The following is a 288358-nucleotide window of genomic DNA, read 5'->3' as shown; positions in this document are numbered from 1 at the left end:
TGTGATATCATGGATGGACCTTGAGGGTATTATGCTAAATGAAATAAGTCAGACAGAGAAAGGCAAATACCATATGATCTCACTGATACGTGGAATCTAAAAAAACCCAAAAAAACCAAAAAGCCCTATAATCAATAAACAAAAAGCTGGACTCACATACACAGAGAACAGATTGCTGGTTGTCATGTCAGAAGCAGAGGGTGGGTGAGATGAGTGAAAGTGGTCAAAAGATACCAACTTCTAGTTGTGAAATGTCTAAGTCATGGGAATGTAATGTACAGCATAGTAACTGCTGGAGTCAACAATATGTATTGTGTATTTAATGTTGCTAAGAGAGTAGATCCCAAAGTGCTCATCACGTACAAAAATGTATAACTATGCATGGTGTTGGATGGTAACTAGACTTGACTTACTGTATTATCATTTCACAATATATACATATATATATGTCATTATGTTGTATATTTGAAACTAACATGTTATATGTCACTAATATCTAAATAAAAATGCAAAAAATATATAATTATACTAATTGGAACAGAAATTTTGGAGGTTCTACTAACCAAAATTATAATCTTTAATCTTAATTTTTTATATTACATTTATATTATGTTTCACGTTTTTTGGTATTACATTTTTCTGCATTTCCAAAGAAGTTTACATTGATCCCATATTACTTTTTAAGCCAGAAAAGAATTAATATTGTTTAAACGTTTTTAAACCATGCTTAGAACTAGACTTTAATATGAATGTAAAGTCAACAGGGATAAAGTTATTTTTAAGTAGTTTGACATAGCCTTATTGTTAGTTAAATGCATTCTCCTATGGGAAGACTTAGTCTTCCTTGTGTTTTAGAGTCTAGAAAACTGCAGTTTTGTGTAACTATAAAGTTGGGTCTTGTACATGTTAATACAACTTTCTTGCACGCTCCATGGAGTAGAAAGACAGTGGTGTTTAAAATTTTTTTTTTAATGTTTATTTTTTTATTTTTGAGAGAGAGAGAGAGAGAGAGAGAGAGAGAGAGAGAGAGACAGAGTGCTAGCAGAGGAGGGGCAGAGAGAAAGAGAGAAAAAGAGAGAGAGAGAGAGAGAGAGAGAATCCAAAGCAGGCTCCAGGCTTTGAACTGTCAGCATCAGAGACCCACGCGTGGCCCGAACGAGATGTGAGATCATTACCTGAGCGAAGTCGGAGGCCCAACCGATTGAGCTATGCAGGTGCCCCAAGACAGTGGTGTTTTAAACATAGCCCTCCCGGGGGCGCCTGGGTGGCGCAGTCGGTTAGGCGTCCGACTTCAGCCAGGTCACGATCTCGCGGTCCGTGAGTTCGAGCCCCACGTCGGGCTCTGGGCTGATGGCTCGGAGCCTGGAGCCTGTTTCCGATTCTGTGTCTCCCTCTCTCTCTGCCCCTCCCCTGTTCATGCTCTGTCTCTCTTGTCCCAAAAATAAATAAACGTTGAAAAAAAAAATTTAAACATAGCCCTCGGAATCCAGGCATTGGGATTTAAATCTGGATTATTTACATCGTCAATTGCGTTTCCACTAAATCTCTTCGCTCTTTGGCAATTATATTTTCCCATATGTAAAAGGACCCCCTGTGTTATTAAATCATGAGGCAGTCTGGCAAGATGATGTGTTCGGTGACACTATGCCCCTGGCAGAGGGTACAGCTGAAGTGCTCTCCTTTCATTTGAACACACATTACCTTGCTCACCTCCACAACTCCCTAAAAGGCAGATAAGCAACAGATGTTACCGTTACAAACAGACGTCAGATGAAGCCGCAGAACGAAAGGGGGGAATTGGGATGAGGTAAGTGGATTTGCAGACCACGTGGGAGGAGAAGCTTTCAGAGCCAAGGATGAATCCAGGGTTATAGTATCAGGTAAAAATGTGCTTGCTCAACATTCCAGAGAGGGAACTCCTCCACTGCCTGACTTCTCAAGGCAATTCAAGGCCAACTTCTAGGGTGGGATGAAAGGCTGCAGCTCACATGACTTCTTTATAGGGTAGGAATGACATGCCACATGGAGAAAAACCCAAGAAGAGACCTGTATTAACACCTTTTTCTTCCCCTGATAGATTTCTAGGCTTTCCCACTGAAAAAGGAGTCACCATCAGCACGATTCTTGGGCCTGGTGAGTTCTTTATCCACTGCAAGTCTAACTTAACTCCAGTTAACTTTTCTTTTCTTTTCTTTCTTTCTTTCTTTCTTTCTTTCTTTCTTTCTTTTTTAGAGAGCAAAAGAGTGTGTGCATGTGAGAGTGGGAGAGGGCAGAGGGAAAGAGAGAGAATCTCAAGCAGGCTCCATGCTCCTCACAGACCCTGACACAGGCTTGATCCTACAGTCCTGGGATCATGACCTGAGTCTAAATCAAGAGTCAGAACCTCAACCGACTGAACTACCCAGGCGCCCTTTAGCTCCAACTAATTTAACATCCAAGGCTAACTGGGATGGAAGGAGAGGAGATTCTTTCCAGTTCTGTCTCTCTCTCTCTTTTTTAAAAGTAGTTGCAGAAAAGCACAGACTAGAGAAAAGGTATAGAAATGTAGAAATGGATACAGTGTACTCCTGAAAAATGTCAGGACTGTGCATTCTCTCTGCATACCCCCACCCCCGTTAATGCCAACTTGGGTGGGAAAACGTATACACTTTCTGAGGGCTTTTTCATTTTTAAAAAAATCCTGGCATTTTACCTAAGTAGCTTCAGGATTTGGGCACTAGGCAAGTATTATGATTCTAGTTACATGCTAATCATATCAATTTTCACACTTGAGTTGAAAAGATACGAAATGATGTTTGAAGACTGATTAAAAATTCAGGAGAGTCATTCTGAGAATTGAGTTTACCAAATGAAATGGGCCAAATGATACTCATTTCTTTAAAATCGTGACTGAACTTCCTCTTTTTGCAGAAATTCCGAGGGAAAACGTCGTCTAGTTTCTCAATCCCATTTCTCAGTGCAAAAGACACTGAAGTTCCCTTCTGGATTCCCTCCTAGAGGTGGTTGAACTTCAGCCAGAGCTCACCTGGGCATTGTTATGAGCAAATCCCTCACTATCAAGTCATTTGGGGCATAAGGTGTCTCATGCATTGACTCTAACTTTCTGTGCACCGTGCTCCGAGCCCAGAATTTTATGATGACTCAAACATTAGTTCTGTGGTCCAGCTTATGACCCATGTCTGAAACTCTGTGCAGCCCAGCAAGATCCCACAGGGCAGTTTAACACCACCCCCCCATCATCACTTTCTGCCTCCAGTAAAAGTTTAATAGTGTCTAAAATACCAAGATATGTTTCAGCTGGTAAAACTGAAAGCCAACAGCAATTTTTGTTTTAAAGCCGATCACTTGATGAAAACCCACACTTCCACATGTCTTTTCTCATCTTTCTACTACCATCTACTACTCATACCGTTTGCTAGACTAATATTTTAGGATTGACTTAAAGTGGTGGAATATGAGCTCTCATTTTCATTCACTATACATTAAACTAATCCCTAATAAAAGAAACCAGAGCTCTATGGAGAAATGGTTGATTCCAAGACTGAAACCAAAAAAAAAAAAAAAAAAAGTACATGATAGATCTGGAATATTTTGTGGTACCAGAAAATAAGGAGGTACTCAAAAATGATGGGAATATGTCAAAAGGATACTGGAGTCAATTTGAAGGAAATCCCAATGGCCAAATATGGGACAATTCATGCAATCAATCAATCAATCAATAGTATAATCAGTAGTGGCTGGGACTAGGGGTTAGCTTCCCTTGCCCTGACAGGGCAGCAGGCCCGGGTCTGGGACCTAAGACAGCTCATTGTTTGGTGGCCTGAGGGCAGGGCTGAAGTCCCCAGTTGGGTGAGGCCACTAATTTTGATCTACAGACAAGGGAAGCCATGGGTGCTGCTCTCTGTTCAAGTGCGACCAGGTATAGGGCTGTTGGATGGGTATCCAGCTTCCCATATGCTCTGGTTAGGTTCCCTGGTTGGACAGGTCAAAGGTCGTATTGCTGTATTCAGTGGTAAACGGGTTTACAGATTAGATTCCCTGCTCAGGTGCAGTGGGAGAAGAAGCAGCTCTAAAACCAGTAAAGCTCCATGGTTTCTTATCTTAACTCAATCCAACCTACAATGCAAGTTTCCTGGCCAAACAGGGCTGCTAGTTTTGCTCTGTATAAACTATTGGTTCTGCCTACCCTTGTTTTGGCTGGAGGACCACTGGGCTGCACAGCTTCCAGGTGTTTACATTGGCCCTTGTGGTTAGATGGGGCTGGAAGCCACAGTAGGTGGGGCTGTGTCTCAGCCGCCTTGTCTGGGCCAGAGGAGATGCTCCAGGCTACTCTCAATTTCCCAAATAGGCTTGCCCACTGGAGAGGGGTCAGGAGCTACCCTCAGCCTCGGCTATGAATTAATCTCCTGCCTGTGGGAAAGCCCATTGCTGGCTTTCTCTGGGTATGACCAAAAAATCATTTATCAGAGGTCACAGATACACAATGCCTATTGTCAAACATCGAAACGCAGTTGTTTTAGGTATTTTGTCCATTGTTCGAGCTGTTTATGGTGGAAGTATAAATCTGAGTTCTGGTCTTTCATTAAGGCTATAGATTAAAGTCTCCTATATTTCTTTTGACTTGATAAATTATGTTTCACAAATTCACTGTTTCCTAAACCCATTTTTTCACCAGATTGACCTGTGTTTTGTAGGCTGCACAGGGCTTTCTGCTTCCCTTTTATGATTCAATTTCTTACAGTAGGACCTAAACAAGCTTGTGAAATAAATAATGAATAAAACGTTGAAGTGCTCTCAAGGTCAAAGTGACATTAAATAAGCATAAAGATGGGCTGCATTCTTTTTTTTTTTATTAAAAATGTTTTTAGTTTATAATTTATTTTGAGAGAGAGAGAGAGCAGGGGAGGGACAGAGAGAGAGGGAGAGAATCCCAAGCAGGCTCTGCACTGTCAGTGCAGGGTCCAGGGCAGGGTTTGAACTCACAAATCGAGAGATCATGATCTGAGCCCAAATCAAGAGTCAGGTGCTTAACTGACTGAGCCACCCAGGCACCCCAAAGATGAGCTGCATCTTGATGGCCCGATAACCAAACTGTTGTCCAAAAAGAGAATTCTTTCCTCTCATTCAGAATTTTATGAGTACTCTCTAAGCATTTGGAAGGAAAGAGTTAATTAAACAAGAAATGGTTCTGGACCATTTTTGACTACTAAGACTTCTCTCATCAGTAAAGTCATATCTAAGATAACAGTAGCCAAATAAAATAATCAACACACTAACATTCTATATCAGAAAAAAGAAAATAATATATATCCTGTAGAGGTAATTATGATGTTAAGTGCGTTTATTTCAATCCATGCTTAAAAACCTTTTAAGATCCTCCCATGTCCTCAAGACGGTTGGGATATTTTAGTATCTGGCTGAATTCTATTCTCCTAGACACTACTCTTTTTTCTTTCCAAGTTTATGGAGAGATTACTGACATACACTATATGTAAGTTTAAGGTATACAATGTCATGATTTCATACCTGTATATATTACAAAATGATTACCACAGCAAGCTTAGTTAAACCTCCATCCCCTCACATAACTACTGTTTTGTGTGTGTGTGGTGATAATATTTAAGTTCTACTCTCTCAACAACTTTCAAATATATAATGCAGTATCGTTCACTGCAGGCACCACGCTGGGCATCGGATCCCCAAAACTCATTCATCTTATGGCTAGGGAGTTTGCACACCTTGACTACCAACTCCCCACTTCCTCCACCCACCCCAGTACATGGCAACTGCCATTTCACTCTCTATTTCTATTATTTCAGCACTTTTAGATTCCATGTGTAAGTGAGAACATATAGGTTTTGTCTTTCTCTGATTTATTTCACTTGGCCTAATGTCCTCAAGGTCCATCCATGTTGTCACAAATGACAGGATTTCCTTCTTTTTTGTTGTGGACTTATATTCCATTGTGTGTGTGTGTGTGTGTGTGTGTGTGTGTGTGTATCTCACAGCTTTTTAATCCATTCATCCATTGATACACACTTAGGTTCTTTCCATTTCTTTTTTTTTTTTTCCTGTTTTCCTTTATTTTTTAAAGAGAAAGTGCATGGGGGAGGGGAGGGACAGAGAGAAAAGTGGAGTGGGGGAAAGAAAGAATCCCAAACAGGCTCTGGGCCGTCAGCTCAGAGCCCCACTTGAGGCTCAATCTCATGAACCCCTTGAGATCATGGCCAGAGCCAAAGTCAAGAGTTGGATGCTTAACTGACTGAACCACCCAGGCACCTCTTATTGACCATGTGTTCTTATGTTGAGTTTCTTGGTCATGAGTAGCAGAGAATGCAGGTATGAGGAAAAGAGAGAATTATGGTAAGAAAGGTAATCCGAAACTTGTCACATGACCTTAGGAACTTAATTAGATTAGTCAGCAAGCTAAACTGGGCCATTATCCATTCTAAGGTCGGGGCATTCAATTGTAACTGCTCACAATCCATGTACGATTCAGTAGTCAGGGCTGAAATCAGTGAAATGCAGGAAGTAACATCCAAATACCAAGATCTTATTGAAGAATTCTCTGTCTGTGCTGATTTAAAATCTTTATCTGAAAGCATTCATGATAATGACTGACATGGAGTAGATACTTAATATATGTTGGCTTACCTTTGTGAAATGGGAAATATAAGACTAACAGGACCACGAGCCAGCTTGTGTACTCTTGAGCAAATCACTTAACCTCTTTGATCTTTAATTTCTTTATGTAAAATTTATACGACGAGAGCCCTTCATGCTAAGATAGCTGCAATGCAAAGCGTTACAATTTCTATACACTGACTAGCCATTCAGTACAACTCTCAAGTGTGATTGAAAACTATCTCAACTATCTATGCCTGTATTCAACTCAATAGGCAAAAAGCACTGAGTTATGTAGGGGGAGGTTCCAAGATGACTAAGACACAGCCTCTCCTCTCAGAGAAACTTCTGGAGCATAAGACCCCTATCGTTAGGCACTTCTTTTACTCCAGGCCCTGGACTACATCACTTCACTTCCTTACATGTTTACAGCAACACAGTGGTTAAGTTACTAACATGACAAGGATGCAGAAGCCATTCAGAAAAGTCAAAGAGGAGGACTACAGTCACACCTTACACAAACAGCAGGTAATGGAATAGCGACTCCAGACCCTGAGTGCCTCAGCACAGCAGCACTGCGTCCTTTCTCACGCACTGCTTTACTACAAGGCAGAAAGGGCAAGTACTAAGAGACTCCTCTAACAAAATGCTCAAGAGTCCCTGAGAAAGAAAGAAAGACTTCGTTTTTGTAAGTGGCATTTGAATTGAAATTGTAATATGAGTAAGATGATGTCAAAATAGTCCCATGTCAAAAGAGCTGGGTCAAAGTGGCTGTTCACAATATGCTACGTGTCCCCATCATCGGTCAAGGAAGAAAACAAGATCCACTAGATGAGGACAGGCAGTCTCTGCGGGAACTGGGTTGAGTGATAGACGAGAAATTTGGGACATGATGCAAAACCTAGATGTAGTAATTGGTCCCCCAATTACTAACAGGGAAATGGATCTAAATGACACTTAGAACCATTTCGTGGAAGAGCTACTGCTGTTTGGTATTTTCCGGTTAGTCAGAACTGTACCTCTTTGCCTTTGTAAATGTTTTCACCCTGCTTAGAATATACCTCCTCTTTAGTTTTGTGTGTTAATGCTACCCACTCAATACAAATTATGGTTGCTCCATGAGGTTTTCCCTATACAGCCATCCTCTGCCCGGGTCTTTCCTACCTAAATGTCTGCACTCTGTAATCAAGTTTTTAAGAAAATGATTTTAAGTTTTCAGAAAAGTCGCAAAGACATTATAGAGAATTGCCTGCATGCCTGTCTCTCAGTGTCCCTGAAGATTAACTCTTAAATAACGGTGGCATATTTGTCCAAACTAAGAAATTAACGAAGTTATAATACTATTCACTAAATTACAGACTTGATTCAGTTTCCACTGGTTTTTCCACTAACATCCTTTTCTGTTTCAGAATCCAACCCAGGATACTACGTTGCATTTAGTAGCCACACCTTTTAAATCTTACATTGTTAGTTGTGACTTGTTTATCGTTTTTTATCTTGCATTTGAATAATCTGTAGACATTTATCCATCTACCAGACTACTGTTACCTTGAAGCTAGGAGTCCTGACAGGTCTGATTCATTTTGCTACCCTGAAGTGACTTGAACTGATTATATACTTCATAAATATTTTTAAACTTGTTGTATATAAAATAAATTGTAGAGAAAACGCATCATTTCTTTGCATTCTCTGCGATTTTCTTCACCCTCATTGGCCCTTCATCTGCTGGCTGCTGTTCAGTGCACCAGCTTCTAAATGTTGCATGCCCAGGCCTCAGACTTTGGGCCACCTTTCTTTTCCTCTGATGTTGTAGGTGACAGTAGGAAGATCTCATGTAGTCTTGAGGCATTAAATACTTCCAATATATTAAAAGTTCTAAATTATACCTCTCACCCAGACCTCTTTCCTAATATCTGGACTTACATAGCAGCTGCCTTCATGACCTCTAGGTTTGCATGGCTAATTGACGTTTTGAAAGTAACGCCTCCAAAATGCAGCCTTTCCCCCAGCAAGGCCTCCTGCTCCAGCATTTACCTCCACTCTAGTCAATAGAGCTCGATTTACTCAGGTCAAACACCTGGGAGTCTCCTTCCCACTCTTACATCCACCTCTGGCCTCTCAGGAAACATTGCTTCAGAAAGGTTTAATGTTCTGAATGATTTGCCCAAAGGTCAAAGAATGGCATGAGAATCAGCCTCAAATCTAGGCTTTTTTTTTCTTCTTCCTCTTCTATCATCCTATGGCTACCTTGGGCATTAGAAGCCATGGCAAGAAATTAAGTTGGTACATTTGGGTCCATCTCAGAGCATCTGGGAGAGGGAGGGCTAAAGTTAGCCCCAGGACGTGTGCCAAGTACATGAGCGAAGGTAGGAGGACTGTAAGCACCAGAAGTTGGAGCGAGATCGATCCCCAAATCTGGAGAAATAGCTAAGAACTGAGTGACTTAAACTGGCAGGACATGAAAAACAGAGAATAGATATGATGCTCCAGGGGCTCCTGGGTGGCTCATTCGGTGAAGCTTCTGACTCTTGGTTTCAGCTCAGGTCATGATCTCAGGTTTCCTGAGATTGAGCCCCGCATTGGGCTCTGTGCTGATGCCATAAAGCCTGCCTGGGACTCTCTCTCTCTCTGTCTCTCTGTCTCTCTCTCTCTGCCCCTCCTCTGCTCATGCTTGCATTCTCTCGGAAAAAAAAAAAAAAAAGATACGATGCTCCAATAACCATGAACAGAGATCTCAATCAGGGATTTTGTCTTAATATCCTCTTATTCACCGAATAGGTGCCGCTGACTGTCATAAGCACAAGAAGCATAGCAATGGGAAAGAGAAATGAGGTTCGTGCTTTCATGTTTTTCCCATTTTAGCAACAGAACATAGACAATAAACAAGTAAGTAAACCAGAAAGGCAAGAGTTTTCAAATAAAGATAAGTGCTATGAAGAAAATAAAGCAGGGTGAGGCACTGGTAAGTAAAAAGGTCAGGGAAGGTCTCAAGGGAAGGTTCTCGGGGAAAGTTTCTGAGGAAATAACATTGGACCCGAGCCATGAAGATTGAATTGAGACTATTTCAGATAGAAGGAACAGCAAGTATAGAAATAAAATTTAAACATAAAAAAATAAAAAATAAAATAAAATAAAATAACTTAGAATGTTATGGGAAACTAATAAGACCATTGTGGTTGGAGAACAGTGGGGAAATAGAGTATGAGTTAAAACGAGTGAGATGAATCTAATGGAAAATACGTAAGGATTCCATCTTAATTTATCAACATTTTGCAACTTGAGCTGAACATCTGGTTGGGATGGGAATGGAATGGCTGAGCTAAATCTTGATGCTAACTAGCATATGTGACCAAAATAAGTGGTAAAATAGAATTAATGATAGTCCTATCTACCTTACTCCAAGACAACAGTCAGTCTCAGCAAAATCTATCTTAATCCTTATACCAGAACAAAGGGTCAGAACCTAAGGATGCCCTTCTTTAATGACACTCTTCACCACTGGTAATGAAATTGCTGTTTCAGGCTAATAACTTTGTAATTATTGGCATTAAATACCTGATACATGTTTCTTAAGTGGATGTATGAAAGTAGGTAGTTAGTTTCAGGAAAAAAAAAGAAATCACATTATCTTTCTTCTCCTAAGAGCTTAGCGCATACCATGGAAGTCAGGACAACGTGACTTAGATGTCTTCTCTGAACTAGGGGCCCCATGCAGCACGCTTAAATTGCTAGCTGGCTCCCCGCCCCCTCTCTTTCTCTCTCCCTCTCCCTCTTCTCCAAACTCCCTCCTCGTTAATCCTATAATAAACATTAAATCTATAAAGCTGAAGTACCAACCTGTGCTTGTCACAAATCTGAGTTCTGGGAGCAAAGGAACCTAGAAGGCAAGTCTGCATCATGGAATTATTCTACCGCTTTAAAAATGCTGCTTCAAATTACTCAGGTTTCCATCTCTCAGTTTTTCTCTTCCGTTTGTAATTACCATTAGGATTCCATCAACAACAAAATTGTAGCCAATTACACTACTGAGTGCTGGGTTAAAAAAAAAAAAAAAACCAATTACAGATGGCAATCTATTTTGCAAATCTCTTCTATAAAAATAAAATAATTCATTAGGTTGGTTTGCTGGTCAGACAAAAAAATTAAAGCCAAGGAGTTTGAGGTTTGTTTCTTATTTAGCATTGGTCAGTTGCACACAAGAAAACTGGCAGAAAAAGCTTCCATTTGTTGAAGGTTGCCAAATAAAGTCAATTTACTTCCAGAATAACCTTGAAAATGTTCTAATTTTCTGCAGATATGGTTTTGCTGAAAAGTGGTTGGCCTTTAGTTGGGGGTCTTTCTTTTAAATATCTTGCCTTTTTCTTGTGTCTTATTAGAGATTACAATCTTTTTTTTTTTTTTTTCTTTTTTTTTTATTTATTTATTTTTTTTTTTTTAACGTTTATTTATTTTTGAGACAGAGAGAGACAGAGCATGAACGGGGGAGGGGCAGAGAGAGAGGGAGACACAGAATCGGAAACAGGCTCCAGGCTCTGAGCCATCACCCCAGAGCCCGATGCGGGGCTCGAACTCACGGACCGCGAGATCGTGACCTGGCTGAAGTCGGACGCTTAACCGACTGAGCCACCCAGGCGCCCCTACAATCTTTTTGATAAAGTGACATAAATCTCAGTTTCTATCGTAGATCAGCACATGTTACATCACTCAATTCTGTAAATGACCAGAGTCAGCAGGAAGAGGAAACCTATGCACAGTTGCCGTCTAAAGTGCCCGTCGAAAACATCGCCGTCCACATGCTTACAAGTTTTCTTCTGTTGGAGATTATTCTTCGAAAGATTCAAAAAGGGGAAACAGCACACACTGCATGACCCAGCAGTATGGAGTGGGATTGGCACATCTGGGTCATGTAGGATCGTATTGAAACAATATCTTGTTGAACGTTGTGCACGTGTCCCCACGAATGCACATGAGCGTGCGCCTCCCCCAATATCATGCATTTGTCAATTCGTAGCCATAAAACGGACTGGGCCTCAGTGAGACTGCTATTCGCTGTTTACCCAGTAGAATAGGATAAGCCTAATAGAATTACCCTTGAGGTAATATAATTTTCTACGGGTATTGTCTTTAAAAATCGTTAATAACAGGGCATTTAGAATTTTATAGTAATTTTCTTTAACTAAATGTATTTAACTATTACTTATGCACCGATCGACACACTGAATTTAATAATTTAAACGATCGTAGGTAATTTAAGTAATGCTCTTTGACCAATGAGCACCATACTCTCAAGTGTTGTGTCACTTATGTGACAGTAGATGCTTCCAACCCCTTATTCTGTGTCACGTGAAAGTTCCGTTTCAGATTGAGATTTCCAGTAATAGTATAAGAAAATCTTAAATGAATACCCAACGCATTAGTTATCTTTAAAAAGCCAAACTGAAGTTTATGGAGGAAAAATAAGTCAGCATTTAATGGATGGAACAGAGAGTGGAAACATCTGACAGAACAGTAGGAAACTTTGTACTGTTTTGAATGCCTCACCACTACTCATACCATCTGTCATGCATTTCTCATGAAATAAACAGTTTTCAGAAGTGTTTTGTCCAGGGACGACACATTTTACATTTTATTGATTTATTTGTTCTTCGGGGACTGTGCTTAAGAAAATCACTTGTGAGGGAGATATTTTTATACTGATAGCTACTAGTTTTTTATTTGAACGTATCTATTGAGGATCTGGGGTGTGGATACATAATACAATAGATAGATGGAAGGGGAAATGTGGGGGGGGGTGGCCTCAAAAGAAAGGAAGTTTTGCCAAGAGCAAATGCTGGATTTCCTGCCGTTTTTATTCCCCCAAACCAGAGTTGCTGAGGAAAGTCTGGCGGATGGAAGGACGGGGAGGGGGGAGATAGCTCTTCTCCAGGGGGGGTCTCCGTCATACAATTCTTGTACTGTTGCCACAATCTGGCCCTATTTTTATGCCAGAGAAGACATGCCATTTGCCTCATTAGTTACAATTTTCATACTATGTCTCAGTTGATTAATACAAGACTCTTCTCACCATTCCATCCTTGAAAATGAAGGTTTCTTAAATAGTTACCATTTCCTTAGTGGTCCAGGGGCCTTTCCCACAGCAGTCAAAAACACCCTTGACTTTGACCGTGGGTGGCTTATCATATGTTTTACCATCATATTGCCAGGAGTGCTTCTATTTCATAATTCCACCTTAGTTTTTTTTTTTCCTTTTGTTTCTTCTATCCTACAAATGCTATTTTCTCATACTGAGAAGATGGATGTTGTGATATTTGGTTCTGAATACAGTCTCAGGTTCAGTGTAGCTCTGTGGTCTTGGAAAAATTACTTAACCTCTTGTTCCTTCAATTGTAAAGAGGCGATATGGTGATGTGTGCTCCTCAGGGCTCCGGTGAAGGTTGAATGAGATAATGTATTTAGAGCATCTGGTTCATATTAGGAAACAAACATTTATTCCCTCCCACACTTATTTCCTCTGTTTCTTTAATCATTATTCCCATTACTATATCCGTCTTTCCTGTGATGTCTCTCATCCATCAGCTTTCCTCCTCCCCGGCATCCGTGGCACTGCCTTTGTCCTTCTTATGGGTTGACGACAGGACAGAGGTGCTGTGTGCTGAGGGTATACACTCCCCCCGTCTATTATGCTGTGTTCAAAAACAATCCCCAGGCTCCACAAGTCATACTTCATAGAGCAATGAAAGTAGCAGGAGTTCTAAAACAGCAAGAGATTCTGACCTTTTCTCATACTTTACAAATTTGATTTATCTTTCATCTACATAGTTCTTTTTTTTTAAAAGCTTATTTATTTATCTTGAGAGAGGCAGAGAGACCACGAGCAGGGGAGGGGCAGAGAGAAATGGAAACAGAGAATCCTAAGCAGGCTCTGTGCAGTACCACACGCGAGCCCCACGTGGGGCTCGGACCCGTGAAACCACGAGATGAGATCAAGAGTCAGACACTTAACCAACTGAGCCACCCAGGCACCCCACATCTCCATACTCTGAGTGTCCTCTAAGTTCCAGCCATATTTTGTTGCTTTCTTCTTTTGTTTCCCTATCCTCATATCTCTCATAGCCTCACTATTCCTTTACTTTCCTTGAATGCCTCTTTTCCCTTGGACTGTCCTCCATTTGCAATTAACAGTGATTTCTTCTGATTAAGTGCAGTGGCCTGGCATCTCTAAGTTTAGTTGCCCCATTCTGGTGTTAGCACTCATTACTGGTCTTGCTGTTTCATCTGTTCTGTGCCGGCACCTGTTGCTTCCCATCTCTTACGCCTCCCATCTCATACATAGTGTGGCTGTAAATTATAGTACCTCTTGATTGGAAACATCTTTCGCAAACTTTTTTTCTCCCCCTTTTTTCCTGGCACTAAAAAAGAAAAAAAATCTGAAACTCCACCTTTTTTCCATTTGATTTGCTATAATGTTGTATTAGTCAAGGATCTCCAGAGAAACGGGACCAATAGGGTATAGAGAGATATTCAGAGGAGGAGATTTATGATGGAAACTGGCTACTGTGAATATGGAGGCCAAGAAGTCCCTCAATCTGCCATCTGCAAACTGAAGAACCAGAAAATCTAGTGGTGTAATTCAGTCTGAGTCCAAAGACCTGAGAACAGGGGGTCATTGTATAAGTCCTGGAGAACCAGGAGCTTGGATGTCTGAAGGCAGGAAAGGATGAACGCCTTTTGCCATATGAGGAAACAACAAGTCTGATGCCTGGAAGAGGGCCCTCACCCTACCACGCTGACCTCGGACTCCAGCCTCCAAAACTGTGAGCAATAAATTTCTGTGGCTTATAAGCTACTCAGACTGTGGTATTTTGTAGTAATTTGTTATAACAGCCAAACAGACTAAAACAGAGGCTTTCTTCCTGGAAGCTCCCATAGAGCTTTCTGGTCTTTCCCTCCCTTGTTTACCTTATAACAGTAACTATAATTATACATCAAAATCCCATTTTAATTCTTGCTCTCTTGTTCAGAAACTTTCCATGTTCCTCAGTTGGTTCAGTTGTTCAGCAGGTTGGTCTCCCTGCCCTCAGTCCTGTGTGACATTAATCCATCCACCCGTCACAGCAAGATGAGATTTCCCAGAGAAGAATTTGGAGTCTTTTCACCTACTGCTCCAAGATTTCAATGCTTTTCTATTCAGGATATCATGAGTGGGGACAGTCAGGGATCTGCAGTGGTCCAGCATTACACCCTCAGTTCCAAGCAAAACTTACACTTTATCCTTATTGTGTCTTTTGCCTCTTTTTTCAAGAGGGTCCTTCCCCTTGAAACATTTGACTACTTTCCTCCTACCCTGCTTCCCAATCTCAGTTTATTGAACCCCTATCTATCCTTGAAAAAGAATCCAGACAAAATTCCACCTTCTCCATGAAGCCGTCCCAGTATTTGATTGGTGGATCTGAAGTAGAGTGTTTTGCTATCTGTGTTTTAAATGCAAGACTTTGTAAGGCTCTAGATCTACCAGCGAAGCTAACCCTTTATCTTGCACTTAAAATTGTTCTCTCATTGAGAGACTCCATCAATTATAATCTTCTCATTTTATTTTCTGTAGCTCTTGTTTTATTCTTCCCTGAAATGTTAATCAGGCATATCTTTTGGGGGAAAAAAAAGGTTGAAGTACCGTGGTACATTGGGTTCACATTGGCCAGTTGAGAGCTGGGAGTTAGAAAGTAGGGAATGGTGGGGTGCCTAGGTGGCTCAGCTCTTGGTTTTGGTTCAAGCCATGCTCTCATGGTTCATGGGTTCGAGCCCCACGTGGGGCTCCACGCTGACCGTGTGGAGCCTGCTTGAGATTCTCTCTCCCTCCCTCCGTCTCTCTCCCCCTCTCTTGCTCTCTCTCAAAAATGAATAAATAAACTTAAAAAAAAGAAAAGTAGGAAATGCTAAGTGAGCAACAGATGTTAACGGAATGGATAAATACATTAAAATGATACACTTGTGTTTTATTTCCTTTTACTCTATTCTTCATGCTGCAGCCAGAGTGATCTTTCATTTGCTGATGCTGCTTCCCTGCTTAAGCCTTTAAAGTCTTGCCTTTGCTCTTAGGATGTGTAAATTCTTAAAAGTTCTTTTCATGCTCTGGGTCCAATTTACCTGTGTAGCCTCATTTCTCCACTCCACTCATCTCCTCATGTTATTTTTTTGAAAAGTCTTTATTCTCTCTGTGCCTTTCTAGATGCTATTGCCTCTGTAGGACATAATCTTTTTTTTTTTTAATGTTTATTTATTTTTGAGAGAGAGTGAAAATGCGAGAGGGGGAGGGGCAGTGACGGGGGAGAGAGAGAATCCCAAACAGGCTCCGTGCTGTCAGTGCAGAGCTTGATGTGGGGCTCGTACGCATGAATTGTGAGATTATTACCTGAGCCCAAATCAAGAGTTGGACGCTTAACTGACTGAGGCACCCAGACGCACCAGTAGTCTATAATCTGCCTGTTCCTCAGCCTCTCTCATTTCCCAGCAAATTTCAACTCATTCTTGGATCTCAGCTTAAACCTATTTTTTTTCCTGGGACACTCTCTGTGACTCTTCAGGACTAGGACAGGTGCCCTCCAGAGATTCCCTTGTAGCTACCATGCTTCTCCAGCATTGATCTGTGTTATTTCCAAGTTACCAGGCGAATCCCTCACTTGATTAATTGTGGAAGTGCAGGGCTGTGCCTGGCTTGTATCCCAGTTGTATCTCTCTTTATAATATATCAGTATGTGTGTGAATATACATATACGTGAATATGTACAAAATAAGATGATGGCTAGGATGAGCGACAGGCTGGATTGTCAAAATATGCCACAGACCGAATATTTCAAAAAGCCACCTAACATATCCTGCCCTACAAATTGGATCCTTGATAAACTTTCACTTCTCATCTGCATAAAATGTCTTCCTGACTCCTTTCTTTTTTTTTTTAACGCTTATTTATTATTGAGAGACAGAGGGACACAGAGCGTGAGCAGGGGAGGGGTACAGAGAGGGGGAGACATAGAATCTGAAGCAGGCTCCAGGCTCTGAGCTGTTGGCACAGAGCCCGACACGGGGCTCTAACTCACAAACTGTGAGATCATGACCTGAGCAGAAGTCGGTCGCTTAACCAACTGAGCCACCCAGCTGCCCCTTCCTGACTCCCTTCTGACTTCCTCCTTCAGAATTATTTTTCATACTAGTCTCCTCCTAATAGTGTTCCTCACTTTGACAGAATTAGTGTATTTTTCTTGGGACTTAAGACATCCATTTACATATTATCCTCAGCAAATCTCGCTTTCACATTTGTTTTATGATTTCAAGTAAACTACTCTATCACACTGATATCTTTACATTATTTTTTCCACCTTCTATTCTTGTTGTTGATATTATTATTATTACTAATTTCACTCCTGCAAGCTCTCCGTAGCCTGAAGCCCAATAGGAGGGCTTGGAACTCATTTTCTTCCTCACAATTAGGAAAAGTGTGAAAACTAGACCATGGTTCCCGTGGGTCATTCTTGTGTTGAGGTTCTCAGTGAATTTGTGAAGGAAGACATTCAGTTGCCAGCAGAAATAAACTAATATAAAAATAGCAGAGTACTCCAAAATATAAATAACAATATACTTATTGGCAATTTTTGCTGATTTTCTTCAATCTTCTGGCCGATTAGCCTAGAAACTTGAGGAAGTCAGATGTCTTAATACCTTATCTTTCAAATGCTGGATGACACCTTTGATAAACTATGCGACAAGTACTCAATGTTCAGTAGAAGCATGCAAGTCTAGCCTAGCCCACATAATAAGGACGTGCTGTGACTCCAATGGCTCAACATTCTTCGTCCTACTCCCTATCCAGTTTACTAGTTCATCCTCCACCAACAAGTGTCCCATCCCTGCCCCTCCTCCACGTGCTTGCATCTCTAGCTTTTTGCCTTTCACTTCATCTACAGGATCATGGTATATCTCTTGCTTTCTGGGTTAACAAACAAGAAAGGACGGCAAGGTTATTCAATTTCTCCAACTGGACGTAAGAGTTATTCTGGGTCCTGTTGCCTCCTTGGATCTGGCTCCAGAGAGACGAATGCTGGTTGTTATCCCGAACGTGTAATCCTTGTGGAAATGGGAAGGGTGAGATGCTTGAATTTTAGTCAATGTCACTATTCTACTCTTGAAAGCATGCAGTTCCTGAGCCCACCCCAGTTTTCAGGAGAGGTGTTCTTCCCTAAGATTTGTGATGCAATTGAAAAACTTCGTGCTCTTCTAGACACTGTCATGTCTTTTTGAAAAGTAGTAACTGTCTGGTAACGCTACTTTTAGAATTCCAAAATAAAAGTCATAAAAAATACCACCTACATACACATAGTTCAAAAAATCAATATAATATGCAAACTAATATAAAAGATATAATAGAAAAATTATTTAAAAATGTTTTAATGTTTACTTATTTTTGAGAGAGAGAGAGAGAGAGAGAGAGACAGAGTGCAAGTGGGGGAGGGGCAGAGAGAGAGAGAGAGAGACACAGAATCCGAAACAGGCTCCAGGCTCTGAGCTGTCAGCACAGAGCCTGATGCGGTGCTCGAACTCACGAGCCGTGAGATCATGACCTGAACCAAAGCCGGACACTTAACCGACTGAGCCACCCAGGCATCCCTAGAAAAATTATTCATGAGACTAGTACAGATTTCATTGTGTAAATGTTTAGTTGGGAATGAGCACTCTAGAAGACTTAATAGTCAGATGTAGTCTGATGGTTGTATCTGTGGACCAAACCAACTTGTATCTTCAGAGATACTGAAGACAACTGTAGATAACTGTCTACAAAAGCAGACAGTTAGAGGTGTGTTTTATCCGGAGACTCAAATAGCATAGAAGTGGAACTACTGTCAGAATGTAATTTTGAAGAAACAGTGATAAAGTCCAAAGAAAACAAAACACAGTCTTCTTCTTGGGAAATGTAGTGTTGCTCTATAAAATGGAATTAGCTTCTAGACTCAGGTAATATAAATAGGTTTTTAACTTATACAAATACCTTCTGGGACATTGACAAGTTATGTTAGATGCAAGATAATTATTATTGTCTGGACTGTCTCCTGTCTTGTAGGGCATCTGGCATTCCGGGATCAGGTCAAAGCTTCTTCATCGTGGTGGTAACCAAAAAATGCAACCCCCCCCCCATTTATAAAAGGACACCGAGAAAATGGTAGAACCCCCATTGAGAACCCCTGCTCTAAACTACCCATCTGTCATGGAATGCGGACAGAGAGGAAGTTGGCAGAGATCATGGGGGTGTGAATTGACGTGTGTTACATACTATCTGCAATGTCTGGGAAGGAATTTTACATACTTTTTAGCTTCATCTTCAAAATTAGAGGTTAAATAACTTACCCAAGGTTACACAGCTAGTAATGAGCTGAGTAGAGCTTGATCCCATAGTTGGTAGCATTCTTGGCTTTCTGGAGGTACAGAAAACTAAGAAATGGCCGAAGTGTACCCACAGCAGGAGGGAGCCCCTTCGTGGAAATTTCAAGGGGGTTCCCAGCTGAGCCATGCCAGCTGAATGAAAGGGCAGGCTAGGAAGAGACTGCCAATCAAGCTATTTCACCAGCTCCAGCTGAATGAGGTCCTGTCCCACCACTGTGCAGCAGAGTCTAAATCTCGGCCCAAGACCCAGCTCTCGAACGGTGCCGCTCTCCGTGGGATTTTTCTTTTCTTCTTCTTCTTCTTCTTCTTCTTCTTCTTCTTTTTAAGTCATTGTTTCCCCCTCTTATAAAAGGAATAATAGGTGCTCACTGTAAAATGTTCCTACAATGTACAAATGTATAAAATGGGAAGTGAATATTCTGTAATCCCATTCATCAGAGGTAATTGTTGCTAACCGATTGGTATATATTCTTGGGGATTTTTCCCCTGAGCATATAAAAATATGGAGCTATCTCAGAGATACTGAAGGTTTGGTTCCAGACCATGGCAATAAAGGGAATAGCACAATAAAGTGAGTCAAATGACTTTTTTGTTTTTCCAGTGCATCTAAAAGTTGTGTTTACACTATACTGTAGTCTATGAAGTGTGTAATAGCATTATGCCTAAAAAATATATACATACCTTAATTTAAAACTACTTTATTCTTAAAAACTGCTAACCATCCCACCTTAACTTTCAGTGAGTCGTTATCACTGATCACAGATCACCATAAGGATCATAACAATAATAAGGTTTGAAATAATGTAAAAATTACCAAACTGTGACAGACACATGGAGTAAATGCTGTCAGGAAAATGGTGCTGATAGACTTGCTTGATGCAAGGTTGCCACGAATAGGTTTCTAAAATACAAAGCATCTGCAAAGCACAACAAAGGGAAGTGTAATAAAATGAGGTATGCCTGTAGTAATGTTAAACGAGATCACACTATACATACTGTTTGTAACCTACTATTTTTTGAAGTTTATTTGTTTATTTTGAGAGAGAGAGAGCATTAGCGGGAGAGAGGCAGAGAGAGAGAGAGGGAGAGAGAGAAGCCCAAGCAGGCTCTGCACTGTCAGCGTAGAGCCCCACACAGGCTCAAACTCCAGAACCGTAGGATCAAGACCTGAGCCGAGTCAAGAGTCGGATGCCTAACCAATTGAGCCACACAGGTGCTCCTTAACTTACTATTGTAAAATAACAATATATTATAACTTGCTATCCTTGTCAACCTACAGGAAACGATCCCTCTCCCCTGTTTTGATGGTTGTGTAATAAGGAGGCTTTGCCTAGAGGAAATAAACCACAGAAAGTGATTATTTTTTTCATTTCTGCCATCACGAACAATGCTATAATGGGCGTCATTGGGCATATATCTTTGCTCAAGGGTACAAATACTCCCACAGGATACATTCCTAGAAATTGAATTGTCAAATTGCCCTCTAAGAGGCTCCACCAATTTTCAATTATACCAATGGTACATGAAGCTCTCAATTGTCTACACCCCAGCAAGCTCTAGTTGTAAACATTCCTTTTTCTTTCTATTGGTTTTGGGGGAAAATGCCTGTTACTTATTTTAAAATACAGTGCAGGATATGAAAAATGCAATAATCTCTTGAAATCATAGCCTTTGAGAATTTCCACTGAAATATTTTGCTGCATTTCTGTAGGGTGCTGATTGGTGCTCCCCCCCCCCCCCCCCCCACAAGAGAGATGTCCACTGGGAACCTGTGACTTATTTGGAGAAAGGTATCAGTATCAGTACTTGTATTAGTCAAGTTTCTCCAGAGAAACAGAATCAATAGGATATATTAGATATCGGTAAAAGCAGATTTATTATAGGCATTGGCTCGTGCAATGATAGAGGCCAGGAATCCCACAATCTTCTGTCTGCAAGCTGAAGAGCTAGGGAAGCTAGTGGTATAATTCAATCTGAATCTGAAGATCTGAGAACCAGGAAAACCAGTGGTGTGTCTCCCCGAGAGGCCAAATGCCTGAGAACTTGGGTCTGCTGGTGTGAGTCCCAGAGTCTAAAGGCCTGAGAGCCAGGAATTTCGATGTCCTGGAAGACAGGAGAAATATGACTAATGATTTTGAGCATAGAACCATTTTTAACGCTTCAGAATATTCCCTTGTATGCATGTACCGTGATCTGTTTCATAACTTCTTTAAGCAGTTCCCTACTAAAAGGCATGCAGAGGTTTCCAAACTCTTTTTGCTCGTCTAAGCAATTTTGCAGCGTATCTATTTACTTTACTCAATAAGGAAAGTTCTTCAGTGGAAAGGCCTAGGATTAGGATTGCTAGTGAAACAGCATGCTCATTTTACATGTTGACACATATTGCCAAACAGTCCTCCTGCACAGTTATGCTTATTTTCTGGTGCTGCCCATTTCTCCCCATGCTGGTGAACAATGTTGCAACTGACTCACTTGAAACCTGGGTATGTAAGAAACGTCCTTTCCTTATTTATTTAAAACGAACTTAGACTCAGAGGCCTATCCTGTTGATGAAGAAGAGGGGATTAAATTACACCCATAATTGGGGATCTCCCCAAAATTTGTCCCCTAGGCCAAGACGCAAGGTCTTGCTAAGTCCCTGGGGCTTCTTAAAACTTACTCAACTACCCCAGGGCAGCAGAAAGCTCCAGCCTTCTGTCCATTGAGCAACTATAGAGACACTTGATTTCCAAGGCTTCGTGGTCCCCTTGGTGTCTGATGATTCTGCTCTTTCCATGACACACTTGGGGATCTTTAAAGAGTGGTGAACTTAGAGCTGGTGACTAGATTCGTCCAAGTTCTGCCCCAAGGGGCTCCTACCCTGCAGCCCTCACCACCCTTTGAATCATTGCCATCTTTCCTTCACTCTCTCTGTCTCTCCATCTATCTCTCTGCCTCTATCTCTCTTTCTGCCTCCCCCCACCCCCACACTTCTCTATGAAGCCAGATGTAATCTCATCCAATAAATTCAGATGCATACAAATGTCAGGAAGAGCCAGGCAGATTTTGCCTGCCGTATCCAGAGAAATCCAGAAAATAAGAAAACAGAAACACTGGTGTGGGGTAGAGCATACTTATAGGCAGAAGAAACAAACACACATTGATCAACTGTCAAGCTTTTCTTTTTTAGTTTTTAACTTTTTACTGAGGGTCTCAAAGACCTTTCATACCAGAAATAGTCTCCTATATTTGTGTTAGTGTTCCCATATTTTATACTTTATATTCTTTATTTGCATATTTAAATCATCTAGATTGCCTGTACGTTATGTGAGGCAAGGATATAATTTTATTTTCCCATTTTGGCTCTAAACTTTCCCAAAACTCTTTATTGATTAATCAATCCGTAATTCACTGCTTTAAATTCTGCTTTTCCCGTATTATATTTTTTGATTATTATTGCTGATGTGTAATTAATTCTATGTATTTCCTTTTCTTCTACCCATTTTACTGAACTCTAGTGTTATTCAGTTATTTCTCTTTGTTTTCTATATATCAGAATAATAGCATCACCAAAGAGAGTTTTAGCCTTCATAGAAACTCCAGTTAAATTGTACAGTTTTCTTCATATGGGTTTTATTTATTTCTTGCTAAATTTAGTTCTTGTTACTGCTGTTGGGAATAGAGTATACATGTGAATATGGGTCTGTTTGTCTTACTGTGTAAGTAAGACATTTCGAACCATATTAAATTATAAAGACACGGGTTTCCTGTGTTTCTTCTGAGCCCCTTCCTCTCTTTTAAAAAATTTTTGGCTCCTAGTTAATGCACATTTAAGATATTTAAGGGGCTTGTCAAATTTTTTCCAATTTGTACTCCCACAGAGTATTTGAGACTATTTCCCACACCTTTGTTGGAAATGGGGTCAGGATATATCATAATTCATCTGGGCATAAACAGGTCTTTGAAAGGGTAAGTCAGATCACCCTAGCAATAGTCTGGTGTATTTTTCTTCTGGTCTTCCTTCCTCTTGCATCAACTCTGGTCTCAAATTCTTTGCCATGCTGCTGGCACGTCACTCAGCTTACAGCCTCTGAACTCACCTCGATCTTGGCTCTCAGCTAGCCACCCTCCCCCCTCATTTGATTTGCTTACTTGTAGGAGACGGTGCTGGCTTGGTCAGGCGGATACTGGCCGAGTAGAGGAGAAGACATCAAAGGTTGGGTTCCCCAGGGAGCGGAGCTCAAACTAAGTCCAGTCCACAGGTTGAAATACAGAAGATACCCTGCGCAAACAACAGGAAGACCATATCCAAACCTGGACCCAACCTTTAAAATGCAAACCCAGCCAGCTCTCTTCTGAGATTATTAACCCCTCTCTAACTCGGACCCAGTAACAAATCTTTATGCATCTTAGCTAATTTAAAAGCTTAAGTTAAATAATGTTAATGGAAGACATTGCTGTAACTATTCATATATTAGTTAGAATTATATTTGGCTGTGAGTGCTAGAACTGCTTTGTCTGAAAGAACAGCTGAAATATGGTGAAAATCCATGTTTCTCCTGGGTAAAGTGCAGAGGTGAGTAATCTAGGGCTGGTATAGTAGCTTTGCTATACAAAGTCCTCAGGGACCCAGCCTCCTGCAGCTTTCTATTTGGCCAGGCCAAGAAAAACTTTTTTTTCCCCAAGAACCAAGATGCCACATCCATGTTCCAAGCATAGGCTGGAAAAAGGAAGGAATAAGGGGCAAAGAGTTGGTGACAACTGCCTCTACGGTTCTTGGATGTTGGCATGGGACACTTTCACTCAGATTTCATTGTTTAGAACTCAGTGACATAGCCACACTAAGGTGTAGAGAAGACTGAGAATATAGCCTTTGCTCCAGGTGGCCATGTGCTTAGCTCTTAGCTCTATTATTGCAGAAAAAGAAGAGAATGGACATTGTTGTGTCATTAGCAATTGTTGCCACAAGGGTCTCCTAAACTAGGTAATGAACCAGGCCTTACAGTTTAACCCAGGAAGACAAACATATGAAAAGACAAATGAAATGCATTCCTATATTAGGGCTATACGTGGGTGAAGTATGCAAGAGGAGGCTGGGGTATAAAGGAAGAGCTGATCAATTCTGCTGGGAAAAGGGGATGAGGAGGTTTCACACAGGAGAAAATATTACATCTAAGTCTTGAAAGTTGAGTAGATTTTTGCCAGGTGCTCTATAAAGAAGGATATTTGAGGGTGTGGGAGCAGCTTAGGCCTAGAGGAATAAAATATAAAGGTACTTTTAAAACATCTGGAAGCATTTCCATTTATATGGTAGGGATGAGGGAAATATATAGCTCAGTGAAGAGATGAGTCTAGAGAAGTAGGCAGGGACCAGAAAATGAACAGCTATGTGTGCCCTACTCAGGAGACTAGATTTTGATCTCTAAGCAATAGGGAAAAGACTTGAGTTATAAAATTATAAGATCTTATCTGATCATTATTTTAAAGAATAATTTGAAAGGGGTGTGACTGATGAAAGCCTTAAGGAGAAGAAAGTGTTGAGGAAGCCTCTTAGATTTTTAGCACGCTTATCTAGCTGGACGGGGTCTCAGTCGGGTGCGTCTGGCATTTTTGCTGTTAGTATCTTTGCAGAAGACATCGTTGCCACAAGCATTTTCACTGCAAACATTTGACCACATAACTAATTGGCCCTAAGGCAGTTTTGCCATAAAAGATAAAATCATGGGTTGACAGTTTGGTTTCATTTCTCCATTGATGAATCAACCATCTTCAGCAGACTTAATGAATTGAAGCTTGTTGTTGGTTTGGTTTTTCACTTCTCCGTTGACAAAGTTCCCATTTTTCATATGATATAAAACTTAGCAGCCTTCATAATGGCCTAGATGGTGACAAGTAGACATGATGGTCTTAAAATATAGTTAACAACTAGATATATCAGCTTAATAAAAAAGTGCGGTGATGAAACTTCCTGAAAGTGTGAAATAAGTGTGTAAAGCTAGATTACACACTATACAGGAAAATGATAACATATCAATTACAGTGATAAAGCTCAGTGACAAAGACATTATGGTGTTAGTATTTCTTCCACATTCCAATGGAACTTTGGAATGGCTATCAGCGATCATGTGAAGAACATGCCAGGAACAAACAACGATGTAGAAAGGCTTTCACAGAGCATTACAAAGCTCAGTAACGAACATACATCCTAGTATTTGGAAAACTGATGCTTTTTTTTTTAGTGCAGGAAGCAATTATTTGTATGAATTTTTCATGTTTTATGTCTTTTATTAAAAAGGGCATTAAATCCCTCTTTTATTTTTTTGTGATTTTATCTTTTATGGCAGATTTGCCTTACGACCAATTTGTTTTTCAGTAAAGTGCTTGCGGCAAAGGTGTCTTTGGCAAAACTACCTAGAACCTTAGGTCAATGCTCTCCAGCGAAACAGAAGCAGGGGGACTGTGGGTGTTGGCAAGTCTGATTTATGTAAGGCAGGCCAATAGGCTGGAAACCCTTAAGCAGGACCTGATGCTGCTGTTTTGAGGCCGAAGTTCTTCAGAGAAGTCTCAGTTTTGTTCTGAAGGCTTTGAAATTAATCAAACGAGGCCCACTCAGATTATCAAAGATGATCTTTTTTACTTAAAGTCAATGCGTTGCAAATGCTAATCACATCTACAAAATATCTTCTTGGCAAAAGTGTTTATTTGAATAACTAGGTAATACAGCCTCGGCAGGTTGACACATAAAACTAACCATAACAGACGGTGATACTATTAACTGACAGGGAACCAGGAGAAGCAAATATGGTGGCTTACGAGAAAAAGAATGTGTTCGGTTTTGGACATTGACAATGAAGAATCTATAGTACATCTAGGGGGGCACTGAGATACTGTTTAGTGTTTACAAATGCATCCTGGGTTCTAATTTTAAAACCAGACTGTTTAAACCATAAGAAAGGATGAAATTACATAGGGTGGGTGAGTATATGAGAAGTAGTTGCAAATCCTCACCTATGTGAATGAGTTAAAGGTGTGGATCGGAGATTTAAGGCAGTGAGGAAAAGTCAGGACTATGGCACTGGAGACCAAATGTTCAATCTCCATGGAGCAGTTTCTATTTATTTCCAACTAATTACTGGCGTGCATAAATGTTGGTCTATTATTGTCAGATTTTTCCATTGTTCAAAATTGGAAAATCCAAATTAATAAGCAAAAAAGATAGTTTGTTTCTTAAATTTGCCTGCAATACTGTTGAGCCCAAATTGTATCCATGAGTGGACTTTACTGGTTTGTGGGCTTCCACTAGGAGAACTTTGAAGAGGAGTGAGAACACAACACAATGGATGGAACTGGGAACCCCAACATTTAAGGTTCAATGAGAGAATGTACCAACTGCATAATATAAGGAGTAAAATGAAGGCTTAAAATGTGAAGGCTTAAAAATAACTAGAAGTTAACTGATGAATCAGTCTATGAATTGTTTTAGCAGTATTGTATAGGCAAAAGGTGGATTATACATGTTGAAGAAAGTTGAGGCTATTCTATTAAGGCCTGCCTCTTATTTGTTTGTTTGTTTGTTTGCATAAATGGTTTGGTAAGTTCCTTCTTACTTTTTGCTCTTGAGAACCCAATGTACACGTCTTGCTATCTTCATGGTTCTGTGCTCAGGCTGAGGAACACGGAGTTCCATGTGCTTAGAACACTTTGATCTTCCTGGTTCCTGGTTCAACCCCAGGAAATAGGTGCAAAAACTCAAATAAAGCATAAATGCAATTTATTTCTACCAATAAATCATATGTAGGTTTATATAGTGCAATTAACAAAAATAGTACATTGCAACAGTTTGTGAACACTGCCCTAAAAAGAATGCCTGTACATTCACATATTTGGTGAAAATGATTAAATAAATAAAACTTGCACAAAGTACTCATTCTTCCCAAGATTCTCTGTGACCTCCAGAAAATAAGTTAATTAGAGGCCAAACTTGAAGTTTGTAGCATCTACTCATGTCACATTAAATTCAGGATTTAATCAAGTCCGTCATACCTGTACTTCCCTATGTTTGTAGAAAGATGAAAAAGTGACCAATGCAATGGAATTGTGTTTGCCTATGAATGAGGAAAAGGTGCTACTGTGTGAGTGTGTGTGTGTGCGCGTGCTTGCACATGAATGAAAAACTATTTCCTCATGGGTTTATGCTGATCAGCAGGATTCTGCAAGCTGCTTTCATGCTTCATGAACAAAGCTGCATTCTTGATAATAAACTCACGATGGCAGCCAGAAGTGACTGCTAATCCCTAAGCAGTAACTCTTCTTGGGAAATAAATGCAGAGTGTCTAGAGATTGACCCTAATCAAAAGGGAAGGAAGGCTTCATGTAAGTTGAAAATGAACAGAATGAAGAGAAGTCTGTTGCCCGTAGATATGCCCACCCTGTAACTTCAATTTCATTTCAATTCCTTGGGATTCCACTAATTGTAGATGAATAGGCGTTAACATGCTTAAGATGCAACATCCCAGAAAAGAAAAAGCAGTTATTTACACTTTAGGCTTGATTAGTTGGTTTTTCTGTTTATACCTCTTTGAGATCAGCAGGTTTGAGACGATGTGAGTTTGAAGGATGAGGAAGCTGAAGAAAAAAGGTAGTGACCATTTTGGAACTGGAGAGCCTTCAGGGAGGAAAGCTGAGCTAGGTGCCAGCATGAAGACACCAGATTCCCGGAAGCAGGGCAGGTGCGGCTCTGGGTAAGGGTAAGGAAAGGGTTAGGAAAAAGAGGATAATGAGAACCAAGAAACTGAGGTAAAATGGTGGGCAACAAAGACAAATTTTATTTACATCCTATTGCCCCTTGACTCTCCTGTGGTTAGCCGATGAAGTGCTTTTCCTGGTAACAATTTAGCTGGCAGTTCCCAGGGCTGAAGTGGGAGGTGCTGAGGGTGAGGGAGGGGAAGTTGATCCCACCCAGAGATGCTGGGCTGAAGTGAAAAGAAGGAAGAATCTAATTAAAATGTCTCAAATTAATTAAGAAACCATGGTAGTTGAGAGATGAATCATCAGACTACTGCCATGGAAATAACTTCGAACATCCTCACCTAAGGGAGAAGAATTTTTCCTCAGATCTGGTTTCTCCATGTGGCTAAACTTACATTGAAACTGTGTATATGTGTGCATGTATATGTGTATAATTATAGCAGCTGAAACAATTGAACTCTACAGTTGGTAACTTGACTTTAATTTGTCCCAGGTTATTTTTACACATGTGATGACTGCATTTGTTTCAGTTCTTGGATTTTGAATAGATTTTGAATAGATTTTGCCATAATCAGTATGTCAGGGAGGAGTTAAAAAACTGGTCCTCAAGTATCTTCAATATTTTATATTCATATAGAGATTTACAGCACTATTTTCTTTTTACTGAAGTTAAGTTTAAGAGAACATTTAGCATTTCAATCTCCACATATTCCCTGAAGAAGGCATTAGTATTTCTATTTTACAGATAAAGAAACTGAGGCTCTGAGAGGGTCAGTGATTAGGCTGGCTAAATGCAAGGACAGTGCTCACCTCTGAGCCAAAATTCTGGGCACCAGTGTTGGGACATCCTTCTGTTGTGCTTCAAGATTATTCTCTCAACGCTGCAGAAAGGGGAGGACAACTTCCTTCTCTACACTATTTGAGCTATTTGCTCACGTAAGTTGGTCAGAGGGCATCAGGAACAGGCAGGCAATTAGTAGATAATCTTATTAAGGTATACACCATATGGAATGCCATAGAATTTGATTAACACTAAAACTATTAATATTTAAAAGAACATGGGAATTCTGACAACTTGGCTGTCCACAGGTTTTTGTAGTATCTGTAACTGAGTCCAAGCAGATTTTGTTCTCAGTTTGTTGTGAAAGAGGAACTCCTTATCAGTACCTTATAGCTCTTTGTTTTGTTCTGACAATGAAATTAAATCAAATGAAGAAAGGAGTGTGACTAAATATGATAGATAAAAATAGAAGAACTATGTGTCAGACAGGAAAACCTAAGAAGGCTTATGATATTCCTACATTGTTATTTCTCTTAAGCTTCCCAGAGTATGCTCAATTTTTGCAAAAAGTCAGGAGGCTTAGAAACCACATAGAGAAACATTCCTTGGAAAGAGGAACTCTTCAATGGTCTAAGATTACAGATCCTTGAATTGGAATGGTATGCAGTTGAGTTTTCCATTCTCAGTTCCAGGAAAAAAAATGGGATTTTTTTCCCATTAAGAATACTGTTAGTTAGTTATTTTGAAGTATACAGTACATACATGGTTTTTCCCCCCCTGAAACCACTAGATTTCAAAGGAGGCACATATGTGAGTATTTCAAACCTTCTCTGTTGATTTTAGATCAGACCTGCAGCTCAACTGCAGAACACATTTCATTTTCAGCACAGAACAGAACAGAAGCAGAGGCATCCATCATATGGCTCCTAAAGTGCTTAAATTTACTATTGGTTTCTTGAGAATGTCTCGGCATTCACATTTATTATAATACAATCTACACAACAACTGCCAATAAATGTTGGAAAGCCTGAACTTTCTAGATACAGTGCAGTAATTATTCTATTCTGACAAGACTTTTCTTCAGTCTTAATAGAAAAGAAATAGTGTTTTAATATGTAAAAAAATCTTAAATAGAGTAATTAAATAAAGTATAATTAAAGGACTGCCTTTTACGTCAGTTTTTCTTTCTGGTTTGCCCTACTAAGTTTGGGCTAAGTTATAGTGGGTTGCTTAAGCACTCTAAACCTTAGTTTGTTTTCCTATAAAACAGGGAAATTGTTAACAGCCTGACCAAGAACATAGAACTCCTTTGGCTGAAAATAAGAGATACCTAACTCAAAAAAGCAAAAGGAACAAAAAAGAAAGTATTGACTCTTTCTTGTATGTAAGAAGTTCAGGAGTAGACCTTGCATCAGTGTCACTGGGTCCTGGTTCAAACAATATTGTTAGGATGTAGTCGCTGCTGTGGACTGAATGTTTATGTTCCCCCGAATTGCAATGTTGAAACCTTATGTCCAATGTGATGGTATTTGGAGGGGGAGGAGCCTTTGTGATTGGGTCATGATGGTAGAAACCTCATAAATGTAATTAGTGCCCTTATGGAAAAGGCCCCAGAGAGCACCTTCATCCCTCTGCCATGGAAGAACACAGAGAGAAAATGGCACCTATGAATTGGGAAATGGGTCCTCACCAGACACCAAATCTGCCAGCACCTTGATCATTTGCAGTACCTTGATCTTGGACTTTGCAGCTTCCAGAGGTGAGAGAAATCAGTTTCTGTTGTTTACAAGCCACCCAGTTCATGGTATTTTGTTATAGCAGCTTGAACAGACTAAAAAAGTCCATTTCTGTGCCTCTGCTTTGCTTTCTTCTATTAGACCCAACTCTTAGGCAGGCTATCCTCCTGGGGAAGATGGCCTCCAACAACTCCAGCCTATACCCAGCTAACTTCAAAAAAAGATCTGTTTCTCAACTGTTACAACAGTAGTCCAATCATTGACTGGCAATGACTCCCAATTAGCATGACTTGGATGTTGTGTTTATCTCTGAATCATTCCTTGAAATCAGGCAGTTGTGAAGTTTGATTGGCCTCGTTAGTCCAAATGCCCACCCCATAAATTGAAGATAGAGTTGGCTCCACTCGAATGGTAGGAATTTGAGAGTAGGTGAGCTCCCCATAGAAAATCTGGGTACTGTTATGACAAATAGAGAGAATATATAGAGTGGTTGTGATAATCAAATAAGGCAGTATGTATACATAAGATAGTACATAAAACAAAGGATTTCATTATTATGCCCAGTGTTATTTAATTAGAATATCTTAAAAAAATTTTTTTTCATTTGTGAGAGAAACAGAGATAGCACATGTGGGGGAGAGGCAGAGAGAGGGAGAGAGAGAGAATCCCAAGCAGGCTCTGCACTGTCAGCACAGAGTCTGATGTGGGGCTTGAACTCATGAAACCATGTGATCATGACCAGAGCTGAAATGAAGAATTGGACGCTTACCCCACTGAGCCACCCAGGTGCCCCTAATTAAAATATCTTGAAAAAAGACTTTACTTTTTTCAGTAATGACGTTAGAGATTTTGCAACTTGGCGCATCTGTGTTATACATTTTTTGGAGGTCTCCATTTTAGTTTATCAAATTCTTCACTGTAGTTATGTTAGCAAATTCCCATAGAACTGATTGCAAGAGAAAAAAACCATGACCAAGTATTATCTTCAGCATAAGGCTGTGAATTCCTCTAAAAGAATTAAGCGAGAATTAAGCAATTAAACCTTTGACATCCAAATGGAAAATGTGTTATGTGAGTAGAAGAGAATAGTATGATCTTCTTTTGCCATTATAAAACAAATGATAAATCTTGGAACAGTAAGTTTGTATGGGAACACAATTTTTGACTCTTGGTAATGTATATTTGTTATGTGAATACTTATCTGAAAAATAGTTTTTTGATTTTCAAGTGTTGTAGAGACTGGCTAGATGGCCATCGAGCCTAGTTCCTGTTTCTGTGCACATGTGGGGTCTGGATTTGCCAGCTCCTTTACATTGGGTTAAGACCATGTGACTTTGCCTGCTCAATTGAATGTGGGCAGTGATGATATAAGCTGCTTCTAGGACTCGCCCTTAAAATATTTTGGGTTATCTTTTAGTCCTATTATCTAATGTGATGCCTTAAGAAATCACATCTTTAAGGATGGGGTTAGGTTAGATAATATTGGATGACATTAATATTAGAAGCTTGAATCCCTGAGCTAGCAGGAAATCTGCAAAGGGGAACCACCAAACCCACGTTGAAATGGTAGAGAAGTGAGTAAACTTTTACTGTAATGAGTCTCTGATTTTTCAATTGTTTATTATGACTTGTCGAATACAATAAGCAAGTCTAGAACAAAATAAAATTTCCCTAATAATAGCGTTGCTTCATTTCCAGACAAATGTACACAGAAGTACATGGATTAATGAGAGCAGCAATTGATTCAGGCTTCCCTAGACCTCAGAGGAAGTTCTCCTTATGTTTTTCACCTTCAGGATGAAGATAGTTGAAAAAAGCAATTAGCAAGTTTGGCTCCTTTATTTATTATTTATTTATTTATTTATTTTATTTTATTTTATTTATATCATGCAAACCTCCACCTTGATTCCCTATGCCACTGAATGACATTGCAATCTACCCAATTGTCCAGGCCAGAAGCTTGAGGAACTGAATTCTTAATTCTTATGTCTCTTCTACTAGGTCCTGTGGACCTTACTGATACATATTTCTCTCCATTCTCATCATCACTGATCTAGTCCAAACCATCTTCATCTTTCACTTAGATTACTGAGATAAGTAATTACCAAAATTACTTGTTCTTATCCCAGTCTGCCCGTTATCCTAAATTTACTTTGCACCTAGATAAATCTTTTTCGAAAAGGCCAGTCTGATTGTGTTAGCCTCCTACTGAAAATCCTTCAGTATCTTTATATGACTAAGATACTCCAAACTCCCTAGTATGGCTTACAATACTCTATGGTCTGGCTTTTGTTTCCCTCTGAGGATTCTTGCCATTTCCCCCAATTCTTATAGTCCAATGAATTATTACTGTGAATAATTCTTAAGTATCTGAACTTCCAAGATGGTATTTTTGTTAAACTGACAGATTCAAGAATATTGAAAGTAAGTTATCTGCATCTTTGGTCTCTTCATTCTATGTGTCTTCCAGGCCTATCACATTTGTGGGCCCAGAGAAAAAGGCCACTCGCTATATGTCTAAATATCTAAAAGTTATTAATTGAACTCACAGACTGTTAAATAAAATATATTCTACCCTTCCATCTCACCAAATATATTCACACTAGCTTATATTCGGGTTTTAATTTTGAACTCTCAGTTTCATCAGCTATATTGGAGCATGACAGTAGTGTGAGGAGAGAAGGCCACAATCAATGGAATAGAACAGAGAGTCCAGAAATAGACTGGCACAAATACAGACAACTGATCTTTGACAAAGGGGCAAATGCATTTTAGTGGAGAAAGGATCATCTTTTTCATAAATATTGCTGGAACAATTGAACGTCCTTATGCCAAAAAAGAAAATGAACTCGGGGCCACATCTTGTTTCTTATTAAAAAATTAACTCAAAATGGATTATAGATCTAAATGTAAAACCTAAAACAGTTACATTTCTAGAAGAACACATATGCAGAAATCCTTTGTGATTTTAGATTAGGCAAAGATTTGTTAGATATGACACCAGAAGCATTATCCATAAAAGAAAAAAAATGGATATATTAGATTTCATCTAAAGAAAATGAAAGACAGGCCATAGGCTGGGGGTAAATATTTGCAAATTAGATATCTGATGAAGAACTTCTATCAAGAGTAAAGAACTCTCAAAACTCAATAATATGGAATAAACACCTCAATTTTTGAAAATGGACCAAGGTTTTCAATGAGCAGTTTACCAAAGAAGATATACAGAGCTAATAAGCATGTGAAAAGACGCTCAACATCATGAGTCATTAGAGAAATTTAAGTAAAAACCACAGTCGGATACCACTAACAACTATTACAATGGTTGAAATTTAAGGACTAATGATACCAAGGTTTGGCAAGGATATAGCGGAACAAGAATTCCCGTAAACTGCTGGTGTGAATGTAAAATGTTTGGAAGACATCTTAGCGGTTCCTTAAGAAGTTAAACATATATTGCACGCCGGCAACCCGCCGTTGTTTTATATCTCTACCCAAGAAAATTAAAAGCATATATCCATTCAGAGACCTGTGCATGAATGTTTATAGAAGTTTTATTTGCGGTGGTCAAAAACTGCAAACAACTTAAAATGTCCATCTACAGGTGAATAGATAAAAAATGGAATATAATCAGCAATGACAAATAATGAAAGATTTTATGCATACAACAGCATAAAACAGTTCTTTGTCTCTATGGAAAGTACTTTACAGCTTGCCAATATTCTACATTTCCTATTGTATGGCACCATGAACCAACTGTTTGTGTCCTCCCCAAATTCAAATGTTGAAGCCCTAATTCCCAACGTGATGGTATTAGGAGGTGGGGCCTTAGAGAGGTAATTAGGTTATGAAGGGAGAGCCCTCATGAATGGGATTGGAAGCTTTTAAAAGCAGAGACATAAGAGAGATGATCTCTCTCTCTCTCCATCATGTGAGGAGAGGGTAAAAAAGCATCCTTCTGCAAACCAGGAAGAGGATGAGCCAGGAACCAAATCAGGCAGCATGTTTTTCTTGGGCTTCCCAGCCTCCAAAACTGTGAGAATACATTTCTATAGTGTAAGCCACCCCGTCAATGGTATTTTTGTTACAGCAGTCTGAACCGACTAACATATATGGAGAGAGTCATGTCAGAATAAGGTGACTGCCATCTTGTAATGCTTATAGAAGTCTACAGCAACAGTTGGTAAACATTTTATGTAAAGGGTCAGACAGTAAATATTTTAAGCTTAGCAGCCACATGGTCTCTGTCACAAATACTCGATTCTGACCTTGTAGCACAAAAGCAGCCATAAACAATATGGCCATAGACAAAAGCAGCCATAGACAATACACAAACAAATGGGTGGGACATTGCTCCGACAAAACTCTATTTACAAAAACAGACAGTGGGTGGATTTAGTCCATAGGATGTAGTTTGCCAAACTCTGGTCTAGACTGTTAGAACTGGTGTCTGCCTTTCAACCTTCCCTCTACTTGCTATATTGGATCTGGGTCCTATTGGCCATTTGCCAAAGCCATTGATTCCTGATCCCAGGGAGGACATCAAGGGATCTCAGCCATCTCTGTGGTGCCAAGAAGCCTGGGTACTTAAAGCTATCTCGGGACTTTTCCAGTGTCAGTAAGTAGGTTCTTTTCTCTCACAAGATGCCAAAAGCCTGTAAGAAGTGTGATGGATTAAATATGACTGCAAATTTTTTGTCTCACCATGGAGCGATGGAGTTTGTTTTCTTCTCCTTGGATCTGGGCTGGTCTTGTGACTGAGTCAACCAGTAGAACTCATGAAAATGATGCTGTGCCAGTTCTGCACCTGCACCTTATAAAGGTGTTAGAAGCCTCTGATTTTGTACTTTTGGGAGCCCTGAACCAGTACATAAGTCATCTGCTTACTCTATGAAGAGACCCTAAAGGGAGATCATGTGGGAAATTCATGTGAAGAGCTAGAGTCCCAGAGAAGTCATGGACAGAGAGAAGTCCAGCAATACCAGCATCCAGAGCTAAGCTCAGCCTTTCAGCCATGGAGGCATCAGAGCAGACCGTCCTGAATATTCTGGACAAGTCAAGCTACAGATAACTGCAGACTCCACTAACATTAGGTGGAATAGAACAACTGCCCAGACGATCCCAGTCAACAAAGATGGTAAAGCTGTTTTAAGCTACTGAGTTTGGATAGCTCAAACAAGGAGATAAGAACATCGAATGAGACCTTTGAATGAAAGAAAGGATTAGAGTTGTGACTCTCAAAGCAGGTTCTGTAAGATGGAGATAGATGTTCATAAAACAAGAGGATCAGTGTTTTCTGTTCAGTCAAGGTTGGAAACCATTTTGTGAACCAAGATTAAATAGATTTATTTACTGAGGAGCTTCTCAGAGGTTTTAACATGTATATTTTAATAGTAAATATTATGAAACTCTAAGAGGAGGACATAGAATTTGCCTGTGACTTTTTTTTTTTAAAGATGTACTTATTCACCTCCCGAGGAAGGATTCCCAGAAGTGATGATGTCTAAGCTGTGTCCTGACCACGAAATAAAGTCTGGGAGATACTGAACAACATGGTCTCTAAGCTTATTTCCAGCTCTAAAATGTCATTATCTAGAATCCATTATGAGATGGTCTCTCTTAGTATTATTAGATCTCCAATACAAGAAGTGGAGCAAGCACATGGAGTCCCTGGTGGATATCCAAGCCTCTCAGACAGCCTTCAGTCAGTTCTGCTCATTATGGATAAAGGCTTCTTCTCTGAGCCACCTAAATACTTCTGACTTCCAATCCCAATCAATGCCTTGAAATGAAAATATGGTCATTAAGGGTGGTAAAAAAAAAATCATGATTTAATGGGGTGAGACCTCAGAAAAAACTCTGTGTAAACAAAGACTGTCTCACTTGGCTATCATATTTCAAAATAATATCATCTCTCCAATGACTCTGCTCCCTCACTTTGAGAACAGACTCAGTAAACTTTTTTTCTTGAATTAATAAAAATAAAAGTGAAAATAGTGTAGAGCGCACATGCGAGGGGTGGAGGGGCCAAAGGAGAGGGAGAGAGAGGATCTTAAACAGGTTCCATGCCCAGCGTGGAGCCTCACACGGGGGCTTCATCTCATGACTATGAGATCATGACATGAGGCAATATTAAGAGTCGGACACTTAACTGACTAAGCCACCCAAGCGCCCCTAAGATATCATCTTAATTGCCTACTTGACATCAAGGCACCATACTTCTTGAATTAGTTGTCCATACAGTTTGCTTTTCTTCCTTCTCTTCCCACTTATCCCATAATCTACTGCAGTTTGGTTCCCTTCTATAACTTTTAATTATTTTTTAAGAATGGTAACTTTTCCGAGGTTATTTCATCCAATCTCAAACTTTCAACTCATACCTATATACAGTATGACCAGGAGTAAGGAATGTTCCTATATCTGTACACCTGCCCATACCATAAGCCCAGTACTCACACTCAAGGCCTATATTCCAACTGCTTATTTCCACTCGAATATCACACAGGTATAAAAAAAACCTCTCCACTCCCAATGGCAACATCAAGCCTATCCAAGTATTTATTCATTTATTCAACTAATATTTGTTTAGCACCTACTTTGGGTCAAGACTTTGGCAAGCTTTAGATTCTAACAGTGATCAGGACTTCACCGTTAGGGAGCTTCTAGTCTTGTGGTGAAGACAGATAAATAACCAAACATTTCTAGGACAAAACATGAGTTTCTATGGAATCACCGAGGAGAGAGCCTTCATTCAGTCTTGATCGCGGTGATGAGGGGTTGAAGGAAGTTGTTTTAAAGCCCTCCCAAAATAGAAAAAAAAGTGACTATGTTGAGTCTTAAAGGATAGCGGAGGCAGATAAAGGAAAGTAGAAGAGCAGCCAGTCAGAGGAAGTACTTTGTAGGGAGACTTATAAGGGAAGAGACTAAGTCACATGCTCACGGAACAGCAAGTCACTGTGCATGGCTGGATCAGTGAATGAAGGTGGACAAGAAGCCATAGGTGAACAGTACAGGTGGAGGAAGAGTTGCCTTTACAAAACCCAAATCCATTGGCATTTTAGTGCTGTGCCACAGTTACATGCCTTGTTTTTGTGTTTTCCTTACACATGGAATATTTTAAATACATATGCCATGTCTCCCATAAAGTTAAACATGCTTTTACCCTGTGACCCAGCAACGCTATTTTCAGGTATTTACCCAAGAGAAAGGAAAGCATACAATGTCCACACAAAGACTTGTACAAAAATGTTTAAAGCAGCCATGTTCATCATAGCCCCAAACTGGAAAGAACCCAAATTGTCCATCAATGGGAGGATAAACAAACAAATTGTGGTATATTTGTATAATGCAACAATACTCAGTAACAAAGCAGTACAAACTACGAATACACACTACCAAGATCAACAACGTGGTTGATCCTCAAAATCATTAGGTTGAGCAAAATAAGACAGACACAGATCACACACTGAATGACCCATTTATATGAAGCCCAAGAATAGGCAAAATGTATTACGGTAAAAGAAATCAGAAAACTGTTGCTCTGAGCGTCAGGGTGATGGGAGAAGGGCAGTATAATGACTCTAAAATATGTTTTCAAACGCTTGAAAGAGAAACATAAACACAAACAAGATGTGGCAAGTTTATTCAAAAAGATGATAAAGCAAAAATACTTTATTTTAACTGCAATTTGGATAGATGCTTTAGAAATTTTAGATTAAAGAAATCCTGAGAAATCAATAACTTCTGATATGGACATATATAAAGATTACTTCTTTTCACACCTATGAATTAATTTATTAAGGCACTGAGACCAGGGGTGCCTGCGTGGCTCAGTTGGTTAAACCTCTGACTTTGGCTCAGGTCATGATCTCACGGTTCATGGCTTCGAGCCCCATGTCAGGCTCTGTGCTGACAGCTCAGAGCCTGGAGCCTGCTTCGGATTCTGTGTCTCCCTCTCTCTCTGCCCCTCCCCCGCTCATGTTCTGTGTCTCTTTCTCTCAAAAATAAGTAATAAAACATTAAAAAAAAAAGCATTGAGGCTAAAGACAGATAAAAATTAATGGAATATGAAAGAAAACTGAGTGACAAGATCTATAGAAGTTATTTTAACATCAAGCAGTAAATTGTAATAAAAATAATTTTCAGATAAGACAAAGAGCAATAATTCATTAAGAGGAAGAGACAAATTTTGAATAAAAGTACTGAGTACGCTATTTATTCTTTGATAATCTAATTAACAAAGAGTAAATCACAAGAACATATTGGGAAAATATTTAAATTTCTTTCAAATTGGATATATAATACTGACACTGACGAGATGAAAATCATGTTCACAATATACCTTCACAAAGCACACCAGTGACAAACTGATTCATAAGTATCGCTAATTGAAAGACTATTTAAAATTATTCACACACAAGGAAATTTGCAATGCCCTGAAATCTCACAGCTCTTACACTTCACATATGAAAGAACTTTGATTGAGGTTTTTCTGTACTTGACGACAATCCTGAAAATTTGCTTATATAAGTATGAATGAGTTGTGAACCAGAAAGAAAATACATTTTGATCAAGCATACAGAGGAATAACTGAATTATCATTTTATTCTTTCTACAGAGAATGATATAACAAATTCTTGCCAGGGTCACTAATATGCATCAAAAGGTAGGACAGATAAAATTACAGATGTGAACCAGGCACTTAATAAAAAAAATAGTTTTCCCCCTAGATTTTACGATGTCCCTGGAATTTGTCAGAATTTTAAAACTTACAATTTGTTGTGATTTCTTTTCTTCCTACAATAAATGTTTACTTCTACTCTTAATTTCATATTCGTAATTCTGTATTCTTTTTCTTACAATGCATCTCCAAAATTACATTATTGTAAAGTCCCCCACACCTGGACCCACCTGCTTGCTTCTTTTTTTAGATTCACATTCTTCAAGGTCAGAGATTGTGACCTTTTCCTCTTTGTATTGCTGGCACGGTGCCTGGCAAAAAATAGGAGCTTGACAAATATATGTGCAATTAAATGGAGTGGGAGCAAATAGCTTGATAGCTTAGCATAAAGCAAAATGTCAGTGATAGAGAGAGCAGTGTGGATACACCAAATCAAAGCCTACATTCTCTCCAGAGGATAAATATTCTTTTACTGGGATACTGGTCTGACAGAGCCTAATTTTTAATAAGGTTCATGCAATCCAGCTCTCCTGTAACCTCAATCCCCAGGATACAAGTACTACTCAGTTAAAATTAAGAAGTAGAATTATATACATTGCTTTATCTGTAACTTTCTTATAAGGAAGGACATACACTCAGTACTTTCTGGTTTTATAATATTATATCATATATAGCATATATATATATATACACACACACATATATATATGCTATATATGATATAATAGGGGAGCGATTACAAATGGGTAGGTGAGGTTTGAGCCTTTGCTGTAAATTCACCTATATCCTCAGTAACTCAGTCACCTAGCTCTGCATAGCAAAACCCAATGAAAATAGTTTTATAACAAACTGAAAATGATAGGTGTCATCAGTCCCAGTTTGCTAGGTGAACTGAAGTTATCCGTCTCTTTTCACAATCGAAAATAGAAGCGGTAGCATTAGCAGGCTGTAAGCTTGCTCAAGCAGCTGTCTTGTCAGGCAGCGCCACCGTTATCCCATCCCAACAGATGTGATCCTATTTTTAAAGGCTTCTGGGAAAGGGAGATTCCCTCACCTTTCTTAGCAACCCGTTGGGATCCTAACAATTCTGCCAGGGATGCTGGGCCTCTGAGCCTGGCTACAGTACTTTTATATATTTCTGGCCTGGTGTTTTTCCTTGTTCCTGTTTCCTATTTTAACTTTTTAAAAATTATTTTGGAGAGGGAGAGTGCCAGTTGGGGAGAGGGGCAGAGGGAGAGAGAGAACCTTAAGCAGGCTTCACGCTCAGCATGACGCCCGATGAGGGGCTCCACCTTATAACCATGAGATCATGACTTGAGCTGAAATCAGAAGTCAGACGCTCAACTGGCTGAGCCACCCAGGCACCCTTCCTGTTTCCTATTTTAGTATTAATTCTATCCCCTCACCTCTATGTCTCTTTTTCCCCATTAATTTTGCTTGTGGGCATCTCATACCTACATGAGGTGGAAAGGAGTTTGAGTTTAAATTTTAAATGAACAGTACAAAGGGATTTGACAATCTGTCCCTATCTGCATCTATTAGAGATTTGTGAACTTGGGTGGGTTGAAGACATACATTCTTTGATTGAAAAACATATATTGTGTTATCTTTAAACATTTGAAAGTACTTATAATTTTGTTTTAATCTTTAGTCTCTTTTGAATGCCCTCTAAATTTCCATATTTTTCCTTAAGTTGAGTTCTGAATTGGATATGATATTCTAATAGAGATCTAGGATAGTGTTGAACATCTTGGGCAGAACACATTTTATTTCTGCCTCATTAATTCAGTGTTTGCCTGTGAATCCATCGATACACCTATGTAGCTGATCACTAATGCTTCAATACTCAGCGGGCCATGTCTTCTATGAGAGGTGTGATCTGACAGGTGTAAGGAAAATAGTGTTGCTTTGAAATAGTTCTCATTATCAGGTACCTGACTACTTGAAATTCTGCTCTTGGTGATTCATTTCATTGGACCTGTTTCCTTGTGGGCTCTTTTAAAACAGAAGAACCTCTGACAATTATAAGATGTTAATCAATTTGCTCCAAGAAATAAGCAACCGGCTGGAAGTTTTGAGTATCTGGTAGATGGCTGGGAATGGAGACGTGTAGAGAGAGGGTGACCACACATTCCAGGTGGCTCTAGATTGTCTTGGTTCCTGCCCATTGCCCAAGTAGACTTATTTATAGCTTTGCCTTTCACTCTCAAATGTGTGATGACCTTAGTAGAGTCAACCAAAGTGGGAAATGGTTACTAAGTAGAGCTGTGAGGAGTCTCTAGAACCCTCAAGCCTGGACTTGAATCTCTGCTCTACCGCTTGCTGGCTGAGTGATTATAGGTAGGTTATTTAAATTCTCTCCCTCTCATCCTCCCCATAGACAAACGGGGACTTAATATTAAGTATCTTTTGGATAGGTCTTGTCCTGGTGCAGCCATTATTATTGGAAACTCCTGTTTTGCCCGGGTTTGGCATTTCTAAATCATTCAAATCTAGTAAGACACAGATATTTTTCTACTCTAAATCACTCTCCATCTTGTTATTTGCATTTCATTTCTAATTGTTTTCCTAAATTTCACTCTGAAATTTTCTTTTATAGGTACCATGAAAACTGATGGCACCTAAAGTCTGTGCCACTCTGTTTTGGCACTGACTTTCACCTTCATCTTTGGCATCGACTATGGTTTTGTGTGTGTTGATTCCGTCCTTCCTACCTTGCGGTAAGTTTCTTGAAAGCCATAGGACTCACCTTGACTTTCCCCAGAACCTAGAGTAATAGTGCTAAACAATTGCCAGATTCATGTGGCTTCACTGAGTTAAAAGTCCAGGGTACCTAGCACTCTTGGCTTCATTCTCAAATTATTTTACCTGAAGATTAAAGATAACGTTTTGTAAAGGGGACCAAATGGCTTAAAGGAGGTTCAAACATACGTTCAAAGGGTAGGAACTGCATCCTTCAGGATTCAGATCCAAAATAAAAACAACTTTGGTAGTGACGAGGTTTTTGTAGCACAAACTAAGAAAATGAGTCTGCCTTGAACCAGAGGAAACTTCTACAGAGCTCTCACTGTATCTCCACGGTTCAGTGGGTTCTTAGCCTTCTCTCTGGGCCTGCCAATCAAGATGCTTAGGAGAGTGCTTTTTTGGCAGACAAGCCCTGACTACTTGAAATGAGGCAGACATCACCGGAGCATTTCAGAGGCCAGACACCAGATGGTAATAATACATTTCAACTATTAGAAGTTTGGATCAGAAAGCTAAAGGTGAAGGTCTTATCTCATTTGTCAAATGATGTAATTCATTATTAAATCAGGACAAACCAGTTAACATCTGAAGTATAATTCTGGTGGCTATTTATAACACACTCACCGCTTCATTTGACTCGACTGGCTTATTTAATTCTGTGCAGCATTTTATAAAAACATAGGAAATGACCTATGCAAATCACAGTTCTGGATAAATCAAAATTTTTCTTCATGTGTCGATTAAATGTTAGCATGTTTGAGTTACTTGATGAAATTATGTCTTATTTAAAATAATTTGAAGCAGAAGACACTCCAGGTAAATTTAATGAGCTTGCCACGTGTGGGATTTGAGTGCTATACTTTTTTAAGAATGAGATCGCTCACCAAAAGTGCTCATATCCAGGCTCTCAAAGAGAAAGGGTTGCCATAAATGAGTCAGATAATTCTTAAAACATTAATAGCAAAAGTGAAAACGAAGATATTTGCACCCTGGGGTATCTATGCTGGGAAGTCTCTATATATTTCTTAGTGAGAAATGTATGTGTTTAGTCTTTTTTTTTTTTTTTTTTTTTTAAAGTAGGCTTCATGCCCACGACCGACCCTGAGATCAAGACCTGAGCTGAAATCAAGAGCCAGGTGCTAAACCAACTGAACCACCCAGGCTCCCCTTGAACGTGTTTAGTCTTGAAGAATGTTTAGAAGATAAAATATTGGTAATTCTGGCACTGACTGGGAAAGGAGAGATAATATAATCAATCTGATACTGGATGTTTTTCATCTACCCACTATTTACCAATGAAGTAATACTCATCATCTTTCTTCAGCAGTAGCATCATGGTGAAGGTGTATTAAGCACTTAGAACAGCACTGTTCTAAGAATTTCTACTGGTCTTAATTCACTTTATCCTCTCAAAAACTTTATGAAGTTAGTGCGATTATGCCCATTATAAAGATGATGAAACTGAGGTCACTCAGTAAGAATCACATAGTATCCAAGTTTGAGGGAAACGTAGGGTTCACTTTTTTCAACTCTCAGTTTATAAATGAGTTTATAAAAGGCCCAGAGGTTCATGTCTTGCTCAGAATTACATAAAAAGTTAGTAGCTGAGCCACAAATATTTAAACAACTAGCATACATTAAGTGCTTACTCTATGCCAATTAACCCTTACAATAACACTATGAAATAAATACTACTGTCTCAATTTTGCAACAACAACAAGAAACCCCACAAAAATAAAAAACAAACAAACAAACAAAAAAACCATTGGCACTTGGAGATGTTAAGGTACTTGGGCAAATCACCCTCCGGTAAATGCCGGTGCTAGGATTTGCATCCCGGCCTTCTCCCTAGAGGTCTTAGTAGTATCAATACGCTGCTTCTCCAATAGGACCACCTTTCTCTCCTCTATGCCGGCTTTCATCTGATCCGGTTGGCCTCCTACCTAGGCTATAAACAGCTGCATTTTAACCTCTGGCCTTGGTAGTTCTCACTGGGCGGGAGATAGTTCGTGGAATCCTGGAGTGATTAAGAAGTGAGAGAAAATGAATGGCACCTCCTTTGCTAAGTTCTGAAGCATCACAACTAATAGGAGCCTTTAAGTTTGTTCGACATAAAATCAAATGTCAGTGATAATGGAAACCGTAACAATATATCTTTATGCTTTCAGGTCTGATGTTTAAAATCACACTTTTCTCCATTTTCACTTTCCTTTAGGTTTCTTGGGGGCATTTTGCAAACGTTGTCATTATATTTATATAAATGCAGTAAACCTAGTGATGAAATTTCCTAGTGAGACCTTAAACTCAAATGTAATGGTCTTGAGTTTTTCCTTCCTCAAATTTCACACTGATCATGAAATTTAATATTTCCCATCATGTACATCTTTTTTTTTTTTAATTAACATCATAGTTTTATTTAATAAAGAGTTTTACAAAGGGGATAACTGGTGATGTTTTTTTAGCATATATTTAAGTTTATATATGTTTGGATCAATAAATATTATTATGAATGTCTTTTCATGAATGCTTTTTAAAATGAGAAATACACACACTTTATTTCCTAATCAGAAGGTATATGTCTATATATCTGAGATTTTACATAACCATTAATTTTTTCTAGTTACATACTCATGAAACTGTGTGTGCTTTAAGCTGCCCAGCCAAATATCACATTTTCTGTATAAAGGGGAAAAGGCTGAAAAATTAGATTTTCAAGAGCCAAGTAAATTTGGGAGTGGCTTCATTCACATGGAGATGTGATTTGAACTTGTTAAGTATTTGCTAATAAGAGAAAGGTACCCTTTGTAGATATTCAGAAGGCTATTATTTTTACTCATCTACTCTGATAATACAATGCGAGTTCTAAGACAAGCTGGGGGTGGTAACTAAGGGCTTCATTTATCTGAAATTAGAAGTGCCCATAATGGGTTGGCAGGGCTGTGGGCCGCATTGTGTGTTTCCCAGTTCTCTCTAATTAGCCATAGAAAAATGTGAAGAATAGCACCCACATTATCCAAATTCTCTTAAGGATTTGCTACCTTAAAAACTATTTTCCCTTTGTTATGTTCAATATGTATAATTATGCTTTCAGAAAGCCCTCTGCTTTGGAATTCTTTTCTTGCTGACCTGCCACCCAGTTGCAAGCCATATCCAGCAGCCACTACTTATTTACTGAAGGTTCTTTTTGGGAAAAGTTTTTAAAATTAATTAAAGGAATATATCATATATATATATATATATATATATATATATGTGTGTGTGTGTGGTTGTTGCTTTTTTTTTTTTTTTTTAAATCTCCAATGTCTATCCCCTTTTTACAAATCACCTACCCCATAAAGGAATTTTCCTCTGGCTCCTTGTGTCATCTCTTACATCCTCTCTTATGACTTTCTCCCCCACGCCTCACCTCCCCTGTCTAGCCACACTGACCTTTCACTTCCTTATGGCATGAACTGCTTCTTGTCTTAGGGATTTTACACTTTCAGTTCTCTCTTCCTGGGCCACTCTTTCCCTGCTTTTCCTCAGTCAGCCCAGATGTCAATGCTGCAGGTATCCCCTCAACCAGTATTATTCCACCCTACAGACTTACTCCCAACTGCCTCGTTTTATCTTTAATGTTATTTTTCATGATTTCACCACAAAGTCCAGAGGCCTCATCTGTTTCGTTCACCCCTGTGTCTCTAGCGACCAAATGGGGCCCAGAACATAGGCACTTGATACACTATTTTTGGAACAAAAAAAGACATAGAACTGATCAGTCAGTCGACCAATAAGTAGATAATAGACGTCTTCACTCAAAAACTAATGTATGGAGATAGAAATTATAATATTGATTACCTCAGGGGTATATTAGCTGGGAAGGGGCACAAGGGAGCATTCTGGAAGGTTAAACATATTTTCCATCTTGGTCAGAATAATGGTTATACAAACACATGCACAAACATATGCAAAAATTAACATAGCTGTACACTTATGACTTATTTTGTATACATAAATTAAAAAAGTATATAAACTGTTGTGTTAATCCATCAGGGACTAGACTATATGCATGATAGTTGGTAAGCTTGGTACCACGGGAGCCTGGGTCGGGCATCTCTAAATGTCTAGCATATCAAATTTAAATAAATGCATCAAAAAAAATAAATGTCCAGAGTAAGACCTTTGATTGTTGGAAAATAACTGTCGCCTTAGAGGACCGATCTAAGATCAACAACACAACAGGATGTCTTTCCAAAACCACATGTTCTTTTAATGTGGATCTGTCCTACCTATGTCATTATATAAGCCTTTTTTTAGCTAAGGGTGTCTCATGGCTTTTACACAGGGCCTAGGAAAAGATAAGAAGGCAGGAATAAAATATTAACTTTAGAACTTAGAGTCCTTGTTCACCACAATTTATCGTTGGCCCAGTCCTTGCTAGTTGAGGATTCCACAATCTAGATCAGAAGAAATGATTATAAAACAATGATGGGTACAACTAGAAGATACTCAAGGACATGGAGTTTATCAGTTTGTTAGACAGAAGGTTCTATATGCAAAACCATGCAATATTCTATATACGCAAGGATGTCAATGCGAAGTGGCATACTGAATAAGCAGTTCCTTTATGTAAACTTCTTTTAAAAAGGTATAAGACACATAATTAACTTTCTAATACTGTTACACTCCATGAAAGTCAATGTGAATGGTCTTGTTTATGTACACGGATTGTTCAAGGAATTGAATCTTAACCCTCGTGAGTAAAAAGTATTTTTGAAATGATTTGAATTTTCTATTGTTGAAATCTTTCTCAAGAGTCATGAATTTCTTCCTTCTCACAAAAGGTATTCTTGCGAAACACTCCTCTCTCCGTGGTTTGGGTTCAGCATGCATGTTGATGGTTGCATGGGACTATCTCAGCAGTTAATGTGTTGTTAACCTAGTAATAACTAGATGAACTTACCCCGCTGCTTATCCATGTACTTTCAGTAGCTCTTTCCTTGGAGAGAACATTCTCCACTGGGTCTGGGATAATGTCCTCTAGTAGCATTTAATGTAATGCTTTAATTTTACTACCTTATTTTACGTAAAATTTCTAGGTAAGGGCCTGAATCATTGCACAAGCTTTGTGACGACTATCGGACTTTGTTTTTGTTTGTTTGTTTTTTCTCCTCGTAACTCAAGGTTCAAAGCTATATAAAAAAAAGGGCCAAATCTACCAGAGGTCTCACCAACAGATAGAATGGGAGTAGATCAAGTCACTATTCTCAGAAATCCTAAAGGTTTAAGGGCTGAGGGACCAATCATAAACTTCAGGGGCACCTAGGTGGCACAGTCAGTTGAGCATCCGACTTCAGCTCAGGTCATGATCTCACGGTTCCTGCATTTGAGCCCTGCATTGGGCTCTGTGCTGACAGATCGGAACCTGGAGCCTGCTTCAGATTTTGTGTCTGCCTCTCTCTCTCTCTGTCCCTCCCCTGCTTGTGCTCGGTCTCTCTCTCTCTCTCTCTCTCTCTCTCTCTCTCTCTCAAAAATAAATAAAACATTAAAAAAATGAAAAAACATCATTGGCTAAATTCAAGAAAAATGCATTTCCCCCCAAAATGTTTTAAAGCTGATAATGAGAAATAACTCTTCTTGTTTCTGAGCATATAGTATATCAAATTTATATACTATACGGCATAAGTTTATATTATATGGCATAAGTTTAAGCCAAAATCTCTATCTCCTCATCCCTACCCATTATTTATCCACTCTCCCATATACATCAATTTCTTTGGAACTGGAAATTGATGTTTTGCCCTAAGAAACCACCACGAGAGCTTGGGAGGAATGTGAAAGTCCTCAATAAGCTCTGTGCCCTATTCTTCCCCTTTCTGCTCTCCTCTCTTCCTCTTCTTCCTTTTTTTTCTCACCCTGAGTTGTCAGCAGTTCCGATTTTAGAATCTGTGACTATAAGGGACACCCCTGGATGAGGAAGCAGAGGCCACTACTTTGCTCTTGCCTAAGAAGCCTATGTCATCTTGGCATCCTCTCCACAGGTCCTGGGCAGAGCCTTTCTTGGTGGGCACCAAAGACCTAGCTTCCTCTTTGCCTCTCTGTCACTTCATACTCCCACACCCTTTCCCCTTCAGTCCGTGTCCTATTCCTAGACCTCTGTTGTTGCCCTACAGCACCCCTGCCCAAACTTCAGGCCTCTCTGTCTCAACCCCAACCCCACCTCCCCATTCTCTGCTTTGTCGAGATAAATCAGTTTGAGTCCAAAGCTAGCTGTCACTCTGGAAAGGCAATCTAATAAATTAATCTCTCATAAGAAGTTAATGACTTAATAAGAGCTTAGGATATTAAGAGTTTGCTACTTGTATTTGGCTTGTAATGGATGATTTTTATAGATGCAAAGCCTTAAACCCAAGCGGTGACTGTTAGGTGGAAGAATTTCAACTACAGCCCATTTTGGAGTGGGGGAGCGTGATGGAAGACAGTACGATGGGGGAGGGCTAGCGTGATGCTCTTAAATTGCTAATGATGCCCCATAAGCCTACATTCCCCTATATCTAAGCAGGTAGGCACTTCAGGCGTTACTTATCCTGGACCGTCTTATTCTTGCTGGTGACTGTTTACCAATCTTTTTGTTCTCTAGTCTTCTGGTTTTCCATGACAGACCTCAGAACTCATCTTCCTTAGGATAAAGATCTGATGTGGGCAGCCCTTGAGCACTCTCTAGAAGGTAAGAAGCTAGTTTACTGGCTACTTAGCTGAAATGTGCAGAACCCTTCCATAAACTGTGGGCATGACTGGTCCTAAACTAAACCAGAAAGTCATCAAAGTTTATTTATATTCTGCTCATCCCCACCATCTCACCTCTCTCTCACCGTTCTCTCCTCTGTGCATTCCAAATTCTGTGCCCAATAAACCTTTGCCCTGTCTTCACTCTTCTCATCCCCAGGGCTGATTCATTCAGTGGGGCCTTTTGGTTCCTAACATAGTTTACACAGATGAAATCTGGTTCAAGTAAGAGCCACAAGAATATCCTTGAAGAATAAAAAGGGTCAGCTTGTCATAAGGGATCACATGAAACTTGAGGAATGTGATAAAGAGGGGAGGAGGAGGTTCTCAGGCAGCCAGCTAGCCCCATTTCAATCTGAGAGGCAAAGGGTAAAACACTTTTGCAAAGTGTAAAGCACTCTAGCTTGAATGAGAATAGGAGTCCCAGGTGGGGAGATGCTCCTTATGTACCATGGAGTTTTCCAGGCCCTGGAGTTTCCCAGAATTGTGAGGATTCTAATTTTACAAATTTAGGGGGCAGCCCAGACTTTTTAAAAAAGCATTTCAAAGAGATGTTTCTTGTGGTCTTTGGAATATACCTAGAGAAACTCTGGAGTATGGGGTGACACATGGTTGGTTGCAAGTCTATGAGATCTGCCTATCCTATGAGAGGCAGGAGGATGAACACTTTATCCTTCAATCCTAATAGATGTCTACTTCGGTCTCAGTAAGTATGGCTCCAGCTGATTAGCCCTTAGTTACCATCCCCTCCCTCCAACCCACAAAGGAGGTTATAATGGGATAAAGAGACTGGTCTACTTTAACAATTCAACAAACAGTCAGATTTCTCCCTCAAGATTCTTTTCGTCAACTAATATTTGGAGTCCTAAGTTTTATTCTCACCACAAATCATGCAACTGCTTAATTCTTCTCCATGTACCAAGTAAAACAGGTGACTAGAAAGTAGGGGGGACCATCAAAAAGGTAGTTCTAAATCATTGCACTTTACTAAGACCCAAGGCTGTATTCCACTTACTCATCAGAACTCCATAGCAGGTAACCCCTTTAGAGTCTTATGTATAGTACTATAAATTTATCTGAGGGAATGGCATGCTAGTTAATTCATTTTACACAGTTTTATGGAGGGATTTACTACAGTGCCTTTTTCGAATTTACAGCCAGAAGGAATTAGGCACATCATCTTGACCAATTCCCTAACTCTAAAAATAGAGAAACCAAGGTCAGAAACTTAAGGGATATAGTGGACTCTCCCATCCTACTAGGACCCCTCTTCTTTCTTTTGGGGACTGCTTTTTCCATGAGGACCATCCCCCACTCCAGGTCTAGGTATGAGCAATCAGATCACCCTATCGCCCAAACCCAGTGATTGGTCCAAGGCAAGGACCTGACTAAGGCTGCCTTGAACTGTCTGGGAAGAAGGTCTTTTCCCACTGGGGTTGCAAAATGGGAAAAGGATAATCTGGGACTGCTACCACCATCCTGCAGAATGTTTGTCTGAAGAGCAAAATCAAGCAGAGGTAGGAAGAGCTGAGACAGGGAGAATGGACCAGGGTGAGATCATTTAAGCCCCAGGAGCAGGCTAAGTTGCAATCTGGTTCTTCATTTCTAGTTGTGGGAGTCAATGAAGTCCTTTTCATTCATAAACTAGTGTGAGTTGAGGATTCAAACTTGTAACTGAGTTGTAACATGGACATGCCTGGTTCTGCAGCTTTATGCACAATGTGTCCTGATACTCCCTTCTCCTGCCTGGGTATATCAGTCTCCATGCTCTGTGGCAGGAAGGAAGGGTTGAGTTTTAGAATGCCTAAGCACAAACTGCATTATCTGCTAAAAATGCAGATTCCGAGGACCACAAAAATTCAAGTTTGGTGAGACTGGGTGGCAAAGGCCATAAACCTATCCCTTATCCAGGTTTTTCCTGAGTGGGAAAAGTTCTTAGAGTGACTTAGCAGGCTGTTATGTTCACTGGCTGTCACCTTCTGTTCCAGTCACACTGTTTCCCTTGAGGTCAACAAACATGCCAGACTTGCTCTGCTCGTAGAGCTTTATCTTCACTGTTCCTTCTACCTGAAAAGCTCTTTACTCCAGATACAGCTACGGCAAAACCATTCCTTTTACTTACTGGCAGAAATGTCACTTTTGAGGAGTGACCTGTCCAATTCTGATCTCCCTATTTAATATGACAAAGCAACACCCCTCACCCCACCCGTATCCCTTACCCTATTTTATAATTTTCCCCTGTAACTCTTTTTACCTTCCCTAGTTCTATAGCACTTACTTCTTGTTTATTTTCTATCTCCTTCCCCCTCCATTTCCCTTCCTCCCCACTTTAGGAAAGTGGGCATCTTTCATTTGTTCACTGAGGCATCCAAAGTATCTTCGGCACACAGTTGGCAAGCAAATAAATATTTTTTGAGTGAAAGTGCTTTCAGTTCAAGGTGATTTCTGACTCTCAAAAAATGCCATAGTGCCATGTGGACATTAATTATTTTACTTTCTTAATACTTCTTAATCCAGATTGCCAGGATTTCTTTTCCTTTGAAATCGAGAAGCGGTAAGAAAAATAATGAGAAGAAAGTACCTTCCTCATTGCTGATGCTGCATATGGGTGCCCAGTCTGGGTCACCTATACGCCACGGAGGCTCACTTTCCTTAGAGCTTCCAAGGGCCAAGTACACAGTTGACCATTGCTGATTTAGACTCTGGAGGTCTTCTGGGAAGAGACACTTTTCTGTTACCACATCACACTTGCTTATAAGCAACTGAACAGACACGTTGCTGCATTAGCAGCTGGACATAGGGATGCATGTACTTACAGACAGTGATTTTCTTTTCTTTTTTTTTTTTTTTACACATATTCACATGTTCTGCTTCCACTCAACTCAGGCTACCTTCTTCAGAGCCTGATGATTTTGGAACAAGGTAACAAGAACCCACGTTGGACTAAACATTAGCCTTTAGTGGTGGGATCAGGTCATCAAAACTGATGTATATTTGCTTTTTAAAAAAAAATATTTTAACTGCTCAATTAGCTGAGTACCTAACATTCACATTATGCCACTTAATCTAATGTTTTAAAGAGACATTTAAGTTTTCAACTAACATTCATTCTAGTGAAGCAAAATGCTGCCTGCTACTTTCCCTGCTCAGTTTCTGGAAGTTTGGGCAGCTGCTGCTGTGTGTGCTGAAGGGAAATTGGGTTCTTAAAGAAACTGCTTAATCTTGTCTATTAAGCAATTAAATAAAATGGGCTCTCGGAGTGTGTAGCAGGCGGGTTTGGAAGTGAAAAAACATTTCGAAAATCATGTTTTGCGTTTAAAATGGATGTTTAAAAATGCAACGGCATACATTTAAGAGAAAATGATGATTTGGGGAGTTTTTATTAAGTGCTTCAAGTTAAGTCAAGAAAGTCTGAATATTAAAGAACTTATACAATGACAGGAGAAGCCGCTTTAGTGGAAGTAGGCCCTGAATTTAAATTAGATCAACCTAAAAGGGCACAGTGAAATTTATTCCAAATCGTTCAGATGTTTCTCCTTTGAAAAAAATCCCCATCAAAAAGGGTATCGCCACTTTATTCTGCAGAGTTGTCCTTCAAAGCAGTGTCGCCACTGCACGGGGACCTCAGAAATACACTGATTATAGGTCGAAATGAAAAACAAAACAAACCAAAACCGAAACCAGCAGTGCTGTTGTCGAAGTCATTCAGGGGGCTGTCCTCCCTTTTAATGTATTCGTTTTTAATGAAAAGGGAAGGGAGTATTTGATATATCCTGACACTTGGTCCCTTTCCGCGAAATCTGAAACTTGAGACGCAAAACATTCCGCAGTTGTTGGTGAAATACCTGCCTTAAAAGCAGAACCACACTGAATGTCTTTGGCCCGGAATTCCAGAGACTAATTTCCACCCCTCCCACGGAGTCACCTGCTCAGGGGGAACCCCGGCCAGAAATCCGGGTCGCGCCAGGTCAAATCTTGCGCGTCTCTTGTTTACTCCGCCCGGGGCAGGGCGGCGGCGCGGCCGGGGGGGTGGGGAGGCCGCTCGGGCCCGCGATGCCCGGGGCACTAGGCTCCGCTCAGCTCGGCGCGGGTGCTCGGGCGCCCAGGAGGGGCCGCGCGCGGTCCCCGCCGGGCGGGGGACCACCCGGAGGAGGCGCTCCCGGCGCCCGCCCGGCCCTGCCGCCACTCGCCGCGGCCTCCGGGGAACCTCCCCGGAGGGTGCACACGAGTCCACACACGCAGGGTAACGGCTCGAGGGAGCCCCGGAATCCCCCGGGTGTCGCTGGGCAGGGGAGGAAGCCCAGGGTCCCTGTCCCCACTCGCCTGGGATTCCCTCGTCCGTGGGCCCCGGTCTCCCCGCGCGGGCTGCTATTTCACTCGAGTCCCCTCTTGGGCGAGGGAAGCGCGCGGGTGGAGGCAGCGGCTAGCCCCGGGTCCCAGCGCGGCCCACCGGGAAACTGGTAGCAATAACCCGCGCAGCTGCCCATGCGGGCTTGAATACCCCCGAGAGGGCGGGCCGCGTGTCCCAAGCGGGGTGCGCCTAGGGCGCCCCGGTGAGTGACCCCAGGGAAGGCATTTGGGGCATTTCGAACGCGTGAAAAGTTCGTGCTTCTGCAGGGGCACGGAAAGTGCTAGTAAAACGCTTTGCAAAGCTCCAGAATGCAGCCGGGAGCTAGTCTGATTTTTTTTTCTTTCTTTTTTTTTGACTGTAACAACCGTGAGGACCGGCGAGGGCGAGGAAGGGGATCAGAGGTACACGGACAAAGTCATAATGACAATACTAATTATTATATAATTTTGTGATCAAGACAGGGAACGATTAGATTAAACGAAGAAATGGGGAAGATGGGTGGGGGGGCTTCCACGTCCCTAAAGGAAATTCTCAGGCTCTTGGAGACGCCCAAGTTTTTTTTCTTTTTCTTTTTTTTTTTTTTTTTTTTGCATGACAAGTAGAGACTGGTTCTCGGGGGAGTTCCCCGATCCGAGCGAGCGGGAGCGCGGCCCTGGTCTTCCCGCCCCGAGCGGCCGCAGCGGGGCCAGGCCCTGCCCTCCCGGCCGCCTCCCTCCCCCGCCGCCCTGCCGCCCCGCGCGCCGCACATCCCTCTCCAGCTTGCCGACTCCAGACTGGTTTTTCTGGTTCAGCCTCCCTCCCTGGGACGCGCTGGGGGATCCGATGACGTCGCTGGCTGAGTCTCTCCCTCTTCCTCCCTCCTTCCCTCCGCCTCTCCCCCCGCCCGCCCTCGCCGCGCACTCCTCCTAGTAACTTCTGTTCGGGGAGGCGCTGCCAGGAATAACCCGGTGCGTCCACAGCCCGGGAGGGGAGGCGGCCGCTGCGGCTCCCGCACGCAGACTGCTTGCGGCCCGGGCCTCGCGCTCCCTCGCGAGCCCCGCGGCCCCTGCCCTGGGCCCATCTCCGTATAGTGTCAGAAAAATAAATAAAGGAAAGAGGAGCCTGGGCTGGCGGTCGGGATCTCTTCCCTCCCTCCGCGCCCGCCCTCCCTCTGTCCTTAAGGAAATGCTACCAGACACCCCCCACCAGACACGCTCAGCCTTGGCGAGGAGCGGCCGCCGCGGCAGCGAGAACAAGGGCACCAGGGGGGTTTCCTCCTCCTCCTCCTCCTCTCCCTCCTCTTCCTCCTTCTCCTCTCCGTCCTCCTCCTCCTCCTTCTCAGCGGTGACTTTCCAGGTGAGCGGCCGCCGCTGCTGCGAGGATCCCCCTTGCCCGCTCGGGCTCGGGCCACCGCGTCGCGCCCTCCTCCCGCCCCTGTCACCCGGCGGCGGCCGGGAGCTGACAGCCGCCCGAGGGGCTCGCGGCCCGGAGGCGGGCAGCCGGCGGGAGGCGGGCTGGAGGTGAGAGGGTGGAGAGGAGGCGAGCGGGGCGCCGCCGAGCGCTGTCTCTCCCCGCCGGAGGAGGGTCTCCACAAAAACATCTTCGGGGACTGTGGCACAAGTCTTTGCCAAGTTGAGTCCTGGACCTTGAGGCTCCCCGGAGCCCGGAGCAACTTGGAGGGTCTCCTGGCTCGTTAACGATATTTCTACACGTCTCGACTTTGGGGTGCTGGGTGCAGCCTTGGGGCGCGCGGAGGGCGGACCGACCATTTGGGAGCGCAGAGCGGCGGGAATCTAGGTTCCTCGGCTCGGTAAGTGGCCTAGGCGCCGTGTTTTTCCTGCCTCCTTCAGCATTGGGAGCTTGTTTCACTTTATACTGAAATCGCCTCCGCCGGACTCGGTCGCGTCTCGCGGCGCGCGCCCCCAGCCCCTTCCCGGTGTGGCGAGGGTGAGGGTCGGAGGGGGCGGGGATGGGGGAGACCTCGTCCGGGGGGGGGGTGGTCCGGCGCGTCGGGAAATGCGGGGAATACCCTGGCCGAGGATCTATGCAGATGAGGGGAGGCTGCTTTGCGTAATGTCCTGGGGGGAGGGGGACGCGCGGGAGCGCTGGAGGCAGGAATGTGCCTGGTTACTAATGAGGGACGTGCACCGGCGCGCACCGCCGGGCCACCGCTGCGGCTGCCGCGGCCGCCGGCCGCCCGTCGTCAGGTAGCGGGGGAGGGGGCCGCGGGCGGGCGGCGGGCGCGCGGCGCGGGCCGGGGGCGGGCGGGCGGCGCGGGGGCCGGGCCGCCGGCCTGCGGCCGAGCGAGCGCGGCGAAGGCTGCTAGCTGTTGGCATTTCAGTGACTCCTTTCTCCTCCCGAGCGAGGAAGGAAGGAAGGAAGGAAGGAAGGAAGGAAGGAAGGAAGGAGAGAAGGAAGGAAGCGAGGAAGGAGGGGACTGTCTCGATGGAAGGTTCAGGCGGAGGCGCCCTCGCCTTGCGGGTGCACCGGCCGCAGAGCGGCTCCCGGCGCGGCGGGCTGGCCGGGGGCGCGTGGAGACGGGTGGGGGCGGTTTGCATGCGTGTTCGTCTGTGCGTCTGCCCGGGGACCGGGAAGGGACATGTGTGTTTGGGTTCTGCACTGTGGGGAGCTGGGTCTGCGCCTTTATGTCTGTTCCCTGAAGTGGGTGGAACGTTGGCCCGTTCCGGGAATGTTCCATGACGTGGTGCAGCCACAGGAAGGGGGTTAACGAGGGGCTCTCTGCCGCGGCGGCTCTGCCGGCTGCTATCAAAGCAGATGTGCTGCTGCTCCTCCTCTCTCACCTCCCTTCACCCCTCCCCCGCCTTTGCATTCTGTGCGTCTGGTGTTGGTAGGGGCGAGACAGGAAAACACTGCTCAGTGTGGGGGTGTGTGTAGGGGGTGGGGGTGATGTATGTGTGGTGTCTGTCGTATTTGGTGGGGGAGACTCCAGATTAGCTCTGACACCCCAGCTGTTATCGCAGATCGGTGCGCTTTATACGCATGTGCCTCTCGCGTTCTGTCCCTCTTACATAACACATCCAGTGCAGCAGAGGACACGAGAAAATGCGACCCCCAACTCTCCGAGCCCAAATTGGGTGAGGGGGTAGAAGGTCATGAAGTGTCCCTTCGTGTTGTCCTTCAGGGACGTGACTTCCAGTGGAAAAAGGGAGGAGGGGAAGGAGGGTTTTCTTCAAGTGGCTCCTCTCCTGACTTGAAAGCATCTAACTGAAAAAGGACGGCAGGAACTAGTCCTCTCTAATGGGAAAGCTTTTACAGGCTTCGCCGAGGGAAAGTGGGTACTTTAACCTCGGGAGTGCAGAGAAGACAGAGGGTCCTTAATAGACACTTAGAGCAGCCGAGCAATAATATGTGTGGGGTAGGGGGGCAGTGGGGATGGCTTTGAGGGGACGGGAGGACTAACCTGGTAATAGGTTTCGCTGGAGGCCTTAGGACACCTGTAATGGCTTAGAATTCGCACAGGAAGCAGTGTGTGCAACTGACATTGCAAAAGCCTTATTCTCTGCACAGTTTCTTAGGCCTAAAATGAACATAAAAAGGCTTGTTTCCGGTACTTTCATTATAATGGAAAATTTGAACCGATTGTTCTCCTTCCTTTTTTGCCATTTTAAAAATAACTCAGTCTACCTCCAAATAAATATTGGTGCTCTCTCCCACCCCCAAAGGCTAGACCTTGATAATTCACAAGAGAACTGTGTTTTTCTAGCATACTCAGGGCTCTAGTCAAGGGCTATTGATTTTTCTCTTCAGTACAGTTGTTTCTTTTGTAGCGCATAATCAAGCCCAGAAATTACTTGAAATATTAATAAGATCCTTTTTAATTAAATTTGCAATGATCTGTCCTCCTGGAAAAGGCCATTTAACTTTATTAGAAACATTTCCTCCAGTGATAAAGTAATATTTGGTGATATTTGTCCTTGAGCAAACCAAGTTATTTTAAATATTTGCATATGTATGTACAGAGATGTATGTTACACATAGGATATATGTATTTATTACATATATATTAGAATTTGCAGATGTCTTTTTCTTTTTTACCCTATAAAAGTGCCCAAACAAGATTTTAACCAAGTAGATTGTGTAATGAGTAGATTGGGTTTGATTTTTAGGATATAGGCCAGATGGTTTATCAAGTCAGAAATACCCTCTACGTGATAGCATTTTCATTAAGATGAAATTCCTGTGGAACAGTAGGAAATCATGTTACCAGATGAGAAGTGTGCATTTTTATTTTGAGGCGAAAAGGATTTACCAACATCCACTAAATGATAGTGTGCTTTTCAAGTGTCATAATCCCTTTTGACCACTAGGTTTGAAATATGCAGAATATTTCTTATGTACAGAAAAATGTTACATGACAATGGTGAATCTTTTGAAAATTGTCTGAGTGTCTTGCTTTGAACATGGGTCAGGTATAAAACAAAATTCATTTGCTGGCATCTATATTTCTGTTACAATGATCGTGTTTTATGAGGTTGGCGTTTTTAGAGATTGCTTATATTTATGTAACGGTGTTTATGATTAAATTGATGTGAAATTGATTTGGGGACAATTTGGGGGAGTGGTAGCATATTAATGATGGTACCAATTTAAAATTTAACTGATTTTTAACATGTTAGATCCTTGTGGAGGTATTTGGAAAAAATTCACTGAAGTAGGTAAGGCATTTCTCTGTTTCTATTAAACATGGGATATGAAGGTGAATTTACTCTATGGGTGTTATCACATAATGAAGTCATGTCATTTGACTACATTGAAAGATTAGCCAGTGGAATCTTTTGATTGATCGGGCTCCTTTTACACAAGATGTGTTTTCAAATGTTCTTGTTACTATGAAAACAAAACAGAGAGAACACGAATGCAGGCGTTCCCCGTGAAAATAATGGTACGTGTGTCTGCTTGAGCTTTTGACACTTCGTCACTATTCAGAAAAATCAGGTTTTGTTTTTTTATGCTGATTCCATTTTAAAATGAGGATTTTTTTTTTTTTTTAAGAATCTGCCTATTTTGAATTTTAAAGCAGGGTTTATTTCAACAGTAACAATGATAACATATAGTCTATTTGTGTTGGCTTTAGATTTTTCAGTTATCAGTAATTAGCTGAAGTTAATCTGAAAGCTTCAACATAGAAAAGTAGCTTTAAAGAGCTATAGAAAATGTTATTTGGCATGAGTGAAAAGCGTACTCCTTTAGAGTGTGGAAGAATTTAATTCCTGAGGTAGCGACTATTGTAATAAGGGAAAGGTGGTTAAGATCAACTGGATGGATAGTTTGGGATCAAACAGGTTGCTACTCACCTAAGTCTGTTCAAAATAAACACTGTTTTCAAATTTTGGTTCCTAGTCAGCATCAACAGGACTCTGTACTGGTCTGTGTAACAGTCCTGTAGGTGGAGAAATGGTTCACAATTTAAACCTTCACCTGAAAATTCCAATGCTGTGCTTCTAGTTAATGAATTTATAAACGAATTCACCATGAATCCATATTTTGGCTAAAACAGGGTATGTAAGCATTGTAGCTTTCTAAGTGATATAAAAAGGAACAGAGGAAGTCTGCTATCTCAACTCAATGGACTTCAGGTTTCATAAGGAACTTCACACTATTAGTGTGTGTAAGGTTGCTGTAACCACATAGGCAGAGACTTCATTTATCTTGAGTAAAACCTCAGTGAATATTCCAGTGAGGTTTCTCAATGCTTGAAGCTGTGAATGAGGACTGAGAGAAAATGGGAAAACCTTGTGAAAATAAGATTGTGCTTATTTGAAGGAAATAATATACGTGATACAATTTTCCACTTGTTCCTGATACTTGATCACAACAACAACAACAACAACAACAACAACAAAAGCACTGCTTTCTATATGCTATTTATGGCATTGCTAACAAAAAGGAAGTTTTAAGTCAGTATTTGTAGCTGTGAGATGGCCCTAAGTAATTTGGACAAATATTTCAGCACTTCATCTATCATTGTGACATAACCAGTCTTCACGTATAAGAGGATAACACAGCATACTTGATCTGTACGATCTTTGGCTTCTGTGATGTTGATCCTGGCTACTAGAATTAAGAGAGACATAGGGCTATACTATCTTCAAGACTGAGTTTAGAATAGAATCAGAACTGCTTAATAATTTGTGTCACTATTTTTCTGAGCCAAATGTGTGCTAATCTTAACACATACTCATATTATTTGTCATTTGAGGTGTTAATTATGGCATTTGATCTATTCTACAAGTGTCCGTAACTGTAGATTTCCTATCTGCTTAACATTTGAAGTCTGACTAGGTAGACATATTTGAAGAAAGTGCTTTGGAGAGAAGAGATGAAAATGATGCTTGTGTGCCTGAAGACACGGGGCAGAGAGCAGGTGGGGTTTGACCTACTACTTCTGGGTCACATGGTGATTGGATGTAAGGTCAGGAAGTACTCAGGGCTAGGCAACATTTTTGACTTGTCACTCACATATAATCTTAGCTCTTTCTTCAGAGTACTATGACAAGTGACCCAGTCATCATTGATCAATACAACTTATTCATCCGTTTATTCAACAAGTATTTATTATGGATTAGGCTTTTGGTAGACACCAAGGATATAATGATGATCCAGACCAGAAAAGGAGCTTCTAATCTAGTGGGCTTGACAGATATGAGGCATGAGGTGAGCCAATATAAATAAAGCCACATTAGTTACGAGTGCTCTCAAAGAAACAGAAAGGAGCGTATCATAAGTGTATACACCTATTAATAAGTGTATACACCTATTAATGAGTGTATAAAAATAAGCAGTATATCACCCTTGTCTGAAGAGGTAATATTTGAGCTGAGACTGAAGAATAAACTATGGTCAAGTGGAAAGGGGTGGAGAGAAAGAGTGTATTGTACAAAGAGGGAATAATGCAAATATCTTGAGATTGGGGGATGTACAGTGCTTTGAGGAATTGAAAGCAAGCCAGTGGGGCTGAGGGTACATAACTAGAGAAATGAGGCGAGGTGTGGCCAGATTACGTGGTCAGTACCACATGGATGATTATCTAACCTGGCATAAATGGGCATTGTCCTTGGAAAATCAGGACGTATGACATACTATTGGCTATGTCAGAAGTAGATCATTGGAGAAAGAATTTTGGGGGGCAGGGTCTAGAAGTTGGAGGAGCCTTATGTATAACATGTGTCTCTTCCCAAGTACTTCAACGTCAGTGGCCCTTGACCCCTGGAGGTTTGTTACGACTCCATGTGCTAACTTCGGTTTGAGGGGTTTAATTGTAGGTTAGCTTATTATTATTTGCAGGTAATTTTTCTAAGAATAAATAATTTAAATTAAAAAATACTTATTTGAGGATCAAGTTAACTGAATTGGTCAACACCGTTGATTCACTTACTTAATGAATAACTACCAGTTCCGAGGTCTTTCAAGGTCATTGTTTGAAGAACCGATTAATCTTTAGAACCCTGCATAAGCTGGATCTATATGTTTCTAAACAGCTAGTGAAACATTCAAGTCCCCAGATAATTTCTCTTCATGACTACAAATACTGGAACCTTTGGAAAAATTTAGCTCTTTTTTTTTTTTTTTCTTTTTTACCTTCTGTATGATTAAGGGTCAACGTAATACAAAAGAGTGGAAAAAGAGGTTAGTGAAAATAACATTCCTTTATGTAATCTTGGGCTCCTACTCCATTTTGTCAACTGTTATCACTTAATTAATTTGCTCCCTGTTTTAAAATTCATACAATATAGAAATTTCAATTTAGGTGGCAAAAACAGTCAGTTTATGGAAGTGGAGCTCCAAGCTTAGGCTCTGGAGTCAGACTGGGGGGGGGGGGGCAGAATATGAGTAATTGAGAGATAAGAGGATGATGATCCTTGACTTGAATTTTTACAATCTAGAGAAGACATATGGCTTGTTAAATAAACTTTACTAAAATGTACGAGCAAAACTATAATATAAATGGAAGCATTTTTTTTTTTTTTCCATCTGCAAAGATTAGAGGGTCTTTGTGGGAGGAAGTAAATTTTGATCGGGGGCCTTGAAAGTTGAGTAGAATTTCAGTAAATCCTACTAAGAGGGAAGGGCGGGGCACATTGAATTTGATTTGGAGTGGTGGGACATTGTTGTGCCAAGGGAGAGGAAGAGTTCGGCGAACTGGAAAGGTCCATTGGTTCCAGACCATGTGGGCCATGAAGCTCTCCTGAGAAAGCTGGATTTCACCTAAGGTTTTTCAGCAGAGGAGTGATGCTATGATGTGTGGGTGTTCAGAAAGATTATAAACGTCTAGGGGATGAATAGCTTGGTGGCAGGGTGGCCATTAAATTGGTATAAGGCCCCAAAAGATGTAATGAAGGTTGACACCACTGCATGACAGTGTGAACTCTTTTGTCTTGTTCATGGACATCTTAATAATAAATAACAAAAGTGATTAAGTATTTTGATAAACATGGTCAAATATGTACAGCAGATCATCAGTCTGAGCTGTGTCTTCAGTATACAGTACTGCATTTTTAGTTTAACCTACTCTACAACTCTTTCCTCGGAACAGTCTTCATAAATAGTAATAGTGAAAGTTGGCCACCAAACAAACGATAACTTATAAAAATGGCTATACTTAAAATGATAACGCACTTATGTTTTTAGGTGTAAATATTTAAGGAATGGATAGATGATTTGTTTTGTGGCTCATTAGAATACCGGTTTTTAATTGATACCCAGTTGTATCTAGATCATGACAATACTGGACGGATAGTGTAGGGCAGTGTATTTGGAAGGCAGTGTTTTTTTGACAAAGATTTATCTGGTGGTTTCATTTTCTCTGAAAAAGAAAGCAGGAGATCAGCAAAGCTCTTGTTATTTGCATTGTGGCAGATTCACTTGATTTCTGAGGGCCAAGAAAAAGGTGGGACTTTTCAAACTAGGTGGTGGGGAAATGTCAGACACACCCTCGTTTGTATTTGCTTAGGGGGCCTTAGGCATGCATATATGTACAGGTATGCATGTGTGCATGCATGCACATGTATACTAATCTTAGAAAATCCTATGTATTTAGTGAGAAAGAAAAATTTGATACTTCAAATACAAGCATGAATTTTCATCCTGATAGTTGCAGAAAGAATTTCTTTTAAAATGGAGATTAGGTCTAATTCCATATAAAGAAGATTATAGCAAAGGTAATTTAAATTGTAAGTAGCTTTGTTCACTAAAATGCTAGATTCATTTGAAACAGTGTTTTATTTCTTTTGGAAGCCAGACAACTAGTTTAATAGTGTACATATGAAACACTAATTTGGCTTGTTAATTGGATGCAATTAAACTGAGGTTATTTTATACTGCTTAATTGTCTGAAAATTACACGTGTTGCCATGCCTGTGTAATGTGAGGCAAAAACTGGGACTATCGTGGAAGTAGAGGTGGAGGGACATAAGGTCTAGAAGTGTCTTTGCAATTAGCTTTCTGTAAAAACTTGGAAACAAGTCCTTTAAACTCTCTGGACTTCATTTGGAAACGAAAGGATTGGAACAGATGGGCTTCTAAAGCCTCTTCCAACTCATCATCTATCAGTTTATAAATTCTACTTTGTAGTTATAGAGAATGCAGTGTCATTATATTCTGTAATTATGGTATTACGAGGATGAACTAAACACTTTTATAAAATCAGCACAGTGCCAATTTAGCAAATCCGTTAGAAGGAAGGGCATTTAGGCTGTAGGAGCGCTTATTCTGTGCCAGGCTGCTCACCAGGCACTCTCCAGTGACAGCCGTGAGAAGATTTGGTATTATTACCTTCATGTTTACACTTAAGGGGATTGAGACTCAGAAAGGTTAAATGGTGTTTGCAGGGACAACTCTGATAGTCAGTAAGGAAGTATGATTTGAACTCAGGGTGTTAGGCTCCAAACACAATCGGTCTTTTCACCATTTCATGCAGCAGCATAAGCAACGGTTAAACAGCAAAATTTTTGCAAAAATTAAAAAATTAAATTGCCAACCATTTTGATCACTTCGCACGGTGTTTAATCTTAGTAGTTTAGGCATATCTGTCAGTGTGATACACACTGTATGAAGGAGGTAGCCTTGGGGCTAAGAGCTTGGATTTAAAGTCTGACAGAACAGGGTAAATTCCAGCACCACCACCAGCTCTAGGGAATTTCAGAAGGTCAGTTAACCTCCTGCAGGTTACAAGATGAGGATGATAATATCTGCTTAAGGGTCATTGTAAAGTTTTTTAATGAGAATATGTGTACCTGTCTCACTGAGCACATAGTAAAACGTTAAATATCTGGCAGCTATGATTATTATTATGAAGAAATTACACCAAGGGTGCCTGGGTAGCTCAGTCGGTTAAATGCCCGACTTTGGCTCAGGGCATGATATCGTGGTTCGTGAGTTCGAGTCCCACGTCTGGCTGTGTTGACAGCTCGGAGCCTGGAGCCTGTTTCATATTCTGTGTCTCCCTCTCTCTTTCCCCCTTTACACTCCTGCTCTGTCTCTCAAAAATAAATAAAAACATTAAAAAAAATTTGCAAAAAAATAAAAGAAGAAATTACACCAAAAGAAAAGAAAAACACAGGAGAACCTAATTTTGTTGTGACAGTAAAATGATCACTTTCACATTTTCAAGTGGTCTATTAAACTCTTGATGGCAATGGTTTAAGAAACGATGTCAAAATGCCCATGTTTCTCAGCAGTTAACAAATGAAACTATCAATTACAGTTTGGGGTATTTTTCATTCAGCTCAGACAGTGCTACACTAGTGAGGTGAACTAAATTCTCTGGTTCTTTGTGGATCATCCTTCTGGAGTTTTGTGGCCTAAAAATAGCCTCTAGGGCCTGAAATTACCCAACTTGAACTTCTACGTAAATCACAAGAGCTGGAGAACCAGTGTTTACTCATGAGGCCTTGGGCTTGCTTAGGAGACACAACTGGAGTGTTCCCGGGACTGCTGACTTTTAAACAAACATTTATTAATTCAACAAAAATTTATTAAGCGCCTACCTGCTCTGGGAAAGGTGCTCTTCTAGACACTGGGGATTCATCAGGGAATAAAATAGCTAAAAAAAAAAAAAAAAAAAAAAAAAAAAATCCCTGTCCTCATGGCGTTTATATTTCAGTGGACTACTTTAGAAACTTTTCATGGCAAATTTAGTCATTGTACTACTTTCCAGTGTTTTTGGAAATCTCTACTTTCATATTGTGTCTCTCAACCCAAATAACAGTTAAAGAAGCATTGCAAGTCTTACTAAATCACTAATGAAAAAATCCCATTTATTATACCCATATCTATATCTATATTTTTCATAGTAAGGTAGTTTTTGAAGACGTACTATTTATTACTATTTTTTGCATAACTAAATATAGCACTAGTTGTTTAAAAAAAACCCCTCTTTATGATTCAGCATTATGGCCTTTCCTAACTTGTAGAGTCTAGTTCTTCTTACTTTTTCATAAGGAAGAGAAGAAAATGGTTTTTAAATGACACATTTTATTGTAAACTGCATTTATCAGATTGTTAAGGTGAAGAGATTACCACGGCTTTTATTTGGAATGTATATTTTTATTCTTATTTAAATGAACTTTTCATTTTTTTTTTTTTACCGATTATTTTTATTGTCAAATTTCTAGTGGATTAGGATGGTTTATATTTTCACAAAAACGTGGAAACACAGGGCACGGTGTATAGTAGGCAGGCAGTAGGGATTTGGTGAATGTTGAAAGTCCAAATTCTCAAGAAGCTTGTACTCTAAATGGTGAGAAAAGAGGTAAGATGGCGGTTGGGGGGGTGGTCATCAGAAAGAAAGGAGGGGTGATGTCTCCGTTAGTCTTTGCTCTGTAAGTTTTTCTTCAGCTCTATAAGAAGTCCCCTGGGAAGCACACCCAGCAATCACACTTCTTGTAGCACAGTCAGGGTCTTCTTGGTCTCTGCACTTCCCGTTTGATTTCACAACAATTGCTCAGATCGAGCCATTTTGAGGCAATTTTTTTCCTACAGTTGGACTGGGAAGTTTATAGTTGACTGGGATTCTTCCCTATAGGACAGTTTTCTTTGGCCATATTTTGCTTACGGTGCTTTGAAAGGGAAGCTATTTGAAGGCAGTTACTGCTTGTGGGTGTGGAGTTTAAGGAAGAGTTGTTTCTTGGTCGGTCTGCTTGGATAAGTTTGGCATCAAAAGAATGTATTCCTTTACCCCATTACAGATCCTTGCCCTTGGAAACAAAGAAAAATGAAGGAGGGAAGGCTGGGGGAGAACCACTTTTCCAGTGATGAAATCTGCCTTTGCAACTCAGCAGGGCCCCGTGGGAGAGTCCTGATGGCTGGCCCCAACACTTTATGGACGAGTCATGGGGAGTTCAGCTTCTAATTATCCATGGAATAATTATCAAGCTTTATTTTTCTTTCTTCTCCTGAAGTTTACATTTTGAATAATCCCTGTTTCTCTAGGCGAGGGAAAAATCCAGGGTTATAGATATTCAATATATTTTCTTGTTACTCAATTTATTTGTCGTATGTCAAAGTTTATGTTCGGGGAAATATGAGCTTTTTTGGTAAAATGAGGATTCTAAGTATCTTTGTGCCCTCGTTGTCAGGATGTGCTCATTAGAGCCTATTCCCGGGCCACAGAGGACACCAGAAAGGCTGATAGTAAACCCTGACCCCACGAGTTTATTGCTTGCCTCATTATTGATTTTCAGAATGATTCAGGCAAAGTGGCTGTACTTCTGTTATATTTCATTGTTTCTTCATCTGTAAAAATGAAGCATTGTTTATAGCACTGCCCTACCTCCTGGGAGCAGAGCAGGGTAACAACACAAGAGAATTGGAGTGGCTATTTTTAGGATGTGAAGCAATGCTAAGTTTTGAGAATAATTCAATTGTTGAAAAAAATCTGATACGCAGCAATACATTTGTGACAAGGGTTAGTAGAGTGTTCTTGAGATAATTGACTGCTATTGATGCAATTTATTATGGGCATATGTAATTGTTTTCAGAAAGATAATGGTTAGCAGCTCCACAGCTTGTTGTAATGTCCCCTGGAGCCTTTAAATTTTGCATAGGTCACTAATGCACATGTGGAACAAAATTTTGAGATAGTTATACCCACCTTCAAGCAGAAGAAAAGGAATCCAAAGACGTTTGTTTTTGAATTCGCAATCTGTTTACTTGTTCTGATGGCCTTAGTAATATTCGTGCTGAACTTAGTGCCCAGATTTAATCAAGTGTAGCTTTATAAATGGGCCAAGTGGCTGAGATATTCAAAATGGCCTTTTAAAATAAATCACCTGACAGTATAGGATATAGCAAATAATTGGACGCTAAGTGTGGAGATAGATTTTTTTTTTTTAACGGACAGACTCCAGATTTGTTCAGTCCTTAGTTGATTTTGGCTATGTTTGGTGAGAGTTTACTGATGGCAAGCCTAATGATGTCTGAAAGGGGTTACAATGGATATCAATAGCTGATCTGGGATTTATATTGTGAGGAAATCGTCCTGACAATTTGTCTTTCTTTTTTTATATTCTTGTGGGTTGTGTAGGACCAGAGCAATGAGAAGCAAACAGAAGACACTTTGAAATTAGTAACAATAGCCTGCTGTGATTATATTAACCCTCCTCATAGCTGGAAAAGCAAACAATGTCTAATGGCATAGCTAACATTTGTGATTTCCTTTACACCAACAGGTTTTGGTTTGAATTTCATAAGAAACTTTTACAATATACTGCCCAGTTGTGTAAATCAAACTACTGCTTTCGTGTTTCACATGTTAAGTATTTCTAAGAATATGAGGCAGGGCGAAGGAGAGGGATGTAGAAATGGGATTCTGAGGGTCTTTAGAATATGCAAATGGCTAACTTCCTCATTCAGTGTCAGCTTTGCTGGTGCTTTTTTCCAGATGGGTCAGACCTTAATTTTGAGCAGGTTGCACCTTCAGTACCGGTTTAGCATTTAGTGAGAAGTTTTACTTCTTCCTGTCCCTCTGTGGTTCTGCACGTGACACCTTGTTTAGGGCATCTCTTAAAGTGTCTGATTTAAATTATGATGGTTAATTCACACGGGAGTAGGATCTGATGTATTGATTTGTCAAATGATGACAGGACACTTTGCAATGTGAAGTCTTTCGTAGAATTTCAAGATTAGATAAGAGCACTGGCGGCATCATTTAATCCCTAACTGAGCGAGCAGAAATCACTCAGGACAAATCACCGAGGACTGCTTGCATTCAACCTCTACCTAAACACCTTTTCTTTTCTTAGGGAGGCAGATTCCTCTCCTGGACGCTTCAGTTTATCAGCAGTTTGGCCCTCTGCAGCTATCCAAGTTTCCTCATTGACTTGCAGGACATTCCTACAATTATTTAAAGATAGTGATCATGTTCCCTTTAGTATTCTTTTATCCAGGCTAAATATTCCTAGTTCGTTCACCTAGCCCTCTTATTATGTCGTTTTCATTTCTGTTTTATTAATTTCTTTAGGGATCAGGTCGTTCATGTCTGAAATGTACTCTGTCTAGGCTATTGCTGGTTATAAATCCTCAAAAGCAAATTGCTTATCGCCAGTTGTTCGTCAGAATATAGCCTCTTATTAAGTGGATAGAAACATTTTATGGGGCTAAACATGCTTGCTGAGACTTTTCCAGCTGAAACAGGGTTGGGATGTGTAATAACGTAATACAAATCTATTTTCAGAAATAAAAGTATTGAGATTCCGGCATGTGTGAAATTCGTGGGAATATAAAATATAATAGAGATAGACATAGAATATAAAATATAAAGAAGAGTTTTACTATCCTCATAGTCAGAACTTTTATAATCTATACTAAGCAAAAGGACTATGCCTGCAAAGGAAACTGTAATTAAAAGAAGCAGGTTAAAGGGTTCAGTCGGTTGAGTGCCCAACTCTTGATTTAGGCTCAGATCGTGATCCCAGGGTTGTGGTATCGAGCCCCAGCTCAGGTCCCTGGCTGAGGAGAGCTGGGAATGTTTTATGGGAGAAGAGGATGCTTTAGATAGACCTTGATTTAGCTAGGCATCAGCGTGGGAAAGTGTCAGGAGTATTTTCACAGAAGTGTCTGATTTGAGGGCAACGTAAAATGCATATTAAGTGAATGTTGGTGAAAAAGTTAGAATGCTTGAGGTACATTGTCCAAGGACTTGTGCTTCAGCTTAAAGACTTTGCACCTAGTCACGATAAGTAATGGTTGGCATACGCACACTGCAACACATTGAGAGTTGGGTCACTGATTTGGGCAGTTTCATAACTAAAAACACGATGACATGAAATGAAGCGTAAACAAATGTGTAAACATTTTTTTTTTTGGCAGAAAAATCTATCTCATGTGCATTTTGAGTGAGATCTATTGGTTTTGTACTAGCATATCATTATTATTTTGTCCAAGAAGCTCAGTAATCTTCAGGGTGATGGCTTTAATCGTAAAGGTAAAGCAAGTATATTGTTGGGGGACATTTTGTTGTAGTCACACCGGTGCCAGTCATTCGTACCTTCTCTACTTCCTACTCTTTGGCCGTATAAATGACATGCCAAGCCGATAGTAAGTTCAGCTCAAATGGTTGCCATTTTATGATAAAGGAAATTAGTCTTCTCTTCAATTTATATTTTCTATTAATAAAAAACGGAGATATAGAATGTTGGGACGCACTTCTATGCAGGTGTAGGACTTGTAAGACTGTCACCTGTATAGTACCTGGTAGTAGGCAGTGAGTTTTGTTGCATCTTACTAACAATTTTGAAAAACTTTTTACTTTAGATCTGGACTGCCTTTAATGTCTATGAGAAAATGCTCTCCTTTTAATTTGCCTACACAGACTGCTTACTAATCTACATAATGAATAGTCAAGAAGGTGATGGATCAGTACATACTTCACGGAACAAGGGGTCCTATACACAGCAGTGGTATATATGAGACAATATATTAGATAAGAGTAACATAATTATATGTTACTAAAACAAAAGTTACCGTTTCCTGAGTGGGCACTTTGATTTTGGAACTCTTCTTTTAACCACTGTGGAAAGTAGCTTATTTTAGATTTAGCTCTAGTCCCACTGTTAGTCTCTGGAGAAGTACACAGGACTGTGTGAGGGACTAGGAGAGAACACAAGAATACTGTAGTGAAATACAGTCACTTCTACAGTTCATTAAATTTTAATTACACTTTAATGCATGTGGGAACACTGGTGTTTCAATAACACACTTGATTATAGGCTGTCTGAGCACTTACTACTATTTGGACTTCATTGAGGGCCTATTCTGAAATAGTAAATATAGATGGAGGCTGAAAAAGCGGGTGTGCTCTTAAACACGTAAGGACTATGTAACACGTTTCTATTCGAAGAACACACTGACTTTTACTTCAAGCCTGAAAAGTATGAGGTGATGATGTCTCATCTGGTTATCGTCTAGAAGAGGAAATGAATAGTTCTTGAACCACCTGTAGTTCCTGGCCTTTTCTCAGGGACAGGTGCTGTGTTTTGTGTAGTTGTCCAGCCTTGAGGGGGTCAAGGCACTGATGATTTGCACTGAGGGTCACATAATAGAAAGAAGGTTGTAATTTTGGGGGTAGTTTGTAGGAAAAATAAAATCATGGGGCTTAGAAAATACTGAAGTTTGGAAAGGTCTTAAAGGAACCAAAGACTGTGGAGCATGTAGTTATGTAGCTTTTTCACGAAAGGTTCATTCATTCCTGTGAGTGTGTGTGTGTGTGTGTGTGTGTGTGTGTGTAATGTACTTGTCTCCTCATTCCTGTACCTTTTTGTTCTTTCAGTGAGCTACAATTTTTGTTTCACTCTGCTTCACATATTTAATGTTGGGCTGGGCTTTGATTTGGGACAGTGGTTCTAGAGGAACAATGCAGTCTTACAGTGTATAATGAAAAAAGGATGTGGAGCTGAGAAGAACATCCCAGTGATTTTGTCAGTGCATTTCTTGGGAGCCAGTTTTCTGGAAACACAACAAATGATTGGTGAATGCTCATTTGAGAAGAATAATCCTCAATATTGGGTATTATGAGAGAAGAATAAAAACTTGATATGCCCTGAATATTTTTAGAGGTGCCAGTTGGTGAGACCAGTCAGCTTCTTCCAGTCAAGTGATGTCAAAGACTGTTCGGGGTCTGAGACAATGTGGAGGTTCTTGTGGCAGAGAACTTGGATCTCAGAAACACAGAGACCCAAAGAAGGACTGCAACAATTCACAATTACTCTCAAATTGTAACCACGCATCTAAATGAAAACAATCCTGAATTAAATAATGAGTTTTAAAAGAACGGACGTGGAAACATGCAAGTGTTAATTCTTTTCATCGAATGAAATGATACTGTATTTTGTGAGGCTGGAATTATGCACTCTTATAGTATATTTTAAAGCACAAAATTGGACCATTTTGTTTCTAAGGAGAAAATATAAAATACGTTATCCTCTAAACCTTTGGCCTTACAGTTTTATGAGATAAAACAGATGCATTTGAAAATAGCACCAGGACCTGAAGAATTCACAGTTAATTATTTAGGTTTATACTTTGAATTATGTATTTTTTTCACAAGTTGATTTTTTTAAAGCTATCATACTGGTTTTTTTTATCCTCTGTCTCTACTAAATTTATGGGGATACTGATTTCATTTAGTCTGTAATTAGGACTGTAAAACAGGATAACTTTTAGTCATCTCTCTTTGTTCTTTCCAAGTGCCATCATCAGCAGTTAAGTGTGAACAAGAGAGCATGAACTTCAAATAAAATTTTCGGTGACCTTAAATGGTATTTGGGTTGTCACTTACAGCTTGTGTAGTGTTAATTATATGCTATTGACAGATGATTTGAAGGAATAAGTGAAAGTATGTTCTAATCAAAAACATGAGAATCACTGCAGAGATTTAATGGATAAAAAGGTGATTGATATGAGGGGGGAGAAAAGGCAAGTAAAAAATGTTGATGTGAGACCACCCAGGAGACGGACGACCACTGCAGTACGTCCTAGGATCGGACACACTGGAATCACTTTTACGATCAAGAATCTTTTGGTACAGTTTGGGAAGCTCAGGGAAGTCATTTAAATGTTACTGTATTCAAATTAAGTAGATAATATAAGGTAGAGATGAGGAGATGGTTATTTTGTGGGCTCCCCCAGCACACATGAACTGAGGCATGGGCTACCAAGCTAATCTAGAGCCTCCTATGAAGGACAGAAGGGTGGTCTGAATTTGGAGTTAAGAGTATGGGAATAGGAAGGGTTTGTGATTCCTTTTCAACAAGATTGAAAGGAGCCCATCTAAGTTCCATACACTTATGCCAGTCCTGTGTTCTTTGAGCCTATTTCTTGATAAAATGGGGATAGGAATATATGGAAATAAATGGTAAACTCTAATAAGCGATGAAAGCTTAAAATATTGTGTGTAAACTATTTAACTGTGTTATTCAAATGTTTGGAAAATAAGACAACATAAGAAGTACTCAGGGGCTTTGGATCACATGAAGTGGTAGCCAAGCTTACCTGTAATATTGCCCTTAGGTAGTACATGGCAGGGTAGGACAACTAACATTTATTAAAGTGTAGTCTTTTATGCACGTTTAAAATATATTAAAAAGTTAAGTGACGTTTTGAAATTGTAACTTCTTTATCAAGGAAGGGTAGAACTGGATGATGAACTCCATGAAAGCATAAAGATGATCTCTTTGCAATTAAAAAAAATTTTTTTAATGTTTATTTATTTTTGAGAGACAGAGCATGAGCAGGGGAAGGGCAGAGAGAGAGGGAGACACAGAATCTGAAACAGGCTCCAGGCTCTGAGCTGTCAGCACAGACCCTGATGCAGGGCTCAGACCCATGAACCTCAAGATCATGACCTGAGCCTAAGTCAGACGCTTAACCTACTGAGTCACCCAGGCGCCCCCTTTTTTTTGTAATTCTTAAGATTCACTTACTTGTGAATCCATAGGATACAATGCAGTGTGCATTTTAAATATCGTGATACTTAGCCTAAATGTAGTTTTTAGAGTTCAGGCGTCTGGGTGGCCCAGTTGATTCAGTGTCAACTTCGGCTCAGGTCATGGTCTCCTGGTTTGTGTGTTCGAGCCCGGCAACAGGCTCTGTGCTGACAGCTCGGAGCCTGGAGCCTGCTTCGGGTTCTGTGTCTCCCCCTCTCTCTGTTCCTCCCCTGCTCACACTCTATCTCTCAAAAGTAAATAAAGATTAAAAAAAAGTAGAGTTCATTTTTGGGAGCAGTTTTCGGTTCACAGCAAAATTGAGCAGAACAATGATTTCCCATATCTCCCTGCATTCTGTACCCCCCCTCATTCACACAGTCTCCCCCCTACTATAAACATATAAAAATCTTGCACCAGAGTGGTACAGCTGATGGATCTAAATCATTATCACCTAAAGCCACAGTTTATACTTGGTGAAGCCCTAAATATTTTAATTCCATGTCCTGACATGAAACATGGCTTACTTCAAATGTTAGAGATGTTGGCACAATAGAACATTTGTAACATTGACTCACCATGAGAAGATGCCTTATAGTCTTCCTTTTAAACTTTATTAACATTGAGCCACTGTTCCTCTGGAATTACACGTGTTTATAATCTGGTTTATGTTTTCAAACTAGATGGAAGGCTGGAAATTTAGGATAAAAGAAACTTTAAAAACCATTGTTTTTATTGAGTAATTTCAATTTTAAAACATTCTGGCCCAAAGTTTTGGATGCTATTAAAGTGAAGTACAAGATTAAAAGATTTGTAAGAGACTCTGATTTTTTTTTTTATATTAGGCATTTGAGATATAACAAATTAAGGACCTAATAAATAAAAGGACTTTATATGTTGTGCAGCGGGTGTTTTAACAATGAAAACACATAGAATATGCTTTTAGAATCGTCTAAGCAGTGTCTTCTTGCCTCCTTTGACCTCACTGGAGCTATGCAGTGTAGAAATGTTCTCTTTCTTCTGACAGTTATTTAAGGAATCCGCAATTATGAGAGAGAAAAGGAAGAGAAAACATAATCTCAGCAACAACCCTGAAATGATCTTCGCTTTTGATTATTTAAAAATAATCCTAGTGGGGGTGGGGGGAAGGGTCCCCTTTGGGGAAATTACGTTGAAAAGCTAAGAAACTTGTGCAAGGAAAGGGCGTCCTCTGAGCACCTGGAAACTGCGCGTCTTCCCCGGCAGTCTGGGAAACGAACGGGAACCCGGAGGCCAGCCCGCCGTGACCTGCGCGCCGCGCCGGAGCCGCCAGGCTGGAGGCGCTCCGGGAGGAAGAGCGACTCCCCTCGCTGCGAAGGCTGGCGCTGCTCCCCGAGGCCCCGCCGCGTCCCGGCCCCCGCGCCGGGCAGGGCGGGCGCCGGGGCGCTGGGAGCCCTCCCAGGACCGGGGAGCCCCGGCCGCCTCGCCCTCGTCCGCCGCGCCCGGCCCGCCCTGGAAGGGGCTGAACTTTGGCCCCCGGTCGGCTGACACCCGAGGGACTGTGAATGCAATGACGTCTCCGCTCGGTTCAGCTGCACAACAGGAAATGCTCTCGGCCTCCCCCCCTTCCTGCCCGGAGAAAGTGGGGCTCCTTTTTCCCGGCGGCCGCCGCTGCTCCGGCGGAGACCTACTTTAGGGGCCGCCTGCTCCCGGTCGGGGGGCGGGGGGGGGTGGCGGCGAGGACTGGCGCCGGGGACAGGGACCTCGAGGAGGAGGATGCACTTGCTTTGCAAAGGCTCCCTTTACTGAGCTTGCCGGGGGACTCCACTGCAAAGACGGGGAGGTCGGGTGACCGCCGGCCCTGGGAGTCCACATCACGTGTATAGTAGAGGGAACACCCGGTCAGGTGGGCCAAAAGCCTTGGCGGGCTCCCGAAATCGGGACCGAATAGTGCTGAATAATGCAGACCACAGAGGGCCTGAGCCGGCTTCTCATCGCCTTGATAGAATGTGCAATCTTTCTTTTCAAAAAGCCCAGACAGGAAGCCTTCTGTTTAACCTCCTTCTAACTGTCACCTCTTACTTTGTTGTGGCAACAAAGGTATGAATGTTTAGTGTAAAGGACAAACATCAGGCCATTATATACTAAAGACAGAATCATTATAAGAAAATGATCTCCGTACTCATGATTTTAATCTTTGTTATTTAGGTAGTGAATCTTGTGTAAATACACAGTAATGATTTTGTCAATTTGAGAACGGTACTATGGCCCAGGATTCACTGTCCTCAAGTTACAGATGGATTTTTTCTATTTTCCTACCTTTTTGTTTTTGTTTTTATTTTTTGCTACACATACGCTTACAGAATTGAAGCCAAGCAAGTAAATCTAGGTTAAAAGGTGTTTTAATTTGCACTAATGATCTTTCAGTTTAGAAAAGATGTTTAGTAGTAACAATCTGTAATTTAGTAACATAGATCTTGCATGCTTCATATATTTGCCAGCATGCTAGAAAGAGTAGTATCAGCTGGGCGGTCGTCGTTGTGATTACTTCTCCGGTTGACCTCATGAATAGGCTTTGTAATGGTACATTGTTCTTTTGGACACACAGCCCAAATGCCAGAGTTCACGGGGAGGTCTACTAAGGTTTCTTGTATAAAAGACTTGACAGTGAAGAGATTTAAAAGATGAAAATATCACTTAGTAGCTCATGGTAAATCTAGAAAATCATTTTACATTGAAACAGACACTGTTTACATGTTTAAGTTAAACTGAGTCATAGAGCTGATCACTGATTTTAAGCTTTTATAATTGTTGCCTAAATATTTTTCTTAAAAAATAATAAAGTTGCCATGGAATCGTTAGGTGTGCGTATAGTACAATATCATTTCCCTTGGGATGCTTTCAACTGACTTAGGCAATGACGTTAAAGATTAGTTGAGTACATTTGGAGGAAGAGCTATAGATTTAAAAACTGTATCTTAAAAAAAATTTTTTTTAATGTTTATTTGTTTTTGACAGAGAGAGAGCATGGGCGGGGGAGGGGCAGACAGAGAGGGAGACACAGAATCCAAAGCAGGCTCCAGGCTCTGACTGTCAGCACAGAGCCCAACGCGGGACTCAAACTCACGGACTGTGAGATCATGACCTGAGCCGAAGTCGGACGCTCAACCGACTGAGCCACCCAGGTGCCCCTAAAAACTGTATCTTTTTAAAGATAACTTTATCCTTACAGAATTTAACACAAAGATTTTCTCTTTTTATTACCCAAGTCTCTCAAGTTGTGATTGTTAGCACTCTTATTTCGTTATGAAATGCACAAAAATATTTATACAGATATTCTCAGTGGCCCATTAAAGCAAATAAAGTTAGAAGTTAAGAACAGACGGGAAGTTGTGGCTCCTTGAGCTATGCCAAGGAGAGCAGAACTCCATTATAGTACTCTCTCAATGGTTACATGGATTCAAGAGGCAGATGGGGTGGTTTGAGTGGAAAAGTTTCACAAAACTGGAAAGCACCCTGCGAGCGCAAGGTCATTGTTTTTTTTTTTTTTTAATTTTTAAAAATTTTGCTTTATGATTCTCTTTTCCCCTTCTCTTTCCCTATAGTAACATTATACAGAAGGTGTATCTGATGTGACCAGGAAAACTGTTAATGTAGATGTTGGTTTATATTCTTTGTGGCCAGATTATAGTTGGACCCTCTGCACCATATTTATTTGCTCTATAATAAGATTTCACAGCTTTTAAACCCAGCTTGTCCATTTATAGTAGTGGTATTATGAAAGTATTTATTTAGCAGTATTAATCTAAGGATCAATTACTCCAACTCTGTATTCACAATAATCCTTAGTTTTTATGCATCGTCTTGTTGGAGGTACTAAGTAGCATCCTTAGGCGTATTAGTTTAAATCTCATAACAACTAGGAGATTAGCAGGCTGTTTTATGAAAGTCACTGTGTGTGGGGTTCTTATAAACTGTACATAGAATCTGAATTTCCTTAACATTAACCCAAACCCAATACCTCGTCTGTAATAGTGGTCCAAATATATGCAATTTGATTCACACATGAGTTAGAAATAGATCTGCTTTGGGGATATATTCTATTTTTTATGCTGTGGAAGAATTTTGTGCCTTTATAGTGACCAAAACTATGGCTCTGACTACGGGAGGTAAAAGAATATCTTCTACTTCTCAGCTAAGATTGTGTTTCTTGAAGGAAAATCCTAGAATTAATGCAGTCCTCCATTATATCTTGGAATCATACTTTGAAATGTCTTAAAAAGCATTTTTAAAAAATTGGTTGACTACTGTCTGCCTGTCCCGACGAACTACACAAGCCAGGGCAGAGTTTGTCTTGTTCCCACTGAATCCCCAGTGCCTAGAACAGTGCTCCTCAAGGAGCAGATGCCCAGTGGACAGGGGCTAAATGAAGAAATTAAGATACCACTATCTCTCATGTTTCAGAACCTATTTCATATTCCTGGGCCATAATTTCCAGAATCCTCTTTTTGCTAAGTAGTTTAAATTCAGCAATCATGAGACATTATTTGATTTTTCAGTGGAATGTAAGCATATAGAAGGTATACCATACGCATGTCATAAGTTGAAAAATACTGAAAAAAAAAAAAGAATGATATATAGCAATATTGCTGTCCTGGGACTTTCTTTACTATTCTAATTACTTGCAACCCTTCTTTTTCATATAAGGAGAGAAGTTTTTGAAAAAGCTTATCGACCTATTGGTTTACAAAAGAAGACATTGACCAAAGCTGAAGAATAGCTCACTTGAATTTGGGTCATTTTTACTAGCACTTAACTCAAGGGTTTAGTAGCAGTTTGAGATCCAAAAAGGCTTTGAGCTCTTAAACATAATTTATATTGGACCATTCATTACCTAATGGGAGCTTCGATGCTGCATTTGAACCGGTCTATAAATTGGGATTGTGGATTAAAAGGCCATGGCTGTACTTCTCGTGCCTAGAATGGTGCCTCGAATAAAGTCTAGGGACTCTACATGGTCAGCTTCCTGGGTGAGCATGTGACCTGTGTGTCTTGCAAGGCCTGAGTCTGGTTTAATGCTCTATTGCCACTGTCTTGAAATTCTTAATTTTTGAACAAGGGTTCCTGGATTTTGGTTTGCACTGGGATCTGTAAATTAGGTAGCCGATGTTGGTGCTCAGTGAACATTTGTGACAAAATGAGGGACTTGACTATATGATTTAGAGACTTAGATTTTACTCCAGAAAACATTGGTTTGATCATGAGCCTTTGTTTCCCTGTCTCTCTGAGGCATAATAAGATGAAAAACAGACTGTTTGGAGTCTGTCTAATAAAGTATCTCAGCTAGACTATTATTGGAACTGAATGTGAAGGGCCTTAAGAAAAAGGCCTGTGTAAGGTGTTCAGTGTAAACTTTTGGTTGGGTAGGGCTAAGAAAAAATGCTGATAGAATCTCGAAGATTTGAAGCTAACTTAATGGCAAATATAGTGAGTAGCATTAACTCCCTTTATATTCTCAGTTATATTTTGGTTCATATTTATTTAACTATTAACTTTTATATATTTCACTATTAAATATCTCTCCCTGTTGTCAATGATATAATTATTCACTACCGATTTATTGATAATGGTGTGTTAGCTATTTGGTCGGATTTATATTAAAACATATTTGTTTTCTGGAAAATATGAATAAATGTATAAAATAATGGGGGCAAGTATACAGTAGTGACCCCAGGAATTTGCTGGGGTCATCTGGTCTTTCCTTTGCCTCCAGAGGCAAGTCATTCTTTTAAAAATCTTTACTTAAGGCTCTCCAGGGATGTAAATTTCATAACTCTTGTTGACAGCCAGTTCTGTTGCTTAATCAAACTTATGGCTGGAAAAGAGTCAGTATAGGGCCTGATGAGGAGTGTGGGCTTCAGAGTGGAGCTACCTGGGTTTGAGTGTTGCCTTCACTACTTTCTAGTTGCATGACTTGGGGCAATTTACAACATTCCTCTTAGCCTCAGTTTTCCCCAACTGTACAATAGGGATAATTCCTAAAACATACCTCAAAGATTGTTGTGAGGATTAAATGGATTAATACCTGTAAAGCACTTGCTCCACAGTAAGCGGTCAATACATGCTAGGTGAGGAGGCAATTTTAAAAAGTCTACTTATTATTTATGTTACTTATAAATTATCAAATAGTAAGGGAAAGCTTACATTGCTGTTCTCAAAGACATTATGGTGTAATGAGGGAGCTGAATTAAAATCCAAATATTAGGACCTTGTGGGTTAAGTACAAAAGTAGAAAGAAGTAGAGGGTGATAAGAAGGCCTATAAGGAGATCTAGGCCATCCGGGAAGAGGCGTGAAATGGAATGTCTCCTCAGCTGCCCTTCCAAAAGTCAGTAGGTATCCAGAATAGCTTGGTGAGGGTTTGAGAATGCATGGGGATGTTTGGGGGAATTCTGAATGTTTAGTATGGTTTATGAATAAAGAACAACTGGGAGATCATGACAAGTAGTGTAGAAATATAAGCTGAGGCCAGACAACGAAGATGTAGACCAGAGAGATAGAAGGGCAACCAGGGAAGTAATGTCTTAGAAGCCAAGAGTCAAGTGTTTCTCCAAAGAAAGAATGAGTGCTGCTACCAAGGTCTATGGAGAATTAAAGTAAGATAAGAACTGAAAAATGATTTAAGAATTAGGGGATGGCTGGCATTGATTTTTAATTGCCATTTGCTATTAAGTGTGAAGGTATGACTATTGGCATAAGGAAGGCGTTTAAATTGGAAGGTTTTGATTTAAAAGAGGATTAAGTCCTTGAATTACCAAATTACCATTGTTTCCTCTTTATGCTTTCAGATTAGGATAAACCACTGGTTTGAAATTAGTCCATGGCTCTGCTAGATTGTAATCTTTAATAGGGAGAGTGCAATAGAGCCTTACTTATCATTGTAACTTTAGAATCCAGTCAAGTTTTTAGCTCATAGTGGTAGTTAAAAATAATGTATATTGAGTGCTAGACATTTTCTAGGTACTTTACATGTGTTAATTAATTTTATCCATATATCTTACTATCTCACATCTTTAAATCTTTATCTTCTTATGAATTTCCTCATTTTATGGATGAAAAAACTGAAGGACAGAGAAGCCAACTATCTCGTTTAAGGTTACAATGCTAGTGTGTTTTGGATCTTGAGTTTAAAAGGTGGTCTGTGGTGGGGGCAGGGTGCTAGGTGGCTCAGTGAGTTAAGCATCTGACTCTTCATTTTGGCTCAGGTCATGCTCTCCCAGTTCGTGAGATTGAGCCCTGTGTTGGGCTCTGCTCTGACAGCATGGAGCCTGCTTGGGATTCTCTCTCTCCCCCTCTCTCTGCCGCTCCCCTGCTCATGCATGCACTCTCTCCTTCTCTCAAAATAAACAAATAAACTTAAAAAAAAATTAAAAGGCAGTCTGTATTCAAACCCCAGACTCCTTTCCATCATGAATGCACCACCATCTTCTGTACTGTAGTTCATTATACATTTGTTGGATAACTGGGTGAAGAGATGAATGAATTAGTGAAAAAGGATGGATTAATAATTACTTCATGCAGATGAATAAATCTGATTGAAATTTTTTTCCCTCCCTCTTGGTGGTAGGTTCCTTTCAGTTTTCTAAGAGAAGTTATTCTTCTGTTATTTCCGACAATAATCCAGCTTCTAAATTCTGGGAGTTTATGATGTATTTAGGAATTTGTTTCTTGGTAGTTGGGGAATAGCCAAACGAGCTCTCCTTCTGGCCTGGGTCATGGGAGGTCTTCGTTTATTGGGGGTGATAATCCAAACCCAAATGTGTCATCTGGATGGTGCAAGAGGGAAACACCACTGGTAAAGCTGTGAACTGTTGGACCAAGACCAGCTTGGCGTTCCCTGACCTTTGGAAGCCAGGATTTCGGAGATACCAAGAGAACTAAGTGACAAGTAGCAGAATACGGTAGAAGGGGCATTATTCTTATGTTTGTGACTTTCCTTTTAGCTGAAACTCTGTGACCTTATGTGACAATTATGCAAAGTGGCACTATAATTCTTAGTGATGAAATGAATGTGAAGGGATACGTTTGCGGGGCTTCCAGAAAGATTGCACTACTGTGTCTTTACAATTAACAGAATAACATTGTGTGATGAAACTAACTTCCCTACTATAGAAATACTCCTAAAGCGTTTATTTATAAGATTTTATAAATAAAAGATAAGATCAATAAGGAAACATTGGCCTCAAATGACATGTTGTACCAGACGGACTTAACAGATATATACAGAATATTCCATCCAAAAGCAACAGAATATGCCTTCTTCTCACGTGCATATGAAAGATTTTCTGAGAGAGATCATATGTCAGGCTGTAAAACAAGCCTTAATAAACTTAAGAGCATCTTTTCTGACCACAGTGGCACAAAAATAAAAATTAATTACATAAAGAAAACTGGGGAGTATACAGATATGTGGAGATTAAACAACATACTACCGCACAATTAATGGGTCAAAGAAATATTCAAAAGGGAAATCAAAAAGAAGTACCTTAAGATAAATGGAAATGGAAATGTATCAAAATTTGTTGGTTGCAGCAAAAACAGTTCTAAGCTGGAAGCTCATAGAGATAAATGCCCACAGCGAGAAAAAAGAAAAGTCTCAAGTAACCCAAACTTACACCACCAGGAGCTAGAAGAGAACAAATGAAGGCCAAGTTAGTAGAAGGAAGTAAATAAGAAAGATCAGAGCAGAAATAAATGAAATAGAGACTAAAAAGACTAAAAAAGACAGTGGAGAAGATCAAGAGCTGTTTCTTTGAAAAGATAAACAAAATTGGCAAGATTTTAGATAAACTCAACAAACGAAAAAGAGAGAGGACTCAAATGAAATCATAAATGAAAAGAGGAGATGTTACAACTAATACCACATGTCAATGAATTGGACATCCTAGAGGATATGGATAAATTCCTAAAAAACATACAGCCTACCAAGACCTAATCATGATGCAATAGAAAATCTGAACAGACTGATTACTAGTAAGGAGATTGAATGAGTAATTAAAAACCTCCCAACAAGCAAAAGTCCAGGACCAGATAGCCTCCCTGGTGAATTCTACCAAACATTCAGAGAATTAATTTCAATCCTTCTCAAACTCTTCCAAAAATTGAAAGGAAGAAACTCTTCCAGACTCATTTTATGAGGCCAGTATCATTCTGATACCAAAACAAAACAAGGATGGCACAAGAAAATAAAATTACGGTTTAATATCTCTGATGAACATAGGTATACAAATATTCAACAAAATATTAGCAAACTGAATTCAATAATAATCAAAAGGATCATACGTCATGATAAGTGGGATTTATTCCAGTGATGCAATGATGGTTCTACATCTGCAAATCAGTCAATGACGCACCACATTAGCAAGATGAAGGACAAAAACATATGATCGTCTCTATAGATACAGAATTATCTTTTGACAAAATTCAACATTGATTTATGATAAAGACTTTCAACAAAGTGGGTATAGAGGGAACATATCCCAATATAATAAAGGTCATATATGACAAGCCCACAGCTAACATCCCACTCAATGGTGAAATGCTGAAAGCCTTTCCTCTAAGATCAGAATAAGACAAATATGCCCACTTTTACCACTTTTATTTAACATAGTATTGAAAGTCCTAACCAGAGCAGTTAGGCAAGAAAATACTGAATCTAAACTGGAGAAGTAGGAGTAAAACTGTCACTATTTGCAGATGGCATGATACTATATATAGATAACTCTCAAGACTCCATCACAGAACTGTTAGAACTAATGAAGTTATTCACTAAGGTTGCAGGATATACAAAATCAATACACAAAAATCTTTTGTGTTTCTATAGATTAATAATGAATTATCAGAAAGAAAAATAAAACAATCTTATTTACAATTGCATCAAAAAGAAGAAAATACCTAGGAATAAATTTAATTAAGTAGATGAAAGACTTGTATGTTTAAAACTATAAGACATTAATGAAATTGAAGAAGACACACATAAAAGTGGAAAGATGTTCTATGCTCATAGATTGGTAGAATAATTATTGTTAAAATGTCTATATTGCTCAAAGCAATCTACAGATTCAGTGCAGTCCCTATCAAAATTACAATGACATTTTAAAAATTCACAAATAATCCTAAAATTTGTCTGGAATCACAACAAATCTCAAATAGTCAAAGTGATCTTGAGAAAGAAGAATAAAGCTAGAGGCATCCCACTTCCTGATTTCAAACTATATTATGAAGCTATAGTAAATACAATAGTATGGTGTTGGCATAAAAACAGACACATAGATCAATGGAACAGAATAGAAACCCCAGAAATAGACTCATTTGTACATGTTCAATTAGTTTACAATGAGGGAACCAAGAATATGCAATGAAGAAAGGAACGTCTCTTCAATAAATGGAGTTAGGAAAACTGTGCAGCCATATGCAAATGAATAAATTCAACCACTACCTTACACTATATACAAAAATAAATTCAAAATGGATTAAAGACTTGACTGAAAGGCCTGAAACCATAAAGTTCCTAGGAGAAAACATAGGTGGTAAGCTCTTTGACGTAGGTCTTGAATCTGACACCAAATGGAAAAACAACAAAAGCAAATATAATAAGTGAGACTACATCAAACTAAAAAGCTTCTACACAGCAGAAGAAACCATTAACAAAATGAAAAGGCAACAGAATGAGAGAAAGTATTTGCACATCATATATCTGGCAAGGGGCTAATATCCAGAATATATGAAGAACTCCTACAACTCAACAGCAAAAAACCCATGAACCAAAAAAGCAAAAAACAACCCCCCCCCAACCCAGTCTGATTTAAAAAATAAACAGAAGATCTGAGTAAGCATTTCTTCAAAAAAGACACACAAATGGCCAACAAGTATGTGAAAAGATGCTCAATATCATTAATCATCAGGGAAACGCAAATCAAATCTACAATGAGATATAACCTCACAAGTGATAGAATGGTGTTTTCAAAAAGACACATAAAGACAGATACCATATGTTTTCACTCTTATGTGGATCCTGAGAAACTTAACAGAAGACCGTGGGGTGGGGGGGGAAGGAAAAAAAAGTTAGAGAGGGAGAGAGCCAAACCATAAGAGACTCTTAAAAACTGAGAATAAACTGAGGGTTGATGGGGAGTGTGTGGGGGGGTGGGCGATAGGCATTGAGGAGGACACCTATTGGGATGAGCACTGGGTGTTGTATGGAAACCAATTTGACAATAAATTTCATATTAAAAAAAAAGACACATAAGTGTCGGCAAGGATTTAGAGAAAAGGGACCTCTTGTACACTGTTGATGGAATTGTAAATTGGTGCAGCCACTATGGAAAACAGCATGGAGGTTCCTCGAAAAATTAAAAATAGAACTACCATATCATCTAGCAATTCCACTTTTTTGGTATTTATCTAAAGAAAATGAAAACACTAACTCAAAAAGATGTAGGCATCCCCATGGTTATTACAGCATTATTTACAATAGTCAAAATATGGAAACAACCTAAGTATCCATCTATGGATGAACAAAGATGTGTTTTGTATATGTATGGAATATTATTTAGCCATAAAAACAATGAAGTCTTGCCATTTGAGACAACATGGATGGACCTTGCGGGCATTATGCTAAATGAAGTAAGTCAGACAGGCTTACAGGAGTGGGGGTTGGGAAAAAAAGGTTTAAGGGGGTCAAAAGATGAAAAGAAAAGAAAAGAAAAGTAGCAGAGTAGAGCAGAGAGTCCTTGTGATTCTGTAGTTTCATACTTCTTGGCTGCAGCCCTTAGAGAAGGCCCAGTTGCCTTTAGATTCCTTATGATAACCCAGTATCCATCAAACTAACTCCTTTGTCTGCTCAAGCTGGCTTGAGTTAGTTTCTGTAACTTGCAGTTTGGAGCATTGGCTAATGCTGTGCTTTATTGAAATATGAGGCCATGTTGAGGATCAAAGAAGTTAGTTCATATTTTTCAGTAGGTGAGTTCACCACTGCAAAGGGAACATAGTTCCAGTGTCAATTTCCCACAAGATGTAGGTAAGTGGAATTTTGATGACAGGATCCAGGTAGGAAGGAGAGGGAGGATGGCCTCTTGTCCGGATAGTAAGAGGTTGAGATGTCCAGGGCCACACCTGCATGAAAGACCCAAGGAGGACAGGAGGACCACAAGCAAGAGCTCCTTTTTTCCTATGAATGAAGTCCAAATACGTTATTTTCTCTGTGTTTGTATTTTTCATTATGTTTAAGGACATAAAAAGCATGCTTAAAAAGGCTCTCTGTGTTTACGCAGAATAAAGAATACATAAAGTGTTTTTTAAGGCCCATGGTTACATCTTGTGAATAAGTAAATTCTTTGAGACACTTTTATTTCTATTGGGGGCCAAGATTCTTTGCCATTTAACACTAGTAACCAACGTGAAGTTGGCATATGTTTGTTTACGATTTATTAATATTATTTGAGGATAGTCATACTAAATGTGAAAGGGAAAGAATGAGAACCATGTCAAGGTATCTTTTTTTAATAAATATAATTATCAGTATTTAAAAATGTGCTTTATTATTCTTTCATAGATAAAGTACATTTCATTTTATTTCAATAGGTTTGAACATGGAGTTTATTTATAGAAGGCAAATAAGAGGATATTTATAAAAGTGGGTCTTTGAGGGGCACCTGGGTGGCTCAGTCGTTTAAGAGTCTGACTTCAGCTCAGATCATGATCTCATGGTCCAGGAGTTCAAACCCAGCATCGGGCTCTCTGCGGAAAGCTCAGAGCCTGGAGCCTGCTTCGGATTCTGTGTCCCTCTCTCTGACCCTCCCTGTTTGTGCTCTCTCTCTCTCTCTCTCTTTCTCTCTCTCAAAAATAAATAAACGTTAAAAAAATTTTTTTAAGTGGGTCTTTGAATAGAAGAATGATAGACATATCCATGCTGTGAACTGCATTAGAACATGTGTTTTATGAAGAGCAATGTGTTTCTGGAAAAAGGTTTGTATGTGAGATTACTGTGGACCTAGATTTACTTAGGAGATATTTATAGGCAGTTCCTGATTTGAGTTGCAGCTGGGAAGGCACATTTTTGACCTCACCAATGAGAACTGAGTAGGATTCACTTTTTAATTTTTAAAGCACAATTATAATCAAATATTAAAATATAAATCTCTGAAACCAATGAAGAAACCCACTTTCATCAGGAAGAGGGCAGAAAATATTTTATATGTGTCACACAAAGGGCACTTAATAGGACTGTGTTCTAATTTTCCTTTTTTATTTTGTTTTATTTAGATCTTGTCTCATAAAAAAAGGGGGAGTTGAGGTGACTTATTTTAAAAGTCCTTATAATTTTTGAGAGTTTTTTTTCTTGTGTTTCTAGAAGACTTAAAATAAAAACACATTGAAAATACACTGGCATTAAGAGAACCAGTGTGAGTGAATGACAATGCCATTAAACCAGGTAGCATTATGGGATAGGTGGATGGGTTGGAGTTAACAAGACAGTTAATACAAACCAGAAAAATATGTTTTAAAAATAAAATATTCTAAATTGTATGCTTTAAAAGTGAAATAATATGTAGGGAGTTATATACTATGAAGAAACACATGAAAGTGTTAACTACGGATGTTTACATTAGAAAAGAAGAATCATGGTGAGAAAGATTCAATCTGCAACTTTAGGCTCTCTCAGTTAAATGGCTTTTCTGCCTTCACCACTTTCTGAATTAGTGGGACCTGTATGTGTCAGAGTTTGTTTTTACACTGCTTGGTCATGGGAAAATACATTTATGTAAGTTCAGGCTCTTTCATTCATTCATTTCACCTTGTATTTATGTAATTATATGAAAGTGTCAGTTCTCTAAAATTGAAAGAACAGTATGTTTATTGGTGAATAAGAAGTCGTTATAGGGTGCTCTATTTTTACAGCTGTGCTTCAGTGTATCAGGTTCCAAAGAGGTCAGCTGGGCATGACCTCACGGGCATGGATCTTGGGGAGACAATTCTGGAACAGCCACAGGCCTGCAGAGTTGAAAGCCATTGCAGAATATCCAAATGCTGTAGTTAGGAGGCATCTAGTCTGTTAATGCTTTGATAGATTTTTCTTACTAGCATCCAAATTCAAAACTGAATCCAAAGATAAGAGGACCAGGTTGGGTGTGAGGCCCAGGTAGACATGGCTAGAAGGAAGTAGCTTTTGCACCCATGAAAACTCTCTGTGCCTACTTTGCCATTTTAACTCTGCATTTGTTTAGAAGAAAAAATAAATGGGAAAGTAGGTAATGAGAGAGTTGAAGGAAGGAGATATTCAGGGAATAGAGAGGCTATGGTGGTGGTTTCATTTCATTACTAACAACTGCTCTTGTTAAAGTTATGGGAAAGTCTTATGGTTTTGCGAGTGTATTTGAAGACCCTTGAGAAACAATTTGTTTAGCTGATGTACAGATTCGATGATTCTGGGGGTATTGCATAGCACTGTTGTCTACTTTGGACTCCTTTTTAAATCATGTCCAGGGTTGTGACAGCTTTTGTGTATACATATCATTAGAAGTTGTTTATAAGATTCTTATTTAATAAAATAAGTTCGGAAATACATCTTCCCATCTTTTAGAAAAGATGTTACATTGTCTTTTATCATCACTTTTAATGAGAATAAAATCTGTTAATTTGGAGTTCATACACACTCATAGTTGTTGCTATCTGTAATGTGTGCAAGTTTTCATAGAAGTCATACATGTGGCTTCTGCTGTTCCTTTCTTGGCAGAGTACCAACACATGTACTCAGAAAGGTTTGGGGAAAATTTAATAGAGCTGGGGTGAGTGACTCTTTCATTTTGGTGATGTAACATTAGTACTTTATTTTTCTATTATTAGCACATTTTATTTTTCATATCAAGTAGAATGATATGGAGAAGGAAGCATTGGTGATAAAACCAACAGTGGATCACATACAAAACTGTTAACTTTCACTTACTTATCTGTGGACTATTAGAATATGAGTAGGAAAGAAGTTATCATTAATGAGATTTGAAATTTTTAGTGATATAAGTTCATACTTGGTTATGGCGGCCAACTCTTAGCAATAGCATATTAGAAGAAATGTATTTAAAGTCAGCTAACCTAAATTAAACTATTGCCTATTCCATTTGCTGTATGTATTGCATTTGTTGTATTGTTGTATGCTGGAGTAGAAGCTTTTGGAGATTTAAAAGTACTGCATATACCTTTCAGAAAAATAATTTGTATTACAGTATGATAGACGAGACATAGTAGCTGCTTTCAATGCATATATGATGTTTGTTTACCTTTCATTAAATTATTTAACAAATATTTTTTGAGTGTCTTGTTACGTTAGAACAGCCAGATGTTGTTAGAATTTTGGTTTTTATTGTAAAATGAATGGATTGGAAAGCCATAGAAGTTGTTTAGGCGTGAAGATAAAAGCATCATATTTGCCTTTGAAAGTTACTTGGTCTGCAGTATGGGGAACAAATCGAAGCATGGCAAGAATGGGAGTCCTAGTGTCTAGTCCTAGACCTAGTTAGGAGGCTATTGCAGTAATTCAGGGAGTGGTTCACTGCACTGGATTAATCCATTCCAGTGGATTAAACTAGAGAAGTGGAGGTGGAGAATGGAGACAAGTGGAAAGATACAAGAAATTCAAGCGATTTCTAGGAGTAGAAACAGATGGGATTCGATCATGGATTGGATATGGAGAGTGAAGTTCAGGAAATAGCCAAGAATGAATCCTGTGTGTGGCCTGTGTATCTGAATGGACAGAGTGCCATTCATTGCAATCAGATTCACTGTAGAAGATCTCAGTTTAAGGGAGGGGTGACTTTTGTTTTTGGATTTGTTGAGTTTAAAGTGGTTTTGAACGATCTAGGTGGAGATGTCAAGTAGTCAGTTGAACACAGGGATCTAGAGGAGAGGGTGGACTGGAGATAGAAATTTTGGAGTCATCAGCATATAGGTGGTCATTGAATTGTGGTACATGAGAGGGTGTAAAGACAATATTTACTGTGAGAAGAGGAGATGACTTGGGCCTGGCCCTGGAGAAACTCCAACTTTGAAAGGCCTGAAACAGAGGAATGAGCCCACCGAGAAGATGAAGAAAGTCTGGCTGGAGAAGGACAACAATAAACAACTGGTCCAATGTCACAGCATCTAAGTGAGGAGAGATGTTAGTTTCCCAGGGCTCCTATGACAATGTACAACGTACCACAAACTAGGCGGCTGAAAACAGCAGAAATTTGTTTTCTCATAGTTCTGGACGTTTGAAGTCTGAAATCAAAGCATCACTGGGGTCAGTTCCTTCTCAGGGCTTTGAGGAAGAATCTCTCCCAGTATTCTGTCTGTGTCTCTGTGTCTTCTCATGGCTGTCTTTTCATAAGGACCCAAGTCATATTGGATTAGGGTCCTGCCTTACTCCAGTATAACCTCACCTTAACTAATTTTATTTGCAATAACTCGATCCCAAATAAGGTTCCATTATGAGCTACTAGAGTTAGGACTTCAACATATCTTGGGCGGGGGAGTGGGGGTGGGATACAATTCCATGCATAACAAGAGGATACAAGCAGATTGCCTTTCTGTAAGGTCTTCCAGGGGAGACAGTGACAATGAAGGCACAGTTCCTATTCTTACACTATATTTTAAAACAAGGTAGTATTGTTCTGTCCAATAAGGTCCAAATAAAGTGTGTATGGTAGCTGAGATGAATGTGATGGGTGGTAATAGAAAGAGGACCAAATGGAATAAAATGAGATGGGAAACGTTTTCCTGAGAGGAATGGAAATTTGAATTGGTTCTTGACAGATGTGGTTCAGAATTTAAATTTGTGGAAATTTGAAGTCAAGGGGTTATTATAGGAGGAGAAAAGCTGCACAAAGTTTCGATCTGGGAACATGTTCCCAAACTTTAAAAAGTAGGAATCTGTTAAATGTGATTTAGCATTAAAGACCCATGTACCTACTGGTGTCCCTTTATGTAAAGGGATAGTAGATGTTTTATGTGTTATGGGGAGGCTTTTGACAGGAATAGGTTTGTGTGGTGTATTCAGTTGATTTAGTTAACAATTACTGATTGAGAACTTTCTATGTGCCAAGCACAGTCCTAAGGGCTGGGGATAAATTGGACTTTGATTAGGCATTTAGCCACCCCTCCACCCCAATACCTCTGCGTTAACCATCATTTTAACACACAGTTCATGGGTAATAGTAGGAGCATTTTTTATGACTGCATCCACTTTCAGAGTCCTAAATTTAATACTAATACTTAACAATAATTGAGCACTTACTCAGGGCCCAGCGATATTCTAAATACTTACAGACTATACTAATGAAATTAATCTTTACCCAAACCCTGTGAGGTAGGTTCTACCATATTTCATAGATGCTAAGGGCCCATCGATTATAAGATGGCCTTTGATCTTCCTCTAACAAGATCAATAAAACTTCCAATAAATTGAAAGATACCATCAATAGTAAGATAGTTGGATTTCAGAAATATTAAAATATGAAAAAAATGTGTATGTTTTAGAATTGGTGGACAACTTAAATTTGATGGGCAGATGGTTAGAAATGGAGGCACCGAGAAGGTACATAGCCTGCCCAGGGTTGCACACGGATATGCAACGGAGCCCAGATTCTAATTCAGGGGGCAAGTGCCGGAGCCCAGGCACCAGCCGGCATTCCCTATGGCCTGTAGCATGACTGCAAAATCTGAGCACATCCTAAGTGCCTTGTTTCACATACTGAGAGCCTGATGATGTTTCAGGGCTCCAGGCTGACCGAGTTTGGGTACCTCGTGGTGGGAGAGGTATGTGTAGAGGTACAACTTGTTGCTGGTGCTTTGACTGACCAAGAATGCTGCAGGGGCGGTTGTTTGGCGGGCTGCTTTTTATCAGTCTAAAATTTCACAAGGCAGAAAGGCCATCATGGTGAAAGGGATGGGACTGAAGGTGAAAATGGGGCAAGAGTGGGTGACTTTTCTGGTGGAAAATGATGCATTTCAAGCCCTGTTTTAGGTTTCGCTTCCTCTGAGAGCACCCTCAGCACCCCTCCCTCATTACTGTGAATGTCTCCGACCGTCATCAGCTGTGCTCACTGTTTTGCTTGGTTTCCTTTCCTGTGAAGTTACCTCTCGCTGGTCGGAGGTGGCCCCGTAGGTAGTTCTAGCTTCCACGGCTTGTGGGAAAGGGTCCAGATGCTCCGTTAAGTGTGGGAAACTTCATTCAAGTTGTGTTAGGTGGTGAATGTGTTCACTTCTCTCCTCCTTTTGCATTATTTCCATCTTCATAGACACATCCAGTGTGTCCTCATATGTGGGTTTTCCCCCTCAAACAGGTTTTTAAAAGAAATCAGATATTGTTTATATTTTGGATACGCTGAAACTATTCAAATGAGAACATGAAGGAAACTTGTGTGTGTGTGTTTGTGTTTTGAGTAGTCCAGAAGTAGTTCTCAGAGTAGAAGTTTCACTTGGACCCCCAAGGCTTGAATTCTTGAGAATGTTGTAATTGCAGAAGGAAGACTTGAACTGATACAAACTTTTTTGGAAAAACTCCTCCTAGGGGTGCCTGGGCGGTGGTTAAGCATCCGACTTTGGCCCAGGTCATGTTCTTGCGGTTCGTGAGTTCGAGTTCCATGTTGGGCTCTGTGCTGACAGCTCAGAGCCTGGAGCCTGCTTCGGATTCTGTGCCTCCCTCTCTTTCTGCCCCTCCCTAGCTCACACTCGCACTCTCTCCCTCTCTGTCAAAAATAAACTTAAAAGAAAGAAAGAAAGAAAGAAAGAAAGAAAGAAAGAAAGAAAGAAAAACTCCTCCTAAGCTGTGCATTCCAACCCCTGTAGGTCACTATAAGTGCTGGCTTTGTCATCCTTCACAGTAGTGGAGGCCAAGGGACCAAGCTCTGTGTGCCGGCTGATGACTGTGTCAGAGGGTAGGTGTTAGGTAGCCCAGCACCTACCCTCTTCTGATTTGTCAGCTAACTACATTTTCAGACCCACTGCTAAAACCAATTGGTTCTTCTCCTTCTGAATGTGCAGCACCGCAGTATTTCCAGCTAAGCAGTTGCCTCTTAGGAATGATTATGAAACCGTACCATGCTTTGGACTCTTTTTTATTTCCTCCTCCCCTTTATATGTACATTTTCATTTTCTAGATGTTCCCAGTAGTAATATAGTCTACCTAGGACTCTTTTAATTAAGAATATACCCTGTGTTTACGGAGCTCTTACTATGTTAGGTTGTGAGAGTGTGCTCCAGTGACCGTGACCCCACTGGTCTTGAGGAGCTAACTGTAGGGCAGATGGATGTACACATAGCTATCCAGCCAGCATGAAAACAACCACGAAAGAGACAAATGGTGAGCAGAAAGGATTAAGGAACTTCTGAGGAGGAAGGCTTGAATTTCTACTCCCAGGACTTGGGAATGCTTAGTGAAAAGGACAAAAGTTTGAGCTCTGTTCTTAGCATGTGTTTAGAACTAGATGTAAATGACAATTGTCATATATGTTGGGATCTGTCATTGTATTTTCTTTCTTTCTTTCTTTCTTTCTTTCTTTCTTTCTTTCTTTTCTTTTAATGTCATTGTATTTTCAATGAGAGTGACACTCTGGAGCAGTGCTGTCCAACTGAGCTGTATAATGATGGAAATTCCCTGTATCTTTTTTTTTTTTTTAATGTTTATTTATTTTGAGAGAGGGAGCAGACAAGTGGGGGAGGGGCAGAAAGACTCCCAAGCAGGTTCCCCATTGCCAGAGTAGAGCCCAAGCGGGCTGTATCTTGCGAACAGTGAGATCATGATCTGAGCTGAAACCAAGAGTCAGATGCCACCCAGGTGCCCCAGGAAGTGCCCTGTATCTTGTGCTGACCATATGGTAGCCACTAACCGCATGTGATCTGGAGCACTTGAAGTGTGGGTAGTGCACCTGAGGAACTACATTCTTCATTGTATTTAATGCTGATTTCAAATTTAAATGTAAACAGCCACATGTGGTTATCATATCAGATAGTACAGCCAGAGGAAACATGTATCGCTTAACCCAGTATGGTGACTTCAGATGATCATTTAATCACAAATCAGAGAGACTTTGATGTTTACTTTTCAACATAATTTTCCATAAATGTTAGCTCTGGAGCATTCATGAGAACACTAAAATGAGATAACTCATTTATTAAGAAACAATAAGCAGTTCGTTAAATTAGTCACTGGTACCTCCTTCACACACACTCTGGCTCATACATGTATATTCATGTATGCATGTGTGCACACACAGTTTTTTCCTGGCTTACTGAAATGGAAAGAGGAAGGAATATGGTGTTTTTGAATGGCTTTCTGTTTTGAAGGACAAGTAGTGAATGAGTGACCCTTCTGGGGGCAGTGTCAGACTGGGCCAAGAACAGTCCCTGAAGGAAAGAAAGGACTGGGTCTGCCTTGCAATAAGAACTCTGGAAAAGGGTCTCAGATCATTCTTAGTTTCCTCATCTATAAACTGGGGATAAAATAACCCTGCTGTCTGTCTAGAAAGATAATGTATATTTGGAAAAACTTCTCTCCAGGGAGATTTTTTTCCACACCGATATCTCAGCTTTTTTATAATCCTGCACTGGGGGGGCACTTTCTCTCTTTTCCTGTGTTGACTGTGGTACCAAGAGATAGGATTTTACATATTTTCTCCTTGATCTTAAATGCCCTCTGGCAATCTCCGCACCCCTTCAGAGACCCACACTTGAAAAATCTCTCTTTTTAAATTCTGCCCCAAACTCTTTGGAAGCCTTCCTTTATGAATGCCAACGATCTTCTGCTCAGTCTTTGACTCTGCTCCTCTCGTGTTTCTTTGCCTGCTGTACTGCGGGCTCCTGTGCACCCATTCCTCCCCCCTGACTGCTGCATGTATATATTTTAATGACTTTTTCATGTCTTTGTTTTGTCTTCCTGGTTAGAATGGAAGCTCTCTGGGCAGAGGTGGCCATTAAACTTTGTTTTGTTTTTTAATTTTTTAAACTTAATTTTATCCAGTACTTTGCAGAGAGATGCACTCAAATGTTACAGGTTGGTAGTAAAGTAGAGGGCTTGGCTCTTTAGGGCACAGACTGATATCTTCAATAAGTACTCTTTGATCATTCAGATGAGTGTTTTCCAGCCTTATCATGCTTCACAGGCTCCGAAGTGCTTTAAAAATAATTCAAGTTCTTAGGCTCTATAAACGTGATTCACTAGGCCTGAGGGTGGGGCATAGGAAACTCGAATTTTAAGAAACAAATCTGATAATTCTGTCTGCTGCAGGCAAACTGAGGGCCAGTCTTTGAGAAATGCTGGTGTATATATTTCGATACCATCTCTAAGGGCTTTGCTTAAAGAAATCTTTTCTGGCAGCAGGGATATTTAATTCAAGCAGAAGTGGAGGGATTTTGTTTGTTTCATAATTTTTAAAATAAAGAAACGGAAGAAGAGGTGGAAAATTGTAATAGAAATAACACATCAGAGAGACCTGGCTAATTCCATCAAGGCACAATGCCATAAAGCACTTATTAAGCCTTCACTCAGAGCCTGTTTGTCCTTATTTTAGGCTCAATTTCTTTTAATGTTTGTTTGTTTGTTTGTTTGTTTGTTTGTTTATTTATTTATTTAGAGTGGGGGTGGAGCAGAGAGAAGGAGAGAGAGAGAGAATCCCAAGCAGGCTCCACACTCAGTGAGGAGCCCAATGTGGGCCTTGATCCTATGAACTGTGAAATCATGAGCTGAGCTGAAAACCAAGAGCCAGATGCTTAACTGACTGAGCCACCCAGGTGCCCCTAGGTTCAATTTTAATAGGTTTGGTGATGTGATCTGCTAGATAAGTTTAGGAGCTGTGTACTAGATGGAAGGATAATAGAATAATTGGTGAAGGATGGCACATTAATTGCAAAAGTGATAGCTGACCGCCTGAAAGTGAAGAAGGAAATAAGTGAACTATAAACATCATACATAATATCTTAAAAAGGAACAAAGTGTAGGGCAATGTGGAATCTGAAGAGTGAAGGTATAAACACCTGCATGTATCTTAGTGGTTTCAGAAGGCATTCCTGAGTGACGCCAGTTTGTAGTGGCTATTTGTTGATCTTTCTTCTTAGAACCTAAGTTCCACAAGGGCTGAGACCATGCCTGTCCCATGTGATACTGTATCTCCAGGGCTAATGTGCTGCTTATCTTACAGGAAAAATATTCTGTAAGTATTTTTCTAGTAAATTGCTTGAATAAATAAACAAATATATAAACAAATAGGTTTGCTATGGTAATCTATGTTCATGATATTGACCTTGAAAATTTTCCGGTGAAGAAGAAAGCCAAGTACATATATATGTGTATATATGTGTATATATATACACACACACATACATATATATATAGTTATATATATACAAATAGCTATATATCATATATATATCATTGTCTTTAAGTGGATAGAAATTTTCAGATTATCCATGCCCATACATACAGTTATATACTAATTTTTTTAAGTTTATTTTGAGAGAGAGAGAGAGAGAGAGAGAGAGAGAGAGAGACTGTACATGCACATACATGCAAGCTGGGTGGGGGAGAGAGAATCCTAAGCAGGCTCTGTGCCCTCAGCATGGAACCCAAAGCAGGCTCGAGCTCACGCACTGTGAGATCATGACCTGAGCCAAAATCAAGAGTCGGATGCTTAACTGAGCCACCCAGGTGCCCCATATACTAAAATATTTTGAATCATCTACAATGTACATTACTGATGTACATATGTACAATGTACATATACTGATGACACATGAACACAGAATATTTTAAAGTATTCAGAAATAGATTTCTGTATATAAATAGAAATCTGTGTATACTAATTTCAAGATGACTCTATATAGTTAATGCTGAATCATATTTTATATGGTTAATTATCCTTTAATAGATCATAATGGTTTCCTTGGAGCATGATACATCTGTTAAAATAGATATTTTAGTATGCATACTAATTAAGACAATGAATATTGTATGCTAGGCAGACACATGGGCTCTATATAGCAAAGAAAATCATATTTAGATACCTTTGAATAGTATACCTGCTCTCCAAGTGTTTCAGATTTGTGTTCTTTAAACTTGCCTCTTAGTAGAGACTTGTTAACTAAGAAAGGAAGATTTTTTTTTTGGTGTTACATAAAACAGGTTAAATTGTGCTTGATTACTTTGTATTTTGTTTCAAACCTGTGTTTTGTTTTGTTTTAATTTTTTTAACGTTTATTATTGAGAGAGACAGAGAGAGACAGAGCATGAGCTGGGCAGAGAGAGGAGCAGACACAGAATCCAAAGCAGGCTCCAGGCTCTGAGCTGCCAGCACAGAGCCCGACACAGGGCTCAAACTCACAAACTGCGAGATCGTGACCTGAGCTAAAGTCAGACACTTAACTGACTGAGCCACCCCAGCGCCCCTGAAACCTGAGTTTTTAATTGGTTGTATAGAATTTGGAGTTCATTTTGTCAGAGGCTTGTGTCTTACTGGAGGGAGGAAGAGGTGAAGAGAAAGTCTTCTTTTCCCGTAAGCACAGATTTGGTCTTGGGCCAGCTTTTTTTTTTTTTTTTCCTCTTTCTTTCTTTCTTTCTTTCTTTCTTTCTTTCTTTCTTGGGGCTTAAACTCACCATCCTGAGATCAAGAGTCCCGTGCTCTACCACCTGAGCCAGCCAGGCAGATTTGGTCTTAGACAAAATTTTAAAATAAGGAAAAGTGTGTCTTTGACAGTAGCATCCTACCACTTAGCACTCCCTCCAACCCAGTGGGCCTGAAAACACCAAATTATCAAAATTTAGTCCTATGTCTCTGATTACTATATTCCATTCCAGTCTAAAGTACTCCCTCAAACTTTTCTAGTGTCTGAGTTATCTCATTTTCTTTTCCAGTCAGAAGTCCCATCCTATAGTTAAGTACCTACTCTGGTTTTGGAAATAGTCTTCGAACTGTGTAGAAAGAAAGGGGAGTCCATGGAGTATACATACAATCTGATATTGGAATAAGACACACATAAATAACTCATTATGGTTGAAGACAGAATATGCCGAAAAGAGGCATAAACTAAATGAAACAAAAGTTCAGAGAGAAATATTATTAACAACTGTAGGAACCAGGAAGGGTTTTATGGAAGACATGGGCCTTGAGGAACAGTTAGCATCTTTAAGATCAGAGATGGGGTTGGGGGATGGCGTTGTAGGGGGAGAGAATGTTACGAGCGAAAGTTTGATCACCCCACATGGCTTCTCAGGAATTGACTATTGCTAAACTTTTGACAGTGCTATTCACATAGACTGTTATATAAATGGTGTTCCCTTTAGTTGTGCAGCATGGTAGCCATGAATGAAAGCCAGGAGCCAAGAAATGTACAAAGATGTGATCAGAGAATCATAACTGGTATAGCTTGGACCATATTTTGCTGATCTTGACTATAAGAGTAAAGTTGCTTTACCGCTTTCATTGGATCATTGAACTAAAGTCCTTTAAACTCTTTCAAACTCTGAGACTTCATGATTTCTCTAATTCACTTGGTAAAAAGGAGCTCAGCAAGATTTTTGAGCAATCAAGTGGCTCGAAATTTCAGAAGATGATTATACTTGTAAGGTGAAATGGGTTGAGAAGTCACTAGACTTCATATGTGTGTAAAGTAGTTCTGCTTCTTTAAGTCCATCCAAACGAAGTTGGAGTGATACATCTAACTGATGCCCTGAGGGGTCACAAGATTAGCCCCAAACCAGGCCCAGCCCACTGGCCTGTTGATGCCATCTTTAAAGTAAACTTCTAGATCACCCACAGACTTCATTTCTCTGATCTCTCATTTGGTATCCTTATTAATAAGCTTTGCTACACTTTTAGCACTCACTTTCTTTCATGAGTTAGTTATATCTTGTCTTGTCTGTCTGTAGATTGCATACTCTCTGCCAGTACTTTTGGGAATAGATCTTTTCGGGTTGGTCTGGGCTTGGGCTGTGTCCTGTGAACTGCCAAGTGGGAAGCCTGTTGATCACAGCTGTTTCTGGGCTTCGGTTCCCGGCTTTAGCTCCAGCTTCGTGAATCAGGAGCCCAAGAAAGAGGCACGTTATTGGGCTATTGGAATTGGATAAGGGCAGAGTAATCAGACTGGAGTCTGATTCACAGGAATGAAAAGTGGAAATTCGTTCATTCATTCATCAAATGGTTATTGAGTATTATCAAGGGTAAGCACCAGCTTTGGGTGGTTTCCCTAGCTGGTCCTGCTCTCATTGCTTCGACCCTTTCTCCCTTCAGATTCTCTGAAAGATTTTTTTTTTTTCACAACAGCTGAGTCTCTCTGGGAGTATCAGTAGGACCTCTGGTAGTGTTAGAAGGCGACAACCCGGGGACTGCGGCAGCTGGTTTTATTTTTGGTTTTCGTCAGTCAGGTGTTTGTAAGTTGAGAACTGCCTGTATTCAAACAACGTGATTCGGTAGTGTCATGAACTCCTGTAGGAATAATGGATGTGGTGCAGTTAAAAGGATAACAATGAAAAATCCCTAATACCACATATTAGATAGTAAACTTTTAAAGGCCTGGGCATGGATTAATGGCTCAGAGGATATGGATGTGCTATGGATGGTTCACAGTCTCATTTCATGTGAAATTTGAGTCTTGCTTTGTGTACAGAGATCCGGCCTTTGGTGGACTTGCCTGTGGAATAGCCATTGTTCCATGGTAGGTACAGACTGATAAATTTGGGAGATTTTATTTTGGAGCCGATTAGAATACTGTAATTGGTTTGTTTGCGTCAAGTTTTGAATGTATCCCACAACCAGTATTGTATCACAAAAAAAAAAGAAAGAAAGAAAGAAAGGACATAACTATCCAATCACCTTTTATGATGTATCAACTCGATTTTTAACTTTTCTTTGTCCACTCTTCTGATCTTTACTCGTAGTCACACATTTGGAGTGGTTATAATCACGATATTGAGATAGCCCTTATTTTCAACGTTACGTTTTCATAAACACTTTCTGTTTTTCTAATTTCTGTATTCTAATTTTAATCGTCATAGTCTTCTGAAAATTCCCGTCTGAATATTCAGTTTTTCTCCTGCAGGATTGTTTGGCGAAGGGTACAAATATTTTTATGATGCATGGTCCCTATTTTCAGATGACTTTCCATTTTCATCACAGTCGTGCCAAAGAGACAATCTTCACTGCATTGTTGTTTCGGTTTGCATTTCTCTAGTAGTTTCTGAGGTTTCTTTCTTAATTGCATTTCTTTTTCTGAATTGGCTTGACATATTTTTTTCTAACTTATTTCTTAGTTATTTTTGCAAACTAAGTTTCTGTGAACTCTTTTTGTATTATAAATACTAATTCTTGTTAGTTTTACTTGGTTCTAACATTTCTCAATGTAATTTAATTTTTGTTTTTTTATTTTATAAGTTTAACAATTTTAGCTTAGTCTCACTTGGTTTATCCATTTCTGATTAGTTTTGACGGATGCTTTCAAAGTTATTTAAAAGTTACAGTCATATAGGTCGTGTGGTTCTCTGCCTGTCATTATTCCTGTTGCCTCTTGGTCTACTCTCAAGTGGATTGGATTCTTACACATGTGTATATTCGAGAATCATGGCATAATCAAGCTAAAGGGGAATTATCAGTTTCTGTTAATATTTGGAGGATCTAATAAGTAATATTTATGGATAAATGTAGAATTACAATGGAGAGTTTAAAATGTAGATGAAAACTACACTTGCATTGAAGGCCTTGCCTTCTGAATGCAGTGAGTCTGGCTGGTAAATTAAGACTTGTTGAAACTTCAAGTTTTAATAGCAAAAAAGTTATATCTTATATTTATAGAAACTTTAAAAACATTCTGTATTTGGAAATCAATTTTTCCATGTGTTTTTGGCATCTATGACCAGTGTCTTCATTCAAAAAAATTTTAATGTTTATTTGCTTAGTTATTTATTTTGAGAGAGAGAGAGAGAGAGAGAGAGAGAGAGAGAGAGGGAGCGTTTATGGAAGGGGGTGGGCAGAGAGAGAGGGAGACAGAGAATCCCAAGCAGACTCCTCACTGTCAGTGCAGTGCCTGACGCAGGGCTCAATCTCATAAACCGTGAGATCATGACCTGAGCCGAGATCAAGAGTTGGATGCTCAACTGACTGAGCCATCCAGGTGCCCCTTCATTTTAATATTTAAATATAAGTTCAGAAATACAGCTTCAGATCATCGCTCATTTGCAGAAATAATTTTAGCAGCCTGTTATTGATTATCTAAATTATGCCCTATTACTGATTTTCTTCTTCTGAGGCTCAGATTCTGTTTTGTAACTGGGATATACTTTCAGAATTTATACAGTATTTCAGCATTTCCTTTTTGTTGGTTTAATTGATCTTATAATCCTTTGAAAATAACCTGACTTATCTGAGAAATATTTAGTTTGTTGGTAGATAGTTGAACAGTGTATTTCTCAACTGTGATTCAGAGACAGGAGTTCAATATGTCTTTGGCTGTTCCATGCAGGGAGAAGTTTAAAAGCTCATGGATGATTGTTTCCTTTAAGTAATTTTAGAAGATAGATTGTTTTTCAAAAATATTATAAAATAAATGGGCAAAGTCATCAAAACAGTTATTAACACGATATAATTAAGTTGTTTTTCATAAATCATAGAGAAGGAGGGGCCATGCTGGTTGTGTGCTGATAACATATAAGCGTTCTATTACCCCAAATCAGTAGGTATGAAAACCATGGATTGCCAGTGTTTACTTAACTGAGAAATAATGATGTGGATTGTGAAATTGAACTGATACACAATTAGAAAGGCTAAGAATGAAGTTAAGATTGACAGATAGGAACAAATGAATAACAAACTATTCTTATGGAATATTATAGCTTTGGATGTTACATTTAAATATTTTTAGTATTGGGGCACCTCGGTGGCTCAGGTGGTTAAGCATCCGACTTCAGCTCAGGTCATGATCTCACAGTTTGTGAGTTCAGCCCCTGCATCGGGCTCTGTGCTGACAGCTCAGAGCTTGGAGCCTGTTTCAGGTTCTGTGTCTCCCTCTCTGTCTGCCCCTCCCCTGATTGCATTCTGTCTCTCTCTCTCTCAAAAATAAATAAACATTAAAATAATTTTTAAAAATAAATGTTTTTAATATTGGTAAAGATGTTCTTGTACGTGAGACTTTCTCTTTCTTTGGAGAGGTAAGAAAGAGCAATTTAGCTCTTCTTTGATCACATGATAAGTTTCACTGAGTTGCCCAGTTTTCATTCAGAAAGAGAAAAGAACTAATATCCAGAGTGAGGTTACTATTTAGACCCGAGTCCACTAATAGGAAATTTCTTAGTTCTGATAGTGTTTGGAATGAAATCTCTGGTTCTGCACCAACTGTATTTCCTCACAGGTTTGAGTTCGATGTCCTGTTGTTCATGCTGAACAACAGATTTACAGAAACATATCTAATATTTTATGGAAGGGAAGTAACGGTGATGCTGTGAACTTTACACCCAGCATGGCTTTCAAAATGTTAATTACTGAGTGTTCCAAGAAATGATTTTAAAGAAGAGTGCATAAAAGGGATTTCTAATCATATTTGGGAGTAATTTGCATAACAGACGGAAAACAAAAGCAGAAATGTCTTCAAATTCATCTATATAATTTTCTACTCCTTCATTTGGAGGGAGTTGTCAACTCTACTAATAGAAATTTAGGCAGGGAGAATTAAGCTTGAAAGTCTCAAACTACTAGAAGTTCAAGTTTCATATTGATATAAGCTTTTATATTTATATTTACACGAAAGTGAGCGAGCTTGCTACATCGTGCTCAGTTCTTGCCTTCGTCCCCATTCCCCAACATCACGTGCCATTCATTCCATCTTTAATGTAGCTAAAGGATTGATCAGGGTTACGACACTTGCAGTGGAAGAGATCTTCAGAGGTTTGTTTAAAGTGGGAAATGGTACTGAGATGTGCTTTACTTTTGGCTTTTACTTTGTTTTGGTATAATAATCCACAAGAAGGCAAGGGAGAAGTGACATGGGAGAGAGAGGTATTGTAGATTCTAAGAAAACATTGTTGGTGGTAACACTTTCTTTAGAAACGGATCCTAAAGGAACCGCCATAGTGGTGGTTTCACCTTCTGTTTTGTTCCCTTACTTGATATCAGATATCAGAATCATGATGTGAATAAATGAGAGCCATTGGAGTATTGAGACTGCATAGGAGTCTTTGAGTCTTGATACTGTGTATAAGTCAAGTACTGTGTTTTATTTCACAATTATTTGAATTTACTCTTGACAAGAAAACTCCTAAGCCTGTAAATTATTATTGTCATTGTTAGGAAGTGGCATAAGGAAGAGGTTCAACTCAGCAAAGAGTCATTTAAATTATACATTCAATCAGCAGCAAAGGCAGATCTGTTGAAAGTGTTGTCTTCTCTGACCTGAAAAAAATTATATTTTCCCATCATTTCTTGATTTGTCTTCCATGAATGATCACAGGGGGCTATAGTGCTTATGGTTCCGTGGCCCCAAATCTTAAGTTCTGTGCCTGGGTGCTTTATGGTACAGTAGTACTTCTATAAATTATTTACAACGAAGGAGAAAACACTGGCTCTATCTGTTTACTGCTCCCAGTTTTACAACAAGGGAATCCTGTTCATGTTCCAAAGTAGCTTCAGTAGTTCAGTAGTTGAAATATTCTGCCCCCCCCGCCCCCTCCCAACATCCTGTTTCATCACAAATATTTATCATTTTATTCATCGGTTCTCCACCCGCCTTGTGGGCTGTTGTGGTTCCTGTCACTCAGCCAAGAGGCTGGGGAATGCCTATCCAGGAGCAGCATGGGGCGTCTGGCTAGGGTGCTCACGAGGTCCTGTAACAGGCTAACATTGAACTGTTGTCATCGTTGTGCCATTGAAATAGATACAGAGTGAGCCTATTTAAATAATTACCAGAATCATCAGTAACAGGCACATTGTTGCTAGTCAGGGTGAAAATATGCATACTATTTGTGGTAAGAAAAAAACTAAAGTCTACAGCATTTGGAGATGTCATTCTGATGTGTGTTGGAAGCATCAAAATTTAAAAAAAAATAAAAAATTACTCTGTAAGCAAAATTATTACCTAAAAAGGCTGTTCTGCCTGAGTGTTTGATTAACAGTTTTGAAGAATCATCTGGTTTTCCCGCAAAGTTAATTTAGTATTAATTGGCTACTCGCTTTTAGAATATTTAATATAACACAAAATAATATGATATGTAATAACATAGCATATCATGACATACTCCCCCCTTTCTGGGAGGGATGGACCTTTTTAAAAGGTGTAGGCCAGGAATTTTGTAGACAGATGTATGGGTTCTGAGGAAAACTGCAGAGGTGAGGTGCCCCTCCCACTGCATTATATTTTCAAGTATGTCCTGTCCACGTAACTGATCACTGGTGGTGTTAAGCTTGATCCTTTGGTTAAGGGAGAGTCTGCCAGGTTCTTCCACTGTGAAGTTATCACTTTTCTCTTCCCATGTTCTGTTCTTTGGAAGTCGGCCCACACTTAAATGTATGTATGTATGTATGGATGGATGGATGTATGCATGGATATTTATTTTATTCTTTGCGTTACCGTCCAGTGCCGTCACTTTTTATTTTGTTGCTCATAAAAACATAAAACTTTTCAAGTTTCTGCATTTTATTTTGCTTAGCCTGGGGATAGCATGCTTTACCCACCTCTTTGGCCTCTCCTGTCCTCCGCGTGTTTACACTCTCATCCTTCAAGCCACAGGATTCAGTTTTGCTGCTCTGGTTAGCACTTAAGGTCATTTTTATAGTCGAATTTTAACGCATGCGCCGGAGGAGGGGAAGCTGTCATATAAAACTTCTTGTCAGCAGATTGGTGAATTTACCTGAGAAATTGAGACTCAAGGTCATGAGAATGTGTGACTGGGAGCGGGAGCGGGTTTCTAGGCAGGAAGTCAAAGTCCTTTTCTTCAGCTCCTTTGCACTTGATTTTGTCTAAGTCAGATTGTCATTCCCTTAGGAGAAGCAAAATCGCAAAAGGCGGGGTGGCAATAAATGTTGAGGTTGTGTTAGGAAATTACATTGTGTTCCTTGTTTAGGTCCTTTTTAAGATTCTTTTATTTGATTTTTAAATGATGAGGTAATAGCTGAGCTTTGAAATGAAACCTAAGAGGTAGTTGCAGAAGTACTTCTATCTTTGCAAAAGTCTTATAGATATAATGTTGGTTGTTGAGGCCTACTTGAAAAAGTACTGATCGGAGTATAAACAATGTTAAGATTTATATCAGATTGATCATGTCAGAGAAGATAGCTACTGGTTGTTTGTTCCATGGAATATTTGCTAACTATAGCTCAGTGTATGTTTTGCATTTCTCAAAGACTCCCGTAAGATGTGATCAGGTCACAGCCTCTGTTAGATGGGAGGGGCCCCAGGAGAGGAAGCTCACAGATCACACATGCGCTCAAGTTTCTGCATACTGATTTTACAAAAACAAGAATCAGTTTGCCAGCAGCTTCCATTGTGGTCATCTTACAACGAGTGAGTTAAAAAAAAAAAAAAAGAGTTCGCATGAACACGAAGACCAGCAACTGAAAATCTGAAATCCAAGTGGAATTAATACTACGCAGTGATTCTTACCTCTGCTGTTGGAAGTACAAAAGCAGTGTGATCCTGCGGTCTAAACTACAGGGGTTTCAGCTCCATGGCAACATGACGAACCTATTCTGTCAGAGGGTGTGTATACACCAGTGTATTCAAAGTGCAGAGTTGGGAGTGAGTTTGGGGGGCAGTGCGGGGACCAGCCCTCCAAGTCTTGCCCACGCATTTTTATGTGTGTGTTATAATAAGGCCTTTGTGCAAGGAGGCCAGATAGGAGTTCATGTCAGCTGCCCTCTGGTCTTTTTTGCATGATCTAGCTGCCATCACCCACCTCCCTTCTCTCCAGAAAGGAAGCTGAGGAAGGCAATTAAACAATGCTTCTGTGAGGAAAGTGCTCTTCCCCCTTTCTCTTTTTGGAATGTCAACATAGTTATTGCTTTTCTGTGTGCCTCTACGGGTGTTGGCTGCTTCTTTCCACAGTCTTCTTGTAGGGAGAGCCTGAAAATTGTAGCCTTCGTGTAGAGTGGGGGCTCAGGAAAGCTGTAATCAGTTGCCTCGTCTGTGGGAAAGAGTGCTTTTTGTCGGTCATCTGGTGTCCTGCCTTTCACTTAGGGACCTGGGGTGGTGTGGAGTGATTGGAGAATTAAGTATTCCTGCCCACAATTACGTGGCCTCTGGCTAAACTTGGAAACTTCCAAGTTTCTTCTCTCATCAGTACTTCACAGCTATGCTTCTCCCCATCACTCCCACAGTCCTTTGCTTGGCGTGTTCACGTTGAAGAGATAACCTCACCACTTGACTCTTCACTGTATATCCGTGTTCCTGTCCTGCATTTTTGAAAGATCAATCTGAAAAATGTTTTTTTGTTTTTTTTTTTTTGTTTTTTTTTGGCTGTGTTCCAATTTAGCTGATCCAGGGGAATAAATCAAATGTTCTGCTCTATCCAGGTTAGGTCTGTGGATAATTTCTAAGAAATCTTTGAGCATTTTTGTATCACCTAAAACTTGAGGTTGACTATGGATGGTTATCTGCACTAGGTTCAGGGATTACAGATCCAAGAAATATCTTCTTCAATAGAGATCTTTACCCTTTTTCTTTTACTCCCACACATAATCCCTGCCCAGCATCATAGATGGCTCTGGTGGTGGTAGGAGGAAAATACTTGACGAGTGGCCTGAAAATCTTATGTCACTGGGGACACTTATACAACACCTAGATGTTGTTTTCAGCTTACACATTGGGCTACACTCATCATTTCTTTACACAAAGAGATGATCTACTTCCTCCATTGTTTCTGCTTGGAACAGTCTGTTCGGCTTGACTTCTGAAAATAAATGCTCTGCAACTAAGATGATATATACCCACTCTTTTGAGGTTACTTCCAACATGGAAGAGAGTCCCTCACACTCAACACCCAGCAATTCTCGGTGTCCTACTGATGTCTGGGAAGCCAACTCAATTCTGACACTATTTACCTGGAGATAGCATCGGATTCCACAGAGTGAGGGTTTAATTTCTATAAGACTACCTTCCATCCCCCACTTCAGATGTCAGTCATGAGCCCAGCTTGTTACCTGTGCTTCTGACCCACTAACTACAGATCAGCGGTTCCAATGACCTCCTCCTTAGGTTCTTGTAATTTGCTAGAGTGGCTCACAAAATCAGGGAAGCACTCATTTACCTGTTTATTAAAGGCTATGATAAAGGATACAAATCAACAGCCAGATGAAGAGACATATAGGGCAAGGTCTGGGGAAAGGGCACGCCACTCTTTCCAATCTGTACGTGTTCACCAACCTGGACGCTCACCAGACCCAGTCCTTTTGGGGTTTTATAGCCGCTTCATTGCCTAGTCATGATTGACTAAGCCATTGGCCCTTGGCAATTGGTTCAACTTCCAGGCCCTCTCCCCTCCCTGGAGGACAGGGAGTGGGACAGAAAGTTCCAACCATTTAATGGCTCCATTTACAACCATCCCCCATCCTTAGCTGCTTTCCATAAATCACCTCATTAACATAACAAAAGACACCTTTATCACTCTCAGTACTTAGGAAGTTCCAAGGGTTTTGGGGGCTGTGAGCAAGGAACTGGACTAAGACCCAATGTTTATGAGAAACATATTTTGATCATCTGACTGACCAAATATGTATTTCTTGTAAATCACAATATCATATGCATGTACCACTGATTTCATTTATTAATTAACTTATTTGACTATTTTTGACTTACTATTTGTATGCCGGCCTGAGCATGCAAAAAAGAACAGGCATGTGCCTGTTTTTTGAAGAGCTAATATCCTAGAAGTGAAGTGCAGATTGCAGAATATTGCAGTATGTTGTGAAATGGACTGTAAGAGAAGGATGCACAAAGCTTAGCTGTGACATAAAAGGGACGCAATCATCTCTGCTTGAGGGTCTTGACTGAGACATAAATGCTTGAGTTGCATCTCGCAAGATGAGTAGGAGTTTGCCTGGTAGACAGCTCAAGGAAAGGCATTCCAGGAAGATAGACAGTGGCAGGCAGAAGCTTAAAGACGTGAAAATGGCAAGGTGTTTTGTGGGCAGTAAATCTTCATATGACTGGATGACAGGGTATGGGGACAGAAGGAGTGGAGGTCACAAGGGAAGGATCTGGAAAACTTGGCGGGGACCAGGTCAAGGAGCATATGCCATGCTAGTATGTTGGAACTTAGGCAAGAAGGAGAGACATGTTCAGATTTGCATTTTACAAAGACTCTCACGTAGCATGGTGAGAGTGAATTAGAGGGACCCAAGCTTGGATTGGGAGGTATGGCTTGCAGGCAGTTACAGTAGTCTTTAAAAGAATAAAACACAGGGATGCCTGGGTGGCTCAGTCTGTTAAGTGTCCAACTCTTGATTTCGGCTCAGGTCATGATCTTGCAGTTTGTGAGTTTGAGCCCCTTGTTGGGCTTTGCGCTGGCAGTGTAGAACCTGCTTGGGTTTCTCTCTCTCCCTCTGTCTCTGCCCCTCCTACATTCTCTCTCTCTCTCTCTCTCTTTCTCTTTCTGTCTCAAAAATAAATAAATAAACTTAGGAGCACCTGGGTGGCTCAGTGGGTTAAGCAAAAGACCTGAATTTCAACTTCGCTTCTCCAATTAATCACCTGTATATTTTTAAGTAAGTTACTTAACCTCTGGGATTCTTGGTTTCTTGGTCTGTGAAGTAGGGGTAATAATTATTAGCTTGCAGGCTGTTGGTGAGCGGTAAAAGAGATAATCTGTGTAAAGCTCCTGACTCAAAGCCAGTTCTCAAAACATGGCAGATTATTATCGCTGCAGTGTTCTGTAGGCAGATCTCGAGGCCTGGAGCCCAGGAGAGAGACTGAAAATGCCAACTTTAAACTCAAGAGCATAGAAAAGAATTTATCAGTGGAGCTGCTCATTCAGTTGTCCAGAATTACTGGTTGAGAGCCTGTGGGTTCTAAGTTCTGTACAAGAGCTAGAGAATGCAAGGTCTCTGGCCTGAAGGATCTTGGAATGTATAAAGGTTACACAGAGAAGGGAGTCAAGAATGTCCGAATAAGAAAAGGATCAGGGAAAATCAATATATTTCAGTTTAAAAAGTTGTGTAATATAATATATATTCAGAAAAGTACCTACACAATTGAATGCACTTCCACAAAGGAAAGACTAAATCACTAAACACAACACTGTCAGCATTCCAAGAGACTACTTCTGCCCTTTTCCAGTCACAATAGACCCTGAGCATAGCTACTATATAACTGTTAACACCACATGGGTTTCACCTGTTCTTGTACTTTATGTGTGTGGAGTCATATGCTATGTTCTCTTCTGTGTCTGACTTCTTTCACTGAATGATGTGTTAGTGAGCTTTATTCACGTTCTTGCATGTAACAATCATTCTCGTTATTGTATGGTATTTCATGGTATGAATATACTACACATTTATTCATTCTACCATTGATGGATTTGGGTTTTGCTTTTGGCGATGACAAATAATGTTTCTGTGAATACTTTAGTACGTATCTGTCCAGTGTATACCTAGCGGTGGGGTTGCTGGATCCTAGGGCTTGCCTATATTTGACGTGAAGATTTAACTGCCACGCATTTCTAAGTGGATGTACCAATTTCTGTTCCCTCCTACAATGCCTGAAGGTCCCAATCGCTCCACTCTGCTGTGGTATTCTTATCTTCCTCACTTTTGCCATCCTGGTGGTTATTTAGTGGTTTAGCCTTCTAGTTTTAATTTTCATTTCTCTGATGAGTAATGAAGCTGAGTCCCTTTTTATATATTTTGGCTATTGGGTTCTCTGCCTGACTCCCTCCCTCTGTGCACTTCCCCCACTTGTGCTCTGTCTCTCTCTATCAAAAATAAATAAAATGTAAAAAAAAAAAAAAAAGCTTGGCTGTGCTTAAGAGGAGTGAGATGATAAACAGATTCAGATGTGGGACCCAGAGAACATTTTTATATAGCTGTGAACCTTTTTATCTGTGCTGACAGTATAGAGGCACTGGAGAGGGAAAGGTAGCGGTATAAAGGCAAGATGATGATTGATTGAGCAGAATCCTGGAACGGTCAAAGTGCTCTGAGCTCTAGGAGGGACTGGTTGGGGCAAAAGGAGGGTCGGGTACAGAGGTGTGCTACTGAGTTTATGGGTAGAAAGTGTATGTTGAGGACATTTTCCCTTGAAACCCTGGTTATTTTATTATTTATTTTTGTGTGTGAGAAGGCAGAGTTATTTCTCTGGGAAATTTGGATAATATTGAAGAAAATGGGGGAACATTCAGAGTTGTCTCTGGAGGAAAAGCGAACTGACAAGAGTGTTAGGAAGTGAAGACGCTACCCTTCAGAGGGGTCAGCAGGAGTAGCTCTGTCTCCATGATGGATTCTCCTCAGCCGCTCTGAACAGGGGGAGGAGGAGGAAGGGGCAGTGATTTGAAGGTGTGATCCATTTTAGGGCGGGTATCGTGAAGGACAAGGTGACAAATGAGTGGAGATGCTGGCAAGGAAAAGGTGAAGTGGTTCCGTTGAGGAACCGGTGTTTCTGTGAGGCTGAAAAACAATAGAATGTGAATGGGACAGGCTAGGGGATGTGACAAGACTGACTGGAGCAGCCTGTCGTATTGACCCAAATAGATCAGATTTCCCTGTGAGGTTTTGTGGAAAATGATCAAACACTTAAGCAAAGCACCTCTTAAAAGAGGTCACGTTTTAAGTTTTAGCTTATCTCCTGCGTTGTTAGTTAATACATATGTCCCATGAAGTGAAGACTTCTGAAGAAGTTTCATGTGAGTGTTTTTCTCCGCCGCTGTTTGTTTGTTTGTTTTTCTTATTTCCTATGCTGTACCTTTTATTTCTGGGTCGGCCATTGGTTCCTAGATGGTTCAGTAAGGTTGGTTTTAGACAATATAGGATAAATACAGAGACCCAAAGGGTCAGGTTTTACACTAAAATAAACTGCTGAAAATAAACATCTGTTACATCAGCAACCTCAGCTGACACAGATGGGGCATGTCCCTTCAAGCACTTATATTTGTGGCCCTCATTTGATCTGCTTGGAGTCCTCATTTGATCCAACAGTCACTTGTCTCCACATTGCTACACACTGAAATAAATAATAGAGTGTGCTAAAATCTTTGCTTTAAATTCAGTACATAAAATGCATATTGTGTGACACTCAGCTGAATCTAGAGAGTGAGCTTTACATCTTCATAAAACTGGCACATAGGTATTGCTAACAAGAAAAGCCTCCAGTAGAAGAACGGCTTGTGGGAAACGGCAGATCGAAAATCCTGTGATTTATCCCAGAATGTATAGAACTCACCTGGGCAACTTGCTGAGAGTAGATTTGGGGGCTCATTCCTGGAGCGAGTGATGTATGGGGTTGTTTATGGACTCAACTTGAGAAACTTCTAGCGTTGGAAGATTACTGCTGGGCACCAGCCTCAGTCATTGTGACAAAGCAATAAAATAAACACAAAGGAAGGGAAAATCGAAAAGAAGAAGAAAAGGGAAAATAGAAAAGAAGAAGAAAAGGAAAAAATAAGATGGGTAAAGTCAAGAAAAGAGATAAGACTTTAAGTTCTGAAGTAATCTCTCTACGAATCTCTGTTTTAAGGGGCAAATTTCAATGGATGCTAGGTAGAATCGTAGCCATTTTAAGATTACAAATGAAAAACCATGTGAAGTATGTAAGATTGTATGCAAAAAATATCAAAACTCCACAAAGAGGGTGCCTGGGTGGCTCAGTCGGTTAAGCTCAGACTCTTGGCTTCGGCTCAGGTCACGATCTCACGGCTTCATGGGTTCGAGCCCAGCATTGGACTCTGCGGTGGCAGCATGGAGCCTGCTTGGGATTCTTTCTCTTTTCTCTCTGCCCTCCCCACTCGTGCTGTCTCTGTCTCTCTCAAAAAAAACAAAACCCCCCAAAAACACAAAACACCCACAACAACCCATGAAGAACTAAATTGGCTATACATTCAAACTACACATATTAAAATTAAAATGTAGCTATAAGTTGCATTTTTCCAACAACCTTCTAAATTGTGATGTGATGGGTATACTACTTGTGATACGTTTTGGTTATGGAACAGGACTGTTAATATAAACAATTAAGTTGGATAATTTTGTTTTTCTCCTGAATATCAGATTATGCGAGAGAATTATCAAGACAACCTTCAGTCTTCAAGACGATTTACTACTGCTGCCTCCGGCAGCAGTAGTAAAGATTAAGTGTTGTAAGATTAAGTGAGGTCTCAACTCTAGATGCCAGAGGGCCTGGATTCAAATTATTGCTACGCCACTAACAGCTCTATACCCTTGGAAAAGTTAATGTGACTCAGTTTCCTCATCTGGGAAAGAGAAATAATACTAGTGCTTACCCACAGAATATTTGCCAGGAATAAATAAAATGATAAGTTAATAATTTTAAGCACTTGGAACAGTATGAGGCACATTGTAGATATTTAATTACTGTTATCCCTAATGGAATACTACTTGGCAATGAGAAAGAATGAAATCTGGCCATTTGCAGCAATGTGGATGGAACTGGAGGGTATTATGCTAAGTGAAATAAGTCAGGCAGAGAAAGACAGATACCATATGTTTTCACCCATATGTGGATCTTGAGAAACTTAACAGAAGACCATGGGGGAGGGGAAGGGGGGGAAAAAGGTTACAAACAGAGAGGGAGGGAGGCAAACCATAAGAGACTCGTAAATACAGAGAACAAACTGAGGGTTTATGGGGGTGGGGGAGAGGGGAAAGTGGGTGATGGGCATTGAGGAGGGCACTTGTTGGGATGAGCACTGGGTATTGTATGGAAGCCAATCTGACAATAAATTATATTTAAAAAATAATTGCTGTTATCCCAAAACATAACTTGTATTGCCAAGTTTTCTGTTAAAAGTTCCCAAATTAAAAACAAAACGTTATTCAAAATTTGGACATATATATGCTTTTATAAAGTTATAGTACTCTTGAGCCGTATTTAATTAAATCATTGAATACCTCCTACTAAATGCAGTAAGATGCTCCAGGCTCTATAGCGACAAGTGAGACATGACCCGTCCCCCAGACACTCAAGCTTTGGGAAGTTCCCTTGGAGTTGGTTTTCTTGGGTAGATATTATGCTATATTAAGAAATAGCATAGCAGTTAATTGAAACTGTATTTTTGAGCATTAGTAGAATATAGTGCATGAAGGACAGAAAGGAATGCTAATAGGAGATCATACCTTGATATATTTCTAAGCATGACAGATCACACACGAAAAGAGGCTGGTATTTTTCTAGAGACAGATATAGCATAATGGATGGAACATAGATATGATATCAGGAAACCTGGATATTCACGTGTTGACCCTACTATTTCTTGACTATATGACTGTAGGCAATTAGTTTAACCTGTGCCTCAGTTTCTTTACTTGAGAACCAGGCACATAGCCACCTTGACGAGTAAGTTGATTACATGAGCTAATGTTTGTGAAAATGCTTCGTGAACTGTAAAATGTTAAGCATTTGTGTGTTTTTTTCATGATTTATATTATATGGAGCTTACGAATTTATAAAGATTTGTGGCTCAGAAATGAACACTTAATATAGTTTTAATAGGTTTACAGAAAACTTTATTATTCTCTGTAGAATTACCTGTAGATCGACACTGGATGGGTCCCTTGCTGCAGTGATAAGACCAAACAACAAAAACAGTCATGTCAGGAAGGGGAAACTGGTTGAGAGGTTTTGTGACTGATCTGAGGAACAGGTTCTTATTCCTGAGAGTTCTTCCCTCTGCTCTCCATGCTGTTCCCTGACTGTTTCTCAACTGAGTGAAAGGAAGACAGGCTTTGAAGTCAGAACCGAGTTAAAATCCCTGCTCTGTCACTTACTCGTTGTAACTCGGGCAAGTTACGCTACCTCTGTGAGCCTCATGGCCCTCATGTGCAAAGGGGAGTAGAATTACTTGCCTGGCACACTTTGTGAGCACTGGAGATCATGTCTGTAAAGTACCTGCCCAACAACCAGCTGATACATTCTTTTTCTTATGATTAGACATTGCCAAATATCAAGGCAACTTGAATTACACACTTGCCGAATAGGAATACTAATACAACTAATAATAGCAACTGTTTACCTGAAGGGTTCCATGTGTAGGCACCCTTCCACGTACAATACACACACGATGGTCTTATTTAATCTCCCAAACAGCCTGATGATGTCGGTGTTGCTGTTACTGCCACTGAGGCTCGGGAACTGTAACTGACTTGACCAAGATCACCCGGCAAATTTGCGGTGGACTAGGTTTGCAAATCTGAGTGCTTGTGACTCCAGATCCCACTTTCCTAGTTACTGGATTATTCTCGTTCTTCCTGGGCCAGTTTGGGGATGTGGGGCAAGGAATGAAAGGACTAGTTGTTTCTCGAGAATTGTTTTTGAATGGGGTGTTCGCTTTCGGAATCTTCGCCTTTCAGGTAGAAGGTGGAAGGGGCCCGCGATCAGCCATTATGTAACTTCTGAGTGAGTGATGAAGGCTCGCCGAGCTCCACTTTCTTTTTCCTACGATTATTATACTCGTAAGGGCATAGCGAGCATTGAAACAGGGTGATAACTGTCAAGGCACAGTGTCGACAACCATCTCCCTCTCCAGTCTCTGCTCCCAGACTTGAGTGGCAGTCCAGCACTGAGGACAGAGCCTTGGGGAATGCCTGCTTTCTTGTTACATTTGGAACCAATGCGGTTTTGGGTTATTCAGCATTACCATTTTTTTAAACCAATGATCTTGTATCACAGCATATTACGATTGATCCCTTTAAAATATTGCTCACATGTCTTCTCACTGATTTGTTACAGCCTTCCGATAAACAATGTTTGATTAAGATAGGTTCGTCACATTGGTCTTTTCACTGGTTGGCATTCTGTGTCTGGACGTGTGCACTTAGAACACAGTCCCTTTAAGAACCACTAGCTCTCAGCAAAAATAACCCAGAGCAGCTCAGGTTACTGCCAGGCTCCAAAGACTCTTCAGGGGGTCAGGTTGCTTATTTCTCTGGCACCTGCCTCAGCAGAGATGTAGGAAGAGCTTTATCTGTGCCAGCAGAGGGGCTCTGTGGACATGGGTACCCGAGAGCCACTGTTAGTCAGGCCCCCTCAGCCATTACGGCTTCTGGACTTGCCTTCTGCCCATGGTAGAAAGTTTCTTGCGGGGCCACTTAAATTGCTTTAAAGTAATTGTGACCCTGTCCCCGGGCCCGGATGCTGGAACCTGTCTTCCTATCAGCCTTGGGTTTAGTGCTGTTGCTCTGAAAAACAAAAATGAAAAAGATATTAAAGGCCAGCGAAAGAAGCACCCATCTTCCATTCCCAAAGTGAAAGTGTGGCAGTGATGTGAGGGAGTCATAGGAGGACACACACTTTTTCCCGGGACCCCTTGTACCTACACACGTCTGTCTTGCTAGCCTTTTTGGTAGAGGAATGTTTTTACTGGCTGTACATAAGCCAGGCAATCAGAGAATAAGCAGGGCCTAATGCTCTCTAAAGATAAACCAACAAACAAATGGAATGAACTCCTTAATTAGGTCCAATTTGTTCAACTGTGAAAAAGCAGTGAGATATCTGAAGAGGCAGTACGATGTATGAGAGGGGACAGAGAATCAGCAAGGACTTAGACTATCTGGAGCCTTGTCTCAGCAGTGTTCCTGAAGGAGCCGAGTTGCAGAATGATAGCGTTTTAATAGTGAGGTTGTATCTGTGACAGACTCACATTCTGTGAGGTCCAGAGAGGTTGGGTGACTTACCTGAAGTTACTCAGCTAGTTGGCAATACATGTGGACCCACAGCCCAAGTACCCACGTCACTGCTGTCCAGTATACTACAGAGGCATGGTCCAGAGTCAGGGACTCTCCAAGCCCTTCTTTCCTTACCCAGAAATGAGGATCATACCACCTGATACTTACCTTCTTTGCAAGGGATTATAAGGATCTGCAAAGTGAGTGCAGGTAGAAACACTTTTTTAAACTATTAAATTATATATTGATATTAACCAATATAAAATTATATATATACACATAATAGTGCAAATGTAACTGCAAAAGTTATACAGATAGCATTTAAATCTCTACCTTCTATATTATTACACTACATAATAATAGGTACTTGTGTGATACCTAATATTTAGTTAAAATTCTTCCTGTGGGAGCACATGAACACAAATATGGATTCTCTTTTGCAAATGTGAAACACCATGAAATTGCCTGGAGATTAATGGCGAGAACTCTAGACAGAGTTACTAACCTGAGAGTTTTACCTACTAACTGTATTATTTCTTTGCCTTTCCAAATAGTGGGAGTAATAGAATTATTGACCTGTCTTGAGCTGTCCAGAGGATGAGTTTAAGAAGGTGAGAGTACAGAGCAGAAGTGAACACTTATTACCAAATAAGGCTGCAGACCCTGCCCATGTAGCATGTATGGTATAATAAAGGAGACAGGTCGTATATTCAAAAGCAGGCTTCAATATTGTCTGATCTGGTGTCCGGTCGACTATATACTATGGCTATGATTACAATGAATTAATGAATCCTTTTATTATAGTACAAGTGGAAGTGTAATCATTCTTGAAATTATTAGTCTCTCCCTATGGACATTTACCCAAATTGTCAAGACATATGTATAGTGCACCTTATATTTATAGGACAGTATGTACTGTGATAATACAGAAGGTACAGATTTAAATGTTATCTTTACAACTTTCTCAGTTATACCACTTGCACTACTATTTGTATGTCTGACTTATCTCATTTGATTATTATAGTTATTTGTGAGTTGCAATGAATATTACCTTTATTTGACAGATAGGAGGCCAGAGGTTTTTCCAAGACCTCATGGAACATGAATGGCAGAGCTGGGATTTGGAACAAGGTCTTGGGCGTCCAGATCCTGTGCACTTGCCACTGTAATCTTCCTTGCTGCGTTGTGTTGGGGGCTCCATTCCCTGGACCGTATCTTCATTCTTTCATTAACACATTCACTCAACTGAATACTCTGTGTGGAACTCTGCCATATGATCTTCTCATACTTCAGGACTACATCTTTTTTTTTTTTTTTTTTTTTATTAAACCTCAAAAATATATAATAATTTATTGGCTAATTGCTGTGGATATGTAATTTTGCAAAAGAACTATAGTTCTTTATCCTTTTTCTTCTCATTAGTGGCATAGAGAATCTAGTGTATATTTGTCTTTACATCTACAGGATATTTGGTGGGAGAATTATTAAATATGAGTGGATTTATCTTTGCTTCTGAGATGCTTTGGTCCAAAGTTTTCCAAACTTTTGGTCATTTGGACTACATCTTTTTGGATAGAGTTAGTTATTTTAGGTCTGATTTTTTTTAACAGGAGGAGAAGTATTGACCCTGACACTTGAACCTTGCAAAAAAACTGATTTGAGTGGAAGGAGAGGAGACAGCACCTAAAGGGGGAAACACTGATGTTAGAGTGGAAATAAATCTTCACTGTCCAATACGGTGGTCCCCAGATCTCATGGGGCTATTTACATTTAAATTAATTAAGATTAAAAAATCAGCTCCTCAGTCACACCAGCCACATATGGTTACTGGCTACCCATATGGTGCTGCACAGCACAGATATATGGATGTGTATCTAGTCAATAGCACTGAAACAGATAATTTTGCTGTCTGATGTATGTATGTATGTATGTATAGTTGATTATTGGAAATGAAATTATTCTGCTATACATTTCTACTTAATACATAATTATAGGTATCATTTATTGAGCACCTTCTCAATAAGCACCAGCTGTTGTCATAGGCGCATAATATATGTTACTCTGTTTTGTCCTGAGGCTGTTTCATAGGTTGGGAACCTAAGGTTTAAAGAGATTATGTAATTGCCTGAGCTGGCTCTGGGTTGAACCCACTGGTCTGCCATGCTGTCTCTCTATGTGGTCTAGTTGACTACATCAGCAGTTAAAATTGTCAATGTGTTGTCCTACCATTCAGTCCACTTCAGTTCGGCAGATGTGCGGGCGGTCGCTCTGCTGGGAGCTGGAGATGAAACAGCCAGCACAGCACAGCCTCTGATCTCAAGCAGCTCCAAACCAAATAGAGTTCAGACACATAACAAATAATTATGATGGGGTAGGGTGGTCTCTGATGCAACCAGGAGTCATTGAAGGGCTTAATCTGATGAATGCCACCATCAGATTTATGTTTTATAAAAGTTACTCTTGGTACTGTAGAGCATTTTCTGGGATAGTTATTGTATTTTCCCTAGGGGAATGGATGTTGAAGGCTAAGACTGAAGTCATGGTGGTAAAGTTAGAAGGCAGACAAGGGAGAGGGGGGTAACTTGGTAACATTGTCAGGCTTTGATGATTAGAGCTGAGGGCAAGAAGTTAAAGATGACTCTTACATGTTTGCCTTCGATGTTTGGTGAATGTTTGGCCTCATCAAAGGAGATTAAGTGTGAGGAAAATGTTGTGTGTGTGTGCGTGTGCGTGTGCTCGCATGCGCTCATGGAGATGCATTGTGATGTGGGAAAGGGTGGGGACAATGACTTGACTGACCATGAGTCCATAAAATGTCCAGAAAGCAATCATATTTGCCAACTGGGAAAGGCCACTGTTAAACACTGAGACATTTTAAGTATGTGATTAAATAAATTGAAAATAAAACAGAATCCTGCCTTAATGCTGAGACTAAAAGGGAGAACTAACCTTACAGTCTGAATGTGTTGGGTGTGTCCTAGGCTGCCCAGGCTATGAACGAGGGATGTATTTTCCCATTTTTTACAGAGTCACAGCACGTAAAGAAGATTTATTATTATGGGATTCTATTAGTGACATAGAGGGTGGATATAAATATGGCTTCTAGAGAACCTAGTGTTGAAAAAGCAGATTTTTTGCTATATTATCCTCAGTATATCCACCCCCTTCCCCAGTTCTATCCAGATAAGTAAATAATCTGGTCTTAATTTAGTGACGGGTGATTGATTGTGTTGTTGGATATTTCAAAAAGATAAAAGTTAGGAAGTGCTCCTTCACATAGTTTTTGACATTTCTTAATCTTTTTTAAGTTTATTTATTTACTTTGAGGAGGGGGGGAGAAAGAGAGAGAAAGCACAAGCTGGGGAGGGGCAGAGATAAGTTTATGTACTTTGAGAGAGAGAGAGAGAGAGAGAGCGCGTGCATGTGCAAGCTGGGGAGGGGCAGAGAGAGAGAATTCTAAGTAGGCTCCACACTGTGGTCGCAGAGTCTGATTCGGGGCTTGAACTCATGAACCTTGAGATCATGACCTGAGCCAAAATCTAGAGTCCGACACTTAACCTATTGAGCCACCCAGGTGCCCCTGCCATTTCTTAATCTTAAGCAGTGGTTTGTTTAACTTCTTCATTGCAGCAGAAAATAATGTCACAGATTTAACTAATTATAATAATAGCATAGCTTTTACTCTAGGGTAAGGAAGTTCTATTTTCTTTAAAAAATATTAGTTGTGCTGCTGATAATAAATTTTAATAGGTGTGGAATTACTGAAACCAAGAGTGCTGATGGAAATAATTTCTTATGGAACTCAATCTGTGATCTCTGGATTGATAGGTTATGTCTGTGCAATTTGAAACAGTGCCTGCTTTGGAGATTGGCTTTGTTTTGAAATTATCTGAGGATCCTCAATTCAGACTTGAGCAGCATAGATCACCATGATGGAAGGCTGTCAAATGCATCATGCGCGGTGAAACCTGATTATTTCTGGGTGCCTTGTCTAGTTTTTGAGCTATTTAAAAACATGAGCTTCTGTGAAATTCAGGAAACATTTTTTGGTCTCTGAATCAGTTAAGTACATTCCCTCTTCTTCAGCAAATACAAATATGCCTCCTTATCTTGTCTTTTTGATTTTTTCCCCCGTTTAAAATTTTTTTCTTTATTCACTTTCAAAAGTTGAATAATGAAGCCTTATGAAAGAAAATAGACCCTAGATTGAATTTGTTTTACTGTCTCACATTTTATGTGAGTAATTAATTGCTGAACTGTTGCTGGTTAGGAACTTTGCAGTTTTTGCCAGTGGGTGATGTAAATGCACATGTGTTCCTTGAAAATTGCCTTAGCCGTGCTCAACTAGAGGGCACTAGTGAACATTTCCGATTCCTTAAACTAGGCCACATACTGTTGACACATATGCACAGGAGAGAAACGTGAATGCTTTGCGAAATCTTAGTACTAAAAATAATTTTCACTTGTATTTATAGCAGTGTTATCATACTTGAGGAAAGTGATGTAGAACCTACCAGTATAGGAAGAAAAATGTCATCTGGTTACTGTTGCCGGAAAACTACCCTCTACAATAAAGCCCTTACATTTGTCAAAAGTTATAGCAATGTTGCTAATAGGTGTTTGCCAATTGTGTGAGCAGGAGAGTTAATATCATTAAGCACTGAGATAAATTCTATCACAGAGAAATGTTCTGCAGCTAGTAGTTAACTGGGTAACAATGCAAATCTGTCCACTCTTAGGAAGGGAGCGGTAATTAAGGCTAACAAGTGCGGTATGCAAGGTCGAAGGCAGCATTTTGGGTTCTGTCATTGACAGTTGCCTTGATTGTTCCTTGTGTCAGCACATTTGCTTAAAGGAAATTGGGAAGGGAACATTTTTATATATTCAGATATTAAAATGTGTAAAAATCCAGTATTTTCTAATAGGAAAGCCATGTGAAAGCCCTTTCTATGTGGGGTAACTGTGCATATGTTCGAGTGGGAGGAAAAAGAGAACAGATGACTTGAAAACTATTAAAATTGTTGCACATGTAAAAAGTTAGCTTCCTCCTCATCAAATAAAAAGCCAGGATTTCAGTCTTAGTTACCATCTTACTTGTCACGCAGTTAAAATATTTGTACGTAACATTTCATTGATTGATTCATTTATTCATTCACTTACTTGGCAGACAGTAATAATGCCTACTATGTGTACGATACCGTAATAGGTGTTTCTATAAATGATCAATTCAGGAAAAATATAATTGCAAATATGGTATGCAAAACCTCAGTTTCATTGCTGAAACTTATAATTAAGCTTAGCTCTACTTAAGCGTGTTTTAAAAGGATATAAATGCAGAACTGCAATTTATGTTATTTTTCTCACATTTATTTGGAAGGCAGTGGGTATGATCTTTCTTTGGACCAATTAAGTATTAATGTCTGGGGAGCTTGCTTTGAAAAAGAGGAATTGTTGTATGAAGGAGAACATGAATAAAAGAGAGGATTACGTGGCATTTTATAAGATAGTTGGCGGTGCGGTTTAATGCTTATAAAGTTGTGTTAAAATTTACTAAACAGCTTGTTATTGCAGGCGCTTATTTCAACCAGCTATTTGTGGTTATGTCTGTTGAGGAAGCTTAAAGAAAGCTTCAACTCTCCCCAGCCATTTAACTGCTGCACGTTGACTTCAGGTCTCTTGTAAGAAAGTCTAAATGTAGGCTGTTGAATAATCCCTTTGAGGGCCCTGTAACTATTTTTATGCCTGGATATGCGTCATCAGTGGGTATTTTCTCTGGTTACTTGCTTACATCAGGTCTCCTACCATACATTCTATCAGTGAGTGACTTATGATTGATGGGAACCACGGCTGTTGTTTAGTTTTATCTGTGACCTCAGCGAACGGACAACAGGAATTTCCAGGCTGTTAAATTCTCTGAATGCTTGAAGACAGGGGCTCACGGTGTTGATCCAGGCAGGTAGCAGAGTGATATTATTCACCAGCGGATGATGGGAGGAGGGACAAGGAAGAAAGGGGAGGGAGAAGGAGGGGAAGGGAGGGGGAATTCCTTTTGTGAACAGCGGCAATTCTGGCTCAGCTGGTTCCTTAGCCCTGAGAGGCTGGGTGTGGGGAAAGGTGCATTTCCGGAACCTGAGAAAGCGGACAGTCAGAACCTTGCCATGGAGACACCCAGGGACTCTGTGGGGTTGGCCGGGGAAGGCACTGAATTCCCATTAATGAGTTGGGGTTTTGTTTTTTCAGATCAGCTAGCCAGGTTTTATCCACGGGAGACTGGACTATTTTGATCCTGTGTAGAACAGGGGCTTTGAATTGAAAGGTGTGCCGGCATTCGTAATGATAGGCAGGAATCCGTGTTGTCTTTCATCTAGATATGTTTGGAGGTGATTCTGAAAGTTAGCCTGCGCCTCACATCCACATGCTTTGCGGAGTAGAACCGGGCATTGGCGGACACGTGTGGAAATGGATTTTCATTCCCCATGTCTTTTGTACACCTGTGAGAATGGGGCTCCTGAACTGGCTATGGAGATTGAGTAACCAGCATTTCAGCTCCATTGGCTCCATTCGCTTCCGATGTGCAAATCCATCTCCTAAACTTTTTTTTTCCAAGTCCTGTCTTCTCATCTCTTCCTTTTCTTCCTCTTTTCTCTCTCTCTCTCTTTTTTTTTTTTTTTTTTTTTGCCTCTTCCTCTCCGTCTTCCCTTGATGTTGCTTTGTTTGAGTAGTTCTTGACCTCTGGCTAAGTTAAAACAGACCAGGTTCTATGCTGATGGGCCGAGGTACACCTGTGAGTCAAACAAACTCTGCTTTGCCAGTGTTTTGCAGGTTGTCTTTTCAGTGATGATTTTGCTTTTTAAATGACAATTAGACAAAATTAAAACACTCCTATTAGAGTAAAGCAATTACATCATTTAAGCATTAGGCAAAATTGGTTTTCTGATCTTTTAAGATTATTTCTTTATGGAAAAATAACATTTATTGATTTGGCTTTAACCAACGCCCCCTGCCCCCCTCCCAGAATGAAGGCATAGCCCCTTGATGTAACAGATTATCAAGGTTACTTGTCACTGTAACTAATTTCTTAATGGCTTGCCTCCTAGGAACGGAATTCAAAAATATATCCCAGAGACTAGTACCCTGGAACAGGTGCTGTGTGGGGTAAATAAGCTCTAGTGGAGAGATTTTTATCTGTATCTTTTTTGCCTCTTACAATTCCATTGAGTGGGCGTGGGCATACATAATTACTTTTCTGGCCTCATTTCCAATTAGCTATCCTAATGGCAAAAATCTATCCAACTCTCCAGTCCTATTGTTTTAGTGTTAGACATTTAAAATTTAGATGATTGAAGGAAAAAGAAAACTATAAACCTCACCTAAAAAAAAAACCTTTCAAAAACTTGCTTTTTGAATAAGCAGTATGACTCAATTTATAATATGAAATCGGTGAAAGATTAAAATTCAATTTCATGGGTTTTGAGTCATTAGTAGTTGAATGAATTAAGCCTTCATAATGCATCTAATTAGAAAGAAATCATTAAAATTTCGGTGAGATCCATTGTTTGTGCTTATTTCAGCATACTAGGAGCCATTGGTAACTTGCTTTATTTTTGTAAGAGTAACATTATATGAGAAAGATACATTTGGGGGTTCAGATGCAAGCGTTCCTTTTTTGCCCTACATTGTAGGGGATGTTATTAGAAGCTATAAAATTCTTCTCCTTCTCTTTAAAATGTATGTATGCTTTTATGTGGAGGAGTGTGAGAGCAGAACCAAACATGTAGGAGGGCTATGCATCCTTCATTAAAAATATATTTCACAAAAGATTATAGTTTGTGTGGGAGGGAAATCGCTGCTTGTCTGTTGATTGCATTGTGCTTATTCCGTACAAGAACTGTTTGAGTTTAGTCAGGATAACCTCATTTTGATAATCTGATGACTGCTTCTGCCGGGAGAAGAGAATATAATTTCAAGGCTGCATGCTGATGGGCAATGGTAATTATTCTCTTTTTGGCAGAGCTTAGCATGGAATCTGCTTTGGTATTTTTATAACTACATATGCAAATCTTTTCTTCCAAACCTTTTTTTTTTTTTTTCTCCCTCTCCCTCCCCATGTGCGGAGCTTTTTGTAATCTTCAGGACTGTGACATTCCAAAGGTGTAATATCTAATGATATCAGTGTATGATGATGTGTAAACCTGAGTTAGAGCAAAATCTTGGCTTGAAGTCTTTTTGTGAAAGCAGATCCTTCACCGCGAGTGAATTCCACTGTATACTTGGTTTCTATGGAGACACTTTCATTGCTTATGGATAACCAGACTGTTCCAATGCAGTGTGAGTGATCGGTGTATGACTTTGGTCAGTGCAGCCGATAGAGTTTCCTGGTTAATATGTTATCCTTTAACTAAGTTTCTCATTATGTTGTAGGCCTTACAAGGGTGATGCAAACACCAAATCTACCTAGAACACTCAGGTGATAATGACACTTAATTTTACCTTCTTGTAGGTATGTTGCTTCAGTAAGAACATAGAAGGAGGAAAAAAGAAACCCTCAAATTCACCTACAATTAGGATAATACCTAAATGATAGTGTCAGAACAATTGAATGACCCACTTATAAAGCTCATTTGGGGAGAATGTAAAAATATTTCATTTGGTAAATGATTCTTCCATTTCTTACCTATGTAACTGGTATATTAATAGCACTGAAGGATTCCTTAGTTTTATGAATTCTTCCCAATGAGTGTTCAAGTTTTTAAAAGTTTTATATCTTACTGTTATCATTTACAGAGGAGGATTCTGAGGCCTCATAAACCAATGAGCTTTATACTCAGAACTACACATTGTCTTTACATCATCTAAAGGGCAAGACCTTCCATTGGGAGATTCTTTGTTGGGGCTGAGGAGCCGGAAAGCTCTAACCTCATATGTATGATGTTAGGAGAGTGCTTGGTGATGCTAGGCTGAGTCCTCCTGCAGCCCCGATAATGGAAACAAAACTGCTAATTAGTTAGGGCAATGTTTGCAGCTTTAAATGTGTTGTCTTAATCTTCCGGTGACAGAGGTTGGCAGCGTCCCTCAGCGACTGATGCATAGATCCACCGTGAGGTGCTCAGATTTCTACAAGATGTCATCATTCGAGTCAGCAGGGTACAAGTTCCTGTTGAGTGGTAGGAAGGGCAAAGGGAAGGGCTTTCATAGAACAGGAGACTGGGAGCTCAGTGATAGACGAAAGGCACTGTGTAGACAACAGTAGATTTAGATAAATGTATTTGTAGTGGAAATAATTTATTCTACTCTTTTCACGTAGTCTGGAAGAAGATATATTTTCTATGAAAGAAAGAACCTCGTGTGGGTCTAACTATCCTGAAAGCAGGACCTTAGAGGCCATTTTATTTTAAATACAAATGGTGGACCTTAAGTCCAAGAATTTTCATCAAAGGCATTTTTCTGACTTACTAAAGTTACACGATGCTATCTCATCGCCTCAAAATTAAAGGATGGGTGGGAATATCTTCCAAGCACATGTGTGGGGGAATTCTTGTGATGTGTCAGGCAGGTTGCTGGAATTATCTACACTCATCTTCCCAAATACACTGGCTGCAGAATTTTGTATAAACAATTCCCCCCTTACCAAACTTTTAGATTTTTTTACTGGCCATTTAAAAATTCTTGACATGGAGATTTATAGATATTTAAATAACTAATTGCCCACAAGTGCCTCATTTTCTGTCAAATCACAACGTGACTCCTGTGTGAACTAGGTAAGATCATATTCAAAATGGTTTCCTTCTGTTATTTGGGTTAGTTTTATATGAGTTGAGAGGTATTCATAAGACCACATAGCATAGTCCAATAAATAATTTATCTTCCTCCTGAGGGAATAAGTTTAAGAAAAACCAGAAATATATATTACCAACCATGAGAAAGTATCTATGCCTTTTTTTAACCATAAAGGATAAGATAAAAACACAGGAAACTTGAGTCTAGTATGGGGTGAAGATGGTCGCTGTCCCATGCTTGATCCAAACCGAGCACTAGAGGCATCAAGGATTACTGAGATTTGAGCTCCAGTGGCTCAAGGAATGAGGGTCCCAGTAACAGAGAAAAGAAAGGCAAAACCATTGGGGAAAAGACAGAGTTGATTTTATGTAACTGCTCTGTCCAGATAGGACTCTGAGGAGCCTGCGGTTACGAATGTGGCTTTGAGTTGTGTCGGGTCAGTGATGGGTAGGAGGAATCAATATGGAGCCCAACTACAGGCTGAACTTTGTCTGCACACCCAGTCAGAGTTAAAGCTATGTAGGCTAAAGGGGCAGGTTTGGACTAGGGTCTCAATGGCATGGGTCCATTTTCCCCATTTGTAATGAAGTGCTGAAGCAGACTTTCTCTTTTAGGTGAAAGACTGTCTTAGAAGAAGGGCACCAAATGACTTTAAAGGTGTAAAGCCCTCAGGCCTCAGAGAACCTGGACTTTTAAAGGAAAGTAATGATTCCTGAGAAAAGAGGCTTCTTTGTCATTAATGTAGGACACGTTGGTGACTGTGTCTGGTGGCAAAGGCTTGCCTGTCAATCCCATTTGAGGCTCAGTTGTCCCCACTGGGAGGGTCCAATTCCTTTCTGACCTTTGTTCCTTCTCATTGGAGTCTTTTTTTTTTTTTTTGGTGAAGCTTTCCCTCCTGGAGCAGAGTTCAAGTTGTGGGACCCTTAGCAGGAGTGTTGAATTTGGGTCTCGTGAAAATAATTGAAATATCTCAATGTTCTACTGCTTGTTGGTGGGAACTGGTCTCTGTTGAAGGTGAACAAAAGGGGAATGTAAGAGATCTGAGTTTAGAACCTTGAGAAATACTTTTATTTGGGGGATAGGAAGAAAAATAGAACCTGATAAAGAGGAACAGTGAGGAGGTAGGTGGAAGCCAAGAAAAGTGAAGAAACAGAACAGATGGATTATAAGATTTCCAAATATTATCAATTTCACTCATTGAGGATGTTCTAGATGCCAGGCCCTGGGCTAGCTTCTGTGGATACAGTAGTGAACAGACATGGTCCTTGTCCTGAAAGAATTCATTGGAATTCAGGGTTTTTTGCTGGCATTGCCATGTAACCCAGGGAAACAGTGAAAGCAGCCTGTGGGGTGAGCCCTGTTTGGAAGAGGAGCATGGGATGGACAGATGGGATGCTGTGAGGAAAGATTGTAGAAAGCTGGCAAGGGTGTTACTGAAATGTCTGACTCTGTGATCCCTGGTTGCCAAAACAGCTGAAGTTCAGATGGCTTGGGAAGGGACCTGAGATTAAGGGACCAGAAGTCACCATGAGGGCAAAGAGCCTCCTCAGCAGCTGTGAGGAAGTGAAAAACATTTTGAGAATGGGGTCTGCCATTAGCAAGTGGATGTCTGAGTTTGAGATGGAAGAGCAAGAGAAGGTCCAACAGAGCAATGGGGTTAAGTTTGGGGTGTTAGTGGAGGGCTAAAGGACTGAGTGCCTGGATTGATTCTAATGGTAGCTCATGAAACATTCATCTGTGATATATTTATCCCTTACGCTCAACATCCACGTTTATCCAAAAAAAAAAAAAAAAAAAAATCCCCTAATGACTGTTTCAACCACCCTGGAAAGGTTCTGCTATGTCACCCCTAGTCTACTACAGTCTTTTAGACAGTATTCCTGACTCAGATTTCTCTACCAGTGATCAATTAATTCCTTATTCCACTGCAAGCCTCATCTTCCTAAAATACCATTTTTAATGAGTTACTGTGAAGATCTAAAATCTCCCCTGGCTCCCCGTCGCCTGCAGTTTAAAGGATGTGCTCCCGCCTAAAATGAGAAATCTCCATTTTCGTGAGACTTGATGATTTGCCAAGAGCTTCTAAATACATAGTCTCACTGAATTCTTACAAAACCCATAGGATGGACAGGGCAGACGCGGCTCTCTTCCGCGTTCTCTTCTCTTACGTTTATAAGTCATATAATAAAGGATCAGACAGACTAAATGACGTGCCCGGGGCCACACGGTTTATGAATGGCACAGCCAGGAATAGAAGTCAGGTCTTTTGAGTTCAAATTTAAGGTGCTTTGTACCGTACCATGGTTTCCCCTTGCCTGTGGAACCTCATGTCCATCCTACCCCTCTAATTTCTGTAATTAGAACGAGGAGGTGTTGTGCCTCTAGTTCTAGCATTGCAAAGAGGCCTCTTGGTGTCCCGATAGTCACTGTCCTGTCATTGCCCAAAAGTTGTCATCTAGAGGTCTCAACTGAGACACATTTGCTGACCGATTTTCCTTTAAACAGGGAAAAGTCTGTCTCCCACTAGGACATCTGGGGAGGTACAGACGACACTCTCGCACTTCCCTGATGTCATTCTCAGTGCCTGCTCATCTCCTACGGAACTTGGAGAGGGTTGCCACTGACCTTGCATTAGATTATGGGATGGCTTTGGACCACTGCCAGGACCATCTCTTCTTCCTTCAACTGTCCTCTCCAATAATGTGTAGCTTCTGAAGCATTCTTAGTATTTTCACGTGGAGGAACTCATGGTCTGAAAACTTGTTTACAAATGCATTCTCGGGGTGCAGAGGTGGCTCACTCAACTGAGTGTCTGACTCTTGATTTGGGCCCAGGTCATGATCTCACGGTTTGTGAGTTCGAGCCCTGCATCGGGTTCCATGCTGACAGCATAGTGCCTGCTTGGGATTCTCTCTCTCCCTCTCTCTGTCCCTCCCCTGCTCATGCTCTCTCCCTCTCTCTCCAAATAAATAAATAAAACTTAAGAAGAAGTTTTTAAATGCATTCTCTTGTTATATTAATTTAGATATAGCTTTGTTACTATTTAGAAATGAATAGTTCTGGAAAATACTGTGTATAGAAGGATGTGGAGCTGTGTTTTGAACTACATATTAAAATCTGGAAAATTTGTTAGTAATGCTGATTAATTAGTCTGTTAGCGTGATTTTAGAGTACACTCTGTTTGCTTCGTCTTCTCATTGTACTGAAGCCAATATGATTTGGGTTTGACAGAGTTTTTGGAGACAATTTACTGCATCAGAAGTTTAAGTGACATAAAAAAAATATGCTTGACAGTTGTCTAGGATATCAAGAATTGCCTCCACTCCTATAAAGATTGAGGAAGGAAATATGTGCATGCATGTTAGTTAAATTACGTATTCCAAGAGTGCTGCATTGCCTTGTGGGGTGCTCTTTGACCTGCACACACACAGAAAATCCCAGCATCTGTTTGGAAATTGTGACCCTGCATCCTTTAAATTGGATTTCCGTGATTAAGCGGTGCTTCTTCCTCATAAGAAAAGCTAAGGAGGAACAGTTAAAAAAATTTTTTTAAGAACAAATAGTGTTTTATAATCCTCAATGTTTTCCGTCCACTTGTAATGGTGTGTTTCTCCTGGGGATAATCGCTTAGATCCTCACTAGGCTGGGGTCCACCTTTTTATTTTTCTAGTGCCTTTTGTGTTGGAATTAGAAGACTAGTAAAGGTATGGGAGAGGAGTATGAAGGATCCAGCTGCCAAGCTCTGGAAATTTTCCCCTTTACTTTCTTTAATTGGACCAAAGGTGTAATGATATACAATATATTGGAATGAGATACACCTTGGACATTGGCAGTAAAGCATTTTAGGGAGGCAGTAAGATATATAAATTGTAAATAACATTAAATGGAAATGCTTCTGAAGTGGGATTTTAATTTTGAACTGTTAATTATGTTATTTACCTTCTACATAATTAATTACTTTTATTTATTAGAGTATTTGTTGGAAATACTGATTTGTATTGTGAACTTATATTTTTCACTGGGACTAGTTACAATTAGGTGGTCTGTTAATAAAAATCGAATAAAGAGACATTCTTTTTTCTTTTCCCAACAAAGTTAGGTATATGGCACTTTATGTATTTTTTCTAAGATTTTGTTTAAATTCAAGTTAGTTGACATATAGTATAGTATTGGTTTCAGGAGAATTTAGTGCTTCATCACTTACATACAACACCCAATGTTCATCCCAACAAGTGCCCTCCTTAGTGCCCATCACCCATTTGGCCCATCCCCCACCCAAGTGACATTCTTGATTAAAAATAATTAGGCATATATGTACTTTATGAGCTTGTTAATACACATGTTGGACTGTACTATAAGGTGAAAGATGGTTAGGAAGACTAACATATTTTATTCAAAGTATTGGCGATAATAAAAGAAGCCTACTCATAATATATGATAAAGATCAACAGAAATATGGAAAGTCAATACTTTTGTAGTTATCTTTACTCCATCTTTTAAAGTGCAGATGTCATGCAACATAAACCGTAGTGGCATTTTTCCAAAGTACTTAACCATTTTGTATTTTGCCACATTATTTTCTCCCACCTTGTTAAATGACTTCTGCTACCAGTGGCACTTGGTTGAAAGTCATCGTGACTTGCTCTGGTGCTATGTGTTCTTTAGAGGTGCTCTGTGGCCCATTCATCTCCATTCTTGGCCTAGTAAATTCAGGCTCTTATCACCCTGGAGCTGTAGACCATGTATCTTCCACCTTGAATTGATCTCTACACCACTATCAGATTAAATTTATAGTAACTCTCTTTCAGCAGCCCGCCTGCCTGCTCACAATTCTTCAAGGGGTCTTTACTGTCCACAGATGAGATTAGAGTCAAAACCCAGCACAGGAAGTAGGATCCAGAGACCTGCTTTCAGATTGCTTGGCCTGGAAACATCACTGTTCATCAGCACTCCTCAAATTCATTTAATCTCTACTAATGTCTCAAGTTCCTCACCTCCCACACATCTTGCCAAAGGCTCTGGTCTTTCTGTGTCTTCATATTTTCAACTCTTAACAGCATTTGGAATAGTTGACCATCACACCTTGCTTAATGAAATGCTTGGTTCTCCCAGCTTCCATGCACACCCTTGTTGTAAGGCTTTGCTGTCACTCACTGCCTCTTTTCAGTCTCCTTTGCTGGCATTCCCCTGAGTGGTATAGTCCCCTAGGGCTCTGTCCTCAATCCCTTTATCTTCTTTATCTAAACTGTCTTTCTAGAAGATAGCAATAATCACATGGTTTCAAATATCATGCAGATGCTGATAATTTCCGTTTTATATCCATGAATGGATTCTTTTTTCCTGAGTTGCCAACTTCAATACTTCCTGAGTATGTGCACTTGTCTGTTTGATGAAGATCTCAAAGTTATGATAGTCAAAGGGGAACTGTCAGTGTCCCTCCACTACAGCTCTGCTCTCCCTCCTAACTTTCCCCATTTCCATAAATAGAACCACCATGCTCCCCATTGGTCAGGCCAAAGTTCCAGAATCCGTCTCTTTTCTTCTGGCCACACATAACACCCAGGAAGTCCTTTGGCTCTGTCTCCAAAATAAATGCTGAGTGGGACTCCTTACTGTTTCCTCTGTCATAGCCTCAGTTCAAGCCACCAGCATCTGGCCTCATGTGCTGCAAAAGCTCTTAACTAGCTTCCCTCACCTCCTCAGAGTAGCCTAGGGAGTATAAATTATATAATATATTCTCCTGCTAAAGATTTTCTGATAAAAATTTTCATTACCCTTAGACTAACATCTAAGCTATTTACCATGGCCTGCAGCATAACCCCCTCCACACACCCCTTCCCTGTGAGGCTCCAACCATATTGGCTTTCATGCTGTTCCTTAAACTTGCTAAGTTGTTCCTGTCTTGGTCTTTGCTCTTACTGTTTCTCCTGTTTAGAATGCTCTTTACCCACATCTTCTTGGGTATGGCTTCTTCTTGTCCAAGTCTCAGCCAGGCCAGCTGTGATCCATGTTTGAGCAGTTTCTTCCCTCTATCCCCAGTTTACCTTTTATCACATTATTTTCCTCCTAGAACTTACCAGAATCTGAAATAATCAATGTAATTGTTTATGGGTTTTTTGTTTGTTTTGTTTTGTTTTGTTTTTTTTCTGTCTGTCCGTCCCCACTATGGACTCACCGAGGTCAATGACATTTTGTCACTCACCCTTGCATCTCAGTGCTTGGTAGAGTAAATAGTACTCCAAAGTATTTGTTGATACATTCACTACCTTGAGCCCAGTTTCCTTATCTGTAAAACAAAGGTGTTAGGACAGGTGGCCTCTGAACCTGTCCCACCTAGATAGCTTTAAATCTTATCACGCCTCTAGCCCTCTGATCAGTCCAGCTGACCTCCTTAATGTCCTGTGAATGGGCCATTTTTTCAGGTCTTCAGGGCTTACTTCTATTCTCTCCTGAGTGTCCTTCCTTCTCTTCCATGCTAACCAGATTCTTTAAGGATTTTTCTTCTTTTTTTTATCCCACTCAGAGAGGGATGTACTTGTTTTATGTATACATGTCTTGCCTAAACTAGGTGGTTAGCTCCTAAGCATGAGGCTATGATTTATAGTTATAAGTCTTGAATCCCTATGGCAGCTATTATGGTACAAGCATATATGGCCTACTCAGTATATCCCTTACAACTCACTAAGGGCATGGTGTCTTTAAAAAACATTGCTTTCAGAACAATAAAAATGTTTGGAGAGTTTTGCTAATTTACACGGACAAAATAGATTTTTAAAAAGCAATCAACTGGGTGTGTCTTTATGAAGCCTGAACTTTAGAGGAAAAAATCGGAAAAAAAAAAAGAAAGAAAAAGAAATTCAGACTCAGGATGACATGGTTTTTTTTGCAAACGTTTGTAAGCAGTCTTACCAAAATAGTTTTTTTATAAAAATATATTCATAGAACTGAAAAGAGAAATAGGTGGACATTGTTTTTATTATTAACTGGGGTTAAAGCTTGAGTTGGGGTTTTAATTTGGTTCGGTTTGTTCAGGTACTTGGAATTTAGAGAAGCTCTGTGAAAATATCCCACCTACACTTTGTGGATATCCTCTTCCTGCTTGTCTTCAGAACAGCTTGGTTCTTTTAATAGCAATGGCTGAGTGGAGGGGAACCATTTGTAGTGGGTAAATTTAAGTACAGTATGTCCTCCTGTTCTAAGCAGAAGTCATGCTAACTGCTCAGGGATTGGTGCAAATATGTTTTCTTTTTTTGCTGTTGGTCAGATCCCTGAAAAGTCAGTGTTTTAGAAGGATGTTACTCATTCCTTACCCAAGTGGAAGAATTACTGGTCACCTTAAAAAAAATCAGGAGCTGGGGAACACCTCATCTATTCTTGATTTATTGTCATCCTTTTAGAAGCTATTAAAATGTCATGGGCTCGATCGGAAGGGCTAGTGTTGAGGACGGTCACAGCCCTGTTTCTTCACGTAGTGTGTGATCCTCATGCTGTACGATCATGCTTCATTCAGTATACACAAATGGTAAATTCCTCTTAATCCAGAGTGGCTGGGACATCTGTGCCCAAAATGAAGAGTAACCGTATATTCCATTCATGGATTATCTGTTTTCAAATGATTCAATCAAATATACATACAGTATTTTTTTTTTTTTTATGTTTAACAACATTAAAGGCACATAGCAGCTCATGGTAATCATTGTGTACATCAATTATTTGTAAATAGTATTGCCATTCTAAAGAATGCCAGTGACTGGCTTAATTCTCAGTGTATCCTAGAATTTGCTGTTTTGCATGAACAGCTTTTTTCAAGACATCCATTTTTTTTGAAAAGTGGAAATGAGAAAAAAGTCTGCTTCTATAAATATCTTGTTTGGGGTAAAAAAATTTTTTTTTCTTTTTTTCCCTAGTGAATAAATGCAAAGGATTTCCCAAAAGGATGGTGTAGTTTTGCATGGGAGAGCCGGGAGAGCACGTGTTGGGTACACAGCTGAGGACTGAAGGCAGGTGAATCTTGGTTCTGTGTTTCTGTGCTGTGGCCTCATGCCATGGTCTGAGCTGCATGGTGTCTCTAAAGAAGCTGTGTAATGCTATAGGATTGGCATTACAAATTCTTTCTGTTAGGGGAACATTGCCAATATGGGTGGTGGAAAAGTTGTGCCTATAGCTGCTGGTGTGACCTTATTAGATCCTGTGGAGAATTAGTATCTACAGAGGTTAGGGTTGGGGAGACTGGAAATATAGAGAAATAGTGGATTAGAGGTAACTCCGTCAAAAAAGGCTGGGATCTATAGGAACAATACGTTGAAAGACATCAAATGGGAAATTTGTGAACTTCTGAATCTGTTCACGTAGTATGTTCTGTAAGGTGAAATTCGTATTTTTAGGATTTTATTTATCATGTAAAAATGCACATAGAACTACTTTTATAAAGCCTTTGTTTTGTTTTGTTATCTTTCTTGGAAGAAATAAGAACCCCAGTCCCGCATGAAATCTTACTTTAACCCTCAAAACTGGCCATAAAAGGGCTCACTTCAGTTGCAGGAAAAGGGTAAACATTTAATCCAAATCTATGTGTTTTGATAAATCACAGTATTTCCTTAGTTTTGGTGAGGTAGGGTGACTTGGGGTTTTTCCTTTCATTTTCAGGTAAAGATGTGAATGCTATTTAAATGTGTTTCACCAAGTAGTACTGTGATTGTCACTAATCATTTACTGAAAAGAAAAAAGACAGCACCAATTTATATTTTAAAATAAAGTGAGTTTGAAAAGTTTCATGAAATCACCGTCCATTCTGATTAGGTTTTGCCGGTAGCTGCCTGCACTTAGGCTTTGTTTTGGTTGGTCATAACTGTTTAGGAAAGATTACGGCGTTTTGGAAGTGGTCCCAAAGACTCATTGTTCCAGACATCGGACATCCTTATGTTATTCAGGTCCTACAGTACTTGGTCTAAAACAGATTAATTACTAAACTCTCTGTGAATAATTAACCATTTGACTTGTTCCCAAGTTATATACTCACTGGGTTAGAAATGATTTCCCAAACTACTGAAGATAGGGGAAGCTTATTCCTGGTTTCACAATGTCCCCATTGTTACTGACTTGTGTGTGTGTGTGTGTGTGTGTGTGTGTGTGTGTGTGTGAGAGAGAGAGAGAGAGAGAGAGAGAGAGAGAGAGAGAGAGAAAGAGAGAGAGAGACATCAGCTGATACCTACGCACTGGTCCAGCTACTCCGTCAAACCACTTCCTGGGGTTTTCTCGGGTAATGGCAGTGATTCAGAAGATACCACAGTAGTTTTAGAGGACTGCTCCCTGCGTGTTACTCTGGGCCTGAATGACTGGGAGCTGTCAAATTCAAAAGGAGCATTTTTGTTGCAGTACTATTAAATCTGCAGCTTACTTTTGCTCGAAGTTGCATTTCAGCTGAGTTTAAGGTTGCTTGTCTGTGAGCTTTCAACTATATATATATATATATATATATATATATATATATATATTTAAATGTTTTATTCATTTTGAGAGAGAGAGAGGGAGGGAGAGAGACAGAGCACGAGTGGGGGAGGGGCAGAGAGAGAGGGAGACACAGAATCTGAAGCAGGCTCCAGGCTTTGAGCTGTCAGCACAAAGACCGACGTGGGGCTCGAACTCACAAACCGTGAGATCAGGACCTGAGCCGAAGTTCGATGCTTAACCAACTGAGCCACCCAGGTGCCCCTACAATATATATTTTAAAACCACGTATTTCATAGTACTGGGCTGCCAGCTTAATTTGCATTAATTAACCAATCCATGGCTTGGTTGAGTTCCTATTATGGTACAAAGTTCTGTGTTAGGCCTGGGGGGAGACAGGCAAAGGTAAGTCATTTGTAGCTGCCTTCAAGGGGTGGTAGTAATTGCAGAAATGGGAGATCAAAATTCAGGAGAGCAAACAGGGTGTTAATGCAAATGTATGCAATCATACTTTTATAACTACATGTTTCTATGATTTTAGCTTCCAAATCTATTCACATAGTATGTTTCCATAAGGTAAAATTCGTATTTTTAGGGTTGTATTTATCATATAAAATGCATAAAGAACTATATAAAGTTTTTGTTTTGTTTTATTATCTTTCTTAGAAGAAATAAGAATTTCAGAATTATTTTGGAATCACAACAGATGTGTTCTTCTTTGGCCCTTCAGAAGCTCCAAAACCGCATTTTTGGCCATGGAGTCAATAATTTAAATTTGGGAATTTAAGACACTCGTTCTCTCCTTGGATATTCTGACACTTGACCTGCCTTTTTCCTCCTGATATTCGCAAATCTTCTCCTTTCCTCGTGGCTGGATGATCCAAGTATAACGAGATAGTGTATATGGAAGCATTCAATAAGCTGGAAAGTGTTGTGTGTCAGTATTATTATCCTTGTCACTATCGTTTTCATGTATTGACTGTTTGGTACTATCTCACCACACCTGCCAGTAATTCACTGCTACAATGGCAGAGATGATCTCATTGGAGAAGCTACTTTCTTCTTGAGTTTAAGAAAATTTGCTCCACCCGTGGGACCTTGTCTTAGGCAGAGAGTTGATTTCACTCGTCCTGCCATCTGTGTCCTGATAGAAGCTGTCAGGAAAAGGAGGTGATGGGGAGGTGTATGGGGGAAAAGATGCGATGTATTTATAGTGACTGTGCGTTGTTTGGCTATCTGGACGTTGTAAGGCACCCTTTACAAAAACGGATATTTCGTCTTATAAATAACTTTATTTTTGAAGTGAGAGACGGTTCTTGGTCATGGTTAAGAGTGTGGGCTCTGGAATTGTCATGCTTCTTGTTCTGGTTCCCTTACTCCTAGCTGGGTGAAAACTGGGCACGTTTTTCTCTGCATGCTTCAGTTCTGTTTTGTTTTGCTTTCTATATTGTAAAATAGGGGTAATTTAATTACGTGGCAGGGCTGTTGTGAAATTTAAAAGAAAAATGGATCTGAAGCCATTAGCACTCTTCTAGGTTCAAAGAGGAAATAAAATTCTACGTTGAAGTGATGGAATGTACCATCTTTCACTGTTTTAGGTTTCTGTGTGATGGGATTTGGGTGATTCTGAGGATACTTGTCTTGAGGGGAAGAGAAAGGGAGCAGCGGGAGGTGGTTGGAGAGGGCAGGAGAATGCATGCAGAAGAGGCGAGAAAGAGGGTGCCGTGCTGGGGTGATCCTTCAGAGAAGCAAAGTCATGTGCTTTATGGGGCCGGGCAGTTTGCGGACTTCTTCTATATAAGTTTATTTCATTTAATCTTCACAAAATCCCACTGTACAGATAGAGGAATTGTGCCTCGGAGACACTCAGTGACTGGCTCACGATAAGCGGCCAGTGAGTGGTACAGTGAGGTCAGACAAGAAGACCTGAACTCAGGTGGCAACCTCCCTTCTTCCAATACTCTGGTCCTTCTCTGCTACGTGAAGATGTTCATATTTATTGTTTTTTAATTTTTTAATGCTCATTTATTTTTGAGAGAGAGACAGAGCGTGAGCAGGGAGGGGCAGAGACAGAGGGAGACACAGAATCCGAAGCAGGCTCCAGGCTCCGAGCTGTCAGCACAGAGCCCGACACGGGGCTCGAACTCACGCACTGTGAGATCATGACCTGAGCCGAGGTCGGATGCTCAACCAACTGAGCCTGCCTCAGGCGCCTCAAAAATGTTTGTATTTCTAGTCCCCTTGGTGCTGAATCCCAAAGGAGCAGAGTCATGTGCTGTTGCTGATATCCCGAGGGGTGTTGTGGGGACCCAGGGACTTCCTTCTGTGGAACTGAGGGCACTGACCTGCAGCTGTTCAGGGCTGGCCCTGCCACCGTGGCTGGGAGGTTTTAAGCGTCTTCTGGCCTCTGAGTGAAGATTGTGTTTCATCTCTCTGAAGGCCTGTTTCGGGTCAATGTTCCATGGGGGAAATCGTTAGTCTTTCCTTTCTCCTAGGAAGGAAGGTAATGAACACCTGTTCAGTGATTGAATACATAAGCTACAAGATTAGTAGTATGAATATACTTTTAACCAGGACTTTTTGGATTACTGTGTTGATGAACTTGAAGTTACTAAGTAAAGCTACTCACATATGTAATCCAAACCTTTGATTTAAGTAAGTCTTCTGATTGTGATTCCAGTGTACATTTTAAAATGCTGGTTGTCTTGTAATATAGTTGTGTGTGAGTTTTGTTGGGGGGGGGTCCTCAGATTAAGCACAGCTTAAAAAGTTTGATTTTTTTTCCTTATTCTGGTTATCCTGTTTGTCATATTAAAAATCACATGATCTGAGAAAATTCAGTGTAGTGCTTCAGCATTTTAAAAATATTGAAAACAAATTTTATAATTGGAAGAATTGTTTCATGATATTAATGACTAAAGATAAATTAATTTTAGTATTATGTTTGAAGGCATGGTTTTTATGAAATCATTTTCTACTCTGAATAAGGAATTTGTATATTGTTGGTATATTTTTAGCAAATAAATACATTTGCACATTAAAATTTTGATTAGCCATAACACATTATTTATTTATTTATTTTTGTCTATGTGCACTTTATTTCTCAGAAGAAGAAGTAACAGTGACTTTTTTTTGAGGCAACATCTAGGCTAGGGTTGCTCAATGTTGGTACTATTGACATTTGGGTCTGGACAGTTCTTTGTTGTGGGGGGTCTATTTTGTGCCTCATAGTTTATTAAGTAGTGTTCCTGGCCGCTACCCGATAGGTGCCAATACCTGTACCCAGTCCTAACAATCAAAAATGTCTCCAGACATTGCCAAATGTCCCTGAGGGAGCAAAATAATCCTGGGTTGCGAGCCACTGATCTAGGATTTTTGATGCATATTCAAATCTTCTACATGACTGAAATCTGTATTATTCTATAATTTTGAATAGATGTTCAGAATCATGTCAAGAAGGAGAAAATACTATAGAGGAAATAAATTGTACTTATCAATTATGAAAAAATAAGATTTTTCAACAATATGGCTCGAAACGTTTTCTGATTAGCAGTTACCATAATAGATCCAGTTAACCAGAATTCCAAACATTTGGTTGAACATTTCGTCTTCTCTTCTTTCAAAACAGATAGATCCCCCTGACTCTGAATTAATTTTCAACAATGACTTGATAGTGTTTTTTAAAAACTGCAAATAAATGGAAATAATAGTATGCTTTGCCACGTATTAAACGCTCTCTCTGATGAGAACATTCTGTATGTTCCTTGCACACACTGAAAGGCCTAACTGCCTTTATAGAGCGGCCTCAATGAGGTCGGGTTTTAGAGGTACCTTACGGTCTTTGTAGTAGATGCTTTAGTGTAAGGAGCCAGAGAGATACACGGGGTTATTAACTGCCATAGAGAAACAGACATTTCACTTGGCCCAGGAATTATTAAGTAACTGCTTTCTAAAATGTGTTTTGCTAACGACAGAAGATACTTTTATCCTGGGAACCATGGGCCGAAGCTTTAGCCAATCAGAGAAAGGAATTTACTGTATGGTAAAAGGAAGTATTTGTTCTGTTATTGTAGTACATGGCCTCTTGCCATCTTTGATAAAGGATTGAAGTGTTGTGCACCCAAAGTCTGCTACCCTCTTGACCCTTCATCAATCATCAGCTGGACTGTGAGGTTAAGTGAACTGTAGCTCAGTCGGGTAACTATTGTTTAAGCACCGTGTCACTCTTAAAAACGGAAATTTCTGACACAGCAGTCTCGCGGTGTGATGTCTTTCTAGTTTTAAGATTATAGACATATGTTTCCTTTCTGTTGCTAATCTGTGCCAGATTAGCAGTATAAAACGATAATATACAAGGCTTGAAGTTGGGTTATTCAGATGGGTGACTCTGAGACCGTTGGGAATTTCTTTTTATTTTAAAAAATAAGAACGTATACAAAAATAAGTGACCTGTTCTAGCACAACATTTCAAGAATTTCACATGGGATCCTGTTGGAATTTTTATGATCTAAAACACACTAGGCTACTTTCCAACTCCTGCATGCTACCCCTTCAGGGTTAACGTTTTAATTATTGGAAGCAGGTACCGGTCCACACGTTTTCTAAATAACTGATGGCACGTACACATTCTGTCATCACACTTTTTTTGCCCCCCGATTACTTCGGGAAAACTTTATAAGAGCTATGTCCAGTATTCAATGCTTTATGTCATCTAATCTCTGTACCAGTGCCATGTTCTTAAACAAGTAGAGTAATGTATCAGCCGCAGCTGTTGCTGACCAAAGCCGTCCCAGAAGTGGGTGGAGGAAGAATCAGGGTGGTGTATTCAGGTTCTGTGTATCAAAGCGTATCTGTTGCAGTCAATCTGTGATGATAACAACTGGCTTGTAGAAGGCACTTCAAGCCAGATATTTGTTTTATCTTTGACCAAATGTACAGTAGATTGGATGCCATAGTGATAAATACCACTGGTAGCTAATAAAAATTGGTTGAATATGTACAAGTGCCTGACTTGTATAATAAATATTCATTAATGGGTACTTTTGGCTGTTGCCTTTCTGTAAAGTTATACACATCAAACGTGATGACAGCGTGCAAAGTTTTAAAAAAGACAAATGAAAATACATAATAGCAAAAGAGTAAAATGTGTTTTCTTTCTGATGTAAGCAGGCAGTGATGCTTTCTAATTAAGTGTATTTTGGTTAAAATAAATATTTACAGCAAAACATATATCCAGCTGCTTATTAGAGGAAAAAACACCACATTTACCAGAGCTGGTTAGAAATACGGAATCAGTGTATCCCTAAGATTTCTCATAACCCACTGGATCTCCTCATTTGCCATCTTCCATATATATGCCTCTAGTCTCCAGTTTACTGTGGGGCCAGGGAAGAGAACTAAAAATCCCCATCAAAAAATTTTAGGGGCACCTGGGAAGCTCAGTTGGTCAAGTGTCCAACTCTTGGTTTTGGTTCCGGTCATGATCTCATGGGTTCGTGAGTTTGAGCCTTGCATTGGGCTCTGTGCTGACAGCACAGAGTCTGCTTGGGATTTTCTCTCTCTCTGTCCCTCCTCTGCTCGCTCTCTCTCTCTCTCTCTCTCTCAAAATCAACAGACATAAAAATTGTAGCTCAATTTTTATCTTCTCTTTCACTTTTTAAAATAAAGACGGTTCAAAGGAATGAGAATCTATTTTTAGCAGTTAGAAAGAGATAATTGGCCATTTGGGCTGAGTCTCCTTGCATTTTTAACCCTCTTGGGGTAAAATGAAATCTGATTTAGTTCAATCAATTAAAGGAGAAACTTACCTTAAAGATAAAAAGAAAGTCCTTTGTGCAACTTTACATATTAGTCCTCTCAGTAGTTCTCCTTAATATCATTAACATAAAAATACATACTGCTTTTGGAATTGCCCACATGTTTTTTAAGTTAACCGATGGCATGTCCAAATTCATGACTGCCAGTGCCTCACAGAAACAAGCTTCCAGACAAAATGCTTGTGTTCTAGAAACTTAAAATTAAAGATAGGCACTTTGATATGGATACATATACATAGGGCAAAAACATAAAACAAGCTGTTACCTAACTCCAAAAGAAAGCTTTACTGCAGAGGTGAAATTTCAGGAACTGTTTATTACTAGAAATATCTATGTGGCTGGGGGTTGGGAAAAAAGAAGGGTGTTCCAGTGGTTATGCTCAGTGATATATTAATAGCCAACGTTTACTGAGTACTTATTATGTGCCAGACAGGCATGCTCTATGTGTGTTATCTTACTTTGCTTTCCGACAAGTGTTTGAGGCAGTTACAGTTATTATCTCCATTTTCTAGATGAGGAAACTGAGGCACAAGGAAAATAAATAATGTGCTTGATTAGAGGTAGTAAGAGGCAGAAGGATGCCTCTTCAGCAGTTCACCATCCCGTCGGTCTAATTTGATTTCCAGTCCAGTCCTGCCAAGGGCAGGTTTTCTGCACTTTTAAACTGAAGAAATTGAAGTTCAGAGAGGTCAACTTAGTTAAAGCCACAGGTGACCAATGGCAGAGGAAGGATTTGAACTAAGGTCTGACCCTCTCGGAAGTCTGTGCTTTTTCACTGCAAGAGGAAGCCTCCTGGGGGAGGCTCAGAGAGGCAAAGCTGACAAAGAACAAAATACGGCAGTTCTAGCTCCTTCCCTGTAAAGACAGTTGAGGTTATAAAGAAGTCTATCAGTTGTTCCCAATTCGTTGTGAGGTAGCAGTTTCAGTTGTTCACTGAAGCATGTGAAACCCCTTCTGGTTCAAATCTGTCTTGCAGAAGCCGTCTGTCTCTGTCATCGTCCTGGGTTGTGCTTCATTTCGTTTGGTGTGCCCCTTTTCAATGTACTGGGCTGTTACTCCTGTTTATAAATCTTTTAAGTGTGCACATTAAAGAAGTAATTATATTGTCATCATAATTTATAGTATGCCTGAAGTCAGTCACCTAATTAAACTACAAAAGGAGAGAGGTGATAGGTTCCTGTGCATTTATTAAGTATTACTGTATGCATTATGCAAGGATTTTGAACCCAGTGACAGAGAAAACTAAAGGGTAACACTAGTCTTTAAAAGTTTTCCCATTTATGCTCTTCTCAGTTGAGTAAGTTGAGACCCTCACTAGTTAGTAGCATAACCCTAATATCTTTTTGGTTAATTATTAATGAAATTATGATTTTTGTGTCTTTCATTCAGCATTTTCTTATAATGTTCGTGACAGCATTAATGCACGCCACCCCACATCCCAACTGAATAAACAGTTAGAAGTATAGCAGAAAAAAAAGATTGAATTCATGGGTATAGGAGTCCAAACTCTATCTTGCGTTACAAGAATGGCAGTGTGTTAGACACCCAGTGTCGTTCAGAGGAGATTTGGTTTCCCCAGAGCAATAGTGACTGGCAATATACTTATTTTCTTATTAGAGAATAAAAAACTACAACAATGAAAACAAAAACCAAATAGACTGTAATAAAACTCTTGCTAGAGGAAACGACTTTTGAAGAGTGTATTTTTTAATTTTAAGCTCCAGCACATGTATATATATTGATTTATTGTAGGAGGTGAGAATCGATCACTTAACGTAGATATTTCAGCCTCTTGGAAGGTAATTGCAGTTTGTAACGGAATGGGCTGAATTTGTTCTTTTGAGTTTTGGGCCTCTGAGGGAAGGAGAATACTGAGGGCCATAATCAAAGTATCATCCAGGCAAGTGACAGTGAATTTTCCCCTCCTTGGGAAGGGGAGGGGGGATTTAACTAAAATTCCAAAGAAGGCAATCTTTTTTTTTTTTTTTTAAATAAACTACAATAGAGAGTAGAATAAAAGCATTTAACTGAGATATGCACTAGAAATGAGTATACCTAGAAGTTACCGGGTGCTCAAAAAATTATTGAATGAACAGGTGTCACTCACGTGTAAGATTCCAGTTTCTTTACTCTTCTATGTGCATATAGGATACCCACAACTTATAAACAGTTTTATTGGGTAAGATTTATTTTTCTGTGCTAAGTCACAAAAACTGAGTTGACCTGTAAAGCGCTTGCAGTATTAGTAATAGGTAAGGAGTTATATACCTGGGTGTGTTTCTCTGGAAAAATGCGTTCTGAGTGACCAGCTGTGATATTGGAGAACACGACTCTTTCTGCTATTGTGGAGCAGTGTCTCTCCCACTCCTGATTGTTTTGGCTACTCCTAGAGTTCTTGGTTGAAGGCATCTGGGGAGGCTCCTGCTGACATTCCTGTAGGCTGGAGAGTCGGGGAGAGAGCCAGTGAAGATGGTTCTAATTCAAGGCTACAGAACAAGGGGGAGAGGCCGGCAAAAGAGTGAAATCCTCAACATAGGTAGCAGAGAGAAAAGAAAAGGATCCCCCTACAATCCTCTTTCTGTTTTGACTGCTTACTGGGTGGTCTTTCCAATGAAAGAGGAAAAGGTAAATCACACATGTTTAATCTGAAAACTGCTAACACATATATATCCTTTTAATATAATCTTTGTTTATAACAGTATAAACATTGTTCCATCCTGGAACAAAAGCTACAGAAAAGAATAAGGATGAGATTTAAATACAGGTTTGGCTCATAAATGTGTTTTAGGGACACGTGGACTATAAATATTCCTTGAATCAGTTCTCAGTGGAATGTGAGCTTTTCCATAGAAGGAAATACATCTTATTTCTTATAAGATCCTAGCACCTGCCCCCAAGTTATAAAGAGTAGACCCTGAAAATGTGTACTAGGTAAAAAGCATGGTTAGAAGAAGGTAGATGTGAAGTATTGTGAAAATCTTGATTTGATACTTTTGATTTACTTTAAATCTGGCATGACATTTACCACTGAATTTGACCCCTTTGGGGAAGGACTTTCCAAATTTATTTATTTTTTCCCGAAAACTCCATTAAATCTGTAGAAAGATTCATAACTTGATATTTGCCATGCACTGTCTTTAAAAATATTTTGTCATATTATATCTGGTGTGCTTTATAATTCTTCAGAAAGCAGTATTTTAGAAATAATTTTATGCAAAGTAACTATTAATAGCCATTGCTTCTTTAGAAGTTAATTCATAATTTCCAAAAAGATTTGAGGTTTGAAAACAAAAACAGTGTGTATGTTAATGTCAGGAACATTGACAAAGCTGAGAAAAGTTTTAGCTTGTGTTTAGGATTTATATTAAACTCCAAAATACTATAATTAGGAGTTCCTTTATGCATATAGTTTTGATATTTGGGGTTTCAAATTAAATTTTGTGGTGTATTATGTTTGGAGCTGTGGGCAGAGCATTTATAAGAAATATATAACCAAACCTGTTTTTTTCCATTTTTATACATTTCATTTGCTACAATAGCAAACCCATTACACAATATATACATATTTTAACTGTTGAAAGTAGTGAAATTGTTTCAGGAAGAACTGACACTTGTCTTTCACATCTGGAACCTAGTACAATAAATTTGTTTCATTCTTCCTTGTAATTATATTAGCTAAACCCATGTTTCATTTATGAGTGTTTCTTGTCTGCTATGGAGATTTATATAGTGGGGAAAGAGAATTAGGGCAGAGAAAAGTTTCATATATAAAATATTGATAACAGAATCTTAGAGATGGCCAAGCTGATGTGCCCCCTTAACTTTATAAACCTATAATTTCCTGAAAAAGTTTTTTCAAGTAACGTAATAAAAATCTAAATGCTGTTTTATTGTTGTTGGTTGTGGTTTTAATCATTACAGAAATCAATAGCTCTCAAGCTCTTTTCCCCATCTTCCTGCAGCTGCCCCGAGTCCCCATCTGCTACTACAGGTGGACCAAATTCTAAATTCTAGGAAGACTGTCACACTGTCTGTTTACTTACTTACCACATCTTTCTTAGGAGTCCACTTGGAAATGGAATCCTTTTCTTTTCTTTTTTTTTTTTTTAAATTTTTTTTGAATATTTATTTTTGAGGGAGAGAGACAGAGCATGAGCAGGGAAGGAGCAGAGAGAGAGGGAGACACAGAATCCGAAGCAGACTCCAGGCTCTGAGCTGTCAGCACAGAGCCCAATGTGGGGCTTGAACTCACGAACCGTGAGGTCATGACCTGAGCTGAACTTGGACGCTTAACTGACTGAGCCACCCAGGGGCCCCGGAATCCTTTTCTAAAAAGAAGTTCCATACACTGAATTTTATCTATTTATAATTTGAAAGTATGGAGCTGGCAACTTAGAACTTAAGACAACATTAACATTGTTCAGAGGGAGAGAGATAATTTCAAGGGTGTTTATTAATGACTTGGAAAGAAAGCCAAAAGAGATCTGTGTTGCAGAATGTTATTTTCCTGCATCAGCCTGATTGCAAAATGTATATGTCTCTTATAAATTTGTGTTATTTGTATGACGCTATTCTGTCTTATCCAAGGACAACTATAAGAAACAGAATTATTTTGTTTGGCATGTGACGTTGCTCGTAGTTCATCAAATGTTATTGCATTAGATCTTTGATTTACGGACACATGGCATTTAATTTTTTTCATATATAGAAACTGTGGTTTCTTCGTCTCAAGCCTATCATACATGTATATGCTTGAGCTCATCGTTATTAGTACATTGCTTTTTATAGATCAATCGTGTTGAGTATTAATATTGGGGAAGGCCATTGTAATTGATCTGTCCATGAGTAGGGAAAGACTTTGCTCCCTAGTAACAAAATATATGACAATGATTATGTTTATTTCCAAACATACAGAAGCAAAGAGGCTTTGTTTTTCTGATCAACATTTTCCTATGTGAATGCACTTAAGCATTTGAATATGCTGTTTTATTGCCTTCATGTGTCACTGTTGTTATGTGGCTGGCTGTGTTTTACAGTCATCTGATGTGTGCATGTACTAAGTAGATTTTTAATTTCCTTGAAAATTGATCCAAGTCTTCTGTGAAATGGTGGTTGACTTAACTTCTGTTTCTCTTTTATTTTTTTCACAGTTAAATGAAGCACATAGGAATCAAAGAGGATTTACCTTATCTTAAAAAGTCTGTTTATTACTTAGCCAAGTTGCAAAATTTGTTGGGAATAAGGCCTACTCCCAAGGCTAGTAGTAGTATCGTAATGGATACCTTGTGGAACTTTATAATATAAGGGTGCATATAGGTAATTTTTAAAAATCTTGGAACAGATGATAAGTACTATAAGTTTATTTCTGCTCATTTAAGTTCTTATCTTCTTGGTTCTTCTTAACATCGTAGGAATCACGTAAAGTCAGCACATGTACATTTAAGTATAATTGTGGCTTAGCATTTTTCTTACCCCTTTTATAGTTCAGGAAAAATTTAGAAGGTCTGAAGGGATAGAGGAAATGAATTTCTGCCTTTCTTTTATAAGGAGAATTTATGTGAGGAAAAATATTTGCATTTTCCCTACTGTGAAGTTTAACCAAAGTGAAGATTTGACTTTGGTTAGAATCCTTCCCTGTCAGTGACTTTCAAAGGATATTACCTCAACTTCTTGCCTAGCAGGATAGCCATAAACATTTTGTTTTCAACTTCCTTTAAATTTTTTTTCCTCTGGTCCTTGTTTTGACAAGTTTATGTGGCTCAATTCTTATTGCCTTGCCTTTGAGCTGATGCTGTTGGCTGAGGAAATACCTCAGACTTTTCTAGTAGTGACCAAAAGTGAGAGTGTAGATAAAAGAAAAAATTAGAGGCAGAAATCTGTGTTTTACTCCTTTTTATATTTCTACAATGTCTACACGGACCCTAGCCCCAAACTAGGCAATCATAGGTAATTCGTTTAACAATACTCAGTGGATGTTTATTGAGCACCTGTTATGTGCTGGGTCCTGAGCAGTGACCAGAGTCCAGTTTCCATCTCCAGGAGCTCTGGGTTTCTAAGAAAGTCGGAAGCAAGCAAACTATTGTACAGTAGGTGAGGGTTTCCACAGAACTGGGTGCAGGTGGGTAGGAGGTGAGCTAAAGGTGGTCATGAATTAACAGTGTGTGGGGGGTGGCATTCATTCTGAGCAAATATTAATAAGTCACCTGCTATTTTCCAGGCACTATTTAAGGTGTCAGCGATAAGGGGGTAAACAAAACAGTATTTCCTCTCCTAAGAAGCTTCTGTCCCAGTATGGGGAACAGATATATATGCCCATCTTCCTAGGACACATGCTCTATGTGTATGTGACTAATTAGGCGGGGAGAGAGTTTGGGAGAAGGTGACATTGGAGCAGGGACTTTATGGGGTCAGGCAGAAGGAACTGCCGCCCTTGTAATAATGTGCACTGCATACATGGGCCTAGATCTCTCCTGGAAAGAAAGGAATTAACGTCTCAAAGCGAGGAAGAGGAATATCTTGGAGTAATTGAGATGATATGTCAAGCAGGGCACTTGATGCTGTGTGCCATATTAAGACCACCACACTCCAGCCAAGCTCAGCCAACCTGAAGGTGCCATTGTCCTGCTGCCATTTCTGGCCCCGGCCATAGAGTGGCAGGGTGTTCCCCAAGCCTGGGCTGAGATCCCCTTTCCAGGGAGGGGCTCCCTTCCTCCCAAAGCCCCTGACCTAGTACCCCCAGCTCTCTCTCCCACCCACACCTTGGCACAGGGCAGGTGTTGGCTTGGAAAGGATAAATCTGACCTAAACTTAAACCCTGAGTTATAATATAAAAAAAAAAAAAAAAAGCCCATGATTAGGTGTTTACAGCACCAAATCTTCAACAATTAAAGAGAAAAGGTGTGGGTGGGGTAAAAAAATAGCAATACCCACACTCTGAAGTTTTTGAGAAAAACAGGAAACTAGTCTTTTTTAACCAGTGATGCCCAGAACTGGTTATTGCAAAGAGGGTTGTTTTTCTAATGCATTGTGGTCAGCGCAGCTGTGCCAGAAGTAGATTTCTGCTCATTATGACAGCCGTCTGTGGATTTCTTTAGCTGACAAACCTATAGACAGGCAAGCGTAATTATCAGCAGTAACCTGGTCATTATGGCCGGATGGTGCTTGGAAAACAATTTGCACAAGTCCTGAAAGCCCGTGAGAACACACAGAATAAGAGCATTTGGCGAACACGCAGCTATTTCCGGGAGTTGTGAATGACCCAGACGTATGAACCATACAATAGCTTATTGTAGAAGGACTGTTTCAAACCTCTCTTTATTTGGATTTTTATTTTAAGTTGACAGATAACACTTGAGCAAGTGACATAATATTTTTTTCTAATTTGCTCATTTACTCAAGCTCTACTTTCTAACAGTGCTTTAGACCTCTTTATTTTTTGCTTATATTTGCTGGTTGGTGGCAATGAAATGCCAATTTTGAAAAGTAAATGTGAGATCCCAGAGATGTTGTCTGTCATTCTCAGGATCTCAGAAATGCACCATCCGCACTGCATTTGTGGACAACATAGGAGAAATGATCACGGAAGGGATCGTTTGGGCAATTGTGGATTAGCTTTGGCGTTCTTCTGAATAATGTGAAATGCTTCAGAGCCACGTTGAGATACAGTAGTTCCCTTTATCTGCCCTGCATCCATGCACGGAAGACTAGGTTAGTACAGACTACTCACAGAGGTTTCCCCTCAACTTCCTGTGTGGGTTCAGGGTAACTGGGGAGCCCCTCTAAACCAGAGTTCTCCCTTGCAGGCCATTTCTTTGTGCATGTGGAGATGTCATCTTTTGAAGGATAAAAGGGGGCATTAGACTTTTGGAAGTTGAGTAATACAACCTAGATATCATTGCTTATTGCATTTTATGGTCACCCAGCCAAGCATTTGGTCTGTGCGTTGAAGGATTTACGCTTGTCTGTTTGTATCAGACTTTACAGTTATCTCTTTAATAAGGTAATTACTCACGCTTCTCTATGGTGAAGCTTGTTTGCAGTGCTTGATCCAGGCAGTGTGCCTGGGCTTAGCAGTGCCCCCTGTCCAGCAGCTGCCCAGGCTGCTCCAAAAAAGGCAATCATCACAGCTATCGATTTTTGTAGCACATTGGTCACGTTAGCGTTCTCTGCCGTGAGAGGGAACTCAGCTCTTGGCATCTGTCTGCCTGCCTACTTTTTACCAGAAAAGTACTGCGCATAGAGTCTTCGGTCTTTCAATGGCAGTAACAGGAGTTGAGAGCATTCTTTTCACTCCTTTATCTTAGGGTGGCCTGGGGAGAGTCCTAGGTATAGCTAAGGGGGGAGCAGTAGGTGAGAGAGGGGAACAGGTGAGAAGGGCTCCTATTTTTAACCCCTTGCTGTCTATTTCTCAGTGAAATAGGGTGAGAGTACCTGCCATTTCCCCCTTCAACAGCTTGGGGCAAAAAGTAGTGAGACAGTGGTTGTCAAGAACTCTCAAGTGCAGATGGCAGGTGTTCTAAACAGTACCGGCTCTTACTGAAACAAAATAAGAAACAAAACCCAGAAAGCAAACATGCTTTATCACAAGGCCTCATGTTCCAAACACATATTAAAATGCTGGTGTTTCTGCTGGAAAAACATAGCCCTGGGAAGCTGTGATAAGGTCGAAATGGCAGAAAAATAGTGTTTTGGTTTTTTTTTAGTTCTACTTCTCCTTACGTAGGCCCCCACAGTGGCATATTTTTAATGCATTTTCATATTCAGATTTTTAAAATCTTGAGGACAAGAAATATCATCTTGTACTTTTCACACTTGGTAGGGCCTGAGTATGTCTTTGACACTGTTACTTTTAAATAGCCACACTAAGCATGTGAACAGAAGCATGGCATAGAAATCTCAGGGGGCGGAGCGGGGAGGACACTCACGAAAACCGTGTCCGTTCTTAGTGAGTGAAAACTGTCTCAGCAGACCATTCAGTCCTGCAGAGCAGCTCCCTAGAACTAGAATTAATTTGGGTCTCTACCCAATGGTTCTAAATACGTAAAGTATTTGTCCATTACATGTAAAGGCTCCTCAAATTGGTGTTGTTGCTGCCTTCCCATTTTGCTCTTGTCTGCGATTTTTATTACAAAGACACAGTTAAAAACACACTGTACTCATGCTCTGTCCTTCCTAATGAGAAGACGGTGCTCGGGAGGTGATGGCTGTCTGTGCAGGAGGTCATGGCTGACGAGGCCAGTGTGTAATGATTAGTCCTTTCCCTGCTGCGCACGCATGGAGATTGTTCCTTGATTTCTTGCAGTCATCACTTCTGATACAGCCTGGAGCCAAACGGAGACTTGCTCTGTCAGGCTTGGGACCATTTTTCGCTTTTGTTCAAAAAGGCTTCTCTTGTGGGACCGCTCACTGCCTGGGTCTGCTGTGTTCACAGACACCCCACGGTGGGAGCCTTCACTGTAGAGGGCTTCACAAGGTAACTCTTTCGCCAACTTTCTTTGGAGCAGCCCCCTTCTTGTTACCATCTAGGAAGAAAACGATCATGGCAGTGGGGATCGAAAGGGAGGCCGGAGATGACTAAGTCAAACTCTTTCTCTGTTCAGTTGAAGAAAGAGAGGACCAGAGAGAGGTTATGTCCCTTGTCCTGGTCATGGAACTACTTGCGCCCTGTTTAGTGAGCCTGCTTTCGCTCTTTGTCACACATCCAGCCCAGTAAAGGCTTTCCTGGAGGAGGTGATTGCTTTAACACTGGTGTGTGTCATAGGCATCTCTGGAGCTAGCTGACACTCCTGGGTTGTGACTGGATGCTCAGTGAGGAATCCAGCGGCTGTTTCTGGAAATGCTTAAGAAGCAGGATGTGGCATCAATGGCAGGGTTTACATTCAGTAGGAGCCTGGACAGCACCCTGTTCTAGAAAGCTGCAGTTCGGTCCCAGTGATACCAAGTTTATGCCATACATACCCTTACTGCAAGGCTCTCCACGTGTGGCTCTCTTGATTTCATTTTTTCAGTTAAAAATCAAATGTCATCCTCTGTTAATTCTGAAGAATGATGTTGATCGTTTATAGAATTTCTTGTAGGTGACCCTGATTTGCACAATGGAGTTTGAGTGATAGAGTGATCTGCGGGATTTGGGATGTGCTTAGACACATCATGAGCACAAAAACAAATAACAAAGTTTACTGTAGCACAGTTATAGACTTAGAGGGTTTCTCAACTTGGTCTATTGAGATTTAGGGGTGGTTGATTCTTTGTTGTGGGGGGCTCCCCTGTGCATCGTAGGATATTAACCAGCATCAGGTGGTCTGTACCCACCAGGTGATCATAGCATCCCTCCCCAGATTTGATAACCAGAAATAGCCGCAGGCATTGGCCAGTGTCTCTTGGGGGACAGAATCACCCTGGTTGAGAACCTCTGTAGATCAGCAGTAAATCTGAGGAGCATTGCACATATGCTGGCCTGAAGCAGATTCTCATTTACAACATAAAGCTTGACTTTTAGAAGCCAGAGAAGGAAAGTAAGGATTGGGAGGGCTAAGTCACCAAATGACGAATTTTCCTAATCCTAAATCACCAAATGACAAATTTTGATATAGTGAAAAACAGCCCAGACCAGGGGATTTCCCCTGCTGGCTTGTGGCAGGAATTCCCTTTCTCTTCCTCTTGCCCTCAGCTTTAGGACACTTCCTTTTCACCACACAGCCTGTGTCTGACTCACCTATTCTCAGGGCCATCTCTTATCTTCCGCTCTTCTCTCACCTCAGTTGCTACCAGTAACTGGACCACCATTGCTGCTTTTGCAAAAGCCGACTGCCACTGAGATTCTCCCTGCTGATGCCCCTGACCCATCACTGTGCCCCTGAAGAATGTGTCTTGCTGTTCTTATATTATTATTTACATCTCAGGGTTTTACCTAGAATTTTATGGCCCATGTAGGAAAAAGTGAGGAGTAGTTTCATATCTTATTGATTCAAGTCCTCAGTGTGACTGTTTTTTCTAATAAAAGCCATGATGTATAAGGCGATACAGGTTCTGTAGTACTCTTATTACATCCCAGCCTTAGGCTAGCCTGGGATGCCAGTTGCTATCTGTGACACTGGTTCTAGAGGGCTGCATTCCAAATATCAAGCAGTAAGCATAAAAGTGAACTTTTGGAACGTGACTTAAGAAGGAGCCATTTTGGCCGGCTAGAAGATGAAGTTTAATTGTTCAGCTTGTGCCTATTCCAAGTGAGTTCTTCACCAAAGTCACAAGGAGACTCTCAAGGAGGCAGCTTAGACTCCCCCTTCCACTGGGACTTCCCACCCTAAGTCCCAGACTTGTAGGGCATACAAGCTGGGCAGACAAGGTTTGCTTCTCTGATGTGGGAAAAATAGACATCTGGCAGTCTACTGGGATTCCATTTGGACATGCTGTTGTATATAATCTTTGCCAAATGGACTTAGTCTGCCAGAGTCTGCCAAAAGAGGAAAAGACAAACACCTTAATCTATGAACTAAGACACTAACTGAAGGAAATCGTAACAAAACAACTGGAATCTCAGCAGGTTCTAGAAAGAGTAAAAAAACAAAAAGATACATGTTGTACAAGTATGCAATTAAACTAAGGGGAGTTTAGATTAATTAAAAGACAAGAAGAAATACCTTGCTTTTTGTTTCTACATCAAATAACAAATTTTTACCTCAAGTTTGTCAAAGATTGAGATGTTTATCACTTTAGACTAGAAAGGTCCAATGGAAAAGGCTGCTACTCCAAGACTTGAAAGAGTCTTCCAATTCTGACAAATCCTATCTAGTTCCCCACCCCCCCCCCCCCACACTTGTCAAATCGCACAGATTGGTATGTTAGACTCAGCGATAAATCTGTGTAAGCTAGAATAAGAGAATGGTGGCCAGCGACTTCTTTTGGGAAGTTTCTAGATCACCATCACCTGTACTGATAATTTCCAAATTGGATTCTGGATGCTTTGGGACATTTACCAGTTTTGAGAGAAAGTATAGTTAGTGGTGGATTTAACATGTGTCTGTTTTAACCACCTGTATATTTGAGGCTTGAGATCGTGACAGGAGGGATGCTTACCTTCCGTATTTGAAATTGTGTACGCTTAGAACAGAGTTGCCTTTCTCAAATACGATTCCATGGATGCCATGATTACATGGCTTGTCTTTTGTTACAGGATCTACACAGTAGCAGTGTGTTTTCGATATCTGTCCTTCCCTAGCCCCTAAGTTCTATGACGACAAGAACCACAGCTTTGGGAGTACCCAATTATTGTTTGTTGAATGAATCATTGAATACATGATGGGAAGAAAAAGAGTTCATCGTGAACATTTTATAAGAAAAGCGTATTTTTTAATAGAAAAATTAAATAAAGACATTTCCCAATAACGAAGTGAAAACACAACTTAAACGAATATCATGTAGTGAAGTTTTGTTTCTTTTTTGGAAATTTGCGGCTTTTGTTTAAGAACAAAGAAATGCATTTTCTGGAGAAGGAGAACATGGCATGCCCTCCAAAATTAATCTAGTGGAACATAGGCATATAAAGTCCTCCGAACCCATAAATTTTGGCCTTACTTTATAGTAATAAACACTTTTCAGTGCCAAAGTAAATTAGGACAACAATCTGGGTAAAAGAATATTCTTTGAGTTGTAGAAGAAAGGTTTTTATTTTGTTGCCCAATTTAGAGCCGCGACCTTCATTCTAAGTGTGAAAGTGCTCTATCATTGCTGTAGACAGACCTGTTTGGCTCAGCTGAAACTATTCCATGTGGCTCAGTCATACCAGTATAGATAGTGAGTAATAGGACTTGTTCAATATATTACACTTCCTTTGGATTGGCATTGGTAGTTCATTTGCCAGGTTGAAATCATGAGTGGAGCTGAAAATTGAGGGCAAATAATTGCTGGGTAGCTTGGATTTCTTCAAAGCAAGCATCTTTTTATATTGCTACTATGTATATGTTTTCAAAAGCATTGGTGTTGAGTCAGACTCACTGGATTGAAAAAAAGCATTTTCAGTCCTTGGTGTGAGGTAATGGATAAGTTCCTTAAACTTGAGGCCTTAAGTCCTCTGTAAGGGAGGTAATGTTAGTGCCTGCCTCATAAAGGATTTAATGAGAAGATACACATAAATCACGGAGCACTTTGCCAGAACACAAGGATTCAGTAAATGTTGATTATTTTTATCATTCTGTGTGATGATTGTTTCAGACTCCATTACTATTTCTAGGTCGTTCATTTTCTTCGTGTTTTCAGTAGTAAGCTCAAACTTTTAAGCTTCCTTTTTATGGAAATCAGAGCAGTCTAAACAGAGTCTAGGCTGCCAGCTCTCTGCTACATCCATAAAGAAATGAGATAATGCTTGGTGTAGATGTGTGTGTCTAAATATGAGAGCCACAATCCTAAGTCTTGCCAGACTGAGGGCAGGTGGACCCGCTCTTGGCCGGGAGTCAGATCCTATTACCAGACCTTACTTATTTCAGGCCTGATAAAGATACTTCCTCTGGGTGATTTTTTTCCCCCTTACTTAAAACATAAAGACAAAGGGAGTTGGAAAACTTAAAAAAGAGTATGAAAGAACCTCTCATTTTTATATTCTCCAGAAACCAATTTGATAAATCTTTTTTTTTTAAGTTCTAAAGCAGCACTTTTCCTTCAATTTTTCACCACAAAAATAAAACTGGGTTTTCAGTTATAACCCTACAACACAAACCATTACACTGTAAAACTCCATTTTTTTACTCGGTATAATTTCTTGTTTACTCTTTTCAATACAGGTATTTCCTTATTAGGAGACAAGGGGTGAAAGCCACTGTGGCACATGATATCAGCCTGAGCAGAAGGAGTTAGTTACTAGGTGCTAAGTGTGTGAGAGGTCAGTGGAATCTTTAGGGTGCCTCTTCAGGAATTTTCTTGGTACACTCACTAATAACTTGTAATTACCAGGCTTAGGAATTGCCTCCTATCAAGATGGCTGAATCAAACGTTTAAAAGTTTCTGAAACAGGCTAGTTTGTTTCTCTTCTTTGTGTCGAGCAATTTCTTTAATCTTGCAGAATTTAAATTCGGTTTTGATATTTGCCACTGGAAGTTCTTATTATGGCATTGCTTTAAAATTTGCTTTCAAATAAGAGATTGAAATGGGTGATCTATACAATTTTGTTCAGCTGGCAAATTCTACGATCAAAATCTACCTTTGCCTTGTAGAAGTTTTAGGATTTCTCCAGTGTTGTATGGTTTTACTGGTTGTTCTTTGTCTCCCCAAATCAATAAAGCAGCATCAGTAGTTAGTTAATTGTTGAGAATCTGAAATTTTCCTTTTTTTAAAAAATTGTTAATGTTTTTTTTATTTTTGAGAGAGACAGAGCATGAGTGGGAGAGGGGCAGAGAGAGAGGGAGACACAGAACCCAAAGCAGGTTCCAGGCTCTGAGCTGTCAGCACAGAGCCCCATGTGGGGCTTGAATTCACGACCTTAAGATCATGACCTGAGCTGAAGTCGGACGCTTAACCAACTGAGCCAGCCACTAGCCCTGAAATTTTACTTTAACTCAGTGAAGTCTTAATTATGTCTCTCCACTGTGGCCAACATTTAATCCAGTCAAATATTGTTAGGATGGATACCCTTTTTCCCCCCAGGGCCATAGCTATTAAAGGTCTCTCAACTTGGAAAATTAAACATGCTCACATATTTTACATTTTTATAGTAAACAAACTAGAACCAATAATCCTAATGGCTTTCTAGCTTCTACATTGCCTATCTCAAGTGCATCACAGTTTTGGCCACCTGCTTTAGAAAGGAATATCAGTGACCTCTTAATTCTGAAATTCAGTGAAACCTTTAGTCTTATTGGATCTACTGTTGATTTGTACTTGACTATGTTTATCATTTAATTTTTTCTCTGCTTGGCCTTGTGACACTGTGACCTGTTACCCTACCCTGTTACCCTGTTCCCAGCCCCTTCTCACATTCCCTGTCTTTGTGGCTTTTCCCAAAGTGCAGCCATGGGCCTCTTCTCTCGGCAGCTTCCCAAACCGTGTGCCTGTTGTTTTAAGTATCACTCTAAATGCTGATACTTCTAATGGCCTTCCAGACTGGGTTTTCAGCCCAGGTATCCTGTGGCTTCTATGTGTCTGCTTGGACAATTTATACTTAAATGTTTCTAAGGACATCTCAAATCTAGTTTGTTCTAAAACTGAATATGCTCTGTTTCCTCTCAAACTTGTTTTTCTCCTTGTCTAGGTTGGCAAGCTTCTGCTAATTACTCCAGATCCATTTCAAGTATATATCCACCCTCAGCCCTTTCTTGACACTCACCCCTTGCTGGGGCCCTATTGTAATTTAAGCTACAGCACTTTTCATCCTGTGTGTAAATCAGGTATTCACTGAGGTCAGAAAACACATATGTGTACCTTCTGATAGTAAATGATTGTTGAGGGGCATCTGGCTGACCCAGTAGGTAGAGCATGCGACTCTTGATCTTGGCATTGTAAGTTCAAGCCCCACGTTGGGGGGTAGAGATCACTTAAAGATAAAAATCTTTTTTTCAAAAAAGATTGTTAAATATGTCAACAGATGGCAGAAATAGTAAATTATAGATAACTGAGAAACGAAGCAAAATCTTTATTTCACCAGGCAGAAAAGTTTGTAAGTGGTTAGATATTAAAAAGATATTTTTAATAGTTTTATAAAAAGTGAAACCATCAGCTGTGTTGATTAGGTGTAGGCCCGGGGACTTGAGAGGGTAAAAGTAGCTTCTATTTCCTTCCTAGACTCATGGTTCACTTGGTTCTTGGACTTTGTTTGAATGGAGACTCATTCATGGAATTGCGACAGCAAGTGGTTTTTCCAGTGACTTTCCCAGCTATTTCAAAAAGCATCTAAATGCACAGAGCAGAACTCAGCTATCTGCTTGGGAGAATATTTAGGTGCAATTATGTCCTATATACCATTCCTCCCAGGTATTCTACATTCCCAAATGGGGCTATGTGGGTCAAGATAAGGGAATGATGTGGCTTCTGTTTACTTAAGCAGGAAGTAGTGAAAAATCATGACTTCATTTATAGAGATAACCCCTGCTCCACCTTTCTCTCCCTCCCCGCTACACACAGATAAGATTGTATATCTGGGTGTGCCAGTCATACCCATTTACGATGATCTCTAAGCCATTAATATTAAGTTCATTCTTTGGTAATGGTACTGGTAACTTCATCACATTGCACAGAAGGAACATTAGAAAAAATTAAACAAAACTTTTTTTTGACATTTATTTATTACTGAGAGACAGAGAGACACAGAGCATGAGCAAGGGAGGGGCCAAGAGATGGAGAGACACAGAATCCGAGGCAGGCTCCTGGCTCCGAGCTGTCAGCACAGATCCTGACGCGGCGCTCGAACTCACAGACCGCAAGATCATGACCTGAGCTGAAATTGGGACGCTTAACCGACTGAGCCACCCAGGCTCCTCAACATTAGAAAAAATTTATTATTGGAATCCTTATTTTGTTGGGAAGTAGCTTCTAACTAAATGGAGCAGGCACTCAGATACTATGTATAAATCCATGTTAACTTTAAAAATAAGTCTTAGCAGTGAAGACTGATCTATGACTGTCTTACATTTAAGGTTAAGTTCCCTGCACTAGGATGCTGGAGCATTTCAGAATTATGTAACCGTTTCCCTTTTGGCATTCATAAAAACAAGAAGCATGTTTCCAGAGGTCATCCCACATTGAGCAAAAATTTTAAATACATGAATAAAAATTCCATGTGGCTTTTTTAACACTAGAAACTTCACATAGATTTGTAATTTTGACGTATTTTGTAGTCTTATACTGGTTTGGTAGTCTTTTATCAGGAACAACAAACAAAACATCCTGTTTTTATAATATCCAGCATAAATCCCAGTGGAGTTATTACAGAAATAGCTAAGGTTCTTCCTATATCAGTTAGCAGCTTTTTTATTTCCATTATTTAATGTTTCTCTTCTCTTAGAAGTGTGACTAAAACAAAATCGATTTGTGTCTTCAGGCACTGAAGTCCTGCTAAGTGTTAATTGTCCAGGGTTTTTATAAAGGGCTTGAAGATAACACGAGAAAATGTAGGGCTTGACCCACGCACTAGGGCAAAGGTGACCATTTTAAATTGCAAATATTTGTAAAACTCTTCTTTTCTTCCTTGTCATGGTTTCCTCTTTTTGAAACTTACCAGGATTACTTTGAGTGTTTGCTTATGTGAAAATATGTGAAAATTGAATAGAAAAGATATTTTCAAAGGGTTGTGATATGGTTTAAGGATGGTGAAACAGCCAGAATGATGATTCAGAAGCTGAAATTAGCTCTACATTTTGTGCAATCAAGTAAAACTCTGTACCTTGGCCTTCCCCACACTGGATTAGCAAGGAGCTGGAAGCTGTTCCACCCCCAGCATGCCACTGTGGATGACACGTGGGGCCATGACAAACTGCTGCCTAATCGGGGCATGTGCTGCTGACAGGATAACCCTGAGGTACAGGGTGGATTAGAGTTGAGTGATCTCAACTCATATTCATTTCCTCTGAAAGGAAAACTCACAAGGTCCTCTCTGTTCTAATGAGCATTCATGCAGTGAGGATTCTCATGATGGTGCCCGTCACTCCAGTGGCCATGTTTGCCTTTGATGCTTGCTTCCCTGATGGGGCTCCAGGACATTGATAGCATTTATCCTGGGCTTTAGGAATCTCATTTTAAGACCATGGAAGGGAGAATGATTGGTTGCTTTTTCTTTTACTCTCTCACAGATTTTTTTTCCCTAAGTTGGTTTCCTGTAGGTTTTGGTGCAGAAAGCTCTACCACAAAGGATAGAAGATGATCCTTGAATTCACTCCGTTTCTGTTGAGCAAGTGGTAAACTTTTCCAGGTACAGCCTCTCAGGTCCAAGAGCTGAGTCATCTTTGTGACTGGGAGTTTGATGCTTCTCACCTTCAGTTCTTGTTGCCCAAAATGAGGCGATAATGCTTTGTCCTGTCAAATAAACAAAACTGTCAGGTTATCATTAACATGGGTCTCCACTCTAATTAAACAGAACTGATGGGAACTATCTGGGAGGATCTTAGCAATGGAGCAGTGATGTTTGCATTTAAATGATCTTAATTACCCCTTAGACTTCATGCCCTAATAAGATGAACGGGAGAATGTCACATCTCACTTAGCTGTATTGTTTTAGACAGTGGCTGCAGGCTGAAAAGGACCAGAGTGCATTAACTTGCACTGTGGTGTCTGCTTTTGGAGACAGAAGGTTTGGGAATGTATCTTCTTTCCCTTTCTTTCTTTCTTTCTTTCTTTCTTTCTTTCTTTCTTTCTTTCCTTCTTTCTTTCAAGGAAATTAAATCACAGCCCTGACAGGAGAGGGTGAAATCTCTGAGCAGACCTCCCCAGTGCTTGGAATTTACAGACTTCTACCACGTCCCAGTTTGCTATTGTCCTAAGGCAACACACTCCCCTGCTGCTCTTTGCGTCTTTGGCTGCTGGCCAGCCTCCCAGGGCCTCCAGCTTTGATGTGAGGAGCAGACTGTCCTCAGGCCAGGCTGTTGTTGCCCTGGCCTGGGCTTTACTCACCCAGAATGCCAGGAGGGATGTCCTGTCTCACAGTATACACTTCAACAGCTCTCGTCATCGTCACCGTCACAGTCACCGTCACTCCCAGGGCAGAGGGAGCCTGCCTTTGTGTCATCCACAAGTGGCTGCCTCCAGCTGCTCGGCTTTGCTTTGCTGGCTTTGGTGCTCCTGGTTGGTGGTGGGGGTGGAGGACTCTCGGCCTGGGGAAGACACTGGCTCTGCCAGGTCGGCTGTCAGACTGCAGGGCCTCCTTGGCAGGGCTCAGGGGAACCGACCAGGCAAGTTGAACAGCTTCCTCTGGGGACATCGCATCGACCTTCATTTGATCTAGGCCTGGCAGCCTGGTTAGTGAGGACGTAAATTCTGGCTGAGGAAGTCTTTCTTAACTGAACCTGTTTCCCACCATGGTTCCAGGCTTGCAGTTAGAGGTCTGTGCTGTTGTAAATTTAACTCCTGTGACTTCTGGTAGTATCTGTTGCTAATTCTAAAAGCAGGTGTACACATAAACACAGAAGACTATAATGATACATACCAAAGAAGTAAAAATGGCGTTATGCCTTAAAACTAATGAAAAGGCTAGATCCAGGTGGGAGAGAAAGAGAGAGAGAGAGAGAGAGAGAGAGAGAGAGAGAAAAGGAATTTATCATTGATGAACTGTCTTCTGAAGGGCCAATTCAATTCAAATAGAAACTGCCTCAGAAAACTGAAAGCAGACCATATCTTGTTCTAGTTTAGGTGCACTGTATCTTTATAGGGTTAGTAACAGCATTTCCCACAGAAGGGGTTTCTTGCTTCTATTCTAGTAAAACCCATTCCCCAAATACGTCTCTTTCCCAACCGTTATTTTTTTTTTTTCTTTATATGAAGTTTTACAAAGTCGCAAGGTTGGTTGGTTTGTTGTTTTCCCTAATGAGAACACATTACATTTTTGGCAGTCAAGTATGAAAACGATTATTAGCTCTTTTTTGCAGGAGTTGGGGAATGCAGCCTGCATGATGCCATGACCTAGTTAGGGGAGGACACCTGAAAACGTTCAGAGTAGAAAGAGGAAGACATTTGTAGAAGACAAACTTCACGGTCTTTTTAGGGCATGAGTGTTGGCATTCTGTTTAGTGTTTTGCAAGGCATTCATGAATAATGACTTAGTGTGTTCGTAGTAATATCTTTTTCTGGTTGGTAAAGAGTGCTTGTATGTGTGTGTGTATTAGAGTGGGCATATAGGTAAGTCCATTGGTTCATCCTGATACTAGAGCCTTATTTAGCACAGCTATAGTGATGCATTTAACATCACTTTAACATTCAAGTCTAGATACTTTGAAATTGCAGACTTTTGCCGTAATCCATTCCTAAATTACATCTTCCAGCAAACACAGGGAGGTTTTGGAGGCAGGAACCGGTAAGGGAGAGGGGTGCTGGTAAACCAGAGTTATGGCATTTCACATCAATAGGAAATGCAATATTTGCCAGTATTCCATATGTCATTTCTCACTGCTTACAATAAAGTGACGTTGGTAGTTCCAAAGATGGAACTGGAGGTCAGTAAGATTGTTGACCTGTCCTGGGAATGCTAGAATGTACCGTTTCTCCTTCAAACACTTCCCTTCCCTCCTGCAGGTTATAGGTACCACCTCTCCCTATAATTTCTTTTTCAGTAAATAAAGTTTACAGATTGAGTTTCAAGTTTATAGTGACCTTTGCAACCTTCTGGTTTCTTTCTTTCTTTCTTTCTTTCTTTCTTTTCTGTTAAATCCACTGGACAATATATCGAACATATTGTAGGTTGACAGGAAAAACACTTTCTAAGGAGATTTAAAAACCAACTAAAGTATAATTCATTAATAATTTCATTCTGTTTCTGGATGTGTTTTCTTTCCCATTGTCAGCCAGTGTGGGAGGAAAGGGAAGAATAATGCCGGAGCTGAGGGTGTGTGTGGGTATGTGCCATCTAAAAGTATTTTATAGAAGAAAAAAAGTGTTTATTTTTATAATAAAAGTAAAATTCAGTGCTCCAAATCACAGAAGTCTCTTAATTCTATTGTAGTGAAAAGTTATATTCCAGTGCTTTTAAAATTGTTAATCATTAGAGACATATGTTAATCAAAAGCATACATATGCATACATATGCATAAATATATATACAAAAATGGTAATTTTGTGCTACCAGGCTTAAGCCTAAAATGTCATTAATAATACTGTTGCTGTTGCCATTGGAGAAAATTTGCATAAGATTAAGGCACATGTACCCATTTCTTTATTCCCTGGAATAGCATTATAATTCCCAAACTTACAAAAAAAAATTTTTTTTTGAGAGAGAGAGAGAGAGAGAGAGAGAGAGAGAGAGAGACAGTGCGAGTGGGGGAGGGGGCAGAGGGAGAGAAAGAGAGACAGAGAGAATCTTAAGCAGGCTTCACACTCAGCATGGAGCCAGGTGTGAGGCTCGATCCCATGACCCTGATGCAATGACCTGAGCCGAAATTAAAGGTTGGACACTCAACCCACTGAGCCACCCAGGTGCCCCAAACTTACAAATTTTAAACAAAGTCAGAAGTTCCCTTCACCTAGTTAGAAGTGAATTCAGGTTAAAATTTCAAATGATAATATCTGCATCTACAAAGCAGGTGCACTACAAAGCAGTTTTCTCTTTTTGGAACTCTCAGTGTCCCTTCCAACATTGCCTCTTCTGGTCCCCTGCTGTCTCCCTGTCACCACCACCCTGAACCTGGGGCTTGATCAAGTCCAGCCTGATCTGGGAAGCCATTTGCCACTCTTCTAACCCCTACAGAACTCTTCCTGTTCTCAACTTCTGTTATACTGGGAATCATTACCACACATTTTAACATTCAGCACTTAATTTTTCAAAATAATTTTTCATTGTTGACTCAGGGCTTTGTTATTGTGTACTTTGTTATTTCTTAAACAGCTAGAACAATGGTAGATACCTTGCAAATGTGCTTTTATTTTTTTGAAGTTTTAATTTTTTTAAAGTTTATTTATTTATTTTGAGAGAGAGAGAGAAAGAGAGAGAGCATGCAAGCAAGCATGGGAGAGAGGCAGAGAGAGGGGGAGAGAGAATCTCAGGTAGGCTCTATGCTATCAGTGTGGAGCCTGATGTTGGGCTCGATCCCACGAACCCTAAGATCATGACCTGAGCTGAAACCAGGAGTTGGTCTCTTTACCGACTGAGCCACCCAGGCACTCCACCTTGTAAATGTTCTTAATTGATTGTTATTTCTTTTGTGTGGCTGTTGGTAAATGGTTATTACAGACTAGAACCGCTCTTCTGAAAATGTGGACCTCAGACCAGCACATGAGCGTCACCAGAGAACTCCCAAAAGTTGGACCCCATCCAGACCAATAGAATCAGAATTCACATTTTAACAAACTTCTCTGGTGACTCATAAGCATGTTAAAATTTTAAAAGCATTGTTGAGGGGCGCCTGGGTGGCTGAGTTGGTTAAGCATCTGACTTTGGCTCAGGTCATGATCGCAGGGTTTGTGGGTTCGAGCCCCACATCAGCTCTGTGTTGACAGCTTAGAGGCCTGAAGCCTGCTTTGGATTCTGTGTCTCCCTCTCTCTCTGCCCCTCCCCCGCTTTCATTGTCTCTCTCTCTCTCCCTCTCTCTCTCTCTCTTTCAAAAATAAATAATAAAACATTAAAAAAAAAAAGCATTGTAGAGGAAGGTTTCTCTTCCTGGGAGGGGTAGAGACCCCAGGAACCTTCAACTCTCCCTTTTGTCAGTGTTGTATTGTGGTCATTTAGTATCTGGCTGTATTAGGGTGAAACTGTCTGTTCTTACAATAACAATGAGAATGGAAATTTATTCTTTACATAGAAACTGCAACCTTTAAAAGTGACCAGAGTATTAAGACTGTATTTATATTCTGATTCAAGACAACTTTAGATCCAAATCATTAAAATCCCTTTACCTGGCTTCTTTCAAAATTCTCCTACTGAAGAGCAAAAAGTATATGATTTCCTTTTCCTTAGTTACCTTTTTTTTTTTTTTTTCTTTTTACACTTGAAGTGCTTACACCCACTCAGCTTGCTATTTTGAACTCTGGGAAAGAAAATTTGTGGGCATCTTGCAGTCTTTCAGGAAACAAGGCTTAGATTAAATATTTGCCACATTTTCTATGTGTTTCTTTCTTCAGGAAATTGGAGGAGCACATCACTCATGCTTTCAGTCAACCTGACACATAGTATGACGTTCACAGTGTGGATGGAAAATAGCTTCTGTCCTTATTTGCCTACCTTCGCACAGATATTCCTGGTGTTTCCCCTCCCATTCTTCTATTTGTCTTTCCTTCCTTTTCACTATGGTGTCTAGAATTCTTCAGGTACTCATACATTTTATAAAATACAAGATTCCTTGAGAGTCCCCAGGTTTGGTATATCAAAGAGGATGAATAATACGTGGACATCATTAAACGTTCAACAATATGTAGAGTATTCTTAGTCAAATTTGAGTTTAAAAGATTAATATAATTTAAGTTAGGTGCAGTTCATTGTTGGTTTTGCTTTACCTTTGAACCTAGTTCACAGCAGAAGTGAGAGACATTGGGATCGGAGATAGAGGAACATACTAGGTATCTCAGCCCTTCAGCTATGTTTTAAATGAATTCAGGGCTGCGTCTTGTGGATATACCAAGAAAATAATATGATTGGAATATGATTGGGGTGGTTGTGTCGTTTATACACAGTGTAATCTCATCTTTGTTGAGGCAATTAAGATGTTTTATTTAAGCTAGAACTTACAACACTTTTCTGTTTAATCAGCGTTTGCCTACTTGTAAAGAATATTATTCAGAGGATCTGGTGACACAATTCAGTTGCTGGACTTGAGGAATTCAGTGTTTCCAAGCAAGTGAAATGGAAATGAGGAAAGACACAGAACCAAGAGTCTTTTAGAATGCAAATGATTATTGAATGTGAAAAATGTAATAAACATAGAAATGCACCATAATACACTGTTTTTGACATGGCAAAACGAAATATTGAAAGGATGCCTATATATATGATTCAACACAATTCTATTCAAACTTTTAATGGGATTTTTTTGGGTATGGCTGAATGTGGAGGGCAAATATTACACTTAATCAAATAATATAATCAGGGAAAAAAAGGGTAAGAGTTCTGCAGGTATATGTGTGCACTTAAGGAAATATCAAGGAGCGTTTGAAAAAAAGAGAGCAAAAATAGAAATCTTGCCCTACTGTAGATTCAAATAGACTGTAAAACAACAACAGCAATTAAAACTGCCCAACACATTAACAGCAAGTTCATAAGGTAATGTCACTCACATTATATGTACTCAGTCTGAACAAAGGTTCCAATTTAAATATGTAGATCAGTGTAACAAAATGGGAAGCCCATCGTGGATCCATTATGAGACAATACAGAGTTAAAATATAACATAGCAAGCTTGGTAAATAGTACTGTGGATAACTTGGAGTTTGTCAAAAATATTTGAGTATGTACTTCCTGCTGTGGATCCAAATTCATGCCAGATATATGAAATGGTTAAAGATCTAAAAATAAATAAACTTACAGAACAGTTTGTAGAAAAGTTAATATAGGCATCATATTAAAGGGTCATTTAAATTCACAGGAAAAAATAGGACCAAAAAGTAGTCAAATTATATGAATAGAGATAATTTTTACATTAAAAATGAGACAATGAAATTATTTTTAAATGAGGAATGATTACAGTCACCATTAACATAAAAAGGCAACCCGAAAGTGCCATTTTACATTAAATAAACCACCGGAAAATTTAGTCATGTAAAAACATGAGGTTTGGTGGAAATGCAATGTTCAGATATCGTTGGTAGTTTTGTAGGTGATTTCAGTCTCTTGGAATCAACATGGCTATAAATGTGAAGTCCATAAAAATACTCATAGTCTTTGATTTAATAATATTATTTCTGTTACTGTTTTAAGGATGAGTAGTATCTCTAGTGTTAAAAATAAACAAGAACATCTTTAATGTTCCTGCATATAGGAATGGTTAAGGAAATGACTAAGTGTGCTGACTATGAAATATTATGTGGCTACTAAAAATGAAAACTATATGAATTACATGAAAATGTAGAACATGTATATCAAATAATAAATGAAAAAAAGTTAGAATGCATTGTTGTTATATGTGTGTTATGAGAATATCTATGTGAAAATATGCTTATAGGGACAAATAAATACTAGATTAAATTTTTAAAAAATGAAAATAATTATGTTTGGGTGATGGGATTAAGAAGGTTGTTTTTTGTTTTTTTTTTTTTTTTTTTTGGTTATAAATGTCTTCAATGTCATTATGTATTTCTAAAGAAAAATAATATAAATGACTAAGTAGGGCAGCTGTACTAACTCTGGCTGTTAGGGCACTGCTTCCCAAATGTTATTTTGGAACTCTGCCAAAATATGCCAAGAGGTTTTGGGTCTCTAACAGTTCAGTTATTCTGTTTCTTTATTCTCCGTGGCCAGGTTTTTACTAGATTTACAAAGAAGCATGTTACTTCTAACTGTGATGCAGAGGGTGGTGTGGAGCCTGTGGTATTTGCTGACCTGTTCCCACTCACTTTGCACTCGTGGACTTCTGCATTTCCTTCTCATCCTAAACTGGGAAGCATCTTTAGTATCATTGGTGCTCAGAGAAGCTCAATGATGTAAAGGGAAAATAGTGGAATAGTAGTCAGGAAATCTGCCTTCTAGTTGCATGACCTTGGGCAAATGACTGTGACCTTCTGAGTCTCAGTCTCATCATCAATAGAAGGAGGGTGTTTGATGACCTCCTCTGGACCTGGATTAAGGATATGTCCAGAGGTATAAAGACATCAAAGTTCCCAACCTTATTCCAGGGTGCCAAGTGCTACTAAAACGACACGTTTACTACGTCCATTGTTGCAGCAGCATGGATGGTGAAAGCACTCTCGGAGTGGTCTGGTCAACTCAGAGAGCATGATTCCTCTATACTACATGGGATAAATCATTAAGCTAGAGAAAGTCACTTAGGTTCAGCATTGTGGCCACATCTGATTTATTATATATAAATATAGACCAATCGGTAACAAGCATGATCAACTATTAGCTAATGACAAATTACTCAATTGTTTAGACTACATAACTGACTGTACTACACAGTTTCAGATGCATTTAGATTTTCTGATGAAGCCAAAATACCACAGACTGAGGTGTTTTGTTTTGTTTTTTCCTTTTTCCTAATGTGTTGAGGCAGGCAATAAAAACAAATTGAAGGTAAGAAGGTTTAGATTCAACTGCTTTCATCAGATTATAAAATTATTTTAGGCTCTGCACTACTGTGTGGTATAGAAATTGTAGGGAACTTATTGTGGTATCTTAGGTGTCATTGCTCATTTCTAAGGAAATCAACATTTCTAAAGAATGTTGTATTGTGGTTTGTACACATGAGGCTCACCTGTTATGCAGGCAACAGATCTGTATCTTCTGTGCTAATTAGGAACAGTCATTCATCTGAATCATCCATACAGATGACTAATATATTTTGTACTTAACTGCTTGTGAGGTTTGATATGAGGTACCATACATTAGTAATATCAACACTGAAATATTACTAAGTAATTTGAAATCACAGACCACTCCAATAAGCATAGTTAGATTAAAACGACAACATACTTGCTGTACTATAGATGTAAGACCTTTTGAGATACTGGCTTAATGACTGGCCACGCTCAAGTCATTTAAGTCCCTTTATGGGGCAAGAGCTACATGTTAAGAAAACAGTATGCTAAGAAATAAACAAGCACGGAAAGGTGATGGTAGATCTAAACTTTGGTACAGGTCAATTTCACTCATGTTGATAAAGCGAGAAAAGGATTCCTAAGAATCTTCAAGTCATTTTGCATCGTGAGGGAAAGTGCCCTCACGCTTTCTTGGAAAATGACTAACATAAGGCTATAAGTTGCTAAACAGTGTACTAGCCCAAAGCCATCATGGCAAGAATTCAGAGGTGACACTATAAAGCCATCTTCTGAATATTATTTGAAACAGCCTTTGCAACTTCCATAAAGGCCTAGAAAGTACAAAAATATTTTCACAGCTCTAGATATTCAAGTGTGAGAAATGTGTGTGTTGTACCATTTGCAGCTCCTTTAGGTGCTTACATTTGTTGATCCAGGATAATTTAAAATAACCAAACCGTTTGACTTTTATCTTGTCATATTTATGGCAAGAACCCTAGCATAATAATCAAGACTGTTTGTCTCTGTGAATGAAGAAGTCTTTTGAGATCATATCCATCTCAATTTTCTAGATAATTATTTCTTGAACAGCAGTAAGTCTAGAATCTAGACATTGGATTGTCTTGGAAGTGAAAATGTATTTCCAGTGATTGCTGTGGATTTCTACTTAGTATGTATAATTATTGCTGTTTGTCTTCTCCACTGTTAGGAATGTTTTTGGTTTGTTCTGGGTTAGGTTTATTTTTGAACATCTATCTTCTAATAGTGGATAGCAAATCTGTATCAACCTTTATTAAATACTGAGATGAGCTAAATTAATTTCACTAATAGGTGTGGTGGGATTAGTGGAGTGGCAATATGTAGCTAATTCCACATTGCATAATAAAAAATCATGTGCTTATGGCTTTGGAATAGGTTTTTGAATTTTCACGTGGATATGGTTGGATTTGATGTTCTGGGACTTTAAAACATACTAAATCTATCTTGGGGAGACTTGATTCGGGAGTAGCTGGACGCTGTCCAATTTTGTAATCTCACTCTTCTGCTCAGCCTTCCAGCATCCCATTTATTTTAGGCTCTCATCAGTTGAGATATAGCTTGCTTTCTCTCAAACTTACTCTTGGAACTGAAATAGTAGTTTAATATTCGGGCTTCAGAAAAGGTGTGCCTACCGGTAAAGAAAATGGAATTAAATGATATTATTTATAAACCATAAGCTGTTTATGGGTCTTTAGGAGAATAAACACTCTCTGTGGGAGACGAGGTATAACCTTCGAAGAATGATTTGGAAATTCGTGCATGCCAGTGCATTCTCTCCAAATGCTCTATCTAGGTATTAGTTTATATTCCTCAATAGAGATTATGTGTAACTGGAGTTTAACTGTTTTTAAGGAATAGCAGCCTACGCATTTTAATTGCATCAGTAAATTAATAAGAATCAATGAGCCAAATCCCAAAGCAATCGGTTGCCATCTAATTTTACATATCCTAACTTGCATTATATAGTCATTGTTTCTGTGTGTCAATCAGCACTGACAATAAAGTCTCTGCTCTCACATTTAATGTGTTATTTTATTGTTTTCTCTATGCTTGAATATTCATTTTATCCCAAACTGGTAAATTTCAGTTGGCAGATGCTTTTGTTGTTTTATACTTTTAAGCAGTACAGTAACTTGGGAGAGGATTTAACAATAATCTTGATCTGATTTCTGTGTTCTTAATGTATTGATCCTATGCTACTCTGGCTTAAACATTATTTGTTTTTCTTTTTGTTTTCCTTTCCTCGTTAGGTGGAGTCTTTGAATTTTTAAAAAGACAATGGTAATCAGATTGGCTTGAAAAATTAAGTGAATTGACTTGGTTGGAACACTCTTTTACCGATTCAGTAACATTCAGCTGCTGGGTAAGTGGAGTCAAGTTCTTTTTATATGGTTTGATTGCAGAATTTTTGAAAAGATCTTTCAAGCCAAATATTAAGCTTTATGTGAAACTTAGGCAGTAATGATTTGAGGCCCTTACTACCCGTGAAAGATGTCTGGGATGCTATCTAAATGAACACGTTTGCAAGTTTTTACAATATTTCTGGAAATATCCTAGTTAGAAAGATAAGAAGATTAGAAAATGTGGTCATTTATAGCTTGGAACCATATCCTTTTATTTACTATTTTTTTTCTTATTTTTGTTTTGTTTTTAAAGTTTGCTTATTTGTTTTGAGAGAGAGAGAGAAGGGGAGGGCAGTGAGAGAGAGGGAGAGAGGGAATCCCAGGCGGGCTCTGTGCTGACACAGAGCCCAATCTCATGAACTGTGAGATCATGACCTCACAGAGTCGGACACTGAGCCACCCGGGCACCCCCATTTACTCTTTTAATAATTATTTGCTTATTAAGAATCTTGAGGTCATATAAGAATATCGGATTTTACCGTTAGTGAGGTATTTATGTATAATTTTATTATATTGCCTCAGATTCCAATCTAAAGCCTGCTGAACATTTTGAGTAAATTAGCATCTCTCCTTATGTTAAGCCGTTCTCATTTTACAGAAAGTTTGATTTCTGTGATAAGAATAGAAACCTTAAAGTCTTACTCAAACCAACGTCCTCGTCGCACTGTGAATCTGTGGAAAACTCTTGAGGTGGAGAAGTCCTCACCAAGAGGAGTTTAGGCTCTTAGCAAATTACTGGTGTTGCCAAGACAGAATTTAGTGGGAACAGGACTTTGGCTACTGCTAAAATGTCAGCATAGTAAAACCTGCTCTGTCAAACAGATTTTTGGCATCAGAAGTCTAAATGATACTGATTTTAAGGTTCGGCTATTTTATTTTATTTTATTTTTTAATCCAGGCAAACTCACGTTTTAATTAACCCTTTGCACAGTAACAGAACATTTGGAAAAATATTTGTATTTCTAGTCCAGGTCACGAGATTTGAGGTTCTGATATTTTAAATTTTATGCTAAATTGTGTGGCTTGTTATTTAATTTTCCTCTGAATAAATGGAGGCTATGTAAAAACCTGAGGGATGATAATGAGTAAGAGAGAAGAGCATCTAGCCATTTGGGGAGCAGTCTTCAAAACCAAACTAACAGTGTCTGCTTCACCTATGGGCATCTTAAGACATGCTGAGGTCACGTGGTTTTTCAGGGATACTGTTGCATAATTTATATGATGCCAACAACTGCTTTAGGGTTGTCTAAAATAATCTCCCTTGAGACAACTGCCCTGGAGCTTGATTTGTTTAGTGTGGCTTTTGCGTGTTCAACGAGTATGGAAATACCAAACGCAGAAACCTTGGGACATCTTTTAATTTTGCCTGTAAGGCTCATGACCCAAGATTCATTTGCGACCAATAATTTCCATCGTTATGGGCACGTGAGATGCTATTCAGAAAAAGTATTTTGGATAATTAAAGGGATATAAGGCAGTTAGATGAAAAACTCATTAGGAAGAGAAGTGTTAAAAAAATTTCAAAAGCCAAACCTTAATTCTTCAACAGCTGTGATAGATGTTAGAAAATGAAAGCTAATATTGTGCACCACTAACCTAAATGTTTTTGTCTGCCACATTTAATTTTCTATGTACTCACAAGGTTGGCCTTTACAGTTATTCCCAAAGTACCCCATGGCGTTACAGTTAAATTTCAGTTGGTGGGACCTAACCTAAGGGAGACTGTACCGATTATGTTCCGTAAGTGCTACCTGAGAATGGACGTGGTGTGGACATTGAATATAGTTGGCCTTCTCCTTATTTATTACACTGTGAATTCTGGGAGCCCTTGCTTAAAAGTCAGCTCATTGGAATCACTGTGTTTTAAAATAATTTTTTTTTTTTTAGTTAAGTAAATTTATAAGATTATGTGAGGATTAAACTCCTGGCAGGTGATAGGGGCTCAATAACTAGTAGTGATTATGATGATGATTAGTAGTGGTAATGGTAGTTATAATCATTATTTAAACATAACAATACGTAACGTCTTATTAACCATGTGACTGATTCTTTAGGCTGTCATTGAGGACAAAACGCATAGAAATAAGTACGTTTTCTCAAACCAAATACTTCCTTTGGTAAGGAAACACTTCATATGAAATTGGTGTGGTTCTTTTAAGATGTCCGTGTTGTATATAATCAGCAATCTGTCCATGACTTTATCTGTGAACCTGGCCTTGTCCATTAGCCCAAGTGAGGATATGTTTTATAAATGATACATCTAAAAAATTTGCTACCCCAAATTGGTCGTAGATAGAAAACCGTTACTAAGACAAGAAAGGGAAACCCTCACCATTAGAGTGACCATTCTTTTATGACACTTTTTGTAAAATATAGTAAAAACAGATGGTTTTGTCTTTTAATCAATAATACTGCTCTTCATTCATTGCCAGTTTCTTTTGCGAAGCCAGTTCTTTTGACTGGTCTTGAAATTATTCATTTTAAAAGTAATATTAGCTGACCTATGGTCCTTTAACGATATGCTCAGATTGATATTTTTTCATTGCATTAGATATAATTATTGAAGAACTATGTAAGTGACATGTCTTCTTTAAGCTGAGGAAAGGTAAGAAGGAAGGTGAAAATTATTAATATGTTCCATGAGTTGGGCTCTGTGCTATAGGTGCTTAATCTTTTTAAAGTGAAAATTAAGAATACCATAATCACTTGAGGAAATTGCATTTCAGAGCAGTAATTACTTAGCTGAGAGTTACATAGTTATTATAGTTAGTAATTTTGGGAGTCGGAAGTTGTTGAAATCCAAATTTAATTTACAAATAATAAAATAAATAAGTCAGTCAGAGAAGGACGGATATTGTGTTTTCACTCATATGTGGATCTTGAGAAACTAAACAGAAGACCATGGGGGATGGGGGGAGGGGAATATAGATAGAAACAGAGAGGGAGGGAGGCAAACCACAAGAGATTCTTAAATACAGAGAACAAACTGAAGGGGGGTGGGGGAAAGGGAGAATGGGTGATGGGCATTGAGGAAGGCGCTTGTTGGGATGAGCGCTGGGTGTTGTATGTATTGCCAATTTGACAATAAATGATATTAAAAAAATAAAAATAAATAAATTTAAAAAATATATATGTCATTACTTACACAAATATGGAAAATAAAAGTGAGGAAAACTTTTAATCCATTCTCTCTGGACTCATTTTAGCAGATTTTATAAAGATCTGATGAAGTTGCACGTTAGACCTACTCTGTGCTCTCTATGGGTTTGGTGTAATTTTTCCTGTTGTCACGTAGAATTCAGAGTGGACCCTTGAGCTTTAGTGTGTTGTGGACTTCAAAATGTTTCCTTTTAGGCAGGGTCATTTTTATAGCTTTTTGGACGCATACAACTCTTCCGTTTGGGTCCTTTATGTTTTAAGGTAACTGAAGAAGGTATCGGTACTTATGAATGAGTATTACCAAAATGATATGAAGCCTAGACTCAGTCCCTGTTTACACAGCCTGATGCTGCCTGCTTTGTTTTTTTTTTTTTTTTAAGTTTATTTATTTATTTTGAGAAGGAGAGAGACAGTGCATATGGGGGAGGAGCAGAGAGAAAGGGAGACAGAGAATCCCAAGGTGACTCCGCACAGTCAGCACCGAGCCCGAAGTGGGGCTTGAACTCACAAACCCAAAGATCATGACCTGATCCAAACCAAGAGTCTGACGCTTAACCGACTGAGCTACCCAGGTGCCCCTTTCCTGCCTTGTTTTTCAGGCATCTCACTTGGCTCTACCTTCACTCATTCCCACATTCAGTACCTTACCCCTTCATTTATTCGTCGTTCAGTCAACAAGCATTAATTAAGTCAGTAGTATGAACAAAGCACATTTTTTTCCCCATGAACATTTTTTAAGCATCCAAAAACCGAGGGTTGCTTCTATATCATTTCATAGTATTCCCTCCTGCCTATCCGTCTTCTTGTCTCCTTACTTTAGATCACAGTGAAGGATGTTTATGGGTGGTAAATCTCTCATCTTTTACTCTCCACACAAAAACCTACACAATAGGATTTAGTAATTAATTAGTTTCCTTGTTTCTCTCATGACGTGAATTACCATTTGTGTAATACTGTACAGTTTACAAATGGCTTCCATGGTACATTATCTCGCTTTAGACAATAACTGTTATGTAGCTATTACTCACATTTTATTCTGTGTCTGAGGAAACGGAGGCTCAGGGGGTTACAACTAAGTGATTTGCTCAAAGTCACAGCACTAGTGAGCCATACGACCAGACTTTCACCCTAGGTCCTGCAACTCTAGATAGCATGTCACTTGCTGCCTGGTCACCAGTTTAGTTGACTACCAGTGTTCAAATATTGGAGCTTTGCTGATACAGTCACTGTGTTCTGTTCAGAATGAATCAAATACAGAAATAGAAGCTACGTTGAAGTTTTAGTGAAGAATCAGGTCTTGTAGAAAATCTTGGAGGCAGTGTACCTTTCCTTTCTTTGGTCATACTAACTGTTAAATTCACCCAGTGACTCCCCTGCCCTAAGAATCTCACAAACTCCAAGCAACATCCTTAGACCTCAAGAATGGCCCTTGGAATTCTGATTCTCTTGGATAGTTTACATAAAAATTTGCTAATTGGATATTGAACAAAACCACTCACTGAGAGATCTTTAATTTTGAACCTGATATCACATTGACTTCTCATCCATGAATTGTCCAAAGACAAATTGACTTTGTGTTTTCTGCCTCATCTCTTACTTGCATTATTGGTTATTGGTTAATTATGCTTTACTGATATCAGAATCTGGCCAATTCTTTTATTTTAGTCTTATTTACTTAGTATATGAGCATTATTCATCTTCATGTTTTACTTCATTTCCCTCTCAATCCCCTTAATATTTTATACTTCTCTCATGTCACTTTTTGTATGTATTTTTGTGCTTTACATTAAAGTGATTTCTATGAAGTTTTTTTCTCTCACACACCGTACTATCAGCTGCTTGAAGGCAAAGGCTGTGTCTTTATTTTGTTGGTTTCCTGTTCAGCCTTGAAAATGGTGATTGAAAAAAACAGTAGATATTCAATAAATATTTGTTTAATTTAATAAAATATTCAGCTGTGGGTTTTCTTTTCAAATTCCTTTTGGGGACTGCAAATTTATAACTGGCTTTAGTCTTATCAGTGAGATGAATCAGCAAGTCTGATACTTATTAACTATCCAGAGCAGAGCCATAAGAATAAATTTATGTGTATTTTAGTGATCTTTCTGAATACAAAAAAAAAAAACACAAAAACTTCTCTATGTTAATGGCAACACTCTCTCCCACAAATAAAATAAAACAAAAACCCCTTTATTCCCCTGACAATGATATTTTATTGTATTTGTCTTGACCATGGGAATAAAAACAACTGACCTCTGAAAAAATCTAATGAGATAACATAAAACATGGCTTCTAAACTAGAGGCTTCCTGGGAGATACAGGTGTAAACATAGTGTGAATGTGGGGCACCATTGCTGTGGTGGTGGGAAGGCCCTGAACAGGTTTGAGTGGAAGAGAGACACAATCAGAGTTGTTGCACATGAGGAAGATGAATCCAGCTAGCTTGTGCTGGATGGTGTGGTGGGTAGAGATGGGGGGTGGGGTGCATAGCAGTAAGAGTCTCTGAAAGCATTGAAGCCACTTAGGAGGTACTTACATTAATTCGTACAAGAGCTATCACCTCATGTTGTGCCCTTTATGTCTCCTCCCTCATACCACAGATGAAAGTACTTTGAGAAAACTTTAGTGAACACTTGAGCCTAGGTTCAGGGGGTTCTTTCTGACTTCTCCAATCTCTTCCTTGGTTTCTGACTTCTCAGGTATGATTATGGTGCCCTTGTGCCTACTTGCAGCTTAAATTGTTTTTCTTAAGACCCTCCTCACTTCCACAGGTCACTGCCTCTGGTAATTATCCCTGGATTACATACCGGAGGACACCATGCCTAGACCTGTCCTTTGGAAATTTGCCAGTTGGGCCCAGAGTACCTTCTGATCAGATCTTTTGCATTGGGATTTCAGGCAGGTGCGCACGGTCTGCCCTGGAGTGGTAGCAATAAGGATTGACAGAACACAGATAATATAAGCCAGAGTATGCAGGAAGCCAACGTAGGACTGCCTGCCTGATTGGGTATACGAGGTGTGTGTGTGTGTGTGTGTGTGTGCGCGTGTGTGTGCGTGCACTACTCCCCTACTACTCTGGGAGTAGGGGAACAGGAGGAAGTTGTCAATGATGGCACTAGGCTTTGAGCCTGGGAGTTCAAATATTACTCTTAATAGGAAAAGAGAAGTAAAGAGAAACTGGTTTCCGTAACAGGGTGATGAACTTGAACGTATACTAGTTGGGTTTGAGATAAATGTAGGTAAAAAGCATATGTTTCTTACTACTTGACTTTTCTTTTTTCCATGAGGGTTGAGAGGTGGAAACAGGAATTCATTGGAGGACTTGAGACTTCTTCCTCTTTCTGCTGTCCTTCTGGCTCCTTAAATATTTTCCAAGAGGTTAGGATGGTTTTAGGTTTCTCCACCTTACCCCTGCCACAGTTCGCCCCAAATTCTCCTCCTCAGGAACATGTCTACTCGTCAGAGTACTCACAGCAGCCAGAAGTGTGCCTTTTGGTCTCCAAAAATAAGAACAGGGGGGAAATAGCTATCTTTTCCTTTTGAGGAGCATAATCATTGTCATCTCACGACTTGCTGAAATAGCACAGCAAAGGAACATTTTTTGGCAGGCTGGGAAATCTAGGGAATACACAAACACATTCACTTCTGTTTTGCTATGATGTATTCATTTGAAGCAGTCTACTTCAGGGAAGCAGGGGGATTTTTCCTTGAGCATTAAAATAAAAAATGTATTAGCTATTTGAACCTAAAGTTGTTCTCCCAATTGGTGGTATTACTAACAACAGAATCTGTAGGTTCTTAAATTTGATGGTGGCAGTGAGTTGGGTAGTTCCAGGGTAATCCACCCCCATTCCCATACACTGAGGAATTTTTTGAATTTCAGAAGAGATACTCTTGATTAAATCAGTTTAAGAGCATAGAATGATCCTGTAATTATCATTTGTCATTACCTTGTGTACTAATGATTAAAGCAAACATTTAATAACTATAGGGCAGTAAATATATTTTAGATCTTGAGCCATAAAAAGATTTCCATTAACAGAATGTTTTGTGCACAAATAAATTATTCATTGACTGTAGCAGAGCTTAATTCTGTCATCAGCCTTAAGTGGAAATTTTGAGAACACCAGTCATCACAGATGCCAGCGCTAAGTTGGCTTGAGCCCCCATCCTTCTTATATGGAACCTGAGCTTTTCTGGCTATTTGTAAAAGCTTCAGTTAGGTTAAATTCAATGAATATTTATGACATTTCTGCCATATGCAATTTAGTGTTCTGGTGGTTGGAAGAATAAAATGATGAGGAAGTCTGTATTTTAGCCTTTAAGTTGCTCATAAACCTAAGAGAGAGGTAAGACTACTACTTACCTGACTGGGATAGAAGAAAGCTTAAGTAGCATCCTCAGAGATGTATAAGTAAAATGTATTGCAAATTCAGAGGAAGAAATCATATGTACTTTCTTGTGGGTATGTGAGGGGGAAGGGGTTAGGGATCAGGAAGTGTTTCCTGAGGAAGGCTTTAAAGATGGGCAACGTTTTGACAGGTGAGAAGAATTATATCCACATAGGCAAAGAAAGGGGTGGATGGCGTGGGTGTCCTCATGGAATGAAAAGTATCATGGTATGTCTGCTAATTAAAAAGGAGACATGGAAGAAAAGGAAAGAATGGTATTGGAGACCTAGAGAGTGCAGAGGGCCTTGAATGTGTAATTAGCACATCAGTATGGTAGACATTAGAGAACCTTTACCCATTTTTGAGCCAAGGAGTAACATGATTCGATTACATTTTTGAAATCTACCTCACCTCGCTTTATAGGTAAGAGGTAGGAAACATGGAGGTAGACAAGTTAGAAGCTATTGGGGTAGTCTCTATGAAAGGCTAGTAGGTTCTAAACTGGGTGGGTTGTAATAGAAATACACAGGAGGGGACGAATGAAATTAAATCGTTTTCAGGTTCAGCATGTGATTGGCATTGGAGGGGTGGGAAAAAGGAAGGAGTTAAAGATTCCATTCAGTTCAACAACTTAGCTGAAAATACGTGTGGTTATAAAATATGTCCTCTGTTGACTAAAATCCAAAGCAGATCATGATCAGTGTGATAGCAGGAATAGAGCAAAGGGTTATGAGAACACAAAGGAGAGAGCTATTAATTTTGACCCTGGAAAAGTGAGGAAGTGTATGGGGTAGAAGAGTTTCATCTGAAGATCAAATAGAGGATTGATTCCAAGGTATTGTAGCCCTCAAAAATGTAACTGGAGACCAAGAGAGGCAAGTTTCAAAGAAGCTAAGAGGGGAGGAACTTTACAGAAAGAAGAGCTTTAACTTATTATCTATTGTGTGTCTGATTTTGAGATGGGAACTTAATATTTAAGGAAGGTGTGTCTAACAGGGTCAAGTGCTACAAAGGAGTCACTAATGCTATGATCTAGGAAAGGGCTACTGTCTTCTGGAGTTTAAGGATCACGGCTGGCTTTTGAAGAGATTTCAGTAGGGTAGGGGTGGAGACATTCTAAAGGTTATTACTTATCTCGAAGATGTAATGAAACTACATCAGTGAGAAAAAAAAGCTGAACTTTGTTCAATGATTCCCCCTTAATGGGTCAAATTTATGTATACCTTGGTAGATCTTAGTGCTCTGGCTGGTCTTAGAGGTATCACAACTGCGAAGATGTTAGTTTTGAGAAGTCTTTGCATAATGCTTAAAATATTGCAAAAATGTTATATTCTTAGATCGTTGTCTCACAAATAAAATATTTCAACATTTATTACCAGCTTCCCCCTTCCTTCTTCCCACTCCTACCCTTTAAGCGCCCAGCTGGTTATGGTGAGCACATTTGCCACACCCTTGGCTCAGGGTCAGGGAAGTCCTCGGGCTCTCCTTGGCTCTTTTCCCATGTGGGAGATTTCCATGGAGAACAATCCAGGGAAATGCGTCCCTGCGCGTGCATGCGTGTGTGTGTGTGCGTGCGCGCGCCCCCACCCCTGTCCTCAAGGATGTTCATGTGCCAATTAACAGACAAAATATACAGTCATATACAGGCATATTGTTTTGTATTCACCCAGTGGAATCATAGGGAAGGGATGGAGGGAGGAAGGATACTATTGACAATTAACATTTAGGAATAATAATAGGACTTAAAGAAAAGTTTAAAATTGCTTTGCTAAGATGAATAGCATCTTACCATGGAATGCAAAGGGGAAAAAAAAGGTGAAATTTATATCATAGTTACATTTGGCTGAGTTTTGTTGTGTGTTTTAAACCAAGTATTATAGCAAACTGGGCACAATAAAAGAACTTTCACAGAGGTGTCCATATTATTACAAAAGAGAATTTTAAATTGTATCAGAATACCTTGCAATTTAAAAGGGATAGAAGGAGAGAAATTAAGAGGAGTAGTAGAATAGGAGAAGCAATTGCTTCTTAACCCCACAAATGCATAATAGTACTTGTTAAGCGTGATAAGTGTGAGTGCATTTATAATCATTCATTCATTCATTCATTCATTCATTCATCCAATCATTCCCTTGATTACTCAAGCAATAAACATTTACTGAGTTCCTGTTGTATCCCTGGCTGGAGGCTGGAAAATAGAGCTGAGTAGAGAAGAGAATAGTAACATTTTAAATAAAATACATGCTTCTTATGTGTTCATTCTGCTAGAATAAGGTAATCTAGTTACTAGATTAATGGTAGTGAGACTCCTCAGAGCTTCTGAAATTGCCATGTGTTCTTGTCAGATGTTACCCATTACAGCATTGGGATTTTTCCTTAAGAATTGAATTGACAAGATATTTTATCAGGCTCCTTCTACCCCTGTCTTATCATAAGCCTTGGGATAGGTAGGCTCTGTATGTTTATTTGTGTATGTGTGTAAATATCCTGAATATCGTTAGGGAGTTCTCTGAATGTAGGGACATATTCTCCTTTGGAAAGCACTGTCAAGATTTTTTCAACCAGCAATCAGACTCACATTTGGGACGGAATAGTAAGACACACTGACTAAGGCTAGTCTCGTGGGACACAGTAAATCTGAGAATATAGGGATATGTCCCTCGCCAACTCATACTTTCTCACTTTACTCTTTTTTATTTCTTATGTCTCCTTGCCTAATTTTTATGGTTTTCTACTTCTTTTTTCCACCTGGTAATGTGGCTCATAGGTTGCAAGATTTCTTTTATTTTAATTTCAGCTTGGTGATAGTGTATGAGAGGACAAGGCCTTCCATTTTTACCTCTGTTTGCTTTGCAACACACATTCATGAATATTTGGGTCAGGTGTAACTTGTCACCATGTTTACCTCGATTTTAAATAGTTAAAAATTCAAGTTGAACTAAGAAACCTATGGGGTCTTCGTAACAGAACTCTTAATCTTGAGTTCTTTTATTTCCAAGGCAGCCAAAAATAATATGTGCAACATATATGCATAAATGGCAATAATTTTCATTATGTCAAAATATAAAATTTGAGTTTTTGGAATTGATGAACATATTAAGATATATTTTGTAGACTTTCTAAAACATTTTAATTAAATTATGTTAATATGGAAATGTATTATGTATATTTTAAGAATTCTGTAACCCAACTTTGGAAGTATTTATTTGACAAAAATAAAATGTTTATGTGGACTTTAAAAAAAATTTTTTTTTTAATGTTTATTTATTTTTTGAGAGAGAGAGACAGAGTGTGAGCAGGGGAGGGGCAGAGAGAGAGAGAGGGAGACACAGAATCCAAAGCAGGTTCCAGGCTCTGAGCTGTCAGCACAGAGCCCAATGCAGGGCTCAAATTTATAAGCCGTGAGAGCCGAATTTATAAGCTGCCTGAGCCGCAGTCAGATGCTTAACCGACTGAGCCACCCAGGCCCCACTGGACTTTTTTTTTTTTTTAATGTTTATTTATTTTTGAAAGAGAGAGAAAGAGAGGAGAAAACATGAGCAGGGGAAGGACAGAGAGAGAGGGGGACAGAGGAAGTGGGCTCTTCGCTAACAGCAGAGAGCCTGATGTGGGGCTCAGACTTAACTAAACGTGAGATAATGACCTTAGCCGAAGTCAGATGCTTAACTGACTGAGCCACCCAGGTGCCCCAGGACTTTTTTAATTCTAGAGAGAAAAAAATTAATTCTAGAGAGAAAAAAAATAATTAATTATTTTTAAATGGTATGAATTTGTGCCTGTATTATTTTGTAAACCGTATATATTTGCATACACCTTGTATCTGTGACCATGGAGAAGACAAGAACTAGTCTGATGTGTATGTGTATAGATCATTTATTCATTTACTCATTCATTCATTCATTCATTAATCCAGGATAGGGATGGAAGGAAGTTGATCAATGACTGTATTTTTGATTCTGAGAAATACAAGATAAACGAATTATTTTTTGTTGGAAATATAGTACTAATGGGGGGGTCTAAACAACATGGAAATGTAAGTTTATTGTACATGGATGGAAAATTGCTATGTGATCAGGAAATATACAACAGCTTCATCTTGAGAAATAATTATAATGTTCCTTTTGATTATTCATAAGTCAAAGAGATACAGTCTTTTCAAAATATCTAGAACTATATGTGTGCTTTTTAATTTCATGTGAAATTAAACATGTTTAATTTCATGTGAACCTGTGCCAGCTGACAGAACAAGTCTTGAAATACTTTGGTTAGTAACCTACAACTTTTCTACTAGTTACAGTAAAAGTAGAGCTATTCAGATTCCTCATATAAGCTTTTATTTTTAAGCTGTTTAAACATACACCTAATGGAAATTTCTCATAAGGTAAGGATTTTATAATAAGAGACGTTTTATTTCAAAGAGTTAGTTTCAGATATTGAAAAGCAGTTTTTACGTCAGATATTTTTTATTTGTTTTTTGGAAGCATCATGATTGGCCTGTACAGCATGTGGGATATAATATCAGTCCACTTAGGATTTTTCTTAAAATATAGAAGTGAGCCAGTGAATGAAGATAATGCCATCATTTATTTGAAGATACTTATTACTTTATTTTAAATATTGCTAGATTTATAGTCCTTTATTATTTTCAATGTACCCTATTTTACATGTACATGTTCAATGCATTTTGGAAATCTGATAAAAACTTAAATTAAAATAAATTCCATTTTAACATTGGCACTGTGAATTATTCTTTGGAACAGATGCAATTAGTTAACATTTTCTGAAGAACACATTTGTAAATCTTTTTACTCATAATAACATTATCACTCAAACCCTCTTTTCGATATCTTAGAGAATTAAGTTTGGCAATGTTCTGTGTAATTTCTGTATTGTCTATTATAATTAGACTTTACATTTATACATTTAATAATAATATGTAGAATAATTTATAAGATTGACAACTCTTGATAACTCAATGATTTCTCAGTTTTACTTTCTAACATTATCAGAACCTTAATAAGTGATTTCTGAAGTGAATAATACCAATATTACATGGCCACATATAAGCACAGTAATTAACTGTGGGGGTAGGAAGGATGATTAACTGGAAAGGTCATTGATTGAAATGTCAGGAAATCATCTAGTTTCTCGCCCTGGATCTCATTGGATAGCTTATAGACCTTGGGCAAGTAACTCAATCCTCCCTGATCCCATATACACAATATGCATTCTGTGTGTGTGTGTGTGTGTGTGTGTGTGTGTGTGTGTGTGTATAGATACACGTATCTATATATATGTGTATATATAGATACGTATATATACACGTATATTTTAAATACGTATATATATATATGTACTTATAATATATATAATACGTATATATACGTATATATATGTACGTGTATATATATACATATATATTTTAAATACATATATATATATATATACGTATATACGTATACACGTATTTCTCTATGCATTTGCAAAACCTGTAAAATTGTTTCTCTGTTTAAAACATGAAAATCAAGACTTCATACAGATCTTTAAATAAAAGTTGATATGGATTATTTTAGAAGTCAGTCCCTTAATGTAGATGTCTAGGAAATATCCTTCCTCTGAACTTCCAAGTACAAAGGGACAACTGTATTCAGAACATTCATTGTGCTCATGTCAATTGTTGAAAAAACACTTGCTGCAAGATTTATTCTCTTAAGTTTCAGAACTGGGTAATGAGCAAAAATGTGAAAGGCCTGTTTCATACACTTTGGCCTTCACTGCCATTCTTCCTCCTACTGGACCTAAATTTTAGTCGTCTGGGAGGGAAATGCACAGGGGGTGTGGAGATGGTGGAGCACATGTCAGCCAAGAGCCTCGGAGGCAGGGAGAAGACCAAGGAAAGAAGATACACCGAGTAAATGGTTTTGTCTATAAACGCATGGAATTTATCAGACTCAGACTGCAGAATCCTCTCCTCTCTCACTTCTAGTACTTGTTATTGCTCCATGTTATTTAACTCCGTGGTTTTATATCTGGCTGAGATGGGGCAGAAGATATCTGACATGGGCAGTGAAGGGCGATAACTATTACCTCCTTAGCTCCTTGGACTGGATCTTAGCCATCAGGTTATATGGTGACAAGGTAGGCACAGGAATCTTTGTGGGATTCTAAAGAAGAGTGGAGCCAAAAACTTGATGGAATTGCTTTTGTGACTGTTTTGAGGGAGAATTGGTTAGAAGCCAAGCTTGGTTTGGACCTTAAGAACACACAACTTGGGATTTGGCGTTGGCCGCCAATATTTGTGGGGCCTTGAGGGCAACAGTTCAGCTGGAGGCCCACAGACATTCTTCTTAACTTGATCAGTGATGAAATCTTTATAAAGAATATGAAGTTGCAGGGATTTCATCTGACCTGCTCAAGTTGTGGATTTGATGAGAATAATTTTCTGGCTCATTTTTGTTGTTTTGAACAGTAATTAAATGGTCATTAAATAAAGAATTTGTCATGTCCTGTTAGGGAATTTTATGTGGGTCATGCTTGATAAAAGTCTGCTTACTTTCATTGTTTCTAGCTTAAAAAATTTAAGCAGAATGACTGTTTTTAGATTTCCTATTGCTTTTTTCCTTGAATTGTACTCATTCTCAGTGACTTAAAGGATTGAAATATAAAATGTTAATCATATTCAAAGTATACAAACTATCAATATATTTTCATTCGCAATGTAAATTAGAGTAAGTACAGATTCACAAGCTAAATATTTTCAAAAAGCTATTTTTTATTAAATACCCAAAATAATTTTAAAATAAAAAAGGCAAATCCATATTATTGTGAATGTATAAAACATTTTAAATCCAAAATTATTTAAATAAAGCTGAAATTTTTAACATATTGTTTGGAAATGTTATTGTCTTCTTTAACTCTTTGAATGGAAGTAGTCTGTACACAGGTTTAGTGTCCAATGTTCATTTAGTTGCTAATGTAAAGAATTAATACCATGTTTCATGAGCTTTACATCATCGCAAACTTAAGAATAAGAATTGTTTACTTGTAAACTGTTCTTTGGGCACCACGTGTAGTTTTTCCAAATACTGCACTAATGCACTGATAATTCCAGAACTACTGATCAGAGCACTAAGAGAAGCAAGAAAAGGCATGCTTCGCAGTACTTTGTTATACAAGAGTCTGTTGCCTTCATGCCATTTACGAGCCATGACTATATACTCTGCTTTTCTTTTACTTAAGCGTGAATGTTGCTCACCTTTTCCCCCCTGCTTTTGAAATGGTGTCTAACTCCACACTGCAATATCACAACCCACAAACCTTCAGGGCATTCAAACTCAGTCACCTTTTGACTGGGGCAAAGAGATTGCTCACAAGATGTGGAAAAACATTTCCCTGGAGCCTAAAGAGCTATAGTCGGGAGCTGGGTCTTTCAGGGCTGGAGGACATTTGGATGCCCGCGACAGAGGTGCACATGTATTTTTCAATGCATTTCTTTAGTGTGTGTTTGTGGTGTGTGGGCTTTCTAAAGTGTGGGACCCAAGGCAGGAGCTCCTCAGGCCTGGCTGTGGGAATGTGTGGGCATTAGCATTCTCATGAGGGGCACCATGGGCGGAGGGTCTGAGGGGTTCCATGCTGAGGACACTAGGGGGAGCTGGTGCAGGAAGGAAGAAATGGAAAATGGTGTTGTGACTGACTGGCTGTCAGACTGCCTGTGGGTTCCTGTTAGTCTCCCCTGCTGGCATTCTAGAAATACTTGGTTGGGACTTTTCAAGAGGCCTGAAGGTCCTGTGTGAGCAGGTGGGGCCGGAATAGGATCTGTGGTTAATTGGTATTGATGCCACTTCATCCGTGCCCCCCCCCCCCCCCCATAGGGTGAGAGGGCCTGGAAATGTTTCTAAGTCCCTCTTAGATAGGGTTGGGGACAGATCCTTCTATCCTATAAATCTGTTTCTCTCCACATATTTGGAAAGGAGGGACACAATTCAATCATTGATCCTAGACATTAAAATCGTAAATGGATCTATTATTTACCCACATTGGGGATCTTAGCTACAAATAGAATTCAGAGGATCTGAGAATTTGATTTAGAAAAAAATTATAATTTTATTTTCACTAACCTCTAGCTCAACTTCATTCAGCACTCCCTCCATTCTTAATGTAGGCAACAGACAAAACAGTAGTTTTAGTAGTATCTGTGCCTTTGTGTCCAGTAGAAATAACAGGTATTTTCACACCACATTACTGTTGTGGCTAATATCTCAAAGTATCTTTATGATTATGACTGCTCAACATGAGAGTGGATATTATCTTGCCCTGTATGCTGTTCCTAATTTTTAATAAAGAATCACATATATTACTGGCAACAAATTTATTTAACTTTTTTGTAGATAATTGCATGTCAGTATACTTAGTTTCCTTTATAATCCTGTCTATTTAATTTTATGTAGTTCAAACGTTAGGCTAGGCAGGGATCCACAGGCTTCATTAGAATGCCACAGGGGCTCGTGGCAGCAAGAAGGTTGAGAAGTTTCAATGTACATGAGAGCCCATGTTTCTCTATGGAAGGTCAAGACTCGGAGAGTATAGTGAGTTACTTAAGGTCACACAGCACAACAGGAATTAAAAGAGGTATCCTTCCTGCGCCATGTGGCCTCCTGGCACCTCAATCCTGATCTCGGTGCCAGGGAATTAGCTCCTTTGTTTTATTCAGCAAACCCTTTGATTTTTGTGATGAAGGCCAAGTCAGTGTCCTTTGTTTGCACTTCCCGAGCCTGTGGTGGCCTTCCTCCCACCTCTCCTTTCCAGGCCTGCTGCTGGTGATGAGAGGTAGTTATCCCCAGCAGTGCTTGCCCCTAGGTCCCACAACATCCCAAAGCATGTTGCCCTAAGATACCTGAGGGGGTCAACAGAAAGAATAGAAAATTTAACCCTAGTTGCTTGGCCTAGGTTTAATGGTGGTACTTTAGGCAGTATCGGTAGCCCCATACTAGCAGGGGAAATTTACTAGCCAACCCAATAGACTGTCTTGAATTAGTTTAGGAAATCTTGTCAGATTGTTTCCTCTTTATTTTCGACTAACACACGCCTGAAATATCAGCAGAAAATACTAGAATTAGTAAATAATATTTAGATTTTCCTTGTTAGTGCCATTTCTAAGCACTGCATGATTCTCTTACCAATTCTAATGCTATTATTACCCACATATTACAGATGGGAAGACTAAGGCACAGAAGGGTTATGTAACTTGCCAGAAGTTATTTCTATGTCTACTAAGTGCTGGAAGTGGGATTTGAAAGAGGTATTCTGGTTCCAGAGTCCATGATCTGGGCTCCTATGCTACATGCTCAGCAGTTACATCAGTTACTATTGTCCAATCTCTGTTTTCCTTTGTTTGGGGTTAGAATCTACATACCTGGGGTGAAGGTGGCCTTTGGATTATTTTGCTGCAGTCCTAGGAGGAACTCTTTGCAGTCTCTTGGAGCTGGCTCTGAAAGGTACTGTGTCATTTGGTTCAAAGTCTGTTCAGCTTTAATCCCTTGCGTGTATGTATCCAGGCAATATGGAGAAGGAAAAACGTGTTCGTACGCAAAAAGTTTGGTAGTGCTGCAGAACGCTAGATCTGGGTTGACTTTGTCTCCACGTGAAGGATAATGACATTGCTCTGATCGTTGCTTTGGAAGCCTTCTTGTCAGCAACATTGACAAATACACCTTTGAGAATCTATATCTGAATTCTTGTGTTTTGAAAAATAAAGTTTGTTAGTGTTTCTTTTCTTGAACGCTAGTTGATGTTTTGCCAACTAGTTAAAGGTCTGCAAATCTGAGTGCTGGCTGAGAAGTGAAGCTTGCTGAAACCAGTTATCCCCAGATGGCCAGATTCCATTGGTACCACTATCATAGATGCTCACTGGTTGCATACTTGGGGTTATGAGGTGAACTGTTCCGCTTGTTTCTGCCAGCCACGCACAGTACATTATTTGATAGGGTGAGACAGATGGTATAGCTCAAACTAAAATGATGAGGGAGAAAGAAAGTGGAAAAAAAAATAGAAAAGGGGCACTCTATTTTCTAATTCACATTTCGGAAGTGAATTTTAGCTTCTATGATTGACTAATAAATGCAGTGTTGCTATAGACTTGAATTCATTAGCGTCTGTTTAAACAGATATAACTGAGTAATCAGCAGGAAGCAATCTCTTCCTTCATGGATGCTGTCCCAAACTTCACGGGGTTTACTCCAGATTTGAAAATGTTGGGCCTTTGGAAGTGGTCAAAAATAGACCTGGGTTTTTCAGAATAAGATATACCACCGCCAATACCAATCAAAACAGAAAAATCCCAAATTTTATTTTTAAACTGGAAAAAAATATATATATATATATAGCCTGGTGAAGTAGCGGTGATAAGCGCAATTAATCAGTTTTCGTGCAGCTGCTTCCTGACATTTCTGCAAATTGTTGTGGAAAAATTAATGAAGGTTAGATCAGTAATGGTTTCAAGCTTGGCCAGTGGAAAGTATGACAGTGTTTCCATCAGCAATTAAGCTGGCTGCTTTCTTTTTTCTATAGGGGAAGTGGTATGATGTGTGTTCTCCACAGGAAATGGAAAACGACAGCTGAACTGTGAGCACAGTTATGGAGGAGCACTGCGGGAGTGCTCCAGCAGGCTCGCCTGGATTTGTGCTACAGATTTGCATTTTCAGCAGGAAGGAGTTTGCTATACAGCCCTGAGAAATCATTCCTTAAAAAGAGTGAGAATTTTGGGATTTTATTGAGCTGCCAAATTCAGAAACATAGAAATGCTACGAATCTAAACTTTGGGAACCAGAAAGTGGAACTTATGACAAACAGAAAGTGAAACTCACCTATCTAATTTTATTTTTCGAGCCAAAGGTAGTTCAGTATGGGCGCAGTTCACATCCTGTGTAACCCTATGGGATTTTCCCCAGTATTAGTTAAAAATTTTCCCATAGGGTCACACAGGATGTGAATTAAAGTAAACACTTAACAAGCATGATGAAAAGGAAATTAGCCTTCTAAATGACCCTTTCACTGTTAACATCCTGAGTAGTTATTAGAACATGGGAAAGGGTCCCTTCAATGTTTCATTATCAAGTGGCTACATTATTAATAGAATATATTACTATTCTTCCCTATTACACATAAAATGTATTTCTTTATATGTGAAACTAAATTGTACATATGTATTTCCCTTTTTGGAAACCATTAAAAAGCCTAGCAAAACTCTCTGTAGCTCAGTGGTTCTTAGTGTTTTGGAAGGAGGTGTTCATAGATCTCTTTTGGACTCTGATGAAAGTTCCTGACTCTTTCCCCCAGAAAAACGTATATATACCCAGCATTTTGCATCTGATTTTTAAAGTTTCACAAATCCCTTAAGTGACCTTGAGCCCCAGGCATTTTTGTCAAAGGACTGGGTTTTTAAAGCTCTATTTTATAGACAGAAAAGAGCTACAGCCATAAAATGTTAATTCTTTATGAGTAAAGTATTACAAGAGGCACTTCTTAAGAAATTTTAACTGTAGCAGTAATAATTCTTTCCTTTTTCCACGTGAAAATCCTTTCTTGTCCTTGGAAGGGAGCTTGTACATCAGACAGAACATAGAAAGCTGGATCTGAAGCTGGCTGTGTGGCATTTTAGCACGTGGCTTCAGCCGCCCAGCCTCAGTTTCAGCTTCTCTAAAATGATGGCAACAAGGTGATCGTAAGTCACTTGTGTCTGGCAGAGAGTCCACACTCCCTTCTCTTCTTTCCTTCCTATTTTGAGATCTAGTTTGTTTGTTTTCATTTTTTTAAAGTTTTTAAATTTATTTTCAGAGAGACAGAGAGAGTGTAAGCAGTGGAGGGGCAGAGAGAGAGGGAGAGAGAGAATCCCAAGCAGGTTCCTCTTGCGGTCAGCGTGCAGAGCCCAGTGCAAGGCTTGAACTCACAAAACTGTGAGATCATGACCAGAGCTGAAATCAAGAGCGGTCACTTAGCCTACTGAGCCACCCAGGTGCCCCTATTTATTTTAAATGCAATTTTTTAAAAAAGCTCTACACCCAAGGTGGAACCTGAACTCACGACCCTGAGATCAAGAGTCCCAAGCTGTACTCACTGAGTCAGCCAGGCACTCCTGATCTAGTTTAAATGTCACTGTCTTACACATCTTTTTGCTACTCCTCAAGACACATTCCCCGCCCACTCCCCCCCCGCCCCCCCCCCAGTTTCCCCTCAGTGATCCTCTCTTATTTGTAAATTTCTGTACTTTTAAGATTGTGTTGCCCTTCCCTGGTTACATCTCCAGGTGTGAGTTTTGATGATCTTGTATCTTATTAGTAATGTCCTCTTCATTTCTGTGCATGTTGTATCCAGCATAGTGATTCAGACACACAGGTACTTCCTATTCATTACATTAGTAGTAATAATCTAATGATTACTAGAAACAAAATAATTTGGATATGGGCTTGTGATTATTACGAGATTGTGTTGATAGGACTACCAGTCATCTCAGAAGAGAGGCGAAATGATCAGTGTACATCTAAAGTGAAATTTAGTGGGAGAACAGAGTCTGGAATTGAAAGTATGTTTTTTCTAAGCTTTGACTACAAACAGAATGTATTCTAAACCAAAGCCACAGTACTTCGGCTAGAGTTTCAGTCAGGTTGATCATCAAGTGGTTGGGGGTAAAAAGGTGCTATTATATTTCTGTAATATATAGGCCTATACATTACGTGAATCTCAGAAGAAAATTTGGTCCCCCAAAACCTTAGTTTATACTTTATTTTTTTAGAATCTGGGGTCTAACGATAGCTTGAAGGACATACCCATTTGCCTTTCTTTGGATTAAGTCCTCATACGCCCTTGCTGATGCTTTTCAACTCCAGGTAGACAAAATATGCAACCTATCATCAAAGAACTGTCATTTTTCGACTCCCCTTTATCCCTCCTCCCCGGGATGAGGTGTTTTGCAAACCAGATCGATGAAAGGGACTTCAGAAGTAGCACTGAGGATCCATCGAGGTGCTAATGGTGTGGAGTTGAGTGATGATGGGATTGTCCTAGTAGAAACAAGATGAACAGAGGCTTGTGCCTGTGAGATACAGATAAAGAGATGAATGTAGGGTATCTATAGAAGGGGGAAACATACATGTTGGAAATGGGCTGAACTCAGGGCAAAGAGCAGTACTGCTGAAGATTTTGCTCAATAAATCATTGGCTATGAATTCTTGGCTCTCATGAGATGCACAACTGTTCCTTTACCCAGGCATTTCCACCTCCTGGAAAGCCTTGTCTCTTCCTGTCAGAATTTTCAAGCCCTTATTTAACTTCTACCAGCTGCATAAATATTTCTTTCACAACACTAGCTCATAGCAATCTCTCCTTTACTGAGCTCATATCGTGCTATTATAAATCTAGTGGCACTTAATTGATGTTTAAAGCTGTAATTCAAATTTTCACTTGCATGTCTTGTCTTTTCAATGAGCCTCCACACTTGCGTCGAATTGGATAGTGTAATAAAAATATTCTCTAATGCCTAATATGAAGTCATGCATAATGACAAGCACTCAATATATTTTTTGAGTTTTAAAGGATGTTAAGTTTTTACTATATCCTATAAGCTTTATTGGATGGGACCAAAAAAGAGGGTAAGACACAGTCCTTATTCTTTTTTTTTTTCAATGTTTTTATTTATTTTTGAGAGAGACAGAGCATGAGCAGGAAAAGGGCAGAGGGAGAAAGAGACACAGAATCCGAAGCAGTCTCCAGGATCTAAGCTGTCAGCACAGAGCCTGACGTGGGGCTCGAACTCGTGAACCACAAGATCGTGACCTGGGCCGAAGTTGGATGCTCAACCAACTGAGCCATTCAGGCACCCCTTCACACAGTCCTTATTCTTAAAGTACAGATAACAAAGCTGGATATTTTACTTTGAAGATTTTTTTTAATGTTTATTTATTTTGAGGGAGAGAAAAACAGACAGACAGACAGACAGACAGAAAGCAGGGGAAGGGCAGAGAGAGAGGGAGAGAGAGAATCCCAAGCAGGCTCCATGCTGTCAGCGCAGAGCCCAACATGGGGCTTGATCCTGCCAACCCCATGAGATCATGACCTGAGCCCAAATCAAGATTTGGATGCTCAACTGACTGAGCCAACCAGGTGCCCAATTTACAAGATCAGCAATTTGATGGGAATTTGGCATCAGAAAAAGAATGTTTTAGAAACATCTACGTATTCTAGAATGAAAATTTATACATGTAAAATTCTTAGTATACTGCCTGACAGATAGTAGGTACTCTGTAATTATTATTTATTTATTTATTTATTTATTTATTTATTTATTTTTTAATATATGAAATTTATTGTCAAATTGGTTTCCATACAACACCCAGTGCTCATCCCAACAGGTGCCCTCCTCAATACCCATCACCCCCCCTCCCCTCCCTCCCACCCCCCATCAGCCCTCAGTTTGTTCTCAGTTTGTAATTACTTTTTAAAATCATTATTATTAATATTCTTGTAAGCCATTGACTAGGCCTTCCATCACCGAAATTCTTAAAGATTAATCTATATTAGTGATGTCAGGTGCTTTACCTTGTATCTTCATGGGACTCTGGCTTCAACACCTCTACTCCATTTTAAGTATCCATGTTAAAGTCACCAGTGATCTTTTCTTTGGCAGCTCTAGTGGACATTTTTCATTTCTTGCTTAATATGACTTCTCTGTCACATTTGAACTCTCTCCTCCTTGAAATATTCTCCTTCATTGGTGTTCACACCTCTCTCACATTGCCTCTCCGATTACTCCTCTAGATCTCTGTCATTGGTTCCTCCCTCTGTCAGATCAGTAGGCATTGAAGGACAGTGTTCTGTCGTAGGGCCTTTTCACTGTACATGTTTACAAGGACTGAGTGCTCTCTTTCATTTCTTTGACTACTATTCTGTAGCGAAAGCTGTGGTTTCTTACTTCCACACTTTCAACTATATACTAGATGTCTCTGCTTAAGTAGCTCAAAGAAGTTTCCACACATCCAGAACTGTATTTTCCCTGTAAGGCTTGTTCCCTCCTCCCATTTCCCATTCAAAGCCCCACCATCCCTGCAAGTTATTCAAGCTAGAACCCTCCTTCTTACCTTCATGTCACACAGACACACAAACACTTCTCAAATTCCATTGGTTCTTCTTCCTACACACTCCTTTAATCAGTGGCCCCTCCCTCTTCCCCATTCAGGTCTTCATCATATGTCTTTGAACTATTACAGGAGGCTCTTGACTGGTGTTTTTGCCTTAAAGCTCAACCACCTCCAGTATGTTCTCCACACTGCTTCCTAAGCTATTATATTCCTCAGAAAGAAAGCTTTCTCTGCTTTAGGATAAAATTCAAAATTCTTACCATAACATAAAAGGTGCTTTATGTCTTGACCCATTTTTTTAGTTCCTACATCATTTCTCTCATCTCACTATTATGCCACAGATAACTTATACTTCAATAATACAAAAGTTTACTTATTCCTAAACTGTATCTCTTTTCCTTAAACTTCTGTGCATTTACAGCTGCTAGTTCCTCTGCCTTGAATGTTGTTTCCAATTTCTCCATTAGGAGAACTTCCTCAGAAAACTCGAGGCATCTCAATTGTGGAGTTTTTCTTCCTTCACCTTTCCCTCATCCTTCACCCCAGCACATAGTCAACTTCTCACTTCTGCTCCCATAGCATTTTGTGTATACTTGACCACACATATGATGTACATTTATTCCCCCCACCCCCATCTGACCCGAGAGCATAAACACTTTAAGGATTGTGTCTTATTCATCATTCTATTTCCAGTGACCAGCATGGGCCTGCTAGGTGTTCAATGAAGTAATAAAGGAAAGATTGTGAAGAGATGCTGAATTTATGTTCTGTTATAAAATATCTGAATTGATGAGGAGGCATCCAGATTTAAATGTCTTCTTTTTTAAGTTTTTCTTTTTTAATTTTTAAATATTTATTGATTTTTGAGAGTGAGAATGAGAGACAGCACAAGTGGGGAAGGGGCAGAGAGAGAGGGAGACAGAATCTGGAGCAGGCTCCAGGCTCCGAACTGCCAGCACAGAGCTTGACGTGGGGTTCGAACCCACGGACTACGGGATCGTGACCTGAGCCAAAGTCGGATGCTTAACCAACTGAGCCATGCAGGCACCCCTAAAGTTTATTTTTGAGAGAGAGAGAGACAGACAGAAAGAGAGGATGAGCAGGGAAGTGGCAAAAAAAGAGGAGAGCGAGAATCCCAAGCAGGCCCCGCACAGTCAGTGTGGACCCCGACATGGGGTCAAACTCATGAGCCATGAGATCATGACCTGAGCCAAAACCAAGAGTTGGGCACTTAACAGACTAAGCGACCCAGGCATCCCCAGATTTAAATGGTTTGTAGGTTTGTAGTCTGTAAATTATTGAATTTAAATGATTTGACAATATACTATTTCTTACTATGCTAAAGGGGCAAATTTAAGGAGAATTAATTAAATATGTGTGTCATCCATGTATATAGAGTAATAAAATCTTGAGTGCGAATAATATTTTCAGAATCCAGAAGACTCAGTAACACAAACTGGGAGGTGTAGATAAACCAAATGATGGTTCAGTTAGAAACTGGATAAAAGTAGACAAAGAACATTAATAGTTCAAGTGAAATAAATCCTCCTAACAATTTTGATTGCATTAATATAAATGTCTACTATTGAGAAATAATAGTCTGCCCATGGGTTTTATTATTGCAATATATATATACATTATATGCATATCTATCTATCTATCTGGTAAAGTCAAACTAGTCATTTAAAACTGTAAAGTTATTTATAAGTTTTGTTAGTTCTCATTTAGGATTCTGTAGCAGTGACAGGTCTTATAAACTGTGTATAATCTTCAATAGAAAGGTTATAAAGTGAGGCCAGTCTATAAAGGCATATACTTTTCTTATATAGTGTTTCTTTTCATAGTATTAAATGGGTCTTCAACTATATATGTATTTTATCCCAGCCTTCAGGCAATTGGCCTCATTTAACTTTTAAACACAAGTTTGGAGCTGTGGACTTTGACTAGGACCAAGTATTTTGACTCTCTGCTTCATTTTAGATAATGTCTATTGCTATGTCTTCGAGTTTGGTGGTCTTCTTCAGTAATGTCAAATCTGCCATCCTGTGTATTCTGCCTCTCAGTTTTTGAGGTTGCCCTCACGGTGGGCCTTTCTTATGTCTTCTGTGTTGCTACTACTTAACATATTTATTCTTTTTAAAAAAAAAAAATTTTTTTTTCCAACGTTTTTATTTACTTTTGGGACAGAGAGAGACAGAGCATGAACGGGGGAGGGGCAGAGAGAGAGGGAGACACAGAATCCAAAACAGGCTCCAGGCTCCGAGCCATCAGCCCAGAGCCTGACGCGGGGCTCGAACTCACGGGCCGCGAGATCGTGACCTGGCTGAAGTCGGACGCTTAACCAACTGCGCCACCCAGGCACCCCTAACATATTTATTCTTAACTCTAGTTTCTTGAGTATATGCAATATAGTTAAAATGACTTTTGATGGCCTTTTCTACTAATTCTGTCATCAGTGTCATTTCTGGGTCAGTGTTGGTCCATTAATTTTTCTCTTTATGGGTCAGATTTTTCGCTTTTTTTGCATACTTGTAATTTTTTATTGGATGCTGGAATTTAACCTTGTTGGGTACTAGCGATTTTGGAATTTCTAAAAAATATTCTTGAGCTTGGGCAAATAATTTGACCTTTTCAGATCTTGCTTTTAAAGCTTTGTTAGGTAGGACTAGGGCAACATTTAGTCTAGGGTAAATTCCTACCCTCAACCCCCTACCCAAACCAAGACCCTTCTCAATACTCTAACTGATGCTTCATAAATAATGAGACTGTCCACTCTGGCTCTTGGGAACAGGCACTTTTCTTGGCCCTTTGTGAATACTGTGCACTGTTCCTTCTCATACTTTTAGTGGTGTTTCTCCTGACTATGGGTGATTTCTTCATATACATATGCTGGATTAAGCTGCATCCTTGATCTCTGGAGTTCTCTCTGTGCAGTCCTGTCCTTGCTGAGCCTTGTTATCTCCAAACACTTCAGGTTTCCAATACTCCCACGTCCTTTACCTTAACTCAAGGAGATTACTGGTTTCTTCTTAAGTTTCCCCCTTCCTGACCATATTGAAAACTTTCTCCAGAATCTGGGGTAATTTAGGGCTCACCTCACTGGTTTCCCTTCTCTTGGGAATCACTGTCATTTGCTGTTGGGGGTGCAGTATGTTGAGAGCTGTTGTTTCATACTTGTTTACCTTTATAGTGCTTTGCAGGCAGGAGAATAAGTCTGGTGCCTGCTACTCCATGTTGGTCCTGAGGCTGAGTCAAGGCCTATTTTAGTATTTATTTTCTCATTTATATAATATTCACTAGCCTCAAGAATTTAAGGCATTATTAGATAATTGCTAAATAAAGATTTAACCTAATGTACATACCTGACATAGGGAGCTAGGTTTGTGAAATCTTTGTTGAGAGAATGTGTTAGGAAGTGTTTTCATAGCATGATGCAAAGTATTGCTGGCTCTTCCTTTTTTGAAAACTTTCATCCATTTTTAAATACTTAAACTAAAAGTTGTGTGATTTAAATTCAGTTGTGAATTTGTGAGATTTCAAAATAATGACTCTTGATTCTCTTACTCCCAGTCTGACCATGTTTAAAAGCAGCCACATTGTGTGGTGGGGGAAGAGGGGAAAGACTTGTGACACGCATGAAATTTTAGCCATTGCACAAAATGATAGGGTTTAGAAGATGTAAATAGCGTGGTTTGGACAAATCCACCTACTTACTCCTATTTGTAAGAAGCCAGGTTTCTTAAATTGATCTTAAGTGATCATTTTGCTTTCACTAACCTCTCTGCATCTACAATGGAAGAGAGTTTGCTCGTGTTGCATTTTTAATGATTTGTCTTATAGTGCTTCTGAGGTCATTCTGTGGTGGAATGCTATCAGATCTCTCTCTCTCTCTCTCTCTCTCTCTCTCTCTCTCTCTCTCTCTCTCACACACACACACACACACACACCTCATGAAAACACAGACTCTTCCAGAGAATTTCCTGATGTACTGTTCTTTGAATGTGATGACATTTGTTTACACAGGAAGCTAGACACTAGATTCTTTTCTTTGGAAATTGTGTCATATACACATTTTCCACATTGTTTTTTCTCAATATGGCATACATATGTACCACTTACATATTTAATGTTTGGAAGTCATGGGGACTGATGAAGAATTCTTGATATGAAGTGCTCTTATCGATCCACTTTAAATATTTAATGTTGAGAAAACATCTTCTTTCCTCCTCACTGATTTTTTTAAAAATTCTCCTTGGCAACCCATGGAACAAAAGTCAGATTGAAGACAGACCTTAAACCTTACCTCTTGGGCCATGTTTTGCATGTTTTTTCCATCAGCTCAATACAGCACCTATAATTCCATTATATTTTCTTTACCAGTTGGATTGAGATTCTTACTGGGACCATGATAAATAATTTATAGCCCCAAAGATGTAGACTATGAGTTTCTAAATCAAATTTTTATGTTTGATTTTTTTTAAAAACCCAAATTTAAAAATATTATATTTATTGAAAAGATTATATATCACTATTTACTTTTACCTGTCCTCTTAATGTAATGCTTGCAATTGCTGTCATTAAAAAACACTAATCAATTTCTGGAAACTGTGTTAGGTGCCTTATTTACATAACTTCTTGCTCTCACCAGGCCTGCATGGTGGATACTGTTATCTTCATAGGAGACATTAGGAAATGAGCCCAGAGATATGGGTGATTTGTTCAAGATCCCACCTCTAGTAAGAAGCAGAGATGATGTCAGACTAAATTCTACTACCCTTAGAGATTTAGCAGCATATCCTAGGTTTGTTAAAAGTGATGAATGTACGTCGTAGATAAAAAACCAGAATGTTAACTAAATACGTCTAAAGTACTTACTAAGAAACTTTAAAGAGCCAAGAGGAGCAACAGGTAGTCGGTAGTGTGCCAGCCTGGCTTTTGAAGGGTGCATGCACATAGTGCCTAGGGAGCATGGAGAGGGGTACTTGGAATCTTTGGGGGAGTGTGATGGGGAGAATGTTCTCAGAAGATGTCAAGGTGGAGATGGAGTCTTGAAGGAGAAGTAGAAGGTGATGACCTTGACTATATCTGGCCAAAGTTAACTTTAGACTAGAGACCTAACCTTTGTCTGCTGTAGTTAAAGCTAACCCAGTCCCATTTACTGACTGAAGTGCCCCTTTGTAGTTAGTATCTACCCTTCACGTGGATTAAGCTTGCCATTGTCAAATTTGCCACCTAGTGCTCAGTAAGCCATATTGCTTTGTTTCTTATTTCTTGAAACGTGTATTTTATAAAAGACCTTGTACTGAGAGTTATGTGGGATACAAAGATGAATATAGTTCAAACTTCAAAGGCCTTCCATTTAATGAGGAAGAGAAAAGCTGTATTCAGATGTTTATGAAAGAAGAAGCACACAGAGAACTTCATAAAAGGAATAGAAGTGTACTATGGCACACTGACAAGCTAAAAGATTCATCCATCCATCCATCCATCCAACCATTCACCCATCCATCCAACAGATATATATATACAGAGCATTTATTACATATCAGATTTTATGGAAGAGCAGGCACATGAGTTGTATCTTATGTGTAGGTAAGTTGAAAGATCTTGATGGAAATAATAAGAGAAGCTTGCCAAGCAGAACTCATGGCTTGAACAGAGGCATAAAGATGGGAAATGGTCATGCTCAGGAATAATGATTAAGCCATCTTTTCTCCAGCCTAGATTATTTGGGGTAGATGTAGTAGATTAGGTTGGATAGACATGTAAGAACAAGATTCTGGAGGGTCATAAATGACAGTCCTGAATATTGGAACTTGGTAGGAAATGGGGAGTTACTGAAAGATTTTGAGCAAGAGAATAAGATTAGAGATATTGCTTTAGGAAGCTTCATGTGGCAGCCATGGTGTGTGGGTTAAGTTGGTGGAGGAAGAGCCTGAAAATAGCGAGATCCTCCTGTAGCTCCATTACCTTCCATTACCCCAGGCAGTTTGCCCAAGATGACTCCACAGGTTTGGGGCCACTGGTCACTCCTTCTGTCCATGGCTGTTTTCCTCCAACTGGTGGGCTTTGTGGACTTGTGCATAGCTTTCTTCCTGGGAATTATTTTGGCTTCTAGTCCCACAGTCCCTCCCAGTCCTGCAGAGGCTTTGTCTTTAGGGATGGTTTAAGTTCATTAAGATTATGACTGTGACACTCTGTAATTATATGTACACATTGAAAGTATTATTCTTTAGTAAATGCAAGTTATGAGACTATTGTTATGGTATCTGGGGTGCTTCTTATTAGAACACTGATAAGAAATGCTACCCTCATTATAACGTTTCTCTGGAAAAGTAAAGTTTGATTCCCGTCATTTTAACTTATAGGGATTTCCCAGGACTGCATACAGCACCAAGTTGGCACCTTTGCCTGTCTTTGGATGATACACATGTCTGCTGGTCTTCCTTCTAGCTGCCCCCTTCAGCCCAGTCTTAGGAGGCACTCTGCTTCCAGGATATCTTGATCTGGATGCACTGGTCATCTTCAATGCAAATTAAATACAGAATGTACCTAGGGCATGCAAACTGAGTTTCATATTTGCTTAAATTAAACATGAAGGCAACGTGGCCTCAGCTGACCTTCCTAGCCTCCAGTTCTCAATTCCTCTATGCAAAAGTGCAAAATACTAGCCAAGTTGACTCCTTCTTGCTCACCCACTCTTTCCTATCTCTAGGCTATTGGCTCATTGTTCCATTTCCCTGGGTTGTTTTCCCCTCTAATAACTGTTTCTAAAAGCCTTCTAACTCTTCACATTCCGTGTCTAATATCACCGTCTTTCATTCAGCCATCCATCAACACTCCAACCACAAATATAATTTTTCCGCCTTTGGATCATTCTTACAGTACTTGTCATAGACTAAGAGTTGAGACATTGCAGTGGGACATACCTGGTTACAATGCCAGCTCCCTACAATCTGCAGAGCCCTAGACAAGTTATGTAACCACTATAAACCCCATCTGTAAAATGGAAGTCGTACCACTTACCTCCTAGGATTATTTTGATGATTTAATGAGATAACGTCTACAAAAAACTTAGCAAATTCAGTTATCTGTCACATGATATGTATTCAGAACACGTGAGAAATTTTTATGTCTTCTCTAGGAATAAGTTCTGAGGTCAAGCATTGTGTTTTATTCATCTTTGTGAGCTTCTCCCCAAAGCCTACCTCTAAAAGAGCCTATCATAGTGTTTCAAATATAGTAAATATTCCATTAATATTTCTTAGAATAAGGAACTACATTTTATTTTTAAGTTTCAGAATTCATCTCCCATAAGAGGATTTATTTAAAAACTGACCAGAAGCTCTGGTTTGCTAGGAGACGTCCCAGTATTAAATAGCGCCCCCACCCCCGCCTTTTGCTCTGAAAAGTGCAATGGTTTGGATAATAAATTTTATGGGCACCCAATTCATGAAATATTTGCAGTTTTTTGTTGTTCATGGTACTTTTTAATTATATTGTTAAGGTCCTACAGGTATTGGCCATGATTTAAATGCTGCCTTTTTAATGAAAGCATTAGTTAATGTGTAGCTATATTAAGTGATATGCAAGTAGAGAATAGTAATTTTAACCTATGATAGGAGGTCTGTCCACCAGACAAAATTTCTCTAAGGCAGAGCTCATGTCTATTTGTTTCTCCAGAGTAGATCAGCACCAAGCACAGCACCTGAAATATGATGTGTGCTTAATAACGTACTTGTTGAAAAAAATGAGTGAATAGTAAGGATCTTGGCATCCCACATAAGCTGTGTTTCATGAATCTCTCCCAGATTCTTCTTGGATCCTTTGTAGATGGCATATTAAAATATACTGAGAGTCTGAAGAGCTCTAGTGTGCCTATAAATGAGCTCAAAAAGTTTATGAAAGAATAGAGCTAGGTCAGGGGACAACCTAGCCTTCTCAGATCTCTGGAAACTGTTCCCATGTAGTCTTTGTACTGAATGAGCTCCTTTTGAAGGAAAGTGGAAGATTTCTTTGCATAAAAACTTTGCCCTACTTGATCAGAGAGCACGTGAAGAGCGAATGAAGGCAGAATGCCTGCCTTTGCCTCTCTGTTCCTCCCTTTCAACTAAGGGAAGAGCAAGTTCTGTGCGAAGCGTTCCTGTTTTAGGTGGAGGGGTATCTGGCTTCTTAACCATTACATTCTCTGAGGCCTCTTGAAATCTCTGAGGATGGAGGGGAGTTGGAGGGCTCCTTGAAAAGGAATGTTAGCATTACTTGCTTCTCTTTCCCTGCATGAGGAGTACAGGCTATCCCCTCAGTGCCGGGGGTGGCTAGAAGTGGCACAAGGTCGTGAGCCGTGCTTATCTTGCTTCTCTGGCTCCTTATTTCCCTAAGGATGCCTGCTGGCCCTTGCCAACCCACGTAATTGCTCTTCTGTTTACAGCACATCTTCCTATTCAGTTACCTGGTATACATTTTGCATATAGTTCATCTTGAAGGATAGATACCTGAGAATCTAGCATCATACAAAGTGACATTGTATTAGTGTGATGCTAAGGGATTTTGCTGAGAATGTCAGCAAAGAATGTTTCTTGTTTTTGTTCTTTGTTTATTATTTGGACAAGGACTGACATTTTGTAGTCAGATTTAAAGGATTGCGGGGCGCCTGGGTGGCTCTCTTGGTCGAGCGTCTGACTTCAGCTCAGGTCATGATCTCACAGTTTGTGGGTTTGAACCCTGCGTCAGGCTCTGTGCTGACCGCTTGCTCAGAGCCTAGAGCCTGCTTCAGATTCTGTGTCTTCTTCCCTCTCTGCCCCTCCCCTGCTCACGCTTTGTCTCACTCTGTTTCTCAAAAATAAATAATGTAAAAAAAATTTTTTTAAGGATTGCTATTCCCCATTCATCTTTCTCAAGTCTACTCAAAATAATTTTCTAGCACTTTTCCTGTGGTGATTCCTTTAGCCTTTCTCCATGCTGAGGTGAAATGGCTTTATATTCAAGCAAATGTTCTTATTAAGTTGCCCTACTTTCTTCAAAGAATGTCAGCTGTGCCCTTATCCCATTAACCATCTATCTTAATCAGCTTGGGCTGTTATAACAGAAGTATCATAATTTGGTATAGACAACAAAACTTTACTTCTCGCAGTTCTGGAGTCTAGAAGTCCCAGATCAGAGTGCCAGCATGGCTGAGTTCTTGGTGAAGGCCTTCTTCCTGGCTTATAGATGGCCAGCTTCTCATTGTAGCCTCAAATGGCAGAATGAGAGGGAGGATGCAAGCTTTCTTGTGTCTTACAAGGCATTGATCCTGGCACAAGGGCTCCATCCTTATAACCTAATTACCTCCCAAAGACTTGACCTCCTAATACTATCCCACTGGGGCTTAGATTTCAACTTGTGAATTTTGGGGGGTAGGGAGGTCAACAGATAGCCCATCACATTAAAATCACATGAAAGCTAGATGTTCATTCTTCAGTTGGTTCTTGGATACTACTCTCGTTCACGTCTTCACCATGCCACTCCACACATTTTTATTATCTGCCTGGCCCCAGAGGGACTAGAATTGTGTACCTTGATCTTCTAAAATTTCTTCTGGTATCAAGCTAAATCAGGAGAGTGTGAACCTATTGTTGTACCTACCTTCCCAAGCTCAGCCTTTGTGGGGCAGTTAATCTGGCTCAGTACTCACACAATTTTTAAGTGAGTTGCCAGGCCACCACCATCTGTAGTGTTCATTTATAATTATTTTCAAGTCCTTGGACTTGTCTTCAGCCACTAAGACGTAGTTGTTGAAGCTGTGAACAAATCTTGCCATTGGAATTTATACATGTTGGGTAAAAATAAACTGGTATCGTGCTTCCGTGTGCAACTAAAGTTTGAACTGGAGGTCGCTGCATTCACTGTAAGCTTGCTCACAAACTTCATGAAATAATCAATGGAGATTGTAAAAACAGATAAAACAATAACTTTTGGTATTCAGACTGAAGAACTCTTTCAGCCTTAGGAGTTCAACAAAGGCTGACAGGAAAATGAGAGACTTTGGTTCCTTTTCCAATACTTCCAGGCTCCCATCCCTGAGGACTTGGGTGCATAAAGGTGCACCATTTTCATGCACTGGGTGCCGAAGAAGAGAGGTTCCTTCTCTGTGACTTGGGCAGCCCCTTGCTTGGAGGGGAAGAATCCTTTCATTGTTCTCTCCCCTGTGTTTGCTCCCCCGATAATTGGCCGCCTAAGGGGTGAAGGTAACTACTGAGTTTCTTTTTAGCGTAGGCATCTGCACTCTCTTGAGTTTAGGAAGGATTTTTTCTCTTTGTGCTCCAAACTACATGTGTGCTTGTGTGTGCACGTGTGGAGCTGGTGCTTTTGCCTCAGCGTTGGTCACAGCTGTGCAAGATACAGACAGCAGATGCTTCACACTCCATCCTCAGTCTCTGTGCCCATGTAGTGTAGGTGAAGTCTTTTTTTACCCTCTTCTTCAACTAATTATACGCCCGGACTGTGCAACTGCTATTTTTTCACCAATATCTGTGAAACCTATGTCATTTGTCTTTTAAAATATAGTCAGAAAAAGAGCAGAAATAAGCCTATTTTGAGAGCTTGTGTGGTGAAGCAGATTTCACTAAAGGAAAGAGATTCTGTGGAGTGGAGTATGAACCATAGCATTTCATCACCAGAAATTTCCAGGTGATGAGGAAATGCTGGCATACGGGCTTAGTTTCCTATTGGAGCTTAAGGTTATACTTGATAGATTTCTTTTGGTAAGAATTAAATACTAGCCATCTTGAGTTGGTCAAATGCGGACTTTTTAAAAGTATTTTACATACTTTTACACACGTTTCATACGGTGGCTTTAAAAGACCATGCATTTGTTCTTGGTGTACTTAGTGACTTGACTTAAAACAAAAATTTTAGGTGTATTTTTTATCCATACATTTAATCAGCTTTTAGACTTAACTGATATGAAAACTACTTAGATATGAAAGCATCAACATCAGAGTTTGAATGACGTAGAGTCTAGCTTAGCTACAGAGCATGACAGGACTTTACCTCTTAATATCATACAAATGTAAAACTCTCTAATAAGCTGCACAGCAAGTAGACTCTGTCATGCTTTATCTTTTCCTTATGTGTTGCTCGTGCCTTTTGTCTCTGTTCATGACTCTCCTTTCTCTGTGATATTCCTGTATTATGGGGTGATTCTTTTTTTTTTTTTTTTTTGAAAACTTAGGCTTTTGTTTATGATGCTTTTCTTTCTTCTCTTGATAATGTAGTTTTTCATCCTTAATAATAGGTTTGGATGTATTAGGAAGTGGAAGGAAAGCAGTGAATTAGTGAATTTTAAGTGAGTTAGATCTAAATACTTTACGCTTTACATATAGTACTTTTTTCCCCCTTCTTATCTATGTTGCCAAAACTTGGGTGTACCTGTGGTTCCTTCATACATCAGGAAGTATCTCTGAAGTTTCTAGTATAAGTGTGGCAGAGGATGTCTGGCTGTTCACTGGACTTGTGTCCTGTTCTTCTGGGGCTCATAGTTATATTGCATTTCCCAGTCTCTCCTGCAGTCAGGTGAGCCATGTGGCTGAGTTTTAGTGAATGGAATGTGGGTAGAAGTGCTGTGTGCCACATTAATGGCTGACTCCAAAAACTCGCCCATGGATGAGCCTCCATGTTTTTCTCTGTTTGCCAGCTTGAGACAGGATAATCATGGTGGCCTTGGAAACTTTGTTGCAGATGGTGGGTCATAGGTGAAAGGGGCTTGGGTTCTTGGTTTGAGGGGAGCCATCCATCCATCAGAATACTCCTTTTAGGCTGCTATTGTGAATGAGCAGAATGCATTTTGATTTTGTTTGTTACAGAAGTTATTAATACATTAACAAATACAGATAGAATTCCTACCTCCAAGAGCCTCCCATTCTAGTCTGAGAGATAAGTACATCAAAACTATGGTACATTGTGATGAATCATTAATCGCTGTCTGTCCTAAGACATCACAGAAGACGTCAGATACCTCAGGGAAGAGGGATATACCTAGACTTACAGATGAATAACAATAAACCAGATATATCCCTAGATCCGTGAAAGACCAAAATCCCAAGGTAGAGCTTAAGTCATGACATGGAAGGCCTGTGGCAAAGACATCTAGAAAAGAGTGACTGAAAAAGGCCATGAATATAACATTCAGATCTTCCCATGACCTAGTGATTTTCATTTTAATATTATTTTCATATTTATAGTTTCATTTAATTTGTAAAATAACTAAGGAAGGTAGCAGAGCAGGAATTATGATGCCCATTTTATACATGTGGAAACCAAGGCCAATCAGTTTTAAGTGTTTTGTCCAGGGACACATAAACAGGAGAGCTGAATTAGTGTGCCGAACGAGAGGTGCCGTGGATCAGTGGGAATACTGGGATTCCAGAGTGAAAGCGAATTGGCTTAGAATCCTATTCCTGACACTTACTATCTGTCTGTCCTTTGGCCTTGTCTAACATTCTCAACTAAAGCAGTTATGTTTCAGTGTTATCATGAGAATTTTATGAAGTAAAGTATTTTAAAGTGTACTGGCACTTGCTGTTATCTAGTGTCCTTGTCTCTCGTCATATTACCTCTTGCCTATAGCTGTGCCTCTCTGCCCCCTTGCTCCCACTTTTTTTGATAGTGACCACTGCTTTATCTCACAGTTGAGGAGGCCTCAGGAAAGAACCTCTCCCTTCTGATCTGCAGACGACATCAGAACAGGGTGGAGGGGTGGGCTGGCCGCTGTTTGAGCCATCTGGCCGGCACCTCTGTGCCATGGTGTTCTCCACACCGTGCAGTGAGGATGCTCCGGCCGGCCTTAGTCTGTTCCAGATGTGAAGGCTTCCACGTAATGATTGCTACGGAACCAGTCTCTGTCAAACAACGCTATTATTTTACTCATTAACATGAAGCAGCAAAAGATAAAATTACGATGCCTCTAAAGCTATTGTTTGGTATAGATGACAAATTCTCTGCCATTTGGATTGCCTGTAGTTAGTTCAGGGAGAGGTACTCAATATTAAAACAGAAGGACATTTCCAGTTGGGAAAAGAGAACCAGTTCTTCACATTTTTGTTTTTAGTGTTTTATTTATTTTTGAGAGAGAGAGAGCAAGGGAGGGGCAGAGAGAGAGGGAGACAGAGGATGCACTGATAGCACAGAGCCTGATGTGGAACTCGAACTCAGGAGCCCCGAGATCATGACCTGAGCCGAAGTTGGATGCTTAACCAACCGAGCCACCGGGCACCCTGAGAACCAGTTCTTTAATTCATTTCCGTGGACATTATTATACCTTTCATGTGTTTTTAGGAATTTTTCCTCCTAAATCTCTTCAATTCTCCCTTTTCTTCTGCTTATCATCTTTCAGGACACTAAAAGGAAGCCACTTCTAAGATTTCATCTTATGGTTTTAAATTTAATTGAAATTGGAAAAATGAACAATTCAAAATTGAGAAACAAATTGAAATCTTTCTCATCAAATAGATACTCTAAGTAGTAAGAAAATGTGTTGTTCTATAAGTTTTCATATATAAATATGCTCATTATGATCGGTCATGCATTTCTTGTCTCGGCATATTGGGTATATATATAAAAATGAAGGCCAAATACTTAGAGACTTGAGGTGAGTCTTTTGGAAAGGAATCAAATGTTTCATAGAGAAGCGTAAATCATGTGAAGCTGCCACCTGGCAGTTTGAGTACCTCATTGAACTTGAATTCTGCACTTTGCCTAGTAGAGGTAGAGGTGCTAGTTAATAAGTGCTTATAAGGACTGGTATATCATGGATGTTCACTGAAGGTTGATAAGTATCTAAAAGTTGTAGTAATGGGGACACGCTTCAGCAGGTGAATGTGGTGACACTCTCTCCTAGATTCCGTGCCTCAGTTATTTGTGAGGAATTAACTGCTTCAGACTTTTTTTTTTTTCACCAGTCAATGCAGACATTTTCAGTTTTTTTGCTGCCATCCAGTTGTGTTGCAACTCAGGCACTAACTCTGAAGAAAAGGGAAAATATTTGCTGCTTAATCAGATTTCTGGGAAAGTTCTTGGGCAATAAGATTTTTAACATACTGGGGGGCGGGGTTGGAAATTGACTTTAGCTCTTTGACCTGCATTTGAAGAGAAGCCATTATTCCTTGGCATTAAGTGGCCGGTGGGTTTTCATGTACAAATGTGGCGACTAAGGTAAATTCCAGACTAATCCGTGGCGCTGGGTCAGGGGCTGAGTGCCAGGCTTGGCCTTGATGTATCATTCCTTGCTAGCCTGCAAGGGGACTGTTGTCCCCCATGAATCTGATCTTTGCCCAGAGGTTTCCCCACTTAGAGATGTCACCAGTTGGCTCCTCTAACCACAGTTTCAGGTTGCATGATAGAAGTTAGCTGATAGAGCTCTGAAGTTTGGCACTTTAACAATTTATTTGGTGGGGGAGGGGTGGAGGGGTGGGGGAAGGGAGGGGATTGCTTTTAGCAAGTGTGAATTTTCCAACTAATTCATTCATTTGGAAACCAACTACTAGTGACCAGAAGTTCACTAATTTTTATTTGCTATTCTATAGGATGAGAGGACACAATGAATAGCAGTCCGAGTATCCAGTGTTTCCAAAAAAAAATAATGCATGATGCCTTCTCTCCCCTTTTCTCAGTGTTTTAGTCCATCACGGAAGATTGCCTGTGTCTGAAGTTGACAAGATTCACATTCCCATGTGCTTTTACGGATACTTAGGTGTTTTCTTGCGGGCTTCGCTGGGGGCCGAATGGCTTTCTGGCTGACAAGCCAAGAAATGAGCTGTATTTTATAGCTAATCCTTCAGTAATTATTCATATGTATACACAGAAATTCCTACAACACTGGTATTCCAGTTGATAATTCTTACTCTATAAAATACAATAAAAACAGTTTGCCGTTAGTATTTTCATTCTTTAAGTTATGCCTGGGGACAAAATCTACAGACACATATACACACATTTACATATGCTTGCATACATGCAAAATCAAATAACCACTTTAAACTAATTTGATACACTTGTTATTAGGATAGCTCAAATAATAAAAGTCAAATACCTACTTCTGTAAATATAATATTTGCCCATATTTACAGCTGCTGCAAATTTAACCGCTAATACATAAATAAGAATGCCAATACTTTACAAGCATTTATTTATTATTTTTAAAATATTTTAACTTTATTTATTTATTGTGAGAGAGAGAACATGAGTGGGGTAGGGGCAGAGAGAGAGGAAGAGAGAATTCCAAGCAGGCTCCATGCTGACACAGTGCAGAGTCAGCATGGGGCTCGAACTCAAGAACTATGAGATCATGATCTGAACTGAAATCAAGAGTCAGATGCTTAACCAACTGAGCTACCCAGGCACCCCTTTATGAGCATTTATAAGTACCATGTATTGTCCTGAATGATTTATATGTGGTATCTCATTTAATACTCACAGCAACGCTCTGGCATAAGAGCCATTATTATCCCCATTTTTATAGTGAGAAAACAGATGTTAGGAGCATTGTAATTTAACCAAGGTTCATTGCTGGTGAATGGGGTGTTAGAATTGAGACCCAGTTCTATCTTAATTCCAGAGTTCAGGGACTTCATCATCCTGACATTCTCTTTGTGGGGTCACTCTTGATCACTTAAGCAGTCAGGAGCAGAATTACTTCTCATTTTAAGAGAATAAGGTAGGCAGAAAATTGCAACCCAGGTGAAAAACTGTACAAACTTCCTGTTCTCTCAGTGTCATATCTTCTTCATGGGCGTGCAGGTAGATTTAGGAAGTGAGAAACACCGGGGCGCCTGGATGTCATTTGGTTTAGTGTCCGACTTTGGCTCAGGTCATGATCTTACAGTTTGTGAGTTCGAGCTCCGTGTCGGGCTCTGTGCTGATGGCTCAGCGCCTGGAGACTACTTCAGATTCTGTGTCTCCCTCTGTCTCTGCTCTTCCCCTACTTGTACTCTCTCTCTCTCTCTCTCTCTCTGTCTCTCTCTCTCTGTCTCTTAAAAATAAATAAAAATTAAAAAAAAAAAAAAAGAAATGGGAAACACCAACCAAGATGTTTTAATCATAGCATTTGTATGATGCCTTTTATAGCAAAGAACAGAGAACCTGACCCAAACTGTCTACAGCAAAAATGTTGACATTGTTGACTCATGATCTTGAATCATCCAGGGAAAGTGTGCGTTCAGGCTAGGTTTGATCCAGATACTTGTGAAGCCTTCAGGATTTGGTTTCTTTTATTGAGATTCTTTTGACTCTGTACACTCTGTGTGTCAGATTTGTCATTAGGTTGGCCTCTCTCCTGACAATAGCAATGACAAAAGAGATTCCTGACTTCCTCTCTTCACCACCAGATCAATGGAAGAGAAAACTTCTCATGGCTTCTCAGGTTGAAAATCTTCTCTCATGTTTCACAGGCACTGCCTCCTGTTACTGAGAAGCCCAGTTCAGATACTTTATTGCCATAAAATCACTACATTAGAAACAAAGGGAAGGATTTTCCAGGCATGTGTACATACTATTTGGGCACACCAAGCACATATGTACACAACATGAGAACTGTTATTCCACAACAGCCCTTTGTTTACAATGTTGAGTGACATCATCTTCACTCACTGTCTAATGATTTGTGTCCATTTTAACTTAAAGTCCTAATTACTGTCTTTTTGAAGAAAGCATTTCAAATGCATTACTTTTGATGAGTTAACAGCTCTTTCCTTTGTTCCAGGTAAAGTTGTGAAACAATTGAGAGCTAAGTATTTTAATTCAGTTTGGATTCATTTGTGTAGATCAAGTTCAGTTCACGCCTAAAAATATAAAAAATAAAAATTCCCTCTCCAGAACTTTCAAATGTAACTATTTCATACTCCATTTTGTGTTCCATAGAAATTAAACCAAATAACAATATAGTCATTTGAAATTTTCTCTGGGATGTTTTTGTCAGAGGAAATAAGCTGACAAGAATATGAACACCCTCCACTTATAGTAAACCCTTGGTGACGAGGTACTATTTATAAATGTTTTCCATATGATGTGCTTATATTTTTTGGTTCTGAGTACTATCTCTGTGTTGTTTTTTTTCTCTTGCTTTTTTTCTCATAAGTAAGGAGTTTCACCTTCTGTCCCCTTTTCTTTATGAGAAAAAAAGAAAGGAAGATCAATTGTATGAAACAAGTCACGGTAGCAGGTAACGAAGTAAGGTTTCCCACAAGCTTGTTTATGGCACTGCCCTACTGTTCACTTCTCTTCAGTTTCTGAAAAAAAAATGCTTTTACTGTTAACACCTTTGAAGAGAAAAGATCATAATAGTCATAAGGAGCATGGTCAAAATACTAAAAAATCTTAGAGTGAATGTGCCATGTGTGTTCAAGGGCAGAGCCTTGTCATTTCTATGGACTAGGTACCACTAAGCAAATATGAATATTTATGGGTTTTTAACAGTGTCAGTGGTTCCCTACAATGAAGAAAAGTAGTTATGGGCAGGTGTCTGCCGTGTGTGTGTGTGTGTGTGTGTGTGTGTGTGTGTGTGCGCGCATGCGCGTGCACGCACATGTGTGTTTCATGTGGCCCTTCCCATTTTCTAAAGTAAAGATTGATGTCTAATGTAGAATACACCAGGCACAGCTGAAATAAGAATTTCTGGGTTGAAGATGATGCAATGCGTGCACCAGATGAATAGTAAATCCCCCCAGCACTGCTGTATCTTCCCGCTGTGCCTCTGTGGGGCTTTCATGTCTAGAGCCTGCCCCAGCTTTTATGGGTCCTCATCCATGGAAACTCATGGTTAAGTGGATGCTAATGTGATTTCCTTCTTTTTTTAAAAAATTTTTTAATGTTTATTAACTTTTGAGAGAGAGAGAGAGACAGAGGCATGAGCAGGGAAGGGGCAGAGAGAGGAGACACAGAATATGAAGTATGCTCCAGGCTCTGAGCTGTGAGCACAGAGCTCGATGTGGGGCTTGAACTCACAACTGTGAGATCATGACCTGAGCTGAAGTCAGGCGCTTAACTGACTGAGCCACCTAGGTGCCCTGGTTTCTAATTAATGAATAAAATGGTATAAGTTTGCTGCTGATAGATATTTAAGGAAGAAGGTTTTGGCTGACATTGATGAACCATTGAGCACTCACATTAGTCTGTTGTATAAAGAGCTTTCAGATTGGTTACTATGTTGGTAGAACTTACCCAGGGCACTCAGGGAGGTAGAAAGTAGTAGGGCTCGGGCCTTTTGATCCCTTTTGTTTTGGCTTCTTCAGCTAACAGCTGCTTTGTTTGTTAGTATCAACAACAATATCTACTATTTGCTTACTTAAAGTTGACAGCCGACTTTCCTATGTCATCTCAATTGTCGTCTTACCAATAGCACTATATAAAACTGGGGCCAGCCACTTTATTCCCATTTTACATATGAGGAAATTCATGTTCAGAGAAAGTAAGGGAAACCACTGATGGGCAGTCCATAGCAGAGGAGATCTTAATCCTATGTCTTCTGCCTGAAAATCCCACATATGCTCTCTTGAAACTGGCTAATAGGATCTATTTGCTCCACAAAAGGAGCCTTATGTTGGAGGACAGGAGGCCAGGGAACTACCTGCTGACTGTGTGATCTTATAAGATACTGTTATGAGAGTTGCTTAGCCTCTGAGCCTCAATTTCCTCATGCTCTTCTACATTAGGAGTATTTTATTGTTTTTAGTCATTAAAAAAAAATTTTTTTAGTTTATTTATTTATTTTGAGAAAGAGAGCACAATCAGGGGAGGGGCAGAGAAAAGAAGATACAGAATCTCAAGTAGGATCTACACTGTCAGCACAGAGCCTGATGCGGGGCTCAAACTCATGAACCACAAGATCATGACCTGAACTGAGATCAAGAGTCGGATACTTAACTGACTGAGCTACCCAGGCACCCCAGGAGCATTTTATGAGAATGAAATGATAAGCTTTGACATGTGACATAATGCACATATGCAAGGTATTATTAAAACATTTTCTTCTCTATATTGTATTGGTGTGTATAAATTCAAAGAAATATTATAATCCATCTATTCAAATAATTTACACCCATGTTAAAACCAGAGAGCAGATGCTGCAATAAAATTAGTTCTGGCTCCTTGTCTAAAGCCCTTAATGAAATCAGAGCAAGCCTGATAAATTAAACAAGATGATAAAATGCTTAATTCTGCAGTCTTCTCTGTATTTTTATTTGCTTAATTGTTTTTGCTTGTTTTTCTCTACTTTTGCTTATTTGGTGAGAATTTGTGCTAAGGAAGAATTCTTAATGAGATTTTTAAAGCAAATTTTTTTACTTTTCAGTGATGTATCCGAGACCATGAAAGTGAGATTCCAAACATTAATAAAAGGGAGTCAGTGACTTAAGACTGCAGATTTTGGCAAATAGCTCTTAAAGCTGAAACAAAAGCTTATACGTTTTTGATTTCTTATAATTTTTTTCAAGGTGAATTATTTTTGGCTGCATTGTTTAAATTGTGTTCTTTAATTTTTTTTTTATCTTTATTTATTTTTGAGAGAGAGACAGAGTGTGAGCGGGGGAGGAACAGAGAGAGAGGGAGACACAGAATCCGAAGCAAGCTCCAGGCTCTGAGCTGTCAGCACAGAGCCCGACTTGGAGCTCAAACTCATGAACCACAAGATCATGACCTGAGACAAAGTCGGATGCTTAACCACCTCCCAGGCACCCCTAAATTGTGTTCTTTAAATTATTTACATGGTGTGAAGAATATAGAAAGTAGGTCAATATGTGCATATTGGATATTGGTCAGTGTTGACTCAAACCCAGATTGTGGATCCCACACATTTTCTAGCATTTGGATCTATTTGAAAAGAAAGATCAAGCTAAAATCATATGTAATTGGTTAATCAAAATGGCATTGAAAATGGTTTTTAGGGGCACCTGGGTGGCGTAGTCGGTTAAGCGTCCGACTTCAGCCAGGTCACGATCTCGCGATCTGTGAGTTCGAGCCCCGCGTCAGGCTCTGGGCTGATGGCTCAGAGCCTGGAACCTGTTTCCGATTCTGTGTCTCCCTCTCTCTCTGCCCCTCCCCTGTTCATGCTCTGTCTCTCTGTCCCAAAAATAAAATAAACGTTGAAAAAAAAAATTAAAAAAAAAAAAAAGAAAATGGTTTTTAGACTCCTATTCATTGTTTAAAGTTTTTGTAACATTTAGGATAGTTAATGCTTACAAGTAGAGATTGATTTGAGACTTGAAATGCTTTCTGATCAAATGGATTCTAAACTTGTTCAAGTACACATTGTCCAAATCTGATTTTATACCCCATGGATGTTCAACAAATAGAAAATATCCATCTAATCCCTTCAATGTGCCGCACAGGATCCGTGTGTAAGATCTGCCAGTGTCAGTCATCTGTGTCCAAGAATATGTCAGATGCAGTTACCGTGTTCGCTGCTGAGCCTTGACAGTAGCTGGAAATTTGACCATGTCTCAAAGATAATATAATTTGAGCATATTATTACCATATTATTCATATGCAATTCCTTAGAGAAGGAAAAATAATTAATGCTTCTCTTGAGTTGTGTTACATGTACCTTTGCTGGTGTATTTATGAAATCCTTTCTTTTCTTGGAATCCATACAGGTGAAAGCTGAAGGAAAAGACAAATATTTGGGGAGTTTCCACATTACTTTTTATGTTCCTGGAACTAATTAGTTTTCACAGTTGTGCTGCCCAAACACTATTGAAATATACAAATAGATTTAATTTTGGAAATGGTTCCCGGCTACATTTATTATGTCTTTTGTAATCATTCCCATTACTGAGGTGTGCATATGTGTGTGTGTTTACATATTAGTAACTGTGAGTACAAGACAATAGGAAAGAAAGGTAGGAATAATACTTGAAGCTAGAAATGATGTTATTGTCAAAATATGCGCCAGGAAGGCCTATGTTCTTTCTAGAGGAAGGCCCCAAATTTATTCTTAGCTTTCTAGCAGCTGTTCTAAAAAAGAACACTAAATAGGCTTAAAATGTAGTGTCTATAAAGTCAATTTTTAATAAAAATAAAATTCTTTTTGATACTGACAACAGATAAAATTCTCCCATATGTCTTCACTTTAAGTAGACAATTAAAGATTACAAATCACACTTCTGTTTAATTGCTAAATAAGCTAGAAGAGACACTTTGCTTTGTCCACAGTGGCAAGTGGTGCTTATTTTAGTAACCACTGAATTGGGGAAAAAATGTGGCGTAGAATTATCATCAATTTTCTTTGATAAGTTACTGATTAAAACATTGAAAAATCACCTCAATCACTAATGATACCACAAAAAGTGAATATTTAGGCCACTAATAATATTTTCTAAATGTTGATAAAATGAAACATAGCATGACTATTAGACTATTATGCTTTAGGTAGTAATATAGAATTATGAGATATAGTATCTTTAACTATTATGTTCTCTTCCTCATAGAATTCCCCCTTGATCACATTACCTTTTAAAAATCAATTTATTGAGTACCTACTATGACAGACATCCTGGTTACAACAACCATGATTGGGAAGAAGTTTTGTTTTGGTTTCTGAGTGAAGAAAGAAGAATCAAAAAGGCTAAATGAATTGTCCAAGATTTCACAGCTACCAAGTATTAGAAATGGCACAGGAGTATGATTTCCTGACTCAAAATCCAGTATTCTTTTCATTGCATCTTTTCTCCCTCATCTCAAAAACTTCGTGTACTTTTGTAAAACTGTGTTAAATTATTGCACTCATCTGCTCAGGTTCCCATAACAAAATACCTTAGACTGAGTGGCTTACACAACAGAAATTTAATTCTTACTCTTCCAGAGGCTAGATGTCCAAGATCAAGGTGCTGGCAGAGTTGGTCATATTCTGAGGCCTATTCTCTCGTCTAATAGTTGGCCATCGTCTCACTGTATTCACAGGACCCTTTTCTGGTGTGCATGCAGAGAAAGTGAGAGAATGCTCTCTGATATCTCTTCTTATGAGGACACGAATCCTATGGAATCGGGGCCCCACCCTTACACTCTTAATTACTTCCTTAGAACCCCATCTCTAAATATAGCCCAATGGTGGGCTAGTGCATCAGCATATGAAGCTGGGGGAGATAAAATCCTCACTGCTATGCCTGAGGCCTGCATGATGGTCTCAGTCTAGGCTCAAGAGCAGGCTTCAGTGAACCAGTGTCATCCAGTGCAGTCACTTGGCATTCTAGGTTGGCTCTGCACCCTGGTTGCATTTGGAATTGGAATGACCAAGGCCCAGGATAAGTCTCTGAGAACAATTGTAACCCATAAAAATAACAACAGGGGCGCTGCACACAGCAGCGTGTCTGACTTCTCTCTCTCTCTCTCTCTGCTCCTCCCCCACTTGTGCTCTGTCTCTGTCTCTCTCTCTCAAAAATAAATAAATGTTAAAAAAAATATAAAGTTTGTAAAAATAACAATAATAATACTTGAACAATGCCATGTGTCAGTCTACTAAGTGCTTTGGGTTCATTGAATTCATTATGTTTCATTGAATTCTCACAACTGAATGAGGTTGGTAGGTGACATTTAATATTATTACTTACGTTTATACTAAGATTTTTGTGGTCACAGAGCTAGTAAATGCTTGGTTCAAGATTTATTTGAATCCCTTGTAGTTAGCACTTAGATCAGCTTCTTCAAGACTTAGGAATATTCATGAACAACCCCAGGGGTGACTTTTTATAGCTTGAGGACCATTGATGTCATTATTGCCTTCTTTGTCTTGACCATCACTCAGGGCAAAAAAGGTAGAAGTTTGTTGCTAATGTGTTGCCTCAGCTTCAAGTTCTAACCCAGGAGTTATCTTTCCTTTCCCTGTGATTTTCACATTTACATATTTGGCATATGTACACATAGAATCAGCATCAAATCTCCCAGGTTTTGGTGATTAAAATGACCACTCCATTCAATAAGGAGGTAGGAAAATAAGACTGAAAAAACTAGAGAGAGGTAAAGACATTTAAGCCTACCTCTTAATCACTTAATTTAATTACTATATTGAGAAGAGATCCTTAAGAAAAGGTAAAGCAGTGAGATGTTTATACTTCCTATTTGGTAAAAAACACACATTTCTGTTAACTTTTTTTCCACCTAAATTTCTAACATAACATCATACTTGCACAGCATTTTTTTTCCTTTGTGTTTGGTAACTGAAAAAGAGCCAGAAATTATAAAACTAATCCTTTTTGAGGTTTTGGGATGCTCAATTTTCTTGAATTCCACTTAGGTCAGTCTGTCAGTTTTGATGGGTTTCTGTGTCCTCCATTGTTGGATATGGTGGTGGACCTGCCAAGATCCCTTCCATGCTCTTTATCTGAGAGTTTATGATGCTCTTTTTCAGTCATGAAGCAAACCTTGTGCTGGACACACACACACACACACACACACACACACACACACACACACGGTATGCTCACATTCAATTATCAGTTCATGCATTCATTTGTTTGTATTTATTCACATAATCCTTTTCATCCATTCACACAACTGACAAGTATCTAATGACTTCCTACTCTGTCATCCACATCATCCACTGTCCAATGCCCCGTGGGACAAATGGCTGTTAAACTTTCAACATATTTCCAATGTAGTTGAATATATGTATGTTATTTCAATAAGATAAGGAATTCATATTCCAAATATTAACTGATAGTTTGACCTTCTAAAACTCAATGAGAATCCTAAAATCAATATAGGTTAGTTTTCATGTTTACTATATAAAAGGGATCTGCAGCTGTGCTTTCAAAGAAACAATAAAAAGAAAACAGTATATAAATTTTTTAAAAATTGTCTTAAATCTACTGTTCATAAAGAGTGGCTTATAGTTTATCATCCTCAGAGTTTTATTGAATAATAAACAATAAATGTAACATTTTGTTGTACTTTTTGGTATACAATAATAATATATTATTTGGATATATTATCAACTTAGATAAATTTTGCGTGTATTCTGTTGCAAAATACTCTTTTTGAACAGCCTAATTAGAAATAGCATTCTTCCTAAGACTGTTAAATGCCTTAAAAACTCAAGACAAATGAATGTTTAAACTCATCAAGCCCTTACCAACTCTGGCTCCCTCTCCTAACCCTCATCAGATGACCAGTCTTCTGCTTTTTTGAGCAGGTTAAAAACATCTTAAGGGAATTTCTCCATTTCTTTTCTCTCAATATAAAAAGTTATCTTCTGGGGCGCCTGGGTGGCGCAGTCGGTTAAGCACCCGACTTCAGCCAGGTCACGATCTCGCGGTCCGGGAGTTCGAGCCCCGCGTCGGGCTCTGGGCTGATGGCTCAGAGCCTGGAGCCTGTTTCCGATTCTGTGTCTCCCTCTCTCTCTGCCCCTCCCCCGTTCATGCTCTGTCTCTCTCTGTCCCTAAAAAAAAAAAAAAAAAAAAAAAAGTTATCTTCTTCATTATTTCTTCCTTCCTTCCTTCCAGTCTAAAACAGAAAAGTTTCCTTTCGTTCTTCTGAAACTGATCCCTTAATCTGTGCTTTTGAGTTTCCTTTTCTTTTCCACTTTTCCAAGAGTTTATTCCACTAATTATTACCTGTATTTTACCCCCTTAGTTTCTCGTCTCCCTTGTCTTAAAACAAAGTTCTTCTCAATCTTGATTCTTTTCAGGCTACACATTTGCAGAAGTTTGCTTAAAAAGAGGTGGAAAAAGATGAGCTTATAGTGTGAACTTTCTAAAGTGTCTCTGTGATTGTGGCAATCTGCTCACAACCTCTGTTGGCTCTCATTATCTACCAAATAAAGTTCTTTTATCATCTGCTACCACCTTTCCTTCTCAGCCCTAACTCCCATTGCTCCATACGGTGAATATTCCAGTCACTGTTTCTTCAACATCCCTTGCTTTTCTCTCTTGCATAGTATGTTCACATTAAATGCCTTTTCTCTTAATCTCTACTTGCCAAATCCTAGCGTTTCAGGGCCTAAGATCATGTTTCTTAAATGCAGCTTTCCCAAGCAATCTTTTTTTTTTCTGTGCTCCCATAATATCGTTTTATGCCTCTGTTGTTTTTATAGCTTGTTTATATGGTTTTCTCACCTACTTGACAGTAAGCTCTTTGAAGGCAGGAGTCTTGTCTTACTTATCTTTGAATTCCACACTTGGACATTATTCTTAATTCAATTTTTTTGGGTAAATTTCATTCAAATGGATTTAAATTTCATATATTATAAAATACATATTTTATATAATAATACATGTGTGTTGTAAATAAAACAGTAATGTCTGGATTCAAATTCAAATAAATATGAAATTTACATTCTGAAGATACTGTATTTCATTTCATTAATATATAAAAGCTTTCAAAAACATGTCATTTGATTGAGTGAAAGGGCCTGTAGATGGAATTCTGGAATTGTCTGACAGAATTTGCCCAGTAGGATATTAGAAACACCTGCTTGAAACTTGAGTATTTTTATAACCTTAAACTTCGTGGGCAATGATATATTCCAAGATGAGGCTGAAAATATGAATGCCATTCAGAGTTTATCAAAGTGCCAGGGGAGTGCCTGAATAACTACATAACATAGGTCATTTTTAAGGTTTTCTGGTTACTTCCTTCGGGTGAAACATGGCTTCTATTTGAACTACTTACCTCTGTTGAGTCTTACTTGGTTGTTCAAGTCCTTTTTGATCAGATGTTTTCTTAAACTCTGACAATAACTGAGATACAGGATATTTACCGTGTGCTAACATTATGTTCACTTCCGAAGTCTATGTGCCTCACTGATCCAGGGACAGTACTAAGTCAAGATGTGCTCTGGATTTACCGAGGTTGTACACCTCTACATTGGCACATGGATCAGTTTCCTCACTCTGTAAAAATTTTCTAGAGAGGAGATAGAATTGATTGTTTCAGCTGCTCAGTTATTAGAGGCAGATAGCTCCCATCTATTTAGGTTATACGCTATGTACTAGGCCTTGCCTTAATTTCTTTTTCAGGGAGGTCTACTGTATGCAGACCGCATGTAGGGAGACTGAGGACGTTTTTTCTCCACACACCTGAGAATCAGTTGTAGCATGAGATATGGAATGCAATTCAAGCTTTTAGTTGTGCATTCATTACTTTTGGTATTATCTCCATTGACATGGGGTAGGGGGTTCTACTGTGAGAGATGGATTTTCCTCCAGGGAAGGTTAGCCTGTTTTATGCATACTTATGAAAGAAGTATTTTATGATTTATTTTCTCCATTCTTTTTATTTACATAATCCAAAATTAACGTTGGCCTTTATGCTAATCTTGGCACATCCAGGAGTAAAAGGAAAATTTGAGAAGGAATCATTCCTTGTTTATGTACACCTGTAGCAACCAAAGAATAAACATAAGTACTTTGTAAAAGATAAAACTTCAGCAAACAGTACATTGGAATTTTGACTTCGTTGTTATATTTCTTATTAGAGTAAAGTAGCCAAATAGTCCTCCTTTGGTTTAATTTTCCAAATATTTAGTTAGAGTAAATATTTAAAATAGCTTGGCAAGAACCTACCATAATAACATTGAGGAATAGAATAGAGGGAACTGAAAGGAAGGGGAAGAAACATAAGAATTGGAATATAAAAATAAAAATGTACCACAACTGAGAAAATAAAAAAAAATTCTTTGAATTCAATTATAATTAACATAAAAATTATATTAGTTTCATGCATACAATATAATAACTCAATAGTTCCATACATTACTCCGTACTCATTGTGATAAGTGTATTCTTAATTGCCTTCATGTATTTCACCCATCCCCCCACCCACCACCCCTCTGGTAGCCATCGGTTTGTTCTCTATAGTTAAGAGTCTATTTTTTGGTTTGTGTCTTTTTTTCTTTGTTTATTTGTTTGGTTTCTTAGATTCCACATATGAATGAAATTATATGGTCTATGTCCTTTTCAGACTTATTTAATGTAGCATTATACCTTCTAGATCCATTCATGTGGTTGCAATGGGAAAGGTTTCATTCTTTTTTTATGGCTGAGTAGTAGTCCATTTTGTATATATATCACATCTTCTTTATCTATTCATCTATTGATGGACATGTGGGTTGCTTCCATAGCATGGCAATTGTCAATAATGCTGTTCTAAACATAGGGGTGCATATATCTTTTCGAATTAGTGTTTTCATATTCTTTAGGTAAATACCTAGTTGTGGAGTCACTGGATCATATGGTAGTTCTATTTTTAATTTTTTGACAGACTTCCATACTGTTTTCCACAGAGGCTGCACCAGTTTGCATTTTCACCAGCAATGCATGGAGGTTCCTTTTCCCCCACATCTTCATCAACACTTGTTGTTTCCTGTGGTTTTGATTTTAGCCATTTTGACAGATGTGAGGTGATGTCTCATTGTCTTTTTGATTTGTATTTCCCTGATGATTAGTGATGTTGAGCATCTTTCCTGGTGTCTGTTGGCCATCTGGATGTCTTCCTTGGAGAAATATCTGTTCATGTCTTCTGCCTATTATTTAATTGGATTATTTGTGGTTTGTTTTTTGTTTTGTTTTGTTTTGTTTTGAGTTGTATTAGTTCTTTGTATATTTTGGATACTAACTTTTTATCGGGTATATCATTTGCAAATACCTTTTCCCATTCCATAGGTTGTCTTTTAGTTTATTCATAGTTTCCTTTGCTATACAGATGCTTTTTATTTTGATGTAGTCCCGATAGTTTATTTTTGCTTTTGTTTCCCTTGCCTTGGGAGACATTTCTAGGAAAATGTTGCTATGGCTGATGTCAGAGAAATTACTGCCTGTGTTCTCTTCTAGGATTTTTATAGTTTCACGTCTCGCATTTAGGTCTTTAATCCATTTTGAGTTTATTTTTGTGTGTGGTGTGAGAATGTGGTCCACTTTCTTTTGCATGTAGCTATTCCACTTTCCCAACACCATTTGTTGAAGAAACTGTCTTTTGCTCATTGCATATTCTTGCCTCCTTTGTCGAAGATTAATTGACTGTATAATCATGGGTTTATTTCTGAGCTCTTTGTTCTGTTCCTTTGATCTATGTGTTATTTTTGTGTCAGTACCACACTGTTTTGATTACTACAGTTTTGTAATATATCTTGAAATGTGGTATTGTGATAGCTCCAGTTTTGTTCTTCTTTTTTAAGATTGCCTTGGGTATTTGGGGACTTTTGGGGTACAATACAAATTTTAGGATTGTTTATTCTTGTTCTGTGAAAAATGCTGTTGGTATTTTGATAAGTATTGCATCAAATCTGTAAGTGACTTGGGTAGTATGGATGTTTTAACAATAATTTGTTCTTGTGTTCATGAGCATGGAATATCGTTCCATTTGTTGTGTCGTCTTCAATTTCTTTCATCCGTATTTTGTAGTTTTCAGAGTAGAGGCCTTTCACCTCTTTGGTTAAATTTATTCCTAAGATTTTTTTTTTTTTTTTTTTTGGTGCAAGAAACCAGGTAAGAAATAAAAGGTATCCAAATTGGAAAGAAAGAAGTAAAATTCACAATTTTCAGATGACATGATACTGCATATAGAAAACCCTAAAGACTCTACAAAGAAACTATGAGGACTGATAAATGAATTCAGTAAGGTCACAGGATACAAAATCAATATAGAGAAATTCATTGCATTTCTAAAAAGAAAAGAAATTCGTTGCATTTCTATACACTAATAATGAAGAGGCAGAAAGAGAAATTAAGAAAGGAGTCCCATTTAAAGTTGCACCAAAAAGAATATTTTTAATTAAACAAAACATCTAATTGGCCCTGCCCTTTTTTAAAAACAAGACAGCATACACCATTCTGCCAGAGAAGTAATAATTGTGCGCATAGGGTTGTCATGTCACCATGGACCTCCTTGGTGAAGTTTAGGTATGATGAACCAAAGGACTTACCTCCATTGGCTGTCAGTGAGAGAGCTAACCTTGCTTGAGAGAAGATGATCTCATAATTTGACTTAAAATATTTACTTTAAAAAGTTTTTTTATTATAAGAACATAAGAAGCTTGATAATGGAAAACAGCTTATGCTGGAAAATAGTTGAGACTTCAAAATATATATTTTTTTAAATACTAAATGATGGACTACTTGTAGAAATTGATTCTTTTTTTTTTAATTTTTTTTTAATGTTTATTTATTTTTGAGACAGAGAGAGACAGAGCATGAATGGGGGAGGGTCAGAGAGAGGGAGACAGAGGATCTGAAACAGGCTCCAGGCTCTGAGCTGTCAGCACAGAGCCCGATGCGGGGCTCGAACTCACGGACCGCGAGATCATGACCTGAGCCGAAGTCAGCCACTTAACCGACTGAGCCACCCAGGCGCCCCAGAAATTGATTCTTTTGACAACTAATTTGCCAACCATTTACTCATTTTGGAAAAGTTAAATTTTTCATTGAATTTATTTTCTGTAAAAATTAATAATTCAATGGGAACATTGGTTTTTAGCTACTGTTATTTATGTTTCCTTGGCTGATTAGTTTGAAATTAGGGATGATAAATGTCTTCACTCATTCTAAGTTCAATATTATTTATTCTTCCATTTTCATTCCTTTCAATCAGTTTCTGCAATAAGGCAAGATTAGTAAACATTCAATAAGAGGAAGTAGTATGGAGAGTGGGAAATAATTGACTTGAAAGTTTGGAGACTTAAACAATAGCCCAAAGCCATCATTATGACCTGTATTAAGCAGGTCTTTTGAGTTCTCTAGTTTTCACCTCTTTCTTCTGTTAGTTGGCTGATGGACTAGATGATTTCTAAAACATTTCACAGTACTTAACACTCCCCGTATGATTTAGAATGGACTCAAAACTTAATGGTCATAGAAGTGGAGAGTTATAGATTTGCTCCTAAAACAAGTTAGTTAGATATGTCTCATTTGATGTCAAATATGTCGTCAAGAAAACAAATCTCTGTTGCAACTGTGATCTTGGAAAATGTGACATGTGCTTAGGAACACATGTGGGGAGAATTTTGCATGGCCAATACCAGATGATCACAGCCCAGATGCAGAGTACGGACTAGAGAGCACTATTCAATACTGAATCATCAAAGAAAGATTAAATTATGTTCAGGAGACTGTAATTAACTCATGGAGAAGGCTAATGTACTTTGGAAAATAATCACTAGCAGATGTTAAAACAAAAATTATTTTCTCTGTGGTCTTTACCTAACCATAAGGTTGTATTAACTAGGACACCTTACTCCCTAAGCAACCCCATGAGCTAACATTTCACCACACTACAAGTATATGCAACCAGAGAGAAACTGAAATGCTAGAGGCTTATATTTTTATCTCTTCAGACAAGTGTTTTTATCTCCCAACCTAACATTGAGAACTGTGTGCTTTTGTATATTATCATGCATAGTTTTCTTTAAAGATTTACTCAGTGTCATATCCTCTCTAAACCTTTCCTAATTCTCTTGATAGGATTGACAATCCCCTCTTCTACGGTCTCACTATACTGTGTTTATATTTATGACAAAGCACCCAAACATTTTGTTGAACTTATTTGTTCACAAATGTCTTCCTGCTAGGCTCTGAAGTCTTAAATAGAGAGCTTCCATTTTTCTTTTCGTCTTCTGTAAACTTACCCCATTTTCTGGCACATAGTAAGCATCAATAAATACCCCAAAGTGTCAGGAAATGGTCAAAACACCTAGTTAAGAATACTTAAGTTACAATCACTTATTCATGTGTACCTACTTTTTTGGTTGTTTTTAGTCCTTTTACTTTGCACAATGTTTTATCTTGTATCTTGTCGCTGCTCCAGCGCCAACTACCTGCTGAGAAGCAGCCATAGACCACAGGTAGCTCTGGGTTCATTTTTACAAGCATTTTCTAGAACCAGAACCCTAAATGAAAGGACAAAATCGGCGAATTTGACTCAGTTTGCCCTAACTTCCTCTTGTGGAAACTCTCCTTTCCCACACACACCTTTTTGACTTCTCAGAGCCTCTGCCTCGCCCCAGTAATGAATTGCCCCATGTTCCAAACAGGACTACCTTTTCCCGTTCCTATTTGAATCTCTTTAAACCCTTTTTCTTCCTGTTTACATTCCAAACCTAGCTCTAAGCATCACCTTCATATCCAGACTCTTTCCAAAGACCTAAGCTTATAGTCATCATACCGATCAAAGTGTGTGTGTGTGTGTGTGTGTGTGTGTGTGTGTGTGTTTGTGGTATCGTCACAAATACACATCTGTGTCTGCCTTCCCTGCCACCTTCCAGACACACCTCTTACCTTGCCACTCCAGGCACTCCAAAGTGGAACCAGGCGTCCATTCAGAGACTTATTTTTTTGTAGTGGGGAAAAGATGCCCCTCTTCAAAAACCTGGGGAGGAATTAAAGTGTTATCTTGAACATGCGTTTCTCTTTAAGTACCCTTCTCCCATCTTTACCCACCACTTTGGAATTTCCTCTACTACTATTAAATATGAGTATCTCTTCTCTAGTGTGTGAAGAGCAGTGTTCATTCTTTTACACATGTCATATTTAAACACTACTTTTATTTATTTATTTATTTTTCAACATTTATTTATTTTTGGGACAGAGAGAGACAGAGCATGAACGGGGGAGGGGCAGAGAGAGAGGGAGACACAGAATCCGAAACAGACTCCAGGCTCCGAGCCATCAGCCCAGAGCCCGACGCGGGGCTCGAACTCACGGACCGCGAGATCGTGACCTGGCTGAAGTTGGACGCTTAACCGACTGCGCCACCCAGGCGCCCCTAAACACTACTTTTAAATGAGAAATAATACAAGGATCATAACTTGTTTCCAGTCCTATTTGCCATTTTTTCATAGAGTTGATGTGACTAATAATCATTTTTAATTGTGACAACTCTCACCGAAAGTGAAACTGGTTTCTTTTATCAGCTCTTCTACTAAAATTATGATCTCCTGCGCATTTGTTTAACCTCAGGAAAAAAATCAAGAATGATGGAAGGTACTTACGTTTGCACAAGAAGTTTGCCAATGAAACCTTTTGCAAGATTCATCTACAAGTCATATTAAACCTTTAAGCCATAAATTGTCTTAGAATAATTTGGAAGAATAGAAAATTGAAATAATAAAGAATCTAACAGTGGACATTTTAAAACATTATCTATTAGTCATCTATCTATCATCTTTCTGTCTATCGTCCATTATCATAGCTCAATGTATTCCTTGCTTAGCTTAGTGACAATAGCTTGTAGGGATCTAAGAATAAATATCTAATGCTAAGGTGTTTTTTTAAGAGTAGAAAGGTTGAGAAACCACTGGGATAGAAACGATAATGTTCACATTTTCCATGTGTCTGTTACAAATTAGAGATAGGGGAATTGGAAAATATTTTTAAGGAACTCTCCTATAAGCCAGCAGGTGTCAGAAAAATCAGTCTGTACTTTGTTAGTAAAATGAAAGATAATTTTCACCCCATATTTAGGAATATATTTTAAACGACTTGAGGAAATTTAACAAGATCTGTTAACACTATTTCCTGAAATAAAATTGTTAACTTTATTAAATATTAAGGTTTCACTGCTTGATGATTTCTGGTGAGTCGAATAACCTAAAAGTAAAGTTAAAGAAATGAAAATCTCTCTTCATTTATTCCATTGTTTAAGAGTATACTGTGTGAACTCTTCATTTCTCGGGAACAGAAACATAAGGTGTCATACCACATTCTCAAGAGCTATTTGAGGAAAGATTTTTCTTATATTTTGATAAGTACACTGAGGCACAAAAACTCACTGAAAATTAATGGAAAAATAATTTCCTGAGATGGTTATCTTCGTGTCTTTATTTTAATAGTAGTAACTGCCTCCCTTGTGGAGGCCATCACTGCATCTAAATTTTTTTTTATTTTATTTTTTACATTTTTAAAAATTTGTTGTTTTTTTTTAAATTTTTTTTTCAACGTTTATTTATTTTTGGGGGGACAGAGAGAGACAGAGCATGAACAGGGGAGGGGCAGAGAGAGAGGGAGGGGCAGAGAGAGAGGGAGACACAGAATCGGAAACAGGTTCCAGGCTCTGAGCCATCAGCCCAGAGCCCAACGCGAGGCTCGAACTCACGGACCGCGAGATCGTGACCTGGCTGAAGTCGGACGCTTAACTGACTGCGCCACCCAGGCGCCCCAAAATTTTATTTTTGATAGAGAGAGACAGAGAACAAGTGGGGGAGGGGCAGAGAGAGAGAAGGACACAGAATCTGAGAAGGCTCCTGGCTCCGAGCTGTCAGCACAGAGCCTGACGCGGGGCTCAAAGTCACAAACCGCGAGATCATGACCTGAGCCAAAGTTGGACACTTAACCTTCTGAGGCACCCAGGCGCCCCCATTACTGCGTCTAATTTGCAACAACATTATTTGTGTAAAATCATCGAAGTTAGTTTCGTATCTTTCACATTAATATCATCCAGCTCTTTGCTTTAGAATCACACTAATTAACTGGAAGTTTCTGTAAGGTAAAATATAAACGCAGTATCATTGCCATTGATTTTTGGTTCTCCCAGGGAAAACCAAACATTTAAGGGTCATGAATTTTAAGTCATGAGACAAAAAGAAATTTTGAATCTTCTTATTGAATGAAAAGAGGGATCATCGGTAATCTAAAATTCCAGATGTATGCACATGGCATGAGATAAGTGTTTCCTATTTCCAGTAGCCATAGTTCTGGAAGGTAACACTGGAAGAGCAGAGTCATTGCCCTATCACAGCTTGTCTGAGAGATATGCTTGTGCTCCATTTTGCCTGTGAAAGCTGTTGGCAAGAACGATGATTTCTGGGATTGGGAGCGGGTGGGTGCCTGTCTATAGTTGAAACTCCGTTGGAAGGGCTGGGTGTCAGTGCTGGCCTTCTGAGGGTTACTTTCTCCTTCTCCCTTCTTATCTCTTAGTTCGGTGACTCAGATTGCCAATCATAGGTAGTCACCAAATGCTGCAAGTTATTGTTCCCTATAAATAGCTGTATCTGTAGACTCTTGGCCCATTTATGTCGTGGGTGAATTTTGCTCAGGGTGCAAAATACTTCAGTGATTTATTAATTTTTTTCCCTGAGGGATGCCATGCTTTTCTTTACATTAGGTCATAATGCCAAAGTATAGTGTTATTTTTTTCCCCCCAGAGGTGCTATTTGATTTGTTTAACTTTTTTTGATTTGTTTAACTATTGTTTAATAACTATTAGCTATTTGATTTGTTTAACTTTTTCCCCCCAGAGGTGCTATTTGATTTGTTAAAATATATAGAATTTACATGTCTTATAGATTATGTCTTTTGTTGTATGTCTTATAGAATATATGTCTTTTTTTTTTTTCAGTGCTTAATCAATCATGCTCTTTGGCTTTGATGAAGCTTTCAATTTTGAGAGTAGTAGAGCTTGTCAGGTGTCATTTTAAGTTACCAGCAAATGGTTGATTTGAGGCAAGAAGAACATGGTTTAAAAATGAAAATAAATCTAGCATGTGCTTAATAATTTGTCCTTTGCAGTAACAGAATCTTATCTGACCACCCACATTCATCTGGCTGCTGACGATGTCCTTGCTTCAATTGCAGAAGCTATTTTTGTACCTTTTGTGTCTTTTGAGGAACCAAGTGGGCCTGCTTGCTTATAATGATTCATGTCTCAAAGTGCGCAGGGTGTCCTAAAGTGCTACAGCAGTGATGTGGAAAGGGGGACAGGGAAGTTAAAGCAAACTACTTGCTTTAAGCACTTTGAATGCTCCCATGAAGTGAGACTGGGTTTAGGCACATTTTGCCGTGTCTTGAATCTGCAGTCCTTCCTATGAGACAATAACTTGTCTGGAAGAAAAAGCAATATTTTTAAAAATGAACAAATATACAATAACCATCTAAGGATAGTGTAACAATATTTTTCTGTGGGCTTTGTGTACTGGGAGATAAATCCTCTTAAGATGGTTCATTGATTACTCTATTTGGAGCAAGTAGTTTGACTGACTTTCCATGCATTTCTTTGGATCAGAGCTGGGTAAATATTAATTCTAAGTATGAGAAAGTCCCTTTCTTTATTTCTTGTTAAGTCTCAGGATTTTACTTTGGTTGGTTTTGGCTTCCTATTTCAGAAATTAATTTTAGCACAGAACATAACATTGCTGAAATAAACTATAGAGAAGAATTCGCTATGAGGTTATCTGAGACTTCATCCTGTGGAGTTTAGCAGCTGATGCATCAAAAGAAGTTTCCTGAGAATCTCAGCTTTAAGGCAGAACTGTGTCAGGCACTGTCATGGCATAATTTCTAGTTCCAATATGTTAAGTTATAACTCTACCATTATTTTCCTGATTGCCTCTACTTTTGTTGGTATAGACAATTCTTTTTTTTTTATTTTGTTCAATGTTTATTCATTTTTGAGAGAGAGAGACAGACAGCACAAGTGGGGTAGGGGAAGAGAGAGAGAGAGAGAGAGAGAGAGAGAGAGAGAGATGCAGAAACCGAAGCAGGCTCCAGGCTGTGAGCTGTCAGCACAGAGCCTGATGTAGGGCTTGAACTCAGGAGCCATGAGATCATTACCTGAGCCAAAGTCGGACGCCTAACCAACGGAGCCACCCAGATGCCTCTTTAAATTTTTTTTTAATGTTATTTTGAGAGACAGAGCATGAGCAGGGGAGGAGCAGAGAGAAGGAGACACAGAATCTAAAGCAGGCTCCAGGCTCAGTCCACACAGAGTCCGACGCGGGGCTTGAACTCACGAACCGTGAGATCATGACCTGAGTCGAAGTCACCCGCTCAACTGACTGAGCCACCAGGCACCCCAGCAATTCTCTTTTAATACAAGTACTTGTTCAAAAGAGTTAAGCTATGTTAAAAGAAAGGAAATTGTTTTCTTCGGGGAAAAAAAAATGTCTTCTTGAGAGATCCACTTCCAAATTTTCTTTCCTCAAGGAAAGCAGTTTCTGTGAATGAAGAATAAGCATGCCTATTAAGTTGACTACAAGTGTTATCATTTAAAAAATCTTCTTGTTCATCTTTTAGGTTTCCAGAAGTTATGCATGAGTTCCTGTGAGGAGAGTCGGCACCGTGGAAGACATAGATGGTTGTGATACAGTTTTTTGATATGTGGATAACAGGTTAATAACTAAAACTTATTATTTTATTCCATTGTTTTTGCGTTGAACTTGAAAGGCAATTTTGGCCTACTTTGTACCCATATGTAAGCCAACTTTGTCATTAAATCTGGGAGGAAACAGTGTATACACGCCATTTAGAGAGAAAAGTGTTGTGAAGGTTTTGTCTTGTTTTCCAAACCAGTTTTAATTACAATTCTCTTAATTGAGATAGCTGCATTTAAGAGCATTTCTTTCTTGCAAAGTTTATTTTCATATTAAATTCTACTTAGGGAACCCTAATTACTTTGGCGGTGTAATGGGGAAAACAAAATCACGACTGTGAAAAAAAATTGCAAAAACTTTAGAACAAAATATTGAAAGTAGTGGGCTACAGTCAAAATAAGTTATAAAAACCTTGACTAAATATGCAAACTATGCAAATATCTGCAATCATGCCCTCAGTGTAGGCAGTGTGGAAAAAATCTAGTTCAGTTTTCCATTAGGTTTTAAATATCAAATTGGATTTTAATGTATGTCAAGTTAGAGGGTGATCATCAAAATATTTTTACTTTTCTCCAAAAGTTCTCTGGATTGCTTGGCAGGGTTTTATATAATATACAGTACCCTGCTCATATTGACAACTTGCTTATTTTAGGGAGAACTAAGGTGGTGATGGGGATTTTTACTAATAAAAGAAGCATTTATAATGAATTTGGCTCTCAGGATGGTGCCTTTTTTTAATCATCCTGTGGAAATAAGTCTGTATTCAGCTGGACTCTGGCAATGGCCATGGCTTTTTTGTAGATCCTTCTTTCCCTTATCCAGTCCTATGTGGTAGCGATTTGTGGGACCATCACTGTGCTCTGAGACACTTGTGTATTTCTTAAAATATTTGGTAATTGATCTCTGGCATTTTAAAAGCAAATAGATGGAAATGGTCTCTAAAATGTAATTCAGTAATCACTATTTGAAGATGTGTATGTTTGTTTATAAGCATAATACCCCCCAATTCTCAAAAAAGGGCCAAATAACCATTTTAATTTTTCTAAATGTTTTACTATTAAAATTTTAGAAGTAGAGAAGCCGTGTTTGTTACCAGTCGTATTATACCGTTATTATTTAGGATGTTATTATTTAATGCTCTCTTGACTTTTGCCACCACTCAAGTAATGATTAATTTCCTGAGGTAAAGCTTTTTTGTAAGATAGTGTTTTCCTAAGCAAAAGATCCCAGATTGACAACCGTGGATACTGTAAGCCTTTATTCATCTACAGAGCAAGCTTGCCTTCCTGCCAATCCCACCCAGCTGTTATCCTGAAGAGACCTCTGTTGAGGTCTATACGGGAGGCTGTTGCTGTGCCTTTGCTTTCAAGGCCTGTCTGAGGAAATTATTTAACTGGGTGCCAAATTTATTTGAGTGGGACTGTGAAGAGTAGCCAGAGGAGAGGGCACACTTTTGGAGAAATGGCAGCTTTTCCATGGAATAGCCATGCGGAGGATAATATCTTTTTCAACACTGTCCCCCTCTGAAAAAGGTGCTTAAGCTGCCAGACAATGCCTGTCTTGACTGCCTCAAAGACTCCTACGGGCTGGGGCACTATCCACAGGAAACCCCAGATTAATATCCTCCAACAAAATAGCTCACTCCTTTTGCAGTACTCAAAGACATTGGGAAAATTTTAAATGTGAATGTGAAATTGCATTTGGAATATCTCTCCTTTGTTGGCAATGGGTGCCAAAAATGACTCTGCGTGGGTTTGGTTACCATAAAAAGAAATCTCACAGAATGAAATAACCAACTGGGTTTGTTTTTTTTGTTTTTTTGTTTTTTGTTTTCCATAGGAGGATTGCTCTAATGTTACATTTTGAAACATATCAATTGATTGGGAAAACTGGAAATTTATACTTTTAACATATAGTTAGGGAATATGAAAAATGAAATGTATCTCTGCGGTGATAAAGAAGTAATGTAGTATAATTAACCACGTTACTGTGGATTTTATAGCACCAAGTAGATCTATATTGGGAAAATGCAACTAAAGCTGCTGATTTTTGTATGAGGGTGCATTTGATGGGCTGTAATAAAATTACGAAACTAAAATAGCCCAAAGAAACTATTTCCCTATTACTTAGCATTTAAACAATAAAATGCAAGCTTAGGCATTTGCCGTTGTTGGTAGACTTAGATTGCTCCGTAAAAGAATCACCCAACAAAAAAAGATGAATGTCTTTGTCACATCTTGGATTCAATTTTGAAAGCCTTAAGATTTTAAAAGTGAATTTCTTCTCCCTGATTGTAAGGTGAGGAAAGCAGTAAAGAGACTTTTGAACACCCCCCAAGCCCGTTTGGTTTTAAAGAGACAAACATGTTATGCCCAGTAAAAGATCTAGGGTGAACCCAATTTACACTGTGGATTTTTTTCCATTTCCAAGATAAAGCAGGTGTGGACAAGAGATTAACGGGAAATGTCCACATTTTTTTTTTAATGGTTAAAGAATACGATCAGTATATTCCTCAAAAGACCTAGCACTCATGTTTTCTCTCTTCTGTTTTTCTCCATATGCCTCAGAAGTTGCAAAAGGAAAGTGATTTTATGGATAGCAGTTAGTTGAAGCCTCTCCAAGGCTGGTGTTGAAGAGAAATACTATATTCTCAAACATGTTTAAAATCTGATGTAAAAGTTTCACGTGAAGTAGGAATAATTTCCAATTCCCTCGTGATATTCTTAAGCTTTTCACTGAAGCAAAAAGTTCAGAGGTCCAGCCCAGAGACCAGAGGGAGACCAGAGGGAGACCAGAGGGAGACCAGAGGGATCGATCCACAGTACTGGGATCCTGGGACTTCTAGCTCAGACACAGACAGAGGAGCTTTTCCTGTATATGACCTGGAGGAGAAAGCGTGGCTCAAGCGATCATCCAGTTTCATGATAAAATGGTAGGACAGCTTAGGTAGGCTTGTCTTAGAAGTTTGAAACGAAGTTTTCCTGACAGAAACTATTTGCATAATTGAGTCAATGTATTTTTTTACTGGGATCAAAGTTTTGAATTTAAAAAATTGTCCAGATAATAAATGCTATTAGAATATAAGATGATCCTATGTGAATATCAGCAAAATTGAGTTTTTAAATAAAACAGTAGATTTGCCTTTTTCTGATTAGGCTCTTTTTCTGAAATTTATTTTATTTTATTTTTTTATATTTTAATTTTTTTTTTAACGTTTATTTATTTTTGAGACAGAGAGAGACAGAGCATGAACGGGGGAGGGTCAGAAAGAGAGGGAGACACAGAATCTGAAACAGGCTCCAGGCTCTGAGCAGTCAGCACAGAGCCCGACACGGGGCTCAAACTCACATACCGCGAGATCGTGACCTGAGCCGAAGTCGGACACTTAACCGACTGAGCCACCCAGGCGCCCCATCTTTTTCTGAAATTTAAATCCCACAGTTAACTAAATGTCCTAGATGATTTTTGTTCTGGCCATTAAATATCAGCTTTTAAATCTTACGTATGTAACTTTTCTTCATCTTTTGGTCCATTCTTTTTAAAAACAATTTTTTTTAATGTTTATTCATTTTTGAGGGGGAGAGAGAGAGAGAGAGAGACAGAGCGTGAGTGGGGGAGGGGCAGAGAGAGAGGGAGACACAGAATCTGAATCAGGCTCCAGGCTCTGAACTGTCAGCACAGAGACTGGCGCGGGGCTTGAACCCATGAACCACGAGATCATGACCTGAGCTGGAGTCGGACGCTTAACTGACTGAGCCACCCAGGCACCTCTCTTCTGGTCCATTCTTTAACAGCAAAATGTTATTGCCTTTGTAAGAATCTAGTTTGGCGCATCTCTTTTTTTAAGGATATGTTCTTAGTGAAAAAGAATTGTACATATGTTGTTTAGGGTGTAATGGTTATAATTTATTATTATAAACCGCAGAAATTAAATCTGCCTGATTTACAAAGATATTACCTCATTGCTAAATGAAAACATTATAATCTATTTAATTACTAAATATATTATTCCAGTCTTGTTTTTCACAAAATTTTATGTAATTATTTAACTTAAAGTTCGTGGTTTAAGCAAAATTATATATTCTGTGTAAACCAATGAATGGGAAGTGAACATAGGCCTCATTTTCACTTGTCAGGTTCTTACTTTCTTAAAATGTAATGCTTTCTAAGGAACAAAATAAAACAATTGTTTGTCATGATAGTTTATCATGTTCTAACAAGGAGTTGTCCTTACAATACTGTTCTTTTTTTTTTTTTTTTTTTCAACGTTTATTTATTTTTGGGACAGAGAGAGACAGAGCATGAACAGGGGAGGGTCAGAGAGAGAGGGAGACACAGAATCGGAAACAGGCTCCAGGCTCTGAGCCATCAACCCAGAGCCTGACGTGGGGCTCGAACTCCCGGACCGCGAGATCGTGACCTGGCTGAAGTCGGACGCTTAACCGACTGCGCCACCCAGGCGCCCCACAATACTGTTCTTAATACTTTAATATAAGTACTTATGTTAATACTTTAATATGAGATTGTGTACCTTATTTAAATTATGGATTGTGTGATTTCTAGGAAGTGGCATTTAAAAAGAATTTTTTTTTAATTTTTTTTTTTCAACGTTTATTTATTTTTGGGAGAGAGAGAGACAGAGCAGGAATGGGGGAGGGGCAGAGAGAGAGGGAGACACAGAATCGGAAACAGGCTCCAGGCCCTGAGCCATCAGCCCAGAGCCTGACGCGGGGCTCGAACTCACGGACCGCGAGATCGTGACCTGGCTGAAGTCGGACGCTTAACCGACTGCGCCACCAAGGCGCCCCTAAAAAGAATTTTTTTTAATGTTTATTTATTTCTGAGACAGAGAGACAGAGCATGAGTGGGGGATGGGCAGAGAGAGAGGGACACAGAATCCGAAGCAGGCTCCAGGCTCTGAGCTGTCAGCACAGAGCCTGACGCGGGGTTTGAACTCACAGACCACAAGATCATGACCTGAGCCGAAGTCGGAAGCTCAACCGACTGAGCCACCCAGGCGCCCCAAGGAAGTGACATTTTTGAGGCCACTTTCTATACTCCAGCCATGCAGAACTCATATATTCTCCCGGGACCATGAAAAATTTAAGCATGGGAAATATTGAAGTCAAGTGACAATATTTAGGAGAAAGTATTGTTGAAGATGCAGTATTTTAAGTTATGATAAACTGACTGACAGAAGTGGATGGGAGAAGTGAGACCTTATAGGCTTGGGGGTGAGCCAAAGCTGGGTTTCATTCTGGTTGTGAACCATCAACCTCCCTTAGGATCATACTCTACTGTAAAACAGGTATAATACATACTGCATAGGGTAGTCATGAAGATCAAATTAGTTAACATATATGAAGCTATGTACCAGGCACAATATAGTAAGTACACAATAAACAACAAGCATTATCATTGTTATTCCTAACAATGGATCTGCAATCACAGGTGAACACCGTGGCAAAATATGAAAAACAACTTAGAAATTATTCAGTTCAGGGACTCCTGGGGGGCTCAGTCGGTTAAGCGTCTACTTTGGCTCTGGTCATGATCTCATGGTTTGTGAATTCGAGCCCCGCATCAGGCTCTGTGCTGACAGCTTGGACCCTGGTTCCTGCTTCAGATTCTGTCTCCCTGTCTCTCTGCCCCTCCCCCACTTGTGTGCACGCTCTCTCTCTCTCTCTCTCTCTCTCTCTCTCTTTTAAAAAAAGATTTAAAAAAAAGAAAAAGAAATATTCAGTTCAAGCTCTGACTCCTAGTTAAGGAAAGATGCAAAATATTCCTGTCTTGAATTGAAAATACACTTTACTCCCATTTTAGAGGGTGCTATTCACCTTTACAAGTCTGACAGCAGTTGTGTCTACATGAACCTTAAATATTTAGTTAATTAAACAAAAATTCAGTCAATTTGGGTTTGATACTGCACATTCTTCTTGTTAGCATGCTTGCTGTAACTGACCAAAGTTAATTTGCATTACACTATTATAAGGGCCTCACTTCTCATTCAGCTTTTGTCTTTTTTTTTTAAGTTTATTTATATATTTTGAGACAGTGAGCACGTGCCTGAGTGGGGGAGGGGCAGGGAGAGAGGGAGAGAGATAGAATCTCAAACAGGCTCAGGTGACAGCAGGAAGTCCTACATGGCAGTTTCATCTCACAAACCATGAGATCATGACCTGAGCCGAAATTAAGAGTCAGACCCTTAACTGAGCCACCCAGGCGCCCCTCAGTTTTTTTCTGTTCTTTTTTTTTTTTTTTAATTTTTTTCATAATATTTATTATCTTTCTTTGAGAGAGAGAAAGAGAGAGAGTGCAAGCAGGGCAGGGGCAGACAGAGAGGGAAACACAGAATCTGAAGCGGGTTCCAGGCTCTCAGCTGTCAGCACCAAGCTCTAACTCACGAACCTGGAGATCATGACCAGAGTCGAAGGTGGACGCTTAACCGACTGAGCCACTCAGGCGCCCCTCGGTTTTTTTCTTATTACCTATAAAGGGATGCATAGGAAGATCACTGTGCAGGGAAAATCCAATCCAATAGTAAAATTTGCCAGCAAACCGAAGTTAATGCTTGTTTAGTTTTTCAGCTACTGCATTATAAATTTGTGGCTCTTAGCAGAAGGAACTTTTGATGTCTTGCTACAAATATATGGGGGCTGCTGATTTCTCACCCAAAAGTCTTTTCATTCCCGTGGGAATTGCCATGTTCTTTCCCTTTCCTAAGTGCACCTGCCATCACCACCATCACAGCAGCAGTCTGTCTTAGGGGGCAAATTGGACATAGAATTTAGACCGGTACAGAAAGAAAAATCACCAAAAGTCATATGGTGAAAAGTAGAAATTTCTTTCCTGCCCCTTCTTTTGACTCCCTGATTCTACTTCTGCAATTTAATTTAACTGGAGTTAAAAACTGTTCGGCATCCCTGCAGAAATGCTCTGTTTATCACCTGTTTCTCTTTTACACACATGGGATTATTAAATGCAATGAGTTTTTTTTTTGTTTGTTTTTTGGCGGGGGGTGGTGGGGTTTTGTTTTTTGTTTTTTGCTTTTCAACATCCAATATTACTATCTTCTGGATGAGTTCCTGTATCAGCACGTACTGCTGTGCTTTATCTTTTTAAATGGCTGAGTTTTATGATGGAGTCATAACTTACTTAAGCAGTCCTTGTACACATCTTTGTGCACTTGTGCAGGTACATCCGTAACGATAAATTTGCAGCAATGGAATTTCCGGGCCAAAGGGTATGTGCTTTCTTACTTTGATAAGCACCTTCACGTTGCCTCTCAAGGAAACATCTCAACTTTCATCATAGGTGACACAGTTGAGCACTGAAGTACTCAGAATCCTCTGGCCATTTGCTTATGGAAGATGAGTATTCAGTTAAGATCTAATTGTTTCCAAGTTGTCAAGTTTCCCTGCGCTATTCACAGCCATCCGGAGGACTCCTTTATTTGTTGTGATGTAAATTTAAATGTGCAAACCTATAGGTTCAATAAAAAACCCTACTATTCTCAACTTTTTAATATCTAAGGGATCAGATCCAGGCTAATGGTGTCAAAAAAATGATGTTTTGATATAATAATCTTATATATTAGAAAATATTACTCTAAAGCTTTTATAATTTTTTCTGTTTTTGGACACATTACAAAGCAGTCACTTATTAATCTTCTCTTAGGGTGCATAGCATTGTGAGCTCTGTATGAACTTTAATTTGACATCTATGTACAGCTGTGTTGTGGTTTAATGAAACAGTTTTTCCTAACTGCCTTTATTTTCTACCCAGGAAGCATCAAGACAATCATGTCCATGAGAATGCTAAACCATTCAGGTAGTCATTACATTTTTAAACTGTCCAAAAATATGTTTTGTTTTTTATATTATGAAGGCTTTATAATAGTTTATTTGGATTCACTTTACCACCTTTGCCAAAGTTCTGGGACAATCTTTGATTCTTATGGCTTTAGCCTAGCTCTCCTAATCACTGCTTTAAAATATATCTGTATTGTATGTTAATATAAATATGGATGTATGTAAAATATATTCTATATTTAAATATTAAATATATATGTAATATATTTAATATAATATTTAAAATATATTTAATATTTACATATGTTTTATATGTATGTTTTATTTTGCATATAAAATATATTTATACCTATATATATATATATATTTGTCTATAAAATATGTCCATATAGAGAAATCTGTAGTACACTTAAGCAGGCACATCATACAACTTGGTTGGAAATAGCTCTAAATTTATTTTAATGAAAGCTTTTAAAAATTTTATGATTTTATAAATAATATCTATCAAAAGCTTTCTTTTAAATACTTTTCTAACCAAAATTAAGGAGTATTTAAAAGGATGACCAAAATTAGAGCATTGAAGAAATCTAGCTTATGACTTAATGCCATGTTTGACATTAATATCCTTTAATTGTGGAACTAAGGTAACAGCTATAAAAAGTATCCTTGGAGCATAAAAAAATCATTTTCAATTTATCCAGGGTCAGGCTGGCTATTTAGGATTGGTTTTGGTTTCTAACTTGATAACTGTTATGACAATCTCTTTGTGTTTCTTTTTCTTTCAGATCGTTTTATCTTAGTGAAACTGGCAGTTGAACTTTGCTCTAGTTGATGGGCAAAACTGCTCCCAGACTATTCATCCCAATTTCATGCTAGTTGAAAATCTTCAAATGCCATAAGAAATCTTCACAGATTTGCACTTAGCTTTTGGATGGACATTTCTACAATGGAGAGAACTGTGTTATAGCCCTGGTCCAAGGCCGTTACCATCTCATGCTCATAAGACTACGGGGTGGGTGTGGCAGGTTCCAAAGAGAAGGAGCACTCGGCCAGTTTGCAGACACCCTGGACCATGGAAGCTAACAAGCTTTGAAAAGCACAGCTTTGAAGACACTCCATGAGTCTGCATGGCTTTCAAGTGAACTAGCACTTAAGACCTTGTAACAAAATGGACACTGGGGACACAGCTCTAGGACAAAAAGCTACCTCAAGGTCTGGAGAAACTGATACAGCATCAGGTAGATGGAGACAGGAACAATCAGCTGTTATTAAGATGAGCACTTTTGGCAGTCAAGAAGGACAGCGGCAACCACAAATAGATCCTGAGCAAATCGGAGACACAGCGTCCGCACAACTCTTTGGTTCTGGGAAACTGGCCTCACCTAGCGACGTGGCACAGCATGTCACAGAGAAGCAATACCCACCGCCTCGTCCAAGCCCTTACTCATGCCAACATTCACTCTCTTTCCCTCAGCACTCATTGCCACAGGGGGTCATGCACAGCAGCAAGCCACATCAGAGCCTCGAAGGCCCTCCGTGGCTTTTCCCTGGCCCTTTGCCGTCCGTTGCCTCCGAGGACTTATTTTCTTTTCCTATACATGGCCACAGTGGTGGTTACCCCAGAAAAAAGATTTCAAGCCTGAACCCTGCTTATAGCCAATACTCTCAGAAAAGTATCGAACAGTCCGAAGATGCTCACAAGAAAGAGCACAAACCCAAAAAGCCCGGCAAATACATTTGCCCCTACTGCAGCAGGGCGTGTGCCAAACCAAGCGTACTGAAAAAACACATCAGGTCCCATACTGGGGAGCGGCCATATCCATGTATACCTTGTGGTTTCTCTTTCAAGACAAAGAGCAATTTGTATAAGCACAGGAAGTCACATGCCCATGCAATTAAGGCAGGATTAGTCCCTTTCACAGAGTCAGCTGTATCTAAATTGGACCTAGAGGCTGGTTTTATTGACGTAGAAGCAGAAATACATTCAGACGGTGAGCAGAGTACAGACACGGACGAGGAGAGCTCTTTATTTGTTGAGGCTTCTGAGAAAATGAGTCCCGGCCCACCGATCCCGTTGGATATTGCCAGCCGAGGTGGCTATCATGGGTCACTGGAAGAATCACTGGGAGGTCCGATGAAAGTGCCGATTTTGATTATCCCCAAAAGTGGGATCCCTTTACCTAACGAAAGCTCTCAGTATATAGGCTCTGATATGCTACCGAATCCGTCACTAAATACTAAGCCTGATGATTCTCACACAGTTAAACAGAAACTTGCACTAAGACTGTCAGAGAAAAAAGGACAAGATTCTGAGCCATCTCTCAACCTTCTGAGCCCGCACAGTAAAGGAAGCACTGACTCCGGTTACTTCTCTCGCTCAGAAAGTGCGGAGCAGCAAATAAGCCCTCCAAACACAAATGCAAAGTCTTATGAAGAAATCATCTTTGGAAAATACTGTCGGCTTAGTCCCAGAAATACACTCAGTGTTACGACCGCAAGTCAGGAGCGTGCCACAATGGGTAGGAAGGGCATGATGGAATCGTTACCTCACGTAAACACCAGGTTAGATGTCAAGATGTTTGAAGATCCTGCATCACAGCTGATCCCAAGCAAGGGAGAGATCGACCCCAGTCAAGCAAGCATGCTGAAATCCACGAAATTCAACAGTGAATCCAGACTATCCCAGACTATTCCGTCATCTGTCAGGAACGAAGGAAAGCTTTTTCCTGCAAATTTCCAAGGCAGCAGCCCAATTCTCTTAGAAGCTCCTGTGGACTCTTCACCCCTTATTAGAAGCAACTCGATGCCAACTTCTTCAGCAACTAATCTTAGCATTCCTCCTTCTTTGAGAGGAAGTCACTCATTTGATGAAAGGATGAGCGGCTCCGATGATGTGTTCTATCCGGGGACGGTGGGGATACCCCCTCAGCGCATGTTAAGGAGACAGGCTGCATTTGAGCTGCCCTCAGTACAGGAGGGGCACATGGAGGCAGAACACCATGGCAGGATGTCCAAGAGTGTCACAGGCTTATCCTTGAAGGAAAAGAAATTGATTTCTGGGGACCGCATGGGGTATGACTACGATGTCTGCCGGAAACCCTACAAGAAGTGGGAAGACTCCGAAACACCAAAGCCAAGCTACAGGGATATTTCCTGCTTAAGCTCTTTAAAACACGGGGGTGAGTATTTCATGGATCCCTCGGTGCCATTGCAGGGAGTGCCAACCATGTTTGGAACTACTTGTGAAAATAGAAAACGCCGGAAAGAGAAGAGCGTGGGAGATGAGGAGGACACCCCCATGATCTGCAGCAGCATCATGAGCACGCCCATGGGCATAATGACTTCGGATTACGACCCCAAACTGCCGATGCAGGAAGGCTTAAGAGGTGGATTTGTCATGGCGGGACATGAGAACCCTTCCCATGGTCACTCGGAGCGCTTTGACCCGTGTCGACTCCAACTCCAATCTGGAAGTCCATCTCTTGGGTCCGAGGAGTCGCCCTCAGCCACCGATGCAGATAAGATTTCAGACCTGGCGGGCAGGAAACCTCCTGGAAATGTGATTTCTGTTATTCAGCACACAAACTCGCTGAGCCGCCCCAATTCATTTGAAAGGTCTGAGTCAGCTGAACTGATGGCTAGCGCACAGGACAAGGCCTCTTCACCTTCCGAGACCTGTGACAGCGAGGTTTCAGAAGCCCCGGTGAGTCCAGAGTGGGCTCCACCTGCGGACGGTGCTGACAGCGGGGGGAAGCCGTCCCCTTCCCAGCAGGCCCAGCAGCAGCCCTACCATGCGCAGCCCAGGCTGGTTCGCCAGCACAACATTCAGGTTCCTGAGATTCGAGTGACGGAGGAGCCTGATAAACCAGAGAAGGAGAAAGACGCCCAGAGTAAAGAGCCGGAAAAGCCCGTGGAGGAATTTCAGTGGCCCCAGAGAAGCGAGACCCTTTCCCAGCTCCCAGCTGAGAAGTTGCCACCCAAAAAGAAGCGTTTGCGACTTGCAGACATGGAGCACTCTTCAGGGGAATCCAGCTTTGAATCCACAGGCACGGGCCTCTCCCGCAGCCCCAGTCAGGAAAGCAACTTGTCCCACAGCTCCAGTTTTTCAATGTCTTTCGAAAGAGAGGATGCCATTAAGCTCCCCGCACCTCCTAAGCCAGATGAGTTTGGGAAGCATTCAGAGTTTCTGACCGTCCCTGCTGGGTCGTACTCCTTGTCCGTCCCGGGCCACCACCACCAAAAAGAGATGCGGCGCTGCTCGTCCGAGCAGATGCCTTGCCCTCACCCAACGGAAGTTCCGGAAATCCGGAGCAAATCATTTGATTACGGGAATCTGTCCCACGCTCCGGCGGCAGGGGCATCGGCCGCCACGTTATCCCCGTCGCGGGAGAGGAAGAAATGCTTTCTGGTGCGGCAGGCTTCCTTCAGTGGCTCTCCGGAGATCGCCCAGGGGGAGGCTGGTGCAGATCTGGGTGTAAAGCAGGAGCACATGGAGCACCTGCACGCGGGCCTGAGGGCCGCGTGGCACCCTGCCCCCACCTCCGTGCTGCCTCCCCTCCAGGCAGAGGACCCTGGGAAGCAGATTGTGGGTCCTTGTGCCCAGCTGAGCTCAGGTCCGCTCCACCTGGCCCAGCAACAGATCATGCACATGGACAGTCAGGAATCCCTGAGAAATCCCTTGATACAACCGACATCCTATATTGCAAGCAAGCACTTGTCTGAACAGCCACATTTATTTCCACATCAAGAGACTATTCCGTTTTCTCCAATCCAGAATGCCTTGTTTCAGTTTCAGTATCCTACCGTCTGTATGGTTCATTTACCAGCTCAGCAGCCTCCCTGGTGGCAGGCACATTTCCCGCATCCCCTTGTGCAACACCCTCAGAAGAGCTACGGCAAGCCTTCTTTCCAGGCAGAAATCCATCCTAGCTGTCCCTTAGAGCATGTTGCAGAGCACATTGGAAAGAAATCTGCTGAGCACGCACACCCGAAAGAGCAAACCTACCCGTGTTATTCAGGAACATCAGGGCTACACTCAAAGAACATTCTTCAGAAGTTCCCGTCAGACCAGAGCACCAAGTCACCTGATACTCCCTCTGAACAGGTTCTTCAAGAAGATTTTGCCTCCGCAAACGCTGGGCCTTTACAGTCCTTACCGGGAACAGTGGTTCCTGTCAGGATCCAGACCCATGTCCCGTCCTACGGGAGTGTCATGTACACGAGCATTTCTCAGATACTTGGGCAAAATAGTCCTGCAATTGTCATATGCAAAGTGGACGAGAATACTACCCAAAGAACACTGGTGACCAACGCGGCCATGCAAGGGATCGGATTCAACATTGCCCAGGTGTTGGGGCAGCACGCAGGCTTAGAAAAATACCCCATTTGGAAAGTACCTCAGACCTTACCCCTTGGCTTAGAATCCTCAATCCCCTTATGTTTACCTTCCACCTCGGACAGCGTGGCTACCCTGGGGGGTAGCAAGCGTATGCTTTCTCCAGCCAGCAGCTTGGAGCTCTTCATGGAAACGAAGCAGCAAAAAAGGGTCAAGGAAGAAAAGATGTATGGACAGATTGTTGAGGAGCTCAGTGCTGTGGAGCTAACCAGCTCAGACATCAAGAAGGATCTGTCCCGCCCACAGAAACCCCAGCTGGTTCGACAAGGTTGTGCTTCTGAGCCAAAGGATGGCTTGCAGTCGGGGTCATCTTCCTTCTCTTCACTGCCCCCTTCCTCATCTCAAGACCATCCGTCTGCCAGCCTGTCCATGAGGGAGCCGTTCCCGCCCAACTCCAGGGCACCTCCTCTAGGCCAGAAGTCCAGTGGGCCTTCTGAAAGCAGAGAGTCCTCAGATGAATTAGATATTGATGAGACGGCATCTGATATGAGCATGAGCCCACAGAGTTCCTCATTGCCTCCCGGAGACGGTCAGCTTGAAGAGCACGGAAGGGGCCAGAAGCTGCCTGTCGGCATGCTGGTGCACATGGCCTCTGGCCCAAGCAGGAAGATGGCAAACTCAACTCTTCTTTTCACAGACGTGGCAGATTTCCAGCAGATTCTTCAGTTCCCCAGTCTGCGGACAACAACTACTGTGAGTTGGTGCTTCTTGAATTATACAAAACCCAATTACGTACAACAGGCCACCTTCAAATCCTCAGTTTATGCTTCATGGTGCATTAGTTCCTGTAACCCAAACCCATCAGGATTGAACACCAAGACCACTCTGGCTCTTCTGAGGTCCAAGCAAAAAATCACTGCAGAAATTTATACTCTGGCTGCTATGCACAGACCTGGAACTGGCAAGCTTACATCATCAAGTGCATGGAAGCAGTTTGCTCAGGTAATGAATACCATTTCTAAAAGCACCGTAGTGTGGATTTGATTGCTGAGCAGAAAACATAGTGAAGGACAGAAGGTCTAAAACATACAAGGGAAATGGAGGTCAGAGCTGAGGGAACCCTCTGTGACACTGATCTCCCTTTCTCAGTAAGAGAAAAAGCCAGTGGCCAGGCGTGCACTATGTTTTGGGGGAGTCCCTCTTTCGGCCAGCTGCCATGGAATTCTACCACTGGAATCGATTCCTTTGGGTTCTTCTCTCTTCTGGCCTGTGTTAGTGACCTAGCTGGTCACATTCTCTTTTGATATGAAGGATTCATGGGATTGTGACATGTGGACATAGGACATAGAACATTGTGAATGTAGGAATGGACACTGAGTGGAAAGATCAGGAAGGAGGCGGATGGGTGTCAGAACTGAGCTTTGCAAACTTCAGAGGGCTTATTTCCAGTGACAGTACTTTTTACTAAAATTTATTGTCTCTATTTTTCCCTCAAAACTCATTTTTTCCAAGTGATTATCTGGTTTGTTCCTACATGAACAATTAATATGTCAAATTGCAAAAATACTAATATGGGCACTTTGGAATTTTTCCTAAATTATTAATGAAGCAAATAGAGGATTTAAAAATAGTTTTTACTTAATTCAGTTACCATTTCCCTGCAGTTTTTGAAAATATTTCCTTGATTGATAGTGTTTTGTTACTTCAGAATATAGAACATGTTTTCTGGTTTTATTAGTGTTGCATAGATTGTGCCAACAGAGGAATATTCTTTTTTTTTTAACAAAATGTTGAATAATTCTGTAGAAACTGTATTTCTCTGATTTTATCCTTAGTGTCCCTTGTTTTATGTAGCCAGGCCATGGCCTTTTCACATGGAATTTAGGCTAATTTTCAGAGGTCAGAGGAGAGCGGGTATGTGGGCTGCTCCTGTGTCTTAGAGAAAGCGTATGAAATGATTCTCTCTTTTTTCCTACAGATGAAACCTGATGCATCCTTTTTATTTGGCAGCAAACTAGAAAGGAAACTAGTTGGAAATATCTTAAAGGAAAGAGGGAAGGGAGATATTCATGGAGATAAAGATATTGGATCCAAACAAACGGAGCCAATCCGAATTAAAATCTTTGAAGGAGGGTAAGGAAATATGTGCATGTGTAAAATATTCAGTTATAAGTCAGAGCAAATGGTCATGAATGTATGCACGGGAAAAAATAGTACCTACTCTGGTTGGGTATAAGGCGGATTCCTTCTCTATTCACATTTCTGAAGTCTGGCTGGCAACAGATAATGAGTTCATGCGCTTGCTTTCAACACTTACTTTCAATGAAAATGTCCCCGTTATATATGGTTTGAACTTCTGCTTCAAATTTCCACGCCTCTCATGCAGTATGAAATCGACTATATTTGTGGCCTCATGATGTCGTCAAGTTTGTTCATGCTTTAATATTATTCTCGTGGGCATTTTGGTATTATTAATGGGTATTTTTATTCTGTGCTAACACAAATGCAATCTTGCACACTCATGTATAATCCTAGGAACTAGTTAATTTGATTGTTCATTTAATTGCTTTTACCAGATATTATTGGGATTTCATCATTTCCATTAGTGTCCTGTTTCTGTTCCAGGATCCAAGCCAGGGTACCACATTGCATTGAGTTGTCATGTTTTCTCTGTCTCTTCTGATTTCTGGCCGTTTCTTTTTCTTTGGGAATTTCCTTTTCTTTTCATTTTATTTTAGAGGGAGAGTGTGTGTGTGTGAGAGAACAGGGGAAAAGGGCAGAAGGAGATGAAGAGAGAATATTAAGCAGCCTCCACACTCAGCACGGGGAGCAATGCGGGGCTTGATCCCACGATAGCAGGATCATGACCTTAGCCGAAATCAAGAGTGGGATGCTCAACCGACTGAGCCACTCAGGTGCCCCTGGGAATTTCTTTTAAGCGTTGAATCCTGAGTTGTAGAAATACAAGTAATAAGGCTCAATGACTTTGATATCTGTACAGTAAAGAAAAATTACTCATATGTGTAATGTCTAGTTTTAGATTTCATTAGAATTGTATTGTATCAGGCTCCTTGGTCACATGGGAGAAAAATCTCAGACTTATGCTATTAAAATTTAAAAACTTTAAAGCATACTAATCACATTAGGGTGATTATGTTGTAACTAGCCTTATCTCTGCAATAGATCTGTAATTTACATGTTTCCATGAGCACAAATTTGTTCCAGTTATAGTTGGAAGACCGAATAATGTTATCTATTTAATTATAAAATGTTGACTCTTTAGTGATATGAAATATCTATTTCCCACATAGATTTACCAGTTTGGAGATGAATTATTAAAATTGTTTTCCTCTTGGTTTCGGCCCCTGTGGATGTCAAGTATTTTCACCACTAAATCCACAATTGTATGGAGTCTTAAAGTTGGTCTTGATATTTTTTTGACATCCCTCATCTTTTAACACAAATGAAAACAAAACAGATGTTATCTTTCCTCAGAAACTGAGATGTCCTTGTGAATGAATCCACACCCTCATACTCAGTAGTCTTCCTAGTAGTGCACTTGTACTAGATGAGCGATACTTTATACTTTGCTTTGGGGAAGTCATCTCTACTAATGAAGGACACAAGTGAAAGAGCGTATATGAACATATTATTGCTGTGGTTTGATGATCCACAAGGACGGTGCCCATATATCATTTCTTCCCCCTTTCATTTCCCTGTGGTATGGGCTACATCCCAGTCATTTCTTAATCTGTGACCTGACTTCTGCCTGGTGGTGACCAGGTGTTCATTCCAAGCAGTGTGTTACTGCCTCTTAGTTTGGTGATTGCAAAGTGATAACTTGAAAAAAGAAGTATAACTGACCACATTTTAAAGTGTATATGTTCTTTATATTACCCAATTCCTAGGTTTAAACATACCTTTTGGGTTTTTTTCAAAATACGTTAATTCTTGTATTAAGTAGAATCTAAGGTCTGTAGACCTGTTGCATGGTAGATATTTTATTTTTACAGATTTTTCAAATATATAGTTTCATTTTGTACTGAATTTGACTGTTTACAGGTTTGGTCAGCTAAGACATTAAAAATAAAATTATAAGGCCCCTGGGTGGCTCAGCCAGTTAAGCGTCCGACTCTTGATCTCAACTCAGGTCTTGATCTCAGGGTGGTGAGTTCAGGCCCTCATGTTGGCCTCTGCACTGGATATGAAGCTTATTTAAAAAAAATAAAATAACATTATATTACTTGAAGATAAAATGCATTTCCCATCAACCATGATGATGGGCTACACTAAGCTTAAGGTATCCTTCTGTGAAGAAAACTAGCTTTCTATAAAATTTATTTGTTTTATTCTGTATTTCTTTGGTAATTTTATCTATTTAGGGACAGAGAATAGTGAAATTAAACGGTGAAAGATCTTTTGCATCTTTTCTACTTTGTAACAGAAGACAATGTAAAATGAAACTTAAAGTTCAAGAAAGTTTTGAAGAACAAGTTGAGGTGGGAAGTTCCTTGTGACAGGGGAAAGATTTAATGAAAAAACATACAGAATTGACCATTCATATTTTTGATACTACTTAATTCCCACCTGGATTAGTAGTGACCAAAAAGTAAATAATGTTAACACTGAATAGCATCCATAAAAGAGTTAGTATTTAAATATGTGGGTGGATTTTCTCTGTTAAAAATCCTTCACTGGATTGGATGAATGAAGTTGAATTTTCATTTCTGAAAATACCGAAGTGTGCAATACTCCTAGAATGTAAAAACAAACAAACAGACAAACAAACAAACAAACAAGAAACCCTATAAATCTAGTGCCTTTAAGTAAATCTACAGTGATTTAGGGCATTTTATATGTCAGTCTACATTTTGGAATTATAAAATGAGCCCCTTGAAAAGAATATCTTTCCAAGAATGACATTAGACCCATAATTCTAGCCTCGCTTTGATTTAAAAGATAATGATATTCACTGAATTATTCAGTAGAATGTTACTGTACTCTATGATTGATCCTGTTTCATTGTAGTCTGAACAAAATATGATAGTTGAGCCCTGGGTAGGTTTCTTCCATGGATTATCACAGTGAATACCTAAGATTTTGTTCATCTAATTGATTTGACTAAACTAGCTGACCTCAGACATCCTTTCAAACCTCTCTATTAAATTCTTCTGCAAACAAATGCAAATTTGGTTGAAAAATAGAATCTCTAGTTTTTATTATGTAACATAACAGTACCTACCAGAAGCTACTTGAAATTTGGACTCCACTTTAGTGCAAATTCATGGTCCTTGGGAAAGAGCGGATCAAATCTGTAGACAACAGTTGGTGAGCTCAGCTCAGCCCGTGTAAGCTAGAAATTTGGGAGGCACTCTCATGCCAGGATTGTAAAAATAGAGCAAAAACTTGCAATGAAGAATTCTATTATCGGCTTTACTTATTTTAGCATATTTACAGGCATGTGTGTGTGTGTGTGTCTGTTCTGCTTGCACGTCTTAGACGATGTAATGTTAACGGATGATATATGATGATTTGAATATGTTGGTATAACTTTTTGGATATTTCTTGTGTGGAGGCTGTACTAGAATCCAAAAGTAGTAAGGCACAACTCTGAAACTCTCTGAGGCTTATGGAAGTCCATTGGAATTGAACATCTATATCCCAAGTCCACATGTCTTAATAGGGGGACCCATTCCATTTTGAACACCATGTAGAAAATTACATTTTGCTTACAGTGCCAAATGTGTCATCTGGTTCTTTCAGGAATTTACTGCGTAAACTTCTCAGGTTTCATAGAAGTAGGGTTGAATAATTGTTTGTAAAAGACCCTCATAATAATTTGCCTCTCAAAAGATTTGCTTCTGGTTTGATACATAAACCAGTAAAGTATTTGAAAACACACTGCATTCCCTTTTTCTAAACAGGTATAAGTCAAATGAAGATTATGTATATGTCAGAGGACGTGGACGTGGAAAGTACATTTGTGAAGAATGTGGGATTCGCTGTAAGAAGCCAAGCATGCTCAAAAAGCATATCCGCACTCACACTGATGTCCGGCCATATGTATGCAAGTTATGTAACTTTGCTTTCAAAACGAAAGGTACAATTATCATCTTTTTAGATGAGGACATACTTTTCTTATGGTTTCTTTGGATTCTAAATACCATTTTATAACTGTTATTGACAGTAAGATGGTTTTGTGAGTGAAATGTATTTCCTCCCTTATGTAAGTAATCAAAGGATACACATGAAACAGCAAGGCTTCTTTTATGACTTGAGTAAGAGCTGTAGACTTAGTGCCAGGCAAGTTGTTTCCGAAGGAAGTGGCTAAGAATTGCCCAGATTGTTATTGCTATTACTTCATGTTAGAAATGTTGTGCGATCTAGATAATCTTTGCACCAATATTGAAATACCACAGGGAGACAATCCATGCAGTGGCATTAGAAAAGCAAGGCAGCAGCTGGGAAGAAAACATGTGCCCATGGTCAGTTTCAAGATTATGAATAATGTAGAGACCCACAGACTCCCAGGTGGGCCCCTCCATCCACAGTTGCATTAATTATGCATAGAAATTTGATAGCTTGTGTTCCGTGTATTTATCAGCACAGAGACAATTTCTTACTCTCAGGCCGCAACTGTGAATTTCATAATATCAGGACTTGCCCTTAAAATGATATTCTTTCTTTTAAAAGAAAAATCTGGGTTTTTTTTTACAGGTAGGTTTATATGAAAATATACAAGAAGGTTGTTTTGATTATAGTTTCTTCATTTTATAAAATCAAGGAAACGTTCTTGATCCCAGTGTTCTCAGATTACAGAAGTAACGAATTAGAGGGGGTTTGACTTTTGGAGAAGTACGTCTTACTGCTTGCTGCAGAAGTACTTTAGCTATCATGGATTTTTACCCCCTCATTAAGCTCGTATGATTTCCTATGTTTTAACTTTAAATTTGCATACCAGTTACTCTGCTCCACTCCCCATCAAGAAAAATAATAATCAAATAAAATAATCTTTGGTAGGGAAATAGGTACCAATTTTCTCCTATAGCCCAAATCCTAAATTGTCTCGTTGGTTTCTCAGAAGTATAAATGTGTAGACTCCCAACATACCTGTTTCTTCTTTACTAAAAAGGTATCTGTAATACAGGGATGCTTTCTTTGAAGGCAGATAAAGGAGGGGGGAGTGTTCATTTGCATTTCAAAAGAGATAAACTTAAGGTCCTTTAAATACCATCCTCCTTTGTACAATCTAGCCTTTTATTTAGAACTTCACTGAGAGACTCCCTAGGACAGAAGAAAATATAAACTTTGGTTCTATAACCTGCAAATCCGCCAGTCATTACAACCGCTTTATCTTCACGGGGTACAGGAGTTTGCTGTGTGAGACGCTGGGTGACGGGAATGGCTGTGTGAGACGCTGGGTGACGTAACACCACATTTCTAGGTTTTTAAAAATCAAATTAAATTTGGCTCTACATCATTGCCATGGAGTTTTAGCAGGAAATCATTTATTCTTGGTCATTATTGGAGTTTCGTTGTCACCCTTCAAGAATGTGTAAATGTCTCAGAATCTTAAAATGAGCAAAATATCCTGGGGAACCCCTCGAATTTTCAGTTGAAGTAACTGTTGTTCCACCCCAAGCCCTGTGAACACAGACCCTCAGTGCTCTCAGAGAACCAGCACCTATGGAAGTCATGCCTGCCCACTCCTTCAAGGGCCCTGCCTAGCCAGTCCCTTCCCCCTCCTTGCTAGAATCCCTTCAGAAGCTCAAGACTTAGGTCAACCAAAGCCAGAGTGGAGTTGTTTCAGAGCCAGATTTCTAACCGTTGCAGGATGCTTTTTACCTCAATATCCAGGGTTCTTTGTCTCGCCTGTTTGAAGAATGAAGAGGTAGACACAGAATAAAATGAGCAGCAGGCAAAAGTTTATATAGGTGATCAGAAAGTAATAGCATGAAAGCTCTCTTTGCAGAGAGGGGGCATTCAAAAGTGAATGCGCACGACAATAGGCAAGGGTCCTAGTTTAAAAGGTTCTGTTCAGGCCCTCCTTCCCTTCCCCCTTTTTCCTTCTCAGGTTTTACGGTTGTTGGGGTTGTTGGCTGGATAACTCTAAGTGCTGGGTTGTCCATTCCTGATTGGCTCCTTTCCATTGTATGACGGGTGGTCTCTGGCCATACCATTCCTTGTGGGTCATCGTTTTATGGTCTACTTAAAACTTTTGTCAAATCCCTGAGGGCAACCTGAAGGAGAGTAGGTGGTGTCTGTTACATTCTTAAGAGGGACCTTACACCTGAGGGGCTTTGCTATGGTCAGACCCTCCCAACATTGTTCCAAAATATGTGTTTTTCCCCACCCTAGGACCTCAGGTCCTAATCTTTCCCTCTCTGCCTATTTTATCCTATCTTTTCCCATCATATAACTCCAAACCTACCCTGAAGATGAGAGCCCAAAGCCTGACTGCCTATTGAAATGGAGAAAAGAGAGAAAAATAGAGGAGAAACACATATCAAGATCTAAATAAATTATCTTGACAACCTAACACCCAGCCACATACACAGATTACATGTACCCTTGCAGAAACAGATGATTTCCATTAATTTATATATTCATTATATATATAAATTATATATATTCAGATATATTCATTAATTTATAGATTTAAGAATTCTTGATGATCTGTCTATAAAAATGTTGGCGATCAGTGTGCCTGGGTGGCTCAGTCGGTTAAGCGTCCGATTTTGGCTCAGGTCATGATCTCGCCATTCATGGGTTTGAGCCCTGTGTTGGGCTCTGTGGTGACAGCTCGGAGCCTGGAGCCTGCTTCAGAATCTGTCTCCCTCTCTCTCTGCCCCTCCCCCATTCGCGCTCTGTCTCTGTCTCTCAAAAATAAATAAATAAATATATAAATATGTTTGAGATCTTTAAAATATTTTTAGACAATTAATAGCAGTAGGGGCCTGGAAATATTTTTATGTTTGGAGTTACCAAAATAGCATGTAAAATTCAGAGGTATATAAGCAATAAGTAAAATACTAAGTAAATAAAGTAATATAAGTAAAATAATAAACAACAGTGTCCTGGCTAGAATTGTGGCTCATATATCACATTACTGATAGGCTAAACAACTCTACAAGGGAACAAACTATTTTCACAGGCTAAGAGTTTCCACTTAGATTCAGTAAGCCTATTCTTAAAAATAAAGCATTTACTGGTACATTGTTACAGCATCATGAAAGGGCACAGATAATAATATGGCACTTACAATTGAACTGGTTCCTGCGTGTCTTTGGATAAGTTATATACATGACATGGACTGAGATAGGTAGATAGATAGATAGATATAAAGATAAAGATAGAGATACACATATAATTTCATAGAACCTAGGTCAAAGGTTGACAGAAAACCTTTCTTTTTCCTTAAAACAATGGGAGTTTCAAGATAAATAGGGAATATTGTAGAATTTTAGAAACTGCTGTCGTGAAGTTTGCTAATGTATACCAGACAGATAGATGCTAAACAATGAGTATAATGTTCCCTATAAGTAGTTAGCTAAGTTATTTGTATGGATCTTTGAATATGTCTACAAGGTTGGCTTTCAGATAAGGTTGCATAATTTTTTCTTCTGACCAGTGAGAAGCCTGGAGGCTGATCCAAATCTGATCACTGCCAAAAGTCTGGGGTCCAGGATGTGTTGATAAGAATGTTTGATCTGAACTTTCTCTAAGATGTGTGACCCGGCTTATGTCACCGTGTTTGTATGGAAGCCTAGGAGGCTGGCCCATTTGAGCCTAAGATATTAGATCTCTTCTCAGTCAGGAAAGTCTGGGATTCCCAGTCTTGGCTGGGAGCCTACTCTTGAAAAGGTATGACCCTATGCTACAAGTCCTCTGGAATGAGGGAGACTTGAGATTAGGCCAAAGTTCTGAGTGGTTGTTATGTTCAGGAACCAGATAGTTCCTCCTAAGTTCAGGACAAAGGGTGGTGGGTAGACACAAATCTATGCTATTTCAAATTAGTTCATTTCTAATTTGGGAACAATCATCACCTTCTTGTCATCAAGTAATTCCTCCTTTTTTGCCTGTGTTTTCTAGGAAACCTAACGAAGCATATGAAATCTAAAGCGCACATGAAGAAATGCTTGGAGTTGGGAGTTTCAATGACATCAGTGGATGATACAGAAACCGAAGAAGCAGGTACTTCAAAATTTAGTTGACTGACCTCTTCACTCTGCACACTGGAGCTTTGTGCCTGGGGTGGCAAAACAAGTTTTGATATTTAAGAAAAAATGATCCCATTGCATTTTATTAAATATGAAATAGAGAAAGGAATCTGACATGCTGAATTGCTTACAACATACCGAGAAGAAATAAATCCATTTCAGTTCTGACCGAAAGGGATAAAAAGGCCTCACTATAAAAACACTTCTGTCTAGAACTGTAAAGCAAATCTAATTATACTTGCATTGTGACAGGGATTTAGATTTTATGAAACTTTGGGGAAACTTGAAAAGCAATTTAATGTATTATTATTCCTATCAAGAGGAAAAGAAATCCATCATTACTCTGAATAGAAAACCTGAGGTCAGTCAGGATTCCTGAGATATATCACTTTTATGTAAGTTTATATCCACAGAGACAGGTCTTCACTTTCTTTTTCTTCCAGCCTCATCAGTAGCAGCATTATCCATCCCCATTTGTTGAGGGTTTTCTGTGGGCTGTGTGACATCTGAGATATAAGGTGTCACTCTAGAGTTCTTTTGTTGGGTGGGGATGAGTCGGATTAGTTATTAAAAGACAAGAACCCATGTAAGGTCTCCCACCCAGATGAGTCCCCAGTGAGTATTAAAGGAGTTCAGAGACAGAACCATCTCTTGGGGCTGCAGGGTTGGAGGAAAGCTTTTGGAAAGAGATGGGGTCCAAATTAACCCCTAATCTTGACATTTGAACCTTGATCTCCACTATCTGTTCAATTGTTTCAGAAACTATGGAAGATTTGCACAAAGCAGCTGAGAAGCATAGCATGTCCAGCATTTCAACTGATCATCAGTTCTCAGATGCTGAAGAATCGGATGGTGAGGATGGAGATGATAATGACGATGATGATGAAGATGATGATGACTTCGATGATCAGGGAGATTTGACACCAAAAACAAGATCAAGAAGCACCAGTCCTCAGCCTCCTAGATTCTCATCCTTGCCTGTGAATGTTGGCGCCGTGCCACATGGAGTTCCTTCAGAGAGTTCCCTGGGGCATTCTTCATTGATCAGCTATTTGGTCACTTTGCCAAGTATTCAGGTTACTCAGCTGATGACGCCAAGTGACTCATGTGAAGATACTCAGATGACAGAATACCAGAGGTTATTCCAGAGCAAAAGTACAGACTCAGAACCGGACAAAGACAGGTTAGACATACCTAGTTGTGTGGATGAAGAGTACATGTTGTCTTCAGAGCCCAGCTCCTCTCCGAGGGACTTCTCACCCTCAAGCCACCATTCCTCACCAGGATATGACTCTTCACCCCGTCGAGAGAATTCACCAAAGAGGTATCTGATACCCAAAGGAGATGTATCACCCAGAAGACATTTATCACCTAGGAGAGATCTGTCACCCATGAGACACCTTTCACCAAGAAAGGAAGCTGCGTTGAGAAGAGAGATGTCACAGAGAGATGTTTCACCAAGAAGGCATCTGTCCCCAAGGAGGCCGGTGTCACCTGGGAAAGATATCACGACAAGAAGAGACCTCTCTCCCAGAAGAGAACGAAGATACATGACCACCATAAGAGCGCCATCTCCCAGAAGGGCTTTATACCATAACCCACCATTGTCCATGGGGCAGTATTTGCAAGCAGAACCAATTGTATTGGGGCCTCCTGTAAGTATGATTAGCTTTCTCTTTCTCACGTCTAAAGCCAAAGCATATTGGAGCCTCTTGATAATACACTAGTGTGAAATTTGCTATAACATGGGTGTCTCTCATGGGGAGTGGTGAACTTGGTTACTGAAAACAACAGGAAGACATTTTCTCACATGCTGTTGTCGCTAACATGGCTGTGACATTACCCCAAGTGTAGTAATGCATCAGAGCAGTAGTGTGTTTCCAACAGGGAATAGGTGAGGCTTTTCTAAATGCTTCCTAAGCTTAACTGATTACGGGCATGAGTTGAAACCGTTACACGAGTAGGAAAGGTGAAGTCTTTGGAATGACATGGCTACATAGACACATACTCTCAAGGCCATTTGGGTGTTAGTTATAGAACTTTGCCGAGCAAGGGTCAGCCATTAGCGTTGGCTTTCGATACGTTTTTTTTTTTTTTTTTCTTAAATAAACTCATCACCTTGCCCACAGTGAGTGGACATGTGAAGCTGGTGAGTGACTGGGAGAGGAGAAAGTGACCTCCTTGGTGTATTGTAAGTCAAAGGCATGAACCTATCTGCTTTTCTTGCCATTACTACTACCTTCTGCTACCAAATGCACTTGCTCAGTGAGATGGTGAACCCAAAGTTAAGAGAGCCCAGGGAGAAAGTTTCAGAGAGTTCTATGGTATGCGCTCATTATAAGTTTAAATAACAATAGTAACAATCATGGGTTAAATTTAGGTAGTAGGTCTAATGCAAATCCATAAAAAAGCATCTGTCCTGCCCCATTCCGTGCCGTGGCAGACCTTGATGTTTCTCAGTTTGTATGGGATTTTTTTTTTAATGAATGAAGCAGACACTCAGCATAGACAGATGAATGATACCTTTTGAATTTCTAAGCTTTAAATGTATTTTTGTTTTCTGGTCTCTACTTTTTGCTGTTCTCTCTTTGCTCAAGGGTTTCTATTGTGCTGCTCAGCACTGTCCTGCCAGCCAAAGGCACTATCCCCTTCCAGCTCTGTCTTCTCACTGCCCTGGCGGCCAGGTTCTTCCCTCTCGTTGCCTTTTTGCCACCTTGAGTCATGAGCTTAGGTTATCATTTTTAAACATCAGGAAAGGTCCCTGCTGCAATGCACTCCCCTTCCTCCAACACCCTCTTTTCACAACTGGATACCAACTTAATCTCTATGGTGCAAGTACTGCAGAAACACACATGCGATCAAGACGTAATTTATTTACCAAGATAATGAATTAGCAAGCTAAGAAAAAAAGGTGCATTTCCACAGGTTTTTGTGTCTTGGTGGGGTGTTAAGTAGAAAAGAGGGAGCTTCTAAAGTCAATGCCACTGTGGCATAAAGAGTCATAGATTCACAAATCTGACACATGCCAGGATATCACATGGGGTATAAAATGCTTTCTCTGGTATAGAGCAGCGATGTTGGCAGAGCATGTACGATGAGACTCTCCTGTACTGGCCTTGGCCAGGTGGACAGAGACTAGGGTATTTGTGAAAATTTGGGGCATGCTTAGTCAACTGTAGTGCCAAAAATATAAGCCTTTAGTGTCAACACACCATGGTTATTAAAAACTAATAGCAACTAACTCAGTCAACCCGGGCAAAGGAATTGAAGGGAGTGGACTAAGAAAGTTCATCTAAATTTTGGACATATGACCAGAAAGTTAGGAGGAGACTGGTTTTATTAGTCATTGAGTTTGCAACCAATTGTTTTTTTATACTGATTCATCTGGATATTCAGTACAAATATTCAACTTTACCATTTATGAAGGCCTCTTTTACTCAGCTCAATTATCTTTAGAGCATTTATGGCCTGTTGCTTTGTTCACATGATACGAGGGACTAGATCAGGGAACGCTCTCTGAAGAAGGGGCAGTTGGTCCAAAGCACTTCCCATTTAATGTTTTATCACACCATTTTTGAAGGGCAGAGGAAGATGTTTATCTTTTAGTGCTGTGTGAACAAGATTTTTGTTGCCAGGGCAAAACAGAATTGATGATAGTATGAGAAGTGGCAATCTTCTGGTTGCTCTATTGAATGAGAGCTGCACCTTGTCTGAATAATGTTGAAAATACTAAATTAGAGTAGCCCTAAAAACAAACGGTTTTCATGGAAATTCTCTTAGAAATACCTTGTCTTGTTGCTTAACATTGGCCAAGAACTAATAGGTCAGTGACTGAGGCATGAAAGGATCTTCTAGTCCAGCAGGGCACACTCATCCTGTGGTTCAGTTTGGAGTGGGAGTACCTAGCGGGCAGGTTTGTAGGCGATGAAACTCCCTCATTGGAATCCTACTTCCCTGCTGTTTCTGCCCTTATGTTCTCAGTTTAATTTTAATATAGATAGATGATAGATGATAGATAGATAGATAGATAGATAGATAGATAGATAGATGGATAGATGATAGAAAAGGAAGAAATGGAGGAAGGAAAGGAGGAAGGAAGAGGAAAAGAAAAGAAATGAAACAAAAAGGAAAGGAAAAAAGAAAAGAAAAGGAAGGGAGAGAGGGAGGAAGGAAAGAAAAAAGAAAGAAGTGGGAAAGAAAGGGAGGAAGAAAAGAGAAGAGAAGAAAAGAAAAGAAAAGAAAAGAAAAGAAAAGAAAAGAAAAGCAGTGAAAAAGGAGGGAAGGTAAGAGTCTTTCTCATCAGCAAATATTTTTGAAGGTCGAATATGTGTGGCTCAAGGACGATGATGAAAAATTTTTATGGTTTCTGGCCTCATCTTTTTTAAACAAAAAATTTCCTATTCCATTTTTAAAGTTTAAGTAGATAAATTAGCAACGAAGAGAAAGGAAGATGTGTCCTAGTTTCCAGTATGTAGTATAGAAGAACACTGTGCCTGGTCACAGAGTCGACATTCAGTCCTGTCCCTTGCTATCTGCGTGATCTTGATCGAGTCACTTAACCTCTCGGCCACAGTTTCTTGATCTGCTTGTGGCAGCAGGGAGGCGGGCCAAGCAGATTTCCGTCCTTGAAAGAATTTGCCATTCAGCTGTGCGGAATGCTGTGAACTGACAGCCTCCTGCTGTTCCTGCCATCAGGACAGGCCTCAGTTTTCAAACTGAGGCTATACTCTCCCCTGCAGCCCCCAGCCAGTGACAGCCTGGATCAGTCCCAGCTGAGCACCTGCTTCGTCTCCTCTCTACCTTCACACGTGCATCAGCTCCCCTGCCTCCTCCTCCCCGCACTGAACTACTTGCACTCCTACCTCCTTCTTTGCGTTTGCTTCCAGAGCACCTCCTGACACTCTTGAAAAGATGAGGGGTAAGAGAGCTGGGACAGGGAATACATATACGTACGCATAATACAACCCACACGGGTTCGTTATTCCCATTTCCAAATCAAGGTGTTTCTCACCAAGATTGAAGTAAGATGAGAGTTTGTTCACCGTAGCACGATGATAAGGTTCAGATTACAAAATAGGGCTGCAAATAAGGTGGAGAAGTCTTACTGAGAGCTTCTTTGGAGGGTGAAACAGGGGCGAAGGCAGGGACAGAAGCTGTGTGGCGAGGCCTGGTAACGTTTAGAGCAGTGCAAGTAGTGACGTGGTAAAAATTCTACTTCCAGGCGGACTTCTGTGGTTGTAATCATTAACTGCTGGTCAGTAAAGATCTGAGTCTTTGGGACTTGAGGTTCATTTGATTATCTTCCAAGATTATTATTCTAAGTATCCCAGTTCTTCCACCGTAATTGGTGTTTGTTGTAGGAAATACGCCATTTTCTAGATTAGAGCAAAGGTGAGAGGGATTTATTGTTGTTGTTGTTGCTGTTGTAGCAGCATTTAAATAAGTCTCATACTGTAAAATTCTCACCTTCTCACACCTAACTTGTGGGGTTCTTGTGATTATAGGATGGATGATTTCATTTCTTCCTCTACACTTCCAGGACAATTCATTTGTTTCTAGCTTGAATAAGGCATAGCCCCAAACAGGGTAAGGGCCTAGCATGGCACAGAGTGACAGAGATAATGCATAATTTATAGTTCCCAGGCTGGTCTCACAGTCTAAATAGAACTGGATGAATCATTAATGGTATAGAGCATACCTTGAGCTTGAGAAACATCCTTGAAATGAATTAGGACTTTTTTTTTTTCTCTCTCTCTCCTGGATTTCTACCATGCTTGACAGGTTTATATTTATCTGATTTTAAGTTCCCCCCAAAATAAAATAAACTGAGTACCTTTTAAAGATGCCAGTCCATTGAAAGGGTAAATCTCAGAAATTGAAACCTGATAAGCTCTTGCAAGCCTGATAATCTCGTAGTCAAACGGTGTTTCACTACAGAAGCAATTACAGAAAATAAGTTCTCTTTCAGGACTGGGACCGTGAAATCTGGAATTCTGGCCCCCAGTTGTCAGTGTCCTAATTCATTAATTGCCAAGAAGATATTTAAATGAAAATAATAACATAAAAAGAAGATATTAACGCCTAATAATCTTTGGTTCCCAACGGTGTAGTCGAATATGAGTTGTAAATGCTTGACACATTTAATATTAACTACTTTGATGGATAGTTACCTTACAGAAACTGGCCCTGATTTATCACTTGATAGAGGAGCTGGTCTTCCTTCCAGCTAGGGTGCCTCTTGAGAAGGAATTTATTCCTTTAAACCAATGTCTTGCACATTGTAGGAACCAGTTTGTCTATCACCACTATCTTATCATCTGCTCTGTGGAAATTAAAAAAAAAAAAAAAGGCAGTTTTCAGCCTTGTCATTCCAGTTATACTCATCAACACTTAAAAAAATATTAAAAATCTTCCCAGTATATAAACAGATGGCAATCTTTTTACTTCCTTTTGAATTTAAAAACCTACTATTAGTGTTTTTTGCTCAGCAAACTTTTTCTGGTAATTATCCATTATTTTCTTTTTATAAAAAGCAAAACAAACAAACAAACAAACCAGAACTGAAATGTGTCTCTGTACCTAGTGGAAAACACACTGCATGTTTTATCATATTTAGAATCAAAAGTAAATTGGGGTGCCTGGGTGGCTCAATTGGTGAAGCATCTCACTCTTGATTTCTGCTCAGGTCATGTTCGAGTCCCGCATCAGGCTCTGCACGGACGGTGCGGAGCCTGCTTGGGATTCTCTCCCTCTGTCTCTGTTCCTTCCCTGCTTGTTCTCTCTCTCTCTCTCTCTCTCTCTCTCTCTCTCTCTCTCCAAGAACATAAATAAACTTAAAAAAAAAAAAAGTAACTTTTCACAGACCAACAACTTCATTCCAGGATTCTAAAAGACAACTGAGTGGTCTCTTGTATCATAAAAAGTGAAAAATCAATAAAGGGATGAGGGAGTTTTAAAATGTTCTGAATGAGTGAGTGAGTGAGTGAGTGATAACTGTGTGAATGAGATAACTTGATGTAAGCATGAAGAGTATTGGGTCCTAAACGTCGTACTCTCTGCTTCCTCGCACAGAATTTAAGAAGAGGGTTACCTCAGGTTCCTTACTTCAGTCTCTATGGAGACCAAGAAGGTGCTTATGAACATCCAGGCTCCAGCCTTTTCCCTGAGGGTCCTAATGACTATGTCTTCAGTCATCTTCCGCTCCACTCTCAGCAACAAGTGAGAGCTCCTATCCCCATGGTGCCAGTTGGTGGGATCCAAATGGTTCACTCCATGCCGCCGGCCCTTTCCGGTTTACATCCTCCACCCACATTGCCTCTGCCAATGGAGGGCTCTGAGGAGAAGAAAGGAGCTTCCGGGGAATCCTTCCCTAAGGATCCCTATGTCCTTTGTAAGCAGTACGAGAAAAGATCGCCTCACGTTTTGCAGTCATCTGGTCCACCTAGCACACCCTCTTCTCCTCGGCTATTGATGAAACAGAGCACTTCGGAAGACAGCCTAAATGCAACAGAGAGGGAACAGGAGGAAAATATACAGACTTGTACAAAAGCCATTGCCTCTCTCCGGATTGCCACAGAAGAGGCCGCTCTGCTTGGGGCAGATCAGCCAGCACGGGTGCAGGAACCCCACCAGAAACCCTTGGAAAGTGCACATGTTAGCATTAGACACTTTAGTGGACCTGAGCCAGGTCAGCCCTGTACCTCAGCCACCCACCCTGACTTGCATGATGGTGAAAAGGACAACTTTGGTACATCACAGACTGCATTAGCTCACTCCACGTTTTACAGCAAGAGTCGTGTGGATGACAAACAGCCGGGCTTTCCCAGCAGCAAAGAGCTACCTTCAAGCACAGAGGGAGGCAATGAGCCTTCATCAGAGAAGAGTCAACTACATTGATCTAAGATGCATGGAGACTTTCATTTCCACATTTTCCCATTTTGTTTTTGGTTTTGTTTTTCTAGAAATAGAGGTAATCAAGTTTATAGCATGCCTGTCTTAAGTTACAGTAGTTTGCTATTATATATACTTTTGTTATATCGAAAGAATTAGGTAAATTAACAAGTCACCATGAGCCTGACCAAAACAAAATTTGAAATTAACCTATTGGGTCTGGTACTTTTAAAACTGTACAGATGTTTGTGCCTTTTCTTTACTTTGCTTATATTCTTATAAGCATTTTTTAGCAGTAATTTGTACATATTTTAGAATTTGTGTATCTGCTTTGTAATAAATGTAATTTCTTTCCTTTTTTGGACACTTGGATCTAAATGATGTAAAGCAAAACAGCATCAATATATATGTGAGGTTGCACTAAAACATATTTTTATATGATTAAAACTGAACAGCTTTTATGTACAGCTCTGATTCTGTAATACTAATATTTATTTACTTTGTTTCATAAATTGTACATTTTTTTCTTAATGTTGTGGATTGCTTTTCTATGTGAAGCATGGGATTTACTGTTGCGTAACTAGAACAAAAATGTATATTGTAAACAAGATATTTAAACTAGAGTATCTTATTCTGCACTTATGCATTAGTTAAAAAAAGAAGATAAAGGATGTATCAGTCAGTTCTTAACTCTTGTACATTTTTTTTGTCTCTTGTTTGCCGGATTGACTATGACTTAAGCGCTGATTGTGATTTTAAACTTATAGTACCGTAAAGCATTAAAGTAAACAATGTGCTATTGTGAGTTTTTTCAAAGCTTTATAAATCAGTTATAAATAATATTAAAAGTATTTGGTCTTATGTGAACATGTTGATCTATATACTCATCTAAAAATATGGGAAAACATTCCGCCCCATGTAAATATGTACAAGTGCATCACTGGTACAATTTTATGTAACTCAGTTGGACACTAGGTTGCCACAGACCTATGCTAGGGTGTCTTTAAAAATTAAAGTGACAAAGCACATGGGACTGTGTAGAGCTTGGTTATCGGCCGGCCCGGTGGCTTGGCAGGCAGTGCTGTGCGCTGCCCGTGGAAAAGACCTGGGCTTACAGATCTCCTTGGTTCTTGCTGCACAAGGTGGTGACCAGAACTAAGGCTGCTCTGGAGGGGATGTGTTTGGACTTGAGGGTTAGGAGTGGACCCGGGGAAGGGGCATGGAGACCTCTCGGCAGCCTTTCCTTTCAGCCGGTCCACGTGGTAACAGGGTTGGCATCAGCTTTAGGGGAAGCCACTTCACCCTCTTGAAGAGGGGAAGAGGGTCAGGCTCCTGGCTATCTCAGGGGGAACGGGGACAAGAACCTTTCCAGGGAAAAGAATTTGTGGGAGGATGATGTCTTTTGTACACAACATTCAGTATGGGCTTTGGTTAGCGTGGAGGTGGGCAGAGCCTTTGTTTGTAGGTCCGGAAGAATGGAAGAAAGGGAGGGGGTACAACAACACGTGTGCATACACGCACATGTGTGTGCATGCACACATACACACACACAATCTGGGTTATCTTTGTGCTATATAGTGGATTATAATTCTGTGAAACCAAGTTTGTATATTGAATTACATTAAGGAGTGTTCTTTAAAAAGAGAAATAAATATACAATTACATGCTTGAGGTGTCTAGTTTTTAATGTGTTGTTTTACATTTTAATTTCTCAATTTTGTTGCTAAAGAAATTTTGATGCCACCAACATACCATCTGTGCTTTTAATTGCTAGGCTTTGCCCATTCTGAGGTATGCTGAGCATGACTGCTTTTCACAAGTGAGAAGACAGTCATTGGCTTCCATATGTCATTCGATTAGGACAGATAGTGGTCACCACGGTGTGAGCTCTAGAAACGCAGTCACCGGATTCTAAGTGTGGGCATGGACAGAATACATTGCATCTGCAAATAGTCATGAATAAATCAGATGATAATTTCCTCTTCTGCCTCCCTCTCAGTATGCATACATATCTGAAATTCCACTGGGGAATTCTCCTTATTTTTGCTGAGATGACTGAAGGCAAAAACCAACTGAAATAAATATACCATAAGATGTCCACAAATCACAGTTCTTTACTACAAAAGAATAGAACCTTTTAATAACGAAAGTGGAAGCTCATTAACAGTCAAAATCTATCAGTAGTTCCAGTATAAAAATCTCAAATTAGAGGATTTGCAATTTAACCTGTGTTGTTTTATGAGCCAGAGCGTCTTTTAAAATTACGTTTTATAAAAGTGAATTAAAGGTCAACACAAGCAGCCGGCCTAAAATCAGTCTCTCACTGAGGAAAAAAAAAAACAAACCTGAAATATTGAATTACGTAGGGTGATTTGTGTGCCTTACTGCTCACTGGGGCATGTGTGTGTGTGTGTGTGTGTGTGTGTGTGTGTTTGTGTGAACCCAGGCCAAATGAAATCACTCTTTGTTTCCTCCTTTATCTAATTTATGTCTTGTATTCACTCATTCATAAAATGGTTTTTGAGTGCCTACTATGAACTGGCTACTATGATGGGCTCGGAGGAGGATGAAAGTATTCCTGCCATCAAGGAACTCCAGTAAAAGGCAGGACGTGCACATGAGTATGTGTAATATGGTGTTATAGCTAAAAAAAAAAAAAGATGGCATATTTGGTGTGCTTTGTTGTCACAAAGGGGACAGCACCTACCCTGCCAATAATGGAAGGAAGGGCAGGACAGGCTTCATCACAGAGGTGGCCTTGGAACAGATCCTTGAAATAACAGATTGACTTATTCAACAGATAAATTCTCATCACCTGCATTAAGACACTGTTCTCCGTGCAAGTTGTACAGTACTGCACAAAACAAATTAAGTTCTTGTCTTCATGGAGTTTATATTCTAGTAGAGGTGCATTTAAATAAAAGCTGGGGAGGGACATGTTAGATGATCAAGGATGTGTAACGCAGAGAGTAGGTAAAAAGCAAGATGGAGCTAGCTCCCTGAGTACATGATCGGGTAGCATGTGCTTAAGCCAGAAAGACACATTGAGGTCCAATTTCTTAATCCAGCCTGAGGACATTAGATCTGGCTTTATAAGCTATGGGGAGCTGAGCCAAGGAAGGATTGAAGCAAGAAAGTGGCATTGCCATTGCTAGTGCTGTTCTTATTTAGAAAAAAAAAAATCACCAGTGAAGCCATGAAGATGGTGGATTTGAGGCAGGAAGAGTGGAGGCAGGGGACCAGTTAGGAGATTTATGAAGTTGTGTCATTTCCTTGGAAACAACGGCAGCAACGATCCAAGAAGACGATGGGGTCATGGAGAAAGAAGGGACAGTTTTGCTCAATGAATGATGGTAACTAGTGACTCATTTGGTGTCTGGGATGAGAGAGATGGAACAGGTGAAGACGACCAGAGTTCTTCATTGGGCAGTGGAAAGAGGGTGGTGTCCTTAGCCGCCAGAGAGGATTTGTACCCGACGCGGGTAATGAAATGAGCTCCCTAAGCAGTTTAGAATGAGTTCAGTCTCAAGAAAGACCTAAGCTGGAGACTAGTTTGTCACTTCTTGTCACTTATTCATAGCTGAGAGTGCCGAATCGAGGAAATCACTCAGGGCATACAGAGGGAATGAAGAGGGTATCTGAGGACCTCCAAAGGGAGGACAGGCAACCTGGAGTGAACCACGAAGATGCATCTCAGATGGCAGCACATCTCAAGTGCTGAGCTCTACCTAAACCTGATTTTTGAAAATCGGATTTCCATAAATTCTCCAAGACAATCTCTAGAAAGCAAAACCTGAAGAGTGCCGCTTTTGAGGCCAACTCTAGTTGTGGCATTATAACGTGATGGTATTTCCTTAGCAGCATCATGGCAGCTTTATTACTAAATCATCAATTAGAGGTCATTAAACTAACCTGTCATTTACAAATGCCTCTCCAAAGCCCGTGCTTAAAGAAGTGAGGTGAAGTTTCCAAGGAGAAATAGGTTGTTTGCTGAGGAACCAAGGCTAACACCAAGATCCCCAGCAGCCTGTCCAGACTTCCTTAATGAAGTTTCTGATTACTTACATTGCTCTCACTTAGATCAATATTACGATCACACCCGTTGACTGTGAAGATGCTATAGTTGGATGACCTCGGAGTAATATAAGCAGCACCAAATCCATTTCTGCCCTGGATAACCAAGGTTATTATTAGTTTGGAATATGTTACTAAATATGGTTGTATCTACTTTGCCACAGTATAATCCCCTCCCCCCCACCACCACCTCAGGGACCATTGGTATCATTTAAAGCATGAAAATATTCCCATTGGTTCCTGAGTATAGAGAAATCTATGCTCACCCCTACTCTATATTCATTAATAAACCTGGTTTGGCCATGTGACAGGGAAAATGACAGAAAAATTTTCATTTGGCATTAAAAAGTGCCAAGGATTAACAAGCAGAAGGTACAGCTCTCAATTTTCTAGAACTCTTTATGGATCATTTTATGAGTACATATCTATTGCTTAGCAGTAATTAGAACCACATTCAGAAATACATGCTGGTCATTAAGATGAATCAAACCATCAGATTCTCTCTTCATTCACCAAATACCTAAAATGTATTTCAAATTCAGGTATAAGTCCCTGGCATGTTTTATATTTCAAGTAGATTCCAAACTTTGTTATCTTGTTGAAATATAAGTTTCTGATCTGATGCAAATAAAATTTCAGGAAAAAAAAAGTAGCATGATTAATGATACCTTTTATTAACTCTTCAAAAATTACGTTAATGGGGGTGCCTGGGTGGTTTGGTCAGTTAAGTGCCTGACTCTTGATTTCAACTCAGGTCATGATCTCATAGTTGTGGGACCAAAAGCCCCACATTGGGCTCTGTGCTGGGCGTGGAGCCTGTTTGGGATTCTCATTCTCTCTCTCTCTCTCTCTCTCTCTCTCCCTCTGTTCCTCCCTTCCTCACTCTCTCAAAAAAATCAGGGAATGGGTAAAATATTCTAAAATAAAAACTTCTCTATTAAGAAATGCTTAAGCAGTTATATAATAATATCAGTGATTGATTCATGTCTCCAAAGCACAATGAAAAGCTCAAAGTGTTTTGTGGGTAATTAAGAGAGGAAAAGTGAAAGATGTGCAACAGGGCTTCTCCAATGGGGGCAAAACGTGGGATGACCCAAATAACTGGTACTGCTTGCATATAGCACGGCAGCAGGAGCCTGGGGTACTTCACTCTGAGCACCTGATCTGCCGATGGAAATCTTCATCCACACAGGTATTGCCCATTTGCAGCCATATGCCCAGTGCTGGGAACAGCAAGGACCATGGAAATCATTTCATCTTGAGCACCATCAACCTTAAGGAGAATCTATCTCGAGTTCTACGTCTGATTACAAGACAGCAACCATCAATTCTGGTAATAACATTTGTCATGATTGAGGGTAGGTGATGACTTGAGACTCTGCAGACTCTAACTTGTTATCCTTGAGTCAGTTCTTTTTGTACAATGTAGGAAAAACTGTACCCACAAACTGCTTGTGGTTTGGGGCCCCAGTCCCTGGGATTGGAACTGCATCCCTACACGAAAGTGTTTTAAGTTAATGCTGGTAAGAAAGATGTGCTGGCCCTGTTTCAAGTGCTTTCATCTATTTCCTCATTTAAAAGTCCCCAAACTGAGAGAAATAATTTTCTTAAGTTTACACAACTACTAAGTGGTTGGGTTCTAGAGTAGCACTGTCCCATGGAACCTTCTGCAATGACAAAAATGTTCTATACCTGCGCTTTCTAATGCAATCATCTAGCTCCAGCTACCTGTGGCTATTGAGCACGTGAAGTGTGGTGAGTGTAATTGAGAGACTGGATTTAAAATTTTACCTATTTATACTTATTTTAATCTTTAGTAGCTTCGTGTGGCCAGTCGGTCCTAAATGGGACAGCTCCGCTTAAGAGACTGCCCACGTATCTTCAGCACAAGCTATACCCTGCACTTCTACCTGCGTTCACTCATTTTATAAATATTGAGCTCCCATCATGTGCCAAGCTCTGTTCTTGGTATTGGATATGTATCAGCAAACAACAAAAACAAAACAAGACATCTGCCTTCACAGAACGGTGTTCAGTGCTTACTATTAAATATCAAGCTAAGGAATTTGGTGATGCGGTCCTATCAATTCCTCCTCTTTCTATTGAGTTTTGGACCTTGGAACTCACCCAAGAGGTAACAGCCAAACCATAATTTTATGAAGGGGTAGACAGGCTCGCTATAGGTGAGTCCTCTCTTTCCTGCTGGAAATCACTGTCAGAAGCAAGGATACAGATACATCATATCCTCCGGACTGATGTGGAGCCTTCCACCTCCTGCCTTAGCCTAAAGGCCCACCCTTCAGTGGGTTCAAGAGAGATGTGTCCAGGCTCCAACAAGGGTCCTGGCTCAGCCACAGCTTCCACACAAGTAGTAGAGATCTAGGGGAAAGAGCTGTCCTCCTCTAGGCCCTGGAAATCCCACTTTCCTTTTCTGCTTACTACATGTAAGCAAACAAGAGGGGGGCAAAAAAGAGTCAGCATAGGGGTTTTGTCTTGAAGTCATAGGACAGCTCTACCATTTTCACTCCCAAATGAAGGGAACAGAGGGAGGGAAGAAATGGAGGGTGTTCTTTTCTCTCCCTGAGATGCCACGCTGACTCCTAAGTGAGAAACCTAGGCTGGGGCAGGATGGGGCAGGGCGAGGGGGAAGGCTTCCCTTTCCACTATTTCCCGTTGTTCCAAGTAGCCAGATGTACGGACGACCACATTGTGAACTTTCCCCTCTTGGAGTAAACCCACCATCATCAAGGACCCTCTCCCCCAAAACGCATTCTATGATGTTATCTATCCTCTTGAAACCGGTGAGATTATAAATTGAGTGATATTCAACCAAAACAAATACATTAAATAAAATAACTGCATCTTAGGTGAAAAAATTAGACCATGCAGCCTTTTCTGGAGAGAAGTAAGCTCATCAGGAAATGATTTGAGCAACTATTTTCTCAAATCTCCCAAGTAGAGTACATAACTAGGACCATCCTGATGCATAGGATAGAAGTTAATTCATTACACACAATGGGTGCTCTAGGGCATTACGCCTACTATTTTGACAGAACCCTGTTTGTAAAGAGGTGGATGGTAGAATGTTCCCCAACTCAGTGAAAGCCCCATCGCATTGTCAAATCTGGCTTACCAGAAGTTATGTATTGACTACCACAAGAAAGCATAAAATTATCTCAAACTGCACTTGAAATGTGGCTAGTTTGAATTGATATGTGCTATAAATGTAAATTGTATGCCAGATTTTGAAGACATAGCATAAGGAGGATGCCAAAATATCTCATCTATAATTTTTCATATTGATAATATGTTGAAATGATTCAATTTTGGATATAGTAGGTAAAATAAAATGTTATTACGATTGATTTCCCATGTTTCCCTTTCTAAGTATTGGTACAGAAAATTGAAAATTATATATGTGGCTCACATCCTACTTTTGCATGACGCTGAAGAGATAATAAATCTGGTGGGGTGGGGGGAGAGAGCTCAGCGAGGAAGTCATTTCCAGAATTAAGGCAGGAGATGATGGTAGCTTTTCCTTTTGCCTTTTTTTTTTTCTTTTTGGAAAAAAATTGCTCTGTATCAGTGGTTCACAGCCCTGTCAACCCATGCCACCTTCCTTTCCTGATACATATTTTATAGGGCTTCTTCAAAATTTTCAATATAACACCCTAACTGTATACAAGGGAGAAAAGGCAGCAAAGTAATTTATAATAAAATCTTACTTATTTATTCAATAAATAGTCTTAAACTATTACAATTCAAGATTATAATAGAATATCTAATGAAGGAATTTGGCCAATTGCAAATGGCATGGAGACTCACGCACCACAAGTGACATTGCCTCTAAGGCATGATTTTCCGAAATGGTCAACGAACCTTGCAAAGTTCCCAACAAAACAAAATACAATCTTTTCTTGATTTACACCCTCATTGCCCTTCTGGAAAGAAAAAAAAGAATGAGTCGATTGTTAGTTCTGCTGTAACACTTGTTTTAAAAATTGTTCCAGCGGAATTGATACGTCAGGGAGCAATTTGGACATAATGCATTTGCTTATGCATGACTTTTTTGGTGAGAAACACTAGGTGAGCCCTGTGAGATTACACACGTGTACACATTAACACACTTCAAATACCTACCAGCCGTCTCATTTTATCGCCTGCATCCTGAGCCGCATGCGCACATAGCTGTTGCGGCTTACCGTCCGATTTCAGATACCCCTCCTCACAGCACTTCCCGATAACGCCAAGTGCAGTTCTTGTGTTGCTCACTTCCACTGGCAAATCTCAGGTCTTTTCCAAGTAGGGTACTGTATTCATTGTAGTACTTGTATATTTCCCAACCATTTAATGTGTGTAAAACTGTGCTACTATTTTTACTGGGGTCATAGCCTTTTCTTTACGTGTCACTGGTGAGTACCGTGCCTAACCCCACTTTCTCATACATCCTGTGGTTTTTACTGCACAATTTTGCATAACACAATCCTTTTTAGGAGCGCACATGTCTTCGTATGGCAGAAATGACTTCCTAAACATCTATTCCTTCCTCAAAAAAATTTGTCTTTATAATAAAACAGAGTTAGGTTTAATGTTCGTATAAACCTAAATAGATGTTCCACTTTCACGAGTGTCTGGAGAGACGTTAGAAAGCTGTGCAAAACTGCCCTACACATTGCGGGGGCATCGGCATCCCAGAACCTGTCTACTAAATGCTAGTCATACACTGCAATGGCAGCACTCATCCAAAAGCCTCCATAAATTTCCAAATGCCCTGGAAGGGTGTGTGTTATACTGCCCCAGTTGAGAACCACTGGTCTGAAGGAAGGAAGGAAGGAAGGAAGGAAGGAAGCAGATAAAGAGGAATAGAAATCCATCAGACAGATATGTGTTTAGTTATCCTAAAAAGCTCACCCGCAATAACTCAGAATCAAACATTTTGGGTCTTACGTCTAAGAAAATATTTCAGAGCATTTGACAGTTTCTGTAAATCTATCCTGAATACAGTTGCTGACAAATAAGTACACTGATAGTGTGTTAAGAAGACTCCCACTATTTCAATTTAAAAATAATGATGGCAATAACTGCTTTTTACCTACCGCGTCTTGCTGCTATTATGAAGATGCTCGAGTTCAAATCCATCTAAGCCAGACACCAAGATCTCTCCTGTTTCTATTACACTCTTCTAGTCGGTGCAGTGGCCCTATTACCACCTTTATTTAGTAGTAACAAAGAGCATTTGGAAAACCTACAAACATGAAAACATCACTTTACACATTCAAAGATTTTCAAAGTGAACACTACCTGATGGACTCAGAAGGTTAACTATATTTCTTCATTCTCTCTGCAAACCAAGCTGAATGCTCAAAGCTGCTCTCTATACGTCTGCACATTTTTGCTGTCACCAGTTGAATTATATGCAGTTGGACTGAATTCCAAACCGGTTTATGCAAGTTTTGTGGATTATCAAGGTTACATAATTTAAATCTACAATAAAGCTGTGAAGTATCAGTGCAAAAAGAGAGAGTGCTTACACTTATAACTACTAAGTTAAGTGCTTTCAAAGGACTTGATAAAGACGAGCCATGAAAAATTGTCATTGAATTACATGTGGGTGATACACTTATAAAACACTTAAAATAACAGAAAGAACAAATAATGATTTAACCTTCCGATGGATTCTTGATTGTCTTTGAACTCCCACTCTTTTTTAAATAAAATGAAGTTGGAATTTAGGTAACACCTTATGATTGGGTTGTATTTGAGCTACCTGACCAGGTCTCCAAGCACAGACTTGTGCTCCAAGGCAAGGTAATGCATTACACTACACTAAAAAATGGTAAATATATAGACGTTTTAGACTTTTAAATTCAAAGAACATATTTAAAGATGTATGTATCAAGTTTTTATGATCCTTGACTTTTCAAAATGAACCAACCAACTACTAGTTCTGGTTACATTGTGTAAGACAACTTTTCCTGTGCCTTGTTGTATTCCTAGAATTTGGCATCAAAGAACCAAGCCACACCAACCGATAATGGAGCATTCACAAATAGCATAAATTATTTGACATAGATCTTCATCTGTTTGTCTTCATAACATTAGGTACGGTGTAAATAAAAATAACCTCTCTACTTTCCTGAACCAGAACCCAAAACCAGAAAAAACAAAGCCTAAAGAAAATTCCAGAATGGATACTTACTGACTGTTTTCTTTCCTAACAACCTCTGTGTTCCTCTTAATCATCCTCATTTTCCTGAGATGGATAGGGAAGATTAATTAGCTGCACCCTTAATTAAAAAATGCAAACATCATCACAAAAAACTTCTTTTCACATTCTTTTTCCATGAGTGAGACCTCAGAATTAAAATAGCTATTTTGAGTCCAACCGGTAACTATAAACACCAATGTAAACAAATCCTGCATGGTGGGGAAAGATGGCAAGAAAGAGCAGGCGTGATATTTCGAATGTCGATGTGTTTCCTTATAAATTTACCCCAGGAAGACCTGCCTGTGTTTCAGCTCCCTTCCAATATCTGGGACGTGCACATGCTCAGAGTAATCTATACCAGAACTCCCTCCTCTCATCTTTATTTTCTGGAAAGTTGCAGAAACGGATCCTTTGTCTGTTTTCTTAGTCATTTTAAATAAAGTGTCAAAAATCTCTAAGGGAGGTAGACCTTAGAAAGTACGGGATGATCTCAGAGCTGGGCCTACACATCTCTCCATTCTACCTCCTTCCAGCAGAAACGCAGTATGCTTCCAGATTTGGGTGGCTTCTGGAACTGGGGACCCACCCGAGAAGGTGGTAGGGAGAGGTGGAAGAAATGGCACTTCAGGGTAGTTACAAAATGAAAAATACTAGTCCTCCTCCTTGAAGGAACAGTAACAGGCCTTCTCTCCTTGACACTATCGAATGAGATCTCTTTTTATTAAAATTGGTCCTCTGGTGGGCTTTCAAGGCACAATTATGCAAAAAAGAACTCCTCTTACTGCTTGTCTCTGTGCATTTCCTTCTAACACAAGATTTAGAATGGGGGTGGCAATAGGAAGCATCTGAGCCTCCTCAGCCCCTTCCCACACTTCGGTGGATGTTAACAATCAGATTTACCCTCCTTCTCCAGAGACACCTTCGTGCACTGTCGGCGAGCAGAGACTTGAAAACCAGGGTTCAGATCTGCACTTTGCTACTTTCTAGCTATGTGGCCTGCGCTAAGTTACGGAAGGCCAACTCTGGATCAAATGGCCCCCCAAATCACAGTGGTTTGATAAATAAGTAGGGTGTATTAATTGCTCACGGAAAGTTTCCCAGTGACTTTTCTTTACGTGATGATATAAGTCAGGGCTGGGTAAACCATGAAATGTGGTTTGGATTTGGCCTGTGGCAAGTTTTTTGTATGACCAATGAGCTAAGAATGGTTCTACATTTTCATTTTATTTTGTTTAATGTTTATTTAGTTTTTGAGAGAGAGAGAGAGAGAGAGAGAGAGAGAGAGAGAAAGAGAGAGGTGAGGAGGAGGGGCAGAGAGAGAGGGAGACACAGAATCTGAAGCAGGCTCCAGGCGCTGAGCTGTCAGCACAGAGCCCAACATGGGGCTTGAACTCACGAACCGCGAGATCATGACCTGAGCTGAATTCAGATGCTCAACTGCCTGAGCCACCCAGGTGCCCCTCGTTGTACATTTTTAAATGGCCACAGTTTAAATAGTTATAGAAGTATCTTCATAATATCTTTAACTCTGCTTCTTGGTCCTCAAAGACTGAAATATTTACTGTTTGGTATTTTACAGAAAAAGTCTGCTGTTCCTTGATTTAGGGACCCCAGCTCCATCTACCTTAGGTCTCCACCACTGTCAACAAGAGGAGTCTAGGGCCAATTCAATAAACTAGAAGGGAGAAGAGTACATGGGATGGATGGTACATGAGAGGGTTTTATGAGTCAGGCTCAGAAGAGCCGCACATCAGTCCCCCAACCCTGCCATGTTCTAATAGCCAGAAACTGGTCACTTGGCCACATCTAGCTTCAAAGGAGGCTGGGAAGTATAGCCCAGCTGCTTTCCCAGGAAGCAAAAGAGGGGGGATGGAAGCTAGTCTCTGCCACAGCAGATTACTTACCTTCTCTGTGTCTCCATTTCAACCTGTGTGAAATGGGAATAATAAACAGGATTTTAGAGAACTGAATGTGTTAATATATATAAAATGCTTAGAACAGGGCCTGGAACATCGTAGGTGCTGTGTAAGTGTGTTTACTGTTATTTCTCTGTGCCTGCAGGTTAGAAATATGAGTATCCTTTTTGACATCTACTCTCCCCCATGGCCCCATATCCAATCTGTCACCGTGTCCTATCGACCTCTAATATCGCTCAGATGTGACTTCTTTTCCAGTATGCCACTGTTTCAAAATATAGGTCTCACTGTTAGTCAGGTTTGGTGAGGCCAGCAGATCTGGAGATGACGGCCATTGAAGATAGTTTATTAAACTCACAGGTCCCAAGCAAGAGGGGACACAGCACTCCACAGAGGGCCACATGGGGAAGCACCCTGGTTGGCCAGGAGGCAAAGGGTGAGAGTAATGGGCCAGGCAGGGTAAGCAGGTTTAGGATCGGTTAGTTTGAATAATTTCAGTGAGCTCTAGGGCTCTCCCTAGTTGTCGGGTACCTACCCCTGGAGTGACTGAGGTTGGGGGAGAGTGGCCCAGCATATAAGAGCTTGATAAAGGAGAGAGTTGGGAGCATGGGCTCTGAATTGTTTGGTTTGCCTATGAAGACGGGCTTGTGGGCCAGTCTTACACAATCCCTAGGGGTTAGCTAACTCTGGGAAGGGCAGTCCCTCCAGGTCAGCCAAGGCCCAGATGCCAAGAATTAGAATATAGAAAGTAAAAAGGTTAACACAGCCACTGCCCCTCAAATGCATTGCTTGCAATGTTCTTCTTCCTTACCCTTGTGAAAAAGGCTTCCTCCCTGCAGGCAGAGTGACCTTTTGAAAGCCTACATTGATTGTGTCACTAGCCAGTTGACAACTATGCAGGAGCTTCCTGATGCCCTTGGGAGAAAGATCAGAGTCATTCACATGGCTATAGTGCAAGCCCCCCTCTCCCACCCTCTTCCTGTGATGTTCTTCCCCTGGGCCTCTGTGCTTCAGGCAACCTGGCAGTCAGTTCCTCCAACATGCCTTGTTCCTCCACCTACTGGGCCTTTGCACCTGCTCTGCCTTCTGTCAGAAAAGTACTTCTTTGCTCTGCACCCTCTTCTCCTTCCCTGTTTAACACATGCTTCAGATTTCAGCCCAGATTCACTTCCTCAAAAAAATTTGCGTTGCCCCCTCCCCCATACTGTGAAATTACTTGCTTGGGTACACAATGGTAAAGCTGTGACAGCCGGGTTGAGTGGGTTCAAATCGTAGCTTCATGACTTCTACCCTGCTTGACCTTGAGTAAGTTACTCAGTCTTTCTTTCTTTCTTTCTTTCTTTCTTTCTTTCTTCATTTTATTTTTTGAAATTTACATCCAAATTAGTTAGTGTATAGTGCAACAATGATTTCAGGAGTAGATTCCTTGATGTCCGTTACCCATTGAGCCCATTCCCCCCTCCCACATCCCCTCCAGTAACCCTCTGTTTGTTCTCCATATTTATGAGTCTCTTATGTTTTGTCCCCCGCCCTATTTTTATATTATTTTTCTTTCCCTTCCCTTATGTTCATCTGTTTTGTCTCTTAAAGTCCTCACATCAAAATCCTCGAGGAGAAAGCAAGCAAAAACCTCTTTGATCTTGGCCACAGCAACTTATTCAGTCTTTCTAAAACTCAGTTTCTCCTCTCAGAGCATAGAGATAACAATAGGAACATTTGCTTGGGTTTCCTGTTAGGATTACATAAGATAACCCACACATAAGGTTTAATAATTTCTAAAACTTAAATGTTTCATATTAATATTTCCTATTAAGCCTCAGAATTCTTTGCTACCCAGAACTCTTGGCAGCTATAAGCAATTAGTCACGATTCAAAATGAGACCATTTTTACATTCCTGATTAGGAGAATGCTTTGTTAATTATTATCAATCACTTCAGAAGGTTAATAGAAGCTAATTAATAATTTAGATACTGTTATGGAACTGACATTTGCTCACCATGGGCACCCTAATGATTTTTTTTGCGTATCTGCCATGACATACACTATCATCCTTTTTTATTAACAGAGACTTCTATGTTTTGCTATCAGAATACAGAGAAAATAATTAAAAATACACTATGATGAAAGCAAATGTAAGAGTATCATGAACTGGCTTTTTCTCACTTTCCGCAGATAAATTTTCACTTTGGTTTCTGAATTCCTTCCAATAAGGTCTTATTTTTATTAGGGTAAAAGAGTGAGATATGATGAACATGTTCATATACAAAGATTGGCTTGATCAATGGTTATCTGGGGTTGGGAATGGAGAGAAGAAATAACTACAAAGGGCCATCAGGGTATTTTGGCAGATGATGGAACTCTTCTGTATTTTGATTGTGGTGGTGGTTATACAACAGCATGCGTTTGTCAGAACTAATGGAGTTGACATTTAAAAGGTGAATTTTACAAATCATATCTCAATTAAAAAAAACCAGATTGAATTGATAATTTGGTTTTCTCCTAACCTTAGGAAATGTTAGTAGTGACACTGGCTTTCCATTACATATTGAAGAGGCCAAGAGGAATACATTTGTATATTCACAAGAATACAATCCAGTGATAACTTCCAGTTTTAAAACTAAGTACAAAATAGCATAGTTATACTTAAGTAAATGTCCTTAATACGGAGCTACCTCCGTTGCTGCATGTGGGAAGTGGAAAACAGGGGAGGTGAGCATCCAAAGAAGACTTCCAAGAGGGTGCAGTTTTACCTAAATATATGGAACTTGAAAAATTCTAGATGTTTTGTAAAAATGATGAGAGCACCTTTACATGGTATACCTATTGTGTGTAATGTTAAAATGAAGAATGAGAGTGCAAATTGAGCACTGTATGATTTCAATACCAAGATGACTTATGCCTGCTGATTAAAGCTTGTTGCAAATAGAATTGCATTCTTATTTTTGATGGGTGAAGAGAGATTTTATTATATTTGCTTGGCTCTTGTCCTTAGTTAATGCAGAGGGTGAATGTCTTACACAGGAACATATGGCTTCTTGGGAAGTATGAGTCGTCAATTGACCCAGAGGTGCCCAAAACAAACAAACAAACAAACAAACAAACAAAACCCAAACCAATAACAACAAACCAAAAACCCAAATCAAACCAAACCAAAACAAAGTGTTGAGAAGGTGGCAATTATCCAGAAGGAAATGCTTTTATTGATATTTCTTGTTTTTTTTTTATTTTAACTCCAGTATAATTAGCATACAGTGTTATATTAGTTTCAGGTGTATAATATAGTGATACAATAGTTCCTTACATCACCTGCTGCTCATCATGACAGGTGTGCTCTTTAAACCCATCACCTATTTTATCCATCCACACCCCCGCCTCCTCTCTGGTAACCACCAGCTTGTTCTCTATGGTTAAAAGTCTGGTTTTTTGGTTTATTATCTTTTTTTCTTTGTTCATTTATTTTGTTTCTTAAATTCTGCATAGGAGTGAAATCATATGGTATTTGTCTTTCTCTGATAAACTTATTTCATTTAGCATTCCATTCTCTAGATCCACCCCTGTTGTTGCAAATGACAAGATTTCATTCTTTTTATGCCTCAGTAATATTCCATTGTATGTATATAGCACATCTTCTTTATCCATTCCTTTATCAATGGACACTGGGCTGCTTCCATAATTTGGCTATTGTAAATAATGCTGCTATAAACATAGGTGTGCAAATATCTTTTCAAATTAGTGTTTTCATATATTTTTTGGGTAAATTCCCAATAGTGGAATTACTGTACTTCTATTTCAACTTTTTAAGGAACCTCCATACTGTTTTCCACAGTGGCTACACCAGTTTGCATTCCTACCAACAGTGCATGAGGGTTCCTTTTTCTCCACATGCTTGCCCACATTTGTTGTTTTCTTGTGTCTTTTTTTCTCTTTGTTCTTTATTTTTTGTTTGTTTGTTTTTAGCCATTCTGACCGGTATGAGGTGATATCTCATTGTGGTATTGATTTGCATTTCCCTGGTCATTAGTGATGTTGAGCAATTTTTCATGTATCTGTTGGGCATCTGTATATCTTCTTTGGAGAATTGTTCGTGTCTTCTGTCCATTTTTAAATGCATTATTTGTGTTTTTTTGGTGTTGAGTTGTGTAAGTTCTTCTATATTTTAGATATTAACCCTTATCTTCTATGCCATTTGCAAATATCCTTTCCCATTCAGTAGACTATCTTTTAGTTTTGTTGATAGTTTCCTTTGCTGTGCAGATGCCTTTTACTTTGATGTAGTCCTAATAGTTTATTTTTGTTTTTGTTTCCGCCTGAGGAGACATATCTAGAAAAATGTTGCTATGGCTGATGTCCGAAAAATTGCTGCCTGAGCTGTCTTCTGGATTTTTATGGTTTCAGGTTTCAAATTTAGGCCTTAAGTGCATTTTGAGTTTATTTTTGTGCTTTAGGTGAGAAAGTGGTCCAGTTTCCCCAACACCACTTGTTGAAGAAAATGAGTTTTGTCCATTACATATTCTTGCCTCCTTTGTTGAAAATTAATTGACATATAATCCTGGGTTTATTTTTGGGCTCTCAATTCTATTCCATTGATCTATGTGTCTAATTTTGTGCCAGTACCGTACTGCTTTGACTACTATAGATTTGCAGTATGTCTTGAAATCTGGGATTATGATGCCTCCATTTCTGTTCTTTTTTTTCAAGATTGCTTTGGCTATTCGAGGTCTTTTGTGATTCCATACACATTTTAGGATTATCTGTTCTACCTCTTTGAAAAATGCTGTTGGTATTTTTGTAAGGATTGCATTTAATCTGTAGATTTCTTTGGGTAGTTACAATATTTGTTCTTCCAATCCATGAGCATAGAATATCTTTCCATTTGTTTGTGTCACTTCTTTCATCAATATTTTATAGTTTTCAGGGGATAGGTCTTTCATTTCCTTGGTTAAATTTATGTCAGCATTTTATTATTTTTTGTTGCAGTTGTAAATGGGATTGCTTTCTTAATTTCTCTTTCTTCTGTTTCATTAATAGTGTTTTGAAATGCAACAGATTTCTGTATATTGATTTTGTATCCTGTAACCTTACTAAATTCATTTATCAGTTCTAGTTTTTTAATGCAGTCTTTGGGGTTTTCTATATGGAGTATCATGTCATCTGCAAATAGTGAAAATTTCTCTTTATCAATTTGGATGCCTTTTATTTTTTTTTCTTATCTGATTGCTGTGGCTAGGAGTTCTAGAACTATGTTGAATAAAAGTGGTAAGAGTAGACATTTTGTCTTGTTCCTGATTTTAGGGGAAAGCTCTCAGTTTTTCACCATTGACTATATGTTAGCTATGGGTTTTTCATATGTGGCCTTTGTATGTTGAGATATGTTTCCTCTAAAATTAGTTAGTTGAGGGTTTTTATCAGGAATGAATGTTGTACTCTGTCAAATGCTTTTCCTGCATCTACTGAAATAATCATATGTTTTTTTCTTTCTCCTGTGGATGTGATGTACCCCCATTAATTCATTTGCAAATATTGTACCACCTTGCATCCCAGGTATAAATCCCACTTGATCAAGGTGAATGATTTTCAATTTATGTGTCATTTCAACTTGCCAGTATTTTTTGAGGATGTTTTGTATCTATTTTCATCAAAGTTATTGGTCGTCGTTCTCTCTCTCTCTCTCTCTCTCTCTCTCTCTCAGAGTCTTTATCTGGTTTTGGTATCAGGATAATGCTGGCCTCATAGAGTGACTAGAAGTTTTCTTCCTCTTCTATTTTTTTTGAATAGTTTGAGAAGAATAGGCATTAACTCTTCTTTAAATGTTTGGTAGAATTCACCTGTGAAGCCATCTGGTCCCAGAATTTTGTTTTATGGGAGTTTTTTGATTACTGATTCAATTTCATTGCTGGAAATCTGTTCAAATTTTCTATTTCTTCTTGATTCAGTTTTGGGAGGTTGTATGTTTCTAGAAATTTATTGCTTTCTTCTAGGTTGTCCAATTTTTGGCATATAATTTTTCATAATATTCTCTTATGATCCTTTGTATTTCTGTGGTGTTGGCTGTTATTTCTCCCTCTCATCTCTGATTTTGCTTGAGTTCTCTCTCTCTCTCTCTCTCTCTCTCTCCACCCCTCCTCCCCCCTCCGAATAAGTCTGCCTTGTTGACCTTTTCAAAGAACCAGTTCCTGGTTTCATTAATCTCTTTTATTGTTGTTATTGTTGTTTTAGTATGTATTTTATTTATCTCTGCCTTAATCTTTATTATTTCCTTCCTTTAACTGGTTTTGGGTTTATTTGTTCTTTTTATAGTTCCCTGAGGTATAAGTGACCATCAACTTAATATGGAGTACTGTATGCATAAGATGTTACATACAAACCAAATGGTAACCACAAATCAAAAGTCAGTAATAGATATGTAAAAAATAAAGAGAAGGAATCCAAATATATCACTAAGTAAAGTTATCTGAGGTTGTTTATTTGAGATTTTTTTTCTTGCTTCTTGAGATAGGTCTGTATTGCTATAAACTACCCTCTTAGAACAGCTTTTGCTGGGTCCCAAAGATTTTGGACCATTATGTTTTCTTTTCATTTGTCTCCATACATTTTTTAAATTTCCTCTTTGATTTTTTGGTTGATCCATTTATTGTTTAGTAGCATATTATTTAACCTCCAAGTATTTCTTTTTTTTCTAGATTTTTTTTCCTGATTGTTGATCTCTAGTTTCATAGTGTTTTGGTCAGAAAAGATGGATAGTATGACTTTAACATTTTTGAACTTTTAAAGACTTGTTTTGTGGCCTAATATGTGAGCTATTCTAGTGAATGTTCTATGTGTACTTGAGAAGAATGTGTATTCTGCTGTTTTAGGATGTATATCTTTTTAGATCCATCTTGTGCAATGTGTCATTGAAAGCCACTGTTTTCTTGTTGATTTTCTGTCTGGATGATGTATCCATTGATGTAAGTGTGGTGTTAAAGTCTCCTACTATTATTGTATTACTGTCAGTTACTTCCTTTATGTTTGTTATTACCTTCTTTATGTATTTGGGTGCTCTCATGTTAGATGTATACATATTTAAACTGCTATATCTTCTTGTGGGACTATTCCTTTCATGATTATTTAGTGTACTTTATCTCTTGTTACAGTTGTGGTTTTAAAGCCTATTTTGTCTGATATAAGTATTGCTACCTTGGCTTTCTTTTCACTTCCATTTACATGATAAATGCTTTACCATCCCTTCACTTTTAGTCTGCATGTAGGTCTGAAATGAGTCTCTCATAGACAGCATATAGATGGGTCTTGCTTTTTTATTCATTCTGTCACTCTATGTCTTTTGATTGGAGTGTTTAGTCCATTTATGTTCAGAGTAATTATTGATAGGTATGTACTTATTGCCATTTTGTTATTTGTTTTATGGTTTGCTCTTTTCTTTCACTGTTTGCTAACTTTACTTAGTGATATATTTGGATTCCTTCTCTTTATTTTTTCATATCTGTTACTGATTTTTGATTTGTAGTTACCATTTGGTTTGTATGTAACATCTTATGCATATAGCACTCCATATTAAGTTGATGGTCACTTCAGCTTGAACCCATTCTTTACACCTCCGCCCACTGCATTTCAGATATATGGTGTCGTATTTCACATCCTTTTATTTTGTGAATCCGTTGACTAACTTCTATAGATGTATTTATTTTTACTGCTTTTGTGTTTCCTACTTTCTACTCCTACTTAATGGTCTTTCCTTTCCACTCAGAGAGTCCCCTTTACCATTTTTTGTAGGACTGGTTCAGTGATAATGAACTCTTTTAGCTTTGTTTGTCTTAGAAACTCTTTATCTCTCATTCTACTCCTAATGATAGCCTGGCTGGATAGTGTATTCCTGGCTGCAGGTTTTTTTTTTTTTTTCTTTCAGCACTTTCTTTTGTAATGTTTATTTACTTGAGAGAGAGAAGAGAGTGGGGGTGGGCAGAGGGAGAGGGGGACACAGAATCTGAAGCAGGCTCCAGACTCTGAGCTGTCAGCAGAGTCCAACGTGGGGCTCAAACCCACAAACCACAATATCATGACTTGAGCTGAAGTCGATGCTTAACCAACTGAGCCACCCAGGTGCCCCTTTCAGCACTTTGAGTGTATCATGCCACTCTCTGCTGATCTGCAAAATTTCTGCTGAAAAAAACAACTGATAGCCTTATCAGGGGTTTCCTTTGTATGTAACTGTTTACTTTTGTCTTGCTCCTTTTAAAATTCTATCTTTATTACTACTTTTTGCCATTGTACTTAGTATGTGTCTTGGTGTGGACCTCCATGGGTTGATTTTGTTGGGAACTCTCTGTGTTATTGTTATTTCTAATGTTCCTATTCCACTGGGGAAACCTTACCTCTGGCTATCATGAGCTCCTTTTCTTAGTTAAAAAAAAAAAAAAGAAATGAGTCTGTTGAATGTTTGAAGGTGCAAAATTAGTCATCTCTCTTCTTTTTATTTTCCCAGGAGTGACCCGCTTATGAACTATTGATAGGTTATTTCTTGCATTTATTGAGTACTTAGTGTGAATCCTTTACTATTTTCTAGGCATTATACTAGATATTTGGAATTCAAGCACCCATTACAGAGAGATTTTCTTATTACTGCTATGACTGTTGGATTTTTCACATTAACTAGGTCAGCTTACTTCCATTTTAAGATCATCAGAATCATTTTTTTTAAGTTTCTCTTCAGCCACTAGTACTTCTCTTTAACTTCTCTATGATAACACTGTGTTTGATGTTCACCTGTATTAGCATAATATTTATTACTAAAATTCCTGTCACAAACTAGAAAAGCCTATATATGTGAATGAAGAACAAACAATAATAATAATAATATAAGTATTTTAATTTCAAAAGTTTGGACACTATAGGCAGTTAACCATGTATCTATTTATTAAAAAAGATTTCTTTAGGACTCACCATATCTCCTACAATGTTTTGGATATTGGAGATGTAGCAGTAAATAGGATGGATGAGCCAACTGCCCTTCTGAAGTTTATATCCCAGTGAGGTATAATAAACAAGTAAAAGAGTGAGTAAACATTGTAAGTTCAGAGAGTAAGGTGAAATAAGGCAACATGACAGTCAGAGGCACTCTCTGAGGAAATGACATATGACAAAACACCTGATCAATGAGAAAAAGTGGCTATTCAAAAACTGGAGAAGAACTTTCAGATAGAGAGCAAGCAGGTGTGAAAGTTATATGGAGAGAACGCTTTTATTCTAGGAACAGAAAGCACACAGGGCAAGTGGGGGTCTATGTGGGAGGTGAGTAGGATTAGCTGCATGAGGAGTCAGTAGAGACTGGGACTGTAGGACAAATGACAAAAGTTGTATTCAGCCATAGTGCATAGGAGACAGCTAGAGTATGTTTAGCAAGACATTGAAAGCTTTTAAGAAAACTTTATTTGGAAATAATTTCAGAATTACAGAAAATGTAAACAGCACAAAGAATATCTACATTCTTTACTCAGATTTACTTATTGTTAGCATTTTGCCTGACCTTCTTCATTGTTTGCTATCTCTATCTTTCTCAAAACCTTTTTTTCTTTGAACCATGTGAAAATAAATTGCATACATTGTGGCTCTTAAACTCTAAATACTCCATTGTGTATTTCCCAAAGAAAGACTATTCCCTTATGTGAGAGTCAGTTTGATGTGTCAACTTGACTGGGTCATGGGGTGCCCAGATATTTGGTAAAAAACATTATTCTGGGTGTTTTCATGAGGGTGTTTTGGGATGAGATTAACATTTAAATCTGTAGATCTAATAAAGCAGATTGCCTTCCCTGATGTGGGTGGGCTCCATCCAATCAGTTGAAAACATGTGTAAAATAAAGACTGACATTTTCCAAGTAAGATAGCATTATTCTTGCCTGATAGTCTTTGAACTAGAATATCAGTGTTTTACCTGCTTTCAGATTCAAACTGGAACATTCATTCTTCCTGGATCTTCAGACTGCTGACCTTGGGACTGGAACTACACATTAGCTTTCTTGGGTCTCCAGCTCACTGACTCACCCTGCAGATCGTGGGACTTGCAGTCTCCATAATTATGTGAGCCAATTCCTTATTATCTATCTATCTATCTATCTATCTCTTATTGATTCCATTGCTTTGGAGAACCCTGACTAATATGCCTGACATAGCAACAGAATAGTTATCAACTTAAGTAAAATTTAGTATTAATGTAGTACTTTTATCCAGAATACTATCTGTATTCCAATTATATCAATTGAGTCAATAGTGCCCTCATAGCATTTTCTTTTTCTCTTCCAGTACAGGTTCCAGCCTAGGATCACATATCGCATTTGGTTTTCATATCTTAGTTACTTTAATCTGGAACAATTTCCCAGCTTTTCTTTTTTTCTTTTATGATTATTGACAATTCTGAAACATTCAGTCTCCCACCCCCATTTCCATTCCTGCTTTGACCACCCACCCCATTTTAATAGATCAATACCCATTTTGGATTTGTCTAACATTTTTTCATGTTTAGAGTCAAGTTATGCATTCTTGGCAGAAATAACAGAATTGATGTTTGCCATTTTCAGGATATCCCATCTGGAGACATGTAATGTCCATCTGCCTGTCCTCTGTGATATTAATTTTAATCACTCAGTCATTGTGTTATCCAGTGTCCACTGTATAGCTATTATTTTCTCCTTGCTGCTAATAAGAAATTATGCAGATATCCTGGTCCTTACCAAAACTTCCTCCCTAGATTTAATATTTCCTCATGATCCTTGCCTGAATTCCTCCTTACTGTGATGTTTGCAAAATGAAGATTTTCCATGTTCGCTCTACATTTACAGTATGCTACTACAAGCAAGAGCCTTCCTTCCTTCACCTTTTATTTCATTATTTATTATCAGTGTGGACTTGTAGATTCTTATTTTTAATGGTTTATGATTATAATTATGTTATTTCTCAAATTGTCCCAGTGGAAGCTCCTTAAATATGTTCCCTGTGTCCTTGTGACAAATCCTTGTCATTTTGGGGGGTGGGGATTTATTTAAGTTTTCAACATAAAGGTATAGGTTCACAACCTTCTCAGGAGCTTTCCTGATGTAATCTGAAATCAGCCACCGTATGCAGAGGGCAGGTAGAGACCAAAGAAAGAGGCAGGCCACTCCATGCAATTTTAATAATAGCAAAAGGAACTTATATACGAGGCTAGTCTTGTGCAGCAGCAAGATGAATGTATCCCCATGCCTGCCTCCAAATCTTGAGAGAACCTAACTGGGTTCAATCCCGTATACTGTGCAGGTGCTTTCAACATAACATCACCATTTGAAGGCTGTGTCCTTGGAGGAATCTCTGGAAGTGGAAAAGACAAGGTGAACTCACATTCCAAGGACAGAGGAGGGGATGAAGAGCCTTGGGGTGCTCAGGTCCAGCTCATGGGTCAGCTGGTGGTCATGTCTTTTTGACTATGTTCCTCAACAAAAGCAATTTTCCAGTATCTTATTGTACTAATCTTACCCAGCCTAAGAGACTGACATTTCTCTGAAAATCTCCGATGCCTTTTAGTGGAGATGGTGTCAAAAGTCAGGATCTGGGGGCTGCAGTGTTTTGTTACTGGGAGTGTCATTGCTCCAGGTTCTTTCAGCAAACAGAGCTAGGAAACGTGCGTGTGTGCATGTATGTATCTATGTTATATATGCGTGTGGATACATACATATACTCAAATACTTAAACATTTTAGTAATCATAAATCTACATCAAGAACTCCAATTCCAACCCATCCTCTCAAGGTACTCTCTTTCTTCCACAGCGTCATAATGGGATATTGAAAAAGCTTTTTGACTACTCTGTGGACAATGTACTCTAGGGTGGGAAAGTGTGGAAGCAGGGATGCCAATTGGGAGATATTGCAGCAGTTCAAAGAACTATTGATGGTGACTTGGACAAGAGTGACAGTAGTGGATGTCGTGAGGAATGGTCACACGTGTATTTTTAAGGTTAAGGACAGTATATGCTATGTGAGAAAAGAAAAGAAACCATACATTACTCCTGGAGATTTAATCTGATCACTGGGTCTGACTCAACTGGCAGAGTTTTCATTGGAATTGATTTGATACTTTTTCTTTTTTTAAAGCCCCTTTTTAGTAGGATCCATATAAATTATGGAAGTGAGCACATATTCACGATGACCAATGAAATCTCCATAAACCCAGATTCTTTCCTTAGGAAAATATTTTAAAAGTCAAACACTTACATACTTCCTTTCCCCACCTCAGGGAAGTGTTTGGGATACATAAATCCCAGAGGGGAGGCTGTGCAGCTGAGGGAAATATGTGGACATTCCTCATATGCACTTCTGGGAGCAAAGCAAGAAAACAAGCCCACTTTCTAAGCATTCTTTTTCTTTTCTTTTCTCTTCTTTTCCTTTCTTCTCTTCTCTTCTCTTTTCTTTTTTTTTCTATTTTCTTTTTTAAAACTTATTTTATTGCAGTAAGAACACTTAACATGAGATTTACTCTACCCTCTTAACGAATCTAAGTGTACAACACAATGCCATTGTGTAGAGGTACAGTGTTGTGCAGTAAATCCCTGAATAATTTTTTAACATCAGAACACGTTCAATGCATATTCCAAAGCAATTGCAAAGAAAGCAGGAATTGCATTGCCCACTTTTCCGATAGCTGGACACCATCTGTATGACAATCACGGGGGACCAAAAGACCCACTGCCCATCAGGAATATAACTACTTTCATTTCTTTAGGTTTCCCTCAGCCATGTTCATAGACACCCAATTTCTACACTGAAGCCATCAGTGCACATTTTATGATGTTTTTAACTTTATTTCCTGTCTTTATTCTTATTGAGCATTATAAGAGAAACATTTAAATGTTTCTGACTGTTCCCCATTTGAGATTACTCATGTCGTCTTTTCATAATATAGATATTTGCTTTTGCACCCCCACCGCCAGAACCCTCCAAACAAATAAAAGTTTCCAGAATGTAGACTTCACAACTCTCATTACCATGCTTTACCTTATCACTTATATCCTACCTTGCTTCAGGATGGGAATGTGTTTCAAGTCACATAAAGAAAAATGATTCATAATTTATCTACTGATTCATTTGGTTCTTTCACCAGACCCTGGGATGTCAAATCTAAGCCCGCTTTCCTATGCAGACCTACCAAACACAGTTTGATCTGCTTTCTTCACTATGGACATTGCTCCCATGAATGAAATACCACAACAATGGCTGAATAGACACTTAGATTTAAATTTATCTAAACATACACACAGCAGCCTATCTCCAACCCAGAGAGGAATCCCAGCTATCCATGTTTCCCAGGCCCAGATAGACAGTTCCAGTGGGTGATGACACCTGAGAACAGCTTCCTATCTGTTCAGTCTAGGACTGCATACTCCATATCTCGTACAAAATTCCAAAGCTCTATCTAAAAACTCTGAACACTGTAGAGCTTTCCTTATCTCTGAGAGCTCACGGGACTGTGGAACCAGCACTTCCTGCATTACTGGAACAGGAAATAGCGAATATGATTTACTTAAGATGCTTCTTGCTATAGCCCGTGCATCGCCAAACCCCAGACTGTCTGCATGGATGTTGATTCCCTCTGCTTGTGGAAACATTAATGTCTATGATGTACTCACCCAGAAAATGTAAAGGAAGGTTCTTTAGGTGTGGAGTAGATGCTGATATGTTGACCTTCAATCACTTGAGAAACCTGATTGGGCTTTACTGATAGGAGAAGGAAGTTGAAGCAAAGGAAACAACACAGAACTTAAAGCCAATTGTTTTGAAACTGCAAAATCTGTGGGAATGTGGTTTCCTGCTCATTTTCCCACTATGGCTTGATTCGCTGCATACTCCCCTCGGCACCCCTCCCCAGGAGATGATATATTTAAAACTTCACGAGCCTAGAGATTTTAACATTTATTCTAAGAGAATGCTGTTAAACACATCAGAATGTGAACCTCTAAATTCAAAATATCAGACGCATATGGGAACAAAAAAATAAAATTCTTATACTGGAGAAAGGGGCTGCATCTTGCACCTCATGGCCACTTTTTCTTGGCATTTTGTTAGCAATTTCCTGGTAGCAATTCTCAGTGAGGTGTTACCTGGAATTCTGCCAAATCAGTCTTATGCAATTTGTTACAATGACTGTAGGTCACAATCTTTAACTGTTGGCAGGTGTTCTGGGCTTGCCCTCACTTGAGGAGCCCCAGTGAATCCGGTTTGGTACAACTCTTTTCTGTTTAGTTCTTGAAGATCCTTTTATATGCTCTATGAACCAAAAAAATTAGTTAGCATGAGCTCACACACTCAACTCTCCACACTGCTTACAGGGTTGATTTCCAAGAGCTGAGTGAATCTTTTGAGAGCTCTTCACATATCTCTGTCTATTCTCAAAAGATTTTTCAGTGAATTTGTGAAAATAAAAGGAATATAATAGATACCAACGTATTGGCAGGAGTTACCTCACTGTTCCTGTAACTGTATGTTGGGTTCCTGTAACAAATATCATAGACGGAATGATTTAAACAATAGACCCTTATTTCTCATACTTCTGGAGGCTGTGAAATCCAAGATCAAGGTGCCAGCCGATTATGTTTCTAGTGAGAGCCTTCTTCCTGGTTTGTAGAAGGCCACCTTGACACAAGAATATGTATCATCTGGGAAGGTAACCACCCTAAGCATTTTCAAGAAGTTCAAGAGAAGCAAAACGTTTGTTGCTCTTGGCTCTCTTGGCTGAAAAAGTGTTGGGTGTTTCCCTGACATGTAGGGTATTCATTCAAAGCCCAGGGTTAAAAAAAAAAAAAAAAAAAAAAAAAAAAAAAGCTTCTGCTGCAAAAGTTGTTTGCAACTCAAACACTAGGGACAGCTTAGCCCTTGAGGCACATTTCAGACTTGTGTCTTTCCGTTTCAAGACTGGAGAATCAGGAGAAAGGGATGCTAGTTCAGGCATTTGGGGTTTCTGGTTCTCTCTTCTGTTCAGTTATCTCCAGTCTACTGAAGTGACTGTGCATTCTTGGATTCTCTCACTGCCTCACCCGTTGGTGACAGGCTCTGCCTTCCTGGCTATAACACAGCCTCTCACTCTAGGACTACCTCCTCACTCCAGAGAGGATACTCCTCCAGGCTCGAACAGTCTTGTGGTCACCACCCACTGTGTCTGGAGATTAAGAACAGAAAAAAAGCACCCTACAAAGAGATAGATTACTTATCCAATATTCCCAATATTCCTGAGGTGTTGTATTGTGATACCCTAGTTCCTTTAGATTTTCATTACAACCGAACCCTACTCTGATTTTCCTCCGGGCAGCAAATAAACACTAACTGGGCAGCCTCACGTCCTTGGAGTTTTATCAGACTGCCTGTCCCACGCTTCCATGCTAACACTAACTGTGGCAAGCGACTGGGTTAGCTGGTTTTTTGTGCTTGTTCGACTTTTATGATTAACGTTTTTCTTAAGCAAACGCTAACTTTTCTGTATAGTGCTTTTCCCCCTGTACAATTATGGGATCGTTGTGGATTGGGGAGAAATAAAGAAGTTATATTACATCGCTTTTCAAAACGTTTTAATTCTTATGAACATCCGGATAACGTAACCAGCTCTCTTCTCTCGGTCTTTGTTCCACTTGGAAGAGTGTTGAACTCAAGTGGTAATATATAAAAGAAAGAAAGGTTATGGCCAGTCTCACAAAAACAAGTGATAACCTGAAATAACCTAGAAATGCTCAGAAAACTTTCCTATGTCTGATGTTCATGGCATAGCAGAATTTATTACTCAAGGCTCATTCCTGTCTTGCAGTCTAACCAGAGTCCCTTAAATTTTCACACACGGGAATGTCTTTTTCATGATTAAGAAAAACAGTCACAGACTTATAATAGGGAAATGTTGACTGAGAAAATATCTGAAATATCTGAAAATATCAGAGCTTAAAATCAACATTTTCGGATACAATTGGATTTTATCAGCGGTCAAGTCACGTAGACATATTTGAATGATGGTAACACACGTATATGTAAGAAACTTATTTAGGCTACAGGCAAAGTCTTTGTGACACACATAGTAGGTACTTGAAACATGTTGAAGAGGTTGTCTCTATTACTCTTTCCATATTTGTCTTCTTCAGACAAATTATTTGCCATTAACTTGAAAAATAATAAAATTCATAAACATGTAGGTCCTACACAAACATCCTGAGGTTTATGCCCCTTTTTATCTTCACATTTATTTGAACACCTGACGGCCTGTAGTATAATTGTATGGCCTCAGTGGCCCCTGGAATATTTAGCAAAAAGCTCCATAAATGGAGATGCTTTCGAGTTTACGTTCTATAAATTGTTCAATTGATGATGAGTGTCTGAGACACAAAAAAATCTAAGAGAGTGATTCACAAATATTCCTTTTTGCCCTAGAAACCTTCCTACAAACTCAGTGTTAGTCTGAAGCCCTAATATAAACCATATTGTGGTGGAGGTGCACTCGTTGAGGAAATGTCTAGAAGCCTCCCTGCTCTCTTTTCTATTGGACATTTCCAGAGACCATCAGAGAAGTCCTGGTGCCTGATGTTGATGTTGATGTTGTCAACTCTTCCACCAGCACCAGGGGTCTGACCATTTGAGTTCTGGCTAAATGATGTCAGGCAAATCTCTCTTCTAGTTGTTTTTTTTTTTTAATTTTTTTTTCAACGTTTATTTATTTTTGGGACAGAGAGAGACAGAGCATGAACGGGGGAGGGGCAGAGAGGGAGACACAGAATCTGAAACAGGCTCCAGGCTCTGGGCCATCAGCCCAGAGCCTGACGCGGGGATCGAACTCCCGGACCACAAGATCGTGACCTGGCTGAAGTCGGACGCTTAACCGACTGCGCCACCCAGGCGCCCCTCTCTTCTAGTTTTAAATGTCCTCATCTGTTGAGAGAGAAGTTAGAGCCAGATCTGTTAAGACCTTTTCTGTTCTAAGTGATAAACTTCCTCACTTATGTCTTCATACTTTTACTTTCTTTCCATTTTCTAAGATGCTGAGCTTCTCTTCAAAACAGGGCCTGTCCTCAGTGAGACAGCATCTCTCTATTTCCCCCTGAGGGATGGACACCCAGGAGACTGAGTGGCAGTGTGGCTCTGCAGCTGTTGTAGGAGGAAGTCACTGAGAATGAGCCTAACGTCCGGAAAATCTACTCCATGAAAGCCAGAAGCCAGGCTGGAATCCTGGGAAGGAAGCCACTTCAGAGGTGTACCTCAAGGTCATGACTGGAGAGTCAGTGGTGGAGACCTTGAGCCCCAGCTAGGATGAGCCTTTGATTTCTCAAACACCCTTCCCCTCAATCCTTCCTATATTCAAATCTTTCCCTGACCAAGGAGAAAATTTTCTGGTATATGTGAACAACCAACCTAGTACAAGTTCCAACGTTGAAGAGCTACCTGTAATCACAGTGATAGTAATTTGAATATGTTCTATGTGCCAGTTACTACCCGTAGGCTTTTCATATGCCCTTTAAACCTCACTGCAAGCCTTTGCTGTATCTGTGATTTTTATCCTCAATTTGCAGATAAAGAAACTGATGTGCAGAGGCTAAGTAGCTCCCTAAATTCACAATGTTAGTAAGCAGTGGAACTCTAATTCAAACCCAGGACTGTCTTATTTTCTTACTTCTCTCTCCTCTGAACCAAGAAGCTGACTTTATCTCTTCACCCCTGTATCTACACATGGGGTTTTTTGTTGCTTTACTTAGACTCAAATAAGTTATAAATCCTTCCTATTCTTAACCCTTAAAATGCACTGTTGGAGACAAGAAGCTATGTTTAAAAAGGGGAACTCTGAAGCTATAGTAACTGGGTTTAAATCCTGGCCTCACCATGTATTAGCTGTGTAATTTAATCCTCTCTGCCTCAGTTTTCTCATCAGTAAAATGAAGTTAAGAATAAGACCTCAAATGGTTATTTGATTTTGAAATCAAATAAGACAAAACATGAGAATCTGTTGCAACAATGTTTGAGTGTGCAACATGCACTCAATGAATATTAAGCATTATTATTTTCTCTGCTTATAAGAAACATAGACTGCACTGTATATGTTGTTGAGCTAGATTTGTAATGTCTATGCTATGGTTATCTATACCAGCAGGGACTGGCAAGGCCAAGTCACTGTCAGTTCCACTCATCATGTTGTCATGTGAAACCAGATACTTATCAAAATGCTGCTTAGGTGATTGTCTTAGTCTGTTCAGGGTACTATAACAACAACAACAACAACAACAACAACAACAAAAACCATAGACTGGGTGGCTTAAACAACACACATTTATTTCTCGTAGTTCTCGATGCTGAGAAGTCCAAGATCATGCTGCTGACAGAGTTGGTATCTGGTAAGAACCTGCTTCCTGCTTCATAGACAGCTGTCTTTTCACTGTATCTTCACATGGTAGAAGGAACAACGGAGCTCTCTGGGGTCCCTTTTATGGGAGCACTGATTCCATTCTTGAGGGCTCCACCCTCATGACTTAATCACCTCCCAAATTTTAATATATGAATTCGGGGGGCGATGCGCACAAATATTCGGTCCATAGCAATGATAATGGTGATTACCATACATTATTTTGGGCGTTTAAGACCCGAATTTGTTCCTCTGAGACCAGAAGGGATTTGGGGCGTTTAAGACCTGAATTTGTCCCTCTGAGGCCAGAAGGGAGGTGGTCATAGAATGGAACTCTTCTTGCTACAACTAATCTTCACTTGTCTCCCCATGAAAGAGGGAAATAAAGATTCCTGAAAATGCTGGATTACCACAACCAATCTTGCATTCTTAGAAAAAATGAAACTGTTGTATTGAAGCCAACAGATTCCTTCTCATCAACAAGAAAAAAAACCCCAAAAAACAAAAAAAAAAACAAGCTCATTTTCCCACTAAAAGTGAGTTTGGAGGTCCTTGTTCTTCCATAGAAAAACCCAGTATGTTCAACTTCAGCAGCTGCAAATGGTTTACTTTGAAACCTGTGATAGGATTATTTTCTACAGTAAAACTCACTTCAGTCTTTATTTGCATTTCACTTCCAGGCTTTCACAAAGAAAAAAAAAAAAAAGACACCTTTAAATAGCCATATTATAATTGTTATTTTTGTTAATATAAATAACAAGAACACTGTACAACAAACAAAATATTTTTCATATTCACTTGTCTTGATATTCACAACAACCCTGTGAGGAAAGTAAAACAAATCCATCAGAAAACTCACTGTGTTTTCTCAGCACTCCAAGGTATTAAATCTTAATTTTA

At 39.6% G+C, this 288358-nt stretch overlaps 1 protein-coding gene across 1 annotated transcript; it reads left to right on the top strand.

Annotated features, from left to right (window-relative positions):
- The first annotated feature begins 53596 nt into the window (after nucleotides 1-53596).
- HIVEP2 (HIVEP zinc finger 2) lies at nucleotides 53597-258547 on the top strand. The gene is made up of 10 exons (XM_047858087.1): nucleotides 53597-54627; nucleotides 166756-166868; nucleotides 225544-225638; nucleotides 233406-233450; nucleotides 234217-239768; nucleotides 240745-240899; nucleotides 244691-244866; nucleotides 248859-248960; nucleotides 249746-250641; nucleotides 256058-258547. The coding sequence occupies exons 5-10, from the start codon at nucleotides 234600-234602 to the stop codon at nucleotides 256880-256882; spliced, it is 7323 nt and encodes a 2440-aa protein (XP_047714043.1). The 5' UTR covers nucleotides 53597-54627; nucleotides 166756-166868; nucleotides 225544-225638; nucleotides 233406-233450; nucleotides 234217-234599; the 3' UTR covers nucleotides 256883-258547.
- The last annotated feature ends 29811 nt before the right edge of the window (nucleotides 258548-288358 follow it).

The sequence above is a fragment of the Prionailurus viverrinus genome, chromosome B2 (assembly GCF_022837055.1).
Source record: "Prionailurus viverrinus isolate Anna chromosome B2, UM_Priviv_1.0, whole genome shotgun sequence".
Lineage (NCBI taxonomy): Eukaryota > Metazoa > Chordata > Mammalia > Carnivora > Felidae > Prionailurus > Prionailurus viverrinus.
The sequence above is the reverse complement of the archived record's forward strand: the minus strand, read 5'-3'. Positions and strand labels throughout refer to the sequence as shown.

Coding starts and splice junctions, on each gene's coding strand:
- HIVEP2 (XM_047858087.1), top strand. CDS start 234,600: ATGGACACTGGGGACACAGCTCTAGGACAAAAAGCTACCTCAAGGTCT. Junction 240,900..244,690: donor ATTAAAATCTTTGAAGGAGG/GTAAGGAAATAT, acceptor TTTTCTAAACAG/GTATAAGTCAAATGAAGATT. Junction 248,961..249,745: donor TACAGAAACCGAAGAAGCAG/GTACTTCAAAAT, acceptor CAATTGTTTCAG/AAACTATGGAAGATTTGCAC.